The sequence below is a fragment of the Ornithodoros turicata genome, chromosome 3 (genome assembly GCF_037126465.1).
Source record: "Ornithodoros turicata isolate Travis chromosome 3, ASM3712646v1, whole genome shotgun sequence".
In the NCBI taxonomy this organism is placed as follows: Eukaryota; Metazoa; Arthropoda; class Arachnida; order Ixodida; family Argasidae; genus Ornithodoros; species Ornithodoros turicata.
Window position 1 is genome coordinate 40,506,799 of NC_088203.1, and position 288,358 is coordinate 40,795,156.

General features: G+C 45.3%; 3 protein-coding genes, 5 long non-coding RNA genes and 1 other non-coding gene across 10 annotated transcripts; 2 read left to right on the forward strand and 7 right to left on the reverse strand.

Annotated features, from left to right (window-relative positions):
• Positions 1–36,112: 36,112 nt before the first annotated feature.
• Positions 36,113–158,365, reverse strand: LOC135386906 (uncharacterized). Its single transcript, XR_010420703.1, has 3 exons — positions 158,345–158,365; positions 36,585–36,645; positions 36,113–36,175 (listed from the first exon to the last, which is right to left on the reverse strand). It is a non-coding gene; the product is annotated as an uncharacterized LOC135386906 (long non-coding RNA).
• Positions 67,325–76,989, forward strand: LOC135386904 (uncharacterized). 2 transcript variants are annotated; one of them, XM_064616403.1, is made up of 2 exons: positions 67,325–67,415; positions 73,889–76,989. In XM_064616403.1, the coding sequence occupies exon 2, from the start codon at positions 74,382–74,384 to the stop codon at positions 76,173–76,175; it is 1,794 nt and encodes a 597-aa protein (XP_064472473.1). In that variant the 5' UTR covers positions 67,325–67,415; positions 73,889–74,381; the 3' UTR covers positions 76,176–76,989. Both variants share the same exon structure in this region, with proteins under 2 accessions (XP_064472473.1, XP_064472474.1).
• LOC135386905 (uncharacterized) lies at positions 120,497–146,726 on the reverse strand. The gene is made up of 4 exons (XR_010420702.1): positions 146,583–146,726; positions 145,709–145,773; positions 129,595–131,682; positions 120,497–122,408 (listed from the first exon to the last, which is right to left on the reverse strand). It is a non-coding gene; the product is annotated as an uncharacterized LOC135386905 (long non-coding RNA).
• Positions 158,366–164,326: 5,961 nt separating the features above from the next.
• Positions 164,327–203,938, forward strand: LOC135386908 (uncharacterized). Its single transcript, XM_064616405.1, has 4 exons — positions 164,327–164,499; positions 166,860–167,065; positions 200,977–200,996; positions 201,795–203,938. Exons 2-4 carry the CDS (start codon positions 166,892–166,894, stop codon positions 203,824–203,826), a joined length of 2,226 nt encoding a protein of 741 aa, XP_064472475.1. The 5' UTR covers positions 164,327–164,499; positions 166,860–166,891; the 3' UTR covers positions 203,827–203,938.
• On the reverse strand, positions 189,206–190,252 carry LOC135386907 (uncharacterized). Its single transcript, XR_010420704.1, has 3 exons — positions 190,166–190,252; positions 189,775–189,890; positions 189,206–189,229 (listed from the first exon to the last, which is right to left on the reverse strand). It is a non-coding gene; the product is annotated as an uncharacterized LOC135386907 (long non-coding RNA).
• Positions 203,939–224,943: 21,005 nt separating the features above from the next.
• LOC135386909 (uncharacterized) lies at positions 224,944–226,557 on the reverse strand. The gene is made up of 3 exons (XR_010420705.1): positions 226,467–226,557; positions 225,559–225,706; positions 224,944–225,475 (listed from the first exon to the last, which is right to left on the reverse strand). It is a non-coding gene; the product is annotated as an uncharacterized LOC135386909 (long non-coding RNA).
• Positions 226,558–226,674: 117 nt separating this feature from the next.
• Positions 226,675–228,888, reverse strand: LOC135389364 (uncharacterized). The gene is made up of 4 exons (XM_064619420.1): positions 228,879–228,888; positions 228,265–228,451; positions 227,952–228,197; positions 226,675–226,853 (listed from the first exon to the last, which is right to left on the reverse strand). Exons 2-4 carry the CDS (start codon positions 228,422–228,424, stop codon positions 226,675–226,677), a joined length of 585 nt encoding a protein of 194 aa, XP_064475490.1. The 5' UTR covers positions 228,425–228,451; positions 228,879–228,888.
• A 15-nt stretch (positions 228,889–228,903) lies between these two features.
• On the reverse strand, positions 228,904–229,477 carry LOC135386910 (uncharacterized). The gene is made up of 3 exons (XR_010420706.1): positions 229,325–229,477; positions 229,187–229,255; positions 228,904–229,045 (listed from the first exon to the last, which is right to left on the reverse strand). It is a non-coding gene; the product is annotated as an uncharacterized LOC135386910 (long non-coding RNA).
• A 41,767-nt stretch (positions 229,478–271,244) lies between these two features.
• Positions 271,245–271,316, reverse strand: Trnas-gga (transfer RNA serine (anticodon GGA)). Its single transcript has one exon. It is a non-coding gene; the product is annotated as a tRNA-Ser (tRNA).
• Positions 271,317–288,358: the final 17,042 nt, after the last annotated feature.

Here is a 288,358-nt window from a genome sequence, read left to right on the forward strand (position 1 = left end):
ATAAGAACCATATATAGAAAATATAGAACAATATACGTGTTGAATCAGATATGATGCACCACGTATATCTTATAACTTTATGGCTTATGTAAATAAAGGTCACTTTGTAGAACGTGAAAAAACAATGTGCAAGTTTCCGACGATAACGATTCACAAGTAAACAGAAAATGGTTGAGAGCATTAAATAGTTTAATGACCTGAAGAACCTGAAGAAGTGCAGCCTACTGCACGAAAGTCTCGTTTTCCGCACCCTTTTCTGTTTACTTGTGAAAGGTCACTTTCAACGACTCCAAGCCGGAGCCAGCATGATATCAAGTACAGGTCCGATATACAAGCGGCAGCTTTGCGCAAAGGTGCTCCCATGCTCGCCACATTGCGAGTTGCTATAACGTGAAGCTGGGAACCTGACCTTGAAGTTAGCAACTCGCATTGCCGCGGACCCGGCAAATTTTTACTTGGAGCAACTGTCTATATGCGCGCTATATAGTTACTGAACTGTGCACAGACCTGTACATGGTTAGTCTTTAAGGGGACGGTCTCGTACAGATCGAGCGATTCCGAAACTTAGCTGAAATTATATTCAAGAGTGCTACAGAAACACAGTCGCGAAGTTCCAACCAGAACAACGAAGTGGTTTTCGAGAAAATTGAAGAAATACGCCGTGACAGCAGACGACGGAAGTTCCAGCTGGATTCAACTCCCTCTCATGCAACGTCACATGTGACGTGGTTATGGTATGTATGGTGGCAAGTCGCCCATTGGGCGACCGAAGCACAATGCTTAATCACAGTCGGAGGTGTATGTATGGTGAGCTAGAAGGACTGGTGTGTTGAACGGCGGTTGCAAACGGGTCGTGCCGACGGGCCTGCCGACAGGTGGCTACGAAGGGCTCGGCTCGCTCACGCTGCGCGCTCCCTCGTGGTCACGTGGTTCTATGTGCAAAGAGCAACGTCGAGAACCCCAGAGTACCTGCGATAGGCGAAATTGAAGCAGTACGCCGCAAATTCTAGGGAAAGAAAGATGTGCGCGTGCTGGTGGGTCACGCTAATAAACTTGATAAACTTCTGAAAACGGGGCGTGCTTGAAGTCAGTGCAGGGTTCTGCCTAGGAATTGGCAGTGATGTTTTTGTTTTTAATGTATGCTAGAGGTAGCGCCTTAATGTTCAGGAAGAAAATGTCACTCGATGATTCTCCCGTTTTGGCACATAACAAGAAGGTGGCGAAAGTTTCGCTACAGTATTTTAAGTTACCTGGTTACGTTTGGATTTCGTTATACATCCCGTTCCACGCTGCTTGTAGTGTGTGAATGCAGCTTGTGTGCGGCACGTTAAGGTATCCTTGGAATTCTTTAGTGTGAATAAGTTTCGCACATAGAGACACACTGAGATTTAATATAATATATGTTCTGGAAATCAACTGATGTCGTTCCCGCGGAGATCAGCTATTTTCCATTTTCGGATATGTAGCGATGCATGTTAATACATTCAGAGCGTTTGAAATTGTCGAGGAACTAATACATAAACCAACTCGTGTCACTCAATTACAGAAAATGAATCATCATCAGAAATTTACGTTTCTATGACCAGAAGGTGTCTGTTCAAAATCTATGAACAGAAGGTGTCTGAGCTGAGAAAAAAAATACAGAAAATACTCATTCAATAATGCCTTTGTGAATAAGGAATGTGGCACAGAGAAGAGAGGTGGTAGGAACTGTAGGAACAGAGGAACTGTAGAAATGTAAACGGAACGCTGCTTGATCGTTGCATTGCTGTGATTGTCCGGATTCAAAGACAAATATGTGGATACAGTTTTATCGCGAAACCATTGGGGAAGGCGTAACATCGAATCGATACAAGCTAGTAACAACAGCCGGCATACCTCGGCAAAACTCACTCATGAGCATGCTCACTCATGCTCATTTTGGCAAATGAGCGGAGCATGAGTGAGCGAATGGACAGCCGGGGACGAGTGAGTCAGCATGAGTGACCAAACAGAGAATTGAGCAGAGGATGAGTGAGCATGAATGAGCAAACAGAGAATTGAGCAGAAGATGAGTGAGCATGAGTGAGCAAACAAAGAGTTGAGCGGACGATGAGTGAGCATAAGTGAGCAAGCGGCGAGTTGAGTGAGTGAGTGAGCAAGTGGCGAGTTGAGTGAGCAAGATCTTCAGGAATACAACTACCGTACTTGATTTCATCTCAGTTCAGGCAAGCCGGTCCCCTTTGGTCCTCCGATTTCGTTGATTCTTTTTTATGCTAAAGCCACACCTCTATGATGAACAGTGCCATTGGTCCGAAACTTGAGATCGCAGCAGTTGCCGAGAAAAAAATTGACGAGAGTGCCTGGGTGGCTTCGTGCGCTTCACAGAATCTTCCTCGGGTGGTACTTTGAGGCCGTCTCGTCCGCACCTCGAGCGCGCTAGAGGAGCGCGAATTTTTTTGCGCGTTCTACAGATGCCGGACTGCCACATAATTTTAAAAAACGGGCATTTCCTCTCACGAACTGTTCTATAAAAAATCGCGAAAATGCTCGTCAGCGCGATTTTGCGCACATTTTAAACTTTTATTACGGAAGAAGTACGCACGGTACAATTACGAACTCTGCACCAAATGAAAGATAATTAATTGCTCTTTCCAACGACGTATTACGCATAAATGTGAGTGTTACTGGAGAATAGGTAGAATGAGACGAACCATGCTCTCTCCGTGAAAATACGCGAAGTTCGTAGGTCAATTCCTCAAAAACCCCACCTTTAATTTTGGCAAAAAAAAAAAAAAATTGCATGGAATCCTGATTATATTACCTTTCCAATGGTGTAAAATTTGTGTATTCTAAAAGTTTAGAACCGAAATGCCAGCGCGCATTCGGATTCACCATAGTGTATGCGCTTTGCGCTTGGAAGTTGTCACGCGCGACGTCGTAATGTCTGACAGCAAATTTAGCGATAGTGATGGGTCCCTGTCACTAAGCGGTGAAGATGAGCTCATCGGCGCCGACCGATTGACTAACGGGGACGTTGATGAACCTTTAGCTGCTGACCCTTTGCCACAACAACGTGGTTAGCCAGTGGAGTAGTGGATGATCCGGAATCGATTAACGGGTCCCCAAGAACACACACGGTCCTCAGGACGTCCCCACAGTATCATCGTGTCCTTGTCCTTCGAGGTGTATCCCCATAACGTCCTGAGGATGACACTCGCGGACTGTCTGTGAAGAGTCATTCAGGTACGTCCCGTGCCCGTCAGTGTGGGTAGATAGTGGGACGAGAAATATTATTTTGTTTCGTTTACCTGCTCAAACTCCCTAGACAAATTTGTTTTTTTTTTGTTTTCGGCCGATCCTTGGACCCGATTGACATTCTTCTGAAATAAAGGGTGGTCCAGTGTAAAATTATCTGCCTCCGAAAAGAATGACTGCCTATGATACATGGAACATCTCTCGTGGAAAGGGCAGAAACGCGCTATGCTGTCGCACTGCTTTTGACTTTCAAAAGCCCTACCTGAATTTATCAAACCAAAATGAGTAAGAAACATGGACATTGCAGTGGTACACAGCTATTACTTCAATGAATTCCTCGCTTTTAGTATTTTTTCTTCGCGTAATCGGAGGAAACATAGACAGCTCACCCTTCCTTTTGTGTCGCAGACGAGCATGGCTCTCGAATTTACGGAGGGTCGCATAATAAATAGTATCTGTTTTCGCTTCGGAAGAGAATTATATTACCTTTCGAAGTGGGTTTCTCGGACTTTTCTCAGTCTTTTATATTTTTGTCTGCTTTCTTTTTAAACCGCTGCGCTTATTGTCCGTCATCGAATGTACTAGAGACGAACAGACAGACATTATTGTGGCAGTTGACCAAGATGCATGGAGTCAGTATGCAACTGTTGTCTCAGCAATAAAAAAAACATTGATATTGATTGATATGGGTTTTCTGACGAGTGGGGGGGGGGGGCTATTTCATAAGTGTGCATACTAAAAAAGGGATATGAATATTTAAAAAATGGTGCATCCTACAAATGCTATAGCACTGTTCTCAAGTTGTCCTCACGTAGGATCTCTGGATTATCTGAGGATACCATGGGGACGGTATATAGTGCCAAAATGACATGTTGCGGACGATTTGAGGATCAGATTCACCGTCCTGGGGATGTCACCCCTGTCCATGCATGATGGTCTTAGGATACCATTTCTTAGCGACAATAAATAGGGACACTCGGTTAGAACAGAATAGGAAAGACGAGGTCGCAACTTTCAACCACTTTACTAGAATGAGACCAAAAAATACAAGCCTATCTTTCAAACCCTCCCCCTCTTCTTCCAAACCTGAGCGCCGCATACCGCTTCAACCGCCAAACAAAGACGATACCGCCAATCATGAAAGATAACACCCTTCAGAACACCCGTCCGGAGTTGATAAGGAGTTGCTGTTTCTCTGTCAGGGTCGCCGTCGCAGCACTGACGCACTTATCTTTAAGTTGCATTATCGTTTTTGTCTCTAACACATGCCGCACATGAACGTCTTTAGATCTGTACAAGACTTTTGTCTGGCTGTACTGGGGTTGGCACCGGCAATAAATGACGTGGTCTGCAAGCCGAGATCCCTCTTCATCTTACTTGTCCACCTTGTTTCGATGCTCTCGGATCCGGTCATTCAAACACCTAGAGGTTTCTCCTACATACTGTCGACCGCATGACGTTGGTATGGAGTACACTACACCCGCGCAACACTCCACGAATCTGTTCCTGTGTTTTACCCCGCAAGTCGGTCTGGCATCCTCTGCCGCGACCCATCCCGGCAATGAACTCAGTTTGCTCCTAACAGTGGGCACAACCTTGATCCCTTGTTTTTGAGCCACTTTTACCAGTCGGTGCGTTGCTCAATGCACATACGGGATCACCACCGTCTTCTCGGGCTGCTCCTCCCGACCTGTACCGGAGCCCCTTGAGCCCTTCAGAAGACGCCTGAGAAGACGGTGGTGATCCCGTATGTGCATGGAGCAACGCACCGACTGATAAAAGTGGCTCAAAAACAAGGGATCAAGGTTGTGCCCACTGTTAGGAGCAAACTGAGTTCATTGCCGGGATGGGTCGCGGCAGAGGATGCCAGACCGACTTGCGGGGTTAAACACAGGAACAGATTCGTGGAGTGTTGCGCGGGTGTAGTGTACTCCATACCAACGTCATGCGGTCGACAGTATGTAGGAGAAACCTCTAGGTGTTTGAATGACCGGATCCGAGAGCATCGAAACAAGGTGGACAAGAAAGATGAAGAGGGATCTCGGCTTGCAGGCCACGTCATTTATTGCCGGTGCCAACCCCAGTACAGCCAGACAAAAGTCTTGTACAGATCTAAAGACGTTCATGTGCGGCATGTGTTAGAGACAAAAACGATATAATGCAACTTAAAGATAAGTGCGTCAGTGCTGCGACGGCGACCCTGACAGAGAAACAGCAACTCCTTATCAACTCCGGACGGGTGTTCTGAACGGTGTTATCTTTCATGATTGGCGGTATCGTCTTTGTTTGGCGGTTGAAGCGGTATGCGGCGCTCAGGTTTGGAAGAAGAGGGGGAGGGTTTGAAAGATAGGCTTGTATTTTTTGGTCTCATTCTAGTAAATTTGTTGAAAGTTGCGACCTCGTCTTTCCTATTCTGTTCTAACCGAGTGTCCCTATTTATTGTCGCTAAGAAATGGAGTTCTACCAACCGGCCCTACTTTTTCTGTTGGTCTTAGGATATCCCTGGGATGACATTGTGTTGTTGGGGGTAAGACTCATCCATAAAAGCGCACTTTTTTGCGTATATATGTTCCGCCTGATCGTGACACCATTCTAAATTGTACAAACATTGCAGGTGTGTGTGTAGCCACTGCTCGCCAATACCAGGATGTGTTGTGCGCACAATCCGGAACCTGTTTCGATCCGTCACGTACACATGTTGTTGTATTCTCCTGAAAGGTGTTGTAAGGCTTGTTTTTATTGCGCAGTTTTTTATTTGCATATAAAAATGTGTGTTTCATGGTACGTTACGCAAAATTTCAGACTTGGGCATTTCATCATATGTATCACAACTTGGATAGTCTTCTGAAGGTAGCTGCTCTCTCTATCCATTCCCGCAAGCGGCAGGAGGTTGTCAACGTGATAAGTGAAGGCTTTCCATTCATGTCATTACACCTGGAGCAAATGACAAAATCAATGATAAGCTGATCTACGTCAACGTCTTCACTTACCCCTGGCCTATGAAAAAAAAAGCCCTTTTCAGGACCATCCAACATATCTGCATCAAAGACCATGCTTCTGCATCGAATAAGCCCTTATCATCATTGATGATTATAATATTTCATATCAAAAATACCTAGACGTGCATTCGAATGTGCAAGATGGAACAGCCTTATTTTTGCTAATGTTACGGCAATGTGTTCATGAGCCCATACTGGCTCAGATTTTGATTGTGTCAGGGGTTGCACACTAAGATGTCCAGCACGTTGAATATAAAAGATTTGGAAATGTTTAAAAACTTTCAAAAATATCAAAAATACCTAGACGTCCATGACAAATGTGCAAGATGGAACAGCGGTTTACAACATGTTTACATGTCGTCTGGCTTATTGTTGCTCATGTTACACCGGTGTGTTCATGAGCCCATACTGGCTCACATTTTGATTCGATATCAGGGGTTTCAAACTAACATGTCCAGCACGTTGAATATGAAAGATGTGTAAATGTTTAAAAAATATGAAAAATACCTAGACGTGCATGACAAATTTTTAAGATGGAACAGCGGTTTGCAACTTGTCGACATGTCGTCAGTCTTATTTTTGCTCATGTTACACCGATGTGTTCATGAGCCCACACTGGCTCAGATTTTGATTCGATATCAGGGGTTGCACACTAACATGTCCAGCACGTTGAATATGAAAGATGTGGAAATGTTTAATAAATATCAAAAATACCTAGATGTGCATGACAAATGTGCAAGATGGAACAGCGGTTTGCAACATGTCGACATGTCGTCAGTCTTGTTTTTGCTCATGTTACACCGATGTGTTCATGAGCCCATACTGGCTCACATTTTGATTTGATATCAGGGGTTGCACACTAACATGTCCAGCACGTTGAATAAGAAATATGTGGAAATGTTTAAAAAATATCAAAAATACCTAGATGTGCATGACAAATGTGCAAGCTGGAACAGCAGTTTGCAACATGTCGACAGTCTTATTTTGGCCCGATACCAACAACCAGGTTGTTGGTATCGGATAGTCATAATGAGGGATACGGACCTTTCGGTACAGGACATTTCGGTACAGGAGCTTTCGGTACGGACATTTCGGTACACGGACCTCTCGGTACACGGACCTTTCGGTACAGGGACGTTTCGGTACACGGACCTTTCGGTACAAGGACATTTCGGTACACGGCCATACCGCTGGAATATGGTCTTCGGCTTATTGGTTATGACAACGTGTTTTGTTCTCAATACAGATTTTTTATTAAAATTTATGAGCTACAGACGTCCTGTTTTCACTTCTAACATCTCTGGGACGGCAGATATTCTTTGCCAGCTATTGTCACCCAAACGGCATATCTGGAACTCTTATAGATTTTTAATAAAAAATCTCTATAAAAAAAGACACCCTGTGTAAGGAAGGGCATTACAAGGTTTCGCACGTACGAAAACATCAGTTCGTTGTCCGTTGCGTTGTTCACTGTAAATTAAAATTACCATGACCTTTCTTTCTTTCTTTTTTCTTTTTTTAACGGCTTTCAACGAAAATACGTTTGCTGAAAAGTCCGGCAACCTCTTCATTTCCTTTTTTACGAACATAACATTTTTGACGACCTACATTAACAACGGGCATCTGGGATGTCTTCTGTGAAAGAGAGTAGGACAAAATAAGCCAGATAAAAATGCCCGCCTGCTATACCGGGGGCACTTTTTTTCGGGAACGTTTTCTCCGGGGTCATTCTTTCCTACGTCCTTCTGGTTGCCACCCGTAAGGCACTGCAGAAAGGCTACTTTGCGATCATTGCAGCATGCAGATACAGGCAATTTTAGGGGAACATCTACACTCCCGTCACCACATTTACTACCATTCTTGAGCCCTTATGTGTCCTGCAGAGGGAAACCCATCAAAAGGTCAAAACACGAAAGGCCAAAACATTAAAACGGCCAACAGACGAAGGGCCGAAAAATCAAAACACCGACCTATCTGAAGGCCTAAGGACATTGTTCAATTTTTTCGCACAAGATTTCAATATAATGTCCGTCCAAGCGCGTGTAAACTGTAAACACTCTTTTTGAACTAACCATATAAAGAGAATTTAACCTAACCTTAGCCTTGAATTTTGACTTTCGGTTTGTTCGGGGATTCGATTTTTCGGCCTTATGGCTGCCACTCCCTGCAGAGGCAATGCCTGGAAATTATACTTTTCGCGGCGACCATCTAAAGACATGTATAGTGCATGGGATGCTTCGAGTATTTCCCTTGGATGACATACTGAAACAACGCATTGCATGATTAATGCATAGTCTAGGTACTCGCAATTTTAGGTACTCGAAAAAAAAAAAAAGAAACAGTCACCGTTTTATGACTAAGAAGCCGAAGACCACCTTCCAGCGGTGTGGCCGTGTACCGAAATGTTCGTGTACCGAAAGGTCCGCGTACCGAAAGGTCCGTGTACCGAAAGGTCCGTGTACCGAAAGGTCCATGTACCGAAATGTCCGTGTACCGAAATGTCTGTACCGAAAGGTCCTGTACCGAAATGTCCTGTACCGAAAAGTCCTAGACCCTCATAATGATGTTGAAGCAGCAAGCTCTGAGCAACCTGTCGTCCTGTCCTGTCAACAAGGTTGTCTTGTCTTTTTGCTGCTTGAACATCATATAATCACAACACTGATTTGTGGATATCACTTACATATTTATATTATGCAATACTTTTCTCACATCAGCAATGTGCAGGGAAAAGTTAAATAGAGCTGTGAAGCCTGCGAATTTGAGTTGTTATATTTGTGACCCATTAATAGGTGTTGATTCTGGCACAGGAAGGAGTGCCACTCTCATCAGTTAGTGTCAGCTACTGAAGGGGTACAAGACAACATTATTGAGCATAGATGGGTAGAAATCCAGCGAACCGGTAGAGATGTAGGAAGGGAGTTGCCTCAGGACAGAAGCCGCCGATATTTCGAACAGAGACTGTTCTTCTTCTGGGCACCGTCCTCATCATTGGCATGGTATTTAAAGGGTTAGGTGTGACGTGTTTAAAGGTTCATGCGAATTGTGGGTCAACAGCCCGGAGGGAAGAAAGGTCCGTACGGGTTTTTACGGCGGGAGTGAATGGCTGCTTTGTTAGAGTGTGGAGGGGATTATGTGAACGTAGTGATCTAGGCTACAGACCGGTTGCAGAAAAATGGAAGGTTCACGAACACGTGGACGAAACGGGACAACAGGCAAGAATTCGCAAGCATAGCGAAAGATAAGGAGGTTAGTGGTTACGTGGGGAAAAATTCCAGAACGAGCAAATTTTTTTTTTAATATATATTTGTAATACAAAGTTGTGGCATGCAATAAAGAGAGCAGAAAGCAGTGGCCATGCAGAACATAACAGATGATAATGGAGGTAGATGGGAAAAGCATATTTTATTTGTGAAGTGTTTCTAGGGTGCCTTGTGATTTGTTGATACCGGACGGGTGAAGAGCGTTGAACTTGTATATGAGATAAGACTCCCTATCACGTCTGTCACGTGTGGATCTAAACCCGGTTTCTAGAATACATAGTTTAATGTTGTCAAAATTGTGACCAGGAACATTAAAGTGTTCGGCGACTGCTTTGGGGAGTTTGTTGGACGTGTCGGTTCTGTGTCCGGTAAGGCGGTTGTTCATTTGTTGGCCGGTTTCACCAATGTATTGCATAGAGCAGTCGCCGCATTCAATGCAGTATATAACATTGGAGCTTGTGCATGTGAATGCGTGGTTAACGGGGTGGGTGTAATTGCTCGCAGTGCTTTTGATGGAGTTAGCGTGTTGAACGTGCTTGCATGTTTTGCAGCGCGGGAGGTTGCAGGGTCGTGTTCCCGTGTACGGGGCGCTCGTTTTGCTGATTTTGGCATTGACCAAGGAGTCTGCCAGGTTTCTTGCGCGTCGGTATGTCACCTGTATGGGATTTGTGAATATGTTGTTAAGTCGGTCACTGCTTTGGAGGAGGGGCTCGTGCTTCTGTAGAATGGCTTTGATGTTTGGAAGTGCGTTGGAATATCTTGTGATGAAGCTTATTTGGCACGCGTCGGGATTTTTTCGGTTTTCCAGAACCTCGTTTCGATCGAGTGTGAGTGCCTTGCGACGGAATTCGGTTAGGAGGGAGTCTGGATAGTCCCTTTGGGCAAGTGTACTGCAGAGTTCGTCAAGCTTCTCAGCGTAATCTGTGTCGTTTGAACAAATTCTGCGTAGTCTTACACTCTGCCCATTAGGAATTCCAACCTTACAGTGACGCGGGTGGTGACTCTTGAAGTGAAGGTATTGTTGTTTGTCAGTTGGCTTTTTGTACAGGGTTGTGACGAGGTTGCCGTTGTCTAGTGATATCGTGGTGTCGAGGAAGTTAATTAAGTGAGTTGACTGTTGTGATGTGAACTTTATGTTGCTATGCGCGGTGTTCAGTAGATCTACGAACTTTTGAAATTCATGTTCCCCGTGTTCCCATATTATCAGTATATCATCGATGTATCGAAGGTACACCGTGGGTTTTAATGAGAGGGCGCTGAGAACTTTGTTTTCTAGGAACCCCATGAAGACAGAACAAACACCGAACATACATATACCAGGACACATGGCTACACGAGTTTGACAGGAAGGCGCGCGCTGTCAACAACCACCTCATCCACATGCGTCAGGTACACACCAACGTTATGGTTATCACACACGCAGCTTTCGAATACCACGCTGAAGCACATCTCGCTCGGGACGGCATCCACCCAAACCACGCAGGCGTACGAGCTATGGCACACAACATCAAACACCTAATGGTCCATAGATGCCGTCCTGCACTGACAAACGCTCAAACACAACATCCTCAACCAGCTTACACTTCAAGTGCCAGCACCGCAAACACGCCAGAACACACGATGGCATCAAAGGGGACCACAACGACCACTGCACCCACGCATACACACGCGGCAAACGACAACACTCCAAACACAACCCGCACACACACAAAGTTCACGCAAACTGTGACACGGAAAACCACAAGCACGCAAACACAGACAGATGACATCGAGGAACACAGCGAGTCTCCCCAGCCACTGACCCCACAGCCACCGACCCCACAGACACGACGCACGCGCACATCACGCAGAAAACACCGTTGACTATCTAATCACCAGCCTACCATGCAGTCAACGAACTTTCTACGAATGCGAAAACTCATGGAGAAACGTAGCCGATACCTACATCATCTACGGATCTACACCTACCACCTGACTCACAACACAGTACCTAAAGGCCTCACCCCTAAAACAGTTCCTGCATTAGGAAAACTGACACCTGAACTAGAGCCAGAGTGGGCATCAGCCCTTAACAACACAGCCCGTACGTTTCTTGAAATATTAAAGAAACAGTGCCACGCGCAACTCGCTACGATCCAGGCCCATATGAACAATATCAGTCTCACCGACGTGGAGGCAAACACTCTCGAACTACACATTCAACAACTCAACCGCGAGCTAGCTAACAAGGAACACTCAAAACTCGGAAAACCTAATTCCAACAACGACACGGATACCGGACCCACTAACACGACACACGCAGCAGCCGAACAAATCATTTCCAGCACCACAACCACAACTCTCCGCAACATCGCTGAGCCACCCCGAGAAAACGCTGACGCAAGCACCGTAATAGATATATCACGCTCACTAACCAGCGACGAACTACAAGTCCTCTCTAGGGGGTTAACATTCTGCCCTACACTCAATTCTGTTAACGAATACGAAATCCACAAAGACATATCAGACTTTGCGAGACGGCTACGCCTTAGAGAATTCTTCGCTCATACAACACAAGAAAACAACAACGACCTCCGACTACCATCAACCTGGACACCAAATCACGGCCGAGAACCCGCACTAGACCTGTACATTAAACAAGTAAGCAACGACATCCTTCGCGGTATTTCCCAAAGCTCGCGTGGTCACAACCTCACTAAAACACAACGTGACATCATCAATGCGCTAGCTGACAGAGATGATATCATTATCAAGCCCGCAGATAAGGGTGGGAGTATCGTCATCTGGCCCACAGATAAATATATCCCTGAAGCACATAGGCAACTCAACAATACGCAACACTACCTCAAACTGGACCATGACCCAACAAAGGAGTACACGGCGCTAATAACCCATACCATACAGGACCTCCACGAACGAAAGCTCATCACACGTGATGACCTCAGATATCTCACCCCATCAAACACAGACGCAGGTCGTTTCTATTTACTGCCCAAAATCCACAAGGTACACGCCAACGAGCTCTACACGGCTGACATCCCCGGCAGGCCAATTGTATCTAATAACAACACACCAACAGAAAGACTCTCGAAATTCCTGGACTACTATTTAAACCATATTCCGACAACACTGCCATCGCATGTACAAGACACACCCCACCTCCTCAGAATAATCAGAGATATAAACAACACTCGTACATTTGGTAGGGACACAATACTAGCCACGCTGGATGTGACATCACTGTATACTAACATCCCACACAACGACGGAATCTCAGCCCTCTGCAATACCCTTTCTACTACAAACACCAGAAAAGACACGGAAACCATACTCGCTCTAATGGACTTGGTTCTTAAACTGAACTACTTCGAGTTCAATGGTGAATACTACCTACAAGTACACGGTACAAGTATGGGCACACCTGTTGCACCCACATACGCAAATATCTTCATGGGGTTCCTAGAAAACAAAGTTCTCAGCGCCCTCTCATTAAAACCCACGGTGTACCTTCGATACATCGATGATATACTGATAATATGGGAACACGGGGAACATGAATTTCAAAAGTTCGTAGATCTACTGAACACCGCGCATAGCAACATAAAGTTCACATCACAACAGTCAACTCACTTAATTAACTTCCTCGACACCACGATATCACTAGACAACGGCAACCTCGTCACAACCCTGTACAAAAAGCCAACTGACAAACAACAATACCTTCACTTCAAGAGTCACCACCCGCGTCACTGTAAGGTTGGAATTCCTAATGGGCAGAGTGTAAGACTACGCAGAATTTGTTCAAACGACACAGATTACGCTGAGAAGCTTGACGAACTCTGCAGTACACTTGCCCAAAGGGACTATCCAGACTCCCTCCTAACCGAATTCCGTCGCAAGGCACTCACACTCGATCGAAACGAGGTTCTGGAAAACCGAAAAAATCCCGACGCGTGCCAAATAAGCTTCATCACAAGATATTCCAACGCACTTCCAAACATCAAAGCCATTCTACAGAAGCACGAGCCCCTCCTCCAAAGCAGTGACCGACTTAACAACATATTCACAAATCCCATACAGGTGACATACCGACGCGCAAGAAACCTGGCAGACTCCTTGGTCAATGCCAAAATCAGCAAAACGAGCGCCCCGTACACGGGAACACGACCCTGCAACCTCCCGCGCTGCAAAACATGCAAGCACGTTCAACACGCTAACTCCATCAAAAGCACTGCGAGCAATTACACCCACCCCGTTAACCACGCATTCACATGCACAAGCTCCAATGTTATATACTGCATTGAATGCGGCGACTGCTCTATGCAATACATTGGTGAAACCGGCCAACAAATGAACAACCGCCTTACCGGACACAGAACCGACACGTCCAACAAACTCCCCAAAGCAGTCGCCGAACACTTTAATGTTCCTGGTCACAATTTTGACAACATTAAACTATGTATTCTAGAAACCGGGTTTAGATCCACACGTGACAGACGTGATAGGGAGTCTTATCTCATATACAAGTTCAACGCTCTTCACCCGTCCGGTATCAACAAATCACAAGGCACCCTAGAAACACTTCACAAATAAAATATGCTTTTCCCATCTACCTCCATTATCATCTGTTATGTTCTGCATGGCCACTGCTTTCTGCTCTCTTTATTGCATGCCACAACTTTGTATTACAAATATATATTAAAAAAAAAAATTTGCTCGTTCTGGAATTTTTCCCCACGTAACCACTAACCTCCTTATCTTTCGCTATGCTTGCGAATTCTTGCCTGTTGTCCCGTTTCGTCCACGTGTTCGTGAACCTTCCATTTTTCTGCAACCGGTCTGTAGCCTAGATCACTACGTTCACATAATCCCCTCCACACTCTAACAAAGCAGCCATTCACTCCCGCCGTAAAAACCCGTACGGACCTTTCTTCCCTCCGGGCTGTTGACCCACAATTCGCATGAACCTTTAAACACGTCACACCTAACCCTTTAAATACCATGCCAATGATGAGGACGGTGCCCAGAAGAAGAACAGTCTCTGTTCGAAATATCGGCGGCTTCTGTCCTGAGGCAACTCCCTTCCTACATTATTGAGCATAGTTTGGCGATATACTGCTCCGGTTGGGACAATACCTTAGAGAGGAACCGTCGCTTCTACCGGTTCGCAGGATTTCCACCCATCTACTAATACCTTAGAGAGGCTATATGAAAAACAAACTGATGTAGCCTGCTGGATCAAGCACTTCCTTCTCGCAATACTACCGAGGTACGCGGGACTGCCGTTTCGTGCGGTGCCGACAATTACTGTACACATCACTTTTGGCTATTATCAACAAAGTAATACCTACATTTCAATACTGCGCGTATCCACCCTAGTAGCACAAAACGTCGCGGAAACGTCTTTATTTGGTCAAATTAGGGTAGAAGACGATCAGGACGTCAACGCGACGTCTAAGAAGCCGTAATTTATAGTATTTTTATTTATTTATTTTTTATTTATGGGAATACCTCAAATGCCCGCGAGGGGCGTTACATGAGGGGGGTGTGAACTAATAATACAACAAGCACTATCACATAATGAATATATTAATATAACTAGTACGCGAGGTTACATATGTGAAGTAACACACAAACAAAATAATACAAGTAGATGAGACACACTTTATAATGCAAAAAAAAGAACACAACTCTCTGCGAAATGCAGAAACATCAGAGATGGTGGCAATGGATTGGGGAAGGTCATTCCAAATGTCAATAGCATGTGGAAAGAAGGAATTGAGAAACTGGGATGAACGACAATGGATATGCTCAACTTTGCATGTGTGATCAGTCCGGGCGGAGACGTAGTGTGCTGGTGCAATGAAAGAGGGTCGGATGGCTTGATTGATGTAAAACTTGTGAAAGAGACACAAACAAAAGTATCTTCTACGGAGTGCAAGAGGGGGAAGATCGATGGATGACTTTAACAAGGTAACACTAGACGGATATGAGTAGTTGGACAAAATAAAACGGGTTGCACGATTTTGAATGGACTCGAGAAGATCCGTAAGAGTTGATTGGTAGGGATCCCATATGCTGCAGGCATACTCTAATTTGGGCCTAATTAGGGTTAGGTAAGCAAATCGTCTGACGTCCGGGGGAGCAGGCCTAAGGTTACGACGTATGAAGCCAAGTTTACGATTTGCATCCCTTACAATGGTATGAACGTGATCTGACCAGGAAAGATTTGATGAGAAATGAAGCCCTAAATACCTGCAGTTATCAGAAGTGTTGACAACCGACTCGTCAATGTGGTATTGATAGGTGAGGGGGGACCTAGAGCGAGAAAATGAAACATGGCAGCACTTGGAAGCATTTAAGGGAAGACGCCAAAAGGAACACCAGTTGGAAATTGACGCAAGGTCTTGCTGAAGGGTTATTTGATCTGAACGGGATTTAATAGCACGGTATAATACGCAGTCATCGGCGAAGAGCCTGATGCAGGATGAGATGGAGCGCGGGAGGTCATTTATAAATATAAGAAATAGAAGAGGACCAAGAACAGAACCTTGGGGTACACCTGAAGAAACAGGGAGGAAGGCCGAAGAGGAGTTGTTTACAATGGTTGTTTGAGCTCTGTTAGAAAGGTAAATCACGATCCAGTTAAAGACGTCGGAATGTAGGTTAAGGAGCGAAAGTTTGTGTACAAGACCTGAATGTGACACAGAATCAAATGCTTTTTTAAAATCAAGAAAGACTGCATCTGTTTGGACTCCGCGATCCATATTGGAGAGGATATCAAAGGTGAATAGGGAGAGCTGTGTTTCGCATGAAAAGCCCTTACGAAAACCATGTTGTTGAGCAAAAAAGAAATTGTTGCCTTCGAGGTGAGACGAGATAGCTGAGTAAATTACGTGTTCGATAATTTTGCACGGAATACTAGTTAGAGAAATGGGACGATAATTGAGGGGAGATGCCGTATCGCCGCCTTTGAAAAAGGGGACGACCTTGCCCTGTCGCCAGTCGTGGGGCACGTGCCCCTGTTCAAGTGATTGCGTGAAGATGAAGGTCAGGAACATGGACGAGGGTTCTTTGGTATTTTTAAGTACCTTAGAGTTGATGGAATCAAGTCCACAAGAGTGTGATAATTTCATGTTCTCAATTACCTGAAGTATCCCGGGCTGGGAGACCACAATTTTGGGCATAGGAGTGAAAGCGCCGGTGGATGTGAGAGCACGGGGGAAACTTTGACGGTCGTCATGCGTAAACACACTGACAAAAGCTTCGTTAAAGACAGTCGCACAGTCGGCGTCACACATTGCTGATCCGTCGGGGTTAGTCAGGCGGATGGGATCACGCGCCGGTGGATTAATAATTTTCCAAAATTAAGGGTTATTAGATAACATAGAGGTAAGCTCCGTGGAATAAAACTTGCGCTTTGCATGGCGAATAGCCCTTATGTACTCGGTCGAACACTCGTGATATTTTGAGTACGCGGACTCAGTACCAGTTCGTCTGGCTTGCCGGTAGAGGCGCTTTTTCTTATTGCGGAGCTTCCTTAGGTCATTTGAATACCAAGGAGCGCACGTAGATGGTTTTATTACAACTGATGGGACGTGTCTGTCAATCAGCTCATTAAGTTTATTTCGAAAGAGGATCCAATTTTCCACAACAGAACGTTCACCACCACCGACCATGAATGATGGAAAGTAAGAAAGTAGCTCGTGGTTTATTGCCACAAAGTCAGCCCTGTCATAGAGCCTTATTGTTTTACGAGCGGCTTGTCTAATAGGAGCGCATAAGCGAAGCGGCAGATGAATAGCTTTGTGGTCACTAATATGCAATGGGAATGATATTGGTCCAGTGATAGAAGGGTCATTAACAAGTATCAAGTCGAGAATTGATGCACTTGAGGACGAAGTACGTGTAGGTTCAGAAATTAGTTGTGTTAAACCAAGAGTAGAACAAACATCGGCGAAATCAAATTCCTCACGCGAAGACCCAGTAGGGATGTTCCAGTTGATACCCGGATAATTGAAATCTCCCGTGATACACATCTTAGCATTAGGATGTCGTGTGATAAGTGTCAACAGTGCATCAGTGAACAAAGGTACAAAACCAACAGAGTCTGGTGGCCTATAAAAAACGCCTAAAAGTAAGTCAACATATGCGAGCTTTAGTTTAACCCATAATATTTCTAAAGGAGACTCGACATGAACTGGTGAACACTGGACGCCCTGCCTTACGCCGATAAGGACGCCGCCACCACGACGACTTGCACGATCGCAACGATAGACATCAAAGTTTGGATGCAAGCAAGTGATTTCATTGTTACAAATAGCGGAGGTCAACCACGTTTCCGTAAGAAGTAGGACATCACATGAGCAATCATCTAGAACACTTGAAACGATATCTTGTTTATTCAGTATACTTCGCACGTTAGCAAGAATAACAGATAACTGTTGTCGGGGTGGTGGCGACGGCGGACGTGTTTGCGTGACATTGCTCTCAGTTTGCTATATTGGTACTTCCTGTACGCAATTGGCACAATGATCAAAGACAAAACACTTTCCAGCGGCGTACAGCTTGTTAAAGCGGAGTTTGAAAGGGTGACCAAGAGTTCGCCCGTGCTCAACAAGCTTACTTCTAGCGCGCCTTGTAGCTAACGAATAATCTTGACTAACAGAAACACCAGTTTCACGAAAGGCACTGCTCTTTGAGATTATATTATCTTTAACCTTAGTTGAGACCAATTTCACAATGACTGGGCGGTTTTACCCAGGTGTGTATTTACCCAGACGATGTGCGCGTTCGATCTCGTGCGAGGCGACGTCTACCTTAAAGGTCAGCTATGCCGATATCCCAAATAGTCCAAACGGTTGTGATATTCTGAAAGCCCACATCCAGCTCTCCCCAAAATACACCTTCATTCTCTCAGTTCGGTACAGTACCATGTCAAAAAAATAGGTAATTCATTCCGAAACACACATGGGCGCAGCCATTTTTATGACGTAGATGCACCCGAACGGGCACTGTGACGTGTACGCGCCTTCGTACTTGTCAGTGGATTTCAGCTACGGCTTCTCGCGGCTTCACGTATCTGTGGTTGAAGATGGCGGACAGCCGGGTTCCACCGTTCCGCGATAAGTAAACAGTGCAGCAGCTCCGAACTCATTCGCGAACCAACCTCTGTGCGATGTTGTGACTGGAATTCGTAGTTTGTGTTTTGTGAGCACGTACAATTTGTATCAAGTCGCGTCTGCGTTAGCCCCTTTACAGCACTTGCCCATTGTAGAGACTGACGTTTCGACAGCCGTGTCACCAAGAAAATGCCGACAGCGTTTTATTACTGCAGGAAAATTGTGCTATGTATTTGAGAAACCGCATACTGCTATGGGACAAATTTTACGTACGATTTACCAATGTGCAACAGCGTCGACGATGGTATGTAACGACGAAAGACGTAAAACGAAATACAAATCACATTTTAAACTTTTTGTGGGATTCTGTGCATTTTCCAGAAGCTTTCTTTGAATCACACACTCCCTGTCACGTTGCGTTGTGTGGCACGCTACAAACTACTGCATTTTATGTCTAACATCTCGATATTGTTTGTAATGAACACCGTCGCACAAAAACATGCACACGAAAGCTCCAGTAGCCATGTGGTTGCACACTATGCAGACGCAAAAGAAGTACCAGAGCACATATTGCCACTTAGAAATGTGGTGTCTGAAGAGTTAGGGCATAGCATAGATCCTAGAAATCAGGTGCACCTTATCCTTCTGTAGAGTGCTCTTTCAATTCACAACTCAGCCCATGGGGTGTAAAAGTGTTAAAGGCAATTATGTGACTTGTCGTCCTGGGTGACATCACTGGCCAGCCTCGGGATTAATTCCGTGCTCAGGAATTATTGTACAAATCACTTTGTATGTAGGACGTGGTAAGCAATATGTAAGTTGCAACCTTGTCTGCAGCATTCTCGATTGCCTCTTACCTTTACAGTTCGAGACACGTTACCAAACCATTTGCAAAGGGCACTCTTACAGGGGCCGTGTAACTTGAGTTTTTAGTTTATAAAATTTATAAAAATATAAGTATACAATATGTAATATGAAATTTATATAAAATCAAAAATAACATTTATAAAAAGAACGTATGCAACATAAATAAAAAGGCTTCATGGAAGCAATCCGTTAGCATACCCATTGCACATGAAGCACAATTATATATGCTTGGACATCATCTAATTAATCTTCTGAACCATATGTGTGGCTGCATACGAAATTTTTTATGCGCATCCTCTGCCTTCCTATTCCTACATGTGCACACGAATAACAGTGCATATATGTGAAGTGACAAAAAGCAACGCTAGACTCTACCATCATTGTGCCCCTTTAACTTTTCCAATTTATGTCTGGTGAACAGGGAATATCTCACTAGAAAAGAAGACATTTGTGCATTGTTTGGCAAGTAAATAAATATATTTATTTACATTTTCCATTAATCAACAATGTTGTGACCTGGTGCAAATATTGTCAACAAGTAAAGTACTTACAAATTATTCCTATGTGCTCAAATGCAGATACGACAATTCTGTTTTTGTACCTCAGCACAGTAAAGTTTCAAAATTAACAAACTGCACAGCATCAGCAATCTTAAAGTATCTGAAGAGGGGAATCACATAAAGCTCCAATAATAGACTGTGCAAACAAAGCTAAAAAAAAAATAAAGTACTTCAAGAAAAATCTGAATAATCGGTTGCCGTTGTGATATGTACTACTATGCACAGTTCATGAATGGAACATGTTACCTCATTGCATTGCCTCCATGTGAGCACTAGAACAGGCAGCTTTTTAGGTCACTCTTTCCGTGTTTTTCTATTGTCTTTTTTTGTTTTCTGTTTTTGCAATAGCAAGCATGGCCATAGTGAATCACAAGCAACCAAGGACAGGATGAGACATCTACAATGCGACTGCTAGCTCTAAACTGATATATTTATTAGCAGACTCTGGAATATACACACATATGCTGCTAAGAAAATGACAATTTAACCAATAGAATAACAGACAAGAAAAAGGGTTATATATCTTCCCCTCTCCTCATTCTATTTCACAGGCAGCCCTAGTATCATTCTGAGTGTGTCCGTGCGTTCCCTTTGAGATAACGTATCTCTGACAGAAGCAAATCCAACAGCGGACTGCTTACGGATGCAACTATCTTGGATTTCTCTAACCACTTGTTATTTAACCGCTGCCTTGAGCTGTGTGTTCTGGAAATTTAGGCAGCATCCAGAGTCCCTGCAATGTGTTGCCATGTTTCTCGAGGGCCTGTGTTTCACTATGGCTCTCAGATACAAACTACCCCATTTCAACACAGTAGAAAACACAGATCTGTAAATAGCATCTGTTGATTGCACTGTACATACCCCCCACATAAAGGATCATAGTGGATACTACATCTTGTGCGATAATGTCAGGAACACAAAGAAGCTAGATTTGAAACCACTCTTACGTCGTAGTAGTAGTATTTGTGTGAAGCTGCGCAATTTCTGTCCTGCAAATAATTTAAACCATATGTTTCATCTGCCAGCGTGATGATCCCCTGAAAAGCAATTCACACTTGGCGGGAACTACCGGTTATGAAACCTATCCCTGACATGTGTAGCCATCAGGGAGGAAACCCAAGGGCTGCGGTGGAAAAGACAAACACACACGGGCTATGTTCTCTCTGTGTATCAACTGCTCTGGCTACTAAGAACATGTTCCAAATTAATATAACATGGCTTGACATGATACGCCAGCGAAAGCTAACTAATAAAATTAGTAGTTAAATGTACAATACGTAAACACTTGCCATAACATGACAGTTTCCTTCCTGCATTCATGCGCTACCATTCAACCCACACAAACAGTGTACTGAATTTTTTTATAGCATTACAGGTTGTTTGACAGAACTTGAACAAGATTATATAGCACACGATAAAAGCAGAGTGAACATAATGTGCAGAAAAAATGGCTGCAAGCAAGCGAGCTGGTGAAGATGATGCATATGTAAAACCCCCGAGACTAGGGAACACAAAGGGACATGTTAGTGTCTGTCCCTTCGTGTTCCCTAGTCTTGGGGTTTTACATCCTGGATAATGTGCAGGTTTCTATCCACGCTTAATGGCCGTAGCAGTAATGCATGAAGACCACTGCTAAGTTGTGTTGAAAAACACCACTTTATGTTTGCCATGTCTAAATGAAACGTACCTGACCTGATCCAAATTAACCTGGATCTGAGTCTGGAACACACAAAGAGAAAAACGCAACACACGCCACAACATGAACAGATAGCAAATGATAGCTGTAGCGAGCTCCACCTTGGGACAAAGTCAACAAGTAATTCACCAAAAGTCAATGAGCGCCTGAAATGTAACATCTCCAGTGGCGTAGCCAGACAAACTCCCCCCCCCCCCCCCCCGCTGATCCTGTGTCGACAACACACACATACTTGTGCACACTGCAAACTGAGGATTAAAAAAAGGAACGAAAATAGTTGATTTAGACGTTCACAGTACGATTACATGTATAGGCTGTCATGACCAATGAAGTGGTGTCACGAGATTGGAAGTATTTTGAAAAGCTCATACTTTGAAAACCATTCAAGTGTGCTTCTTAGATAGACGCCATGAACTGCAAGAGCTTTCGCGATAGTCACACTGGTCCCCATATATTATGTTCTCGGATGTGCACGATTTGTGTGGGTCGGTCCGTGGCAGGTAGGGGGGGCTCGAGCCCCCCCTAGCCCCCCCGTGGCTACGCCACTGAACATCTCTGACTGGTAGCAGGACGGTCCACGTTCAATTCCTGGTGCTAGCACTGACTGGCTTTTTCATGAATTATTTGTGGGAAGTTTCGATGTGCTTGAGAACCATTCGTCAACCATTGTATCCTCATGAGGTGATGAGGGTTTGTCATCCCAAAGAGACTCCCTTTCTGGCATGTGTCCTTATGGATGCTCATCACTGCAGAAAAAAAGAAAGAAAGAAAGGAAAAACATTTAATGACAAGAAATGGATAGTCGCATTTACTGTATAATGATTGTGCACAACAGAAAGAATACTTTTGCACAGAAGGCTGTACTTCTTGATGTCTAACATCAAGTTACAAAATTCCAGAATATATGACATGTTGTAAGGTAGAGAATAAGTTGAGTTATTGAGTGGTCGAGTTGAGTTGAGGGGGGAGTTGTGCCCCTTTTTATTTTATTATATATGATTATATGATTATCTATATGTCTGTACCACCCCTCGCTCTCTCCATTACAACATGTTTTATATATTCTGGGATTTTGTAACTTCATGTTAGACATTAACAAGAGCAGCCTTGTGCACGAAAGTCTCGTCTCATTAAAATTTAGATGCTCTCAACAGTCTTCTTTCTGTTGTGAATCTCTATCGCAGCATACCTGCACATTGCTGTTCTACGTACTGTGACTTTGCAGTAAGAGTATGGACCTTGGGTAAAAAGACTACACAGCACTGCTGAGGTATTTTTGCCTATCGAACAGTATGTATGCAGTGTGCACACAGTATTTGTGCACCGGACCCACTAAAAATGTAGTGAATGTGGCATTGCCCACGGTAATGCACCAAGCTGAACACAATTATTGTAGAATCCAGGTATTTTAGCTTACATGTCAAGCCAGTAGCACACCAGTATCCAGTGTGAAGTTGTGACAAATAAATAGTTTCAATTTTTCTTAGCTCTCAGAAAACAGACAGTGAATTAATAAGAGTAGACAATGTTAACATGAATTCTGGGCTGTTCTTCAGATAAAGATTCACAGATAGTAAAGGCACCTTCCTCAATGGACGTTGATGACACTGAAAATTCTAAAACGTTATCAGAGGCGACATCAGCTTCGGTGTGTCAAAGGATTGTATATCCAACAGTAATCCAGCTAACATAACAAAAATGTGCAAAAGACAAATTAGCTGAACTAATGTAACGTACCTTCTATATCAGACAGTGAAGCTTGTAACACCCCATCCACAGGAACCAGTGTCCAAACACAAAAGTGCTTGAACTGGGAGATAGCAGCTAAGCGGAATGGCGACCTTTGTTTTCCACCCTGAAAGCACAGGTTGTAACTTTGAGGGCAGATTTAAAAGTGGTGTCAAGATGTCTGCATGCGAGTGCACATGAAAAGTTGAACATAGATGAATACTCAAATTATAACATCACATTGTCACACCTGTTGGTGGAGGTGGACTGCCACTAACGTGTCAGCAATTTCTTCATGACCAGATGCAAGCCAGATCATGCTTCATTTCCGCCTTCAGCGTGCACCTGTGATAATTCAGAAGTTAGATTATCAATAGTACTATTGTGTTGTTAATCGTGGTTATATCAGAGTAAGCGCAGTAGGACAGCTGCACAATCGATTCATTAAGCTTGCTATTTTTTATATCTGAACCTCGACTTACCTTTTTTTGCTCTCGTTTTTTGCCTTGATCCTCCGTGGCACGTTCAAAATGTTATACGCCGGGCACCTCAGATTTTCATCAGACGATTTCGTGCCGAGATTCCAAATTGCCTCTGGAGTCGCGCGTAACCTATGATAACATTCGTGGATGAAATCCTTGCAGTGGAAATTAGCAGGCACCACTGTCAGCCAAGAGCTTCGCACTGCTTGGTCTTTTGGCAGCTTATAATAGGTAACACTTGAATGCTCCGATGAATTCTTCTAACAGCGTAGCACTGTCGCATCTTCGACAACTTCGCCGTGGCATATTCACGAATCATATCGCTCCAGCCCATAAAAGGCAAGGTCAGAACAAGGAAGTGCACTTTCCAAACGACGCTGTGCCAAAAAAAAAAAAAAGACATTCACATGCTTTGTTTCCGGCTTAGCAAAAACATAACAGCTGTCCGCTTTTGTACGATGCACAGAGGAGGAAACGAAAGAAGCCAAGCAGCCAAGCCAAGAGTCCATGCCAAGCCAAAGACAGATAAACCGAGAGCAGTGACGTCGGTGCGTCCGTGCGCAGGGTTTGCCGACGGTCTGACGGCCGGGCGTGAGAACTAAAAAAACTGTTTTAAAAAAAACTACGAACAGTTGGAGCAAGATATTTCGCACACATATTCAGTGTTCGGTAATGAACACACAGCGCGAGTATCGCTCAGTTCTGCGGCACTTCAAAATCGGCATATCTGACCTTTAAGGTGCAACGAACACGTAGAGGTTAGCAGCCTTTCAGACTCCGCCCATGTCTCGGTTGACGAGTCACTGAGCCCAAAGAATATTAAATTGTTGCGACGCGAGCGGTCCTCGAGGTCTGTCAGACGAGATGCTACATTGTTGACCGTAGTGGATAGGGCAGATACTGAGGTGCTAACAGCTGCTACTTCACATGACAGGCCACGAAGTTTAGTTAGCTCGGTTTCAATACCCGCAACTTTATCGGTGAGTGACCGAAGGGAGAGCTCAGTAACTTTTTGGTTTTCCTGAATCTTGTGTAACTCCCGAAGTACGTTGGACTGACTTTCCTGTATGCCTGTTAGGGCAGACATTACGTCGTCCTGAGATCTGAGCATTGGGGGGCCAGGGTTAAGTTCAATGTCTCCTGACAGGGCGAGAAGTCTACTGACATAAATACGTAATGCACAATGCAAGCAAACATAGCGCCTCCGAAAGCCTGGGCACGGCACCGCCACAAGATAAATATCATTGCTGCGAAACGAAGAGGTACCACCGAGGTAACTAACCTGCAGCGCAAGAAAGGGTGAGTGCTTCATTCCTTGAGCGATGCCGTGCCCCGACTGAAGGCTGGCGTTCCGGTCCTTTTGAAGAAGTGAGATGGGTTCCGACCAATGTTGACAGGTGGCAGATGTCGAAATCGCCGTACTTGACTTGATCAGACGAAGATCCCCAACTCTGCCATCACGTGGAACAGTTGTTGGAAATGCTGGTATGAAGCGTGGTGATTCCGATAAGCTTGACACAACAAGCAGAACCTGCAGCGCAAGAAAGGGTGAGTGCTTCATTCCTTGAGCGATGCCGTGCCCCATGCCGTATGTTTATAAGACGCGCCGATTTAACGTTTATTATACGTCTTCGGCATCTCTGTTGAAGAGATATCTTAAAGGAAGACCTCACGTTTGCAAGAAGTACCGAGTTTCCGTTTACGTCTTCGCCAACTGTGTTCAAGATGTATCTTAGACGAGGACGATTTGTGTGCACTGAATAAGTTTACTTTCGGTGGACCTACTGACTGTCTCAAACCAAAAGCAGTAGGAAACACAGGCGTTGAGTTGACGGTGAGTTAATACTCCCAGAAATTTCCCACTTCAGTGTTGTTTGTATGCGTAATTGAAATAAACTTAGACACCTCACCCTCCATTCTGACTCAGAGGCGAGCACGGCTATCGAGTTTACGGGAGTTTCTAAGACGATCAATGTATAGTATCTGTTTTCCCTTTGCAAGGGAATAGACCACCTCTACGCTCTGGTTCCCCGTGTAACGCCGTGGGGGGAGCCTGCTGTTCTCACGGTGGGAGGACCTCTGCTAACGCGGTCCACCTTGGTGAACCGCGTCTTCGATTTTAGCCAAAATGCCACGTGGCAGTGCTGCTTGCAGTTCTGCTTGGAGAAACAGAAAATGGAACGTGTGGCGACGGTGACTGAGGTTGAAAAAAAAAAAAAAAGGCAGATCTCCGGAAAACTGTACCCGGTGGATATCCACAGGGCTAAATTTTCTCACATTCAAATTAGTGTTCTAAACATTTTTTGAACGTCTTCAAGACGGCCACAAACACGTCTTCGAGACTCGGGAAAGCGTCAACTTATCCGGGGATAGAAGACGTTATGTAGATCAGATTGAAGACGTCTCCTAGTAGATGAAAATGTGGTTGTGGCTAGACCTTTCCTCGACGTTTACAAAACATTTTGTGCTACTAGGGCAGTTCTTTGGACACCGTTGTCTCTTACCTCATATGCATCGTGAACGAAACGTGCGGAGTACACGCACGCGTGTGACAATCAGACCTTTTGTTGAAGATGCTTTGAGTATGTGACTCCTAACAGGTGCTTTTCTATATCCACTTTCGTCACATTGTCGTCGACAAAAGAGTTGTTATACACCCGGGTTACGTTTCCACCACTTCCATACGGAATATTGTTTTCGCAGGTAAGACGAACTAGAAGTGCTCAAAACACCGAACGATACGAGATAATTAAGTTAGTAAATAAGCGTCAACTGCCTTTATTAGGTGAAGTCATCCACGTAAACTCCCGCTCGAAATGAAGATGCGAGACGTATTGACATTGTTGTTCGGCCACATTTTACAATACGCGTCTTTCGTTTGACCAGACCCACATATGCAGCAAATTTATTGCCGTCGCCGTGGTCCTCGAGCACCACCGGAAGATGTGGGTTCGAGTCCTACAGCTGGCTAACCTTTTCAGTGACTTTCATCTTTCATCATTTTTGGAAGTCGTCTGCTCTCACCGCTGCAAAAAGGCGCGAAAGCAGACGATTTGTTAATCCAATATGCGGTCTGCCATCGTAGCGGATATCGCTGTTGCCAACAGAAATCGCAATGTGCTGGCGCTGTTCTTATCAACTTAATTCGTTTATTTAATAACCGTGACGATTCTGGACGAGCGAATTCACAGTATTACGTTTTCAGCAATGAGGAATCGAATGGTACGCTTTGTGGATGGGCTAGGGTGTACGAGACCGTCCCTTTAATATTCCAACAGCATTAGTTTTGGGGCTTTTAATAATGGAACACCAGCGAGCCCAAGGCACTATACGTACTCTCTCCAGTGCGCTCAACTTATTCAAACTCAGCAAGTTCAGAAGAAGAATAAAGTCGCACGGGAATTGGTTCCTGGAACTTCGAAATTCTGATTGTACACGAACGAAAGCTGCGTTGCAGTATCACCACCTGTGTCCGCCACAGGATTACCGAATTCTGAAAAAGGATTCCGACATATGCGTCTTCGTATCTGCTCATATCTATCCTGCTGCCCATTAACACGTCTGACCTTGGAGCGCAAAGGATCATTACTTTATTCAGTCTCGACAGACGGCAGTGCATTATTATGTGCCGGGACACAAATGCAAAAACGAGGGGTGACCGGGGTGACAACCGTCGTGTGGTTGCGTGCTGTCGTCCGAGCGCATGGCGTGAAACGCTGGTATAGCCCAAAAATAGCCAAATAGCCAAGATGAAAAACATCCCGCCAACGGTCACAAAAAGTAGCCCGATTTGGCGGTTTATAGCCCAATCTGGCAACTCAGGCGCCCTCTCCCTTTTGTCGCCTATCAAATTTTGGTCGCCACCGCCGAAGGGTGTTGCCAGATTGGGCTATAAATAGGGTTTGTGGTTTTCGGCATTTATTTTCAACCCAATTCAGGGGGTGTTTATCGGCATTTATATGGGGGACTATAAATCGGATTTTTTCGGCATCTATATTCCGCCCAAAAAATAAATGCCCGAATACGGGCATCTATTTATTTCGCATGAAGGAAAGCCTATTTTGCGCGCGAAGTGACAACGAACCGAAAAGAAGTGAATCGATTCATGGCTTCATTAACAATGTCTTTTATTGCCTGTGCCAAACCAGCAAACAAGGAGACTACCTCTTGTTGTGATAGATGCAAGCGCACATCATCATGCTCGCATCTGTCATAGCGGCTCGCTCCTTGCGATTAATAACACGCAGTTTAGAGAACGCGCGCTCAACATTAGCGCTAGAAACAGGAATAGCCAGTATGCTTCACTGCGATAACAAAGGCCATGTGCTGGAACGAGTCGTCCAAAACTGAATACGAGATATAGTATCCACCTGAGGGGCAGGGCATACAGCATATTCAAAAAACTCGCGCTTTATATCATCCGTACGAGATTCATCTCGTAGAACAAATAAGAATAAGTCCTCATACAGTGAAGTGCCTTGAAGTGCCTCAGGAACGGAAACAGGGGTCACTCCAACTAGTAACTGGAGGGGAGTAGATAGAGGAATACAAAAAACACAAAAATGAACTAGAAGGCTAGGGCAGGGGATGAGCGATCGGCTTTTGAAACCGTTCGGGAGCTCCGTAGGCTTGTGATCTCTTTTTAACCCGACAACAACACACCACAAAGGTTCTGAATAGTAAATCCACTAAAGATAGATGTGTCACTAAGTACGTGTGCTGCCAAAAGGCGGTCACCGACCACACAAACACACACCGACCGACAAACGCAAACCGAAACAAGAGCACAGCCCGAAGATAATGCCACCCTCGAGAAATAGCCGACAAAGGGAGATTCCAAGGGGATTTCTCTTTGCCGTTCCAGGAATGGCAGCTGTCAGGATATGAGAAATTCGGATTTTTTCGGAATATTCCGAATCTGAAAAAAATTATTCGGGGGGTGTTTTCCGGCATTTTTCGGAAAATGCCGAAAACCACGAACCCTAGCTATAAACCGCCAAATTGGGCTACTTTCTGTGACAGTTGGCGGGGTGTTTTTCATCTTTGCTATTTGGCTATTTTGGGGCTATTCCAACGTTTCACTCCACGTGTGCTCGGACGACAGCACACGAGGATTGTCATCCCTCGTCGCTACACTCTATTAAACCTTTTACGTTTTATAAGCACGTGGCAGGCACGCATTTGTGTTCCGGCAGATATAATAATGCACTGCCGTAAAAAAGTAAATCCTTTGCGCTCCCAGGTCGGACGTGTTAATGGGCAGCAGAATAACCGAATTCGGTAATCCTGTGGCGGACACAGGTGGTGATACTGAAACACAGCTTTCGTTCGTGTACAATCAGAACTGCGAGGTTCAAAGGAACCAATTCTCGTGCGACTTTATTGTTCTTCTGAAAGTGCTAAGTTTGAATAAGTTGCGCGAACTAGAGTACGTACTGCCTTGGGCTCGCTGGTGTTCCATTATTAAAAGCCCCAAAACTAATACTGTTGGAATGTTAAAGACTAACCATGTACAGGTCTGTGCACACTTCAGTAACACCGCGCATAAAAACGGTCGCTCCAAGGACAAATTTGCCGGGTCCGCACCAACGCGACTTGCTAACGTCAAGGTCAGGTTCTCACCATCGTTTGTTCTACTTTAGAACACCGGTTGGCATACGGAATGACATCATTTAACTATGCACTTTCTCGCAATGTTTGTGAAAATTAGCCGGCTCAAAATGTTATACAAAACACCATGGGAGAAATTTGAGTATATATCTGAGCACCTCAGTAGCCGATAATTGTCCCCAGAAATATCATAGCCTGGCAAAACTTCCTTTTTTTTTTTTAAATTGGTAAGTACCAGTGTCAGAATGGTTGTGGCCTGTTGCCACCTTTTTATTTCAACCTGGCAGTGACGCTGGAACAGCTGCATGAAGACACGAATTCGTATGGTACCTACTAGCTGCAGTGCGTTTTGGAAGGTACACCAATAGAATGCAACTTGCGCAGTTCAACTACGTTTTAGACACAACGACAATGACACACTTGAGGACATTCTTCACGTGAAATTCGCCCTGCGGACAAATGGAAGTTACTGTAAAGACTGTGTCATCCCACGCCTTCCTGAACAAGGTTACAAGCGAACTAATGTATCCACAATCCAAGAGTTTATGCATATGCGCTTCTCTGCCTCTACGCTTCTCATAACCCAAGCACGCAAGTTGGCATCCCCTATCTTATGCTGTATATTCTCCCGGTTTTGTGAACAGATTAACGAAAACGCTTTTGGCAATTTTTCTTTATGCTTTTGCGTGCATTGGCTATATTTGGGCTATTTTCCAAATCTGTTTTGGCGGGAGACGAGTTTGGCATCTGGCAACCCTGAATTCGAGTGTCCTTTACTTGCATGTTTACTTGCAGAACAGAAGAAGCTACGCAACTAATGTACACTACAAAGCATTAATAGATGAGTAGAGCTATCTCAACTGCTGGCCACGCGAGGACCGCCTTGAAACCTTATCGTCGGTGTACCGGATGCGGGTGGAACACATCTTCAAGATAGGGCACGCTCAGATCTAACCCTGCGAACGAGGCTTAAACGGAAGTGCAGCACAGTCTTGAACAACTGCAGGGGGGAACCCCCCGGACCCTCCCCCCGCACCGCGTGTAACATGACCTAACTTGACCTAACCTCACTTAGAAATTTGCAAATAACAGCGTAATTCATTACTTAGTGTACGTGCGACTTCTGGTTGGCCTCGTTCCCAGGGTCAAGATGGCGGCTTGCCCTATCTTGAATATGTGTGATTTCCACTGTTTGCCAGGTGAGGAGTGTAAACGCGAATTTGTGCCGAGCGGCAGCGTTGGCGTTCCAGGGGGGAATCGCGCAACCAGTGAACACAACGTCGTTTTCCTCGAACATCTTCTTTCGGCCCTATTGCAAAAATGCCTTGAAGTTACCTCAGGCCATCTTAAGGTTGTCTGAAGTTACCTCAAAAACACCTGGAATTCTCCCGAGATTGTTCAAGACATCTTGGGGCTCTACCTCAGCACCTCAGACCGGCTGTGGGTCTCGTACCTCATTGATGTCTGAAGTTCTGTTTCAGGACTTCAGATCTCGGTTTTGCGCTTTTGAGGTAACCCCAAGAAATTCTGAGGTTCTACCTCAGAACCCCAGACCTGGGGGGGGGGGGTTCTTTTTAAGGTTCCGCCTCAAGAGCTCAGACCAGGCTGTACCCATTTTGGGTTACCTCTGCGAAGTTTGAGGATCAACATAGGGCTTACCACTTTGGTACACCTTACAGCCTTGGGAATTTCTTTGGAAATTTCTTAGGTGCCATTTTCGTTGGAAAGGTTCGCAAGGTTTTTTGGAGAAAAATTGACTTTTGTGACTTTGCATTTAATTACATCAACTTCATTAAATTGGCAATGGTGCTTAATCTTACACTACACCGTAGCGCTAAAACGTTACATGAAATTCCATAAGTGGCATCCCCATAAGCCATCAGGATGTATATTATCAAATTCAATTATATTCGTTTATAAATGATAGACCGGCTAGCACAGAAAACGCCCGCAGGTTGTTCACCAATAAAACGTTACACAAAAATCACGATGAAAGAACTGCTAAAAAGAAAGCGAAATTGTGATTAGAATTCAGGTTAGTAAAACCCGAGACTATAGAGAACTACGAAAAGTGACGGGCTCTGTCCGCGTGTGTCTGTTTTCGTACCCCCAAGTGTCGGGGGTTTTGGTAATATGCAAACAGAAATCACATTATTCGTGTGAAAATACACTACAGAGTTTTGCATGATCTAGTATCTGAAAACACAATACGCGCGAGTTTTACGGCATAAACCGTAGTAGACGCGCTCGAATTTCTATTAGAGGATAGTCTCGATAGATAAAACAGAAAACATGACTCATTGTGATGGTTTCTGCTTCTATGAGGTTCAACCAGGTTAGCGTGCGCCATTACAGTGAAATGCTGCAATGAAATGCAAAGAATCTACAAAAGTTGGAATATTTGGCTTCGTCTAGTTTAGAAAAAAAAAAAAAGACGCTGGAAACATGCCCCCCCCCCATCCCCCCCGCCGTGTCGTCTTACAGCTCTCAGTGACCTCGCTGGCGTTCTCCCCCTTGTTTCCCTGCTTCGGGAGGTGGTGCATACCAAGTTCCTGCTTTTGTAAGCGGTTCTTTGAATGCCTCCACTGCTTAGAGAAGGTGCACGCCTGCTTCAGTCGCCTGCGTGTGTTTGCTTCGTCCTCTCTGCCGCTTATTAATAAGCATAGCTGGGCGGCCTCACTCATGAGGACCCTCATGAGGACGCCTCACCCTCACCTCACGACGGTGAGGTGAGAGTGAGTGAGGCCAGACCACGCTCACTGGTCCTCATGAGGACAGTCGTGAGGCATTGTCCCTCATGAGGCCCACCGTGAGGGCCCTCATGAGGCCAGTCGTCGTGAGGCCATCAATACGTGAGGGTACAACGTTAGCAGCCTCACAGATGAGGCCGTGAGGACCTTTGTGAGGCACCTCACGGATGAGGTCATGGGTCCATTAGTGAAGAGCCTCACGGATGAAAGGGGAGGCACCGTATCCCCCCGTTTGGAGCAGGTGTGCGGCAGATGACATCACTCTGCGCGAAGGGCCAATGGAAATCCGAAGATCTTCAAGGATCGCCATGTTCTGTTCTTAGGTTTCATTCCTCCATATACAGGGTGGTCCACCAACCATGATAGAAATACATACTAAAAAACATAGGCCCCGGAGAGACATGCGGCCAAGGAATTTTTTTTCTGCAAATAACATTTGCCACATATGGGTAACATTTTGTATTTCGTTTCAATTGACGGAAAGTTAATTTCTTGAATTGAACTCAGAAATTTTCCAAGGCAGCCTGACGTTTGCGGAAATGGGTTCCCCGTGGTCATTTACTCAGTATAGCACATAATCCCACTCGTAATGCAATGGCAATTGCCGAAATAAATTCGTCGAAAATCCATAGAGATGAGCCCTTGGCTCCGCCTGTTTTTTGAGGCTCTGTTTGAGCGCAAAGCTGCGAAGAAAGGAGGTTACATTGACATATGCCACACGAGGGGGGAAAGGGTTACAAGCCTTACCCACGGAACAAACACTCGCGGTGAGTACGGGAATCAGAGCTATCTTATCAAAAATGAGGTCACCCGATGTGTTGACAGGTAGGGAAGGAAATACATTTTTGAAGCGTTTTGCACTCCGGTCTCAGTGAATGCAGTGAACAAGTAAACGGTAGCGATGGCAAGCACCGTGCATTCCAACCAAGAAAAAACAAGGATGATCATTGCTCTAGTGGCTGCAAGTATGGACTATGACAGAGCAGTCCTCAAATACAGTGAAATGCTTCCAGGAACTAGGGTGGTGAGCTCTTGTACCATAAGGCGTGCATTTTTGAGACTGTCCACAGCAGGAAGTTTCCATTCTGGTACCCAGAGCCGGTCACACCCAATCACTACCAGTGAGTCGAGACAAACAGACATGGTCTTGAAAGCAGTAGGAGATGATCTCCACGTAAAGTCTGCGCACCCTGGCAAAGTGAGTACAGACATCAAAGTCAAGTGTGCTGAGGAAACTACACAAGCAAACTCCACCCGCACCACGTGAGCCTTCATCAACATTTCCAGCCGGACGACAACGAGAAACGGCTGGATTTCTGTAACTGGATCCTATGTCAGACAGAGGAAAGCAGAAACTTTGTGAACAGGGTCATTTGGGCTGATGAGGCCCACTCCTGCCACAGCGCTCAAGTGAATCGCCACAACGCTCACACTTCTTTCTGCCCGTCGCTTTCCAGATCCGAAATAAAAAGAGCTGTGAAAGATACAAATCAGAGAGCCCACCTGTGCATTGCAGCAGATGGCGCACACTTCGAACACTTTTACCCATACCTGGTGCATGGTGATATTTTGCTTTCACGTCTTTCGTTTTGCTTTCAACTTTCGTTTTTTTTTCTTTTTGAAGTTGCTTTGTTCAGGAAAACGTATCCTGTTCTGGAATGAAAGTATCACTAATGATAACCTAATAAAAGTACACAGGAAGTATGTGGAATGTGAAGAAATCCATAGCATGATCGAAGCAAACGAACTGAAAACAGAAGAGAGCTGACATGCGTTCGTGCATACAGCTCTCTGTCTCTCTCACACAGACACATACACAGGTTCATGACAATAAGGTGGTGCAGAAAAACTGCGAGACCGCTATCAGCGGTCATAGTGAAAACTGCCGCGTACACAACCAAAAGCAAACAAACACACCGAGCAAAACACGAATAAAGGCAAAAGAGCGCGACCCTGAAACTGACGTGGGCAAAGCTGACACCTTTCTTGGTGCGGATTACTGGCCATTGCATCGGTGCGGCGGCCTAACGTGGATACGCCACTGATCTCTATGTTAAAGGATGGATCGCGCATGGGAGAGGGGCTCGTGGGGGAGAGGCGTGCATTCGGGCCGCCATGTTGGGAGGCCCTAAAGCGCAGTGTGCGCCCATAGAAAACAACGGGAGGCAACGGAGATTGTGAGTATTTATTGCGCTGCAGGCGTTGATCGTTGTTTGTCATCACACAATTTTGTAAGGTGCCAGTATACTGATGTATCCTAACAGTGTTTCACAGGTGTCCTGTCGTTCGATTCTTAATTACGTTATGTTTTGCATTCCGAAACTAGACCGTCACGGCAGTGCAGCGCTGGGGATTGTACTACAGTACGTTTCCCAGCCAATATTTCAATAAGAGACGATGTGAGGTTAACAACAACCATGTATGTAATATCCCGTGCTGCGTTCTGGACAAAAATTGTTCCATAAAGAACGGTCCGGGATGATATATACTCGCATGGCAGAAAGAGATCGTACTGTAGAATCACAGCCGTTGACTTAGTCGTGTATGGGTTTAGTATGATTTATATCAAGCATCGCCGCAGAAACAGTCTTTTAGTAAACGACAGCGGTGCTTTGCCTCGCAAATATGGACACACCGAAGCAGCCCTAAATACTTCACGCAATTAGATCACGCTCGTTAGGACAGTTAATCAGGTAGTGATGTAAGCTTAATCAATTAAGTTACTTAGAAAGTGGTAACACCTCCTTGAGACACAGGACTTATCTCTTTTTGAAGTACAGCCCTTCTATGTTTGTTTGCTTCTTCCTTTATTTGTTCTGATTATTTGCAGGCACGGTTGCGCCAAACTGAATGTCCTTCTCCAGCACTCACATGCTTTTGTTGAATACAACTGCAGCGTGAGAAAAGCTGCTTGGGGACGGGGTCCTGGTATCCAGTGCTGACTTTGTCATGCTTGTTATGTGGAGCATGTTCCAAACAATGCAGCTCCACGTATGGTCTTCAAATTGCAACAGGACTATTTGGAGGTTGAAACAGTTGTGATTTTGTCATTTTGGCCCTCGTGTACCCAGTCTGTGAAACGCAAACAAAAAAGTCGAACACGATATGCTTTTGTAATGAAGATCACTGATGATGAGTAAAGAGAATATACGAGTTCAAGTTTATTCAATACTTTATATCATTCATTATATTATTCAACATTTTATGGCAAGTTTATACAACATCAAGTTTATTCAAGTTCAAGATTTATTTCTTGCACTTATGCGTTTCAGGATACAATGAACGTGCAGGGAGGTCGCAAAAGGCTACATTTATTGTTTTGTGACCTTGCTACAATGGCAATATATATTTTAGGAATGACAATGGTCAGGTACGCTCTCTAAATTTGTAGCACTCAATTTTAGGTTGGAATGAGCAATGAATAGCAACTTCCCCACTGATATTTTCTCATATATGCTAAATTTTAAATTTAAAGTGATCGAATATGTGATAATATAATAATAATATATAAGAATATAATATGTGATAAATGATTGTGATCAACAGTAGATGTAAACAACATGAGTAGCCAGAGAAGTGCATTCTCAATAAATAATTGTCTTCTTATAGCGTATATGTGCATGCCTATTAACTGAAACAATTATCACAGTTCCCTGACAAGTTTTAATGTCTGAGAGTGTACTGTAGAAGCTGCTTAGATCTACAACAGTTCATACAAGGTATTATATACTGTGAATGCCTTTAAAAATCCCATGTGACACATATCCCTTTACTTTCTGGAGATGCTGTGGTAGTCAATGTTTGCGGGCATTACGCAGGTTCTGCACCCATTTCTTGAGTATGTCGAGGCAGCTGTGAAGTAACCTGCATTGATGATGATTATTCCAACTTTTATGGTGCATCGACAACAAAGGAAATAATACATCAGAACATTGGTTTGGGTGCAACCAGTTAAAAATGAATATGTTGTTTAATAAATGCATTGGACAAATGTTAAAACATCAGTTTAAAACATGGTTTACAATCCCTGTATCCTCTAATAATTAAAAAGATTAAAAACTATTCTAAAAAGAATATGGGGAACTCTTCTAAAAAGAATTATAATCTCTAATTATTATATTGCTGCGTTAAGGAGCCTAAAGTGTAAGGTGTGTTTCTGATGTGAACATGTAAGAAAATATGCAAAACTGAGAGAGGCTAACCACAGTGCGTGCACTGAGGTTGTTCCTTCCTGTAAAGTAGAAACCAGTGGATGAGGAACGTGATACTTAACCTGTACACCCAGCCGTATCACACTGCACAGATTATTCACTGGGCAGCCCTCATGACGAGACCTGTATTGAGAGACCACTTTTGCCTTAAAACTGCTACAAATAGCACGACACGCTACAAATTATTACTATCGTAACAAGCTGACGATACAGCTCAGACAAAGGCGTTATTCAAGTCGCGCCACACCAACGTTACGTAGGATTCTTTGTCACAAATCAAACCAAGGCACAAAACAATACCAATACATGAAAAAAGGTGACAATCGTGGTCTCATTATGACGTAATACCGAACTTGTGCGCGAAGGTAATTCAAAGAAATGAATGTGGCACTTGCTTCCGCAGAGAACACCGTGTACCATGCTAGCAATGCATGCAAAAAAGCGCTCGAGTGTTCGCACATATATTGATGACAACACTACCTGTGTCGTGTAACATGTTCTTTCAAGCATATTATGCATCTCAAACTGTATTGCCGCCGGGTAAAATGCAAGCGTGCTCGATTGAACGTCGGAAGAGCGATCAAGCAACCTGCATCCAGTGCTCATTTTGGGCAAAGAAACACTTCATAATGGTCAAATAAATGTACAGAATGGACGCCTATTTATTCCTTGATGAAGAGTGACTCACCTGTATAAGTTTAGGCCCTGTAACCTTGCCAGTACGGTTGGTACGACCGTAATTGCAAGAAGTTGTCATGATCGCTGCGGCGGCTGTTGTGGGCACCGTAAGATGGCGGCCGGTTTCTTCACGCTCGCGCTCCCTATCCGCGATCCAGCCTTTTACAATCGAGATCAGTGGGCAACGCCCACCGTCGGGCAAGCGCGTGCTGCCGACGCACGGTCTGAAGTGGTCAGTAAGGCCACCATCGTCCGCTGGATAGGCGAGCCTCGCCAGCGCGAGGAGCAATGACGGTACTCTCAATGGCAGTCGCAAGTCTGTCAAGCAAAAAGCCTAAATTTGACGACATTAACTTACTTTGTATTTACTTCTAAGAAATATAAATTTTGTTACTGCGTGGAAAGAAACCTTCTTGTACATACTTCGCTGGATGAGCACGTAAGACATGAATCAGCCAATGCGAATGCAGTGCAGTGTCGTCTGCTGCCGTCATCGGCTCGAGGAGAATCCTTCGGTGCTCGGAGCTGTCTCTTTTTCTTTTCACGCTAAACATGTGTTGAGGATTAACTGCGTATTTTATTTTAGCATTACATTCGCAGAAGACGAGGACGGTGATCTGTGCACTATACGCCGCGTAGAAGATTGCTATACTGACGAGGATAAAGTTATTTGGTGGACTTACGGTGTGCTTGCTGAGCTCTTCGAGTGACCCCCTCCTCCTTTTTAGTTGTACAACTAAACTAAGCAGTTATTCGGGTAAGAGCTCAGGGCGACACACAGCCTGCTGAGGCTTCCAGAGAGTTGCCGGCTACAGCAAGCAGCCAAGCTCAAAATGTGCGGAGCGTAGGCAGATGTCGACGGAGGAGGAGGCAGGTGCCACCATAAATATCGCACCAACTCCTTGAAGAACGAAGGAGAATGGTGGAACAACAACGGCGGACCGCAGGAAGCATTGACCGCCTATACTAGGTATGCAAATCAGAGTTACTAATAATACGGACAATAAAATATGTGCTGGCTCATTCCCGTAGGAACCGGTTCCATTATCACAATATTTTGCGCACAAGCTTCTGCAGAAAAAGCATACAAATGAATAGCGCAAGTATTGCTAGTTTTTTTTTTATGGCAGTGTCCAAATATTTCATAAATAAAGGAATGTCATGTTTGTGCAAGACGAAGTTAACTTCACAATGGTAGGTTACAAACACACTAACTCAGCCTATGCGGGTGATAACATTCCCTACATGGGAAACACTCGATGTCATGTCCATGTTTCCATATTCATCCTGTATGTGTATACACGAGGCTTTGGACAGTCGGAAGAAGGAAACAAACTGCTCTTCCGACAGCCACGTGAAGGCATCCTTGTGAACACGAAATGTCCTTGACTTCACTGAAGCGGCTCCTTGTTCCACTAGAAATGCGTACACAAGCGACATTTTCAACGACGAACATCGCAGCGTTTTGCGTCGGCTGACCTGGGGCGGATTACTGGCAATTGCATCGGTGCGTCGGCCTAACGTGGCAACGCCCACCGTCGGGCAAGCGCGTGCTCATGACGCACGGTCTGAAGTGGTCAGTAAGGCCACCGTCGTCTGCTGGGTAGGCGAGCCTCGCCAGCGCGAGGAGCAAAGACGCTACTCTCGATGGCAGACGCAAGCCTGTCAAGCAAAAAGCCAAAATTTGATGACATTAACTTACTTTGTATTTACCTCTAAGAAATATAAATTTTGTTACCGCGTGGAAAGAAACCTTCTTGCACATACTTCGCTAGATGAGCACGTAAGACACGAATCAGCCAATGCGAATGCAGTGCAGTGTCGTCTGCTGCAGTCATCGGCTCGAAGAGAATCCTTCGGTGCTCGGAGCTGTCTCTTTTTCTTTTCACGCGGAACATGTGTTGAGGATTAATTGCGTATTTTATTTTACATTACATTCGTAGAAGGCGAGGACGGTGATCTGTGCACTATACGCCGCGTGGAAGATTGCTATACTGACGAGGATAAAGTTATTTGGTGAACTTACGGTGTGCTTGCTGAGCTTTTCGAGTGACCTCCTCCTTTTTAGTTGTGCAACTAAACTAAGCAGTTATTCGGGTAAGAGCTCAGGGCGACACACAGCCTGCTGAGGCTTCCAGAGAGTTGCTGGCTACAGCAAGCAGCCAAGCTCAAAATGTGCGGAGCGGCGGGAGATGTCGACGGAGGAGGAGGCAGGTGCCACCATCAATATCGCACCTTGAAGAACGAAGGAGAATGGTGGAACAACAACGGCGGACCGCAGGAAACATTGACCGCCTATACTAGGTATGCCAATCAGAGTTAGTAACCATACGGACAATAAAATATGTGCTGGCTCATTCCCGTAGGAACTGGTTCCAATATCACAATATTCTGCGCACAAGCTTCTGCAGAAAAAGCATACAAATGAATAGCGCAAGTATTGCTAGTTTTTTTTTTATTGTAGTGTCCAAATATTTCATAAATAAATGAATGTCATGTTTGTGCAAGACGAAGTTAACTTCACAATGGTGGGTTACAAACACACTAACTCGGCTTATGCGGATGATATCATTCCCTACATGGGAAACACTCGATATCATGTCCATGTTTCCATATACATCCTGTATGTATATACACGAGGCTTTGGACAGTCGGAAGAAGGAAATAAACTGCTCCTCCGACAACCACGTGAAGACATCCTTGTGAACACGAAATGTCCTCGTTGACTTCACTGAAGCGGCTCCTTGTTCCACTAGAAACGCGCACACAAGCGCCATTTTCAACGACGAACATCGCAGCGTTTTGCGTCGGCTGACCTCCTCGCCAAATGGCTACGAACGCCACACGCCCGGCTACGAACGCCACACGCCCGGCGACGGTGGCAGGCTGCGAGTAAGGTCACTTCTTCCTTCTGACGACGAAGCGGGTCACGTGCAGCACGCGTTACTATGGAGACGACGCTGCGCTACGCACCGACAAGTGGCCATTAACCCTTTCCCCCTCGTGCGGCGTGTCAATGTAACCTCCTTTCTTCGCAGCTTTGCGCTCAAACTTAGAGCCGTCAAAAAACAGGCGAAGGCAAGGGCTCTCATTTCCACGGTGTTTCGGCGAATTTATTTCGGCAATTGCTATTGCATTACGAGTGGGGTTATGTGCTATAGTGAGTAAAATAACGACGGGGAACCCATTTCCGCAAAGAATACGTTAGATTGACTTGGGAAATTTCGGAGTTCAATTCAAGAAATTAACTTTCCGACAACTGAAATGAAATAAAAATATTACAAATATGTACCAAAAGTTATTGGCAGGAAAAAAATCCCTTGACCGCATGTCTCTCGGGGCCTACGTTTTTTACAATGAACTTCTATCATGGTTGGTGGACCACCCTGTATGAAGGCTACCATGAAGAACCTCACAGGTGGGGGCATGCGACTTTTTCATGAAGGACCTTACAGATAAGTGATGACTCTCTTAGGCGGTCACGTATGTTGTTGCATAAGGTACAACCCCGAGAATAGGGAACACGATTTCGTTGACGTTATGTCGTGTCTTGAGCGCCACAATACCTGTTGTGGATTCGTTTTTCTGCCTGTTTACTGCAGCGTCGTTTGGAGAGGCCCTGAACTGCGTTTTCGAAAGCGCATGCAGCTGCTTTCCCCCGCTAATTTCGAATGGCAACTGAACACACGCGTGCTGCGTCGTGCCAAAGCTGCCATGTGCAGTATTTTTGTATTTTCTTTTTAAACAAATGTTACCGCTGCTGGAAATGTAACTAGGCTTTGTTTTTATTTTGACGTCTCTTGTTCTTGAGCATAAAACTCAATATAAAGCAGCCCTTACCGGGTTCCCCAAAGTCTGTGCGACAGCAATAATGAAGGAAGTACTAAGGAAGGAACTAACAAAGCAGAACAGACAAATAACAACTATCCTTGCGTTTGCTGACCAAGAGCGAGGGAGGCTCCGCCTCCTGGATGACGGTTAATAGGAGGACGCGGAGGCCAGGCACTTCCCAAGCCTCTGCTTGCTCTAATCTTGCCAAGCCAGCAGCTGCCGCTGTTTTGCCTGCCGCAAGGCTTCTATCATGGCGCACCAATCTAACCAACTGCTTCGCCGTCCGTTAACCAGCAGCTGCCGCTGTTTTGCCTTCCGCAAGGCTTCTGCCATGGCGCACCAATCTAACCAACTGCTTCGCCGTCCATTAACTAGCAGCTGCCGCTGTTTTGCCTGCCGCAAGGCTTCTGCCGTGGCGCACCAATCTAACCAACGGCTTCGCTGTCCGTTAACCAGCAGGTGCCGCTGTTTTGCCTGCCGCAAGGCTTCTGCCATGGCGCACCAATCTAACCAACTGCTTCGCCGTCCGTTACCCAGCAGCTGCCACTGTTTTGCCTGCCGCAAGGCTTCTACCATGGCGCACCAATCTAACCAACTGCTTCGCCGTCCGTTAACCAGCAGCTGCTGTTTTGCCTGCCGCAAGGCTTCTGCCATGGCGCACCAATCTAACCAACGGCTTCGCTGTCCGTTAACCAGCAGCTGCCGCTGTTTTGCCTGCCGCAAGGCTTCTGCCATGGCGCACCAATCTAACCAACTGCTGCGCCGTCCGTTAACCAGCAGCTGCCGCTGTTTTGCCTGCCGCAAGGCTTCTGCCATGGCGCACCAATCTAACCAAATGCTTCGCCGTCAGTTAACCAGCAGCTGCCGCTGTTTTGCCTGCCGCAAGGCTTCTGCGATGGCGCACCAATCTAACCAACTGCTTCGCCGTCCGTTAACCAGCAGCTGCCGCTGTTTTGCCTGCCGCAAGGCTTCTGCCATGGCGCACCAGTCTAACCAACTGCTTCGCCGTCCGTTAACCAGCAGCTGCCGCTGTTTTGCCTGCCGCAAGGCTTCTGCCATGGCGCACCAATCTAACCAACTGCTTCGCCGTCCGTTAACCAGCAGCTGCCGCTGTTTTGCCTGCCGCAAGGCTTCTGCCATGGCGCACCAATCTAACCAACTGCTTCGCCGTCCGTTAACCAGCAGCTGCCGCTGTTTTGCCTGCCGCAAGGCTTCTGCCATGGCGCACCAATCTAACCAACGGCTGCGCCGTCCGTTAACCAGCAGCTGCCGCTGTTTTGCCTGCCGCAAGGCTTCTGCCATGGCGCACAAATCTAACCAAATGCTTCGCCGTCCGTTAACCAGCAGCTGCCGCTGTTTTGCCTGCCGCAAGGCTTCTGCCATGGCGCACCAATCTAACCAACGGCTTCGCTGTCCGTTAGCCAGCAGCTGCCGCTGTTTTGCCTGCCGCAAGGCTTCTGCCATGGCGCACCAATCTAACCAACTGCTTCGCCGTCCGTTAACCAGCAGCTGCCGCTGTTTTGCCTGCCGCAAGGCTTCTGCCATGGCGCACCAATCTAACCAACTGCTTCGCCGTCCGTTAACCAGCAGCTGCCGCTGTTTTGCCTGCCGCAAGGCTTCTGCCATGGCGCACCAATCTAACCAACGGCTGCGCCGTCCGTTAACCAGCAGCTGCCGCTGTTTTGCCTGCCGCAAGGCTTCTGCCATGGCGCACCAATCTAACCAACGGCTTCGCTGTCCGTTAGCCAGCAGCTGCCGCTGTTTTGCCTGCCGCAAGGCTTCTGCCATGGCGCACCAATCTAACCAACTGCTTCGCCGTCCGTTAACCAGCAGCTGCCGCTGTTTTGCCTGCCGCAAGGCTTCTGCCATGGCGCACCAATCTAACCAACTGCTTCGCCGTCCGTTAACCAGCAGCTGCCGCTGTTTTGCCTGCGGCAAGGCTTCTGCCATGGCGCACCAATCTAACCAACGGCTTCGCCGTCCGTTAACCAGCAGCTGCCGCTGTTTTGCCTGCCGCAAGGCTTCTGCCATGGCGCACCAATCCAACCAACTGCTGCGCCGTCCGTTAACCAGCAGCTGCCGCTGTTTTGCCTGCCGCAAGGCTTCTGCCATGGCGCACCAATCTAACCAACTGCTGCGCCGTCCGTTAACCAGCAGCTGCCGCTGTTTTGCCTGCCGCAAGGCTTCTGCCATGGCGCACCAATCTAACCAACTGCTTCGCCGTCCGTTAACCAGCAGCTGCCGCTGTTTTGCCTGCCGCAAGGCTTCTGCCATGGCGCACCAATCTAACCAACTGCTTCGCCGTCCGTTAACCAGCAGCTGCCGCTGTTTTGCCTGCCGCAAGGCTTCTGCCATGGCGCACCAATCTAACCAACTGCTTCGCCGTCCGTTAACCAGCAGCTGCCGCTGTTTTGCCTGCCGCAAGGCTTCTGCCATGGCGCACCAATCTAACCAACTGCTTCGCCGTCCGTTAACCAGCAGCTGCCGCTGTTTTGCCTGCCGCAAGGCTTCTGCCATGGCGCACCAATCTAACCAACTGCTTCGGCGTTCGTTAACTAGCAGCTGCCGCTGTTTTGCCTGCCGCAAGGCTTCTGCCATGGCGCACCAATCTAACCAACTGCTTCGCCGTCCGTTAGCCAGCAGCTGCCGCTGTTTTGCCTGCCGCAAGGCTTCTGCCATGGCGCACCAATCTAACCAACTGCTTCGCCGTCCGTTAACCAGCACCTGCCGCTGTTTTGCCTGCCGCAAGGCTTCTGCCATGGCGCACCAATCTAACCAACTGCTTCGCCGTCCGTTAACCAGCAGCTGCCGCTGTTTTGCCTGCCGCAAGGCTTCTGCCATGGCGCACCAAATTAACCAACGGCTTCGCCGTCCGTTAACCGGTGTACGCGCGACTCCCGCTTTGCCTAGAGTCACTGTACCGGGGGAAGAGCAACGCAACCCCTCCGCGTCGTCTGCTCCGGCAGCCATATTGCTTCCAAGCCGCCGCGGATCGCGCGTTAGGATAGCTGTAGTCAGTGTTACATCGCGTTGATTTCGCGGCTGTGCACCAAAAATTTTGTGACTTCCTCTGGTGGGACTCGGCTAATACTTAATGAAACAGGGCACAAGCGTCACTACAGTATAGTTCGTTGTATTCTGTAGCTAACAGACGAATTATGTTGGCGCGTGTTCGCCTCTAAAAGGCATCGTCGAGTCTCGTTTGCGCTCTATAGATAGTTTTTTTTTCTTTTAGTTCACTTGTTTTGTGGACAAAAAACTATAGTGCTCATGTGTGCAGCTTCAGGTCGACATAAATAACCTCCACCAGTTTTATTCTCATCTCTTCGCAATTAAATTTCTATTTCACACGTTCAATGGCTATGTGAATGCCAACTTTTTCCACGCGCATGTAAAGTGCTGTGGATTGTTCTTCCAATTCCCCGCTCCAACGCAAGCAGTTGATCTTCCATGAGGAGTAGACCGTGAGCTTCAAGTCACTACATTCCGTCTCAGCCTTTGCTCCTTTCTTTTAAGACTGCGACCTCGTCGAGGGGACCATCACATGACTTGTCTGCAGGTTTTTCCTGTGCATATTCCTCGATGCTCTGGTCACAGAAATTTGTGACGGTATTGACTTCCTCTGCAAAGTTGATTCACTTACAATTACAGCTCAATATTTAGGAATAGTTTTCATAAGTTTCAATAATTTTCATAGTGGATATCTACCTTTATTTCGACGCATTACCATCCTCCACTGCCCCTTGATCTTACACTAGGTTGTCATCAACTTCAGTGTGCAAGTCTTTCGGTGACTCCTCGGAGAACTCTGCGTGCGAAGAACGGGGGATATGAGCCTTCCTCAGCCTCGTAGGTGTCCGGTATGCAAAACTGCTTAGGACTGCCATCCACTTCAACTTCTTTCGAATCTCCTTGTCCTCGAAGTCGTCATGTGTGAAGTGGTCCTGATAGTGGCGTTTTGTTAGCGCCGCAGGACAAGGAACGCAATGGCAAGATCCAACAAGCACTACTTTGATACGCCCGGCTGTTCTTCGCATAGTTGAACTGTTATTCAATACTGTGTGCAAAGGTTCTGCAATGAAAAATAAACACGTCACGGAATTTACCTCACTCAAGCGTGTGTTAGTCGTAGGCGCGAAGTTCTTCCGGCAGGTTCTGTGCCGATCTACGCGTCTCGTCACTTTTGCCCGTCGGAATGCAGAAAAATGCTTTGCCTGACTCTGTCCCGTTGCAGCACAACATCCAGACATGGTTGTTCGTAGTTCCTCAGCTCTCTGAGATCCATTTCACGTACAAAAAACCAAGAGCGGCGCACGAACGTTCGCGTACATGCGTCCCAGCTATTGCGTTCCCCTTAAACCCGGCGAGAGGTTGGAAGCAAAGAGGAGGAAAACGCACCACGTGACGCGCCTCGGCGAATGAGCAAGGCGGCGGCACGGGGAAAGCGAATGCGATACTCTTCCCCCGGGTACAGTGACTCTAGCTTTGACTCGTTCCCATGTTGACGGACGGCGAAGCCTTTGGTTAGATTGGTACGCCACGGCAGAAGCCTTGCGGTATTTTTTGTTTTTTGTTTTTGATGTGCTGTTTCGAGTCGTCATGGTCGACGTTCGTAACACGTCGTTCCCAGCGTAACTTCGACCATCTCTGAAAGAATTTTTTATGTGCTGTTTTGAGTCGTCATGAAGGACGTTTGTGAGTAAAATGAACGATATTACGAGTGGGAATATATGGGGTGCCCGCTCTCGAATTTACGCATTTTCCGTAGACACTCCTCACAAAAAAGACTGTTGGGGGCGTTGCCCCAATTCACAATACAATGTACTTGCTACGAGAAGGAATGGCATTTCGAAACAACCAGAATGATGTAGATTACTTGCAGGTATCACATCTGGGGGACGAGTTGTGAGGTTCCCAAAACGTACCATATTTTACAAGTGTGGCAACGTTACGATTTTTTATCTTAGAACCTTAGAACCTTCAGAACTTAAGATGCAGTGCTACACACCCCAGACATTATGTTTAAAAAAACAATAACAGCTAAATATGTCAAATAGTTATGAAGATACGTGGCGTCAAACATCGAAGGTAGCGCAATGATCGAAATGTCCACATCTGAATGATAGTTCATTAAAAAATAACCGCAAAACATTTTCAGCTACTTTCAGCACCAATATGCCTCCTAGGGTCAAGGCTCTAATATATGTTTGAAAGAAAAAAATTGGAGAGGTCGACCGGACCACCCTCCCGGTCGTGAAATCAGGTTCGGCGTGAAATCAGCGAGTAACTTGGGCAATGGAGAGGCATGTAGTCACTGCAATTTCTTTTGTTTGCAACATTTGCCACATATTGGTACTATTGTTACTAAATTTCAGTTCATGGACATCTAATTTATTGAATTGAACTCCAACATTTCACAAGTCAACCTAACGTTTTCTTTGCAGAAATGTATTCCTCATGGTATATTTTACTCAGTGTAGCACCTGTAACGCTACGACAATTGCTGAGATAGTTCTGCCTAAAATCTGAAGTTAGTCCTCGGCTCAGCCTCCCTTGTTGCCTGTATAGTCGTGTTCAACTTAAGAAAGACAATCTACAGGTTTTCCCGTCCATTTTAGTCCAAGTGCCATCTGCATTAGCACATACGGCTTCTGGATCAACAGCCACTGCACTGACCACGAGTACCGACCGTACCGCATGCGCGCAAGTATGGCCCGCCGATAAAGGAGCCCTGTGTGTTCTGTGGATCAGAGCAGCATGACGCGATTAACTGCGATGGGAGCATGACATTGCAAGAGAAGCTGAGCAAGTTAATGTCCGCACATCGATGTCTTCGGTGTACGAAGAGAAACCACATCTCAAGTCGCTGCAGATCGAGATTAGTCTGCAAGACGTGTTCACGACGGCAGCGACCACGCTATGTGATCCAGATCGGCTTCCAACCAACGACTGACATACGCAAGCATCACACGGGGTTACAGGATTGACTATGAATATGGCCGTTTCCGATAGCGTTCATATCAATTCAGAAGCAACCATGACAACGGGTACCAATGGAACCAGTGTCGTGAATGCCAGGAAGCTTGTATTGCTACAGGCCATTATGGCCACGGTTGAAGGGAAACAGCGGAGTCGAAGAGCGAGAGTTTTATTCGACACCGGCAGCCAGCGTAGTTTCATCACAGTCAAGCTGTCTGGTCTGTTGGAATGCGACCAGCTGGGCTATGAAGACTTAACAGTGACCGGTTTCGGTGGTCACCCAACGTCAAGGTCGTTCAAGAAGGTTCAAGTGTGGCTTTGTCTCTTCAACGACCAACGCCAAGCTATCGAAGCGTTAGAGACAGAGCAGATTTGCCAGCAGCGCATCCCAGCAATGCCGAAGAGCGAGCTCCGGAAAATAGTACGAAGAGTTCGTATCGCCACCGATGACGATATTGACGACGGCGATGAAACAGTGGGAGTTTTGGTAGGAGCCGATCACTACTGAGAGCTAAGTGACGGCACAATACACCGGTTAAGCTTGCGCTTTGCCGCAATGAACACGAAGCTGGGTTGAGTGGTGAGTGGACACGCAGGATCCAATGTTGAGGACGCTGTCGTTCCCATGTGTCAGTTTTGCGAACGTCTGTTCAGGAGTGCGCACTGACGAACTCATGCGAAATTCTGGGAGATCGAGAATTTAGGATTGGAACATACCGAGGCCAAGCAAGGTGACGAGACGTCGGTTCTGGATGATTTTCAGAGAGGAATCAAGCTTATAGACGGTCACTATCAAGTTCGGCTACCATGGCAGCAAGACACAGAACTGGATGATAACAAGAGGAATGCAATGAGTAGATTGAAGCGGCTTGTGCAACATCTCCAGCAAGATCAACAAAAGCTTGAGATGTACGACAATGCAATAAGGCAGTACTTGCGTGATGGCTCAGCAGAAAAGGTTCCTGAAGTGTCAACGGGAGACAAGCGGACGACAGTATTTTACCTGCCGCATCATGCCGTAATTCGCGAAGATAGAGTTACAACCAAGTGTCGGATAGTATTTGACGCGTCGTCGCATGGACTCGGAAGCAAAAGTCTAAACGACGCCCTTCATGCTGGCCCGAACCTAAACCCCGACATACTTACCCTGCTGCTTCAGTTTCGTTGTAACGAAATCGCTATGATGCTATGATGATATTGAAAAGGCCTTTCTGCAAATTCAAATTGCCCCGGACGATCGCGACGCCCTCAGGTTTCTATGGTTCAAGAATATACCCAGACGCGACAACTGCGAGACAGACCTGGAAACTTGGAGAATGACAGAGTGACCTTTGGCACGAAACCGAGCACATGTTTACTTGCTGCCACGTTACAGCATCACTTCAAAGTTATGGCAGCAGGGTTTCCGCAGATATGTGCGAAGATCAAAGACTCTATCTACGTAGATGACCAGCTGACAGGTGCTGACACAGTAGAAGAAGCCAATATTCTATACGCGGAGGCTAAAACGCTTTTTCAAAGGGGATCCATGAACATTAGAAAATGGGGATCAAACAGTGCTAAACCCAGGAATTTGTTTGAGACAGACCCCGATGAGGTATCGCCTTACACAAAGGACTCCAAGGAGATCAAGGTTTTGGGAGTCAAATGGAACACTGAAAGGGATGTCATTTCGCTCAATCACCAAGCGCAGGTCAAGCAAACTGAATGTGTGTCAAAACGGCAAGCATTGCAGTTATTCCAAAGGGTGTTTGATCGTTTGGGGCTTCTGGTGCCTTACACCATCACTGCCAAGGTTCTCATGCAACACATATGGCTGGAACAAATCGAATGGGACAGTTAACTATCCAGCAAAATAAAGCAACGATGGGACGATTGGTATGGACAAATTGAACAAGCTGCGCTTGTTGAAGTACCGAGAATGTATGGCAAATGGACGGAAACCACACGAGCGGAGCTGCACGTATTTGCCGATGCCAGTCCACGTCCCTATGGCGCGGTGGCATACGTCGTCCTACACGGCCCGTCGGAAGTTAAATCGGCCCTCGTCCTTGTGAAGGCAATTGTGTCACCTCTCAAAGCTGCCGAGGTTGGAGCTCATGGCGGCAGTGGTAGCAGCAAGGCTACTCTCGTTTATAACGCGAAGTCTAGCGGATATCAAGACCAGAGAGTCGAACCGAACCCGAACCCGAACCGGAAACCTTTATTAACCGTTATTTTTGTCCGAACCGGAACTGAACCGAACCGAAAGAGTCGACGCCATCTTGGAGCTGAACCGGAACTAAACCGGTACAAAAATAGCGGTTTCCGGTTCAAATAACGGTTCACACGGAATTAAGTGCGAAACTTTGGACGTTGTGCATGAACACAAAAAACATTTTTCGTATTTTTTCTTCATTTATTAGCTTCGTAGACATCGTCTTTCTTGCCGAAAAAGTCGTGCCCTGCAACAATGATTTGGATCTTCTTGGGTCACGAAATAGCAACAGATAGTAACTGAAAACTGCCCGGACTACTAACGTCTAAGACATACACATAAATATATATAAGAATTAAAGGTCAACAGGACATTAGGGACAGTTTTAGGTAGTAGTCATTAAGTGACATATTATAATAATATACTAGTCCGAGTCAGCTATACACAGGGTGTCCTCGCGCTGCATTTCAAGATCAGTCCGTTTGCAACAAAAACCTGTCAGTTTTTCTTTGACAGCGCTATGTCCTCGATGCCATCTCTACCGTTATCACAGGCATCCTGTATATAAATACCAATACGCGGACCAACCGACGTATATGTCGTCGGCTGTGCGACCTTCGCTCTTTCAAATATTCTCCCCTTCGTTTTTTCTTTTTCTTCTTCTGTTCTCCTGCACGTAATGAATTGCGAAAGCAAACTACCTGAGCTCAGCTCTAGCACATATTCGTGTATACAACGCTGCAGCATAATTCCCAACGTGTGCGCGTGTGAACTTACATAAGCTCCTTATACGCTAGCCACACTTAAAGCTCAGCTACGCCGATTTTCGAGTGTTACAGAATGGAATGGTACTCACACGATGTGTTCATAAGGGAACACTGATTATGTATGCAAAATAGTTATCCCAAACTCCTCGCGGTTTTCCGAAAAAGTGAATTTTTAGTTTCACTGACATCCCGTCTTGTGGCCCGCAAACCCTGTGTCGACGACACATTCGTGGTCTGCCCGCGCTCCGGCTTGGCATGACTTTTGGCTTGGTTTCTTCCGCCAAGCCGGCCAGTTTCTTTTGCCGAGCCGTCTGCTGCGCAGATTCACATTGAGGAAGTGATAAACAGTTCGCTATTTGGGAGCCAGTATATTTCTGGACTTCACTAAACCCACGAGGAACGTGAGTTTTGCTTCCTTCGACTGCAAAGCATTTGCTAGGCCAGTACAGACTTCCTGGTGTGATTCGTGTTCTGTGCTGCGTGCCGAGAATGCGTGAGCGTTTTGCTCCCGTCTGCAAGAACACTTCAGCATGCAATTCCAATGTTTCAAACCGCAATTTTCCGAAAGGCGAAAGAGAAATCTATTGACTGCAACAATCGGTTACAACTCCAACTGGGTGCCACCTTCGAAAGCAGTGATTTGATCTGTTCATCTGGCTCATACGAATGTTACGGAAGCAATGCGCAACTTGTTTCACAAGAAGCCGAAGATGTCTCGTCCGGGATGCTGTGCCAACCTTATCTGCAGCAGGAGATTGCAGGGGCAGGACTAGGCAGCAGATAAAGTTAAGACACGTAATGTTAGACAAGTCAGTCATGCGGTGCAAATTGCATCACGTAGAAGAGAAAAATACGCTGTCTGTCAGGTACTGCTTCATCCTTTAGAGATTACGCCCCAGTGGGTGTATTCTCTCAGTACAGATTTGGAATTGCCTTATTTGTTAAATGATTTCGCAGGCATTCTGGCACCACCGAAAAGCTTGCACTCCACGTCTCAACTATCACCGTCTGGGTTTCAAGCTGAAGGCTGTCACAAGTGCCAACCAGACGCCCCTTCAAAGTTCATCTGTTTTTCTTGACGGAACAGTGACACCTGGTACTGAGACATTTCATTTTCTGATTAATCAAGTGCATTCTATCACTTGTGCTCGACTTCTTGTGTTCGTATACCCTTGCTGTTGCTCGCTAGCTCAGAGCAACCATGCCTGAGGTGCCAGCGCTTTCAGAGTACATTTAAGCAGTATCATCGTATCATATGCACGGCAGCACATCTTGTGTATTTTGAGTAAGGTATAAATTCAATGTTGGCTCAGCTGTTGTATTTTGGTCGCAAATAAGGTGTGTAGCATTGAAAGACACTGATGGGGATACATTACATTGCATGCCCCTTTGTCCGTGCAGGTTAGCGGCTCGAAGCGGTAAGTTCTTCTTTTTCTCTTCTTTTAAATTCCAGAGCGCTCAAGGGCAGTTCCAGCAGTTTCATGTGTGCAACAGCACATACTTTTTATCAGTTTTGACTAAGGTAAATCGAAATCTTCCAGTTGATGCCTTTCGGTCATAAATTATGTTTTTCGAGACATTCAAACAGCATCATGTGTGCAACAGTACATACTTTTTCTCAGGTGAAGTAAGGTAAATCTGTCCGCCGTGGTGTTCTGGCAGTGCAGCAGAAGCTTGTGTTGCATTCAAGTGGTATCATGTATACAAAAACTTGTTTTATGCCTTTCTGTAGCTGCTGTACTAATATTGTCAGTACAGAGACATTCCTGCATAACATATCGGAGCATCTTGTGTGCTATTGTTGGTATGATCTGCAGCAATATATTGATAATGTTAATTATTCAATGACTTCAGCTAACATTTACATTCTTACTTCCAGGTAAACCTGTCATGCAGATGCCCTACCCCTTGGTATGCATAGTTCAAGATTGTACCGAAACAATCCACCTGGAGCATTATTCTTCAATTGGCAGTGGCATTACTATCACAACACACCACATACTGCATGTCTATGGTGCGTGTACAATGTATCAAACCTATTCTCAGGTACAGGCTAGCTGGTACGCAATTACAACATGAAACAACTGACACAGAGACCGTAAAGTCATGCCTTTTCCTCCGTGCCTCGGGTTTCATGTTATTATCCTCACATGCAGCTCAATTTGCCTGTGCTGTGCAGCATGAGCAAAAGCATATATTGTTTGTGGTCACATGACACGGAACATAAATACAGTGAAACCTTCCTATGTTGGACACCCGCGGTGCAGCCGAAGCGTCTCCTACTTATAGAGGTGTCCGAGTTACAGAATATGACGGCAACAAAAAATGGAAGAGATCACAGCTGTGAGAAATGTCCCTCTTCTTCAATTTAAGGTCCTTAGTGGTACCTGGTGGTGGTGCCTGGTAGTGGTACCTCTACCCACTCTTCACTGATAATTATTACTGATTTTAGTATATTCAATTCCGTTCAGATTCTACTCAATGGCATTACCTCTGGAGCTTTTCGAGCAGCAAGGACTTGTCTCTGAAGCGTCAGCCTACTTCTCATAGCTTTGGTGCAGTGCTCGTTCAAAGGCTCTAGACAAACTGAAGACAAGTGCTCACATAAAGAATTACAATGTAGACTGACAGCACTTGTTTTTGGACTCTAAAAACTAAAGCAACAAAATGCTGAGACCAGTATAGGGGAAAAAGGGGCAAAAGTCAAGGCCACTGGCTCATTGGTGCACTGGTGGTGTCTTTTTGGTGCAAAGTTGGGCCGATATTGAGGTAATGTGGCCAGGGTTTTGTCCGACTTTGCAGGGAAAACCCTATCCTACTTCCAAGATAGGGAGGTGTCCGACATAGAGAATTTCGTCCCCAGTAGTTTCAATGGGAGCCTGCCCGTGCAATGAAATCATGGGGAGTTGTCCGAGGTAGGGAGGTGTCCGACTTTGGAGGTTTTACTGTACTATAGAGCATTCTACATCATGTAATCTAACAGTTGTTCACGTTTGGATATTTTAACCATGGAATTTACCCTGCATGCACCATACCATGTCCAAACACTAACAACTGCTGGAGAGCAGCAGGTACTGTTTCCGTATAGCACTTATGGCTTGCGTCCTGTGATCGGAAACAGTGGTGTCTTATTTCTGCTACAACCAGTAAACTACAGTAAAGATTTAAAAATACTGTGTCATACCATAAAGCACTATGGGAAATGGCAGTTTGAAAAACTGGAGAAGACTGTCATTAGAATAGGGGACATGTTCTACGGTGAAATTTTTTACAGTGTGTGCTGTACCACGTAATGCACTGCAGGCCTACCACAGTATGGTAACCGTCTGAATACTGATTTCCTCAAAAAAGGAATGTGTGCGTTTCTTGTACTAACTTCCCTTTATGCAAAGTAGTAGAAAAATGTTTTCAGCCAATGGGTAGGGAGAGGACATCATTCTGGAGTCTCGTTGACCTACAATGTGTCGTGTATGAAGGTCATTTTGAAGAGTGTAGGTGGTACAAGACTGTGTTCCCACATTCTTGGCAGTGTTGACTAATAACCATAATAAAGTAGAGGGTACATTTGTTGCTTCATATATTTGTGTCATGGCAAAGTATGTAGAGATACATCTGTCTCAACATGCAGGTGACAAAACTGCTTTTTATGCTTAAACTATGACAAATAGTTGTCTGTTCAGCACCACTAACCATGTGCCGGCCTCTATGACATGTCTGTGACATTCCAAAGTGATTAACATGTCCCATAGATGTGGGCAATGCTGAAGATGACTGTGTACCTTCTATGGATTCTTGATTCAAGAAAAGTACTGTGTGATTTGCTAACAGCGCCTGGCTGTACCTCCACAATTCTACATAAAAATATGTAAAGTTTGCCGAAGGAAACATCATGAAAGTCCATAGCGAAAAACCCTGAGACGAGGGATAGGAAGGGACATACACAATGTCTCAACATAGCGTGTTTATGTCCCTTCTTGTATCTCCTCTTCAGGTCTCGCCATCATGGACACTATCACCAGCTCGCTTGCTGTTGAACCGTTCTTTCAACGATAAGGGTCACTTTCATGGACTGGATGGCAGCCAACATGCTGTCAATAAAAAGAATAATGGAAGAAGCTCAATATGATCCTTAGGCTGTGCGTGGTCATTGCTTTCTGAAAAATGGTGACTTAGAATTTCAGGACAGTGCCTGCAGTGGTAGTATTCTTGTGTTCTCACCCTTGACGCCCATTGTGTGGCATCAGCCACCTGTAATCTGCTAATATGCACATAGCTAAAACAAAGTATATTTGTATTTCTTTGAATACAGTTGGTACAGCACATTGTTTTTTTACATGTTCTTTGGAAAGTATAAATAAAAAAAATTCTCTACTCTGCAAGTCTCCTGTCAGCTCTACAGAGCAGCTTCGAATTTCACTAGAAGCCACGTGCGAAACCTAGACCAAACTAGTGGTGAAGGTCCATATAGGTCATAGATAGATACTATTATTATTATTAGATCATAGGTCAGGCTTAGGTCCTGGTTGGTAGCAACGCATTTGAATCTTATTAAAAATTGGTGCAGGAGGTGACCAACGTTAACTAAATACACCAACTGACTCTCACAAATTTTGTGGTGTTATACTTTTGAAACAACATTAATATGCCGCAGTGGTCTTTTCTCCTTTGTTCCTTTTAACCTAGAAATATTAGGTCTTCGGCATCACCAGCCTTAGTTGCTGAGCATGCAGTTATTTACGTTGAGCACTGCAGTTTCATATTTGTTTCTCTGAACAAGCAAGCCCGCTTCCCCATTTTGATAAGAGTCTCTCAGCTTTGACAGGGCATTTGTGGACAAGGAAAGCATTTGGACTATTGTGTATTTTGCTATGAAGTGCACCGTACAAGGCAGAAGACACCATCAACCATTTCCACTAAGGTTATTAAATTTGTGATAAAGTACATATACCTTTTGTTACTGACTAATTTGGCGGCAAAGTTACTTGAGTGGCAGTTGTGCAATTTTAAGCACATGTTTTAAAAAAATAGGATATGGGAAGTGCTGACTGGTTGAACATGTGGAGTACCCAATATAATAATTGGGGGTATACGTCGCGAGACAGCTGAGTGTGGAATACACAGCACAGTGTAATGTTCCTTATTCTGGCAATGTTAGCATGGTTCAAGAAGTGGGAAATGTTGCACTACCCTTAATAACATCTGTTGGGCCCAGCAAACAGGGTACACATACCCTGATCTGAAGACACTATGCCTAACTCAAAAGCAATATGAGATCGACCCGTACGTGTTTATTTGCGAAACTACTATGAACGAAATATGGTCTGTGTGGTATAGAACAATGCGCACACTCAAGTAAACATGCAAAAAATACGTATAAGGGCTCTCGACCTACATGCCGCGATGCGCTCTACGAGATAAATAACACACTACAAAACTACATCCCACACTTTTTGTTCGGGGCAACTGTAATGAGCACTTTCATATAACCGACGAGTGGTTCAACGAATGCAGTTCGAGTGGTCACGATACATTCTTACGTCGTTCATTGCAGTCGCGCTATGATGCTGCAAAATATATGTATCTCGTGTAACAAGCCTGGCAATCGCAAGATGTGCATGGGCAGAAATACGGCCTTCTTTCTTTGAAGACCAGTCCTCTGCAGGTATATGCTCAAACGATCACCAAGTCTCACGTTGTTGCTCAATCACTCCCATTCCTGCACTTGTAGTAAAAGCAGCAAACGAGTTGACGTGAATGGCAGCTGGACGGTTGAACTGCGAAGTTCTCGGGCACATAATCACAATTTCACGCCGAAAATGATGTTGAGGTGAGTTCGCGGTTGTTGTTTCCATCGTTCAATAGTTCTCGGGATTACCTCGGACGAAACACTCATCGTAGCCGGCGGCCATAACTGGATTTCCTCGCAAACGGGAGAAAAGTCAGAGAAAGCCTCAGCTTTCATCCAATCAGACGCACGATTCTCTATCTACGTAGATGGAGCAGGTTTATCCCATCTACGTCACAAAAATGGCTGCGCCCATGGCTTGTTTTGGTTTCTTTGATGAATTAATTTTCGTAATAGGAAGACAAAATTGAGAAACGAAGGTGCGTTTCGGGGGCAGTTGGATGTGCTCGTTCTGAATATCACAACCGTTTCAACACATCGGGAAATCGGCGTAGCTGACCTTTAACGAAACGTGATGGCGGTAAGTTCACCTCCTCACCAACTATAATCTTGTGTGGCGTCGTTCTCTCCTGGCTTCCTGAAAGCAGGGGCGTGTTGAAAAAACGCAGTCATTCGGGACGATGGTTGCTCAGGAGGTGAAGTTACTGTCATTCCGTTTCAAGCATTAAGTTTGCCGCGTGCCTAGGGTACTAGAAAGTAAAGCACCGGCCACACTCATGCTGGTCAGAATGAAAAGAACATGCCAAGTTGGCTTTCTTCGTGGATTTAAAATAAAAGAAGCAAAAACTACCATACTGACACAGTATGTAAAACACGCCAGTGGGTCTAAATTGAGTCGAACTCTCTGTTTGCACTTGCTTTGTCTTTGTTCCACAGACACTTCACGCTAACGCCGAGCACGGCGGCGGCCAGTTCTGACACAATAACGTGCCCTTTACACATAAAGTCCCCGAGCTCACGATCGCACCATTGCAATCAAACTACATACCATGAAGCGTCGTTGTTTGATTAACGTGTATTCGCGATCCTGACCGGTAACGAATAATTTGAATTACTTAAATGAATTAGGCCAAGGTAGCAGGCTTGGTTGACAGATATTCCTGGTGAGATTCCGCTAACAACCCCGCGACCTGAGCTACGTGCCGGGAAAGTCAACCCAAACCAATTCATGGGTATGCTCTTCTTGTAACCGCTACTAATCTTGTCTTTCATGTCGCACAAATTCTTTCAAAATCCTGAACGACCATTGACGCCTTGCTGCCCACTTCAAACACTGTAACACACACACACGGAAGCTTCTTTTAACCTGCCTGTTGTGCTTCATTCGCACCCGTCGTTCCAAACGGTTCGGGAACCGAACCGTTTGGAAAGAACCGGTTTGAACCATTATAATTGCCCTTATCGCCCTTACCCCCTTACCCCCTATCCTACCGCCTTACCCCCTATCGCCCTTACGCCCTTATTACCCTTATCGCCGAACCTAAACCCGAACCGGACCGTTAAACGTTTCGGTTCGACTCTCTGATCACGACCATCGAGAATGCCGTACTGTGGAGGGATCCAACCATCGCCTTGTCCTGGATAAAAGGCAATCCTGACAAGTGGAAAGAGTTTGTAAAGACGAGAGTGCTACAAGTACGCGAGCACATATCACCGAGCCAGTGGCGTCATTGTCCTGCTGAAGATAACCCAGCGGACCTTGTCACCCGAGGTATTTCTGTGCAACAGCTACGCCGGCGCTGACTGTGGTGGAAGGGTCCAGGCTGGATCACTGAAGATGAACAAAAATGGCCGAAGAAACAAGACGTCGCGAGCGTTACCGGAGACGGTACAGAAGAGAAAGTTGTGTGCAAAGTTGCATCAGTTGACACACCATCAATAGAGCCTGTCACTGATGCTAAGAATTACAGTAGCATAACGAAGTTACACCGAGTGACGGCATGGGCGATGCGCTTCGTCTACAACTGCAGCGACGCACCGAGGCTGACAGGTCAGTTAACGGCTGAAGAGATGTCAGCGGCTGCAAGGTATTGGATCAGAACGGTCCAAGCGTCAAGCTTTGCACATGATCAAGAAAGGTTACGTAAAGGCATGCCCCTGAAGCGATCGAGCTTGCTGTACCAGTATTCACCATACCTAGACGAGAACGGGATAATGAGGCTCATCGGCAGGCTTCAGAAATCAAGATCGTCGTGCGAAGAAAAGCACCTAGCAACGAGGAACCTTTACCGCTTGGAAGCACCGAGCAAGGTCGACAGCTGAGTCGTCCATTGGAGGCCGGGGAATGTTGAATATTTCTAGAGGTGTCGACATCTACATCGTCATGATCACTGCGATACCGAACGAGCACGCGATATCACATTCTGTTTTCCTTTTTTTAATTTCGTCAAGCTCTTCAGACATAAAACTACTGGCTATACTTTGTCCAAGTCTGCGTACTAGTTTCTATCTTCCGCGTGCGTGGTTAATCACGGTAAATCTATATTCTCGCGCCATGGTATACCCGAAGTATATCGGACAATGGGCCACAATTTTCCAAGACAGGAACCTCTTCATTCGCTTCCTTCGCTAAGGAGTACCAGTTCATCCACGTAACTTCAAGCAACAGGTATCCCCAGAGTAATGATCTCACCGAGGCTGCTGTCAAAGTCATCAAGCAATCCATTACGAAGACTGGGGACCCGTACAAGAGCCTGCTATCTTACAGGACGCTCCCGCTGAAGAATGGATATAGTCCTGCTCAACTACTGATGGGGAGACAGTTACGCACGACTGTCCCAGCTGCTCCGCAGCAGCTGGTCCCGAGTGTGCCAAACTACAACGCACTTCGTCAGTTCGAGCAGCAGTACCGACAACGGCCGAAAAGGGACTACAACAGACGACATGGAGTCCGGAACCTTCCCGAACTCCAGGGAGGGGAGGACGATGGGTTATCGACTTGCGTCGCCAGGGCATCGTCACAAAGAGAGCCCAAGAACCACGTTCCTATTGGGTTGGAACCGAGGGGCAGCAGGTGCGACGCAATCGAACTCATCTGCTACCTCTGCCTTCTCAAGCAGCGACCCAACAAAGGAAACAAGCGACACGGGCGGTTGTACTTCTGGGCAGAATCGTGTGGTACACGACACTCATTATCATACTAGGTCTGGCCGTTGTGTTAAAGCACCGCAAAGATACCAGGCGTCGTAAGTGTGTGTACAGGGACTAAGTTTAACTGAATAGGTTTGGCTGGGGGGGGGGGGACTCAAAGGGGGAGATGTGGGACAGAGCAGACCCATCGGTATCAGGATGGGCTTGGCGTGCCCGCGCGCGTGTGTGTTCTTTTGTAATACGTGTTTGGCTTGGTTTGGCAGTAAAAGCAACTGACGTGGCTGGGAACACATCGTTTCTCTCTTTGGCTCCTCACTCAGCGAACAGAAGCCTCGTTCCAAAAGCTCGATGTTTATTTTCGTGTCATGGTTGTCCCCAGATGGGAAGTAATTTTCTGAGCGCATTGTCGAATAAATGTTAAATGAAAACCTAGCACATTATTTTCACACAGTTTGCAAACAGTCGTTAACGTAGAGTAGCCAGGCCCCAGATATTGGGCGCAACTTGGTCAAGTTGCTCGTACGTGGTTACTTGGTCGTAACTTTTTGCAGCACAAGAGCAGCATTCCGGGACACCCCCTCTGAAAGCCGACTTGACCTGATAGCAGAAGAGTACGCAAAGAAGCTAACTTTACAGGGTGGTGCGTGAGTCACGTGGGAGGGAAATATTTGGAGAAAGAGAGGAGGACATATCTGAGGCGACCATGATAACATTACCGATAACACGACCGGGAACTTGCCCTGAAAGGAAAGAAGAAAAAGTGATGTATAGCCCTGGAAACGAAGCGTGAGCCGTTCGAGCTATGGGAAGCTTGGCACATGAAATTGGCAGTTTGGTGTTTGTGACTTCCTTCTGGACGCTGAATTCACCATAATTGGCAGGAAGTGATATGCCTGATGTACCTGATATGCGTGATACGCCACAAAGACACCATCACGGACAAGACGTGATCCGTTTTCAACAATATCTCGCATTCGTGAAAGCGATTTCAGGAACACTAGTGAAGGAACCAAACATCACGTGGATAAAAAGAGAAGAACAGTAGGATGAGGATCCTCCTGTTTTGCATACGTTGTCCTTCCTTTTTACAGATACTATCACGATTAGGGATCGTATCTCTCAGTGTAACTCTTTATGTTATGCGATCACGGATCCTGTGCTTCACAACTTTGCGATTGCATGGACAACCTATTTTCACTAGAGGATTAATTATGAAAGTTAATCAACGCCCGCACTAATTACTGATACACCACCACGTTTGAGTGGGCCCAATCGGGAATAAACATATCCAATGATCATTCCGAAAGAAAACGCAAACCAGCAATTTAATAAAGTTCTGGTCAGTCTCACGTGACGCGACCTGTATATTTAATTGTACTAGTATATCACCCACTCTAGGTCAAGACCTGTATCCTGAACATCCCCTGTTCCCTGAGCGTGTGGAACTCGTCAAATTGTCCATTTTGAAGTTTCGCGCAAGGGCGTAATCGCCATACAGGTCGTCGTTTTCAATCGAAAACGCTGCGGACTTCAATTGCTAAATGGACAGATTTTTACGTGTTGTAATCTTGGTGATTAAGATATTTCAGTCATTCTCAGAATTTCAGGACGCCCCCCCCCCCCCCCCAAGTTAGCGGTTCCATGAGAGGTCTCAGGATGGTGTACAAGTGGAATGGAAGCGCTAGTGCGTCAGTTTTCTTTTAGTTATTTATTTTTTTCCTGGGGCAGTTAATTTCGCCGTTTCATGGCAGGGTGCACTGGCGCACCTTTCTGCTTGTATTTCGTGGAAACAATGGGTCCCCGAGAAAGTGTCCATCTCAGGCATGAAAGGTGAATCTGTCCTCTACGTGTTTCAACTTTTTGCATAACAGTAGTCTTCTTTTTTTTCTTCACGACGAAAGAACTAACGATTGGCTCAGTGTGGCTTCCGAAGCGGTTGCGTCTTCAACCCTCACGATGACAACACTCTGTATTTTTGATCCAGTGGTGCAGATGTCGATTCCAGCTTTCACGTTCCCTTGTTCGATCCGAGCACCATGCCTTCCCCCCCCCCTCTCTCTCTCTCTCTCTCTCACTTTCTTTCTTTTATGATGCGAATTTGTGATTACGGCAGGGTAAAAGCGTCACAATTTTCGTCCCAGTGGGCTTATTAACGGACACTATGACATAATTCATTACTGTTCTGTTTTATATTAATTGGGGTAGTGCTATGCGCTTAGTATATGAAAAGTAGACCACTCTCCGTTGCATCGCAACCTACTTCATCGTTACACGAAGTCTCCGCTTTGCAGAATGGTGTTCACGTTAGAGAACAACATGAGAGAAAGTATCTGTAACCGCTACCTTTACAAGAGCAAAAAATAGGGTCGAAATTTCTATTTCTCTTTTTTAATTCTATTTGTTCATCCTCAACAATGTGCTCTTGATCGCGCTCACAAGGCTGGCCATGCATTTTAATCAAATGTCATAACAAGTAATGCACGTCCCGCGGGGACTGCGGATTACGCATTGCAGTGTTTTAGACAGGTGAGAAAACTTGTACTTGCATCCGCCTTCCTTACTGCTTAGTAAAATAGAAGTGTCCTCATATGAGACTCTGAGCACTGTTGTTGGGGCCTAGTTCAAGTATCTTATTTCATGTTATCAATAGCAGGCGCATGTAAGCAGTTTTAGCAGATCGTTGGTAAGGTTATTGTGCCTATCGGAGCCAATCGCTGTTGTGTGTGACTGAAAATCTTAGCCACTGATTGGTTCCAGTTGGTACGGTTCGACGCAAGCCACGTTAAGAACGGTTTGCTAAAATTCTCCTATTATCTTTCCATTATGTCCATTGTTTTTTCTTAAAATCAAATCAAATCTATTATGGTTACCCCATTTCACAATAAGGTGCATCAAACGCCTGCAAAAATTTCATCAGAATGTCCATTATCTGCGAGAAACATCACGGACGTTTGCCGACTTTAATCTTTGTGCAATGAAAATAAACTTTTACACGACGTCCGTTGGTCCCTACCATCTTACCACCAACTGTTTGCGGTTACACCTTTCTTCCCTTTTCTCCGTTTCTCGGGCTTATTTGAGATAAGGAGAAGGCCTACGGGGCCCGTCACACGGGAAGGCCTGCTGTTACATTTGTGGATTTTGATATGACGTCATGAAAGACCGAACGAAAACCGCTCTGAGCTCTGACCTATCAAGCTCTGAGAGCTTGAAGCAGGGCTCAAAGGCAGACAGGCCTCCGTGCGTGACATAAGCGCGCAGGCTTGATGTTATCTAGGAGTTGTTGCTTTCACTAAGTCACTGAGTTTACCAACCACGTTTCGCATCGAAGATGACTCTGCTGCACCTCCAGATGTTCTGAAAATATGCATTCTCCCGCTTTCTGCTTGTTTATTTTTTGTTTGTTTGTTTTTGAAGGAAGGGTGTTTCTAATCGACAGAGCTTCTTGATGGTGGCATGAGGAGCCTCTAAGAGGCAAAACTTGGAATTGAGCATTGGTATGTCCTCATGATTAGGCCAAGAACAAGCTGAAGTATATGATACAGTGAAAACAGAGTAACCAGTGCGAAGTGCCGATACCGAATTCGTTCTTGTAGCTTATAAGGCACAGCTTCTTTTCAGTATAATGTGGGGTAATTTCTGGGGTTTCCCTCAGACGCTGTCGGACATATGTCGGCCCAGATCCCTTAGAAGCAGTTTTGTACCCGTTACCGAAATACGGTATCGCGATATCGATACTTGTTACTTGAGTAAAAGGTATCGAAATAAAGATATCGATACTTCTTTTTTAAAGTAACGGAGTACCGCTACCGTTACTAAAAAAGTAACGCGAACAGTTTTGCAGTAAAAGAACAGCATATTTATCATGTAGTTCGGACACTTTGCTTGACTTTTATCAATAGCGGGTTCTCGAAGTCGTCTTCTGCCATCCTTGCGGGACGTGGTCTCTCCGGCAACTGACAGATGCCTATATGACGGTTACATTGGTGTCGGGCCCACACATACCGCGGAGTCCAATGATCAAGGAATCCTATCTGAACTTAATAATGCCACAGTATATATGAGCGTTATTCAGTGCGACACGGCAGCTTATCAGTGGAACCCAGAGCATACTGTCAAAGACTTGACCTCTGTTCGTAGACCTCACCTCTTTCGTTGAATACAGCGTGGTTATTTCCTCCGGTTTCAAAGGAAAACGCTGAACATGTGTTCCGTATAATTCCATAATTCCGGTCATGGAGCACGTAGGCGTGTCCACAGGCTTCTTGTCGAGGGCTAGGTGGGACATTGACAATGAATAAGAGTAAGAAAGATGGTCGATGAAAAAAGGGTGGGGCACTAAAAAGTACCGGTATCGTTAACGATAGAGAGATCGCGTTACCATAAATTTGTAACTGAAATACCCTTCCGATACCGATTGAAAAGTGGATCGCGATACGCACTCAGATACCCAAAAAGTATCGATTACTGTAACGGCTTTATTTGTAACGGCGATACGTACAACACTGCTTAGGAGTCGCCCGAGGACGCACATTCCCCAGCACTCTAGCTCTCGCTCCTCAAGACAGAGCCCTACGTGTGACAACACCGGCAGTTTGATAAGATTGTCAATGATGGGTTTAATTTCAGCCGTTCGAACCCAGAATGGTCATTAAAGCCGTCCACACACAGCGGGTCACCGAGGGAAGCCCCATTCTTCATCGACGCAAGCAGCAAAGGCTTCGCGAAGATCGTCGCATGAGCGTTTTGAGTGAGAGTAATACCCGAGACGTTCAACACTTTCTCAGGGGACAGCTCAAACTTCTTCATTTTCACCTATAGCTGTCGTGTACAATAGCACACACAATAACACAGTAGTCGGTATATCTGCTGTACTTTTTTCTTTTCCCCTTAAGTGATCGACAGAACATAATTAACGCGAAGCTTGATGAAAGTATTTATTTGCTACATCAATTCAAAACGAATGTTTAAACAGCAAACTTACTTAATTGGTGGAGCTAATTTATGTCGCAGTTGAAATAACAGTTTTCATTTCTTAGAATTCCTCTTTTTTTTTCGGCCTTTTCGATAGTTCGGTTTTCTGACCGTTCGGCCTTAAGGCCAGTTCCCACATTCAGCGCTTCGCTTTATAGCGCTAGAAAACAACGCTTAAAATCTGGCGCTCTTTTTCCGGTTGCCGTTCTCACATACCACCGAGCACAGGGCCCGCTTGCACGAAACACACTTAGTGCAATACTTAACGAGTTCCCCACTTAGTGTAGTGCCGGAGCCGTAAGTGGCTTGCATGAAACTTCTACAACACTAAAGTGGTGGCGCTCGCTCCGCGCAATTTAGGACGCTGGCCAAGGGTCCTAGGAGCACCCTAAACTACCGCACTAAAGCTTAGGACTAACATGTCGGCCGCTATGAACCGTGTATCGAAGATTCGTCGTTGGCCCCAACTGTATCTCGCAATACAGTACGCATTTTCCTCGCAATACTAACAACGTCTCATTTTTTTATGCTGTGGGTGCCGTACGTGTTGTGCTTTTCGTTAACAACATCTCTCAAAATGATCGCCGCACGCGAAGTGCCTCTCACCGGCACTGCCGTTGGCGATAAGTTCCCCATCATCAAGCAATTCGAGACATACTTTGGGCCACAGGCTTTATTTTATTGAACAAAAGCACGCAACAAGTGACCTAACTCGTTCTTGCAGCTACAATGATAGTACAATACCTTATTTTGGTTCTACAAACTGTTTACGTGCGACGGCAGAAGCAGACGACTTCCCAGAATCCAAACATGCCGTGACGCACGACTTCCTGGGATGAACTCCGGAAGTTCTCTTTCTACCAATGAGAGCCTCCGAAAACTGCTACTGCTCGTAGCCACGATCCACTTTAGAATACTCGACTTAGGGCGGTCGTCGAAGTGTTCGTGCAAGCCACTTAACCGCAACCCTAAACTTAGTGCACTAACGCGTTAGTGCAACACTTGCCAAGTGTTACACTTAGGATTGTTTCGTGCAAGCGGGCCCAGAGCGCTATCCAGCTGCAGTCACGGGATATCTAGTTGCGACGTGATGCAGCGGTACCTCTGTAATTGTTTACTATCCGCGCCGGATATCCGTAGCATGAACGCAGATGACACCTTCGATGCTGTGATACCGAACTATAGTATAACCAAACAGCCATGAATTGGCATATGCGCGGCGAGATGAAACTCGTGGCCATTTTCACGTCGTCGTCGTCGTCGTCGCCTTCCCGCCTTGCTGCTTCGAGTGATTGGAAGCAAAACAAACCCCAGCTCCCGCGACGTCACGGCTGGAAGACGCTCACGAATGGTTAACACAGACTAACCGCTCAATATAGCGCTAGAAAAGTTGACCGAGGCTCTGCTTCGACGAGTGTGGTTTTATAGCGGTTCGCAGCAATGCGAGGAGGAAAATATAGCGCAATTTTCTAGCGCTATGTACCGGCCTCGGTGGCTCAGTTGGTAGCGTTTTCGCCTTCTGATCCCGAGATCGCGGGTTCGAACCCGGCCGAGGACGGAAGCAACTTGGTGGCAGGGTACAAGTAGCTTAGACACGCCGTCTTCCGCGAGGGACGTTAAATACGGGGTGCCGTGTAATGAGCTTTCATTGCACGTTAAAGAACCCTGAGGTGGGCAAAAGCAATCCACAGACCGACCGCTGTGGCGTCGCTCATGATCTCAGTTGTCTCGCGACGTAAACACCCAATTATTATCTAGCGCTATGTAGGAAAGCGCTATATGTGGGAACTGGCATTGATTGTTCGATGTCTTCGTTTTTCGACCTTTTGAGTTTCGGCCTTGTGATTGCCACCCCTTCTAACAAGCGCTCGAAAAATTGAAACATCCAGGTTTAAAGTGCAGAAAACGGCGCGCGTATGAATACAGCATAACAAGGGCAGAATCTCGAAGTTCACGGTCTTGAAACAAAGAAAATGCACAATTGCTTCGCAGGTTGATATGCTGTTTTTTAAAAAACTCGATATCACCACTTTACGGCTCAGCTTGACGCGCAAAGTCACTGTGAAAGTCACATTCTTGCATCCTTTTGGGAGTGGAAGGGACAAAATAAACGTGGAGTCATCGGTGTCCGCCCATTTGTTCGAACGCCGTTTGATCGAAGCCGTTTGATCGAAAGCCGGTTGGTCGACACCGTTTGCTCGAATGACATTTGTTCGAAGAGAGTTCAAAGCTCGCAGCGTGTCCTTAGCGCCTCTTATTCTGTAACTTTTGACTCTAGCATACGGAAGCAGGCAATCAGTGTTCTCTGATTCTTTTTCTTTTTTCTTGCTTTTCTTTCAGCTAAAGAGGGAAGACCACTGAAATGGGATAGCTATATGTGCGCGAAAGCACTCGAAGTCTATGGATGTTAAGGAGGAAGTTACGCCATGGGACAAAATAATGATATTAAATTAACAGCCATATAAAATTTTACTTCGGCCTTGGTTAGAGTATGCATCTGCAGGCTGGGATCTCTACACATGTATGCTATAAAAACAATAACAAAAAGGTAGACAAAGTACAAAGATAAGCTCCCCGGCTTATATTGTCTCGGTTTCAAAGGACTTCTTCGGTTCCGTGAACGTTGCAAGAACCAAATTTAGATTCACTTGCACATAGGCGCAAAGTAAATAAACTAAAACTGTTCTTTCTCCTATACAATGTCAGTTAACTACAAACATTAACAATACATTGCTAAAATTTGTCCGCGTTAGATGCGAGTAAATCATTCAGAAATGTCATTTATTTATATGAGTTATTTATTTGTCAAAATGTTTATTAGCTGACAGTTGACATCAATTATTATTCGACAAAGTGTTACGGGATTAGGGGTGAAAGGCATGTATGCTATGTTTAGTCACTATCTGTCAGAGCGGAAAAACATATCAAGTTGTCGAACGGGAGAGGCTGAACAACCCAGGCCCTTGCACCGCTTTCTGGATGCGAAAAACGGGTTAGGATGAGGAATGTGTTTATGGGCAAGCAGCTTACACAGAGTTAAATATTCCTTAGGATAACAGCATTTACGACTGAAGCTTTCTTTTGTTTTTTCTTCTTGTTTTTTTGTTCCATCAACGCTACATGCGTGCCAATAAAAAAATCGATAAAACGACAGCTGTCGTTTTGACCAAACGACGTTCGATCAAATGGCTTTCGACCAAATGTCCTGTGTTCGATCAAACGGCTTTCGACCAAACGACGTTCGATCAAATGTCCCGGAACCGGAGGCGTCAAATTCAAAGAATCATGTAACCAGTTGCACCAAAGAATTCCACTAAATCGCGTAATCGTTTTTATCGCACTATTATCTTAGCGCCCATTATCTTAGCCTGGGGAAATGCCCCAAGCAGCATAATGTGCTGAAAGTCGAATGCAGTGGGGGTGGACGTGTAGGTGAAAGGCCTTGAACAGACCTGTGAAACTAACGAACATTGATAAGACACATACCTTCCACCCCCATTGCATTTGACTTTCCGTACATTGTACTGCTTGGTAGCTGTATTTAAGCCGGGTGTCTCCTTCGCTTTGGAATCACATACGCTGTTGCCCGACACGTAACTGACTGCTTCGTCGCCGATGCATTTCTGCAGCCACCAGCTACGCACAGCACCCGATGACATTCTACGCCGTTGACCGCATCATTGCTCGCACGGTAAGTACATAGTTTATGACTGTTTTGTGTTGAATGTTCTTCAAATTGAATAAAGTTAAAATCTGGGCAGGTTGGTAACTCCTTTTAAAATTACTAAAACTCCAGTGCTGCGTAAAAGAAGGAACAAAGGACGACACAAGTAAAGACAAACTGCAAGTGCGCTGAACTGCCAATGAAAGATTTATTCGATGAAACCAGGACCTTTTATACTCTCCTCCTATTTTCGTGCCGGTGTTTCCACGCGTATAACCTGAAACTTTCGTCACAATATGAAAGTAACTTTCTTAGATATATGTAATGGAGCCGTACTAACGCAACCCCCCCCCCCCTTGCTCGTTTGATTTCTTTCGTTCCCATGAACAATTAGGCTGCTTGCTTTCTACCCTTACACAGTACTGTAGCATTTTTGAATAGGGGCTCACATCTTTCACAACTTATCGTATGCCCCCCCCTCCATGTAAACTGTAGTGGTAACCTGTAAACTCTACCCCCACGACAATTTTTATGCCGATTTTCATGGTTAATTTTGCAGCCCATTTCTTTTTGTGTTTTTTCGTTCCTCTCTAATGCACTAAGCGATTTCCTTTTGACAAATACCAAGTCTACCCCAAAATACTTACAAAATTTGTTAGTCTATGTCCAGTCTCATATACATGCGGTATTACGCTCAAATTATGTTTATACATATATATACGTATACTACTATATGCCGTAATTATGTATATATACATAAGGCAAGGGAACACCCCGACGGATTTGAGGGGTTAGTGGAATACAAAGAGGTTTATTTTGCATAATTAAAACATTATTTAGGAAATGGGGGAAGAGTCGACGTTTCAGAGGGAAGCTCCTCCTTCTTCGGGACAGAAGAGGCAACAAGACTGTCCGCGGCTTTTATTGATTCTAGCTTGCTGGCGTAACCTTGTGTATTCGAGCCGCCAGGCGCTTGTCGATGGGTCACGTTCTGGAAGGTTCGTTTGTCGCTGTCCGGTGTGGTGTCACTGCCCTGATGTTCGGGGGTCTTCTGAAGTCAGAGCCGGAGGTCATGGTCTTTCTTCCAAGGGCGTCGTCCGTGGTAAAAATCATATCTGGGAGTCCGGGGTTCGGGTCATCGTGTTTGGGAGCCTTAGCTGGCCTCCTCGGGAAGTCGTGGTTCGGGGCGTTGTTCTCGTGGCCCCGTTGCTTCATCAATAGTCCATGTAAGGCGAAGTCATCTATCTGCTTTTCCCGTAGGATTGCAGGGGTGGGCAGTAATAGTAATACTTTGTATTATAATACTATTACTGTAATACTTTTGAGTATTTGTATTATGTATTATAATACTCATTTTTGAAATGTATTTGTATCTGTATTATAATACACAAAATCGAAGTATTACATGTATTATAATACTTTTGAAGGTGTAATACCTTCCCAGAGGTCATATGTAAGACCTCCTAGGTGTCACCAGTGCACTTTTTTGAGTAATTTTTCGTGTCCCACAAACATCTGGACACCAACAAGGTCCCTATTATTCCTTTGCTTCAAACTATCCCAAAGGGAGTGACCTCAGTGCCAGAGGTTACTGGGGGCTTCCTCGCATTCCTTCCATTTCAGCGTCCGTAAAGATGAGTCATCGCATTGCAAGCCCTTTGTGGCATGAAAGAGTGCGTCCAGTCCAGGCACCCCTGTACGGGGTTGCACTATGGACAGTTACACACTTTTGAACGGCCCACATTTTATCGTCCAGGGTGGACGAAATGAAGACTCTTCCACACTGAGAGCAAGCTGTTCACTGTGATCGAATTGACCAGCGCTATCTCATCATATTCGGAAAAGGCATGCCCTATAGAGGACTACCCTTTGAGAATATGCTAAACATGTAAGCATCTGAAATAACACGTCATTGGAGAATGACTGGCTCGATAAGTAATGCGCAAATTATATAGATTTCTGATTTACTATTCCTTTCTTTCTCCCCAAGTTACGTATCAATGTATTACTAGTATTACTCGTGTAATACACAGAAGTATTATGTATTATAATACCTCAGAATCAAAGTATTACGTATTAGTATTATAATACCGATTTCTAGGAAGTATTATGTATTAGTATTATAATACAAAATATGGGTATTACTGCCCATCCCAGATTGTCCGCAGTGCGGGGATGACCTCCAGCCTTATCTGAAAGAGAAGAACAGGGCGAGACAGAGGATAGCTAAAGACCTCTGTCTCGCCCTGTTCTTCTCTTTCAGATAAGGCTGGAGGTCATCCCCGCACTGCGGACAATCCTACGGGAAAAGCAGATAGATGACTTCGCCTTACATGGACTATTGATGAAGCAACGGGGCCACGAGAACAACGCCCCGAACCACGACTTCCCGAGGAGGCCACCTAAGGCTCCCAAACACGATGACCCGAACCCCGGACTCCCAGATATGATTTTTACCACGGACGACGCCCTTGAAAGAAAGACCATGACCCCCGGCTCTGACTTCAGAAGACCCCCGAACATCAGGGCAGTGACACCACACCGGACAGCGACACACGAACCTTCCAGAACGTGACCAATCGACGAGCGCCAGGCGGCGCGAATACACAAGATTACGTCAGCAAGCTAAAGCAATAAAAGCCGTGGACAGTCTTGTTGCCTCTTCTGTCCCGAAGAAGGAGGAGCTTCCCTCCGAAACGTCGACTCTTCCCCATTTCCTAAATGTTTTAATTATGTAAAATATACCTTTGTATTTCACTAACCCCCTCAAAGCCGTCGCTGTGTCCCCTTCCCTTTGGCTCATATTCCACGTCGCGGCTGTTTGATTTTTCATCTTCTGCAATTTAACACACATAAACATATACAGGGTGTTTCAAAAAACGTGTCATTCGGACTTTATAAAAAAACGGGGCGACGGAAAAATACGGGGTAAAGGGCACTTGTGTGGCAACTGAATTTGCCATCTTGCAAAAATATTTTAATTTGATTTTAATTAACATAAATTGAATTTCTTTAATTGAACTCCAAAATTTCCCAAGTCAACCTAACGTTTTTTTGACAGAATTAGAGAGCCTGTAGCGAACTTAGTCAGATCCACCAAGAAATCCGCTCGATATTGCAAAGGGTACTGCCCAAAAAAAGTCCCGAAATTGAGGCTTCAAAGTATCGGATATTCAACAGCGCACCAAATCAGTCGCAAAGATGCGCGGAGGGCAGGACATGTTCCTGCCCCCATGAAGCTAGAACAGTTTATCGCCGGACCGGCGTGCAGCACAAGACGCGCCGATAACAAGGCGGGTGACATTCCACCATACGTTGATAAGCGGCAAACAAAAATGATTCCGCCTCTTTTTTCCCGCCCTGTGTTTTTTCGACCTTCTATCTTTCATGGGGGCAGGAGCAGTCCTCCTCTCCACGAATCTTTGCGTCTGACTTGGTGGGCCGTTGAATACCCGAAACTTGGAAGCCTCAATTTCTGGACTTTTTTTGGGCAGTTCCATTTGCAATATCGAGCGGATTTCTTAGCGGATCTGACTAAGTTCGCTACAGGCTCTCTAATTCTGTCAAAAAAACGTTAGGTTGACTTGGGAAATTTTGGAGTTCAGTTAAAGAAATTCAATTTATTTTAATTAAAATCAAATTAAAATATTTTTCAAGGTGGCAAATTCAGTTGCCACACAAATGCCGTTTACCCTGTATTTTTCCGTCGCCCCGTTTTTTTATAAACTCCGAATGACACGTTTTTTGAAACACCCTGTATATATATACAGGGTGTTTCAAAAAACGTGTCATTCGGACTTTATAAAAAAACGGGGCGACAGAAAAATACGGGGTAAACGGCATTTGTGTGGTAACTGAATTTGCCACCTTGTAAAAATATTTTCATTTGATTTTAATTAAAAGAAATTGAATTTCTTTAATTGAACTCCAAAATTTCCCAAGTCAACCTAACGTTTTTTTTACAGAATTAGAGAGTCCGTAGCGAACTTAGTCAGATCCACCAAGAAATCCGCTCGATATTGCAAATGGAACTGCCCAAAAAAAGTCCCGAAGTTGAGGCTTCTGAGTTTCGGGTATTCAACGGCGCACCAAATCAGTCGCAAAGATGCGCCAAGGGCAGGACATGTTCCTGCCCCCATGGAGCTAGAACAGTTTATCGTTGGACCGGCGTCCAGCACAACACGCGCCGATAACAAGGCGGGTGACATTCCACCATACGTTGATAAGCGGCAAACAAAAATGATTCCGCCTCTTTTTTCCCGCCCTGCTTTTTTTTCGACCTTCTATCTTTCATGTGGGCAGGAGCAAGTCCTCCTCTCCAGAAATCTTTGCGTCTGATTTCGTGCGCCGTTGAATACCCGAAACTTTGAAGCCTCAATTTCGGGACTTTTTTTGGGCAGTTCCATTTGCAATATCGAGCGGATTTCTTGGTGGATCTGACTAAGTTCGCTACAGGCTCTCTAATTCTGTAAAAAAAACGTTAGGTTGACTTGGGAAATTTTGGAGTTCAATTAAAGAAATTCAATTTATTTTAATTAAAATCAAATGAAAATATTTTTGCAAGATGGCAAATTCAGTTGCCACACAAATGCCGTTTACCTCGTATTTTTCCATCGCCCCGTTTTTTTATAAAGTCCGAATGACACGTTTTTTGAAACACCCTGTATATATATATATACAGGGTGTATGCTATAAAAGGTCAGTCACATTTTCGTGCAAGAAGTGATACCTCCTTGATGCTATACCTCTATCACGAAAACACTTCCTCTGCCTCAAAGTGAATAATTTATGCTAGAGGAACCTACGAAACGGTTGTGGTTACCTAGCACTGTGTAACAAAATAAATATGACCATGCAAACTTTCACCTCCATCCATCTGTATTGCGCATAGGAAACACATGAAGACGAAAGTTTCCGTGGCCGTGTTTATTTTATTACGCAGTGAATGGTAACCACAATTTTTTCGTAGGTTTCTCTGTCATAAGTGATTCACTGTATGGCAGCACAAGTCCGTCTCTCAAATAGATATAGTGTCACGCGCGTGTACACCCTATGTGTATAATATATAATATATACATATATATGTATATATACAGGGTGTTTCAATCAACGTCATTCGGACTTTATAAAATAAAATAAAATACGAGGCAACGGAAAAATACGGGGTAAACCGCATTTGTGTGGCAACTGAATTTGACACCTTGCCAAAATATTTTCATTTGATTTTAATTAAAAGAAATTGAATTTCTTTAATTGAATCAAAATTTGCCAAGTTAACCTCACTTTTTTTTTTTTACAGAATAAGAGACCCCGTAGCGAACGGAGTCAGATCCACCAAGAAATCCGCTCGATATTGCAAATGGAACTGCCCCAAGAAAGTCTGGAAATTGAGGCTTCAGAGTTTCGGGTATTCAACGTCCCACCGAATCAGTCGCAAAGATGCAGGACATGCACCTGCCCCCATTAAGCTAGAAAACTTTATCGCTGGACCGGCGTGCAGCACAAGACGCGCCGATAACAAGGCTGTTTACATTCCACCATACGTTGATAAGCGGCAAACAAAAACTATTCCACCTCTTTTGTTCCCGCCCTTTTTCTTCTTTTTTTTTCTCGACTTTCTATCTTTCATGGGGGCAGGGGCATATCCTGCTCTCCGCGCACCTTTGCAACTGATTTGGTGCGCTGTTGAATACCCGATACTTTGAAGCCTCAATTTCGGGACTTATTTTGGGCAGTTTCATTTGCAATATCGAGCGGATTACTTGGTGGGTCTGACTAAGTTCGCAACGGGCTCTCTAATTCTGTGAAACAAAAAGAAAAAAACGTTTGGCTGACTTGGGAAATTTTGGAGTTCAATTCAAAATTCCATTTCTTTTAATTAAGATCAAATGAAAGTATTTTCGCACGGTGGCAAATTCCGTTGCCAGAGAAATGCCGTTTACCCCGTATTTTTTCGTCGCCGCGTTTTGTTTAAAAAAACGCGTCATTCTGACTTTATAAACACCCTGTATATGAGGTTGATATGTCAGACGGCTGTGAAGTTGGATAAAAGTAAAATCATAAGACTTGGACGACAGATTGCAGGAAACTTAACAAGAACTAGTTTATTTAGTGGATAACCTAATACAAAGATTATAATATACTGTAATATACATACAGTGTTAATATGTATACAAAGACGGACTGTGTCGTTGATTACTGTACTTGGCAATCCCGGCTCTTGTAATCTGCCAGTGTGGTTCGTACAACCTTCCGTTCCATGCTCGCAAGACTTGCTTACAAAACTAAATATCGCTAGTTCCATCGACTGATAGTCCGGACAAGTACTTTACTATTCAGAAAAGCTGGAAAACGGCGTTATATGATAAAAATTTGCTGTTGTTACTGTAGCAGGGTAAACCTGTTCCACGCTTTTGAATCTTCCCTGATGTTCGTGTCACTTTGATTTTGTGGCGATATTATTTCAGAGCATGGTCTAATGTCTTATGCTCTTGTTGCAGAAAAAAGGGTACCTCGTCAAGTGGCACGGGTATCCAAAGTGGGCCTGCACGTTCGAGCCTGAGGAGAATCTGAACGCGGTCTGCCTCAAAGCCCTCGTCGAGCAACCGAAACCCAGTGACGATCGTGTACAGTCATCAGCCAACAAGTTCCTCCTTGAAGTCCAAACGAAGTTGTCCAACCCCAGAAGGTCCAACGGCCTGATCAAGGTGGACTTCGATTTGGACATATTCCGCTGGGTGTTTGACAACAAAGGGAAACCCATCACGAAGGGCTGAATCCTCTGCGAGGAAGTTGACTTCGAACGGCTGTCCCTTCCACCGGGCTGGTGGAAAAGGCTTGGCAAGAACAACGAGGAAGGCGTGGAAGTTGAGTTTCCTGTGAGGGTCAAGTCGGCACTCAGGCTCAAGAAAAGCCCAGGTATTTCTTCCAATGAATTACCTGTAGAGACCCTTCGCATGTATTTTGTTACGCGGGGTATTTCTACGCTCTGCAATGGAGTGGCATGAGCAAGCGACTGCGACAGTACAGGACGGTCGCATCGTCCTTTCTTTGACAGGGCGTGCCGTTATTGCACTCCAGAAGGAAACACTCAGCAGCCCTCTATCGTACTATGATATTGTCAGTGTCAAATTGTTACCTAACGATGTAACGGTTAGCCAAAATGCAGCGGATGCCAACGAGAAAATCCGTCTCTTCTGTTCGAGAATTGCTGCACAGAGCAGAAAAATAGGAAGGGGGCGTCCTTACACTAATTTCCTTTCAAAGACTTTTCGTGTCTGGTTACCCATAGATTCCGCAGTACCAAAAGCTCAAGAGCAGCTTGAAGTAGAGTTGTTGGAAAGAATAAACGGATATCTTTCACAGCAGCTATCGCAACTTGAAGACGAGCTTTGTGCGACAGTGGAACAAAACACAGAACTGCGAAGTTCGCTGTCCACCTTAAGGGCCGAGATAGCTGAGCTAAAAAATTCACCCCATGAAGCGCCACTTGCGCATGTGTCCCGATATGCACCCCCCTCGCCATCCGCGAGTGATTCACCTTACAACGGCGGAGGTAAAATCGGTGAAGGAAGCACAAGAACAGACCGTAGACAGCTTGCTAAATGTGGAGGAAAAATGCAAACGATACTAGATGATCTGCTTTCTCAGTACGGCCTCTCACTCCAAGATATCATACTCGAAGACATTAAAGGCATCGAGCACAAGCTCACCTTCTCAGAAAGTAAAGTATCAGTGTCTCGAGATATCAAGAAATCTTACCGGGGACAGAAAGTAGGGAAGCTTTCCGATCTCGACCCCGCTGACAGGGATCTAATCGGAGATATTACCGCACTACTGGACGATCATTACGTGAGTAATGTGTTTTGGCAAGAGCTTTCCCATCGCTTGCAAGGTCTCCCATCCCTCAAGCTTATTAATGAATATCGCGAAAGTGTAAACAATCTCATAGAAGTGGCAGAAACACCAGGGCAATGTGTCGGATCACAGGTCTCTTTCGTAGAAGACTTAAAACACGCAATACTTGAAAAATGCAAGAAGGAACGCAAAACGGTAGAGGAAATCAGCAGATCAGGCACGCTTACAGTGAAACTAGAAGGAGACGGTAGCCGCATCAGCAAAAAGGCGTCGTGGACAATTTTATCCTATGTAGTGCTCGAATGCACAGGTAATCCACAAGGTCACAAAAAACATCGCATCCTAGCGCTAGCAGACATACCAGAAAACTATTTCATGCTAAGAATGGCATTCGCAAATGTCATTTCGGAAGTAAATGAGCTTGTGAAAACCACCGGCATGAACATTGACAACGTGTTTGTACCACTGAATGTTTGTCTCGGAGCAGACTTAAAGTTTCTCCTAACAGTATTAGGGATGCAGTCTGACTTCTCAGCTTTTCCGTGTCCATTTTGCACGGCTTCTCAAACTCAGCGGGGGGATTATCGCGAGCCTGTGCACGTTTTTAACGAGCCCCCTCTCGCGCGTACCCTGAAAACCATGGAGAACGATTGCGACCACTTACGAAATGGGGTACAGTTTGTGCCCTTACTAAACATTGAGCCTTACAACATAGTTCCCGACGTCCTTCATATGAGGATGAGAGTGTTCGACAGACTTTTTGATAATGTCCTAAAGGAGTTCCAAGACATGGACACCAAACTAAGTGTGCAAACAGGGTCCCGAGAAGAGAAATATGTCGAAGCATTCAAAACCATTGTAGGTGAATGCGGTGTCCGGGTTTACATCTCTGCGGAGAACGAAGGGCAGAATGGAAAAGAAAGGGGTTGACGCAACCATATTGTTAGAAAAACTACCGGATAGGCTGAGAGGCCGCCTGCACTCGGACACGGAAACCAGGGTGCTAAAGCTATGGGAAACATTAAGTGAACTGCTTAATGTGTTCGAAAGAGATACGACAGGTATGAATGTGCAGAGTCAAGCAACTGAGTTCCTCCGACTGTTTGTTGAACTCGGAAGCACTGCAAGAAAGGGGTACGGTGCAAAGTACGGTACCCCTTACATACATATTTTAACCCATCACGCCGCTAATAAGCACTCAAAATTCAGCTGTCTGGGTTGGTTTTCCAGCCAAGCCATGGAAAAAAAAAATGATGTCCTGAAAAGGGTTCATCACCAAAAACCAAATAAATGGGACGCTGCAAGAGACGCGCTGAAACTTGCCAAACGCGCAGAAAATCTTCACTACGAGAGAGAGCGACGAGTGTATAAAAAAACTGATAAGGAATACTGGCAAGAGGGCGGTATAGTGGCGTCCAGAACAAAGAGACAGCGGCCGACTAGCACAGAAATAGCAGCCAGAAATTTCGATGTAGACAGCATGAGTCCAGGGGAAATTAGGACAGAACTCAGGGCGTTGGGAATTAAGACCTCAGCAAAATCTAGCTCTGCACTCCGTAAAATGCTTCGGAGCGCACTGCAGTCGCAGAACTAGTCGCGGGGTCAAGTGTACAAAGTCCTGAAGCAGACATCCCACTCTGTGTTCAAGATGTTTTGCAGTGTTATTCGAATGACTGTGTTTGTGTGCATTTAACTTATGTATATGTGTTGTGCTTTCGTATATTGGTTCTGCGCCATTGATTTCGCTGTGTACTTGTTGTATACAGGGTGTCCCAGAAAACGTGTCATTGAATTATAACAAAAAATCTACACCACCTAGAGTCATGCGGTGAATGGCATTTGTTCTTACTGGGGTTTTGCCACCTCCTCATGTGAATGTCGTGTAACGTAAGTTTAATTATGTAAATTTTTGCGAGTTTAAGTCGGAAATTTGCCTAGTAAAGATCACTTTTTTACCCCACCAATGTGAAGAGCGTGTATCATTTAGTGAAATTCATGATAATTCAGTGATTTTCACGAGCTATCCCATCGGAAAATAGCCGAATATCATGCTTTTCGGAGCACCGGACCATAGCGCGCGATGACTTTTTGAGCGCAATCACTCGCAGTGCGACGAAAGGAGGTTCCGAAGCCAGCCCACAGAGTGATAGTAGAAAAAGTAAGTTCCTAAAGTTGGGAGAGAGAAAGCATTATCGCAGCGAAAGTCGTACGTGATAAGCCGTGCCTGTTTTATCTCTTTCTGCGATGTCGGGGAGGGCTGTGTTTCCAACCTCCTTTCGTCGGACTGACAAAGATTGCGCTGAAAAATTCATCGTGCGCTATTCTGTGCGACCTCCGTAGAGCATGATGTTCGGCTATTTTTTCCGACGGGATAGCTCCTGAATATCCCGGTCAATTATCTTTAATTGTACTAAAGTACACACGCTCTTCACATTGGTGGGGTAAAAAAAGTGACCTTCACTAGGCAAATTTCCGACTTAAGCTCGCAAAAAATTTACATAATTAAACTTGCGTTACACGACATTCACATGAGGAGGTGGCAAAAACCAAGTAAGAACAAATGCCATTGACCGCATGACTCTAGGTGGTGTAGTTTTTTTATTATAATTCAATTACACGTTTTCTGGGACACCCTGTATACCTCGTAGTGTGTTTCCATTGCGTTTGTTTCAACTGCTGCATTATTTGTGCATATCACGTTTTCGGGGTATGATGCGACAATCTAACGATCGTCAGCTTTCGTTACCTTTCTTGTACATGAAATGTCATCAGGTCTTTTTTTTTTTTTTACTAATCTATGTTAACTAGACGTACCATATGGCGTTCATAAACAATGTACATATACTTGTGTCTGTTTAGTAAGTACTCATTTTCGTTGCTGTTGCTGAAATAAAGTCCTTTCTTTAATGCAAATCTATGTTCAGTGTATTATTGACACACCGAAGTTCAGTAGATGATATTACTAACTTAGAGCCTAACGACCCCGAAAGACAAAGCTATGATTATACAACCGAAAATTTTAGGAATGGTCACTTTGCGTCTCTGCCGAACACGCACGCCCGCGATTTCGCCAAGTAAAAGTTCCAATGGTGGCTATTTACTCTGGTGCACAAGACAGATGAGTAGAGACAATGATTAAATATATACAGACTACATAATTAACCAGTGAGCAACAGTTTTCGCCCCGACTCATTCAAGCTCAAATGTCAGTGGGCGGTGGCCGCTTCTCCGCTAGGTGGATCCAAACTTCCGCGCAATGCGCTAAACCTCGCTTCATTTGCGCGGCTGTTGTGTGGCAACCCTTCATCGGATCGGGACAATTTTAACGAATGCACTTGGAGAAGGGTATGTCTACTTACGAGCGCGTTTCTAGCCATTTTGAACATAAAACATCAAAGAACGACTGTCAGTGTTGCAAAAAACCTGCAATATTGATGATTTTTTATCACACGTTACGTATTACATATCGATTTTTTTTCGTTTGATCCCCACTATGTGGACATTAAGGTAATTTTTTCAAGTCCCTACAATCTTAAAAAAGGGGTGTACTTTAACTCCTTTCCTTGCCACATATATAACACCCTTTTGGAGAGTATAATTACGCTCAAAAGGGTGTCTCCTCACTCCCTCAAGGGAGTAGCATAACACCTTTCTCCCTGCCGGGAAGTAATATTACTCTCCAGTAGGGAGAAAGGTGTTGAGCTACTCCCTTGAGGGAGTGAGGACACACCTTTTTGGGCGTAATTGTACTCTCCAAAAGGGTGTTATATATGTGGCAAAAAAAAGGAGTTAAAGTACACCCCTTTTCTAAGAGTGTAGGCATAGCCATCTTTAAATAAAAAATCCCTCTTTTCTTTCGCAAAAATGCTTAAGTAGAGACGACAAAAAAAGCTAACTGTTGGACGGTCTAGAACCTCAAGCTTGGTATCACAGTGTAGATCAGTGCCTCTAGTTTGCAGGAATAAAATATTTTGGGGCTGTTTTTCCTTGTTACGAATATACAATTTTTTTAAAAAACTAGAGCGCTGTAGGAGCCACGCCGCACGTGAGGTTTCCGGGTTCCGGTCGCTCCTTTCCCCCACAACACTTTGCTGTTCCACGCTTCTGATGTCATATAGGTGCGTGTGATAAAAAAAGAAAAGTCAAAAGGTACAGATGTCACGCTTGAACGTGTCGAACACAGACTTCGTGGCATCGTGCAAGTTATGGCGACGCCGAGGTTAGTCATGCTGACACCCAAATCTGAGGCGCTGTGCAGTACGCATTTTCATTTCACGACGGAAAGTGCACCGGTCAGTAGCCGCAGCGAGGATCTCGAAGATAAGAATGCTGATATTGCGGAAACATTCTCATATGGTCCACATAAGTGCGTGCTTTTCTACAGCATCACGAGTATTCAGCTTCCAAGCATTACCGAGGAATAGCAGTCTTGATCTCGGCGTAGCGCAGCAATCGTCCCCCCCCAAAGCGCACCCCGTTACAATTTTCTCGATCCGTTGAGGGGTTCCAAAACGGCGCTCGAAATGGCCAAGTGACCAATGTAGTCAACTTCGGGGCTTAGTTCAATATCATTTGATATAAAAATAATATTAAAGGTGTCTTAAGCTGATTTTGTAATATTGTATATCTCAAAGTAACACCACGGGGTTTGAACCCCGTGCCTTGTTCTCCTATTACACCTTGAGAGGTCGCGTTTGACAAAATCGCTTCGAGAACGGTACTTCAAATGGCCAAATGGACAATTTCATCACTTCCGGGGCTTAATATAATTTGATATAACAATAATATTAAAGGTGTCCTAAGCTGATTTTGTAGTATGTATATGTGAAACTAAAATCACGGGGTTTGAACCCCGTATCTTGTTCCCCTGTTGCACCCAGAGAGGTCGCGTTTGACAAAATCGCTCCCAAAACAGCACTCGAAATGGCCAAGTGACCAATTTCGTCAATTTCGGGGCGTAATATCATTTGATATAAAAATAATATTAAAGATGTCCTAAGCTGATTTTGTAGCATGTGTACGTGAGAGTAAGATCACGGGGTTTGAACCCCGTATCTGGTTCCCCTGTTGCACACTGAGAGGTCGCGTTTGACAAAATCGCTCCCAAAACGGCACTCGAAATGGCCAAGTGACCAATTTCGTCAACTTCGGGGCATAATATCATTTGATGTCAAAACAATATTAAAGATGTCGTAATCGGATTTTGTAGTATGTATACGTGAGAGTAAGATCACGGGGTTTCAAACCCGTATCTTGTTCCCCTGTTGCACCCTGAGAGGTCGCGTTTGACAAAATCGGTCCCAAAACGGCACTCGAAATGGCCAAGTGACCAATTTCGTCAACTTCGGGGCGCAATATCATTTGATATCAAAATAATATTAAAGATGTCCTAAGCTGATTTTGTAGTATGTATATGTGAAAGTAAGATCACGGGATTTGAACCCCGTATCTTGTTCCCCTGTTGCACCCTGAGAAGTCGCGTTTGACAAAATCGCTTCCAAAACGGCGCTCGAATTGGCCAAGTGACCAATGTAGTCAACTTCGGGGCTTAGTTTCATATCATTTGATATAAAAATATTATTAAAGGTGTCTTAAGCTGATTTTATAATATTGTATATCTGAAAGTAACATCACGGGGCTTGAACCCCGTGCCTTGTTCTCCTATTGCACCTTGAGAGGTCGCGTTTGACAAAATCGCTTCCAGAACGGCACTTGAGATGGCCAAATGGCCAATTTCATCACTTTCGGGGCTTAATATAATTTGATATAACAATAATATTAAAAATGTCCTAAGCTGATTTTGTAGGGTGTACATGTGAAAGTAAGATCACGGGGTTTGAGCCCTGCATCTTGTTCCCATGTTGCACCCTGAGAGGTCGCGTTTGACAAAATTGCTCCCAAAACGGCGCTCGAAATGGGCAGTTTTATCAAGTTGTACAGTGTAATATAAAAGCGATATAAAATACAAAACGGTATCATTTGTATATTTCTCCCTGAAAGCAATTTTTTTTTTTTCATCTGTCAGCCCTCTGGAGTTCCAGAGAAAATGACCGTCCGCCTTTTGAACTCCTTCGGACCGGTCGTACAGTCTCAGCGCATGCGTGTTACGATAATACTGGGACTTAGCCCGTCGACGGCCTTGGAGGGGAACCCTGTCTGAGTCGTAACTTTGAAGGCCCTGGGTGCATCAGGATTAACACTCACACATCGTGCCGTGGTTGGTATGTGGCCTGGAGGACGTACTGAACAAAAATAGGCGATGACATTTCCAGAATTTGACTGTCTTTGTCGAAAAATCGTAGTCTAAACATGGGCGCTGTGCAAAAACCGACGGAATCCCCATAGGCGCAATGCATTAAATCTCATTTGGCTAGGGTGCACTAGGTTTATATTCTGCTAGCGCCTTTCATGTCTCCAGGGGTTCTTTACATGGTGTTCTTCTCTATTAGACGATGACATCTTAAAAATTTTATTATGTTTTGCTGTTAATTGGCATAAAAGCTGTCTCCCATTGAATTCACATCCTGTAAGGTCGCTTCCGGCATAGCGGCTGAGCATAGTGGCGGAGTGCGCTGGCGGGGGGGTGACCGCGAATTTTGGGATTGAGTGTGGGGCCTATTGTACATAATGCGAGACAGAAAAGGTTCATGCACCATCATCTTGATAACTAGAGATCGGCCCTTGCACAGGTACTAGCTGCAGAGGAACAGAGGTTGCTACCTCAACACGCCTCCGACAAGGCAGAGCCGTATATTAAAAGGGAGTCTGACCATTGGGAGGAGTCACAAAAAGGGGCTCGACCTGTCAATCACAGTCTCGCTCCTCTGATTGGTTTGCTTTTTACCAAGCGGGTCGCCATGACACCATACTACCACCCAAAATGGCGTCGAAAACAAACACAGTGAAGCGGGAATTTCGTGACAAAAATTTTTCACAGACTACTCTGATTTTACGCTGCAAATGCACATTCTCATATACGTTTCTCGGAAATCAGTTTCAACTTACGCTCATCCGTCGATATCTAATCGAAAATAATACGTTTTGTCGCCGATGTTAGGCCTAGTGAACACGGCGATCGCGGCGATCACAGCGAAATCATAACAAAAACTGCACTGTGCTGTACAATCTTATATTTAATTGCTGGATTTCATGGATATAAACATTCTTGCCTTTTATATTCCAACTATTCGTGTAGATTTGTTTCAAAATCATTCCGACGACAGAATGTGTCCCAGCAGGTGGTTCTGCCGGCAGCGGTGCAACCACTGATCTCGATTGTAAAAGGCTGGATCGCGGATAGGGAGCGCGAGCGTGAAGAAACCGGCCGCCATCTTACGGTGCCCACAACAGCCGCCGCAGCGATCATGGCAACTTCTTGCAATTACGGTCGTACCAATCGTACTGGCAAGGTTACAGGGCCTAAACTTATACAGGTGAGTCACTCTTCATCAAGGAATAAATAGGCGTCCATTCTGTACATTTATTTGACCACTATGAAGTGTTTTTTTGCCCAAAACGAGCACTGGATGCATGTTGCTTGATCGCTCTTCCGACGTTCAATCGAGCACACTTGCATTTTACCCGGCGGCAAATACAGTTTGAGTGCATAATATGCTTTAAAGAACAGCTTACACTACACAGGTAGTGTTGTCATCAATATATGTGCGAGCACTCGAGCGCTTGTTTGCATGCATTGCTAGCATGGTACACGGTGCGGAAGCAAGTGCCACATTCATTTCTTTGAATTACCTTCGCGCACAAGTTCGGTATTACGTCATAACGAGACCACGATTGTCACCTTTTTTCATGTATTGGTATTGTTTTGTGCCTTTGTTTGATTTGTGACAAAGAATCCTACGTAACGGTGGTGTGGCGCGACTTGAACAACGCCTTTGTGTCTGAGCTGTATCGTCACCTTGTTACGATAGTAATAATTTGTAGCGTGTCGTGCTATTTGTAGCAGTTTTAAGGCAAAAGTGGTCTCTCAATACAGGTTTCGTCATGAGGGCTGCCCAGTGAATAATCTGTGCAGTGTGATACGGCTGGGTGTACAGGTAAGTATCACGTTCCTCATCCACTGGTTTCTACTTTACAGGAAGGAACAACCTCAGTGCACGCACTGTGGTTAGCCTCTCTCAGTTTTGCATATTTTCTTGCATGTTCACATCAGAAACACGCCTTACACTTTAGGCTCGTTCACCCAGCAATATAATAATTAGAGATTATAATTCTTTTTAGAAGAGTACCCCATATTCTTTTTAGAATAGTTTTTAATCTTTTTAATTATTAGAAGATACAGGGATTGTAAACCATGTTTTAAACTGATGTTTTAACATTTGTCCAATGCATTTATTAAACAACATATTCATTTTTAAGTGGTTGCACCCAAACCAATGTTCTGATGTATTATTTCCTTTGTTGTCGATGCACCATAAAAGTTGGAATAATCATCATCAATGCAGGTTACTTCACAGCTGCCTCGACATACTCAAGAAATGGGTGCAGAACCTGCGTAATGCCCGCAAACTTTGACTACCACAGCACCTCCAGAAAGTAAAGGGATATGTGTCACATGGGATTTTTAAAGGCATTCACAGTATATAATACCTTGTATGAACTGTTGTAGATCTAAGCAGCTTCTACAGTACACTCTCAGAAATTAAAACTTGTCAGGGAACTGTGATAATTGTTTCAGTTAATAGGCATGCACATATACGCTATAAGAAGACGATTATTTATTGAGAATGCACTTCTCTGGCTACTCATGTTGTTTACATCTACTGTTGCTCACATTCATTTATCACATATTATATTCTTATATATTATTATTATATTATCACATATTCGATCACATTAAATTTAAAATTTAGCATATATGAGAAAATATCAGTGGGGAAGTTGCTATTCATTGCTCATTCCAACCTAAAATTGAGTGCTACAAATTTAGAGAGCGTACCTGACCATTGTCATTCCTAAAATATATATTGCCATTGTAGCAAGGTCACAAAACAATAAATGTAGCCTTTTGCGACCTCCCTGCACGTTCATTGTATCCTGAAACGCATAAGTGCAAGAAATAAATCTTGAACTTGAATAAACTTGACGTAAAATGTTGCATAATATAATGAATGATATAAAATATTGAATAAACTTGAACTCGTATATTCTCTTTACTCATCATCAGTGATCTTCATTACAAAAGCATATCGTGTTAGACTTTTTTGCTTGCGTTTCAGACGCGTTTTACGTTTGACGTTTGCCACAGACTGGGTACACGAGGGCCAAAATGACAAAATCACAACTGTTTCGACCTCCAAATAGTCCAGTTGCAATTTGAAGACCATACGTGGAGCTGCATTGTTTGGAACATGCTCCACATAACAAGCATGACAAAGTCAGCACTGGATAGCAGGACCCCGTCCCCAAGCAGCTTTTCTCACGCTGCAGTTGTATTCAACAAAAGCATGTGAGTGCTGGAGAAGGACATTCAGTTTGGCACAACCGCGCCTGCAAATAATCAGAACAAATAAAGGAAGAAGCAAACAAACAAAGAAGGCTGTACTTCAAAAAGAGATAAGTCCTGTGTCTCAAGGAGGTGTTACCACTTTCTAAGTAACTTAATTGATTAAGCTTACATCACTACCTGATTAACTGTCCTAGAGTGTGATTGCGTGAAGTAATTATTTGGGCTGCTTCGGTGTGTCCATATTTGCGAGGCAAAGCACCGCTGTCGTTTACTAAACGACTCTTTCTAAGGCGATGCTTGATATAAATCATACTAAACGCATACACGGCTAAAACAACGGCTGTGATTCTACAGAACGATCTCTTTCTGCCATGCGAGTATATCTTTTCCCGGACCGTTCTTTATGGAACAATTTTTGTCCAGAACGCAGTACGGGATATTATATACAAGGTTGTTGTTAACCTCAAGTCGTCTCTTATTGAAATATTGGCTGGGAAACGTGCTGTAGTACAATCCCCAGCGCTGCACTGCTGTGACGGTCTAGTTTCGGAATGCAAAACATAACGTAATTACGAATCGAACGGCAGGACACCTGTGAAACACTGTTAGGATACATCAGTATACTGGTACCTTACAAAATTGTGTGATGACAAACAACGATCAATACTAGCAGCGCAATAAATGCTCACAATCTCTGTTGCCTCCCATTGTTTTCTATGGGCACACACAGCACTTTAGGGCCTCCCAACATAGCGGCCCGAAGGCACGCCTCTCCCTCACGAGCCCCTCTCCCATGCGCGATCCAGCCTTTATACATAGAGATCAGTGGGTGCAACGACGGAAGCAGACGACAACTCCCGACGTGCCTTATGCTCCCTAGGTGGCGCTCATCAAATTTGCACAAAAAGTCCACTAGTTCTGCAGATTGCGAGAGGTATCCATTTCAATCCCATCCAATCCACTTGCCACCCAAAATGGCGCTGCCCATGTTGGACAGGAGGACAAATAGTGAGGATAGGTTGATTGATAGCGCCCCATATTTCAAGACTCCATTGGTCAGAAAGCTGAAAAAGTGGGTGGAGCTTCAGGTATAGGCATGACCCATTAATGGCCAGACTCCCTTTTAATATACGGCTCTGCGACAAGGGTGCTAAGGCGGCACTCTATCATGATTAGTTCACAGTTGGGGCTGTTGTGACAACACCCAAGGTGTTCAAGCTGTATTTAACTCTCTTTTGACACCCTTTTTTCTAAGATTGTAGTTGATGTTGTAATGTCGGTTGCATCTGCGGAGAAACAGAGCAGCTGTGGCTATGAGCGGCGTACAGGTGTGGACAGAAGTGGGGGGGTTAGTAGTCAGTATGCCACATGGGCCGACTGGAAAATAATTTCACAATAACTAGGGTACACGCAACATATCCCCTGGAAACAGGCGGTTGCTTGTTGCATCCCATTCAAGTAGTTTGTTTTCTTTAAAAGAAATAACGGGATAAAAAATGCATGTATGAACAACTGTGCCAACATTTGTGAGACGCAAAGAAAGCGAAAGCTCCAAGAGCTATGCGAGCTATTGCTATACTACTACTGCGAGCGAGTTGGTTTGGATGAAACGCAGACATGATGCGGAAAGAAGACAGGACCCGACAACTATCGCTGTTGGTGAAATAGCGCGAATGATCTGCGTTAATTCTACGATATTTCTTAAAGACATCTGCGTTTGACGAATCATCAACAGAGTTACGTTTGTGGTGCAAGTGAACTCGGCAAATGCAGAACCCTGTTTGTAATTGTATCTTACGTATATACATATATACAGATAAATATTATATCTTATAGAGTGTAGCTTTAAGACAAGAATAGAAGTACACCGTAGGACGTTGAACTGTGAAGCTTTGTTCTGAAATGTTGTTTTTAGGCTATGTTTGGATGAAATGTCTCATATCTTCGCTGATATAATCTGCTTCCTCTGGAAGCAAAGGAACGAGGGGGTGCTGATGCACATATCAGACACACATTTCACTATAGGAACAGGTGTCCCGGTTTACTTCCTTTGTATATATAGAAGCCTTTAATTGAACCTCTGTATGCAATAAGGGTATTTTTGTTGCAATGAGATCTACATACCAGTACGTAGCTGCCAGAGAAAATTAAGGATCCCATTGCAATTTATAGACTCGCAATAGGAGGGCAAGAAATTGCAAATGCATGTGTGTCACTAGGATAGACAGTTACGTCAGGCTTCTTTTGCTACAGAAGCACGCAAATGACGTAGCTTAAACTTTGCTACGATACGGAAGTGACCTTTGGCTTTCACTGGAAAAGCATATCTTTTTCACCTCACGTTATCACGTCAGCAGTGCTGCTAAGTGTTGCAATGACAAAAAATAAAAATAAAACGGGCGCCCTAAGGTAATAAGTGGTATTCTGCTGATCATCTAGGACTATTATTTTTAAGACTGTTCACATCTACCAGCATGGTAAGCCCAATCCAGGCTGCTCCATTACACACAAGCGACTTCTTCCTCCCTGGCATACCCATTGATCAACCACTAAATCCTGACTAGTAAAAACTTTTTTCCTGCACGATAACCCTGTAGATGCAGTGTTGCATGACACGCTCCTGGATTTTGTTCAACTGTTGTAAGTCATGTACCCAAAAACTGTGAGACACATACTCCATTTGCGTTATTTGGAAACACACGGGCGCGATACGAAATATTCACTTGAAGTTTTTCCTTGGTTTGGGATTTTTCAACTTATCCCGTTAGTGCATCCATGGGTTCAATTGCATGGCACTCTGCAATAATGGTATAAAAAGAAATTTGCTCTTTCGATAAATCAGGAAAAGATGATTGAACTGCCACAGAAATTGACTATATAGTTTTTGAAGTGGAACATTTCCTTAGCAGTACATCTGATACATTGCATACAACAAGTGATTCAGGTATAAGGCGTGTATGCACAGCGATTTCACCATATTTGAGTTAGATTAATTAACCTATAGTTTTTCCATCGTTTCACATTAATTTCCATCATTGAGAATGGGTAGGTGTACAGGTGTACACATATTTCACAAGTTTAAGCGCATCGGTAGCTTTTTTCTTTAGCCAGTACTCCTGAACATTGTGGTGTCCTGCAACCCCTCAAGCCTATACACTTGCACGTAATGAGCTCTGAATACCTATTAAAGGGAGTGCGATAAGGGCCATCAAAGCACTTGCAGAAGACTCCTAGGGTGTCATCTGCTATTGTTGTGTCGCGTGCTATAGCGTAGGTGCCGCCTGTGAGTGCAATGTGCGTAACAGCATTTCTGAAAATTTAGTTTCTGCAACAATTGTCTAATGTAACACCCTCAATTTTTTCCATATATATGTAAACTGTGTCTGTATTAACAGTTGCAGAAAAATGCCGGTCATGTTACGCTGTGATATGATACTCAATGATGTGACGCAATACTGTGATATCAATTAATTTCCATTGTTATTGCAGAGACCCATATTGTGGCTTCTCCCAGGTGAAGTGGATAACCACATGCGCTACAATGAATCAGCAAGGTCGCAAGGCCCCCAGACAGGGAACCGTCCTCGGTGCTGTGCCTTATATTGATTCACTTTCTATTCTGCCTTTACAATGCTCAGCTGAGTTACGGAAAACTGTCCATCCTGTTACTCTGTGATATACCATGTGATGTGATACTCAGATTCATACGAAATAAAATGTTTGATCTCACGTTGCTGGTCTACGCTGCTCATATGCGCTGTTATGCAGTGTTGATGGGAACGTTCAGAGAACACGTTCAGAACGCTCGGAGATTGAGTAAAACAGGAACGGGGAAGAGGTCCAAACGGGATCCATCAAATTGCGGCTATGACTTACCAAGGACTTGTCGAGGATGAGCGCGGATGTTATTTTTATTAATTCTAAGTTTATCCCAAATATGTCTGAAAAACGTTGCAAGATGTCCTTAGGATGTTTTTATCGTGCAGAGTGAAACACTATGTGAACGTCTTTGCGACATCGGTGGTCTACTGGGTAGTAGGTCCTAAAATCGCGTGAGTAGTATTGTTTTGATATCAACACTGAGTCAGAATTCCCCACTTTAGTGTGCGTGTGTGGGGGATATATGTTGCTGCCGCTGCTGCTGCTGATTTGTTTTTATGGCGCATTAGCCATAGAACGTGATATGCAAAAAAGTGCCTTTATGGGAATGCATTCATGGGAAATTAGAGGGGGAGGGGGAGAGCTGCGCACAACTAATCCGGGTAGAACATTTTTGGGTGGCTGAGTGATGTGAAAGAAAGTTGGCAGTGTGTGTTCTTATTTTTAGGTGAAAAGTGCAAGGTTATAGAGTCATGTTCGCTGTACTTGACGTCATGTTCTGAACGTCAAAATGCTGCATAAACACAAAATGCTGCATGTAATGCTACAAGTAAAGTACGGCATTACCAATCACGTATCTCGTGGTCTTGTTGGAACAGTTACTGAGTGTCCTTTGTCCATGTAGAATCATATGTTGTCCGCAAGTTCAGGAACGGAAAGCGAAATACACTCAGAAGCTAACAGTACTCAGAAACCAAAGTCATTTGTAGAAACAATGTGAGTGTGCTTGGCGAGTGTGGCAAGGCGTATGTGGTTAATGGACCTAGCCCATAATGCAGTAACAACCAATGCACCAAAAAGCGCGTCTGCCGCACGTTCCATAATCAAATTGTTTGAAGGTGAATGTTTCACGACGTCTATGCACTTACCGTACGTAGTTGTGGAGGTGATGAAGTAACGCAGGCACAAAGACACGAACAATCCGACTCGCAGTGGACACGTGCACGTGAATAGTGTCCCCACAAGTTATGAGGAATCTTCCACTTGTGAGGAAGTGCAGCGCAACGAGGACTTGCAGCTCGGCGCACCATGTCCGCTATCACAGAAACACCACGGCAGCGGTAGCGAAAACGTTCATACATATCGTCGTCATTGTATATCTTGAAAGGGTTTTCACGATCAAGAAATACTATTTGCCTAGCAAGCGACCGCCGCATCAAAACAAGACGTCGGTGTCATCGAATCGCGTCCATGTCACATAATGGAAGAAACTCAATTCACGATGGTGGAGTAGGAAGTTATGTAGCTCCCTGAAGCAGCGAGAGTTTGCTCAGAGTTTTCTTCCTCAGATTTTCAACTCAGGCGCTCTTCGTGCAATCCCCTCAATGGTCACGTGTAGCACGTCGGAGGAAATTCTTAGCCGTGAGTTTTGTCCACCTGCTCTTCATTTACGATGGCTTCAAGCAACCGCGCCAAGGCAGAAGGAAAGAAAGGGGCATTCCCAGCGCTCGCGCCCAAGAAGGTAGAAGCTGTGCATGACGAGTACTTTACGCCATGTGTTTATATTTCATTTAACATTTTATTTCAGGAACTGAGCACAAACTGTGGATCATGAACACATGCCGCTGGTGCTGCAAATCTAGAATTTCAAAATACGATACATACCTGAAAAGGAAAGCACATCTATGACTCACAGCTAGAGGATAGTCGTGTGTACATTGGAGAGGAACTGACTTTTTTCCCAACGGTTACTGCGCATGCTCTGTTACCCTGAGGCCGCCGAAGAGGGTTTCCTCCATATTCAATAGATGGCGCCAATATGGCGCCGGCTGCAGTGCCGTGTATGACAAAGGGACTCTGGGCATTAGGAGGAGCCTAAAAAAAGAGGCTCGACCTGTCAATCAAACTTAGGCGTATTTCATTGGTTGCCGTTTTTCCATGGGAGCTGCCATGACACCAAATTTTCTCCAAGATGGAGGATGGTGCTTGGAACGGCGAAGCGGAGATTTCGTGACAAAGAATTTTCACAGACCATTTTAGTTTCATACTGGGAGTATTTATCCTCATGTACGCATCTGCAAAATCAGCTTCAACTTTCGCTCCGGCATCATTATCTATGCAAAAATGGGATGTTTCGTCGCTAACGTTAAGCCTAGTTAAGACCGTGATACCAAGAAAATAGCAAGAAGGACGACCCTTATATACAGGATTTTGCATTATATAATTGGACTTTATTTATACATATATCTTTGCTCATTTTTGATTTGATCTACTTACATTACGTGATTTAAAACTTCATACGGGCAGTCGTCTGCTACGAAGAAGCGGTTGTACCGCTCACCTGGCCAATCACTTCCGCCAGCAACCATTTCTGCAATTCTGAGCCTTTCCAACATGCCTCTCTCCATGCAGACGGCGTTGATAAAAGTGGGCGCAAAATCCGTCATGTCACCAGTCATATCCGTTTCAATCCGAATCAATCGATTTTCTCAAAAATGGTGGCACCCAGTAAATAAGGGTGATGCATAAGTACTGGATGGATGTAATAGTAGGCAACTGTATTTCGACCTGTGATTGGCAAGATACCTCAAAAAGTGGGTGGAGCCTCAGGTATAGGCAGGTCTCATTAATGGCGAGGCTCCTTTTGGCTACACGGCACTGGCCGGCTGTACTTTGGCGCGCGCCGATCGTGTTTCGCTGGACAGTCGCTAGGATACGGCGCCAGTGTGTTAACTGAGAGACAGGCGCCGCCTCATTGACTGTGCAAGAATGGGGAAGCGATGTGAAACACGTAGCAGCATGTCTGGGAGTTAATACAAAGACAGCGCGGCCCATTCTCAGAACCGATGGCGAAGAACCGCAACTGTGTTTAGGGACATCTAAACAGTTTCATATTGATGTCAAGGATGTTCTCATACACATTACCAAAATCCTGCGTATACTTCAACCCAGTTCAAGCTAGCGCTGGAGGAGGCTCGTCCTGATCTACAGATAAGCAAGTCATTGGTTGACAGGCTGCTGGACGGGCGCGGTTGCACCATGGAGAGTTTGACTCAGCGGCCTCCAGGCCTGAACCGAGCCTACGTTAAACAGACACGTAAGGAATATGCTAAGTAGCTTCGTGATTTTTGGGAGGAAACGAAAGCGTACTACATACACGGAACAAATGTATGGTGATCAAGAAGCTTCGGGCTCTTCAAAAGCAGAGCCCCTGCTGTGCAGCAAACTACAAGCTCCAAAGAAGCTAACGTAATCGTACTGGCTTCAATATTGTCAGCAGATGTGTGAGCAGCAGGGAATCGTGGGAAAGGACAGTTGGCTGACGTTCGACGAATTCCTGATGAACGCCTCACAGAGAGTTCAGGAAACTGAGGCCGGCTACTGTCAATCCGGTTTGAAGCGCGTTGATTCGCATGCAAGGGGAAGAGTAGTATCTGTGTTGAGATGTAGTATCACTCGTAGCTAGCTTGCCTTGTGTAGCATTGTATGGTGCGCGTGCTATTCACCGTGCGCATTCACTGCTTGAGGTCATTCTGGTTGTACCTGTTCATGGATAAAGATGTAAAACGGCACAAGCCATATCTCGAAGAGAATATATATGAAACTGAGCCCTGCTTATCACTCCAGGGCCAGATCCAGACCCAGAGTTGAGGGGGGGGGGGGGGGTGCGGTCCCATTCCTGAATTGCGGACGGGCGCGCACTGCCAAACGCATGTCTGTGTACATTCAAAAACCCTGTTTTCTGTTCGTTTCCTTTTTGGCCTGGTTTGTGTAACAGTGCAGTTTTCAGTCTCTTACGGGTTCGTGCTGCGTTCTTTGTGGGTTGATCAGTGTAGCTTGGGGCGATATGCCCCGGACCCACCACTGTATCACGCACCTTTGCATGTCACCTGCTGGCTCTTCATGCCAAGGACCCCGCCCTGCAGATAAATTCGGTTTATTCAATGTGGTGTGGAGGGCCACATGCGAAGCGCACATCCAGGCTGTCAGGTGGTAACATCTTCGTATTTTGTGCGCTTTGTTTTGTTGCTGAAAAACGGTGCCCATGCGAACGGCATGTTGCTGGAAACACTTGCAGAATTACTGTTTGACACAACGCCCTGCAGCTTTGCAATTTACGCCTTGGCCCTAAAACGAATAATCAAAAAGTCAGCAAATTGATCGTAATCATGTCTAATTTATTAGCTGGGGAAAGGCACGTAGGCCAGAAGGTCTTCGCCTACCTTGAAAGGTTCCATTTACTTAGAGCGCTCCGTGTACCTTGAAGTGCTCGTTGCAGGTTAGCTGGGACACACTGTACAAGTGGTCAAAAGCCAGTTCATTATTTTTGCTTATTGTGTGCAATAGCTGTGCAGCAGGATAGAATATCACTTTTCCCATATATACCAGCAGGTTACTAGTTGTGTCATGATTTCTTCCAACCTACTAATGCTCAAGTAATGGAGGGAGAGGACAGAGCTAATCAGAAGTACCTCAAGGAATGGCGAATTGCTGAATACAGTTAACCACAACCAGAGGAAAACCTCATTAAGTCACTGATCGCTGCAACGATGCAGCAGAGAACAGTAACTATCACCACGTTCTGAGTGGCTACATCAAGAGCAACATGCCTAATGGAGTCTTTCAAGGTAAGTCAGTTGTAGATTTTCTTTCAGCAATAACGGGCATTCAGTATTGCCCCAACTTTTTGTTGTATTTCAGTTTTTTAGGGACCATGAGAGGCTTTATGGGCAGCACCCTGTATCAGGTACACAACTGACGTTTGAATGAGTCGGAGACCTTGCGCTGCAGGATACACTGCCCTGCAAAGTATACACTCGTACACAGATGGTTGCTGCTGAAACCAGGGGGATGTTGGCAACAGAGGTGGAAAACGTGAGTCATGTCTGCATTTGATTATATTATGTATCTGCAATAGGGACGTTATAGGTCTTTATAGAGGCTCTTGCTGTTCATGGTCACTTTAAATAAATACTGAATGCAAAAATAGTACAGTGGAGGTTGTACTACGTTTTTCTTTTTGTTTTATATAATATTTCTGTAACATGTCGTTACATTGATGCTCGTTAATTGTATCTATGATGCACATTTGGACCCTCGTCGAGAAGTGGGGTGCCTTGCATAGTCTGCTCTCGCTACATTTTTTCATTGTTCCAGACCTCCTGGCCGTGAAAGAGCCTAATGCGATGAAAAGTGTCTTGATCAATTTCTTGATTTTTCAATTTGGCTTTTCTTTTCTGGAGGCTGGAAGGAGCATCGTGCTCTTGTCTCCACAGTAGTGACCGTAATTTGCACAGTGCATTAGCGTTAGCGCTGGCTTTATTTCTTGTTGTTTTGTGTGTTCGTTCTTTACGGGCCGGAAGCAGCCTTGTGTTGTTGTCTCGAGGGGCAGTTAGCTCAACCTGCCTGGTGCAGCGGAGTCGCCCTGGTATCTTATCGAAATTCTAGTATTTTTCACCGGCCTCGTGATTCGCACTGCTGGAGCATGCAGGCAACGCCCGCCACCCCAGGGACCCACTCGGTTGTCCACCCGCATGGAGGAACGCAACAGGTTGGTCTCGACGTGTTCCCCCTTCATATATATGTGTTAGTTTTCCCAGTTGCTCCCGTATCAGTCTCACGGGAGACAGGCTCTCGGCATATACCCCACGTCTAGGACCCTACGTACGATACCGGTCTTAGACAAAGAGGTCTCCGGGACCGTTCCCTTTAGTCGGCCGGACGCCCGACACTCGATGACCCGTGTAGTCTCGCCAATGGGGTTATGGTGTCTGCAGTGCCTTCCCCGTAGGACGTCTTAGCAGCGGTGCCTCGAGGGCCGTAGCCCCGACGCTTCCTCAACGGCAGAGTTGTTAGCAACGTGCAACCAAGTTGTGCATGCTAATGACGGTGCGCATTGATGCTAGGTTGGTTTGCCGCCGTAAGCATAGCTGCACGCGCCGTTACGACTTGCATTCCGGTGCTTTCCTTTCAGGGGCACGCGGACGATAAGTGGTGGTGGTGGTGGCGATAGGGCTTGCCGTTGTCGGCCTCACGTATGTGGGACGATAAGTCGTTGTCAGACTTCATAACCAGACGGCCTATCAGACCGACATAGGAATCGAAGTTGATGTCATAATCACGCGCATCCAGCAGGTTGCAGTGATAGGCGATGCGTCGCACGGGCTATTCCCGCCAGTGTCACACCCAGTGTTGTACCCGTTACCGAAATATGGTATCGCGATACCGATACTCGTTACTTGAGTAAAAAGTATCGAAATACCGATAACGAGACTTCTTTTTTAAAGTAACGAATACCGCTACCGTTACTAAAAAAAGTAACGCGATACTTTGCCCGATACTTTTGTTTGAAACACGAAGATGATGCAACATAGAAATACTGTATCGCTTACGTAAACAGTTTTGCAGTAAAAAGACAGCAGACTTTTGTCGTTTTTAGCTCGTTCTGGAACTCGTCTTCTGCCATCCTTTCAGGCCGTGGTCTCTCCGGCAGTTGGCAGAGACCAGTATGACAATTACGTTAGTGTCAGGTCCACACACCCTTGAGTGACCCCGAGTAAACAGTGAGAGATTACCAAGGAATCCTATCCGAAGTTAACAATACCACAGTATATGTGAGCGTGGCTCGGTGCGTCACGGCAGCTAAGCAGTGGAATCCAGAGCGTACTGTCAATGACTTGACCTCTGTTCGTTGACCTCAACTCTTTTGTTGTGGTTATTTTCTCCAGTTTCTAAGAAAAGCAGTGAACATGTGTTTGGTATAGTAATTCTATAATTCCGGTTACGGAGCACTTGGACATGTCCACAGGCTTCTTGTCGAGGGCTAGGCGGACCATTGACAATGAACAAGAGTGAGAAATCGTCGATGAAGAAAGGGTGGGGCACTAAAAAGTATCGGTATCGGTAACGATACGGAGATCGCGTTACCATAAATTTGTAACGGAAATACTCTTCCGATACCAATTTTAAAAAAGTATCGCGATACGCACTACGATACCGAAAAAGTATCGATTACAGTAACGGCGATATGTACAACACTGGTCACACCCTCGCTTTCGCCCATATCTTCGAGCATATCGTTTACATAGCTCTGAAGCGATAGCGTGGAAAGATCGTACTTTCACGATAGCTTTCTACTGAATCTCGTGTCTGCTAGATTGATTGCCGGTTTTCAGCTGGTTGGGACGAGCAAGCCGTGCTTCTAATGCGTTGTTCCCCCAAGCATTCGATCCCTTCGCATTTGTGCAAAGGTTGATCACCGCAATGAGGGACCTATGAAGGCCCGCATTGCATCAACTACGCTTGGTTCCTTCCGAACCTGCTTTCAGCTACGACACTATGCGTACGCAGCGCACGTAGCACTTACTATTTTCGGTCACCAAAACCTGGTGCTCGCGATGTAGTTTATATTTCTGTGATTTCCGTTACGCGGACTTCCACATTTGTATTTGGGGAGTGCTTATCCAGGCACTCGCAGTGCGGAGTTTCCCTCTTACTGCTTTTCCCTCTAGTTTTTCTAGGTTCAGGATGTACCGACGCAGCAGGCCGCGCAGCAGACCACAATCGAACCCGGCACCAGTCAGGCCTTGCCCGCGGCAGAAATCAGCGGCTACGTGGACGGTTGTCCACCAAGGTTATCCAGTGTCGTGGGCCTCACACTCCAGGTGGTAGTCCCAGCCGCGCCCACTCACGAGCGCCGACCCAGCCACCGCCCCTCTGCCTTTCGGGGGCCTGACGCTCGAGGAGAGACACCCTGCGGACCCGCTTCAACCTCTCACGCCAAACGAGCAGCGTCTCCTCTGCCCCATTTGTAAAGTCCCGGAGTTCCACTGTGCCACCCATCGTTTGGAGACCTCCACCGGTCTCGCACCGAGCGAGCGCATCCAGAACCCGGCGACGTCGCCACTGCCCTGGCTACTCTCCGCCGGCTCCGCCCAGAGCTGTTGCGAGAACCGGAGGGAGTAGCTGCGCCCCCCAACCCCCAGGAGGACGACGTCCTCATCGACCTAGATGCGAATGAGGATCTCTGAAGACCCAGTGCTCTGGACTTGTGGGTGGGGGGATGTGGAGGCTATAGGGGGCGCCAGTAGAAGGCAGCGAAGGCAAAGAAGGAGCCGCCACGGGAGGGCGCGATTGCCAAAGGGTGGAAAGGGAATAAGGCAGGTCCTTGTAAAAAGGAACGGCGGGGAGGTGGGAAGAGAGATTTGTGCGAGCGGCACGATCGAGGGAGCGGCCTTACTCTGTCAAAGTATGCAATAAACCGTCTGATGTTTGACTGACCTTTCTTCTGTTCCTCCATGGGCAGGATGGGCGGGGGTGGGCGGGGAGATGGGAAGGAATTCCCATAAAGTGTATCACATTTCGACATTGTCACCCTTAACTTCGATGCACTTTTGACACCTTTCAACACCTTTCAACCAGCATTCTGATACCCTTGAAAAAATAGTCAGAAGTTTTGTCCGCAAAATGCTGGAATGCTGCCTCTTGCACCTCACTATCGTTTTGAAATCTCCGTCCTCTGAGATCCCTCTTCAAGTTTGAGAACAGGAAGTAGTCACTCGGTGCCAAGTCTGGACTGTAGGGTGGGTGGTGGATTTCTTGGAAGCCGCACTCCTTCAGTGCAGCCTTGGCAACAGAAGCCGTGTGGACAGGGGCATTGTCCTGGAGCAACCGGACACCTCGACTCAACCTGCCGCGCCTCTTTTCCTTGATGGCGTCTGGCAGTCGGTGCAGGAGTGAAGCATAATAAGTCGCATTCACTGTGGTGTTCCGCTCTTTGAAGTTGATGAGGAGGATCCCGTGACAATCCCAAAATATTGTTGCCATGATCCTTGTAGATTGTGTGACCTTGGCTTTTCTTGGGGGTGCTTCTCCTGGTTTGCGCCATTCCATCGACTCCGTTTTCGAAAGGGGATCATAGTAGAGCACCATAGTCTCATCCCCTGTGACAATTGACTTCAATATTTCTTCTTTGTTCTCTTGACAGAGCGCCAAAATCTCTTTGGCACAGACGACGCGCTGTTGCGTTTGAACTGACGAGAGAAGTCGTGGCACCCATCTCGCACTCACCTTTTTCATGTGAAGGCCCTCGCCGATGATGCGAAAAACGGTTGTTTTGGAAAGCCCCAGCCTTTCTGAGATTTCCTTCACCTACAGACGCCTGTCGCTCAGCACTTCCTCCTCGGCAAGAGACAAATTTTCTTGTGTCACCACTTCCACTGGACGACCATCGCTTGGATCATCTTCAATGGACTCTCGCCCCAGTCGAAACTGCTTAGCCCAGTCTTTTACCGTTGTATACGACAGAGAGGCTGCCCTGTACACGTTGTCCAGTCGTGCTTTGATTTCTTTAGGTGAAAGTCCCTCTTTTGGCAATAATTTTATCACAGCGCGGTACTCGATTTTTTCCATTTTAATTGAAGAGTGCACCCTGGCTGTTTGAAATGCCGCTCTCCAACCGACAAAAGCATGGAGAGGGTTGAGGGTGGTGCTCCGGCTCTCCAACAGATGGCGCCACGCGTCCTTAATCGCATTTTCAAATTCGCGGGCATTTTCTACCTCGGGCCGAAAACTTATGGAACCACCCTCGTACAACGGAACAGCTTTCCCAACGCCCAAAAAGACAGCGCCAACTGCCCGCTAATCTCAGTGACTATGAAGTAGAACTGTGAAAATTACTTTTTTCTTGCACTAAGTAACATGTTTCATTTTTTATTACTGTATCATGCTGCTTAGTTTGTTATTTTAGGTTGGTATTATGGTGTATTATGATGTATGGAGTGGTGTTGGTATACAGGGTATTATGGTGTGAAAGGGCTCATTATTTCATTCCCCACATCACCAACAACAAAAGGGTAGAGTATCGCCTCTGGTGATGTAACTCCCCATTCATCATCTTAAAATAATGTTGTTGTTACACGCATGTGCCTTGCTTCTTCAAGTGGGACATTGATCATCAGGAAAGGGTGATATGCGAGGGTCTTCCTTCCTCTTCCTCACTCAAGCCACACTTCCCTTGAATTGCAACAGTGCTCGCGAGACATGCTCTGACGCCAGAAGAAGATGCTGCGCTCGCCGCCCTCCCATGAACAGGCGAAAACTCCCGCGCCACTAGTCAAGCGTTGTCAACTCCAGGGGAATTCCCCTAGATCAAAGGGGAGTTGAAGTGCATCTGAAAAAAAAAAAAAAGTCTGCTGTAATCTAGGCAATTTCACTCAGGTTACCCCATTACAGATATAGAGGAGATGGCGTCCCGCTACAAGAGTCCTCACCATAGGTGATAGAATGTCCCAGCGGGATGACGTGCATGACCTCACGCTAGGACAGCGCCGGTAGAGCTGACGAGCAAGCCCGGTAGGGCATGGCAGCGTCGATATCACGAAGAGGAGAATGAGAACGGCACATGGACCAGGGAAGGTTGCGCAATGGGGTTTGCAGATATGGCAGTAGGTAGAGCGACTGCGTGATGGCGTGGGCAAGCGCGGTGTAAGTTGGGCGGGTTCTAGGACTGTAGTGCTGTGGGAGTGCAACAGGACAGCGCCTGTCGTGGCCTCATTGGGCAAATGAGAGAGAGGGTAGGTAAAATTTTGGTTTTTTGACTCTCGTTTCTCAAAAACAGCACCTTCGATTTCCTTCATATTTTGTAGTTATATAGCCCAGGTTATGGCCTACCTGTATAGGCAAAATGGAAAGTTCCCTCTCAACACAACCCGGAATAGCGCGCAACAAACATGGTGTACATCTCGTTCGGGAGAACCACGCCAGAGATTTAACAGGATTATTGGCGTCTGCTATTGCCGACATCTCCGGCCTTGAATGACAGAGCTCAGGATGCAGACCTACCGGAAATCGTGTGCTAGCAATATACTTTTAGTTTTTCTGACTCGTTTTTCCCACATACTAATCTCAGCACCGTGCACGTGGAGTCGGTGCTTTCTGTTTCCGACATGAACATACAGATCGCGTGTACCCTACCGACTATGCGGTAGCCAAACTAAGCAAAAAAAAAAATCAAGAGGTCTACGATTTTGTTTTTACAAGCAAACTCCCTAGAAACATACCGGGCCTCAAAAAAGGGAGAATGGAAGACAGTGCAGGCGGCCGTCGGGATCCAGTCTTGCCACATGTGGAAGTAGATGGACGCGTCATTGTCAAGATGTCCAGAGTTTTCGAGCACAACAGCCAGAATAGAAAAGGAACATTAACGGCGGCGTCCAGCCAGGTTATAGCTCAGAAGTTACGTGATCTGTATTGTCGCTTTTCTGGAAGATATTGTAATCAAATAAACCAGTTCTTGACGACACAGCGCTTAAAACGTGTATAGTTCTGTTTTACTGCACGCGATTGTTACAACTTGATGGTGTCACGGTTCAAGACATCAAGCTGCCCGGCATTCCCAAATGGTTGCGTGCTAAAGGGAACCTCCTGCTGAAAGGGAACCTTCCGTTTCGCGGAAACATGTACGTCATAGCCTGGGCTATGTCACTACTAAATATGAAGAAGATCGGAGGTGGAGTTTTTGAGAAACGAGAGTCAAAAAAATGAAATTTTTTTTTAGCATGGCTGTACTCTCCACCGCCTTGACGAGGGCGGGGGGATGTACAGACATGCAAATTTGTCACCAATTTAAAGAGCACGCGTCCATCTCCTTCCACTTTTTTAGTCCACATGCGACAAGGCTGGATTCCAACGGCCGCTCGCACTGCCACCCATTTTTCCTTTTTTGAGGCCCGGTATGTTTCTAGAGAACTTCATTCTAATAACAAAAGGGTCTCTCGATTGTTTTGCTTAAGATGGCTACCATTGCACCGGATAGTCGGCACAGTACACGCGATCCATACTGTACTTGGTGTCCATGTCGGAAACAGAAGGCACCGACTCAGAACGTCGCTGAACTTCACGTGAACAGCATTGAAATTCGACTGTAGGAAAAATGAGCCAGAAAGGCTCAAAGTATATTGCTAGCACGCAATTTGCGGTAGGTCAGCATCCTGAGCTCTGTCATTCAAGGTCCGAGACGTCGGAAATAGCAGACGCCAATAACCCTGTTAGATCTCTTCCGTGGTTCTCCCGGACGAGATGTACATCGTGTGCTCGTGAACCTTCCATTTTGTGTACACAGGTAGGCCATAGCCTGGGCTATATAACTGCAAAATATGAAGGAAATCGGATGTGGGGTTTTTGAGAAACGAGAGTCCAAGAAACCAAATTTTTGAGAGCGTAGCAGTACACTACACCGTGTCGCCGAAAGGGGGCAAGGTACAGACATGCGAATTTGATATCAATGTAAAAAGTATGCTTCGATCTACACGCCGGTACTTCATATATCTCGATGGCATGCATAGGAGAAGTACAGCCTAAACACGAACACGACCAAAATCTGAAATTTGTGACAACTTTGCCGATTTTTAATTGAAGATCAAAACATAATTGACCTGTGCTGCTTACGCAGGCTGAAAGCCGTTGTACCTGACATATCGCGCAAAAAAAATCTATAGTTTGGGACCGTCCGCTGGCGAGGAATAAAATGTCAAAGTCGCTCCTTCAGAAAGCTCCGCAACCCAGTCAATTTCTTTCGGTGTTTTTTTTCTGGCGGACCACAACACACAGAGCCAAAATATTCATTGCTCCTGTGTGCATGCATGTTGCGGTACAATATATATTTTTTCAACGGAAACCGGTGATGGTGTCCGGACCACCCTGCCCGAGTTGAGATGGAATCACCCAACCAATTGCCGGGGCCAGCCGTTCCGCACCTTACAGTGGCAAATGGTCGATCGCCCTTTCGGTTTTCACTTTGCTGTCTACCGGACTCCATACGTGAGCAGCATGCCCGTTCCTGTTGTGTCTGAGATGGCTGTATAGTGAAGCAAGGTTCCGACATCTAAACAGATATCTCCGATGGAGTCCAGTACGAGAAGTGTGGACACACCACTAACGAAGAAGAAAAAAGTATATTACCAGAAATACTTGAAAAAATGGGAACAAGAGCCAAAATTTAAAATCTGGCTGAACAGCAAGGAAGGACTTACACTATTTCTACTGCAGGGCATGCGGAGAAGACCTGAATGATGCCAAGTCAGAGACATGAAAGACATGCTTCAAGAAAGAAACACGGGGCCTATATAGCCGCCATGAAAGAGATACAAACGCTCTTCGGCATGCCAAGCGTCAGTGGCAGTTCCAAATTAAGGCACTCAACGAAATACCGTGAATAATTACCAAACATCAACCAAATAATTTGTGGCACTCCAAGTAAGGAGTGCTAAGACTCTCGACCTTTATAGTCGAGCACGACCTTTCGCATGCACGGATGGACCACCTTGTGGGGTTGGAAAGGGCACTTTGCCCTGATTCAGGGGTAGGAAAAACAGCTGTCATGTGGCCGGACAAAATGCACGGCGATCGTCAAGAACGTCCTAGACAAGCAGTCACTTTTCACTTCTTGCGGATGATTCTACAGATATGGCAGGCACAAAGTACCTCGCAGAGTTATCCGATTTCTCAAGGGAGGAAGCGTTTCTGATGCGTTTCATTGCGGGGCAGGTGACTGGGGGTCAAATAAGTGTGCTCAATCCTCCACCTGGCAGAAACAACTAGACGAGTGCTAAAAATCTGTGCCGGTTTCACAATGGTGGCCGTAACCAGATGAAGTTTGTTGTTCTCCAGTGTATCCCAGCGCTGCTGCTATTTGCTATTTATGGCTTCATAATTGTTGGTCGGAGGTCTTGGAGGGTGACATCAAAAGGATTGACCTCAGATGAAAGGGCAGCGGCAGCATCAGCGAGGTCATTCCCGGGTATACCCACATGACTGGGTACCCAGCAGAATGTTAAACACAGAGCCCTTTTTATTACCTTACCAGCAAGGCACTCTGCCTTCTGCAGAAGAAGATTTTTGGACATCACCATGTTGCTTACTGCTTGAAAAGAACTTAGAGAATCTGTGTAAATGAGCGATGACTTGGCGTGACTTTCTAAGATGTACTCAGTGCGAGGATTATTGCGTACACCTCCTCACTAAAAACTTTTGAAAAAAAATGTGAGGTAGACGATATTATTGTGTGAACCCATCCGCTACCATTGCGCATGATTCTTAGGTGTGCGTTTTGAAACCACATGTGTAAAAGGCTCTGTGTTGTCCAAAACTTTCTTTAGGGGACTCAAACTCCTGCTGGAGCACAACAAGCGGTGTTTCCTGTTTCTTGAACTTAGGCAGGTTATTGGGATACCCTCTTACTCTCAGGAGCTGCCACTTCTCTACAGAGGGAAGCACCCGGACCAAGATACAGGTTGCGATAAGGGGGCGTACCCGTGGGCTTGATTAAACAGAAGCGGAACGCTGCTGAAAGGGTCTTTTGTTTTTGGGTTTGTGTGTGGCTGACCAGACTGGAGCGTTCTGCCTAGTACTCAAAACGCACTGATTCACATCGCGCGCAGGTGGTTAGGCTGCAATCGCATTCGCCCTCAAGTGCGGGCAAGCAAGCCTCAGCGGCCGACATCAACAACGAAGACACCTATCACCAGTTCGCGAACGTGACTACGCACTTGAAGGAGGGTTGGCGCAGGCACAGTGATTCCCTTTCATCCTCGCCTACTCGCTATGGTTACGGTTCCGGGCTTGCAAGACGGCGGCGATGACGGAGACGCGAACGAAGAAAACAACGTGGACAAACGCCGAAATAACTGTCCTAATAGATGTCAGGGAAACACACTTGCCAAGTCTCAGGAGAGCTCAAAGTCTTCGATATTTCCAAGACCTCGGATGAGGTGCAGAATAAAGTTAAGAATTAAAATTTGCAAGGGGAATACAGGTAAGAGTGATAGAAAGTCAGCTTTGCATAAGGTGGTGTGAGCGGTTCTGCAGATCGTAAACAATGCCTACAACATGTTCAGGAGACAAGTAACAAAAGTGGGGCCATGCGGAGGTGTGCCGTTCACATGGACACGATTTGACAGGGTTCGTCGTATTGTGCGTGCATTCCCAGCTAACAATCTATTATTATTGGTTCACGAAAGCGGCCCCACAGTGCAGGACGACATCCCACAGCTAGGCGACCTTGACACTATTCTTCTTGCAAGTCAGCAAGGAAACGAGCGGGACGACAACAAAACGGGATACGACGCAGATGCAGGTAATGACAGCGTGCCCACATTTATCTAATAGAATACCGGTAAGTACTAAACTGGGACGTTTGGATGCACACTCTTACCAGCACCTGTCAATATGTGGTGTCTCAGCTCAGTGTGGCTTGCTTCGTTATAAACAAAGAAAATACCCAAACTAGAATACCTGTACGTGTGCTTTCCGAAAAGGCAGCAATTGGTGACCATTGCGAAAAAACAAAAATCAGATACATAGTCAGACAATGTTATCCACACATAGCTGCTGCTTTTGAAAATAATTCTTCCATGAATTTTTCACGTTCCTCTCTCAAGTTGAGCCTTCTGTACAAACGAACACGGGCATATTGTGCATCTTACAGCGGCTGCCGCTGTGGTCTGCTCCACTGCAGTGTGCGATAATGTCACCACCGCCGTGCCCACAATTGGTGTGGGGGCATGGTACACCACCTTTTTACAGAAGAAGAGTGACACGCGGTTTCACATTGTCAGCAAGCTGGTTTTTATTTATTATTGATGCTGCTTGTCCTCGCATACAACTCCCAACTTTCGTCAAATTAATTTTTGCCTACGCCACTGATGGAAATTACTTTAAATACGAACATAACCAATGGAACCGTGGAACATAACCAATTTTTGTGATTCACCATAGCATTTCTGAAAACTAAAACAAATTTGAAACATGGTTGAAGCATTGACAAGTCACATAAGAGGTAAACTGGTGAAGTAAGGTAGTTGGCAACCTATACTCAGCTCGAAGCAGCAACGAGGGCACGGGCAGGTGGTAAAAGCAGTACTCCTGTTCATCTGTCTGTCCGTGTCCCCATTGCTACTTAAAGATGAATCATAAGAAGTGTTACAAGTACAACGAGGCTTCAACACTGAAGAACGAAACAGATAATGGACAAATGCACCCATATTAGCTTCAATGCTTCCTGTCAACATTGTTCTCAAGTAATTTGCCGCAACTGATCTCACTGGAACGGCGGAAGCATTCCTCTTTCAAGAGCAACCTGAGCGTCATACTGTATGTCCGTTGCTTTTACTAGGGATTCCGATGGTGACACCCTTCGATTGCATGCATTTAGTTTGTCTGGGGGTAACAAAAAATATTATTGATTCATGGCTGCACGGATCTGTGGGCTACAGGTTGCACGAAAGCTGCCTCAGTACGGTTTCGAAAGCTCTGGAAGACATTAAGGCTGTTGTTCTAGCACAGTTTCCTCGAAAATGTCGAGGGCTATCCGACGTCAAAAAGTGGAAGGCTACCGAATTTATGTTCTTCCTGTTGTATGGCGGTCCAGTTGTTTTGCGGGGTATCTTGCGTACGCACATCTACAAGCATTTTCTAGTACTGGATGTGGCAATATCACTCCTTGTGAGAGCGGCACTCAGGCGTCATCTGGACTATGCAGAGCAGCTTCTGCTGCATTTTGTGAGGCGAGCCACTCCACTGTATGGACAGACACGGTTTCTTGTTTACAATGTACATGCGTTGATACATTTTGCAAACGACTGTGGCCTGCATGGAACGCTTGACATGTTTAGTATAGCTTTCAATTCGAAAGCTTCATGCAGGTGATCAAGAGCCAAGTTCGGTCTGCCAACAAGCCCCTAGAACAGCTGCATAGGCGTTTGGCTGAGTTTATGGCTGTAAATCCGTCTTTCCGCCATGAGCAGGAGGACACGGGGTGCTTTATTCTTCCCAATTCGTCCCACTCATGTGGACCTGTTGTTGAAGGTTATAAGCAGCAATACAGCAAAGCATCGTTCTTTGGCTCACAAATTAGCACAAGTAGAAGAGACGTGTCCTTGTAGTGTGTAACAAGCCTGTATTCATAGGCAGGGTTTTCAAGCAGCATCGGGACCTGTACACTTTTCCAGGCTCATCTTCTATATTGTTCATATTCATAGTTTCAAACCTAGAGCATTCACTTACAGTTGTAGAACGTCCAAAGGTTGCGTCAAAGGGCATGTACTTTCCTCGTGGCGGAGAACTCGCTTTCCTTCCGTTGTCTCACTCTTCACTAAGTTAAAGAGCAAACCGTTTCATTTCGTACTTATCTTTGTTATCACATTGTCGGGTTTTTAAGTGACCTGAGCACCTACGTGGTCTCATCTCGTTGGGTATTTGAAGCATGTACTGGACCATGCACACATTGGCCATCACACGTCTCTAAGTTTGAGCTGGTAAAGCTGCTCAAAAAACATCACGCACCAGTGGAAAATGCACAGAATCGGAATTCTGTGTTCCACGGGTAAGTATTTTCTTGATAATTACTTGTTGCGTGTGTTATGCTCGTGTGCATTTTCACCTCTGATACCTGATCCATCTATCTCATATATTTGGGCTGCCGTAGGTAGCATTGGCCAAGCCTTGGATAAGGTAGCTAACGCTGAAGAGACATCAAATTTAGAGACTGACAGTGAGCAGCACAAACAAGAAAACAGCGGAAGCGCATCATTTTTTTCTAGTGACAGTGAAGGTGAAGCAAATGAGGAAACGCACTTTGCTTTTAAGGGAAGGAATGAAATGGGATGAAAAAAGTGGTAATTTGTAACTGGAGTAAGAATCTAGCTGTCACTGGGAATGCAGCAGCAAGCCCTCTTTTGTATTGTGTCTGGCTTTGCTCTGCTCTTTGTCCATTTCTCAGCAGCTCGTGCTCGAACTATGAAGGAACACCAGCTTGCTCCTCCTCCACCAGTGCCTGGTTTCGCGGGGAACCTCTCCCCTTCCTGTTCACTGAGCTCAGGCCAAGGCGTTCAAGAAAGGCATGGTATGTGTTGTTCTAAGAAAACGTATGACACACCGTGCTTACGCTGTATCATTCATGTTCTCTAGACAGCATGCATCTGAAGAACTTAAGGGGATCCCTCACAACATCTGAGCACGGAAGACATGCACCTTCTATTTATGAGCCACGATTTGTACATGTGACGCCTGGGAAGCATGTATGAGGAAGCAGAGATTACAATGTATTAACGATGAATGATGTCATATTTTCTCTCCAGGTGCTCCACACTTGTACTCCGCTCTAGGCTCACTTGTTGAAAACTCTTCACATGAAGAGGATAGCTGTAGCAGTTCCTCCCGTAATGCCCATAATGCACCCTGCAAAATTGCAGATATTGCTGCTCTGTTTTCCTTGTTTATCTGCAGTCTTAACTTGCTCTCTCATTTCTTGTAGCATCACAGGTGTATTCCGGTGTCCGAACTGTGCAGTCTAGTGTGCCAGCAGGTGAAGTCTCACTTCTACCAGATTATTCGACTTCTTCAGCCACACCTCGGCATCTCCTTTCTGTGCCCCACTCCCTCCCACTTCATCATTACAATATATATGTTGTTGTTGTTGTCCCTTTTGTGCTTTCTATTGGTATGTGTGCCCGCCCTCAGAAACATCTGTCGAGGCAACTTCCAGGAAAAAAAAATGCAAGAACAAAAGTGGAGGTGCTAATGTGTTCCTGCAGCACCATACACATTGTAATAGTGCCTTCAAACAAGTGCATTTAACGTAGTGATGCAGCAAAGTGGCATTGCTTTAAACAGAATGTCACTGTTGCAGGTTTTTTTTTTTTTTTTTTTCAACTAAAGGTGGCTCAGACGAAATGATGTTACTGTTCACTGTTAGGAACTATACTTCGATGCATTGTCTCCAACGACTTAGCTCGCAGGTGCAGCTGGATGGGTTCGAAAGGAGAAAAACACTCTTTCTCAAAACTGGGAAATATCCGAATGCTGGTTCTAGGTCTGTATGTCTGTTCTTTGTTTTCAGCGTTTTGAGTACCCTGATCTCTGGCTAAGTAATTACGTGATCCGCCCATTTGTACAATTATGCCGTATACCATTTATACAATTTAAATGTAATGAACGTAGCATGAGGTGACTTTAGTGTCACGAAACCGCGGCTAGATACAGGATGGAACGTGACTACAACCTGGCATGCTTATGTAGAATCAGTCTAATATGCATGGCTCACACAGTTGCATCATCACATTAAACAGCCTACACAGCTGTGCCAACTGCTACTTCAGCTGTGTGAACTACTACTTTTGTACTTTTTCTTACCCCCTGCTCTTTCATATTTGCAAAAAGATGTACAACCTGACTCCTACTTGGCAACTGAAGCAAAGAAAAAATATACGCGCCCATGTGGCATAATTGCTTTTCTTTTCATATTTTTTAAATGCCTGCCTTACAGGTTGCGTACGCATCAATTTTGAAACATCAAGAGAAGCAACTGTCAAGGCTACCATGAAAAAGTTGTTGTACTTCGCAGGCGGCAGGGATGGCGGACGGCAGAGGAGAAGGGTGCGAAGTGCTGCAGAGTGACTAAGAACTGACTACAACTGTTCTCTTCCTTACAACTAGTCAACAGATGAACACTTTGGTGCACATTATCCATACTACTGCTGACAGCCGTAACTGCATTTGAAGAGCGATTTTCTTACCTGTACCGCAATCTTTTTCTATATACAGGGTGTTTTACCTGAAGTGATAAATTCTGGTGATTCGGGTTTTAGCGGCGCATCAGCTACTAAGGCTATAATGCGCCAAATACCATCTGAAGACTAGCTAGTTAAAAAGTTCATGTTCAGGACTAAAACTGGAGTAACTGTTACATTAGTATTTAAAGTCATGTACAAAACTGTCATCACCCAGCAGAAGCGTTGGGTGAAGTGGTAAAAAGTTTCTGTAAAAGGAAGCAAAACGACGTTGACGAAGTTGTTGGTACGCTGGACGCGTGATAAGGATGTGAATGATGGAAAGCTGTTCCCCGCAGTGGTTGCAACATGGTGGATATCTCCTCGTAGAAGATACCCACGCGTCAAGTATGTGTGTCCCCGAGGGAAGGCGGGAGGATAACTTAACACTTAATGCAGTCAATTGGACATACCTGGTGAACTGGTGCCAACGTAGGGTTTGGTACTATGTAGTTCATTATTGGTTTGCCTGTCCCAAAATGTCAGCCAGTCGATATTGATGCATCTTTTTAGACATAGCTTGAGATCCTGATATGGTATTTCAAAAGGGGTTATATCACTTGTTAACGCAGCCGTAGCAGCATGATCAGCTCGTTCATTGCTAGGTATCCCGACATGACTAGGTGCACAGCAGAAGAGTAGCTGATAGGCCCTATTAGCTATAGCGCTTGCCAGGCTCCTTGCACGACCAACTACCAGGTTTTTAGTGGGGTGCATGTTACAAATAGCCCGAAGAGAATTGAGGGAATCTGTGTATACTACTGAGCATCTTATATGATTTTGTAGGATGTAGTTGAGGGGTTAAAGTTATTCCATACACTTCACCAGTAAAAATAGACAAGGTTTCTCTTTGGCCGGTGTGAACGTGTGACTATTCCTGTAACCATAGCACATGAAACCCTAGTATTTGTTTTTGACCCTTCCGTGTAGAATTCAACATGACTGCCAAAGGTTTCCCTTAGGTGCTTAAATTCCTGTTTCAGTACAGTGTGTAACGCGTTTGTCGAATCTGGTGAGTGATCTATCACATTTTGGATGAGGTTGCCATGGTGGGATTTTTTTGCTGCACTCAAGGATCATGGAGTTATATTCTGAAAAGTCATAGTGCTCAGTCTCCTGTGATATGTGCATACTAAATGGCAATACCGCTGAAGGCCTGTTCAAGAAGAGTTGTTTATATCGTGTGTCTCTTATAGCGGCGATTGCTGGGTTTTGTGGGTAGCCTCTAATCCTTAATGCGTATGACGTACTCAGGTAGGCCTTTCGAGAGACCACTCACTGACTTCTACGTAAAGGCTCTCGACTGGCGAGGTCCGGAATGCTCCAAGGACCAGACGCAGTCCCAAGTGACGTACTGGGTCCAACATTTTGAGAGTAGAAGGTCGTGCTGGGGGGTGGGGGACCCCTACACCACACAACCGTAATCAAGTTTTGAAAGGACAGTGGAGACATGGATCCGGTGTAATGTATCTGCGATCTGCGGCCGGCGTAGGAGTACCTCTAAAATGTTCAAATACTTTATGATTTTTTTCTTTAAGGTTTTCGGTGAGCTGAGAATTACAGTTTTTCGTGGAAAATGAGACAGGAATTTCTGTTCAGACTTCACGCTTATACTTTGGTTGCACATACAAAGAGTGTGCTCTGGGAACATTCCCCGAACCTTCGAGAAACGAAGACAAAGTGTCTTGTCGGGAGAGAACTTGAAGCCATTTTCCTGAGACCATCTATCCAGCTCATTTATTGTTAGCTGTAATTGACGTTTGCACATCGATAGGTTAGAGGAGCAATAAGAAATCTGAACATCGTCGACGTACAACGAGTAATTGATTGAAGAAGGGATAGCAGTTGCTATAGAGTTCAGTTTCACGATGAAAAGGGTCACGCTAAGTACGGACCCCTGCGGGACACCATTTTCCTCGATGAATGAACGAGATAGTGCTGTCCCAACTTGGACCCTGAAAGTTATCCCCTGTAGGAAATTTACAAAGTATACCAAGTGCATGCAAGTCTCGACGGATACCATATCGCCATGCTGTATCATATGCCTTCTCTAGATCGAAGAAGACAGACATACAGTGCGGTTTCCTGACGAAGGCTTCTCTAATGGTAGTCTCCAAACGCAAACGTTGGTCGACTGTTGAGCATGCAGCTCTAAAGCCTCACTGATATTTATCTAAACAATTACTTTCTTCTAAAAAACACATAACACGGTTGTTGACCATGCGCTTAAAAGTCTTCCCCAGATAACTTGTCAACGCTATGGGTCGGTAACTGCACGGGTGCGAAGCATCTTTTCCTGGCTTCAGCAGTGGAACTATGGCTGCCTCCTTCCAGCAAGAAGGGGAAGCACCTTCTCGCCAGACAAAATTAAAGAAATCGAGGAGAGATTTTAATGAAATTAAATACAGATGTTTAAGCATTAAGCATTAACCAACGGCGGGACAATGGATCGGAGTACACAGCTGGGAAGCTTGCTTGCCTTCGCGTCCAACGTGCTTTCGCTCGAGCTCTCCTGAAAGCAATTAGGTTTGTTGTAGTGGGGTGTCTTCGAAAGACACCCCACGCCCGGTCTTGTTCTTTGCGTGTGCTTCCACAATCGCTCGTTCACCAAAGCTTGGAGCGCTTGGGGAGTCGGCCGGATGTTTGCGGAATGGACTGTTGAGCGGCATTGATAATGGCATGAGTGATCAACTTATTTGCCTCGTCAACATTCAACCCTGAAAAGTAGAAGACGGGAAACTCGCTTCTCTTTCAAATATGTCCCAATTTCCCTGTTGTAATTTCCACCGTTGTGGGCGTGTTTTGATGTTGTTAGTGTAACAATGCAACTAAATAACGACCGGAAAATGGTCGCTACCTCGGGGATTCTGTTTAACTCTGCAGTCCATGCAGTGGAAAAAAGAAGAACTGCACAAGGAGACGTGTACTGCGGAGAAAGACATTGATGTAGAGTTTACATATGTTGGCAATCCCGTATTCAGTACACAGACACGCCTTGCATGGATGACTCGTTCCAACATTTTCCCACGACTATCGGTTTTTTGGCTCCCCCACAAGATGTTATGTGCATTGAAATCCCAAGCAGAATGAACGGTGAAGGAAGCTGGTCCAAAATATCTTCCATTTGTTTCTGTTCAACAGCTATCGAACGTGGAAGATATAGAGAATATACAGTTATTACGTTATCGAGACAATAGCAACAGCCTCAAGTGTTGTGTTTAGTGGAATGTGCTTTGCAGGAAGGTGTTTTCGTGGCAGAACTCCGACACCTCCAGAGGCCCGTGCTGTGTTGGATCGGTCCTTCCTAAAGAGATTCCATTGTTTGAATGGATTAGGGCTACAGGGGTTCAGATACGTTTCCTGCAAGCAAATGCAGGTGGCACTGTGTGTGTCACAAGGTCGAGAACATCATCTATATTTCTCAGCAGGACTGGGCAATTCCACTGAAGGATATTGCTAGGATTCATTAAGATAACTAGGAGGAAGTAAAGGAACGCCTGTATTGTGTAGTGTGTGTGTTTTGTGTGAATTTTGCGTTGTGTCTGCATGGCTTTATGGAGCCTGTATTCTTTGCGCGGGTACTTTCTGCTGCTCCTTATGCTTTCCTCTACCTCTACTACCTGACTTCTCCCGCTTGTCCTTGCCCAGAGAAGAACCAGCTGGAAGACTCGACGACGACTTCTGTGATGAGCGGTCGTCGTCGTCAACTTCCATGGTTACGCTTTGGGACGGATAGCTTGCAATCTCGTCCCAAACAGAAGGGGAGCCAGCAACCTCTAATGAGGTTGTTGCCGTCCCGTTTAGGTTGGCGATTTGGCCAGACTGAGGGGACACTTCCGTGGCCCTCTCTTTTCTTTGGGGAGTGTGGAGTGGAGGTCCAGGATTCTGGGTCTTCACGGATACTCCGAGTGATGCCACTCCCTTGCGCACCACTTCGGAGAAAGTGCCTTTTTTCTGAAATTCCAGTTGAGTCTTAGCTGCTTTATATGTGATGTTTTGCTCTGTTTTCTAAGATTTGCTTTTCTTCTTGAAATGGGGGCACGACCTGGAGTAGACGGGGTGCTCGCCACGACAGTTTGCACATTTTACGTTGCTTTGGCAAGGCTCTGGTGTGTGGTCTTTCTCGACGCATTTTGGGCATTTGCGTGTCCCCTGCAAGTCTGTGAGCTGTGTCCAAAATGCTGACATTTAAAGCAGTGCCTCAGGCTAGGAACATATGCTCTTACTTCACAGTTGATGTATCCTGCCTTCAAGGAAGAAGGAAGTGTGTGGAGCTGAAAGGACAGGACTACATGCTTAGTTGGTATTTCCTTGCCTTCCATGCGCATTACAAGTCTTTTTGCGAGCACGACTCCTTGATCTTTTAAGTCTTCTTCTATTTTAGTATCGGAGCATGGGAGCAATTCACCCACAGAAATTACGCCTTTTACAATGTTCAGAGTGCGATGTGCTGTGACAGATACAGCCGCATCGTCAATTTTCTTCAGTGATTGAAGGGCTGCGCTCTGTTGTTTTGTCTGAATTAGAACCTGGATGTCACCTGTTTTGAGCTTTTTGGCATCATAGGATTTCCCTATTAACTGTTCCAGAGCCTGTGCAGTCACAAAGGGAGACATCTTTTCGAGTGGCCAGTTCTGGTCTTCTGAATGGATGATAAGAAACTTTGGGAACCAGGGTTCTTGAGTCACATTAACAAGATTCATAGTTAGTGCTTCGTTGCGGCTTCTTTTAGGAGGCCGATCACGTCTTTTAGACGTTTGAGTGTTCATGCAAAAATATATGGTGTTCAGTGCAGGTGTGTCGGCCACCACCGACCACAACCTAGCGAACATGCTCTGCACATTAACACGTCCCTCTGCACTATACCCAAGTGCAGCTTCAACAAGAGATGAAAGAACTGCCCAAGGTTGCCCCTTGCCGCCAAAGAAGGAGAAGGAAAAATGAAGAAAAGGAGAAGGTAATGAAAAGGGAGGATGGCGACTAGCTGAACAGTCCTGGTCGGGCCTTCCAGGACCACCCGTCTATGGGAATCAGGAGCCAAAGTGGTGTGTTGCTTCCCCAGAGGGGACCCGAAGGGTCCAAATCAACCTCTGGGTCCACTCAACCACCAGGATCCCCTTTTCCCCAGACACAGGACAGCTGCGCACAGCTATACGTGGGGGTCAGCTCATCCGCGACGACCCTACCATAATCCACCATTTTCACGCGATCGGTGTGCGCATGCGCATCCCGCGTATTCTGCTCTTCTGGTTGAAAACAATGGACCCATAGCTGAAACCATAGCTGACAACAGCCGTAGCCATGACTACGTTAACGCTGCTATACACCATTTTCCCGTTCCTGGATTGCTTCCGTCGATGAGTGAGGCTACGCTTCTCGGCCCCAGAAATGTATGAAAGGATCCAGGAACGATAACGAATAGCTTTAGTGCCGGATGACTGCACTGCACTCAACAAGCGCAAGAATCTTCTTCTTCCTCTTCTTCAAAACAGTTGGCATGGAATGACACGGACACGGTTTGCTCCAGGGTCATGTTGCATACATCAAACGGACACTTACACTTTGTACAGGGAGAAGCAGAAGGAATAGGCCTCGAAGCCTAAGATGGATACTCAAAAAGTGAATACACGAAGTATGCTGGAACGAAAGACAGAAACGAAACCGCAGCGCTTCTCACGTGCATTTGTTTTCAGCCAGTAGCAGACGACATTCGAGAGGGCGCCACATCCAGGAAAATGGTCCATTGAGGGAGAGTGCTATTGCGGCAACACTACCGGGTGATGGGGGCGCCACTTTTCCGACGCCGGGAGTGATAAATTCTAACTGCCGACGCACGCCAGGATTGTGGGATTTTGGGCAGTCACCTTCTGGAATTGCCACCATTTAGGAAGGCTTTGGACAATTTTTAATTCCGGAAAATTTATTTTTTTCAGTCGAACTTGGAAAATTGCCAAGCGAACCTCACTTTTTTTAGAGAAATATGAAGTTCCCCACGGATCACTAGAGACCCAACGAAAACTGCGCACAGCATCGCAACAGAAATAGTCGGAAAAATTAGTGAAAGTGCCGCTTTAGCACTGCCTGCCTACTTGTTGTAAGGAAACGCGCGATACGTGCGTCTAGAGGAGGAAATGTCCCCAGCTTCATTTGTTTTGCTTTGTGATAAGACTTTCGTCACCAACATCAAGGCCAAAGCGGAGGAAAGCAAGGCAACACAAGACGTGGGAACACTTCCTCCTTTCGCCGCACCTTCCGTGCGAGCTTCTTCGCGACAATCAAGCAGGCGGGGCCAGCGGCATTTTTACTCATCCTTTTTCGATTATTTCTATTGTGATACTGTGCATAGTTTTTGTTCGGTTTGTGGTTATCCGTGGATGACTTCATATTTCTGTAAAAATCTGAGGTCCGCTTGGCAATTTTCAAGCTGCGATTGAAAAAGCAACAAGTTTTGCTGAATTAAAACATGTCCAAAGCCTTCCTAAATGGCTGCAAAAGTTCCCGGAAGGTAACTGCATAAAATCCCACGCTCGTCCTTCGAATATGTGGTCAGTTAGAATTTTTTATAATTTTAGGTGAAACACCCTGTACATAATTCTAATGCAGTCATATTTTTATTTCAAGGAAGGAAGTTAATTTTAAATGTGTATGTATAATTTTAAATATATGTATTGTTTTCACTATGTGAACGACACGGCCAAACAGGCGTTTCAGTTGCACATTATCATCTGGCTGCTCGTAATTGTACCAGAATTTGAAGAACTGATCATGATGATGATTCGTGTTTTATTGGCGCAGCGGTAACTACGACCATAATGCGCCAATACAGTGATTAAAACCATTAACGATGCCAGAGATATGATTCAGTGATTGATTAAAAAGGATGTAAGGATTATGTTAAACCTAACGCATAAGCTAGAGGAAGCTGTAAAGCTACAATGCATTTAAAAAACCAATAGTTTGGACGAAGTTAAAAACACGTTCAAATGGTACAAAAGCAACATCCCTCAGTAAAAGGGATGGATGGAGAGGTAAATGGTACTTGTAAATCTCATGAAACGCGGTGCCCGTGAGTTTCGTACGATGGGCATGTGATGAGGGTGTGTAGGACGGAGCTGTGTGATACGAAAACGAAACAACGAACGAATCGAACAGACACTTGTTAGACGGCCCTTTAAGGGCCAGGTACACACAGAAACAGAAGACCGCGTATGTAACCGAATACGCGCCAGGTTGGGGCCTGGAATGTGACCTTAACCGAATTGAACTTGGTGATATCTCATAATGTACGCACTTCTATTTCTGTTTCTTGGACAATAAGGTAGTGTTCGTCTGTCCTCCTAAGAGAGCAGTCGTGTTTTCTCCTCTGCGGAGCAGCGTCAGTTAGAAGCGATTTTATACGAGTGACAACATTGCTAAAGAGTCGCATTATTTAGTGGTGCCGAAACCCGGGACTAACTGCGCTGCAGTCAGAAAAGCCAACTGCATCAAGACGAAATGGGCCGCCTAAAGAGCAAAAGAGCTGCGCGACGGGCACAGGTTACCAAACTGGTCAACGAGCTGGCGGAACTTTGAGCCCAAGACAACGTCCACAAGACAACGCTAGGGAGCCTACTCGCCCGACACTTCTCTAACGGTACAGAGTTACGACAGATTAACAAAGATGTTGAACTACTTCTCAGGCCAGAGGAGCTCGAGGAAGAGTACCCAACCATCATCGCCTACGAGGACGAAGCGCATGGTGCAATAGGGGAACTTCGAACGAGGATTGCCGAAATGCAGGTCACCGAGCAACCGACAACTCACAACCCATCTATGCCCACATCGTCAGGAGCGGAAAGACCGCGCGCTGGAGCTGAGCTCCCGAAACTACAGCTCCAGTGCCTTGCTGGCGAGTTAACACGCTGGCAAGCATTTTGGGAGCACTACAAGACGACCGTACACGACAACACCACCTCTGCAAAGGCTGAGAAGTTCCAATACCTGCGTTAATTACTTCGAGAATTGGCTGCTTCGGCCATCATAGGACTTCAGGTAACAGAGTCATGTTATGATGACGCCATAGAGGTCCTGAAGGAGCGATTCGGAGATCAGAGCCGCATCGAGAGGAAACATTTGTCCAAGCTTCGCAATCTGCCTGCCGTGAGATCAACCCGCGACGTACACGGACTGCGAAAGTTGTACGACCACGTCCAGAACAACGTACATGGACTGCGCGCCCTCGGCGTTTCAAGTTCAAGTTACACCTCAATGATGGTGGACATTCTGTTTACATCGCTGCCGCAGGGTATGGTGGTTGAGTATCATCGGTTGGCCACGTATACGTATACGTCGACCGACGAACAAGAATCGACCAACGAATCGGAGTCAGAAACAGACGCGGAATTAACAAAGGTACTGAATTTCCTTCGCATTGAAATTGAGAGTCGGGAACGCTCAGGAGTACGAGACCGGAACCAAAATCCAAACAAAGGCAATGCATCCGACAGAAAATCAAGCAGCTTTATTCCAACGGGTGCATTGCTGCAGAACAGCGTGCAGTTGCAAAACAAGTGCTTCTTCTGCTACGCTTCCGATCACGCTGCGCCACAGTGCCAAGGCCGCCTCTCTTCGTCCGGAAAGAAGAACACGTTAGCAAAAAATATGCGCTGCTTTAGATGCACAAAAAGAGGCCATCGTTCGAAGGACTGGCTTGTCAGGATTACTTCCCAGCAAACCATCAATATCCCACAGACCTCCCAAATTGGTCTCACACGTCACATATGTCACGCGTATCCTCGCAACGTCCGCTGTATATCCACCATGAGACGTCACAAATATCCCCCAGTGAATATTCTGTGGATATACTACGAATATCACAACAATGACATTTCTTTACCTTACAAGGATGTAAGGTGTACTTAATGTACTGTACGTATGTAATGTACGTAATACTTGTGTGACTTCCCCCGTCTGGACGCCTAAGCCTAAGTTTTTTTTGATTGCGTGTTAGCGCCGCGAAGCAACTGTGGCTATGAGCGGCGTACAGATGTGGACAGACGGGGAGAGGACAGCAGGACCTAAGCCTAAGTGAAGATGTGCATTGTTTCGCGGACTATTTTTGACCAAAAGCTGTTGCCGGCGCATAAATGCGCAGAGAAACATTTAGCAACATTACGTCTTCTACAACTATGATATAAATGCTTGAAACACGCGTTTCATGCGCATAATGTAACTGGATACTAGTAAACGAAGTTAAGATTTGCGCGAACAGATGGCGTCCCGCTTGATTTTCCGTATCGGTGGGTCGTTCTCGGTGACTCTTCGTCTGCAAACTAAAACTGCGGACAAGCGCTTTACGAATCATTCCCACCGACCCGTGAGTCGTATCTGTTTTTCCGAGATCGTATCGATTGGCGTGTTATCGTAGTGGGAACTAAAACTCCCTATTGTCAACCTTAATCACGAACGGTAAAGTCGCTCCGTCTTTACTCAACATACTGCGCACCCAATTTGTTCATGCGCCGTTCGCATGTAGAAGAAGGCCTGTTTGATGTGGTACTTATCTCACTCTTTCCTCATAATAATAATATTTATTTTATACCCTCATAGCCATAATTTTTCTAATCATATTTGTAACAACGCATCACGTATCACACCATAGTCAATAAACAAAAGAGAGAAAAAAATAAACATATTTTACCTTTTCCACGGGAACTATAATGATCGGTCACGTATGTTGAGGGATATAACAAGAATTAAGTTCCCAACTAGTGCGAGTCGAAGCGTAACGACGTCTGCCTCATCGCCATCGACATTCCCCAACCGCCGTTTCAAACAGGCGAGGCGTGTCGTCGTAGCCGTTCTGTAGGATATGGCACGTTACACGGAAGGGTCTTTGGAACTTCAGCATCCTGCGTATTTGGTACTGGAATCTCTGGAGCATCGAGGCAGTACTGGCCAGTACGCCGAACAACTACGTTGTGTATAACAACGATTGCCGTGGTGTGCGAGAGCTAGCGTTCCTTTGTTCTCCGGCTTTGGAGTTAAGGTGAGTTCCTTCTTCCTTTTGCCTCACTTAAGATTTGTGCGTTGTTGTTTTTTCCAACAATCACATGTGGTAGAGGTGTGGAGCAATGACAGCTTTGTATCTGAGTAAACGGTATAGTTTGCTTTACGTGCGAAGTCTTGTGCGTATCACTTACGAACTCATGCGAACGGTGGAACTGTGTGAGATTGTGTGTGTACACATCTCTTTGATTCATGTACTATTTTATAGGTCCTTGTGATATCTTGCATTGGGGATGATGAAAGCAATGGTGAAGCAATTCTATGAACTATGCGTAGCCTGGCAGTAGATAAGCTTGGCTCAGCTACAGTTGTCTTTCATATAAAGGATAGCAGTTATGTTTTCACGTTTGACTGCACTGTTTTTCAAAGTTCCTTGTTTTTTGCATGACCGCTAATCTTGCTTGAATGTCACATGGACGCGATGTGACTCTAGATTAATAAGACATGACTGGTTTTACAGTATCCACACACACCCATAGATAGCCCCACACATGTGTAAATTTTCCTGGTGTCTCTACAACACTGAAGAGCCAGGCATAAACTGGAAGAAGTCGCTTGGGTCTACCAGTGATTAGGCTGCTTCCGCATGTAACCATCTATACTCCGAAAGAAACTGCGGTAAGTCACTGTCTTCCATTCGTTCCCACTTTTTGCAGAGTGTCTGTTCTTTACGTCTATTTATGGCAGTGTTTGAGCTGCTATCCCAATAGATGGAATTAACTATGTTATTGGTTATCTTTCAGGGATGACGGTTCCGAAGTGGCGTAGCAATCACGTGATTATTATTATTATGACCATTATCGTCTTATTATGCGTCTTATCAGTGTCACCCTATATTTTTAATAGTTAGCCTATTTATGTTGTAATATCATATTTTGTACTATTAGAAACGGCGTTTTTTGCAGTGCATGTAACATTAGTGTACTTGGTTTGTGTTCAATAAACAAGAGTTCGTTGACACGATCTTCTCTGTTGCAGAGTAGTATTTTCCGTAGAATAAGTAAAAATTGCAAAAAGCAACAAAATACAATAATAATAACACGTCCTGTATATGTCCTCTATATGTCCAAATATCCCTGAAAGACATTCCTGGAACCTTCCCTGGATCAGCAAATGCGGAAGAACTACGGGTCCTCTGTCTGTCCCAGAGACGTCAACGGGCTATTCAGCCTAGTCCCTGGGATATCACAAAGTCCCAAGTGGGACATCGTGTGGACGTTTCTGAGACATATATGGTTTACTGGGTTGCGGTCACTGCGGAAAACGGCATGCTTCGTCCATGTGCTCCCCACCTGACCCAGGCAAAAATCTGGACTGGTCCCAGAATGGTTGCCGTTGAATGTGGATGGTCCCAGAATGGTTCGAGTTCAATGTGGATGGCCCCAGCTGGGTTCCCAAGTGGTGTGGCCGGTTCCACTTTGGTTTTCAAGTGGTCCTATCGTCCACTTCCAGTGGTTTAAAAGGTCCCAGCTGGGTCCCAAACTGGGATGACTGGTTCCAGTTTTGCCCTCCTGTGGTACCATTCTGGCCCAGAGTGGTCCAACAGGTTCCAGTTGCAGCCTCAATGGCAGCATTTTTTTCCAGAATGGTAATTGAATCTCTATATTGAATTTCTTTTTGCATTTGAAAAGTGACAAGGAAATACAAAAGTTGGTTTAATTTCAGGAGAAGTCCGTCTTCGTCAAAATAACTTTAATTGCTGTTCCTTTCACCTTGTTTATTTTGTAATTTTGTTTGTCTTTCCCTCAAAGTTCCCTCAAATTATACACACACACTTCTGTATCTGCCATTAATCAAGTCTGACCTTCAGTTTGAGAATCGTTTCCGTCTGTCTTTCGGTGTCTCGAGTATATCCACTGTAAATTCTGCTCCAACACTTTAGCGATTCAAACAGGCACGCTCCCACTTCTTTCATAGTTCTGTCAGATAATTCTTCATTTCTGGTGCTCTTTTATGGCACCCTAAAATAGTTGTCTATTTCTTTCATCATCTTCTCAATATTTGTTGTGTTGTAACGTCCACTCTGTTCTGTAATGCCCTTCAATGGGCACTGAATATATATATAAAAAAAGCAAATGGATAATGGAGTAACGTAAGTTTGTGCATCTGCTGCATATATCACATGATGTGCATACAGGACAGAAAATATCAACACACAGAGTATGTGTGGGATAATATTCTTAAATTATATAGCCTGAAATTTATATATAGCCGTGTGCATGTCCCGTGCAAAGTAATGTGGTGCTTTTCTCCAAACTGCATCACAACATGATGACAACAAGAATCATCCACTGAAATACTTGTCTAGGTCACATTTAACCACATATTTATTGAATGTTCTACGCCCTGCAGAAATATGCCAGTCACAAGAAATGATGAAGCAGCACAACACAAGCTTCCAACAACTACAAGAAACAGTATGAGAAGCACAAACATGCAATTAGACTGGCTTAGTAAAATTTGCAAAATTATAGTACGTTCTAGCTGTAGCACACTCAACCCCTACATCCATTTACAGTAGTTTATAATTGAACCTCTGTATGCAATATGCTACGACAATACTTCTCTGCGCATGAGAGAACAGAAATGTTGAAGAAAGCACGTGACAAAGCGTCTGCTCACTCAGAAGGCAGCAGTGAGGGGGGATTCACAGATGGCCACAATACTATGGTGAAAAAAAATGAATAAATGTAGACTTAGCAGAAATTGAACAAGCTCCAGGAGCATGACATATCCCCTTTTTCAATGTAACATAACATACACAGGGGCCTGATCTGACTGTCCCGTCTCACTGACACATATATACACTTCCTGTTCCTTAGCCCTTAGCAAAAAATTTCCGATGCGTTCCTAAAATTTCCTTGGCAGATACATGCTGTTATGTAGATGTCATTTGAGCAAAAGTACTACTCAGAGCAACTTATCCCCTTATTGCATACAGAGGTTCAATTATACTCTACCTCACTGTACACATCATGTCCACTCATATCTGTTGCATAAGTGCACAAAATACATTCCTTTCTCAATGTTTAGGCATATGCAAGGGACAATGCGTTGGTCAAGTTTATGCAGCACCTTTGTTGGACGCTTCCGAGCTCTCATTACATGACTCACACCACAGGATGTGGCTCTATTGTATTTATGTGATGCTACGTAAACAGTTGTCCCGTGTGGAGAGGAATGTACAAGGATACGTTCGGCTCTAAGGTAGTTGTCTCCAGTTCGAGACGACGTCGAGTCTCTCTTAGAAGCCCGACGGTACCTTGTGCTGTGAATAATGCAACCACAAACTAAAACACGGTCATACTCCTTAATGTCCTCTGTGTGATCAAAATGGGCACACAACCAATCAGTCATTTCTTGAGCAACTTGCTTCGGTTTGCCTAGTGGATGAATATTGTCCATCACGGGCTTCCCATGGCAGCACATGCTCTGTGCTCCTTCTGATGCCAGACTTCTCAGCTCGTAGAAGTTATTGCGCATTAGGATGCGTGAGAAAATTTGCAGTGCAACTACATTTGACGACGACACGAAATCCAGAAGATGGCCCATGTTTGTTTCGAAAGCAAAGCACGATATCCCCCAAAGCGGGCCATGTAAGATGGCACTGTTTGTCAAAGGAAGCAGGGTGTGCACGTTGGATTTCATTTCTCTTTCACGGTACAGGTACTGTGTCATCACAACAAACCTGGTCAGCTTCTCGCCGCTTTCTCTCACATCAGCTTGTGTTACCTCACTTTGTAACAACAAGTAAATGCCAGAAACTAGTAACGCAAAATGCTCATGGTAGGTACTGGGTAAGATATCCTGAAGACAAGGAAGAGAAAAGTAAAGCAGCCATGATTGCCACTCCCCTGCCTCCCAAAATCCCCTCTGTTTCACAGATTTTGGGCATCGTGTGAAGCACAACGGTGGTTTTAAACTCTGGAGTCTTTCATCAACCAGTTGTCTTTTCTGTGGTGTGCCAATGTAATAATCTGTTCCCACATCACGAAACCACAGGTCTGTGATTTGTCTTGCTGTTCCAAGTAAACATGCATGCATTAGTCCGGCACTACGCTCTAGATAATGCTTATGCCTGGCACTGTCAGAAGTGGTGACGGCCCCTTTACGCCGCGCACAATTTGACCCGACGATGCAGCTGATCTCATATCCTGAATCATTGAACGGTCTGTCCTTTCAGCAGCTGGCCCTTCTGTCACTGCAAACTTCACGTACCCTGAAATGCTGTAAATCACATTATTGTTAGTATGCCGCTGCCTTACTGTTCTAGACATTGTTTCAGTGTAATGTATAAAATATGTCTTGTTACTATGGACATGAAGAGCATACCTCATAAGAACATACCTGTCCATGTGACAAAGAATCATGAACAATAGGTCATGTGCAGACAGCTTTTCCATTTAGGAACACACTAGAATTGCTTCAGTCAGATATCTCCATGCCCTGGACACTTGAGTGTCAAAATTTCATTGCACGAGGAGGCTCTTATCAAACAAACAGTATATTTTCTATGTTGGGCACCTCCCTCACTGTAAGTTGGAGAGGATTTCTATGAACATATCGGGAGAAAAGTGGGTATGCTTTTTATTACGTTTTCGGCTTCTTTGATGCTGTCCCACTCCGGTCAGTCTTCTGAGCATTTTGCATTTTTCTCCTTGAAAGCTGAAGCAGGTTCTTTCTAAGTTGTACACAATTCCGGTTATAGTCACTACTTTAGTATCAACTGTTGTGTTCAGATTGTCTAAAGCCTATGAGGCTGCATGGAATTTGTGGGGAAACATGGATTGAAGAGGCTACACATCAGTTAAGACGACACGAACACTGGCTCTTTCCCAAATGCCTTATCAAAGCTATGCCTTAGAGCTAATTCGGACCCCCCACATTAATCAGGACCCTCCAGGGAGTCATTACACTAATTGGGGTGCATCTAAGACGTGTCCAGACCACCCTGTGCGTTGCCGACAACCTGCGTCCATAAAAAAGAAAAAAATAGATAGAGATAGAGTGGAGAGAAGGAGTTTAGTTGAAGATCAATGACGCCATCTTGAGGAAAGCGGTACGGAACGGTCGCTGACCATCGGCGGGCGAATGAGCACACAGGCAAGTTGCAAAGCATCACAGCTATGACCACAAGTTCCGGACATCCTGTGACGTTAGCTGTGACGCCATCATGACATGTCTGGGCAGGTTCGGACAGCTCTGGCCATGCGAAGACAAAAACACTCATAATACAGAGGCTGCGAAAGCAAGGGTGTGCTAACCATCAATAGCAATCAACAAAAAGAATTAGTTACACAACAAATCATCCCCCCACAACAGGAGCGCAGAATGATGCGACTGCTCCATCCGACAGTCAGGCAGAGAACTGACTCGTAATGGTTTTTTCTCCTGTATAAACTCCCGCAGCTGCACCCCCTAGCGGTTACTTTCTCAACTAATCTCACGACAAAATTATTAAGAATCACGCCTGCGCTACTCTCATTCCCAAGGCAGAAAAAGATGGCAGGATAAATGGCGGGAATGCCCGGACAACAGCAACCAGCGCCCGACGTGCACGGGCATGAAAATTGCAAACAAAGCGGGGACAGAGTTACCGAAGCCTTTTCTGAATACATTCTGCTGGCTCTGGAATAAAAAGATTTATCGCCGGCGTAGAACAATGCCAGCTCTGCTTCCGTTTAAGTGATAAAACAGTGCGCCTGCTCAGGGAAACGGATCGCACACGTCCAAACCGCGGGGCCCGCCTTGCGCTCGCACGGGGAATCGCGCGCGTCGCGTGTCCAAACTGCGAGAACGGGCCCGCGTGGGGCGCGGTTCGGGCACACTGTTTTATCACTTAAATGGAAGCAGAGCTGACATTGTTCTACGCCGGCGATAAATCTTTTTATTCCAGCGCCAGCAGAATGTATTCAGAAAAGGCTTCGGGTGTGTAAGGTCAGCCCAAGGTGTGTTGATGGGAGCGCACTCCTCTGTTGGGTCTCTATAGTATTCTTGCAAAATATATGGGTGCAAGAAAATAAAAGGAAAACGAAGAAGACAATTCACTCCTGTATGATGATCGCTGCGTAGAGGCACGGCACCATTTTCTTCATGGAGGTATAGCGAATGTGCATTCCTTTCTTTCTTTCTTTTTTGGTTCGCGTCGGTCGAGTGGCGATATCCTATTACATCCGAAACGAGGACCTATCGCTTTGCAATCGCAAAAAAGAGTGAGCCATCTTTTGACGATGGTAGGATAATTATTGACCTGAGGAATAATATGGATTTATGTGGTTGTGAGAATAGACTTTGTGTTTGCGAGTGTGTGTGTCTGTGTGTGCGCGCGGGCGCGCGCGCTTTTCTGAACCAGGGATCCCACTTGACAAGTAAGTTCTTCGTGTGTGCCTTTTCATGTGACACGAGTGATACATTTATGTACTATTGCGTGTAATAGTGGTTTAAAAAATAAGGGTAGCTGCGCTTGCATTGCTATCTGTAGGATAGACCGAGAGCGTCTTTAATGGAATTGCCTCGCGAACCTGGTGAAGTCTTTGTTTTGGGCAAGTTATTTTATGAGAGCCGGTCCTGTTGCGTTGCATTTGATACGCTTTCCTGAAGCAGTGTGCTTTGTTCTTGTAGTGTGGTTTACGCCTTTATCAATAGAAATGAATAGAAGTGTTTGTTTGTTTGTTTGTTAGTATGTGTCTGTCACCTTCGTAGTGCTGTTCAAGCTTTATTTTCTTTGCAAAAATTCAGACTTGATGCTGTTTGAGTAGAAGTGACTTTCCCTGCTCGCTTAAGATAAATTGTGTATCCCTGTCCTGTGCTTGCTTCACGCAGGGACAATGCAAATGAGTATTTAGCATTGTGCAATAATTATCTGATAGCAGAAATGGGTGTCTTTGTCACAGTTTATTAGCGTGTGCGTCGTTATTTTTTTCTCTCTTATAGCTATGCGAGCAAAAGTGCGTGTAATTTTTCGCTGCTCTTTTCTTATTTTCTCTACTTTTATGTAGAAGAAAGCCTCCTGCGTAAAAGCTGAATAGTGTTCTATCAGTGGAAGTGGGGTTGTTTGTTTGATTTTGTTGGGTGTTCGATATCTTGACGAAGTAAGCAGTGCTTAATTTTGCAGTCTTTTGAGCAGAAATGCTGGTATCTGAGCACGGAGTAGAAATTTCTATATTTCTCAGCTCCCTAAGAAAATTTGTACGTCGTTTTCCAAGCAGACCGCGTTTAGTTTACGCAAAATAGAAAAAAGTTGTGTATGCTCTATGATGATCCGCCGCAGGCTTAGGCCTTTTCCCCGATGAGCAGTGTTTTGTATGCGATGTCGCATGTCTGGACTTGTTCAGTAGTGTTGCAATTTTTACCCTTCGCTAATATCCTGTTCCTGTCGTCTTGTGTTAGACGTTGAGCTTGGTAGCGATGTGCGGTAACGCTACGATTATTCCTGAGCGCTCCGTGTGTTTAATGCGTTGTCCTCTGTGCGTGCGTGCGTGTGCTTTTTTCCTGATTTGTGACGTCATCATGGCGTGTCTGGTCTTGTTTAGCAGTGTTGCAGTTCTTCCCGCTGCTAGTATCTTGTTGGTGTCATGTTGTGCTAGCCGCGTGGTGATGTGTGGTGACCTGAGGTCTTAAGCCTTTTCCCTGCTCACCTAAGGAAATTTGTGTATCCCTGTCCTGTGCTTTCTTTATGCAAGGGCAATGCGTCTGTGTATGTGGCACTATCACATACCAAACATGAGTGTCTTTTTCTTAGTTTATTAGCATATGCTTCAGGTTTTTTAAGTCAAGCACAAGTGCGCGCAATTTTTCACTGCTCTCTTCCTCAAATCACCCATTTTACGCAGAAGAAAGTCGCATGGTGCAGCTGAGAAGAGGGTTTCTCTGATTGTTTGTTAGATGTTGTTAGGAGCTCGGTATGTTGAGGAAGTCAGCTGTTAAAGGTATGTGTGAAGAAATGCTTGCATCTGAGCGCAGGATAGGAATTCCTGAAGCACGGCACCCTCAGTGTAAATTAATTATTTTGGATGTGAGTCTGCTTCACTGCATGACAAGGCTGAAATGGGAAGAGAGAAAAAATTGGAGCGCTTCATTTATAGCGATCCAAGTAATAGGGCAATTATAGTTTCCATAGAAAGTAGAATTTTAATGGGCTCCTAAAATTATAGTTTTGTAGTAGTTTTTCTAAACTGCAGTGCAAGGTAGAAAATCATTAATACGGTGGGAATGCCGTCATGTTCCCGTAAAGGCGTTCTGTCTTGTGCTTTGGCGTGCGCGAATGGAACTTTGCTCCTCGGCTTTCGCGCCTTTTTGCTCGCAATGCGCGAATGGAACTTTGCCCACCCGGCTTTCGCGCCTTTTTGCTCGCAGGTGTAGCCTCAGACAACGAATGTATGAGCATAGAAAGGGGTTTACTGCAATTCTAATGACCATGATGAGCCTTTGGGGTGAAAATCGTTAATATGCAGGGTGCTTTTTTGTTGAATTTTAATAAGAGAACGAATGTCATTAAGAGTAGGACAAAGGAAATAACCTTGCGATTCAATAAATAATAGGAGTCTTTGTCTTTGCCGCTGTCTTCTTCAGACAGGATGTGAAGACGTCATGCAGTCTGTAGCAATGCATTGACCGTTACTGGAAAAAAGTGTAGCAATAAAAAAATGGTGTGTATTGTCCTGGACAGATTTATGATGAGCACTGTTTTTGAATCAGACGAGTGCGTGTGCTTAGAAATAGTTTGATGCTGGTTTCCTTCTGTGTTTCTTTCCGCTTTTCCCCCCTTGTTGTCTGACAAACATGCGCTGACATGCTCTGCCCTGTTCTGACATGCTTTCCTTCTACATGTAGTTTTTTTCTTTTTGTACAAGGAATATTCTTGACGATGACGATAGTGGTGCCTTGAATGGGAGTTGGGCTATTCTTAATAATTTTGCGATTCATTTAGTTCAGAGAATAACCGCGAGGGGGACAGGTGAGTGACTTTATTCAGGAGGAACAAAGCGTCATTATTCAGTTAGCTGCATGGCTCTCGGCTGGGATGCACATGTCTTGCTGAACCATTATCTTGTCTTTTCCTGTACGGTAAGGCTTTGGGAATGAAATGCTACAATCTCCTCTTATCTATGGTGTTTTTCTGCAATAGTTCCCTTTGCAATCATTATAGTGGAATAAAGGAAATAATCTAGGGATAGTGATTCAATAAATAACTGGTCCCCTGTCTAGAGTGTAAGCGTCCTTGAGCCACGCACCTGCATGATGACGTCATGCCGCGACACTATTGTTTCAGGTTGACCTTGTCTAGAGGAGAATTAGTGAAAAAAAAAACAGTGTAGCCCTGAGACAGTATGATCCGTCACGACCAATGAGAACGGCCTGCAGGGGGCGTAAGGATTCACTCCTCTCTTGGACACTGATGGGTGTGGACACGCAAATTCTGCTCCTGGTAATTGCGTTGGCCGTCAGTGGAAGAGCGTAGCTTCGGTGGGTGTTCTGTCTGCCTCTGATGGGGTGCGGATGTATGGTTCATCACTGGTGAATGGTGTTCGACGATGCAGGTGGATTTTGTGACGACCGGATTTACAATGAGGGAATGTAGTGTACGTGTCCGATGATGGTGAATGTCTTTTTCACTCTGTTCAAGTGTTTGTTTTCCTCTGTTGCCCAGCAGTCATGCAATTTGTCCTGACGTGTTCTGACATGCCCCGATATGCATGCTTTCCTTTGTTGACGCTTTGTATTTTTTTCTTTTTTGACAAGGAACATTGTTGTCTTGACGATAGTGCTGCCCTGAGTTCTGCGCTCCTCGTTACCCATGCTCTGTGTTGATTTGTTGAGTGCCTAGTCCTCGTATTAGCCATTGATGGAGTTACGTGCTTGGATATTTTGTTCTTTTGCAAGTATCATTTAGTAAGACTTTGGAATTCCTACGATCAGCTTTCATACATGGTGCTCTTCTGCAATAGCTTCCTATGCAATCGTTATAGAAGAATAAAGGAAATAATCTTGGGATAACGATTCAATAAATAATAAGTCCCCTGTCTAGAGCGAACGCGTCCTTGAGCCACACAGGTGCATGATGACGTCATGCCGTGGCTACATTGTAGCTTGACCTTGTCCAGTTGTGTCGACTGTGTAAAAAAAAACAAAGCAGGGTAGCCCTGAGACAATACGATGACGTCACGACCAATGAGAACGGCCTGCAGGGGACGTAGGAATGCTCTTCTCTCTTAGCCTCTCGCAGGTGGTCGCCCCAGAGGGCGCTAGGAGCGCGCATGCGTAGCTGCCGCGGCGCGTCGCCTCAGTCAGTTTCTCGCTGGCTGTCGCGGAGAGAAGACGTGTGCTCCCCGCGCTTCTGTTGTGGTGAGCTGATTTGTTGTGTAACTAATGCTTTCGCCAACTTTGTCCCCGCTTTGTTTGCAATTTTCATGCCCGTGCACGTCGGGCGCTGGTTGCTGTTGTCCGGGCATTCCCGCCATTTATCCTGCTATCTTTTTCTGCCTTGGAAATGAGAGTAGCGCAGGCGTGATTCTTAATAATTTTGTCGTGAGATTAGTTGAGAAAGTAACCGCTAGGGGGTGCAGCTGCGGGAGTTTATACAGGAGAAAAAACCATTACGAATCAGTTCTCTGCCTGACTGTCGGATGAAGCAGTCGCATCGTGTTGCGCTCCTGTTGTGGTGAGATGATTTGTTGTGTAACTAATTCTTTTTGTTGATTGCTATTGATGGTTAGCATGCCCTTGCTTTCGCAGCATCTGTATTACGAGTGTTTTTGTCTTCGCATGTCCAGAGCTGTCCGAACCTGGCCAGGCATGTCATGATGGCGTCACAGCTGACGTCACCGGATGTCCGGAACTTGTGGTCATAGCTGTGATGTTTTGCAACCTGCCTGTGTGCTCCATCGCCCGGCGATGGTCAGCGACCGTTCCGTACCGCTTTCTTCAAGATGGCGTCGTTGATCTTCAACTAAACTCCTCCTCTCCACTCTATCTCTATCTATTTTTTTCTTTTTTATGTACACAGGTTGTCGGCAACGCACAGGGTGGTCTGGACACGTCTTAGATGCACCCCAATTAGTGTAATGACTCTCTGGAGGGTCCTGATTAATGTGGGGAAGTCCCAATTAGCTCTAATTGCTAATTAAACGTGTCCAGAAGCCCTGTAGCGTTGCGGACAATCTGTGTCCAGTAACTACTACTAGAGTGCACTAGAATGGCCACATGGATGCAAAATTTTCATTTTTCGGTCCTGTACTTGAACTTAGACACCTTCAAAGTAAAACAGCTTTTGCCTACACATCACCTGTACAACTTACAGAAGTCTTAATGTACAGTAAACCAGAAAGCACCACAATTCTGTGCCCAGCATGGGACCAGAGACACCAAGCAAGTAACGGTCATCAGAGTACCTCAAATTGAAATCGGCCCTTACCCTCAGTGCATGTCCCAGGATGGAAACACGAGGGACATGAAACGTAGCCATTGAACTGTACCATGTTCAGCATTGCAGGTCTGGCAGGTGCATCAGCGACACATGTAATGCAGTAGACCTGAAACCTGGCGCATATATATGAACACTGGAGAATTAAAGCCTCTCATTCTCACTCAAGAGAACAATTGTATGAAGTGCTATGCCTTTAAGGTGATGCACTGTCCCTCACTGCTCCACTGTACTCCATTTTCTGCGAGGGCCTCCATCTGTCTTGCAAATACATTAGGCAGAAGAAACATGTTTGGATGCTTATCCCCGTACCATAGAAGTGGCACTGAAGGACTTGTCCATCGGTGGTATGGCGGCAGCTCGTTTATGAGGACTTGTACAGGCCAAATGGAGAAATTGGAACTTTTAAATGTGGTACTTCCATCTGTGTTGAGGGTAAGGGTAAAGTCGTAGTTATTGCAGCCCAGTTTTTCCCGCTGGTCTTTGAAGAAGGTCCCATCGGTGATGTCACGCATAGCTTAATCTGTGTTGCTCACTTCTAGCCTTTCTAATGACTGTTTCAACTGCCACGACAAGTCCCCATCAGCAAGAAGTGACTCCAACTGAGTCCTCAAGGGCAGACTTACAAAGAAGTGGCCCTTTGCCATCAAGTTCCTGTCAAGATGTTGCTCCTTACAGATAGAACAGGTTTCTGCGATGTTGTTTCTCTCATTTAAGTCCCCACTTGTCGTGCACAGTATAGTTTCACAAGTGTTGCAATAAAAGTGGAAAGTCATGTCTCTCGGCGACGCCCCACAAAACTTTTTGAACAGGTATGCAGACTCGGGCAAGCTGTCCTGTCCAATTAACTTGTTCACCAATTTCACCCAGCAAACCAGATACATCCAGCAAATATCCGTAAGATATCTCGCCCGGGACGTTTGGATATCCAGTGGAGTTTGCCACAGATCCGTTTTACATCCATGCGATATCCCTGCAACTAGCATTTCTGCCATGTTTGTAGATCCACTGAAAGTCCCTGCGATGTCTGTCACGGATATTTGGATATATACGGGAGATTACGAATATCGTACATATTTTGCTTTTAACAATTTTGTGCATCAGATATATAGTGTTTGTAGAGTGCGTAGAGACCCTTGCAACTGTGTTCCAGCAAATAATATTTATTGTGTGTTTTAACCCATTTGATACTATTGGGAACAAAAACATTACCTTAGCCTAACAGGATTAATCACAGTACAGCAACACCGTGGGACACGCCAGCATAAGTGCCGAACCCTGCCCGCCTCACTGGGACCACTTGGAAAAACCCGCAGTAACCTCTATTTGCGAGCTGGATGGAACATATACTGAAATACAAATCGTTACACACACGTTCGTTAGGGGTAGCGTGGCGTAAACCATTTGTAATGGTGATGAGGATGTATCTTCGCAATTCCTGTGTTTCTGCATCAACTCACAGTATACCCAACAACATTTCCGACATCCCTTCCTATCAACTACTGTGTTTTTAATTCAGGTTACCACCTCTATAAGGACAAACAAATCTTTCCTGGATCTCCCATAGATATCCCTAAGATATGCAGGCTGCCTGTCACGGGACATTCAAACATCCAGAGCGCGAGATCCTTCCAACGTGCCAGGGACATCTGTTGTCTACTGGAGTAAGCCCAACACGCATTGAAATTGTGCGATACCCCATAGATATCCTACAGATGTCCAGATATTCAGGACGTTCGCGACCTTGTAGGGATGTTCCAGGGATATTAATGGTTTGCTGGGCAGGAGGTCTTCGGATGCTGGCCATGTTAACCGGTGCTTTATGACGAAATCCATAAGCAAAACGAGAGCATCCCACACAGAGAATGTGCAATTTTCCTGCAGCGGTATACTAAATAGCGGCGCAAACTGACACCTGCTCTGTTGGTTCTCATGTGTCCTCGACATGCCTTCATTGTCTTGAGAGTCGTTTTCTCCTGATGAAGTCCCTACCTGTGCAGAACAGTGTGAACCAAATGCTGATCCGGACGCTGCCGAAGGTTGGGAACTTTGGAGCCCATGCCTCGTGGACCTTGGCATCTGCACATTTGATGCACTTGGTTCTAAGTACGTCTTACGAAGCTTACGTGCCTGTGTGGACATCGTTCAAATTTCTCAGTTGCTGCTACCGAAAAACAGCATCGCCTTCCCGCGTCATAGCGAACTGACACGATGTCCACGACACGAGTATGGCACACGAATTGTCTATATAGCGGCTATTGAGTCGATTGGCTTGGTCCATGGTCAAAGGGCTACCACTAGCCGACCACTATCTCATTTATGTACACACACACACACACACACACACACACACACACACACACACACACACATATATATATATATATATATATATATATATATATATGTCACCTAATGCTCATCGTTTATAATTTATAAGTGAAGCAAAGACAACTACCGAATAAGAGCTGCTTTTACATGGGAAGTGCCACGAAGGATGTCGTCGCCGTTCGATCACACTCATGTGAACCACAAAACACAGCTATGTGTTTCACCGTTTCCCTTTTCCAACAACTTAGTGATCTGCCGGAAGTTTTATTTCATGTTAGAAATATTCAATGATGTAAAAGTATGTACGCCTGATATATATGTGTCAATGCGCAATTTCGCCTTTTGCCACTTTCGCGTAGATGCCACCAGAGGCCCGTCGGGCTGACGCGATCGAGGCGGGAGTGTAGCTGTCGTTTGCGTTCGCCGAGTGCGTCTTTCATGTTTGCGTGGAAATCGTTACAGTACATGCTGCGCAATGTTCGCGTTAGTACGTTTTTTGCGTCAGTTTGATGACAGAAGTTACACAATTCCAGTGAAGAACATTGTCGATTTCCCGGAAGGTTCCACGAGCTTCGACCCGAACAAGGCGTATACCGCGTACTGGGAAGATCCGGATGAAACGCTAAGCGGGCATTATTCGGTTCTCGTCTTAATGGTAGCAGGTATATGAGTGCGGAGTGTGGTACTTTCGTAGCCACTCAGCGGGTATTTTGTCTCAGGAACTGAAGAGTAGCTCAAACAAATGCAACAGAAGAAGCGTCTGGGGATACCAAAGTACCAGCATCTGAAGTAGAAGACGCTGATGGGGACGCTACTACGACACATGAATCCAGGGTTGTTTTACCTTTTTCTCACCGTTTGCACAGCTTCAGATTAAAGTGTGATCTGGGTGTTATTAATCGTTTCATTAATAACGAACTTGAAGGAGTCGCGGCTTGGGACGCTTTTGTGCACGTTTCTCTTCCCTTTACGGCCGTGCGTCTGCCTATTTATTCAGGGTCAAAAAGGTTCAAAAAGAAAAACAAACATGTCTGGGATGAAGCACGGTTTCACGCCTACGATAATGTTTTGTCACGCTTCCTTGAGGTTGGGAAGAAGAAAGCTGACGCTGCACGATCAAATGCAAGTTTTACTGTTATGACTTTTGAGCTCACTCATACGGTTCTGTTGACTTACAAAATGTCTCATACGAAGAGCACTTAACCGAAAACTTCATTGGAATGTGCATGTGAACTATTTCAGCAGTTTCAATGCCATTTGTGCAGTATGCCGTCCCAGAAGTAGTCCAAGCCTCAATTAAAAGTGTATCTTTGACCTATGTTGCTTAATATTAGGGCCTGGGAGTTCATGGAAATTCATATCTTTCAAATGTGTCTTTTTGGGTACCTTGCGGCCATCAGGGAGGTGCGTTTTACCACAAATCCCACATCGCAAACAGACAAACACGTAATCATACAGGCGGATAGCTAAGCGAAAAAGAGTTCAGCTGTGCAACTCCACATATGCAATTTGTAGAATGAAACTACGTAATTACTCCATATCATTGCTAAGGGTGGATGGGGGATTTTTTTATGGAATACCCTTTCCTGAAGGCCATGATTTTAATGGCTTTGGTGCATTGAGCATATATTGTAAAATTGAGAAGTTATAATTTTGATCATAGGCATGTTTATTAGCATGTTTAGATGGTGCTTACTACATTTGCACACATTTTTTGGAAGTCTTGTGCATGAAGTGCTGGGCCTTACTTATTATCTGAGTAGTGCAGATGGTAGGGTCAGCTTATATCTGAGACACTCAGTTTCGTTAGAATACGATGCCTAATATCAGTGGTGCCGCAGGTGTTCTGTATGTAATTTACTCGACATAAACCAGCAGATGTGAACAAGATGTGCTGCTTTCAGGGCTCCAGCTTGGCTCCTGTGGAATGTGACAATGCCGTATCTGCGCCAGTGGCAGCCCGGGTATGCTTCCCCCGTCCACCTTGGGTTCGTAATGTCAACTGCGTGGCATTTTCCCGTTGCAGAGGACCAGACTGAAGAAGCGGCCCTTAGCGAACTATGACACCGACAGTGGCACTGATGAAAGCGTGGTGTTAGCATCACAGGTAAAAGCAGCAGAGAAAGTGGCACAGAGGCTAAAACGGGACCTGCAAACGGAGCGCGAAAAGAATTCTGAGCTTCTGGGGCACGTCAGGTTCCTTGAATCCAAGCTTGAAGACAAACTCGCAGAAAGTAAGCTAACAGGAGCACCCGATATTAATATAGCATTTTGCTAAATCTTGTTCCTTTGCAGTGCACAGCATGCTGACAGCTGTGGTGTCAAAGCTCACCATGCGCCCAGGCAATTCAGAACAAACTGGTAAATTGTTAATGACCTAATAGGCTTTTGACAAAGTACTCGTGGTCCGTTGTTGAAAGTTTTACCCTCATTGGCGGGGTCGTCTCAAGCCACTGATATGAATGATTCTGCGCTATTTGGAGCTTCGGATGAAGAGGCAAAAGACTTAAGTGAAGTGCATGATACCTGTATGCTGCATAGCTAAGTCGTTTTGTGCGCGAGTTCTAACAAAAGCACTGTTTCAGATACTTGGACAGAACCACCGGGACATCCTTTTGGTGAAACCCCTTGCCAGCTGTCTTCGTCAGAACGATTATGCCACGACAGACACATATAGATACCGGTATTACAGCTTATCCTCAATACAAAACAGCGAAATAATGTAGTGGCACTTCATTCGTTTGGGTGCTTGTTTTCCGAATGTGTAAATTATCAGTACAGTGAGCTTGTAATGACAAGTTCCTGAGCTTGGGGCTGGAGGCACCGATGGGCAACAGAGTAGGCAGGATGAGACTCAAACAAGTGAATGATGTATTGAACAAACAACGTTTAGAAACGCATCTGTAACATTTTTTGAGACATCTAGTTCACAAAAAATAATGTTTCTTGCTTTTCTCATGGAGGCATGCCGAGGGGTACTCTGTGAAGCAGAGCCATGTTCCTGTAATAGGGGCCTCATCATTATAAGGTGATTGCATCATTGTTTGGATGACATTTTTACATGTCAAGGGCTGTAGAAGCACAGTATTCGTTGAAATATAATTATAGACTTGGCTGTGTTGAGCACTATAGAATTCTCAATGACGGCTTGGCAAGTCATGCAATGTGGCTGCTGGGTACCTATATCAAAATATAACGAAAATGAATCTCAGAATCCAAAAGCAACTTTCACGAAAGTGTTTCCTTTTTCACAAATTTTGATTCTTGTTCAATGTTCTTGACATCGTTTTGGGGTAAAAATGCCCATGCAATACTTGGGTAGTTACTGGCACACTTTGTCATAACTGTCTACATCCTGCTTCTCACATAGCTGAGTTTCTTGTAATTCATCTATATATATTGTGAATGTTCTCAAATTTACTATTTTCTACAACTGCATCGTATTATTCACAGCACTGACGTCGCCACCAAGCCAGGCGTGCCAAGTCATTACTACTGTATCTGCAACACCTTCGCCTGTGTCTATTGGTGAGAATGTTAGAGCTGACTTTAGGGATGCTTCATATTCTGTGTAAGACAGGAATGTCTTGTGGGGCTTGATATTGCAGTAAAGGAGAATAAGAATGAAAAGAATAACCCCATGGCACTACTGACAGAGCATTGCTCTTAATACAAGTAATCTTTTGTACCAGCAGCACTGGCATGCCGTGATCAATGTGCTCCCTCGTAAATTATTGTGGTTATGCATTTTTTTTGTGTGTCAGCTGGCACGCACTGTGGGCATATTTATAAATGTGATGTGAATATTTATAAAAAATCATTTGGTCTGTTTTCTTTAATTGAAACATTGTTTCTGTAGAAAAAAAAAATTAATTGCTGAGCCTGCATGTCCGAGATGCTGTTGTGCAGAAAGACTTCAGTGATGGAACTGCTGCGCAACCCTGCGCCGTAGGGGGTGTTTTCGCTGCATTTGTGCCAAAGCGCGGAGCGTGCGATTCCTTCACAGTCCAAGGAGGTCGCATGGATCATGAGAAAACGAAACCCGAAGTAAACAAGAGCAAACCAGCATTTGACCAAATTTAAACGTGAGACGGAGCTGTCGCAGCCGCTTACTAGCCTGCTAATCTGCCGATGCCAACTAGACCTAGCCTTAGTGAAGCAGTCTCTGGACGCACGTGTGCGCGGTCATGTTGACGCTCCAACGATTGTGCTGTTCGTTTTACGCTATCATTTGTGTTTTCCTCAAGCTCTGGGACATGTTGCCAATGTCAAGTATACCCCAACTAGCTTGCATTTTGCTTCTATGTTCATCGCTATCCAAGCTGAGAGGCACGAGGTGATGTACACGCTAAGACCGCTTTTCGATTCCTAAGTGTAGCCTGGTCTGTGTCTAACGGTACCGTTTAGACCTACTGGTGACGGTCACTGTAACTTGCTACCTTTAAGGATTGATGGGCTCTCAGATAACGAAACATATTGCGTATGTGGACACGTAGTTCATTCCCGCTACGCACAGACTCCGCAGAAGCAGGATAGGCTTTTGGCTCCCCGATCTCGCACCTCTAAGTTGAGTAGAAAATTGGCCAAGATGCAATGAAACTGGAATTAATGTCGAAAGCACTCATTCCACATCATACATTAGTAACCACACATGCACGGGCCCCTCCGACAGTGGATTACGAAGCTGCGCCAAAACTCGATTTTTTCTGTGTCAGAACGCTTCGAGGCTCTTCCATTACTGGCCTTTGCTAAGGTGTATCTGGTTCTCACAATGACTGCATGTTCGTTTGGATTGTAATTTCTCATGTCAAAGGCTCTAGAGGCAGAGTAATAGTCTAGTAATAGTCACAGTAAAACTATTGACTGGGCTATGGACCCAGTAAACCACAAACGTCTATTAGACATACCAGGAAGATCCAAACATCTAAGACATTTGGGATGTCTAGTAGACATCCGGATATGTCCAGCTAACGTGGAATGGATGTACTATGGATCGTCGGAAGCTCATCCATAACTGTATAAATGGATATCCTCTGGATGTAACAGCTGGACATTTGTCACATCCGGTGGACGTGCTTGTGAGGCATTGTGACGTCTAATATGCTACTCCTCGCTGCTTAGAGTTTGTCTGTAGACAAACTCTAAAAAGCGAGGAAACGCTGGCGGCAAGGCATCGAAGAAGAGGTGCGACCAGTGCCGCGCCACCAGCATGTCTGGCCCCGTCGCATAGTTCACGTGACTCCAGTCCTCTACGCCGGTCAGGTGATCACTCCGAGCGCATAGAAACCACGGTAAAAATTTAGACAACACGAAATAGACTTCACGACGTCCGATTCCTGGTCACGTGATAAACGTGTCTTCTACACGGCGTACGCTCCAAAAAAAGCAAGAAAATTTTTTATGGTATTTTCTTTTCTCCCTCGAGTCACGTGGGCATATGTCGTCTAAAACTTCGGCCTTGAGCGTGAATCTAGAAGACACGGTAGCTCTTGACGGCACGATAGAAGACCTATTTCCAAGTGGCTATAGCCACTTGGAATAACAATAACCCCATTGTTAGGTAGCAGGGTTTTGTTCACTTTTTTTTTGCTTTTCTTTTTTCTTTTTTGTAGGCATATTCGACATAAATTTGTGCCACCTGAAGCCCCTGACAAAATTGGATGATGGGAGGGTAAGTACATGAGGTGTAATTCTACCTTGCACAAACCTGTCTTTATTGATCCGTTTTGCCAGGTCTTCATAGGTAGGCAAATAGACAAAGAAATGCGTGCACAATATTCTTGCATGGTGCACTTCAGATGATGAGCACTTTGTACACTGTATGCTGAAGTTGGCACGTGTGACTCTTGCTCACCAATGGTCACTCGTCTCGCGCTCAAGTCCTTGTATGCTCACTCATGCTCTCTGAAGTCCTTCTCATCCTCTGTATTTTCGGTCATGCTCAGCTCATTTGCTGCATTGAGCATGGGTGAGAATGCTCAGAGCCCCGAGTGTTGTTGTTAAGTATGCCAAGTTCCTTCGTGTAGCGGCTGCAGCCTCTTTGTCTGTCAGACTGCCCTTCGCTCATGGTGTTATACTGCCATTGCACCTGTTCACAGTACCAGGAAGAACTTAATTGCCTATTATGATCATTGGGATGATAGTGGGGAGGATACACTTAGAGGTCCTCATTCAGCTGATCTGCATAGCATCCGCAATAGTCTAGAGCCTTTCATTAGTGCTCGTCCTGGCTCTGTTTGCTCACTCTTTGCTCACTCACATCTAGCCCTCAGCTATCTGCTTCTTCAGTCATACTCACTTCCTATTCTTGTCTACGTTTTCTCACTTATGCTTAGCTCATTCACCACACTGGGCATGGGAGAGCATGCTCATGAGTGACGTATGTAGGCGTATATATATATATCTAACGGTATAACGTACGTAACTGTGTAACGGTAACATTATCCCAAACCTACTAATTATTTATAGTGCCAGCAATTTCATTTGATGCTATGTCATTGCAGGTGTAAGTTCTGTAAGTCCTTTCTTTTTTGCGTGGAAAATATCGTAATTGCATTGAAAAATGATTTGTGGGAACATAGATTCATGAAACGAGAAGCTGGAAGTATTGTTCTGTTTCAAAGTCATATACAGGGGTGGATGCTAGATCATGATGCCCCCACAGACCTCGTGGCTCTTGGAAGTCTGCGATCACTTGAGCAGAGGCCATCACAGAGGCAGGACTTCAAAGCTTTATGTCATCTTCAACAGCCTTCTGTGTGAAGCGCTGGGGGATGTGAATACAGTTCTGAGTCATGTTGAAAGGGCTGTTTTGCAAAAGGAATTCTGGCAACATACTAAATCTACAAGCATACTGTATATCAAAGGCACTTATTATCATCACTACTTAATGTTTGAACACATTGTGTGCCATGTGAATGGACGCTTTTGTGGGCGCTTACAATCTTTTCTTTTCCTTATTTTTTTAAGGAGGGGCATGCGATAAAACCGCTTCTACGATATGCCACTTTGCACACCGTGGTTGAAATCTGTGAAGATGTTATGTTCATTCGTTTGTATGTTTCCAGGTGCAGCTTTCGACTCTCACTTACAACTGCCTGGGATTCCTGAGAGACGACGGCCAAGTAAGTGACATTGTCTAAAGGCTGTAGGGGACTTATCACTGATGAGTATGAAACTACAAGTCATGAGACTTGTAGTTTCTGGAAGAGTAGGGGTTGATGTTGAGTATTTTCCTTTCCTTCAGACCTATGGCCAAATTACGGGGTGTTTCTCAACTATTTCGAATGCTGGATTCGAGGGTAGACTTCACAAAAATAGTGGGATATCTAATGGAAAATTGCTTCAGTTAGCTCATTTACTTACTGTAATTATTATGTTCACCATTCCGCCAACAGCATGAGTAGTTCACTACTAGGGGCTGTCATTCTCAATTTTCATTGGTGTTACTTTTGGCACAGCAATATGTAGCATTAGGATCTTTATGGTGGTGTCTAAGGTTAGTGTTTGCTGCGTGTCACTGAATATTGCTATGTGCAATATTGATTGGCAGTTTCTAATTTATTCAGGTTCATGCCGGATCCGGTACATGGATAAAGAAGAAATCCTGGGAGAGGAACCTGGCACAGCTGAAAGATTCACTGTTTTGTAAGGCGGCGACTGTTGCAATTTGGTCCACGGACGTGCTTGCAAAAAGGTCAGTTTCTGGAACCCTGCCCAATCGGGCAATCGCCAAAGGTGCCACCACACCATATCCACCCTTGACTCCATAGAAGTATCAAGCAGTTCATAGTAAGTACATTCCGCAGTTTCTAGAATACAGTTGCTGACTGGCTTTTGGGGATCTTTGGAGTCACAAATTTGATTATTATTGGTTATCGAAAACACAAAAATTGTACAATTCGTAGAGGGATTAGTACAATAATCGTATAATCAGGCCTGAAGTGGGATTAGTTAGGTATAGCTAGATATTTAGTTATGCATTAGGCACCACGACGGAATAGTACTTTCATCATGACTACGCAGCACAAGGACGCAGACAAAGAACGAAGACAGGACGACTGCTAACTCTCAACGTCGTCCTCTCTTCGTTCTTTGTCCGCGTCCTTGTGCTGCTTAGTCATGATGAATGTACACCAACTACCCCGCCTCCTCACACTCCTTCGGAATAGTACTTCTTCGTTCCCCTTGCCATCACGACTACCTGACAATGCCTAGACATTCACTCTAGAGCGCTGCACGGACCTCGCGATCCTATAGAATTTCCAGGCTCAGGTTTGGCTCAAACCCGAGAAATTTCAACACTACCCGGCCCATCAGCTGTAGAGTAGCAGGCTATAAAAGTTAGCCATGGCTAATTTTAGCCGTCCTTTTAGTACTAGAGGGGCATAGCACATGCTCAGGCCCAATCTTAGCACATCATTGGCTGGCCCAGGCCTGCTGGCTGACTAGCCCGTGGTCCTCGATCAGCCTGAGCGGTGCCCTAATTCCGGAGGTCAAGCTGCCACGCATTGCAAAGCGCTATATGAAGCTCTTGGCGCCCTTCAACAGTTTTCTGTCGGATTGAAATCTCAGCTGCTCCCCGACCACAGTGGCACTTTCCTGGCCTTTTAGGTTCGCAAGACGACTATGAAACCGAACATAAACATAGGTATACAGACACTGTTGTTGCAAGTTTAACAATACTAATTAGAGTTCCAGTTATATGACATGACGCTGAGTTGTCTTGAAAAATGCACCTTTATACCCAAAACGGTACCCAATACCCTCCAAACGATCAGAAATTGCAGACTATTGCACAGATCCTTTTGCAAATTGAGGCTTACCAACTATTTCCTGCGGAATGTCGCTCTGAAGTATGTGACCTTGAGGTAACAGATAAAGGTTGTGTATAACAGATAATACAGCATGGACGAAAATCCTCCCCGCTTTGTCTCCTCATAAACAGATATCTGTCTGTACTATGCTGCTGGAATTTCGGCTCAGGCACATGTTACATAGCCCCATGTTGCTAAGGGGCGGCCCCCCCGGTACTGCCTGCCGGGGGTTCTGCATAAATCCCCCAGCTGAATAATTCGTAAACAGTTGCCACTATCGAAGAACTTCCTCTTTGGTAAAGATCCTTGAGACATTGTCCGTGAGCTGAGTAGTGAGCAGCTCATTTGCATATGGTCATTCATTAAATAAAAATCATGACTTTTAAATTTTGCTTCGAACTCTTTCGCAACGTCTATTTTACCTATCGGAACCCTCAGCGAAACAAATTCGATGAAAAAGCCCGCTTCTACACATGGTGATATATTCAAGTAATTAGTTTGCTTTGGTTTAGGTATTTCTTACGCGGAGAAATGTAATAATGGGACCTTTTGCACAACTATCTTCTAATACATTCCACACCTCGTTTCACCGCCCCGTCTTTTTGTTCACGTGGCTGGCAGGGCGTGCACGTTGTATCACTGCAGTAGTGATGCCCTTTATCATGATGACTACAAGTGCTTGCACCCCCACTTGCGAACTAAGTGGATGACACGTAATCTAGAAGAGATAGTTGAGCGAAAATGCCAATGAGCGTAAGAAATATGTAAACCGCAACCAAATAATTACTCGAAAACATTGCAACTAATAATAATTTTACTTTTGGTGAGGTCGCCATAAACAACCCGAGGGTCTAGGAAATGATAGAGTGATAAATTCTGACTGTTGAAGTGGGTTTTTGCCTGGAATATGCTTCGTCGAAGTTCTCAGTACATAAAATAGAGCTTCTGAAAGTGTGTGAAGTAAAGTACTCAGGATTTGTATTTAATTAATGGTGTATACAGCCACACACTGCTCAGATCGAAGCCGATGTCTTACGAAAGAGATCTTAATCGATAGTGCCGCCTGCATGCAAAAAATTCAGCCGGGGGATTTACACGGTGCACACGGTATTATATCATTGTTCATGTTAATTTTCATAGTCTCCTTTCCAACAGGAGACCATGAAAGAACACTATTAAGGGACTGTGATGACAATTGAACATCTGAGGTCAATTCGATTGTGAATTGTTGGAGCAGCAAGGCTACTGCAGATCAAAAACCACAAACATATATTCCATCAGTGTCAGTTATCCCGTATCAATGCATGCAACCACAATTTGTCCCTGGGTCAATGTACTCAGGCAGTCATGAAGGCAGGGTCCGATCCAACAAAATACTAACGCTTTCCAACCTAACTAACACCACTACAGAGTCGCACGACAGCTGTTCTCCAGAATTAATATTTGAATTTTACATAATTTATTCCTGTCTCTCAATGATATGATTTTTGTTTTGTTTTTTCACTTTGTGCTGTACTATAAATTAAGAAGACTATTAATATTCTCAATTTCTGTCTACTACATGTCTCTTGGTAAGCTATTTTTTTCTGCACACTGCATCAAGTTACGTAGATGGGTACTAGGCTCCAGTTGCTCGCATCCGTCGCAGTCCTCTCCGAAACTACAGTGCCGTTTTACTCCTCGTTCATCACTGACAATCGCCCCGAAAATCCTACACAGATTAGCGGAGTTCTTTCTGTGCAATTTGACGTAATGCATGCCAAGAGCAGATTGACGGACGTTGAGAGCATTCTGGAATTCCCTCTCTGCAAACGTCACTTGGACAAGGTCAATCAGTAAGCGCCCTTTGACGCGGACAAGGTCAATCATGGAAGTGGCAGAGATACATAGGCATCCGACTGCCGGGTGGGAGTGACGGATGGCGTCCACAGGTCGCGGAGAGGTCTGAGATCGGCTCGTGAAATGCTGTTTCTGGTTAGCTTCGTACGTGTTTGTACAGACAGAGACGTCGCGCTGTGTTCGACGGAACATAGTCATATCAGCAATCACACTAGAAGCGAAAGTTGGCATATTTACCGAGGTCTTTTCACTTAGTATGCTGTGATGCAAATGCGAAGGAGATACATTTTCAGACAATCATCTGCGCTGCGCTCCCATTCGTGTGCCCAGCTTAGGTGATTCTGGCTAACCTGCAGTGGGCGTGCTCTTTAAAACCAGTTTAATTAATAAGTACGCAGTTTTCGGAAGAGAAACTTGGCCAAGTTAACGGTGAAACCATGCGGAACACTACAGTGTCGACCTCATGCACACCTTTTCGGATGTGATAGTCCCTTTAAAAGCGGTGTTTTTAACACCACTGTATTTTGCTAATGTTTCTACGTGTTGCTTTCTGTTACTTTAAACATTTTGATTACCCCACAGTGTTAATCTATGAAAACGAATTATGCCCTGCGGAGTGCCTTCTTCAGTGAATTTGAACTGTGGTACTATGACTCTTTAATACATAATTTGTATGCTATTGAGGTTTTTTCAGATACTACCTTCAGAAAGCTCGTGTGGTGGACCCCGAAGAGGTGGAGAAAATGGCAAAGTGGGTGAGAAAATACTTGTCTCAAAAGATGAGCGACTTGCATCGTCACTAATATGTACAATACTAATATGTATGTTCGTGTGTACAATATGTACTTTCTAATATGTACTTTAATTTCAAGAGAAAATTTTTTATTACCTCAATGAACTGCGTTCTGGTTTCTTGTGTCATTATGCTTGCTGGATTAGCCACCAAGATATCTGGTGCAGCCGCCAATCCATGAGTAGTCTAGATGGACCATCAAACCATCAAAATTTCAATGGACCATCACGCCAACAGGATTCTGATGAAACCATCGAACCATCACATCATCAGAATTTTGATGGCACGTCAAGCTTGATGGCCTGACTGGTCCCAAATTACGGTCTCTGATGTACCATCAGAAACTTGTCTAATGTTTTTTTTTCGATAGGGACTCCACGAGATCCACTAGACTATTTCAGAGAATACTCCCCGGACAGGTGATGATGAAGATTCGGGTCTTCGTGGCGCATCAGCTACTAAGGCCATAGTGCGCCAAATACCACACTTCCCGGACAGGATTTTTGACGAGCTCTCACACTTCACCAACGTGTATGCGCTCCAACGGGGCGGAGCAAACCTCAACACCACCCCAGGGGAAATCAAGGGGGGGGGGGGGTATATGTTTATTAAGAAAAAAAAGGAAAGGTAGGAAATAAAGGTATTTTTGGAATTCTCATGCGTATGGCAATCCTCAAGTTTCCACGTGTGGCAATGTACCGGCAATAGGAAGCAAGAATACCAAGCATTGCTGAGGCAAGGTCCTGCAAAAGGTTCTTCAAGATCCGAACCTATCTCGATGTCACAGATGCAAATGCCCGCAAAGGGGCAGAACCGGATAAATTCTGGAAGGCGAAACCGCTGGTAGATGCAGTGCGAAATCGATGCTTGCAGATGGACCCCCTGCCTGCGAACAGTATCGATGAGCAAATCATGCCGTTCACAGGTAGGGTCGTAGCTAAGCAATTCGTAAGGAACAATCCCAACCCGGAAAGCGTTAAAGTGTTCGTGAGATGTAGTGCTGATGGCCTGGCACATGAATTTGAATTGTACCAGGGCAAGGGCACAGGTGTGAGTACAGATCATGTGAATTTGGGCCTTGGAGGGTCCATTGTGATGCGCTTGGTCCAGCATCTGCCGATTGGTGAAAACATCAGGTGATACATGGACAACTATTTCTCGTCAGTTCCTCTGTTCCTAGAACTAAAAGCGATTGACACCCTCGCAGCAGGAATAATCAGGGCCAACCGACCGACTGGATGCACACTAAAGAGTGAAAAGGAATTGAAAAAGGAGGGCTGTGAAAGCTGTGACTCCAAGGTGACCGATGAAGGCGATGCTGTAATTGTCCGATGGTATGAAAATGGCCCAGTAAACATGGTGTCAACACTCGTGGGCGTCCCCAGTCAAAAAAAAAAAAAAAAAACGATAGGAATTTCTGTTGTACAACAGAAAGTTCTGTCGTCACAACAGAAATTCCTGTCGTACGACACGCGGTGCTGTCGTCGCAACAGAAATCCTGTCGTACAACACGCGGTTCTGTCGTCGACTCTTGTTGTACAAGCGGAGCTCTGTTGTCGCAACAGAAATTTCTGTCGTTTTCACATGCCATATATGCCGCCGATTATGCGCCATGCATTTTGTTCCGCTTTTGGCGGTTTCGGAGGTATCATCGACGTCAACAGTTCAATTTGGAATAGCGGCAGCTGTATGCGGCGGTCAACAAACCGTGGTTGAAACGGCATGTCAACAAACACCCTTGCAGGACGAAAAAAACGTTTTGTTGAACAAACACACACGTTTAGTGCCACTGCATCTGTTGTGCGATAATTACAACAGTTGTGACGACAAGGAATCTTATCAGGGAACGGACGTTTACACAGCTTGTGCGTCATCAACACAGTCTTTACCCACGCTATTGCCTTGTGGTTGCAACATTTTTAATGTCAACAGTAGACAGCCAGTACATTCCATGATTGTAATTCAGACATTTTTAAAGATGCAGGTTACTGACGGGATGATGTGCAACCTTGGTTTCTATGGATATCATGCATATAGTATACATGCATATACATACATGCATGCATTCAGAATAAGGAGGACAGACTTACACAATGAAAGTACCTCTTGGAAACGATTTAGAGACACTCCATTGTTCTTCTTGAATTAAGTTAAATCGGTAGGAATGCATTTAAACGTCAGGTCTCACAATACAGTACCATGATGTTACGAGAAGGTTTCTATAATATGAGACTTGTTGTAGTTACTAAACAGAGCTGTGTCGTTGCAACAAGGAATTTCATTTAAGAAGAGAAAAATCGTGATCATACGATAAAGATTTTGTTACCTCGACAGGATGAGACTAACTTGATGATACGTCGCATATATGGCCAACACAGCAAATTGTAACAACTGTAAAAGAAACACAAAGAGAAACATTGCTATGTAGTCTATCGGTTATCAGTTCAGGACACGGCGCATCCCATGCATGACAGAAGGAGACTGTCTGTTTATTCCAGGCGGGCTGGTTAAATAGTACAAGGGGGCGCTCCTGTGGCGGAGGTTGCCAACAGCAAGTAAACATCTGATACATGTAGAAGAAACATTCGCAGAAGAACAGAATGAAAGGCAGCATACAGACACATTTAGATAACTGAACAATGCAGACTTATGCATCACAAAAACGAAACTTGAAACACAAGCTATTGTATTGGCATGAAATGCAAAACGGTAACCCAGTAGTGTTCTGTAGAGGAACAATACAACTTTGCACATCTCAAAAACAAACATGGCAGCCTGCAACAACAGAATGCCCGATATGAGTGTACATAAACTTGCATCAACAGGAAAGGAACTAGATTCTGTTTACGTTAGTCGACAGAAGGAAAAGCTGACACATATAAAGTTGCGATGCAAAGCGCATTGTATGCAAACATAGCAGCACCATGACGCACACACTAAAACAAGTCAGTCAATTCTGTATGTGTTAGGAATGTAACAAGCATAAGATGTGTCTGGGCCCTCAAGAAAGACACATTGAGCAAGCACATCATCTTTTGAATAAAGATTAATGTTTCTGCCAGGAGGCGGACGTTAACATTTGTGCACATATGTCACATGTGGCAATGCAGAACTCGATGGAATCAGCTCCTCACAGATTAGAAGTATCTGTCGAATGCCCAGCAACGCTGAGTAAATGGCAGTAACCAAACAATACGTACCACCTCTCATCTTCACACACGAAGAACAGATTTTTGTCGCACGAGCGTATGAGGTTGTGTGAACCTTTACGTTGTTGATTATGAGCCGGGAATACTGTGTCATGTTTGGGACGATCCCATACTTCGCAATGAACAGATGCTGGACAGAATCAGTTACTTCCACAGACAACAATGGGGCACCAATGCATTGATAATGCTGTTTTTTCTCGACAGCAGGGATGGCGACACTTCAACAAACTTCGCTGCTGTTCTATAAGATAAGATCTCATTATGCAGCGCTCAGTAATCTGTACGGGGACACCTTGTGCAGCTTTCACAAACTTTACATGTTCACCATTGCCATTTACAAATGGGAATGTCGACGTACCCCACAATGGGGCCATCATTTCAACGCTCTTTGCAAGATGTAGCAGTTGGTGCACGTTGAATGTTGCTGCAGTGGGTCCATATAATCTGTAGGTTCTGGTAACAAAGGATGGCAGGAGGTTTTCTGCCTCCTCCACGTCTGCATCACTTGCAGTAGCTTTCAGAAGAGCAAACACTGCCTGGCACAGCATAGCAAAGTGACTCAGGTATGCCGGGGGCTGCACAACTGTCAGGCATGGCAGCGAGTAGAACATTAGCCAATAAAGACACTCAGTTGTCTTCCAATGGGCTCGATTACCGAGCCGTCGTGGAAGCCGGAAAAATGAAATTGGGGGCTTCATTTTCATAATTTTGATATAAAACAACGCTATGTTTTCCTGCTCTCAGTGCTACGAAACGCTATAGAACAGCGCTTGTCGAAGTAGAGCCCTCGTCAACTTTTCTAGCGCTATTTTGCGCGCTAAGTCTGTGCTAACCAATCGGGAGCTGCTTTCAGCGGTGACGTCGCGGAAGCTGGTGTTTGTATTGCTTCCGGCCACTCGAAGCATCAAGGCGGGAAGGCGACGATGACGACGACGACGTGAAAATGGCCATGAGTTTCATCTATGAACATAGCAGGAGGAGGCAAGCTAGCTGGTGTTGAATTGATATTAACATTGCCTTGAGTTTGAGGGGAAAAACACAGGACAAACACAGGACGAGATGAACAGATAGACTCACGAACCAGCAATGAAGCTTTAATACACAAAGGGCAGGGGGAACAGGATAAAAAGAGAGAGTACACTCCGGCGTCTCAGCGTAGGTGAATATGAGGCGCGTAATACGAACCTCTTAAAGGAGCATGGAAATGATCGGAATAAAATATGACGGGACAAGTAGAAATTACGATTCCAAGCCCTGTGATACATATTCCCACAAAAAGTTCAAGCGTAGCGCGCAATCCTGGCGCGCGAGAGAGCTTTGAATCTCGCGGAAGAAATGCCCCCTCTCTCGTCCGCTAACCGCTGACTTCATGTGACTACGCCGTCTTTTTCTTTCTCTTTTGCGATCTGTTCGTAGTCGCGGCGCCGGCAAGCCCACCGCGTAGGAAGCGTTGTTGTTTATCGGAAGTCGTAGTTATGAACGGAACACTCTACAGGCGACACGTCTGCTCTTCTTGACAAAACTTTTTATGGAGCTGGAGTCTGAGCTCCACCAGCTTCGATTTCGCCGCAGGAATGTCCTAGTGGCTGGTAAGTGATGCTGCTAAGTGTGAACAGACATTCGGATTGAGGTGCATTCTTTTCGCTTGCACCTCCTGCACCAGATCTGAACTGGGTTATTCGCGTGCTGCACTTTCCTGTTGAACAGAAATACATTACTAATAAAGTTCCTTTCAGCTGGAAAGTGCAGCTCCCGAAAACCTGTCTTGCGTGGAGTCCAACGTAGTGCAGTCCAGTGAAAGTGAAAAGAATGCGCTTAGTGCTTCTTATCATATGGGGTGCAAATGCATAGCCATGAAGATGCCGCGCAGTGACCAGTGTTTTCATTTGAAGAGGTCGTCGACCATCATGACTCTTCCGTGTTGTGGTCAACACGATGGGCTCTGAACCGCATGTACACTGGCATCTCCGAGGCGAAAGAGCGGACCGGTGAATGCATAGCTGTGTAACAATGCACTTACCATACCTTACTGATACCAGGAGCACAACATCTCCACAAGCACAACAACATGGATATCAAAGTAAAGTCAGTAGAGTTCATCTGCACGCGTTCTGTGGGAAACTCCAAAACACATGGCGAAAATAAGCGTTTTTTGTTTCTTTTTTGTCATATGCAGCATACAACAGTGGCACATGGAATAAATCTCGAACTGACAGGAACGTATTTAGTCGTATGTGTTGAGACATTTAATAAGATGTTAATAACAGCCAAGCTCAGCTCAACAAAACAATCTTTATTCCATTTCAGTAAACCTTTGTCTTGGGTACTCTCTTTTGAAATAACTTCTCTTCTTGCAATCTGTTGGTGTTATATGCCACCTTACTCTGTGGGAGGCTAGCATTGTAGTTTGCTACACAAGCACACTGTTTCACGTACTTTATGAGCGACAACCTTCGTAGATTAATTTCAAAATAGTGCAAAGCAGAATGCAGAGTAGCAACTATTCAAAAATGCGACACAACACTGTGCATTTTTAGGATTGGGTACTAAAATGTTAGGGAGCTCTACTGTAACTGTTGATATTATTCTCATTATTTTTTTTTCCTCCCTCAGTAAATTTTGATTTTTCGATGGCAGTGATGCGGCGGCGGCTGCACCAGCACTGTAGAGAGAAATCCGTCATTGAGAATTTTGGATCCTGCCTAAATCACAACCACGCTGCTTTACCCCTATGCTGTCCTAATTGTTTTTTTTTTGTTGTAATAGATAAAAAAAAGATCTTCTGTCTGGGTGTGGAAGCCACACTTTTCCATCCAGCTGACAATTATGTGCCCTTGCAGGAAACGCCATCATGCCATCAGAAGGACCGTAGAGAGCATCCATGGTGTCGTAACGGTATGTGGCACATTTCCCTCCCTTTCTTGTGTTCACACAACGTTCCTGTCTGTAATATAAAAGCAGTATTTGCAGCTCTGTAGGCACCGCAGAGCCACATTACTGTGTGTCTACTACTTGTGAGCCAGTAGCCACACAGGTGTGGTTGCATACCTAACTGGCGTCATACATTTGCATTATTACAGAATTCAGAGAGGCAACGAAGATGCAGATTCTTCGTGCTTTGAGCGTTTAGAAAAGCACTCGCACCAGTGGCTTATTACATGCCTGGTATATTTGTTAATGCAGTGTATATTCCCTTCTGGGGTTTGATACACAAAGAGGTTCTTGAACACTCAGTACAACGAGCTTACCTTTCATACCCTAAGATTTGCACTGCAGACAGTGACATGGTTCTAGTCGGTGGAGTCTCTGAGCAACAAGGGCATCTTTTTCTGGTGCTGGGTTGCTTGCAGTCAGAGGTGGGAGATTGTCATCAGGGTTGGCTTCAAATGCGGCATCAAAAGTGGGCCACTCATTGCATAGGTCAACAGCCTTGTCAATCAGCTGATGGAAGTAGTCTGCAATTGTGTGGGAAGCGCAGTTGTGTTTATTGGCCAAATTAACTTATATGTTTCCGCTTACTGAATGTGGGCTCCTCCTTGATCGGCAGTGCAACATGCTCTCCCTTGTATGTCTTGGATGCCTTGATGCGATACCGGTGTTCTCCCTCCTTGGTCATAGAGTGTTCTCGTTCAGAATTCTCATTAAAATGCAGAATGGCTAGTAATGTCCTGAAAGAGGAATGTGGAAGTTACATGGGTGACTCTTTTAGTTTTGAAATCACATGCATTTTCTAAAAACCTTTCTGTGCTACGTTGACATCAGGAAGGGTGTGCCCTACCTGCTCTGCATAGCCTTTGCACTGTAGCCTACTGACTTGGGTGCAAACCTGATCAGTAGGCTATGGAAAGCTTCTAGTCCAGACGTTTGCATGTCAGGTGAAAGATGCTGAATATCTTTCAACAAGTGCTTCGCTGTGGTCACAGCTAGCACCTTTTCCTTGGGACGAGAACCTTCAAGTATACAAAAACAGGTTACTTTATACTATTCAAAGCATGCACACACACAAAAGAAGCTTACACATTCCTAACATTTTAGTATTACTATTGAACATGATAGCTAGTTTACACACGCAGTTCGTCTTGTATTGCAGTGTCTCTACTACATATAATGGCCCCTGCTTTGTAATATACTATGGGTTATTGAAATCAGTGCCTGCTTTCAGATATCAAGCTGCTCACCCGGGAGAAGCCAAGGCCACTTTTTGTCACTCAGTGGAGGGTGGAGGCAGCGTGAGTAGGGTCCTGGATGGCCCTCATGGATGTTGGACACGTGATTGTTGAAGCTCTGCCACATGGACAAAAGTCTGTCAGAGTCGCCTTCGCTGTGGGTAACACAGTGGTAAAGGTGATTCACCACTGGCTTCACCCACAACTCCAGGACTTCGCAGTGCTTCTCCTTGCTGGCAGACTTCAGCTTTTTCCGGATACCTGTTGGAGCATGCTATTTTAAGTTATACGTCATTATTGAAGGTAGTGCCTAATTGATTTGGACCTAATGTCAGAGCCAAGCTTAGCCGGCGTTCACACGGGGCAACTTTTCCCAGCAACTCACAGCAACGTCTTTCGAGCAATTTCGAGTCCGCGTTCACACGTAGCAACTCGGTAGCTCCACCCACAAGCAACCTTATGGCGACCGGATAATGTGGGTTCGAATCGAACCGGCGGAATCTTTTCTTTAGCTGCTATTTATCAAATTTCAGCCAGTTTTATTGTACGAATACATCATTATTACCTTCCAGAAATGGCAACTGATATGTTTTCGTGACGTTAGTAAAAAAAAGAAGAAGTTAATTCTCAGCTGCACCTGCAGGATTTGGACCCATGAATCCACGAACGAAATTCACAACGCCATTGGGAGTCACGTGGCAATGCTCCCCTCGCTGATTGGCTGGTGCGCGAGCAACTTCTCAAGTTTTCGGTCGGGGAGCGATTCGCAGCAACTCTAAGCAACTCGAGTTGCTGGAGGTTGCCGGCTGTCAGCAACTCCCAAGTTGCTCATAGTTGCTGGAAAAAGTTGCCCCGTGTGAACGCTGCCTCAGTGGTACTAGCAAATGCTAGTAATCGAGTATTGTATTCCGTCATTTGGTTCACTTGGCATTTGTGATTGATTTAGGTAAACATCAATGCCATTTATTTCACGTGCATTTAACTGTGTACAGTTCAGTTGATGCAGATATCCGTTCATGTTCTTAGTGACCCGGCTTTTGAATGTATTGTAATAAACACCGGCTGCAATGGGTATTTGTGCTTCCTATTCTCTCGCTTTCTTTCTTGATTTCTTTTTTTTTTTTTATGGGGCAAGCATCGTAAACTCACTGAACATGAGGAGCTATATGCTCGTTGACTACATATTGTTGCAGTGTACTGACAATATTGAGTAACTGCTCTGCGTTTCATTTACTGTGACTGCAGGTCCAGTTCCATTTTACGTTTCAGTGCATTCTTTGACTTCTAATCAGTAACTTTTACAGTATCCTTTGGGTTATCAAAAAGGGATTAAAATTGGGCGGTTTGGTAGTTCATAATTAAAAACTAAAACCCCCAGTGTCAGAGAGCTAAAATAAATTTGCTGCTTTGTTTTTGTCATTAATTTTAGTTCCCCAGCACTAGTGGTCTCTGCGTTTGTAATTATTCTTTGGGTTTACATTGACCATCTGCAAATCAGGTGTACCTTTAGCAACGTGCCAAACATCGAACTGGTGACAAATGTTTTGATGCGTCGTACGCATGTATTTGCGCACTGCGGGGTGGCGGTCAGTGGTGAAGGATTTTATCTGCACGTTGTAGTCTGCCAGCTCCTCTAGGCCCCTTTGTACTGCTTCCAGCTCCATGTGAGAACTTGAGGCTACTTCATTTGACTGTCAAGAAAAGCCGCAGATAGATAGTTCCATAGTTCCCTCATGGATCCATACGAAATAAGAGGGCCTAAGATTGAGGATAAGGATTTCTCTCACCTGAACCTGTACAGTATGCACAATTTTATTCAGGTGTTCGTCATGGAAACTGTAGGTGAGGTACTTTGAGCTATGACCGGGGGAGTCGCAGCGGCCATCACCAGCGAGGTGCGACTCGTTCCCTTGCATTTGTGCCAGCAGTTCTGCCTGATGTCTTGAACACACCTAGCATGAAAAAAAAGTTCAGTAAAGGAAACTGTGGAGGTGGGAGTCAATTCGCAAATCTTACTTGCTTTATGGCTGGCAGCAAATATGCGCGCTGGTACAGAAAGTAAGTACGAACACAGAAGACCTGTAGAATTCAAATAGGAACTCAGCCTCTCATTAAATATACAGGTTTCTCATTTACATTTCATGTTAGCACTGTTATTTTCTTATTTGCAATTCCCAGTAGTGTAATGTGACTGTGCATGACATATTTTACTTTTTGGGTTATTTTTGTTTTACATACAGGTGTGATTTCTTGATAGACATGAGCAACGACGGACAAACAATAATTGTATGTCTTTACCCACCTTCACATTTATGAGCTGCAGCATTCTAAGTACTGAAATTGGACTTTCTCCACTAAACAGTATGGCTGCAGACAAGAGAAGGTTCCCGGCAGGCTTTCTACATATGTAGGGCTGGCTTTCCCAGACAAATGTATGACCATCCTTACAGCAACTTTCAACCTTGACCAGGGTTCCCTTGAAGGAAAACTTTGTGTCGCACCTTTGGAGGCATGTTGTGCAGTTGACAAACAGCTGTCTGAGCTGACCCTCAAACACAATATATTTATTGTCCTCTTGAGGGTTGGCAATGTCATCATGAGTTTCATCCCTGAAATAGGTTTGTCAGAGCACTCGATAAGGCCATCATAACATGAAAACATACATAGCTGTCGAGGGTAGGCATGTATGTTGGGTCATCATCTGAGACATCCAGTAGGGTGACATCATGTAGAGTGGTATTTGTGGCATCTTGAGTAGTACCACACTGCTGCAGTGTTGGTGTTGAGCACCGGACTGGTGACGGTGGAGGATGTGGGGCATCTATGAGGTTCGCCTGCACGCTGGTTTCCCTCAGTGATTTCACATAGAAGTCCACCTGTGTACCTGATTTTGAAATGAAAATTATACTGCCGCCCAGTATAGTTGTGCAGAAAATAAGCGAGAAATTAGAGCGACATACCCTGTGTGTTGTACTTTGTTGACATTGTTTGAGTCGCTGCATCAACCACCATTGGACGCACAAGGGTCACAGGTTCACTGACAGTTTCGTGATAGGCCTGTGGTGAGACCTGTCATCAGATCCGTTAGATCCACTCCGTATTTTTGTTTCTGTGATTTCTGGAGCTATGTATACACACCTCTACATTTGTAGCTGAGAGACCTTGGCACATCAGGTCATGCTCTCGCAAAGCTTGTGCACTGTGCTTTGGCGATGTGGACAGCTAATGTTCCAAGAGAATGCATTGCTTTATAAAACACGTTACGGAGGCACTTATGTGAAACTTTACCTCCGTGCTGTGCACTGCTGGAACTATGGGTGCATCATCCTCCGCGATTGTAGTGGGAACTGGTGCCAAACCTCGTTCGCTAGATGGCTCAGTGAACTGCACAATAATTAATGGTCATCGTTGAACATTCACGTTTTCTAACTTTTGTTCAAACAAGTCCTTATTTACCACACAGATTTTGGTGTCTTCATCAAGTGACATCCACATCAGACAAATTTGTAACACGTACAAACGTTCTGGGGACAGTTTTATTTGTTTATTTGTTACGTGAACTTACTCGTATATCATCAGAATCACTGCTTCCAGTGCCGAGTTCACAAGGCAGAGGCGCAGCCTGCAGAGGGCAATCCGAAATTGATGGTTACTGTATGTGAATCACCTAGATCACTATGCTTTCCTTTTCAAGATCGACTCACCGTTCGTTTCGGATCGGCGCTAGTAGAAGCAGCTTCTCGAGTGTCATCTGCTTTGTGCCGTTTGCTGGGTTGACTTGTGCCTGGTAGATTCTGCGACGGAGTGGCGTCGCGTTTCAAAACAGCGTCGAAGTTCACCCCTAACGAGCGCGCAATGCTCATGTTCCTCACATAGTCGTCAGGAGTGAAATGGAGGTGACATATTCTTGATACAACGCCAGGAGCAATATCGTGCCGGTCAATTAGTTTGAGCCATGTGCTTCTTGCTGGCTCGTTCTTGGGTATCCTGTGCAAGAGACACTTTCGCTTCGCGGCTCCACTTCTTTTGTTTACACAACCCGGAACGACGCACGGCATGGCCTTTCAGATTCAGTGTCCGGTTATCGATGTTACGCTAGAACCCTATGTATACATATGCTGCACACACAGGCACACTTCTGTTCACCAAGTAACGACGCCTCAGCACAGTCGGAACAGAAATCATAACCGCGTACGATTCGCCTCAACCCGGGCCTTCCCGGCAACACGGAGGCCTAGCCGCACCTTTTACACTGCCCGCAGTCTGGTTTATGCAACACGTACGAGACAAATTATATACGAAGGCAAGTGCATATCAAACGAAAATAACTAGCAACAGCGTCTCAGTCGGTAAGTCACCACGACTCCAGAGCTAGCAGACGATTCTGGCGGGGACACTGATCTCTATGTATAAAGGCTGGATCGCGCATGGGAGAGGGGCTCGTGGGGGAGAGGCGTGCCTTCGGGCCGCCATGTTGGTGGGCCCTAAAGTGCTGTGTGTGCCCATAGAAAACAATGGGAGGCAACAGAGATTGTGAGTATTTATTGCGCTGCTAGCATTGATCGTTGTTTGTCATCACACAATTTTGTAAGGTGCCAGTATACTGATGTATCCTAAAAGTGTTTCACAGGTGTCCTGCCGTTCGATTCTTAATTACGTTATGTTTTGCATTCCGAAACTAGACCGTCACTGCAGTGCAGCTCTGGGGATTGTACTACAGCACGTTTCCCAGCCAATATTTCAATAAGAAACGACTTGAGGTTAACAACAACCATGTATATAATATCCCGTACTGCGTTCTGAACAAAATTTGTTCCATAAAGAACGGTCCGGGAAAAGATATACTCGCATGGCAGAAAGAGATCGTTCTGTAGAATCACAGCCGTTGTTTTAGCCGTGTATGCGTTTAGTATGATTTATATCAAGCATCGCCTTAGAAAGAGTCTTTTAGTAAACGACAGCGGTGCTTTGCCTCGCAAATATGGACACACCGAAGCAGCGCAAATAATTACTTCACGCAATTAGATCATACTCGTTAGGACAGTTAATCAGGTAGTGATGTAAGCTTAATCAATTAAGTTACTTAGAAAGTGGTAACACCTCCTTGAGACACAGGACTTATCTCTTTTTGAAGTACAGCCCTTCTATATTTGTTTGATTCTTCCTTTATTTGTTCTGATTATTTGCAGGCGCAGTTGTGCCAAACTGAATGTCCTTCTCCAGCACTCACATGCTTTTGTTGAATACAACTGCAGCGTGAGAAAAGCTACTTGGAGACGGGGTCCTGCTATCCAGTGCTGACTTTGTCATGCTTGTTATGTGGAGCATGTTCCAAAAAATGCAGTTCCACGTACGGTCTTCAAATTGCAACAGGACTATTTGGAACTTGAAACAGTTGTGGTTTTGTCATTTTGGCCCTCGTGTACCCAGTCTGTGAAACGCAAACAAAAAAGTCTAACACGATATGCTTTTGTAATGAAGACCACTGATGATGAGTAAAGAGAATATACGAGTTCAAGTTTATTCAATATTTTATGTCAAGTTTATACAACATCAAGTTTATTCAAGTTATTTCTTGCACTTATGCATTTCAGGATACAATGAACATGCAGGGAGGTCGCAAAAGACTACATTTATTGTTTTGTAACCTTGCTACAATGGCAATATATATTTTAGGAATGATAATGGTCAGGTACGCTCTCTAAATTTGTAGCACTCAATTTTACGTCGAAAAGGGAAAAAAAAAGAGAAACACTGTCAAGGAGCCCGTAAAGAGGGAATCACACACATAACATGAAAAACGGTTAGGAGCAACCAAGATTTATTTGAACAAGGACTTTCGTGCACTGCCTTATGTGACGGTTGCTCACGTGATGCATTGTATTACTGTCTGGTTGTTTTCTGTTTACTTAGTTCTGGAAACCTGTTTTATTGTATCTCTTCTCTTGGTATATATACTTGTGTCACACTTAGTTGTGTAACCTGAAGAAGTGCAGTCTCTTGCACGAAAGTTCTTGTTCAAATAAATCTTAGTTGCTCCTAACCGTTTTTCATGTTACGTGTGTGATTCACTCAATTTTAGGTTGGAATGAGCAATGAATAGCAACTTCCCTCCTGATATTTTCTCATATATGCTAAATTTTAAATTTAATGTGATCGAATATGTGATAATATAATAATAATATATAAGAATATAATATGTGATAAATTAATGTGATCAACAGTAGATGTAAACAACATGAGTAACCAGAGAAGTGCATTCTCAATAAATAATTTTCTTCTTATAGTGTATATGTGCATGCCTATTAACTGAAACAATTATCACAATTCCCTGACAAGTTTTAATTTCTGAGAGTGTACTGTAGAGGCTGCTTAGATCTACAACAGTTCATACTGTACAAGGTATTATATATACTGTGAATGCCTTTAAAAATCCCATGTGACACATATGCCTTTACTTTCTGGAGGTGCTGTGGTAGTCAAGGTTTGTGGGCATTACGCAGGTTCTGCACCCATTTCTTGAGTATGTCGAGGCAGCTGTGAAGTAACCTGCATTGATGATGATTATTCCAATTTTTATGGTGCATCGACAACAAAGGAGATAATACATCAGAACATTGGTTTGGGTGCAACCTGTTAAAAATGAATATGTTGTTTAATAAATGCATTGGACAAATGTTAAAACATCAGTTTAAAACATGGTTTACAATCCCAGTATCTTCTAAAAATTAAAAAGATTAAAAACTATTCTACAAAGAACATGGGGAACTCTTCTAAAAAGAATTATAATCTTTAATTATTATATTCCTGGGTGAAAGAGCCTAAAGTGTAAGGTGTGTTTCTGATGTGAACATGTAAGAAAATATGCAAAACTCAGAGAGGCTAACCACAGTGCGTGCACTGAGGTTGTTCCTTCCTGTAAAGTAGAAACCAGTGGATGAGGAACGCGATACTTACCCTGTACACCCAGCCGTATCACACTGCACAGATTATTCACTAGGTAGCCCCCATGACGAAACTTGTATTGAGAGACCACTTTTGCCTTAAAAACTGCTACAAATAGCACGACACGCTACAAATTATTACTATCGTAACAAGCTGACGATACAGCTCAGACACAAAGGCGTTATTCAAGTCGCGCCACACCACCGTTACGTAGGATTCTTTGTCACAAATCAAACCAAGGCACAAAACAATACCAATAGATGAAAAACTGTGACAATCGTGGTCTCATTATGACGTAATACCGAACTTGTGCGCGAAGGTAATTCAAAGAAATGAATGTGGCACTTGCCTCCGCAAAGAACACCGTGTACCATGCTAGCAATGCATGCAAAAAAGCGCTCGAGTGCTCGCACATATATTGATGACAACACTACCTGTGTAGTGTAACATGTTCTTTCAAGCATATTATGCACTCAAACTGTATTTGCCGCCGGGTAAAATGCAAGTGTGCTCGATTGAACGTCGGAAGAGCGATCAAGCAACCTGCATCCAGTGTTCGTTTTGGGCAAAAAAACACTTCATAATGGTCAAGTAAATATACAGAATGGACGCCTATTTATTCCTTGATGAAGAGTGACTCACCTGTATAAATTTAGGCCCTGTAACCCTGCCAGTACGGTTGGTACGACCGTAATTGCAAGAAGTTGCCATGATCGCTGCGGCGACTGTTGTGGGTACAGTAAGATGGCGGCCGGTTTCTTCACGCTCGCGCTCCCTATCCGCCATCCAGCCTTTTACAATCGAGATCAGTGGGCGGGGAGCGGACGCTTCCGGCAGCCAATGAAGTGCTCGGACGCCTGACGTCACCACACGCCAGACTCGGCTTGGGGGAGACTGTCGCCGCGGAGCGCATTCTTGCAAACTAATTTTCTCAGGAAATTCGCGCTTTTCGAAGGAAATATTTTGCGTGACAGTTTATGAAGGTAGTATGTTCATATCAAGCGGTGAAAAAATATATGTTCCAAATGATTTCCATGCTCCTTTAACGGTCGGTTGTAGCATCGATAACTGCATAAGGGAACGTGTGTGCTTGCAAAGAATGGGAAGATATTCCAAAGCAGTACAGATTGCAAAAAGGACGATAAAAAGTAAAAATATTGGTAACAGTAACAGTACAATATATAAAAATATAAACATACAAGCAAAACTCAGAAGTGAATAAGGTACGGAATAAAATGTGTGAGTCTGTCCCATGGAATTAGTCCAGATTAAAGAAGTTATCCGGGGCTAACAGGGCTAAGGAGAGTGACCAAGCCTTCTGGGATGACAATGCTAGGTTGGCTCACACATCCTTTTGTAGTTGCTATTAGAGAGGATTCTAGTAGAGTGCGGGACAGTCTGTCATTGCGGGAGATTAAACAGTTGGTTCCGGGAAGGTCCGCCGAACAACCAGAACAGCCCTCCAGATGTTTAAAAAGATGTTTTAAAATCTACCAATGCATGGGAATCACAGCATCAAACTCCTCACTCCTCTTTCTTATAACATCACACCACCACCACCACAGCATCAAAAGTGTCACCCGCCATGGTGCTGCGGGTACTCGACGCGGAGTAAACAATCACGGTAGCACCGGTGCACACAACGAGATTTCCCGTGACCCGAGCAGGATAGCGCTATGTGCTCGGTTGTATATGTGAGAACGGCAAGCGGAAAAAAAAAAAAACGCTAGACTTCGAGCGCTATTTTCTAGCGCTATAGAGCGAAGAGCTGTATGTGGGAACTGGCCACCTTCGAGAACCTCCTTCTGGAACTGAACTCCTTCGAGCACGCAGTGCATCAGACCAGGCGGTATGCACCACACAAGATTAAGACACCACACACCACACAAGAGTAAACCATGGCAGCTGAATCGGTGGTGATGAACCTTTCACACCATGAGAGGGCTGACCTTGCCGAAACGCTTCCTGCATGTCATCTTGCAAGCTTCTGCTGGTGCGAGCTGGAGCAGGGTTTTCGGATGGAATATAACGCAGAACACCTAAAAGAGAGGTGCACATGTGTTACAAAATAACAAAAAAAAACATGCTATCCATGACTTGAAAACCCGAGACGAGGTAGAGGATGATAACAGAAAAACACAAACACGGTCTCATCTACACGCTATGTTACCACCCCTTTCTCAAATGAAAAATATTAAGGCACTGAAAAATGCATCAATCACTCCGTGGGAAGTTTGATGTGTGACGGTGCCAAATGTTAACTAGATGCTGCAGTGTTGTTGTGTAAGATGCTTGTAGGTATTACGCAGTTTCCATCAGCTGCCACAACCCGAGCAACCCACTGAAAGAAACTTAGCCAACAGTGCCACCATATGCAGGGAGTCTGCATGCTAATGTGTAATCATACATTTAGAAGTGCTATTTGAATGCAGTATTGTCTATGGCAGTTTTCTTGCCAATGAGCCTCCTTATCCACAGCTTCTTCATGACAGGTTTCTTGCTCAGTAATGTAATATCACAGATGAACATATTTCATGGTTGTTTCACACAAAAAAGTGTTGCAGAAAAGGTGAACCTACCGTCTACAACAGTTCCCTCTTCCATACACCAAGGGCATCCAAAATAACCATTGAATTGAACCCATTAATTGAACCTATGTAATTTGTGTCATTCGTATGTATACATGTTGCGAGCGATTCTGTTATCCGGTGACATTGGAACAAATCCCGGCCCTATGACTAAGGCACAGGAAGAACAACTAGGTACCGCACTGGAAATCCTGCGCAGATTAGATGCGAATGTTAATACGTTGCTAACTGATGTGAGAACGCTCCAGCTCAGGCAGCAATCTACTCAACGGCATTCAAGCAGACATATCTCAGATCAAACTATCGAACGCTACCAACGCAACCCACGTAAGAGCACTTGAATCCCGCATGAATGATTTTGAAGATCGTTCTCATAGGTGAAATATTATTTTCTATGGGATCCCTGACATAGCCAGCGAGACCTGGACTCGGTCTGAGTCGAAGGTTATTGATGTATGCAATACAAAGTTAGGCATGCAGTGTGCGCCCTCTGATTTTGAGCGTGTTCACCGCATAGGCACATTCCATACGAATAAGACTCGGCCGATTATCGCCAAGTTCTGTTACTTCAAGCTTAAAGATCAGGTTCTAATGTGTAGTAAAGCGCTTAAGGGTACCGACTTAAGCATCTCGAACAATTTCTCTAGTGCCACGCGACTCGCCCGCCGCAAACTGGTCGAATTTGGCAAAAATCGGTCACAGCCCTTTAAGGGGGTCCTCTCCGCTCCTTGTTTGCGCGCTACCATCGAGGGATGGCAGCACCGCCGCGAAATTGTTCTCTTCATATTTTTTTCCCCCTCGGCGCTGGGGGCGGAGCATCCCGCTTGCGCATGTATCGCAGATCGCAGTGGCTTTGGAGGAAATTGTAAATTGTCTTCTGTCTCTCGCGCGGCGGTCTTTCCGAAACCTTCGCTCGGAGGGAACGTGGCAACGAGGCTGGTTCCACACCGAGCACGGGCATATTTATGTGTATGGGGCTGCTCACATAACTGCTGCTCTCAATTCCATATGTTTCAATGGGATCCGTGTTGCGTCTGTGAGAAGCACAGACGAGAAACTCTCCTGACGCCGCTATTGCACCGAAACTTTTCTCGTTTCACTGGCGCCTTTTCGTTTTCTGCAATATTCAGTCGAAGTTTGCGGACTTTGTTTTCGTCGGCCATCACGTCGTGCATGCGTCCAGCGTGTTACATCAACCCTGGGCTCGTAGCTCAAGTTTCTGCTCTGCGCATCACATTCTCATCATGATCATCATTACAGATCTCATAACACCCCTGTGAGCCATGAGGTAGTGGTCCAATATTGTAGTGGGGAATTTCCTCAGTCATCATCATCACGTATGTGTTGTTGTGGCTGTTTGCAGACTTGAAACTCGGGAGTTTGAATGATTTGGGAAAAATTGTGATTTTCAGAGAGTGGAATGAAATGGTGACAGTATCAAGAGAGGGGGAATATACGCATACCGCTGCTTCAACAAAATGCAATAGCTTTGGTGGCCCTTTGAGAATCGTTCTTTCGATCACACGACCAGTAAGTGAACAATATTAGCGATCCCCTAGGCTTGAGATGTAAGGCTGTAGATAAAAAAATCAATTGGTGTATAAAAAGCTATTTTTTTATGCTTCGCTTTTTTTTTTTCACCCTCCTTGCTCTCCTTTATGGAAGTGACGGTTTCCTCCTCGTAAGCGCGGAGCCGTCGAGAGCAAGCGTGTTGCGGCCTGACCTTGAGCTATGATTCACGTATCGTTTGCTCCTACATTTGTCGATGCTTATATAGTTTTTAGTGGCGGCGCGTGTTAGAGATGTGGCGTGTATGGCTCAAAGTAGTAATCATTCAACCAAAGTTTTACACAGAAAATCCACGGCAAGTATTACACTTTTTTACTTTAAAATTATTTTAAATTTTTTAAAATTTAAATTTAAAAAATTTTTAAATTGTGCAAAATCTAACTCTATGCAATACTTGTCGTGGATTTTCTATGTAAAACTCGGGTTGTAGAAAAAAAAAAACTAGATAGTAAGGAAGCAGACAGTGGGAAATAATTTATTTGAAAATCAACGACGCCATCTTGAAGAAATCACGCAGGTGCGGGCGACTGGGGCACGACGGTTGCAGAGGCGGGTGGCCACCTAGTTGCAAGGCATCACACCAGATGGCGCCAGCATCGTAGCTCTATGCGAGAAAGACAGAGAACAACAAGTACTAGCAAGGGTATGAAACTCGGGAGTTCCTTTGCGGACTAAAGTGAAGCGCAGCGAGCCTTTCGCGTCATGAAACGTCAAAATTTTTACGTCGAAGCGCGAGTTCTCTACCGAGAGCATCCCATTGGCTCCTGCGGCCGCTCCCCCGGTATGCGAGCGCTCATTGGTCGGTTTGACATTATTCGCCTCGAGACCGAACAGTGTCGCCACAGTGCGGCTGCTCCGTGAACTTCCCTTAGTGGGGATGCGCTGCTTGAGCCGGTGCTTGCGCTGTGGTCATCGTGCCCGAAAACGTGCTTGGAAGGCTCAGTTTCTGAACATTTGAGTTTTCCAAATCGCTTCAAAATGAGTGAAAATGACATCGTTGGATAACTTTTTGAACTTGTCTACTTCCCAGCACAAGCGTGCGTAGCAGGGAAGAAAACTACAGAACGTGCATATGTTCCAGTATGGGGATTCCAGTCGGCCTTTGTCATTTTTGTCACTGCGGTTCTCTGTATCAAACAAAATATACCGAGAGCTAACGTCAATGTTCAATGTTGTAACAGGTTTTTTTCTCATAAGTATAACGATGTCTTACTTATTTGTAGAATGGTTCCTGTGCTAGCAGTTCGATCTTACTTCTTAAGGCCCAGTTATGATATTCTACGCGCGCTAAACACAAGTTGTATCGAATGTATGAATATATGGAATGCGAGGAATATATGAATGCATGAATATATGTATGACATGGGTGTTTTTAAATGTGTGAGTTTCAAACTTTCATCTCATTTCATCTGACCGCATGACAGACTTGACTTTTGTCTTTCACATACGATATATTGATGTACCTGCCACTGGAACCAAAAACTTATTTTGTATGTAGTTATTACATAACCGGTAGCATCCCACACAAAGTCAACACCATCCACACATGTGCGATAACCTCGTAACATACTTTTGCACCTTTTAACGAATGCCTGCACGGGAGACGAATCAAATCTCGAACCTCTCTCCGACTCGCACCCCAGATTTGCAGTGTTTCGTAACATGCCCGAAGCGGACGCAACGTCTACACCGAAGTGGCCTACGCATAAAGGGATCCGCGCGAAGTATTAGCGGCCACAACTTGATTTCAGAAGGTCGGTTATGACCAGCAAAAGTAACAATTACCGACTCTGTACGAAAACGGTCCCCGTTTACGAATTTTCTGCAACGGTAGACTTCCATTGCGCCGATATGCGAGAAAAGATAGAAGATTTCCGGTGAAGATAGTGCCACATCCACTCTCTTCACAGTACCTTTGACACAAGTCAAATGAGGGTGGATAAAAGCTCTCGCTGAGCGTCCACCGAATGACGAGGTCCCGAGTAACGAGCGGATAACAGCGAGATTTGTGGATCGACAGACAATCCCGTCACCGCCATACTGGCGCACTTCAGAAATGTCCCTATAGTCATCTGTAATACCGTCAAGTCATTGTGTGCGCAAATGGAAGAGCCACAGGACAACAGGGATGGACACCAATCCATTATCTAGGAAGTGTTCTAAAAAGCAGGATAAAATGTCACGTGTCGCAGACCAATAGGGTTCAGGCCCCCCGTTGAGCGGCATTGTCCAGTCGCGCAAACGCCGGCCGATCTCCCTTACCTCAGGCCGTGGAGGTCTGCCAACAAGATATCTTCTTCTCACTGATCAGCGTAATTCGGCTCTTCAAGAAAAAACACAGCAAGTCTTCAGCAAGTCTTCTGCTTGCCAGTCGCTCGAGATTCAGCGTTCACTTGCCATTCTTCAGAAATGCATGCTGTACATGTTTGCATCAACGCACGACGACGAAGTATTTGCATAGTAACTGAAACAAAAGACGTTCGAGGAAAACGACGTTGCATTCACTGGTCGTGTGATTCCACCCTGGAACGCCAACGCTGCCGCTCCGTTTAACACAAATTCTCGTTTATGCTCTGCACCTGGCAACTGGTACACCGACGACAAGGTTTCAAGGCGGTCCACGCCGGGCCAGCAGTTGAGGTAGCTCTACTGACCCGTATTAATGTTTTGTAGTGTAGCTTCTTGGCGTAGCTTCTTCTGTTACAGCAATATCGAACTAAGCCAGCTTTTCGTCCTCAGAGCTTGAACATGTGTTGACTGCTTTCCATATACAGGGTGTATGCTATAAAAGGTCAGTCACATTTTCGCGCGTGGCGCGATACCTACTTGACAGACAGACTTCTGCTGCCGCAGAGTGAAGAAGTTACGGCAGGAAACCCTACAAAAAATCGTCGATATCAGGCACTGCGTAACAAAATAGATACGGCCACGCAAACTTTCGTCTTCATGCAATTCCTATGCGCTATACCGACGTAAACACGCCAGTCTGTCGATAGTTGTTTGTAGCTTCCGCATGGGGCGCTAGTGACGTTGAATCCGAAACAAACTCTTGTGGGCGCGTATTTCTGTTATGCACGGTACGAACCCGTGGTACTCATTGAGATTTACGTTTAACGAAGCTTGATACGATTTGTTTTAGATGTTTTCTGCACATGTTGCGGCTCGTATGCCGCTTCCTAGCGAAACATTTCTGCTTCTTCTCTTAGCAGACGACAGTCTGTTTGCGATTGCTTTGTTGCGAGAACAACACTTTTAGCCGCCCTTCTAACGTTTTTATTTAATTCATTTTGTGTCTCTATACAGTTTCATTGGACTCTATTATTCCTGTTATTATATTTGTTCGTGTTCCATTTGTTCCTGTCGTATTTTGTATCCTTTGTGCCTTACTGTGCGCCAGTTGACGGTTCAGGAGCGTACACATGTGGATCCAACGCCACTAGCGCCCCATGCGGAAGCTACAAACAACTATCGACAGACTGGCGTGTTTACATCGGTATAGCGCATAGGAAATGCCTGAAGACGAAAGTTTGCGTGGCCGTATTTATTTTGTTACGCAGTGCCTGATATCGACGATTTTTTTGTAGGGTTTCCGGCCGTAACTTCTTTACTCTGCGGCAGCGGAAGTCTGTCTGTCAAGTAGGTATCGCGCCACGCGCGAAAATGTGACTGACCTTTTATAGCATACACCCTATATATATAAAAAAAAATTGACTAATAACTACAGCTGTCAAGTAGCTTTGCTCGTATTAGGCGGGAACGTGATTTGAACGTGACGCACAGCAGACTTCTAGTATTGAAATATCATACGATTATTTAAAGGGACGGTATTACGCGGGAACTCTCGTACATTTTCTTTCAGTTCTTAGGTGAAAAACGCACATTCTAAGAAGTGGCAAACATGGTAGTTTAGAACAACTATGTTAATCCTCAGAGACAAGTTAAAAATCGCAGGACAACCCCACCCACAATCACAAAACTGAAGCCGCCGGCCATCGGCGCTCGCATTACAGCTCCGATAACAAATATATTACGCGCGCTTCCATTACACTCCCCGTTGCACACTGATCATGTTTCATGTTGTTGCCTTTGTGCCATTAAAACCATAATCTCTCTCTCTCTGATCATGTTTCGAAATGAAGTGTCGCTGACAACGTACATGGAGAAGGAGTGCGTGTTTATTCAAAAACCTAATTAAATACTCGCGGAAAGAAAACAGGCGACTTAGCTTCCACGTATCTGATTATGCGCCACATTACGGGAGACCCCACAGTCAATGCTCGGACAACATTCTCCGCTCGTGGAGATATATCCCTGAATGTCCCCATTTAGAGAGCAAAGGGGATGACTCAACCCAAGGTGCTTCTGCAAGTTACAATTACCATGACAACGACGACGTACCCGCAGGCCGACGCCATGCGTGACGTATGCATGAGGGAAGGGCATGTTTCGTCGTCTGCTATTACGGCACGTTTCGACAAATTCCTCGAAAACGACTTGGTTATTCCGAATGAAACTTTGACGGTTGTATGTCTAGAGTACTGGTCAAGGTAGTTTTGGCTAAGTTTCGGAATCGCCCCGGCTGTACGAGACCATCCCTTTAACAATGACGTTGACTATGACGTTGTCAGGTGAATGCGTCACAGGGATCAGTTCAGTGATTATCCTTCACTTAACTGCGGATCAGAAGTGGTTGCTGCCACAGCGGATCTCACTCGATGGTCATTCTTTGTACTACGAGCTGCGCGCAGTTGACCTCTTAACATTTAGGTATCGTACCTCTCGTCTCTTATGATGTTTGTTCCTTTTCAATAGTGTTTTGCTAGCCTGTCGAACCGTGATGTAAACTTTGCAACGCTTCTAAGGTCTGGGGTTACACCGCGTATGTCACACCCGCCGGGTTATGCAAAGCCTTTCGCTGCACCATTCGAATGCGATATAGTGCCCGCACAGGTAGATTGAGACAAACCGACTGGTATTAATTTTCTTACGCTCGCATATAGGTTCTCGTGGGTTCTGCGTACCAAGTTTGACCATGTTCAGCTTATGCTGCTGCGATGATGACTCGTTTGAGCAGGACGAGCGAAGACAAAGGAGAGCCGCTAAGAAACAAACATTTCAAGCTCGAGGCCCACAGAAACAGGAGGCGCCCTTGAAAATGCCTCCTTCAGAGGGTGAACTAGTACCGGAGTTCTCTGTCCCTCCTCAGGTTGGTCTACCTTAGTTTCCTTTCGCGGTCATAACGACTTCCTAGCACTTGAGACGCCGTGTGAATGGCGAAGCCAGGGGAGGGTTTCGGGGGTTCGAACCAGCCTCCCGAAATCGTACCTGTGATAGTTTGGGAGGGGGAAATCTTCTCTCCCTGTAAAATTGCCACGGAATTCCACAGACAGGTGTGCCACAGGTTGTCAGTTCACTGGGCGTGCTCATAACCATATTTGGGAGCATACGTTACGTGCATGCTTTATTACGTAGCAACGTATTATCCAGGACACTAGAATTTCCACAGGTCTTGTTGCTTGTGCTTTTATCCCAAAATTTTCGCGCGCATCCAGCGTAAGCAGAACAGTATAATGAATTATCGATTGCGCGCGAGCTGACCGATTCGTATTCAGTCGAAGCTGTGCGTCGGACGTGAGTATGATGCTTCTGGGGTTCCCGGAATGGACAGCACGACTATTGGCGCCACGAAAGTGAAAACTCCGTCTGGAAAATGTTTGATCTGAGTAGTGAAGGGTCCCCATGAAAGGTATGCCACGACACCCCAGCGTTCAAAATCTCAGGCTTGTGATATATCCGTGGTCTGAGAATGACTGTTTCAATATAGGATATCCCTACGCATCGTGTCAGCTTGGCGTGCGATGTCCGCCGATGTCGTTTTAACCAGTTTTAGCGAGTGAAATTCACAGCGACAGTTAGGCTAAGCGGACGCTCTGGAGGAACACAAAACGAAGCAACGTTGGTTTGTTTACGGTCTGGCTAGACCTACATAGTGACTGTAGTGATGCAACTGTGCAACTACTGGATAAATAATTGAGTAAAATTCACTATTTAACTCTCTTGATCAGGGGTCCTCGGCTAACACTGATTTAGCGTGGTGGTGCTTCTGAAAGAGCTCGCCGTTGTCGGCCTTACATATGTGGGCAACGTCACGGTCAGTCGTCAATAGCTGATCTCATTTTGGATTGGCTCCAAACACTGCTGTCGTTCGTACGACCATTTATGCGTCCACGTACAGGAACCTCAAGTCGGCACCCACAAGGACCATCAGCACAATGCTGAAGGTACCCTTGTAGTTCCAGTACAAGGCCCCAGTGCCTGGAGGAGGAGTAATGGTGGTAGTGGTGGTGGTTGTGAAACGGCTCTCCGTTGTCGGTCTCATAGAGGCGGGCAACGTCACGACTGACGCCCTGGGGGAATGTGCGTCCTGGGTCGACTTCTAAGGGAACTGTGTCGACATATATCTGACAGCGTCTGAGGAAGATCTAGGAAAAACATCAGACAGCACAGACTACACCGCCCGGATACCTCCCAGTCTCGACGTGACATGGCCAGCACTGAACCACACGTGTTGGTGCGCACACACCGAGATAGCATCACTCTTAAACATGAACTTCACCACATAGCACGCTCCCAGCCAACCCTCATCTCGAGTGGCATGGTTCTTTCTTCTCATTTGCTGAAAATGGGGGCCATTTTTTGTTGCATTACGCAGCTCGTAATTGCCACAAAATGGCGTACGCTCCCTCCCCCGTTTTCATGAAATCTAAGGAGAGAAATTTGCCATTCGGGATAATGGCTGGCTAGGAGCGTGCTATGTGACGAAGCTCCTTTTTAAAAGTGACATGGTTCCTTCCTCTAATTTGCCGAAAATGGGTGGCGTACGCCATTTTTGTGGCATTATGCACTTCATAACTGCCACGAAAATGGCGTACGCCCCCCGTTTTCATCAAATCAATGGAGACAACGTTGTCATTCGGGATGATGGATAGGAGCGTACTATGTGGTGAAGCTCTCTTTTCAAAGTGGGTGTAGTGGCGCTAGTGGTCGGCGCAAATGTGGCTTGATGGACCGCGCGCCACAGGCAGATGATTATTCGGAACTAGGGCTGTGCTCAGAACCTACGGAGTCCTCGGTCACCGTGGGAGACAATCCTCGTTTAAAGCGATTCAGTTTTTTTACATCCTTTAACGCGCACGCATGCTGAAGTATCCATGTCCGAATTTTGTTAAGGCCAATGGTCTGCGCAGCCCCCTGAAGGACAGCGCTCACTCAACGTCAAAGGGCCATGTGATTTGGAGCGATAGAGCTAATTGCACTATAGTCGTCTTTAACTTCAGAAGGAAAAGTTCATACGCCGTTGGAAATAAGGAGGCTCAATAGCGCGCCAGCAGAAATACTACAGCGCTACCATGCGCCGTCAGTGCTGCAGCGTAGTGCCTAGGCCTCAATGTATTACACCAGACCTGAAAGCTTCGCGATTGCCCCACTCAAAGCGTGTGCCGGACTTAGTTCACTTACCTGCCATAGGACGCTCTCTACATGGCCCAGGATGGCGATGCTATTGGGACCTTGCCAAGTTTCGGAGCTTCGCGAGCTTCGGCACTGTTCTGTGTTCTGGGAAGTCGAATGTGCTGTGTGTGTATGTGTGTGTGGGGGGGGGGGGCTCAACGACGATGATTTGGTTTGATGATTTGTCGTCGATGTTGTGTGCCTACTCGGAAGAAGGACGGGACTATACCTGGCATGCATGAGGATATCTGAACAATACATCTACAATTTTTTTGCGTGGAGAGTCTCTCCACATTTTACTTGTGGGAGACCTTGTGCATTATCATGAAGAAATATGAAGGGTTTCTTCGTTTCTATTTTTTCCTTACCTCAAAGTACGGTGCCTCAAACTCGGCTCTTTTTTCTGTCTTTTTCTCGTGTGAGGAGACGGTAGGACTAGCTGATGCGGGACCAGTTACTTATAACGGCATTTGAAATTCTTATTGCGAGAGACTTCCAGTGGGGACGTCGTCCTGTAGGGTTGTGTCTGTTCCCGTGGATACTTCATTTCGCTAAGCACAAAGCTAGTCGGGAATACGTGTTGTGTATTTTTATTTTTCGATAGAAATGGAGATCAGCATCAGAGCAAAATTATAAGTACTTGAACTTTATATACAGAAACATTGAGAAACCAGATTGCTGTAACTGTACATAAATACATACGTACGATTGCAATATTTACATTAGTTCAATGGTATGATGCACATATTCCAAGTCATGTAAGATAACTACTCCCTTTATTTCAGCTTGATCGTCTTGCGCGAGAGTGCCTTGGAATAAAACTGCCGGAGTACGTCCTTTTTATTTGTGAGTTAGTGAGCTTCGTTCGAATGAAAGGGGCGAAAAAATTTGGTTAATATTAAGTTCGCGAGAGCGTGTGCATGGTCTCCTGAATCCGGGCACTGCAAGATAAGGTTCCTTGCGAGATGTGGCAAGAAAGCCTCTCGGACAGCACACATCTGTCGCGGCTTTGCTTCTAAGTATTTCAGCGACTCTACAGTGACGTTGTGCAGTAGATAAATTAGTCCAACAAAGTTCGGCGTCGGAGCCCGCCCCTGTCTAACCCACGAATAATGCCATTCATAGGCGCGTCTGTCCTTGGAGCCTCAAGCATAGAGCAGTATACTTGTCACACTCTAGGTTGTCCTTCAATGTGCGAGCAAGGTACCCAGCCATAACAGACATTGCTGCCGCTTTCAATCCAGGGGTGGCGCAGCTGCAATAAACACAAGGAATTATTTGCCTGGAGCAGCATGTCCTCCACATACGTACAGGGTCCACCAGTCCTCATTTTTTTAAATCTCCTTAGGATTATGCAATGAAAGTTCAGCTTACATGTGCCTCGTTCCAGACTTGACAGTTCTTCTGGTATCTTGGAACGTAGGCTTCGGGAGTCACAGTATGTAGATGATGAAGGCTTCGGTAGTGGTCTCAAGGATGGAGTGCACATTGTAGAATTTTCACTGGTCACAACGTTTGCGTTTTGTGATGGCTTCAACAACCCAGCGGCAAGAATTTTCTGTAATGATGAGAGGACGCTTGCAGCACTTGTCTGGTCATTCCTGCCAGCCATGCGCCTAGTGGCAGAAAAGAGGATTTCGATCTCGTCGCTTGAAAATCTCCTGGTCAACACGAAGTGAAAGCTGGCTTTTAACAGGTACTTTACAAGCTGACGGTGGACAGGGTAGTAAGTTTTAAGGCCCTGTAGGTTTCATTCATCAGAGACTGTCTCCGTGGGTGCGTACAGGACGGTCGCCAGGTCTCAATGTAAGATAACAAGTCTTCTTCCTGCCACCCGAATCGTTCATCTCCAACATTGAAAAAGGCTGCTAATGCTGTGCTGTTGGAGTGGATGCTGTGAGTTGGATTTTTTATGTTAAGAATTTGGAACCACTCCCCGATCATCCTCATGAACTCGACAGTCGCAGCAGCGTCCTTGAAGCATCCAATGCCGTACTGTTGTCGATACTGCTGTAGCCATTCCAAGGCTGCTACAACTTCTGGGGAAAAAATGTGGACCGCTCGCTTAACATTCATTTTTTCTAGATTATTTGGGAAAAGGTGTGTTCGTGTCAAGCAGCGTAGTGGAGTGATGATGCCACCTGACGTTTCCTGGATGTCAGCAAGGTCTTTTGAGAAATTGGACGACACATTCTACCTGGAAATTTTTGTCATCCGATAAGAACCGGGATCGAATGTTTTTTACTATGTGACAACGGTCATCGGTTATGAACAGCTTCATCTGCGGGTCAAATGGGTGTTGAATGGGGCTTGTCCTGGCCTCCGCATAGCAATTTGCCTGCAACCAGAGGAACCACGATGAATGCCGCTTCTTCGACACTCTTTATTATTTCCAAAATAAGGGTGCGCAGTTGGGGGCCTTGGAGCCCTTTCGTGAAGTAAAAGCCCACTGGTAAACGGTACCGGGTACTTAAACCCAAGAACAAAAAGCACAGGAGTCTACTTGCAACCTCCTCAAGTCTTGCTGATTTTGAGGCGTCGTAGTTGGCAAATCCAGTCAGCTCGTCACTGGCCCTGTCGTAGAAGATGCGTTCCTTGATGGCCATTTCGTCCATGAGAAGAGATCCCAGTTTCTCCTCATCTTTCAAGCCTCCAGCTTCGCTGTTGAGTCTGGTGACCGTGAGCTCCGTTACTGAGTCGGCGGTTGTTCGCACAATGTACTTTTTCAGTGTAGGTGTTGTGGGGAGCTTTAGTACATTGGATGACTGTTGCAGAGCGTAACTACTAGGTGACCTGCTGCTCCATAAGATGCTGTGGCGAATTGTCTTCTCTGACCACCTGGGTGATTTTTGCTATAATTTCGCAACTGGTCTATGAAAAACGCTGCTCTTTCCGAACCTTCTGCCATGTCGTTTTCGATTTTGTTTAGATTGTATATTTCCTCATATCGATCAAGCTTGCGCTTCAAGGCGTTTTTCTGTCTCTCTAATCTCTCTACGGTAACGGTATTGCGCCTGCAGTTCTGGATCGACGATTTTAGTTTTCCAAACTTTGAGTAAATATGTCGTTCGTCTGGACGATGACGCTTGTCCCTGTGTGGGAGCTACCCTCAAATATGTTAGCGGTAGGTCTCAAGCAGTCATACTGTGGTTCAGCCCTTCCTTCGTCTGTCTCGCCTGTAGAGTCATTCGCTGGGTCCAGTGGTGTTTCCGTGACGTCAGTGACGTCATCTGTTTCACTTCCTATAGGTGCGTGTTCACCAGATATCGGCGTAAGATCGTCGAGCTTTTGTCGCTTATCGGGAAAAACACAGGGGATCGCACCACGTTTCAGATTCCTTCTCCCACTTTCTTTGTAATCACTTTCTAGAAAGTGCCTTGAACAGACGCTATCGTGCTCACTTGACCTCCAATCCGCTCCTAGAAGGATGCAGTTTTGCACATTTGACTACCAGTACAAAAATATGCGGCGTGTACAAAGCAAAACTTCCTAGATTTCGCAGCGCATCCGCCACTCGTGATCTCCAGCGCTCGGCCCTATACACTGTTTAAAATTGCAAGACGATATCGAACTTTGTATTTTCTCATTCGTTCATGCTCTTCTTATTTGGGTGTAATAGTCTTACGAGGTTACATTACACTTTCCACCCTCAAAGGCATTACAAAAAAATCAAAGTTAACATATACCTACCATGCTCCGGTATTGCTCGCCTCCATGCATCGCATAACGCCTGATCCACAGGAAACTCATGATACGAACATTTCTCGCTACCGTCTCTTCTTCTGTAATTTCTGGAGCCAGACGCCGTAATGCAGCAATGAACCATTGCCACATTAAAGTATAACTCAGTTTGGGAACCACAAAGCGTTGATAAACATCAAGTTTTTGGAAATGATCTTCTGCGAAAAATCTATTTCCAACTCCGAGAGTATTTCGTTAGAAGACAAAGCCACTGGTTTCGCAGTCTCGGTTTTGAAAAGTTTAGATCCAAAAATTACTGAAATTTAACAACTTTTACAAGCGAGTATGACTGAACTTAAGTGATAACGATGGTTGTCGTCTGCTAGCATCGTCTGCTAGTGCGCCGAGTGTGCGTGCCGACGGTTCATCCTCAAATGACCTCTGGCTCGGCCAATTCTCGTTGTTGTTTAAATTATTTACCTAAAATCAATGTTCTTGGTCAAAAGCTTTCTAGATAGATGTTTATTCAAGCACACGATGACAGTAATTCATCGGTGAGTAGAGCACACAACCGTCACAAACCGTGGAGAATGCTGCTGCATGCTGTACCACGAGCAACAACGAGCGAAGGTGACGGTGTAGTAATAGTCGTCCCTCATTGCGGATCGCGATTTGCTTAGCAGCGTTTTGGGCCATGCAGGGAGCGCCAATGTGGCAGGTAAGCGGACTAAGTGTGGCACAGCTTTTTCTTGGGAGCTTTCAGGCTTGGTGTAATACATGTAGGCCTAGGTATAGCTGGATTGGATTGAGGTTTTACTGGCGCATGAGCAACTGAGGCTATAATGCGCCAATACTGTGTACTAGGTATAGTGTCATCATAAATCCAGAAGTTACCAGTCAAAAAGAACTCCTTGCGAATTAAGTTGCCGTGTGAAAAAATGTAACGAAGATATTTAGCCTGAAATGTAGCTGGGTCATTCCATGCCAAACGTCCCAGAGGTGACGCTCGACCTTCGTCGATTTTGTTAGAAAAATTCATACTGATTCATTGCTTTGGGAAAACCACTAAAACAAATGTTTTAGCTGCCATCGCAAAATAGTCGTCCCTAGTGTCTGTTTAAAGTTACGGGTTCAGCCTCTGACCACCCCAGTGCCCATCTACCTATCTGAGGGTCGCAAATATTTTGGTAACTCGCCATATGTATCCTAAAAGGGGCGCGAAAAATGCTTCGAGAAGCAAATTTTCGCATTTTTTCTGGACTACATCGTTCGAAGTAAAGAGAGATACGCAGCCCATCGAAGGTGCACCAGGGGTGCGATGCTCAACTATTCGTCCATACCGCGTCCATACGTCTGTACCGCGCGATAAGTGCATGTATGGGATTCGTTGTGACTCGTCACGAGCTTTCGCGTGATGAGCAGTAGTGTCGATTCTTTGAAATCACAGCCTAGTGGAACAGTTTTAACGTGCCGCCACATGACATTTGGAGCGCGTCAACTCCAAGTAATACCGATAACGAACGCTATCTTCAGTTCGCCGTCGGGCCCCAGGTCGGTGCCGTCTGCTACGAGCAATCAGTATGATGTGATTGGTTCATTCACTCGGAAAAACCTTCGGAAAAGACTACTTTCTTGCGGCGCTGACAGTGTACTTGCTTGCGTGCGACGTAAACAACGAGAATTAGCCGAAGCACTCTACAAGCATAGATGACACAAGCAGTCTACAAGCATGGATGACACAGACACGTAAGCCTCCAACAGGCGATGTCTTGCGTGTACCGTACACACAAGACATCGCCTGCTGGAGGCTTACGTGTCTGTGTCAATCATGCTTGTAGACTGCCTCAGCGAATTCTCGTTGCTTACGTCGAATACAGTATACGATGTAAACAACGAGAATTAGCCAAAGGATGCTTCTAACATGAACGACACAAACACACAAGCCCCCAATGGGCTCACTGGTTGAAAGCAGTGTCAGGTGCGTGTGCCGTCAACGGACACTGTACTTTGGTAACTTCTCTTCAAGGAACTGTCTCGTCTCACTTACAAACTGCTGCGAAACCCATATCATTTTTACACTATCGAGACTCCGGTTGACCCTCCCGCAGAATCAACTATTTGAAGGACCGTTGCAAGCTTGCTTTTGCTGCTAGACGTTTCGTCATTCCTCTCATGCAGTCACAGAGTACTATAACGGGGAAAGTTGCAAAGAAGTGTCAAGCCACAGACACGTTGTGAGTGAAACTATGTCAATAAGGTCAACTCAACCAAGTCAGAAGGTGCTTCCCTTGCCCACCTTCGATGTGGTGTCGCCGAGAGCATGAGAGCGTTGTTACGGTTGCGCACGCTATCTGCGCCTTACCCAAACTTCAAAAATTCTTTTCTTCGCTATATAAAAAAATACTTTTTTGAAACATTTACTCCTTGTGTTCTTTGGGCATGATACTTTCTTCCAACTTTCACTGTACTTCTTTCTGCGTTCCACCATTTTTGTTATTTCAGGTTAAAGTTGCCATATTTTCGCCAAAGTTGCATCTTCGCGTATTTTTTTCTCATATTAGTGTGTTTAGCCTCTAAACGAAACTTTTTTGGCTTGTAGTATCCATACGTATCTCAAAAGTTTTGCTCTTTACTTCTAGCGATGTAGTCCAGAAAAAATGCAAAACTTTGCTTCTCGGAGCATTTTTCGCACCTCCTTTAGGATATATATGGCGAGTAACCAGAATATTTGCGACCCTCCGATAGGTAGATGGACACTTCTCCCGTACCGCGGCATAAAAACAATTGCGATATCTCTAATTTCGGCGGCGGCATGCGTACACTGCAAGGGTGGTCAGGGGCTGAACCCGTAACTTTAAACAGACACTTAGGGACAACTATTATGCGATGGCAGCTAAAACATTTGATTTAGTGGTTTTCCCCAAGCAATGAATCAGTATGATGATTTTTTATAACAAAATCGACAAGGGTCGAGCGTCACCTCTGGGACGTTTGGCATGGAATGACCCAGCTCGAACTTACCGAGTTACTTAAAAAAAAAGAACGAGTTACTTCCAAGTCACTTCGGACACAAAATAGCACAACACACGTGCGGCGCGCGTGAGCAGGTGAGTTAAACTTTGAGTTGCCTGCGAGGGAGTGACACACGCTTAGATCGTTTTTCGTCTATGTCCAACAAGTCCAGCGCTCTGCATCTTACTCCCTGCTGGCTCACAGGTGTTGAGCTTCATTTCAATGGCAGCGAAATAGAATACCGTCATTGATTGAATAAAATGCCATCAAATAACCGGAAATATGTGGACGTGAGTTGGAACTTACTTTGGCAAAGTTACCTGAAAAAAGAAACGAGTTCCTCTGAAAGTTACCACGGGGCAAAAGTACCGAGCTAAGTTACAAATTACCAAAAAAAGGAACTTAGTTACAGTAACGAGTTACGTCGGACTGTCGGAGTGTCATGCGGCCGTCATTAACAGCCAATACGGAAGCAGAGTAAGTATGATAGATTACATTATCTGGTGCAGGGAGAGAGCGTGACCTCTTTGTGTTCAGCCATCCCACCTGCGCCACAGTAATATTTTGAAAGCTGACTTGCTAGATTTATTTTCCTTCTTAAGTTGAACACGACTATAGATTCGGCTCACTTGCATAGCAAAATTCATCGATGGGTTTTACAATGTACGCTTTCGTAACAGGATTTTCAAATGATAGCATTGCTTCATTGCTTTCAACCGGGATTGTTTTTCGTTGTGCTCGCTCATCTCTGCAAAAAAGCCCTTAAATAAAGACTTAATGAATTTTTGATAATTAGTGATTTTTCAGGTATATATACTCTTCTAGTGGACGTCCGCGTGGCTGTGGAACCGACCTGTACAAAGGACATCTATGCTGCTCTCGTTGGAATTTTAATTATCAAAAATTTGTAATGGATAAAAACAAACACTCTGGACATGTATTCTGATATGAAATATTCATCTTTATCGACATCTTATGACGTATCGATACGTCTAATGCAATGATCAGATCTACTGAGGAAAGTATCGCGCCAGTGTTTAGAGAACATTAAGGAATTTTTATGGGATATTAAGGCTCATAGCACAGTGCCCCATTGCATGGGCGTACCGGAATGGGGAAAGGGGTACCGTACCCCTCTCCCATTGCAATTGTTGTTTTTTTTTTCTTTGCGTGTGTATGTGTGTTTTTATGTGAAATTTAGGAAGGCTGCGGTCCCGCTCATCCCGTGAAAGCGGCCGTTTTCCGCGCAAGATATCTCCGCATGTGTGCGTCTGTTTGTTAAGATATTGATATCATTCGAGATCTGGCTTCTTTGGCTAGAGTGGCCAAGAGCCGTTTTTTGATAGGACTCTCGACAGCGGACCTACAGGACAGAGTAAGACAATGTCATCGAAAATTGCTGTTTATCCCAGCAAGATATTGCGAAAACAAAAGAAGGTAGCACTGTCCAACCATTTGCAGCAAGTTCTTTCGTTCTATTTGAAGGGTGCTGAAGGGCGATATGCTTGACATGTGGTAATAATACTTTGTAATAGCTTCGGGAAGAGTATGAATAATGACTTTTTTTTTAACTGGTGGCTTTTGACTGTTCCGCGGTTCCGCGGCAGGCAAGAACAACACCAGAGACGTAGAAGTACGCGTAATAAACTATAGAAATTTCACAATAATTGACACATTTACAGTTGAGATGTGACGCCCGGTATACACGCGCAGACGACCATGAAGAACGAAACTGGGATACACCGTTTTCCGCCATCTAGTGTAATGATTTGCAACCACTCGTGGTTGCAGTCCAGAGGTTTGTGGGAGATGGCGCTGTACAACTAATGCAACCGGAAACCATTCCACGTACCGTAAATGGGCGACTGGTCGGGTTTTTGAGGCTCTGTGGCATTTTCATGCCTTCACCACGTGTTCGGCGTATGTACGTTTTTAACTTTAGATTTAAAAATAAAATAAAATGCAGCCCTTTATTTGCATTTCATGCCAGATATGTCCAGTTCATGCTTTTCGTTTGGGCAATAAGATCCCGAACTTCATAAAATTTAGGGTGAAAGTGTGTAATGTGAACGTCAGGAAAAGCAGCACTGCTTCTGTTCCACGTGCTGCCTGGTGCTTCGGCTAATTTTCCCCAGTTCTAAGATTTATAATGCCGTTCGAAGCGAATTTCGATAGTGCTCGATCGGCAATTCGAGAAGCGACGTGAGCAATGCGGCAGACACCGCGTTCAATATTCGGTATCCATAGGGAACTGACAAAACGACTGCCTTTAGCAGTCGACACCTCTTCATGTTGCACCCATGTTTATATGTCACGTCAACGTATATAATTTTACGTAACGTACGTTCAGACTTGTACACGTTACTGTGAAAAAAAAAGGAACTAAACACTGTTACGCGTTACCACGAAAAAAGGAACTAAATACGTTACCCGTTGCCAAAGCAGCAAAAGGAACGCGTTCCCGTTACTCGACGGTAACGGGTTACTCTTACGTTACCATGCTATTAGTGAACCATAACCATGTCAAAGTCGGTACTGACACGTGCTTTATTCGGTCCGACAATTTGCGTAGAATTCGCTTTGAAGAATATTTGCTTCTCGAAATGGGCATAGGTTATTTTTGGTGCGTTTCCTCGAGAGAGTCGCCGTGGCAAGACTTAAAAATTGCCATGGGAAAGCCCTTTGAAATTGCTGTGAAAATTTGCTGCATCAAATACAGCCATCTTTGTTTGATGCATGTATTGGAAAGAGGATACGCCTGATTAGTAATGAGGCTGATTTTCCTTTTTTACCTGTAAAGTCAAGGCCAACAGTCGCCTTTATTCCCTTATTTTCTTACCACTGCCACTGTTAGGAGGTTGCACGACGTCTGTGAAATTGTGCTTTTCTGTGAACTGATTAACTGCTGCTAATGCCGTTGTATAAGCTGGCTCTTTGCATGGGTAACCTTTCTTTTCGTTATTTTCTAATAAACATGCCGCCCCCCACCCCTCCGTTGTACACTATCATATCAGCCAACAGTTCTCGGGCTAACGTTTCCGAGAACATGATAAGCCAATCGCCTGATACATTTGGAGTGGCTGACATCACGTTGCTGATATCTGATTGACTGACAGTGAACGGAGGCGGAATCGCCAGGGCGCTTACGATTTCATAAAAAAAAAAAAACTATTGAAGACGCTTACCTGAGCACGCTTCTGCAAATTCGAACGCTACGTGTCGGATGTTCTACGTCATTTTGGTTTTTGAAGGCAAAGAAGACACTAAAATACTACATTCCCGTCACCTTTAGGCGCGTTCACCCTGTACCCCAACCCAAGCCACAATGATGTGCTTATCATCTGTACTATCTTATAATCCAACAAGTGATCCTCACCGGAGCCCACAAGCGTGGAGGTGGGAGAGAAAAGCTTCCTCCCGGGACACACTGCTAGGCTAATGACACGCACGAGCGGCACGGGATCTCGTCAGGTCAGGTGAACACACTTTACAACAACACGACGAATCAGCAGAGAATGACAATGCTATCTCAGAATCCATTGGCATCAGCTGGGGGTAACACGCCCACACACAAAGTCCAGGGTCCTTTCCCAAGAATGCTTACATGGTCAATGACTGCGTCGGAAAGCGTTGCGGCATTCGTCATGCCGGTCACGTTACGACTCAACAACAGAATGACTGTCGACCTGAGGCTCTCAGGAGCTGAACAACCAGGTCAGGTCACCTCGTGTTAGGATTGTACGGAATTTCCACACAGTAAAACGACATAAAAACCGGAGACACGGAACAGATAAAAGACAACACGACACGTTCTCAGACACAGCAACGCATTTAATGACAGCCTACACTCCCAATAACCTCCTGATGGGTGGAAAGGGGGAAACAGAGGGACCACTAACGCAATTGCCTGGCGACTTAATCTCTTTGTACTCAGCTAAGAGTCGCCCAAACGGGTCACACACCTTTTTCAATACAATGGTCTCATGGAAAAGCGGGACTCTCGGCAACCCTTAGCTGAGTACAAAGACACGAGGCAATTGCGTTAGTGTTCCCTCTGTTTCCCCCTTTCCACCCGTCAGGAGGTTATTGGGAGTGTAGGCTGTCATTAAATGAGTTGCTGTGTCTGAGAACGTGTCGTGTTGTCTTTTTTCTGTTCCGTGTCTCCGATTTTTATGGTCGTTTTACAATGTACCAGCTCGCCTGCACCCTTGCACTTCTACCATTGATGTTCCACACAGTAATTGACCATGTCGTCCAGGTTCAAGCAGAGCGTAGACGAAGGAAAGGAACGAGCAACGTGAGTAACGAGTTACCGATTTCTGTAACTGAATACGATAGTAAAATTTGTTTAGAAAAGTAACAAGGTCGTTACTTCGTTACCAAAAAAGTAACTGGTTATCGGGTGGCGATTTACTTACAACTCCGCATACGTTTCATACATAACAGCGAGTCATATAGGGTTGTTGGGCTGGGCCAGAGGGCGCTCCTGATTACGGCATTCAGCGCCACTTGTGGCGATAGTGCTAAGTTTTCCAAAGTAGCGGTGCTCTCTGATCACGTACATGGTATGTGCTGTGTGAAAATGGCCAAGCTGTGTTGCGATTTTTATAAGACAAAAGAGACCGGGGATTGTTTCCCCATCAAGTCGGAAGAAGGGAAACCGTCAATAGCGGCGCGTTTTTGGCGCATGGCAGAATATCATCGGACAGGCTCGAAATACGAGCAAAATGCCGGTGCTCCCCAGGTGCCGTAGTTCTACTAGCTCTTAGCGAAACCTAACTGAAGAATAAAGCATGAATGCATACAGTTGGATATCTCTGGTTTCAAATGTTTTGCTCGGGTTTACGAAAGAGGTGTGAGCGCCGTTGGAGTAATGATTTATAAAATGAACTGAGCGAGCACTATGCATACTTGTCAGTAGCCAGTAGTTGGGTCTTTTTATGAGCGTTACATTCCCTCTTTGCTTACTCGAAACCATGCTACCACTTATCACATATCCGTGACTGTTTCGAAAGAGAAGAATATGGGAGTCAGATCAGAACAGTCATGAGAACAAAAATTTAAATGCCTTTGTGGCTGGGATTATTGACTTTGAGGCACTAACTTAATGAGAGAAATGTCTCGAGTGCAATACATCTTTCATAATCCAATGACCAATTGCAATGACCCCTGGTGGATCCTGCAGAGTCTGATCATTTCGGGATTTACATGCGTTCGTGATATCTCATACTTCTCATGTGCGTGCCACGCACTCGCTGCCTATGAATTTGTTCCACCTGTATCTGTAGAATATGTAATTAAGAATTAAAAAATAAATGAATGCGTAATCCACATTACTCATGATTTTCACATAGTACTACGCAGCCCCAGTCATATGTCTACGCATGGGTATACGTCTACGACAGAATGGCGTAGACGCAGACGAGCTGATGGACGAAATTCATTATAAAAAAAAAAGACCTGAGCGTGGAGCACGAAGCAGATACAAAAGACAGAACAGTTCAAGTTTATAAGTTTATACAGGTACGCTCCGGTGTTCTTTGTGCAGTTCGTACATTTTATAACAGTAACGTGGTCCAGGCTTTTATTTTTCCCGTTCCACGGGCTGTACATTCCCAGATATTGCACCGAAGCAGGTGGAAGGTCGTGCACAGCGCATGTAATCACATTCGTCGCCCCACGAGTCCTACTTTGAAATTTTGCCTCCCCGTACCACCAGGGGAGAAACGCGGCGCTAGTGTCGCGCTGTCAAACTCCAGGCGAACGTCCCTATGGTCACGAAGGGATCCCACTGGCCGTTTCTTTTGCACAACCTTGGCCGCCTGACGTGGAAAACAGTTTCACGTTTCGTGCACGCTGATCCCCACTCGCGGGAAGGAACAGAGGGATTACGGGAAGGCTGCATGCCAAAAAGCTCCTCTTAAAAGAAGGCAAGTCGTCAAACCTCTTCTCCCCAAAGGAGGTCATTTACGAGAAGCGAGACGTCATGTATATGTACTTGAGCAACGACGTATACTGAGAAGCACAGTATTCGCGTATCCATACGGTTTGATTACATAGTTATTCGGTGTCCGCCCATTTCATCGACGCCATTTTATCGAACACAGTTTCGTAGAACGACGTTGCATCGACGCCAATTCATTGAACGGCATTTTATCGAATGCCTCTTCACTCAACACGTGCAGGATATGCAGGTATGTTTCGTGATCGTTAGGGATTCTACAAACTTCTTTAATTTACTCATCATATCTTTCGTTAGGGAACGAAAAATGTTCATGTTTTCGCATGGAAACTTCGATTTTTGCCCCAGGTGCTAATGATGATGGCACAAGAAAAACAGTCCTTTGTCGGTTTATTGGAAATCAGTCATAATGACGGGTGTTCCTGGTGATTGCTACGATCAACTGTAGGGTAGTAGACAAATTAGCGACTGTGCAGTTGTTTCCATACGTATTATTGGTCAATCAAAACGGTTTCTAACAAAAAAGAAAGAGGAGTAGCCTCTACAGCATCACCAGGCCTAGAATCAGTAATGGACCATTTCCGACAACACGTATGCGCATGTCCAGCCCTTGAGTCCGCCATCTTTGAGCGGAAAACATCGCCATGGACCCACCTGCGGGCGACTGTCATGTTCATTGTGGGGAGATAATCAGTTTCAAGGTTACGCGGACGTTTGAGGTCTGCTAATGAGTACAATGCGCTTTCACTCTTTCCGCATTCTTCTTCCGATCTTCTCTTGGTACTTTCCTACGCAACGTACGTGCCAGTTCGTAAAGCGTCACCATTAATGAGGGGAAAGACACGACGTTCGACATTCCACCGCCAGGGGCGACGCGAATATGGAAAAGGTCCATTAGACCTGACCAAACTATATTTGCGTCGGGGTGCGTTCGACACTTCCGGGAAAATGATATGCTAGAGTCATAAGTATATAATCATTCAAGTATCACATTCAATAATAATTACACTACGCAAAGACGCTAGTATGCTAGACGCTATGAAGGCGCTACGATGTACTAGAACTATCTACACTGTAAAAAATTTCACCGTAAAAACATGGGCAAATGCAAGGAAAGTTGGCTGCCAAACATTGGCCGTTTTTTTTACGGTGGCCCCGTATAAGTTGTGCCCGTGAAAAATACTGCGTTGGCAAGTAATTTTAACAGGCATACGCCATGTAGCATTACTGTGCTGTGATCGTTAAAAAAAACTGCATTGGCCAGTAATTTAGCTGGCATATTCCGTGTACCCTTATCCTGGTGTGCCCATCCCTGAAGCCCCTCTTTTTTTTTTCTACATATAGTCGTAGCAATGAGAGCAGTTTAAGTAATGACCATGCGTAACACATTGTGATGTTTGTCACACTGGGATTTATTTTCTATGTACATAGTGATGAAAAAGCGCCAATTACCTCTGGCATCAAAACCCTGCAAAGAGAAAGGAAACCGTTACAGGGAGCAGGGCAATTGACATGCAGTTATACTCACCGTTTATTTTTTCGAAGGAAGAACATACGAACGAACCATGTGCACCTATCAGTCAGCTCTGGCATCAAAACACTGCAAAAGGGAAGGAGATTATACTCACCGTTTTCAAAGGAAGAACATATGAAGGTGCACACAAAACGTGGAGACGGCACGGAACTCCTTCTGGCAGCGTTCATAAGGACATCCGATCATGATCCTCTCGTATGTGCTGCTTCATATGTGACACTTGTTGTGTATGAAAGACGAAGAGGAAACAAAGAGAAGTTGACGTTGGAATGGATGCGGACGGTCACGCTCATCTACGTGTCCGTAGATAGAACATTATGGCGACGATGGTAAGATTTTAAAAGCAGTTTACGTGCACGTCGACATGAATTTCGCCGGATTCTTGCCTCCCTCAACCTTCCTACCAATACCAGTGGAGCCATCAATTCCGTGGGAGCAATGGAAACAATCGTTCCTGACGTTCTTAGAGGCTTAGAGGCTATCGATGGAGATGGCTACCCGCCGGCCAGGAAAAGAGCCATTCTACTACACTGCTTGGGAGCGGAAGGTCAGAGGATATTTCATTCGTTAGAGCCTTCAAATGCGCAGTCCTCAACTACAGTTACTACGGCTCTAACGTCAACTACTACTGTCACGACTAATATATTCACAGAGGCATTTAGCCATCTGGACAAGCGTTTTGGAGCACAAGTGAACGTGTCACTTCAAAGACACCGATTTCGCGGTCGCATGCAGCAACCGGGTGAGACTACCAAATCCTTCGTCGGCGATCTGCGTTCGTTGGCTTCGCAGTGCAACTTCGGACATTTCGAAGAAGAAGCAATTAAGCAACAACTCTTAGAAGGAACAAGAATGCAGCAACTTATGGAACGCTTGCTAGTTGAAGGGCAAGCGTTCACACTGGAGAAGGCAGTTAACTTTGCGACGACCATAGAAGCCGCCACTTCAGCAACTAATGAATTTTTACGACCATATGAATCCAGAGCTTCAGTAGAGGCCACTGATACAGCGGACGTGCAACGAATCGACGGGAAAGCCAAACGCAGACTACCGCACAAGTCCTCACAACCGCAGCCATCTTCTGCCAACAGACAGTAGAAACAGGCACATGCTTGCTATAGATGTGGATAGTCTCAGCATTTGGCGAATGACAAGAGATGCAAGGCTCTGGGTCAGAAGTGTCAGCAGTGCGGAAAACTCGGGCATTTCAAGAATGTCTGCCGTAGCAGGCCCTACGTGAAATTGGTCGAGGAAGAGGAAATTCTCACGGTGCGACCGGTGCACCTCGCTGAGATGCGAGAAAATCCGATTTTTGCGGATGTCACCATTGAAGGTGAAGTGCTACAGGCGGTGGTTGACACGGGTTCTGCAGCATCATTAATGGCAGGAACTCTCTACGACACAAGATTCAAACAGAAGTACGCACTAAAGAAGCCTACTGCGTCACTCGTGGACTATAATGACCAGAGTAGCGATGCTCGAGGATGCTTCCGTGCAGCCATACAGTTTCAAGGAAACGAAGATACGGTCCTGTTTCACGTTGTACCAAGAGGGATAACCCTGCTAGGAAGAGATGCAATTCGGAAGTTGGACATTTCTATTCAAGGAAGAGCTTGAAAGTGCGTAAGTATTTACAAAGATGCCGACATACTTCCAGAGGACTTGAGGAATGAGTTTGGCCACTTATTCAGTGGATGCCTAGGTCTCGCAAAGGGCTTCGTACACAAAGTGCAGGTTAAGCCTGATGTTAAACCTTTGGCAGCCAAACTTCGTCGTCTGTTGTTAAGCTTGAAAAGCAAGGTATCGGACGAGCTGCAGGAGTTGGAGAAGAAAGATATCATCGAACGGGTCGACGCCTCAATGTGGATCTCGCCAATCGTCGTAGTTCAGAACCCTAATGGCACTATTCGGCTGTGTGTGGATCTCAGAGCACCTGATGAAGCAATCGTAGCTGATGCTCATCCGCTTCCGTGCGTCGAAGAGTTGTTAAACTCATTGGCCAGAGCTCGACACTTTTCCAAATTGGATTTAACTTCGGCGTATCACCAAGTGAAGCTAAGCCCAGAAAGTCGTTGCTTAACTACCTTCATTACCCATGAAGGCCTCTTCCGCTTCAAGAGAGTATGTTTTGGGTTAGCATCGGCACCATCGGTGTTTCAAAGGACGATGACGAGTATACTTAAAGGGTGTAAAGGGGTACTCGTCTACCTTCACGATATCGTTGTCTTCGGGAAAATAGTGAGCCAGCATCGCAATAACTTACGTGCTGTACTGAAGTAGATCTCGGATGCAGGACTGACTTTAAACTGCAAATGCTGCTTCGATGCTACCGAAGTTACGTTCCTGCGACACAAAGTTTCAAGTGAAGGGATAGCACCGTTACAGTCAAAGATTTATGCATGCTATCGCCAGTGCTCCAGTACCCCAGGATGCAGAGACTCTGAGATCGTTCTTGGGTTTAGCAAGATACTATGCTCGGTTTGTGCCACGCTTTGCGCACGTGGTAGAACTTCTTCGAAGACTGCTAAAAAAGGACAGACATACGCTTTGAGCGAGGAAGAGCATCTCGCCTTCAACACACTTAAGAAGCTGCTGACCGACGCGGAACTACTGCAACCCTTTGATCCAGAGCTGGATATTATAGTTACAACGGACGCGTCCGAGAAAGGTCTCGGCGCCGTACTGCAGCAAGTGGGGTCAGGAGGAATCAGGACAGTCGTCTTTGCATCTCGAGCTTTATCACCCGCAGGAAGTAAATACTCAGCAGGGGAGCGAGAGGCTTTAGCCTGTGTGTGGAGCTGCGAGAGGTGGCGCATATATCTCTGGGGCCGGCATTTCACCCTTAGGACCGATCACCAAGCACTGATTTCGTTGTTTTCGCACCACGGCTGTACAGGAGGAGTGCGCATTGCCCAGTGGACTGCACGTCTTCTAGTATATAACTTCACAGGGGAGTACAAGAAGGGGTCTGAAAATTTGGTAGCTGATGCGCTTTCCGGCCTACCCTTACCGTCACCAGAGGAGACCAGCTTTGAGGAGGAAGTTGTGTCCCTGCACTCTTAGAAATAGGTCTTCTATCGTGCCATCAAGAGCTGCTGTGTCTTCTAGATTCAGGCTCAAGGCCGAAGTTTTAGACGACAGATGCCCACGTGACCCTGGAGTAAAGAAAATACCATAAAAAATTGTCTTGCTTTTTTTGGCGCGTACGCCGTGTAGAAGACACGTTTATCACGTGACCAGGAATCCGACGTCGTGAAGCTTTGTTAAAGTGAAGTGCGTCGTTTACTTTGTCACGGTTACGCCCTGAAGCAGAATTCCGATTCGAGGCCAGGATGGGAAGCATGGAGTAAACGCTGCACAACGGATGACAACTACCATATCAACAGCCCCCACAAAGAGACGTAGAGCCGCTGAAATATGGTGATCATATGCCCTGAGCAACAAATAGGTCTGCATCCCAGCGAAACTTGTTTCGCAGCGAGTATCAAGCTTGCAAATAGTTTCGCAGCAGCGGCGTCGAACCGCGTCGTTTCGTGCAATCTGTGATATTTTGACTATGTGTGGTTCTTATTGATTTTTATTTTCTCTGAGTCATTTCTCTGTGAACAGGGTATTTTGCATAGTTTGCAAGTCTAGTCAATATTCACTGTATCACTGCCACAATATTACAACTTTGCCGAAATAAAGCCTTCAATCCCCTTTGAAACAAATTATGTTGACTGCAAGCCTGCCTGCCGAGCCTGCGCCGGGGAAGGGGAAGCAGTAGCACGCGTGGAGGGGGAAACGACCGGGAAAGGAGGAAACTGTGAAGCATAAAACAGACTCCACTTTTGTGGCTTCTACGAAGGAAACCACGTGATGCGACGTCATTCCCTGTGCTTTCGCGTGGTCTCCTTACGTAGAAACCCCAAAATTACCGTTTTTCGGGTGTCTGTAGAAGACACGATAGAAGATCCATTTCTAAGAGTGTGGTAAGCACTACTTTGAACAAACAAGACATGCAAGATGCTACGAATGAAGATGCACTGCTCCAGCAAGTGAAGCAGTTCATACTCACTTCATGGCCCCCAAAGAAGGAACTGCCAGCAGAGCTGATGTCATTTTTCCAAATTCGCGACGAGCTCTCTATCGTCGGGGATATCATTTTCCGGGGAGACCGGTAGTCGTTCCGGCATGTTTGACGCAGTGAGAAATTTCCGCGGCTCATCAGTCTCATCCCGGAATAGTTCGTACAAAACAACGCTTACGTGAGCTTTTCTGGTGGCAAGGCGTGGACAGACAAGTCGAAGATTTCGTGCGAACGTGTACTATTTGTCAGGCGGCAGATAAGTATGCAAAACCCCTACCCGCACCGCTACAACCGGTTGCGTGGCCCGAAAAGCCTTGGCAAAAACTTGCAATCGACATCGTGGGGCCAGTTGAAGCAGCACCACAGAATGCAAGATTCGTAATAACGTTAATTGACTACTATTATAGTCGCTGGCACGAAGTGGGATTTTTTTCGAGTGTCACTGCACAAGTAGTCATCGACTTCCTGAACAGTGTCTTCAGCAGGGAAGGATTTCCTGATGAATTGGTCTCAGATAGGGGACCTCAGTTCACGTCAGTAGTTCTCACGAAATTTCTTCAAGAACGCAACATTAGACATTGTTTTTCATCGGTCTACTACCCACAGGCCAATGGACTTATCGAACGATTTAATAGGGTGCTGAAAGATTACATTCAGTTAGCCCTCTTGGAGAAGAAACCTATCCCTCGGACTGTTGTGGAGTATCTGTCTATCTTCCGAACAACACCTCACGCGACAACAGGTTTTGCTCCTGCACTTCTATTGCACGGAAGATCTCCACGTACTGCACTTCACGTCGTAGGGTTACATCACGCTCAAGGCGGTAGATGATTCGGTCCTGTCAGCTCAGACATTCATCTTCGGCAGGCAGTGCAACAGAGCCAGAGGAAAATGAAGCAGTACATAGATGTGCGGTGTAACGCTAAAGTACCGGCGTTCAAGCCAGGGGATCTTGTACGGATCCGGCTAAAGGTCAGAAGTAAAGGAATACCCTCCTACTCGAGACCTCTCCGAGTTGAGAAGCAATGTGGAGAAAACTCCTCCTTGCTACAAGATAATCGCGTCTGGAACTGTTCAAAACTGGTATTCGTCGGTAACATCTCATTACGGCCGAAGTCTCATTACGGCCGAAGTCTCATTATGGCCGAAAGTCTCATTACGGCCGAAAATCCTTTAATCCCCAAGTGTCTCGTTACGGCCAAAGTCTCATTACGGCCGAAGAGGTCTCATAACGGCCAAAAAGAAAAAAGAAGCATTCACCATAGTAGCTCTGTATATACTGTGTTTTATGCTTCCCAAAATGTGTCCGAGGCGGTGTGCCCTCACGGCTTGTGTCACACACAATGGTTCATGCACACAATATTGCGACAGTGTTTCATGTATCCCTCGTGAAAAATGTTTTTATTGTCACACGATATTTGTATGTGTTACGCCATTTTCTCTCAGTATTCAAGCAACATCCTACTCGTTGGTTCTTTGAGTAAACTGTGTGTGTGTGTTCTGAAAAGTACTCCACAAGGGAGCCCACTGGGAGCTCCAGCAGTCACATGACCTATGATCATGATCTTCTCCCCACTAGCTGCCTTCTACAATTTACGTCCACCTGAAATTTACAAAAAAAGCACATAAGGCACTGAACAAAATGACATATGCTCTTGTTTGATGATGACCATAACACATATGCTGTCAAGCAGACTTTTTTTTTTTCATATATTCAAAACATATTCAAGAATTATGAACAACAATGACAATTACGTCATAATAATGCAGCTGCATAGCCAGGAAAATATTTCAGGAGGTGTTTTATGAGGCTTGACATGGGGTGGAGGAGTCCCCCTCGTCAGTGCTTTATCCAGACCCCCCTAAATTTTTTGCAATTTCGCGATTTCAGCTTCAGATACGTCTTTAATGATATGTTAAGCTGTAATGACGTAACTATTCCAACAATTTTTTCCAACACCCTTCTCGTGCTTGGGATTCTGGATAAACCCCTGCCCCTTGTTCATTTTCCTGGGGCACTACATTAGAGCTTATGCCACGGCACTGATGTCACATTGTTAAAAGTGTGTGTCACTCTGTGCATTCGGAATTCCTCTAAGCTACAATATGTAAATTCAGAATATCCGAAGGGTAAACATCAGATGTTACCTGCAGGCTTCATGCTGAAACGCGTGTACGCAAAACACTTCCGCCGTGGTGGGCGACGCCGTTAGTGTAATCATACACGCAAGACAATTGCGGGCACATGGAGTAGTGGCAGCAACCTGAAAACGATACATTTTCTTGTTATATATGAGTAATCAAAAATATACATTCTCACATGTTTCGTTTTGTCGTTTGTAGGAAGCGCTAGTAAGGGAACAGCATTTGGTTGGTCACTTGCAAGCCACAATGCGAGAGGTGCCGATATTTCGATTACGCGATCAAAAATTAAAAGTCTAGAACCATGCACACTTCCCCAGCATCGTGAGACATGACATGTATTCACGTATAGTGTAATGTGAAATGATATGCAGGAATGAAAAAGATGCCAACATACCTGTAATCCAGTGTCCCGTAAGTTTGATTCGATTTTCTGGCAGCTACCATGAAGAGCAAATGCACGATTCACAAGTTTCGTTTCGCCATTTTCATTGTTGTTAATTTCGCAAGATCCCACGTGACCTCCTTTGGATCAGTGAAAAGTGAAAATTACTCGCGTCATGAACATATATGTTCATCTCAGCGCAAATCACGTTTTGCATGCTATAGCAGGAGGGGGGATCAATACTCTTCCTTTCGTGTTTTGATATCTTGTTGTTCTGATACTCTCACTTCGGAGTTCGGATGGTGTCTAGCAACGTTGGGTACCTCGTTTCTTGTGTGAGCCAGTGGTTGCTGTTTACGACGTGTTCATATATCGATTTGTAGCGCTGTAATGTGCAAATTAGCGGACTTTATAGCGGCTCTCTATTTTCCGTCGTTGTCTTTCGAGCAGCGCCTGTTGTTGCGGTAAAAATCGAGTTGAATGAATCGCCACAGCCCCAACGTATATCGCGCAGTGTTGACCAAGACCAAGTCAGGCAGGTGAGTAATGCTTTCGTAGATTGTCTGTCTTAGTAGTGTGCTGTCCACACATAGTTGGATTCTCATACGAGTAATTTAAATTAATCAAAACAGCCGAAGTGCCTGTAATAGATGTAACTCGGTATCCGTTCGTAGGTTTGTGCCGTTTCTAGTTGGTTGCGCGTTTAGGAACAACAAATTTATTCGAAGACGATAAGATACCGATAATGCATCACCGTACAGCAGCATTTACTCGTATCATTGTGAGCCATATTTAATTTGTTAAAATTCGTCGTCGTATTTCTTCAAAAATAAAAGCGCAAGTCGGCGTACTCTAATTGATCTCCTTGAACTGCTTACGTCGAACGTCTGCAAATGTTGTACTTATGTGCTTTCGCGAACCATACTAGGCACAAAAGCATATCTGATTAGAATAAATACTTCAAGAGGAAGTCATTCAAATACACTGTTATTTATAGCTGGTTTTCCATTCCAGGCATTTTATGTGGCTGCACGGAGAATTCCGAAAAAGAAAAAAAACAACATGGCTAATAGGATGTTGCTGCCCAGGGAGTCCTGGCGAAGAGGTGAGCTGTTAAGATCATCATAAGGTTCTGTTGTGAAGTGAGAAATTTTGTAGTAGTGCACGAATGTTAATTCGTGCACTGCTTTTATAAAAAAGAAACCAGAAATGGAAAGTTATGCATGCATCATTTCATGAATTGTAATGTATTACTATTTGATATTCACATGTTTCCATTAAGGGAATGAACTACTGAACCTATATTCATATCATGGTCATGCTCTGTGTTTACCTGGAAGTCACATTTTTAAGGCTTGTCATTCTTTTGTCTAGATGAAGATTTATGTTAACCTTGTATGAAATAACAGACACGTATCAACACGTGTGCAGCTTGCGCACATTAAAACCAGCCATGTAGAGACAAATGCTTGTTTTTTTTTAAATATTCTAGCCTATTCATGGTTGCTCTTCGCTTCTTGCAGGTTTACTCATTCCAGAAGCAAGAATTGTATCATTGTAAGGCGAATGGAAATAAACTGACATCGACTGAGATAGGCGTTCTGTCATGGCCAGTGACTGTAGGATGGCTCCAAAAGCGTCACAACAAAGCCAATATTCATCTAGCTCTCTACAAGTAGCTAACTCCACATAGTAGCCTGCTTCACAGCAACGTCAACACTACCTTGTGGGAGTACACATTACACAATATGTTGCATTGTGCTGTGGTATGATAACATACCATTTGTCTCTCAATATGTGTATATAAATATGATAAGGGCACAGTGCATGGCTTATACCCTGCTGAATATATATCCATACCTGGCTGCGACATTGCATATCAATGCAGGTTACAATACACATTTTCACATTTGGCCGTTATGAGACATCTTCGGCCGTAATGAGACTGCCTTCGGCCGTATTGAGACTTTGGCCGTAATGAGACACTTGGGGATTAAAGGATTATCGGCCGTATTGAGACTTTCGGCCGTATTGAGACATCGGCCGTAATGAGACTTCGGCCGTAATGAGATACAATCGTATTCGTCACTCCGAGCGCCTATAGTCACGACCGTGAAGATGGTCCTAGCATTTGTCGCAGTCTCTGGCCTCCTCTGGGAGGCTTGAAGTCGGCGGCCACCAGTTCAAGATCCACAACCTGGACCAGAGCGTACACCCGACAGAGAGGAGCAGCAGCATTTCGACGCCGCTACTACGAGTCAGAGACCTCCGGAACTGGATGTGGAACCTGAACCGGAGATTACCACAGATGGTGAGGAACAGCACTTCGACGCTGTAACCACGAGTCGACAGTGCCATCCGCAACCGGATCTGGGTACACCGAATCAAAACGTGCCAGTGCGCCGTTCCCGTCGCGTCAAGAAGTTGCCGGCGTCGCTGAAGGATTTCGTACTCGATTTTCGAAATGTCCTCGGAAAAACTGTCCCCTGAGGAAGATTGACTTTTAGTACGCGACGCGTGGACTGGTTGACTTCGGACGTTGACTTTTTACTAGGACGATGTGAATATTTGGATTTTTGGGCACCGAAGCGAGTAATCGTATATCCTATTCTATTTCCGAATCAAATATGGAATTCAGTGTTCGAATTCCGAAGAATCGAATTGATGTTTCTTCTAAACCGAATATATTTGAATAGCCCCGAAGCTGCACACGTATGGCCAGCGCATGGAGGGCATAAAACAGTGAGCGCTATATCAGCTCTATACTTACGCATACATACCGTACATGTTCATATTCCAACATATTGCCACGTATCATCTTTGGAGCGACCACACAGAACAGCAACAACAGCGTCGAACGACGGGCTGAAATTCACGACATGCCGCGCTGATTAGCGAGCGATCCTTCTGGAAGCATCTGCTCCTTCGCTAGCATCAATCTCAAGGACATGCCGGCGACCTTGCAGAAGCTTCGGTATTTCCTCCTCTCCACCGACGCGTGTTTTCTACAATGTTCACCGCCGTGTATAAAAGCTTGTGAGCTCCCAGTCGGAGCATTATTCACCTTAGTTCTGCTTAAGAGCTATCGCTCTTGTGTTAGCCAGTTAAGCAGCTGAATAAAGTGTTCGCCGATTATACGCCGTCTCGCTCGTTTGTTTTCATCCGTGACATATCTGGTGGAGGTGCGGGGCAATCCCTACTCAACGGCCTGGAAGAGCAGCAACGACTGAGTCGAAGACAGCGTGGTCTGCCTGCGGAATTCGGTCCAATGGGAACCCCAACCCGCAAGAAGATGAATGTGACAACCACCATCGGCAGCGCGGCACGGCAATAGCTGGGCGCATTCATCTTCTGCCCGTCGTTCGACGCCTCGTTGGCTGTTGTTGCTGTTCCGTGTGGTCGCTCCAAAGATGATACGTGGCAATATGCTGTATATGTATCCGATTACGGTTATTCAACGAGTCGCTTAATTTGGTCGTATTCAATTCTGTTTTAAAATGACCATCCACACATAGCATTTCTTTGCCTAGGGGGTTGCTGTGGGTGACCAGGGTCAGTTCCGGTGCATTTACTTCGTTGTTTCTTGCAATAAAGCGGACTGCACAGTCATGGGGCTCCCGAGACGCAACGCGTGACACCGCTAGACATATTGAAATACATTTTTGCCTGTCGATTTTGTTGCCTTCCCCCGCATTTTATTTTCCTTTATACACATCACCCTGCACGTCGATCTTGACATGCCCCCTAGCCAATCCGAATAACATCTTCTCTCTTGATTTGGTGAAACTTGGCGGGTACGCCTTTGTGTGACACCTTACATTTGTGCTAGTTATCAGAGAAAATGTTTTTCCATGTTAGCGCCTCGAAGCAACTGCTGCTGTACGCGGTGTGCAGGCGTGGACAGAGGACAGCAGGAAGGACGACGACAGGGGGTTAGTATGCGTTCAGGGCCGACTTCAGGGCGAAGTGTGCCGTCATTCGTCTGGAAAGTCTGCGGAAGACCCGGTGAAAACGTCAGAAAGCACAGCCTTTACGGGGATTCCAAACCGCGCCACCTCCCAGTCTCGGCGTGAAAGGCGATAATCCTAACCGCTACTCCACGCGAGCTCGTACAGAAAAATGTGCGTCCCGCTCTTAATTCCCTGAAACTTGAAAGGATAGCAGTGTCGTCAGGTCTAAAATCTAGAGTCCCAAATCTCCGCCTTCTGATTGCACAGCAGTCAGTGTGACGTCACGCGGGATATACTTCTTAGTATAAGGAGAAAGAAACAACATAAGAATATCCCAGCCAAGTGTGCAGGTTGTACCAACAAACGGTTCAATTGATTGCAGTGTATTTTCTACGCGAAATCGTAAGTGAAAGTGGCCCGAGCTTTCAAAGTAAAAACACTTAATAAGTGGTTAGGTATTTTAGCATTTATTTTGAGTCCGAGGACTTCAAGACCTGCAATATCGCAACCGGGGATTTCGCAACAATTCCACACGTGCCAAAAGTGGATGTTTCTCATCCTGGGACTTCTGGTCTCATGGGACCACTGGTCACTGGGACTCATGGGACTTTTTTTTTCGGGGACATTTTTTCCAGGGGACATTTTTTCCAGTTCCCCAAATCCCTCATCCGCTTTCTCGTCAGCTTCTCATGGACGGACACGTGCGAGGCCGCTTTCCCTAGCATATACGTGTATATTGGCTGCAGTCGCGGTTTGTAGATGTCGCGGTCTTCGGCTGTCGCTGTTTTCCCCTACTGGCGTTGTTTGGTGTCGCGAGTTTTGTTTATCGCGGTTTTTGTCTCGCGACCCAAAACGAAGACGGGCGAAGAAACTCTGTTTCGCAGTTAATCAGTCGCCAGGCCATCAATAATGAATATGGAACCTACTATTCAATTGGTTTTACGCGTTGTCCACCACTCACACAAAGTGTTTCAGTAATAATGTCAAAATCATAAAAGAAAAAAAGAACGTCACGGAAAATGTGTGATAAACGACATTTGTCGATAGCGAGTAAAAATAGGGAGTCCACATGCCGAGTCAACATGTTATTCTCTTCTATTTCACTTTCATCCAGCCTGACTTCACCACAACCACAGGTGAACTTCGCTTACGCGAGTCGTAACCGTCTTGTAATTTTTGTCACAAATAGACAACGCATTAGGGTTGACCACACACTATATTACAAAGTAGATTTCCCGTTTCGAAGGTTATAGCTAAACGATGACACGGAAAGAGGCGTGTAAACTGTCGTTCGCTTTCAAATTACATCAAGCACCGAAACACGGAATGATGAAAGATGGAAGTACCTGAAAAAGTTAGCCAGCTGTAGGACTCGAACCCACATCTTCTGGATTACGGTCCAGGGATCTATCAATTGAGCTAAGTTAACACACTAGAACTCACTATCTTCTCAATGCTTCAGATCATGAAGGCAGCGACGTAACAAACAAAACAACAATGAGAGAAAACACCAAGCGGGTGGGTCATCATTTTCGAGCTACGACGTGCTAACGCATTTTTCTCTCATATGTATATATATATATATATGATGGGTAATTTAACACATAGATTATAATATGCTACGAAAGCACTGTCTTCGTCAGGACGAAAGGCAGCACCAAGGACGTCCTGACGAAGACAGTGCTACTGTCGAAACGTCGCCCGTTGTTTTAAATGTTTCGTAGCATATTATAATCTATGTGCTAAATTACCCATCAAATAAACTAGTTTTTGTTAACTTTCCTCTAATCTGTCGTGCACGTCTTATTATTTTACTTTTATTCAAATTCGCAGCCGTCTCATATATTAACCTCTTTAACCTATATATACATATATACATATATAGGGCGAGATAAAAGGATTATCAAACGGCCACGAAGTTTTACAGAAGTTCAAAAAAAAAAAGACGCGGAAACAGATTTTAGGGAAGTTACAAACACTAGTTTATTACATAGGGAGACGTTAAAAAGTAAAATGGGTAAGGGGTCGACGTTTCGACAGTGGCACTGTCTTCGTCAGGACAAAAGATGCGTCCCTGGTTACACATTACTTAAATAGGTTTGGCACATGACGTCGTAATCGGTACGGGCACGAAACACGCGTTTGTCAATGAGTCAGATTGGGGAATATTCCAGAAGGTCAAGTCCGGGTGGTGATGTCATTCGCCGTAGGTCACTGTCCGCTTTGGGGAAAATTCCAGGCAGGATGAGCGCTGCTTCAAACTTTTGCTGAAAAAAAAAAGAAGAAAGAGGAAAAGAAAAACAGAAAGGAAACGAAAAGGAAGAAAGTGTAGCTCATCTAGGCGGCCAGATTTCTTACCGTTGAAAGTGCTCCCAGATCTTCGTTAATGGTTGATTGGAATTTGTAAATGAGATAAGATTCGCGTTGTTCCCTGCACCGATCTGAGCTAAAATTTGACTGGAGAATAAAAAGTGACACATTATTTAGTGAATGACCTGGTTGCTTGAAATGGCCAGAGACCGGGAGGTTTGGCTTTTTTGTAACGTCAGATCGGTGGTTGTTGAACCTGATCCGAAATGATGTTTTAGTCTGACCAACGTATTGTGCTTGGCACATGCCGCACTGAATGGCATAAATGACGTTAGATGAATTACAGTCGAAGTCACCATTAATTTTGACGGAAAATTTTGAATTAGTAAGTGAATTAGTAAGAAGTAAGTACTTCGGTGCTTTGCATTAATTTGCATATTTGACTCCTGCGACCATCGCATTGGTGAGAGCCGTTCCCTGAATGCGGTGCTTTGGTAACCTTAGAGCTAGCTAGATTATCGTGCAGGTTGCGCGCGCGCCTGTAGGCTACCCGCGGTGTCTGAGGAAAAATTTGTCCCATGCGCTCCGATTGGAGAAGGATACTATGGTGACGGTTTAGTATATTGTTAACGCTTGGAATATTGCTGCTAAATGTTAAGATGAGGTTTACGGAACCATTATCTAACACCCGTTTGTGGTCTTGGAACAGGGCTTTGCGATCTGCTTTGCGGGCTTTGTTTAGAGCGTCGTCGACTAGGCTAGGTGGAAATTGACGACCGATGAATGTTTCCCTAAGTGGAGCTAGATTTCTGTCCAAGTCATCGTCACTGGAACAGATGCGCCTGTATCGAAGTGCTTGGCTGTAAGGGATGGCAAGTTTAGTATGACGCCGGTGACAACTGTTAAATGCTAGATACTGTTGAGAGTCCGTAGGTTTACGGAACAGGTTTGTGGACAAGACCCCGTTGGTTAACTTTACTTGGACATCGAGAAAGTTAACAGTTAGAGCGGAATAAGAATGCGTGAACTTGATGGCCGGATGTGCTTTGTTAAAGTCGCTGATAAATGTGATTAGGTCATCTTCTGAGTGTGGCCACACCATGAAGATGTCGTCGAGGAACCGCTTGTAAAGCGTGGGCTTCTTTAGGCGCTTAGACAGAAATTCCTCCTCTAGAGCTCCCATAAAAATATTTGCATAGTTAGGTGCCATTTTTGTACCCATAGCCGTACCATGAACTTGCAAGTAGTGCTTACCGTCAAATTCGAAGTTGTTATTTTTCAGAATAAGATTGAGAAATGTGCATAGGACATAGGATATATAGGACATAGGATATATAGGACATAGGATATATATATATATATATAGAGATAGGGGAGAAAAGACACCAGAGACTGAAGTAGGGAGTAGGGGAAGTTATTTATTAAGCTGGCATTTAAACTAAGGGTCTGGGGAAGTCTACGTTTCGGCGGAAGCTCCGCCTTCTTCGGGAGTCCCTTCTTCAGGAGTCCCGAAGAAGGCGGAGCTTCCGCCGAAACGTAGACTTCCCCAGACCCTTAGTTTAAATGCCAGCTTAATAAATAACTTCCCCTACTCCCTACTTCAGTCTCTGGTGTCTTTTCTCCCCTATCTATATTCAACATCCTGGTCGTTCGAACCTAAATTTTGTAGCGTATATATATATATATATATATATATCCTCCGCCATCCACTACGTCATATACGCCATCCACTCAAACGTTGCCTGCCTGCGTACTGTTGATGAGGCCCAACAAGGCCGAAACAGCTATCCAGTACTGGCATGGCGACGTTTGAGTCACAAACATATGCTATACGTGCAGCCAAAGAGCTCTGGCTATTTTTTTCCTTTTATACTTCACTGGCTTTGCACTGGGCTTTCAGTGAGTGAGTTATCTCACCCTGACGGGAGGAATCACGTGTTACGTGACCTTCTGACGCCATCCACTCAAACGTTGCCTGCCTGCGTACTGTTGATGAAGCCCAACAAGGCCGAAACAGCTGTCCAGTACTGGCATGGCGACGTTTGAGTTACAAACATATGCTATACGTGCAGCCAAAGAGCTCTGGCTATTTTTTTTCCTTTTATATATATATTACATTTATTGTGGCTTTTTCGCATTCAAATGTTCATTGTTTAGTGTGTCGGACAAGAAATTTTTATGGCAAGAAGAAAAAGAAACAAAAGAAAAGATAGAGAGGATCATGAGAAAATTTACTTTTTAGAACTTGGTAAAATTACATGTGGCGCGTGCCGTGAACTGACTAGTTGTAAAGTACTCCGGTCCTTATCCTACGATCCTATAAACCTACGATACCGATAAGTATCTTACGATCTCGAAAAGCTTCCTCCTTGCTTCGTAGGAGATACGACCTTCCTCCTTTCTCGCACCGTTCAACCATTGACTTTGGCCTTTGTGAAGGGATAATAGGCTAGCGGGATGATAACACAAGCCGAAAGGGCTATTTTGGGAGTACAGATTTTGCACAGAACCTGTTGCTGCCGGACACAAACTGGATATATGTGGACTGGTGTCGCCCCGTAGTGAGAGCTTTTTAGACGCGATAGGGAAGGAGGAAAGTGGGACCGTAGCCTTAAGATCTCGCTATTCTGCTTACCCATTCGTAGTTTTCGCGCAAAACGCTCTCTAATATGGCACGAACATGGCATGAATGGTGGCATATTATACTTTCATCATATGAGCGATAGGCTAAGTGGCCGTGACGCAAAAAGCATGGCATTGGCGGCAAGTATGTGACGGGCGACACAGAGACAGCCCAGGACAGCCTAGCAGTGAAAGAACGTAAAGCGGTAGCAATGTAACCAAGGCGAGAAGGCCCGAAAGTTGTATACATGTGCACAGTGCCCGCGAAAGAAATTATGGGCTCCGGCTCCTCTGACGTCTCCCGATGCATGCAGCCGTCGGGTCTTGGGTCGGACGGACCCCTGAAGAGGCATGGGTCCCAGGGCTCCATCCCCGACTGCCCCCCTTCTCACCGGGTCTGCATGCAGGGGCGGATCCAGGGGGCAGTTGCGCGATCGCCCCCACAACATCAGTTTGTACATGGGATTTCCCCTTCTCCCCTCCCCCACTACGCGCTCCGGCGAAGAAACCGCCTCCACAAAAAACACACACAAAAAAAACGAGGGTGTGGATCTGCCCCTGTCTGTGTGCGCGTGCCGAACTAAGCCGTGACCAACGATAAATACCGCTAACGCTGTCACTTCTTTGCCCACTCTCAGCGTGAAGCTTATCAACATGCTTGTCTGTATGACCTTGCTCGACTACCTAAACTCTTAAAGGAGCATTAAAGTGGTATCTAACATGGCCAAAAACTGCTGTCATCTTGTAAAGCAGTATGTGAAAAGCATTCCCCCAAATTATTTCTGTCCAAAGTTGTTTCACCACGGTGCAATTAATTTGGAAAATCGCTGCCGCGGTGACAGGCCGGAGCGCTCCAACTGCAGACCACACCCACTTTACTGTGACGTTGGTGGTAGAGAGCCCCTCATTCGTTCGTAGGAAAAACCGTCTGCTACGAACATTGCGAGCTGTTTCTTGTTGACTCCTATTCTTTATATGATTTATGTGACATTTTCTATAAAAAAAAGCATATATGCAGCCTGAGAAAATAAGATTACGATCACAAGAGTAATATATCCGTGGCTTCTGTGTAATCTCAGAATTCACAGTAGCAGAAAGCAAGCGATGGCGGAGGTATTATGGCGCCACCTGTTAGCCACTGAACCAACTGCGCGGTAAAAACGGTCGGACAGCCTGCACACGTCGCGAAGCACGGGGTTTTCGCTGTACAAGCGCAGTTAATTTCGGGCTGCACCACTCGTTCTTCCCTTGGTGTCTGCCTTGGTGTTGCCTTGGTGTCTGCGGTCCCAAAAGATCGTGGTTGTGCCGTGGACAGCCTTCAAACTCTCCGTTTCGGACATCACGTAGCCGGAGAACGCATGGCGTCTCCGAAGCGGTAGCAGACGGTCCAGCCTGCGCGATGTTGCTCACCTCGATCATGTGATCCCAGGTCTAATGAGCAGCGTCCTTTCCACTTGCGCCACATAGTGACGCGCGTGGTGGCGCTCATCGCGTGCCTATCGTGAACGCGAAGGAGGGTGTTTCGCGCACGGGAGGTTCGGGGAGCTATTTCAGGCGTCCCAATTTCGCTACGGTTGCACTAATTGTGGGAAAACTGTTTTCGGCCGCCTAACATTCCATACTGACCAAAAACAGAAACAAAGGCCTCTAGACTGCTCCTCTAACAAGTATTTTTGGACGACGTACTCATAACTTAGGAGTCCCATCAGCTGCCGCTGGTGTATCTTTGCTGAATGTGTTGACTGCTCGACAAAATAAGCGAAACACAAATTTAAAATGTAGGCATATGAATTAAATCTAAAGTAGAATAAGGATTAATAATGAAATGCGGAGTGAAATGAACAGTGGTGGCCATCAGAATTTCGTTCGTCTGTTCCCCGAAGGTTTAGACTTCAACATTTAGTCAACTTTAGTCAACATTATTTATAACTCTTTTTCCAGGGTCTGGAACAAGAGCCGCCGTAAGTAAATACATTGCTTGCTTGTATGGAGAGTTCGAGGTAACTCGTTACCGTAACTAAGTTCCTTTTTTTTGTAACTGGTAACTCGGTACTTTTGCGTCATGGTAACTTTCAGAGGAGTTCGTTTCTTTTTCAGATAACTTTTCCAAAGTAACTTAAGCTAAGTTTCAAGTTGCTTTTAAACAAGCTTATCACTCACGTCCCTATATTTGCTTGCTTTCTCTCCAGTTCTTTCATGGCATTTTATGCCATAAAACGTGATATTCAATCAATGACAGTATTCTATTCAGGAAGTAGGAACCGCTGCCATTGAATGAAGCTGAACCATAGTGAGCCCACAGGAAGTAAGATGCAAAGCGTACGACCTGTTGGACATAAACGCAGACGATCTAAGCGTGTGTCACTCCTTCGCAGGCAACTCAAGGTCTAACTCCACTGCTTACGCGCGCTGCACCTTTGTATTGCTATTTTGTGTCCGAAGTAACTTGGAAGTAACTCTTTCTTTTTTAAAGTAACTCCGTACCTGCGAGTTACATTTCAGGCTGAAGAACTTAGTTACATTTTTCACACGGTAACTTAACTCGTAACGAGTTCTTTTTCACAGGTAACTTATCGATTTATGCTTGCATGACATTGCATATTATAAGAGTTTCACAGCGGTGATCGGTTCCCGTCTAGAGCACAATCGTCTTCGTGAAATCTCAACGATATTGACTTAGCTATTCATGCACGGATGTTCAAAATTTGCACTTTTTTTGTAGAAGGCATTTTTTAAAACTCTAGTTGCTTCGTTTACAGCGGAGCCGGCACGGCAAGCAATGCCTCGATGAAAACTGCAAATTACTGCGGCATGTTAGAACTCGGCGGAAGCGCTACTTCCTGTTCAAAGAAACGAAGCGTGGACTCAGCTGACGTCATCAAACAACCACTCGTCTCTCCGGGCATTCCTGAAAACTGGGCGGTAGCTGATGATGCGGCGGCCGGTGGTGCTGGCGGTCTTGACATTCCTGGACATATCGGTGGCAGCAGTTCCATATCGGATCTTCCTTTCAGGCGACAAAGTTCATCGTCGACGAACGAGTCGCCTTTGTCAACGTCCTGTTCGTCTGTTAAAAAAGAGAAGGGGAAAGTACGACAACCCGAGGAACGAGATAGCGGACAGTGTTCGTGCCCCATGTACGAGCTGGACGTAACCCTCAGTCACGTCACTACGCGTCCACGGGAAGATCCAGCGACTAGCCGTCTACCTTCGACGACAGTAAAAGATAGCGAAGAGAAAATGGGCCTTCAAGTGATAACAACGGAGACTGTCACTCGACGGCAGTACATGTACAATGTGGACGTAGAATTACCGAAAGGCATGCGCGTCAGTCCTCGGGGGAAGCTGGTGCAGGACCAAGGGGCATCCGCGGGCGAGGCACGCGTCGATTATCAACCGTACTGCCCTCCTCTGGGGTACGTGCAGCAAAGTGAGCTACCGCAATATATTCCTGCGTCGTACGGTCCAAATTTCTGGTCACCAGAAACGGGATACCAGCCATATGCCGAATCGTTTATTCCAAAGGACGGCGAATACAATTCAACGAACGCTGCAAGTAAGAACCGCCATTGGCAGCAAATGCCCTGCAATCCGTCACGACCTGGTGAACATTTTTCCGATTCAAAGGCAGACCTGTCGGTGTTCCAATGCGCATGCAACGTGGAAATTGGTAGGAGCAGAGGACGGCATGGGGTTGAACAAAAAGCTGATGAATATCCAAATCTAATACGGGCAGAGTTCGCATGCATTGGGTGTGGAATGTTCAAAATGTACCTGGTTTGCAAGCTTTGCTACACGAAAAACAAAATTCGCTACTGTAAAGAGTGCTCTGTGTATGCAAAAGTTGAGAGCCGCGAGGACGTTCCACTGCAATTTCAAAACAACGGTTCAACGAAACAAATTTTTCTAGACCCAATAGAACGTCAGGGAGAGAATCCACAAGATGGTCATAATCAATCTAATGGTAACCCAGCATCAGAGCAACGACGACCGGTTCAAAGGAAAATCGCCGTTCATTGCAAAAGTAATACACAGATAAATGGAGAGCAAACAGGTTATGGTGTCTTCGGACAAGCCCAACAATACGTGTCTCCACCCTTGTCCAAATACCAGTATCAACCTCAAGTGTATCAGGATCCACGTGTCCCAATATACTCGGGTGAAGCTGGACAGAACTACGCGACAATGCCTACGGAAGGACTCCTTGTGTCTTCCGTTCCAGGGTATACCCGACGGACATCTCGCGGCTACCACATTCCTTGTTTTCAGGATCAGAAAAAAGTTCCCACACTGCTGTACCCCAGTCAGCCTATTCACGAATATGAAGTTCCACCGCACGGCGCACCTCCCCTACCAACACATGAATGCCCTCCAACTGTGGATTACCGCGCCCAGCCTCCCACAAGGTATGAAGCAATACCACAAGAGAACGCGAACCCATCATATAAGATGAGGCCTGCGCCTGCATCACCGTCGACAGCTGGGCGAACAACACAGTACACTGATGAGAACTACGAAGGGAATCCTGCTCCAGGGCCTGGAATTATTGTCGATGTCGAAGTAAAAAATGTAATGCCAAAATCATCAGGTCGCCGCCAAAAAAATGGCAGCACGAATACATCGACTTCAAGTGCAGCAAAATCATCTAGGTGTTCTTCGAGTGCCCAAAGGAATAAGAGAAATAAGAGTTCCAGCGGTGCCAAGTCCACAAGTGGCTGCAAGCGCTCGACCACGACCGACAATACGAGCAATGCACGAAGTACGGCTTCGCCAGAACCACCTCAGTTGTGAACTGCGCGGTGCTCGGGACAGCTACTAATAGGATACGTCCCCGAAGTGCAGCTGATAACAATAAGTTGTATACACCTTGCAAATCGTGGATTACAATGACCCTAATAACCTCGATCCTTGTTGTTCCAATTTGATCGTCCGTATGTTGGAATAGTAATAGTACACAATATTTGAGGCAGAGAGCCAGAATGCTACCGTCTAAATAATACTAAATATGACAAGAGGAAAAAAATAGCCAGAGCTCTTTGGCTGCACGTATAGCATATGTCTGTAACTCAAACATCGCCATGCCAGTACTGGACAGCTGTTTCGGCCTTCTTGGACCTCATCAGCAGTACGCAGGCAGGCAACGTTTGAGTGGATGGCGTCAGAAGGTCACGTAACACGTGACCGTGACCGTCACGTGTTACGTGACCTTCTGACGCCATCCACTCAAACGTTGCCTGCCTGCGTACTGCTGATGAGGTCCAAGAAGGCCGAAACAGCTGTCCAGTACTGGCATGGCGATGTTAGTGTTACAGACATAAATATGACAAGAGCCTTGCGCAGCTTTTTGTGCTCATGTGATACTAGGAATTGGATAGCATGTACCGCTAATAACTCGTTAAATATAAATGCGTAAGTAATAAATAAGCGTTGCAACAACATATACTAAAGAGCTGTGGAATCGTGCATTCTTATCCACCTGTCATGTCATCCATCGTGACTACTGCGATGCCTCAACCTTGGTACGATACTAGATTAAGGAACTGCTCGTGCCACCTCATCCACAGCGCCGTTACGTCCACCGACCATCAATCTTTATTTATTTATTTATTTACCCTCAGGTCAGGGAATTAGAGGGGCGCGGCATAATAAAAGGAACATACAACATGGAGCATACAACGAATTACAACGAATTACAAGCAAAGTATTTGGTCCAGCAGCTTGCGGAAGCTATTAGGGTCCATAAATCATCCAAACATCAATCAACCTATCTAGCACCGAATGAACCTATGAACACAGACACTATGTTACTAAATGATGACATCTTCAGTATTAAGTAATATCGAGAGTTATTACTGAGCGAAATATTTGGCACCTGCGAGTTCTTGTAGGTCGACAATTTTACTAAATGCCTGACGAATAGTTTGGGCTGCTTGTTTTAAATTCATTTTCATGCAGCCAAAGAACAAAAACGAGACTACAACTCAGTGATTTGTGTGTGATCTTGTGTCGTGTTTGTTTTCTGGTCGCTCGGAAATGAACGATTTGACCAAACGCAACTTCTCAGACTGTAGCATGGGGAACAGCCATGGGGTGCGGGCTCAGATATACGAAATATGTATGTACAGACTACGTAATTAAATGATATCTTCGATATCCAGTTTATATCGGGAGATATCACGAGTTAAAATGAAGAAAATTACAATTTGGCGCCTGTAAGCAGAGGTGGACATCCTCACCTCACGCACATTGAGGTGGAGTGAGCTGAGGAAAAATTCTCAGAAGCGAGATTGAGGTGAGGTGAGGAAAATGTTTCAAGAGGGAGTTGAGGTGAGGTGAGGAAAATTTTTGAGAAGGAGGTTGCGGTGAGGTGAGGGAAATTTTTTGACAACGACGTTGAGGTGAGGTGAGTGAGGAAAAATTTCCGAAATGGAGATTGACGTGAGGTGACGAAAAATTTGTGAGGGGGACGTTGAGGAGATGTGGAGGGGCTAGTTTCAATAGCGCGATCACTTAAAAGGGCACAGAGCCAGCGTTTTCTATTACCAAGGTAGAAATTTTTTTTGTACTGGGAGCATACACTAAAATGTGTTCGCTGTAAGCCCGGCCGTTAGTTTCAGATTTTCAGTTCAGTCACATACATGATAGATGTGTCAGACCAGATACACGTACAAGTGAATATAGAGCTCTGGTGTGTGCTTTGAGTGTTTAGACCTATTATTTCGAACGATAGTACATGACAACCAATGACCTTACGGACTGGTGTGACAAATGCAGGCAACAACACGCGCTGTGATAGGCGCAAATATTAGCATATATTCCGTATTGCCACAAGTTGAGCCATTGAGCTTTTACTACGACAATGGAGTTAGCTAGGTGTAAAGGCACCAGAGGTCTGCGTCTATACATATAGTAATTTAATTAGGAAGTCAACACATAAGTCACTAGTAATCCGTACAGCTCGTCTAGTAATAATTGGCAGTTTACGTCGCGAGACATACTGAGACAGCTCATCTACCTGATCGCTTCAAACCAAGGGCCTTGAAGGAAAGGTTCCCGAATTCTTGCTACAAATGAATACGTCTGCTATTTAAATAATATTGATCGATAATATAATGTCATAATAGACAAAAATGTACAAATAATTCGAGGTATAGGTGCATACCATCCTGAAAACGACTTCCGCAGCTCCATTATCATTCTCGCTTGAGAGATACTCGATAAAAGCCGTTCCTGCTTTGCCAGTATGAAGAACAAACAACTCAAAATTGCTCGGTTCGTCCAACCTCTTCTTCTCTCTTCTCTACCCATGTACCCTACGTCCAAGTTGTACTGATTGTATATGTAGTGGGTACTTGTAACTAACAATAACAACAGATGCAGAATGGGGAGGTTCATAGCCAGAGGCGATACTCTACCCCATTGCTGGTGGAGATGTGGGGAATAAAATAATGAGCCCCTTCACAATTACGATCTAAGTCCGATGGTGTCCAGAAATGTCAAAAGAGATTTGAGCGCAGATCGTTGCTGGCCTGGATTGGGCCACGGACCAAGCAATTTCGATATGGAGAAGGGGCGAGAGTCCAGCTGACTAAGGGACTGTGAGAGTGCGGTTCGGGAAGGTTGGTAGTGGGGGCAATGAAGAATGTGCTCCAGATCCTCAAGGACACCACAGTGGCAGCAGGTGGGAGAGTCAGTTTGTCTCAAGCGTTAACGCCACTGAGCTGTAAAGGCCACATCGAGTCGCATTCGGTGGATTAATGCAGCGTCTTGACGAGAGGTGTTTCGTGGCATGCAGAAAGCGAGCGTTGAAACAACGCTGCTCAACATACTCGTAGATGGGGGGAGAATGTCGGTTGTCCATTGGCGGGAAGCCAGGGGTGTCACGAGGCGACGCAGAATGGAACGGCGGTTTCCTCTCAGCAGAACAGTACTGGTAGGTGCACCTGCGCATATACGGGTACCCGACGGGATGTGGGGTGCAGATGCGGGTTGCATCAATGACATTGCTGCGGATGCGTGTCGTGGTCCCGTGGGTGCGGTGTGGTTGCGGGTACGAATTTTAAATTTATTTATTTACCATGTTTCAGACTCTACAAGACTCTACAAGTAGAGATGAGTGCGGCTGTGAAAATTCGTACCAGCACCCGCACTGCACCCGCGGGACCACGACCCGCATCCGCAGCAATGTCATTGATGCAACCCGCATCTGCACCGCACATCCCGTCGGGTACCCGTATACCCACAGGTGGACCTACAGCCCAATGCGCGCGCATGTTTCAGTAACGCCACATGATCGTCACAGCACGAAATGATTTAATGATGCTGGGGACACTGTTCGTTAGCGAGCCACTTTTCCAACAGTCAGACGATGTGGCGACCGTTGACATAATTGCCAGCTTACTAACGCGAAGCGAACCACTCGTCGTTTCTAAAGGTAGGAAAAATTAGCCCTTTGTAGCAAACATAGCCAAAGAGTGACTTTATTTTGAGAAGATGAATGGGGAGTTTCATCGCCAGGAGCGATACCCTACCCCATTTTCTATTGCCCAACCTTCCCGGTCTCATAATCAGCTGGACTCTCGCCCTCCCTCTTTCAAAGCGTAAGTATAGAACGTGGTGCCAGTAAATGACAAAGTTGTCATCTCGCACACCACGGAAGGACTGGATATGGGACGTCTTGGAAAATATTTGGGCACAATGTTCGCGGTAAATCGAGTCGTACACTAAAAGCCGACAAGCTGGTTTTGTGCCTTCTTGTATGGAGGGTATACCCGCGTAATCCGCGGAGGCAGTGCGGGTCTACCCGCGCCGTACCCACAACCCGCGATTACACATAAATGCGTACCCGCGAAGAGCAAACGTGCGCGGATAACCGCGGGTATCCGCGGGTATACCCGCACCGCACTCATCTTTACTTGTTGCAAGAAGGACGAACCAAGCAAGGTAATGAATCTTAGTTGTGGGTACTTGTAACTTGTTGTCAGGAATCAACCAACGAAGCAGTAAAAAAACAACTGCAACGTAGACACCTGCCCACTCTTAATACTTTTTGATACAGTGTTAGCGCCGCGAAGCAACTGTGGTTATGAGCGAATATGTGAAGTGAAAACGTTTTACAGAAACAGGTTAAGGTGAAACGAGGCAAAAATTATAACAAGTAGGTAAATATATTTTAGAAAGAAGGTTAAGGTGAGGTGAGGAACGAAGTCCCCAAAAAATGATGTGAGGTGAAGTGAGGACAAACATCAGTGACGAAATTGAGGTGAGGGCAAACCCCTCGAGGCCAAACCACTTCGTGGTGTTTAATCTGGCAGATGCCTCTTAACCTTAACAAATGTAATGTTATTACTTTTGCCCGTCGCAATAATGGCCGTTTTTCTCCATACCCATACTCATTAAACGACATTGCTCTTACTAAAGTAAGCTCTTACAAGTATCTTGGCATTCATCTCTCCCAAGACCTAACTTGGAACAAGCACATTGAATTCATTGCTGGCAATGCTAACCCGACTCTTGGCTATATTCGACGTAACCTGAAACTCGCACCCCAGGAAATTAGGAAACTAGCATACTAATCACTAGTGCGTTCAAAACTGGAGTATGCCTCAGATTTATGGGACCCTCCTCAACAATACTTATCCTCCGCCATTGAAGCCATCCAGAGTAGAGCAGCCCGTTTCATCGTTGGTGATTACTCATTCTTCAGTGGCGGTAATTAAACAACAACTTCAACTCCCTAACCTAGAAATACGTCGATACATTGCAAGGTTGTCTCTGTTTCACAAGTTCATTCATACCATTCCGCCTAGCATTTCCCCTATCACTCGTTCTTCCACAATTTTCCCCGCTTCGACCATTTGTACAAGGTAACTCGTTTCGTCTGCCACACTGATATTTTTGCTAAATCATTTTTCTGTAAGATTACTATTAACTGGAATGATCTTCCCTTGAATATTGCGGAGCTCACTGATCACACCACGTTTCATAGGAAGATATCATCTACCATTTAACTATTCACTAATAATCAATTGATTCCTTTCTTTTCGCACGGTTATTTGTCAAGTGCATTTATTGTTATACCTAATATCTGTACAACCCCACTCCCTCATGCAATGCTCGCAAGAGCCTTTGGGGTATTGTAAATAAATAAATAAATGAAATAAGCATCTTGTCAAAGTACCTCAGGAAGTAAAGATGTTACTTGAAGTTACCCTGAAAGTAATTTGAATATATTATTTAGTTGGGTACATGTCTGAATAACATAATTAATGTCCCACATAACTTGAGTGCTCTGCTCCACCGCACAAGAAGCGAGCCATCTGGACAAAGCAACGGAACACCGACTGGTGGGATAGCATCGTGTGTCACATATTTGATGATGCACAGTGGCGTGAATACTTTAGAATGACACGAGAAAATTTTTGCCAGCTGGTCGCTGCCGTGATGCCTTTCATGTCTCCAGAGCCATATTTTGCGAGACCACCCATTCCAGTGGACAAACGTGTTGCTATTGCAGTATACAAAATTGCCAGCTGCGCCGAGTACCGAATTGTAGCCAACCAATTCGGTGTTCACAAGAGCACCGTGAAGAAACTTGTGTAGCTTTTCTGCGTCACTGTTAAGAGACACTTGGCAAAGAAGTACATCAAAATGCCATGAGCACAGGAGGCAACCCGCATAGCAGAGAGGTTTGAGGTGAAGTGCCACCTCCCCCAAATATTTGGTGCTATTGATGGTACCCACGTCCCCATCACGGCACCGAAGAAGGGATACAGGGATTTCACAAACCGGAAGTGTTGGTCATGTGCAAGCAGCAGTTGATGACCGTGGGCAGTAAGTACACAGGCTCTTGCTGCTAGTTATGTTCCTATGAATCCAGTCTCTTCTTGTAATTCCAATTGTTGTGACTAGGTACCCGGGTATGAACGGAAAATGTGTAAAGAAAATGAATATGTCTCACCCAGGTGCCTTTCAGGTAATAAACATAGTGAGGTATGCTCCGGAACGGAGGAAAAAATGTGGGTACATGAGCAAGCTGTCAGCAGAAACCTTGAAAATGACAACATGCTGTTCCAACAGTATTCTAACAGATGGTACAGGCTACCACATTTGGAAAACTGAGATTCATAACAGCTTCCCTGATATATCCGAAGCTGGCATAACGCATTTTCCACCAACAAGTATGATATCGTTATCTCTTCTGATTTGACGAGAAAGAGTAGGCTATGCCATTCTGTATAAATTGTCATATCTATGCAGTGAAGCTTTGATTTTGGAGTGTACCTTATTTGACGAAAAACCGTTTATTTGTCCATAAATAAGCGTGGGAGCAATAGTACATGGCAGTACCACAACGCTCTAATGCCTTCATTTCAAATGCAGAAAGGCAAGATATGGCCATAAAAACCACCTTTGTTGGATCTGATAAAATGCTGTTTCTTACTATGGAGGTTTCTTATGGTGTCATGCCGGGCACCAGGCAGTGCACACGATGCAACAGCACTGAAGATGTCAACCCTGTATCAGCGTAGCAGCTCCTTGCTGCCCAGAGGCACCCGGCTTTTTGAGGGGAAAGAGGTTCCCTTATGCTCCTCTCTGATCCAGCGTATCCAAGCCTACCATGGATCCTAAAGACCTACACTGGAAGCCTCTCAAAGGAACAGGAGTCATTTAATGTATATCACAGTAGCGGAAGAAATGTTGTGGAGCAAGCTTTCGGCAGGTTGAAGGGACGCTGGCGTGTGTTACTTAAACGCACCGACATTACTTACAAGTTCGTGCCAACAGTGGTGCTGACAGCATGCTTCCTACACAATTTCTGTGAATCGCAGTCAGAGGTATTCAGTGATTCATGGGCCACCGGCATTGCTGAGAGTGAAGGAAATTTTTATCCGCAGCCTACTACCAGGCCTTGCAATGGTGGAACACAGTCTGCATTATGGGATCACCTCTGTAATTTTCTGGCTAGAAGGCTACCACTGCGCTCAAGTAGTTGGCATCAAGGCAGTTAGTTTAACTCTCTTTAAGGTAACCTAATACGCTATACAGGATGTTTTTTTATCTGTACAAATATTCATACCATCCACAGACCAATCACTGTGGTATCGCTCATGATCTCAATTGTCTCATGACGTAAACCCAGTATTACAACCAAAGCTACATAACAACAACTTTATTACGGGATGATGACTGGGGAGTTTCATCAGAGCTACACAGATACTATTTCTGTAGGTTGGTTATAGAGCAAGAGCGTATAATGAACTCAAGAAAACTGAATTCAAGCACGTCTCATGAAAAAAGGCACCCTGTAGAGTAGAGGTAGGACTGTCTGAATTGCAGTGGATCTGGCTTTGAGGATGAAGTGCCTTTCAGCGTAATCAACTCTTTCCGATATCTGGTGAGATTGATACACTCGAGCATTGTCAGCTAATTTTCCTCTGTGTCCGGCAACCAGCCCAAAACTGCACATATTGACAAAACATGTACTTTTTCAGTAACCGTTACAATAATCACTACACGTCATAATATGAAACATGTCTTGTACTGTTTATTATTGCACTTGAATTGCATCACACACGTGTATATAACAGTAATGACTAGTGCATGCCCACGTACCTCACGGAAACTTGTATGTATGGAAAATGTAACAAAGGGACTCAGAAGCCTTAAGAAATTGGTATGAGACTACAATTTATTATTTTACAACTGGCAAAATTGACCTATGGGAATGTTAGTACGAGGGATGTTAGGTATGTCATACTAATTGCTCCATAGTTTAATTTCAAAAGTTTAAATATATTAAACTGTACTCTCGTACCAATGCCTTAAGACTTCTGGGGCTCTTAATTACATTTTGCATATTTATTGTCGCCTCCATCAGTACCAGTCGATTTGCATTTCACACACATATATATATGCATTACATCAAAATGTGACTAGTGAAATAACTGCTCAATGCTGATCTATGTACATGATTCTGTCACTCCCTCCTTGGTCCTTTCGGCCATGCTGTGGTGTATTTCGACTGTGGCTTTGTGCATCAGATGGCACAATGAAGTGCGTGGTTGCACCATAGCAGGGCTGGGCAAGATACTTCAAAAAAGTATCTTCGATGCCGATACACGATACCCTCAAAAATTGTATTTCCGATACCAATACAAGATACAGAACCGAAATTGATTTTCGATACAGATATTCGGTACTGTATCGTCGATACTTCGATACATAACTGAAATCCCGAATATAATACAGCTGGTGTTATGATTAGCGAAGTTTATATTACTGAAATCACAATGTAATAAAGCTGGTGTTATAATTCGCGAAGTTTACATCACTGAAATAAGAATATAATAAAGCTCGTAAGATGATTAGGGAAGTAAAAACATTTATTCGTTATTTCTAGAGCCTTTAGTGTATTTTTATAGCGCACTTTTTCTGACAGGGCTTGAACGTATCCGACCGCACGGATTTAAGGAAGCTGCACTGTCTAAGCAGCTAGTCTTGTTAGAACTTTAGACTGAAGCCATGGGTACGTTGAAACGATCGCATCAATAAGCAGCCTAGCAAAAAACAATTCTTTAAGACAATGTTCTCCGTGCGTACCGGTCTGTGAGCACTTGACTATACATACGAATAAACCTGAAACTTTTTTTTTCTGCTGCTTTTATCGTTTGGTACTGCAGTACTTACCGGGTAGCCTCTGACTTTGCCTCTGACTTGATTTTCTTAGTTGGCCGTTGTGAATTGTGAGCTGTAGAACGGGTTACAGTGCTCAAGCTAAGCCGGCGGTTATTCTTTCTGCATGGCAGACGCGGAATCCACACTTCAAGTCAAGTGGACGTGCTCTTGCGCACTGAGGAGGGGGATATCGGGCAGCGCAGTTCCAGAAGCCGTGAGGTTGGTCCTGTGTAAGGCGGTTTCGACGCGCCCGCCGTAGAAAGAGACTGAAGAGGTTCTTCTGGAACCAACTAGAAGCCCCGCGCGCCCATGAGCGCGTCCCAGGGCCTCCTCTCCGGGCGACCTTGACGATGGAGCGCGCGCGCGGACGTAAGCTTCGAACGAATTTATGGTCGACATGTCTACGCCGCTGCGGCCTGGCTTGTACTACCGCCTCAGCGAGCGCCGCCGACCCTAAGTCTCACAACAGCCTCAATATTTGCGTCTTTTTTTAGTATCGAGTATCGCTAAAATACACGATACACTAAAAATGTATTTTCGATACCGATACTCCGATACTCTAATTTTTGGCACGCGATGCCCAATACCGATAATGTGTCGAAAGAGTGTATCGAAGATACATGTATCTGCGATACTGCCCACCACTGCACCATAGGCACATGCATGCTGTTCAGCAGGTTTACCTGCGGCGTAAAAAACTGTGTCATCATAGACTGCGTCCCTAGCAGAAAGGAGGTTGTAAGCATGGCCATTGTTTCTTTCATCATATTGTGCTCTCTTTCAAGCAATTCCTTTCCCCTTTCAAATGCTACCCTTGCTTGCTCCTCTTGAAACTCTGTTCTTGAAACTGTTCTTCTTTTGGAACTCAAACAGCATCTTCTGCTGGTGGCCCCCCGTGGTCCGCTTCCGCTTGCGGGATGGTGGTGCCCTTTCGGAGTTTCCAGCTGGGAAATGGGGCATGTTAACAGTAAGCTTACTGGGTGTCACTTGTGCATCTACGTGAATAAAAGCACAGACTTGATTTTTGTTGTAGTATCAAGTGTCAATGTCGGGTACTGTATGTCGTTAGGACACAGTAAGTATAAAAAGGTGAAATAAAAAGTAACAAAGAGGATGGAGGCAAAGTGATCGAGCACTTAGGCTTTAAATGTCACTGGCATGAGTAGGTGTTAAATGAAGTGTGTTCCAGTATTTTTAGACTTACATCCACTCTGCCCATGTGGAGTAGACGCCCCTGAAGCACATTCTTCATCTTGTTCATCATCAGAGGCATCTGAAACAGACAGTACTTTTATACCACAACACAAAGATTTAACAATAGAAAGCAAGAACACCAAGCGGTGGACAGTACACTGTTAAAAAAGACCGTAAATTTACGGAACGCCGCAAACGGAACCAGAGCTTCTCTTTTTCATTGCTGCTCCAATTCCGTAGCGGCACATGAACCGTTGCTATCCCGTCGTCTTTTCCAGGAATGAGTAGAGCAATATCGCAGAAAATGAAATATTTTGTTCAGACCACGTCACGATTATACTAGCAGAAATATGAAAATATGGCATGTCTTCAGCGAAGCACATATTTACCGTTTTTGAACGATCCAACAGTGATATCGCAAGATTCGGGCCAAACTCTTTGCTCGGATGAATGTGGCAGGCTCAAGGACGCCGGCGTCTCGCCGTCAGCGAGTGCGCAGCGCGGAGCAATACAGCATTGTCACCAGAGCCGCTAACTGGAAGCCCGCGAAATTCTTTCCTCGTAGACGCATGAGACGCTCCGTGAAGGTTTAAAGTAGCACAGAAGTCATTTTTAACACCCAGTTTTCTTCTTATAAAACTGTTAAGTTTGTCAGTAAGATGCACCATGCGAAGTAATTTACACCACAGAGTCATAATTATCGCAGAAACTGAATTTAAAATATGCCGCAAAAAGCGACCGTGCGCAACGGTGGTGAAGAGCAGTACCAGCCTGTGATCTGCCTGGAACCTCGCGCTGACGCTATAAGGACTCGCTCGCTGATTGGCCTAGAAAAATGTTGTCTGCTACTCTGCTGTCGTCTGCTACTCGGCTGTTCGGGGTTCTGATAAAGCCTTTCTCCTTGCTCGGTAAAGCTTCGGGCGCTCCTTGTATCCCCAATTCTCCGGGAAAACTGCAAAACAGGTTTACGGCGGCAAAGGAACAATGCGCTGACCCCCACTGATCGGCAAACCAGAACGAGTCTCCTTATGCCGTCATCGGTGACGTGCCATCATACCTCCTCATCCTCGTTATAGCTGGAGTGGCGAGTTAAGGGTGAAGGCGCGGAGCTATGTTTATGTGAGTTTTTTTCTGGGAAACAAATTGCACACATCAAAACCTTTCGCGCTATTCGGTATAATGACACACACACTTTCATCAGATGTCTTAATCTAACATTTTTTTGGATGGCCCTCTGTACTCCTTTAAGTGTTTGGAAGTGCATCTAGTGTTTGGTCTTTGGCCGGCTGTACCCCAACAAAGCAAAGGTGAGTTCAAAACCTGTTTCGTTGTTCCACCACTACACCAAGTCAAATACGAGCAACACTTGTAAGCATGGTTGCAAAAATTGTTTCGTTGCATACGCGTCTCAGCAACGGTGTGCAACAGCAGGAAAGCAATGTCTGTGTGTGTCACTGTGTGTAGATCATGAGTAGAAACGTAGAGAGTTGCCTAACGTTCAGTCGTTCAGGGGGAGGCTACTGAAACAATTTGTGTTTTGCTGTGATCTCGCACAAAAAATTGATAAATGTTGTGACTCTATTTCCCCCCCTTGGAGCTGGAGTAAACGGAATTCCTCTGTTGTGGAATGTTCACCTGAAAGTGTCCCAATCTCCAAAGTGGATATCATTCCGATATGGCCGGTTATACTTTCCATTGAAATCTGTTGCATTTGCACTATATAGGAAGGTCTCCTGTTTGCAAAATTCCGATCCTCTACAGTTTGCAATTCATCAAAGAGGTCACATTTCACAGTCTTTCCAAACAAATGTACCTTTCACTAGTCTTAGCGGCGTCAAAATTTTCACCAGTAACTGTTTCATGCTCGCACAGCTGAAGGCTGTTTATAAATGAATCCCTTTTTTGCACTCTCTTGGTAGGTGATATACGGGTGCACTTAGTTGCTGCAGAAATTTTCTTCTCGTCGAGCTCTTTTCGACCATCTGCTATCACATGAAGATTTTGCAAGTGGTGTTCCTTGTACCATAGAGGGACGTAATGCCGCTTCCAAGAACTATAGAACCAATTCCTCCATGAGTCATCCTGACGAAACGCCAACACATTCAACACAAAAAGTATTGTCTTGAAAGTTTTGTTCTGTGGCTTCTTGCAGCCAGCCGTGGGGACAGTCAAGAAGCAGATATTGCACGCTGACAACATCACCTCACCACAGATGCATCGTGCACTGTGAGTTGACAGTCCTTCTTGTGTGCTTCGACAATCACTATTCTTGGGACTCAACATACAACAGGACGCTATCTTGTGGTCTCCAGAGACGAGTACGACCTGCGCTATGGGAAACCGGTACACATATTTGTGGAAAGTGGCCCTGAGGTGATGCCAATTTTTCTTTTTCGCGTAACACCATCAAGCTTTCTACCAGACCTCAGGCTATACCATCTTGAATCTCAGAGACAAGTGTATATTGTTGTGTGCGACCCTCAGAGTTAATGGACAGTCATCCATATTCAGCTTATGAAGTAATAAACTCTGTTGTTGTCTCCCTCAGAATATCACTGGTCAGCCATGATTATGGAGGTATATATAGTCTGTTTAACCAAATTTTTGCAAAATATATACGCTACTTCCGGTTTTGCTTAATAACTTGGTTTTCTGACACAGAAAGTTCCATATGAGAGGTACATATCTTTCCCTGTGCATGCTACAGTTGTTGCAATATATGTGTGGTTTTCAGAGCTTGCTCAATGCTGCTTCTTTTTCTCTTTCTTTCTTGTTTACTAGACGTTTCTGAAGATCAGGAGTAGAGATCACAAAACGAAAAACTTTGTGTCAGTAACATGTCTTGAGGAGCTAATCAGAGTTGCTGTGGGTCATGGAATTTGTCAGGAGGGCAACGTACAGGTATGCCACTTTTGTTATAACGTTTATAACGCTCGTATGAGCTTCAATTGCATTGTTGTTCTAAAAATCTTTGTAACACCAGTTGTTTCTTTCTAGGTGTATTTAATGGATGAGTTATCACTTCGCTCTATAGTTGCTGGTGCTGAGAAATGCCTCGATGACATTTTCATTGTTAAAAATGGACTATGGAAACAAGGTATAGTGCATACATCTCCAGATGCCACTTTGCCCTCTTGCTTGGGGCTTTAAGTGCCATTTTTTGTTTTGCTTTCCTGTTTAGGTCAGTCAACATGTGTGAGTGCACCTTCACCAATCCCACAAATGCCTCTGCTCTCACGAATTTATTACCCTTGGGAGCGCCTCAGCAAGGCAGTACTTGATGCATTGGAATCAGACAACGTTCTGCTTCCCTCTCAACGACAGGAAGTGACACACATGGCAGCGTCATGGCCCTGCATATCCATTGAAGGTGGGAGGCACTCCTGATATTTATTCACAGGTATATTTGCTGTTTGCATGGCTTACCTGGATAGAGTACGGCAGATATAAAAAAATGTTGTGACATGTATTGAAATGTTGTAGGAGAGCATATCACATACTGGTGAAAGAAACTCACGTGATGTAGTAGAGTAACAAAAAACTGGTTTGGAAGTTTAGATGGTGCTCTAGCTTAGATTATTTGCGGGCCTGTCTTGCAAGAACCCTCCTTATATTATACTACATATTTACTCGGCTGGTACGATACATACTGCACTAAATACAGCAGGCGATGTAACACATACGTATAGTAGAGGCCATATCAACTGCTGACCTTTCAGAGACATTCATATGCTTCACATATGGTGGTGTCTCTCCCATGCTGAACTATGCTCATAAGCATGTTTCACGGATGAAAAAAAATCCTATCTATGTGCTCAGAAATTTGTTGTGCCACTTGCAGTGGTGGACGTGTAGTGTTCTTCATAAACTTATTTGGAATAGTTGGTAGAGAAATGGAGTGATTGTCCTGATCATTACATCATGTGAAACTAAGAATATTTCATGCAATTATTTTGAATACTCATAAGGAACTTTTATTAACTAGGTTGTGATTTTAGGCATCTGGTTGGTATCATTGAGAACGAAGGGAACAGGCATAAAAAAATCAAGAGGGCTACATACATAAATGCGTGAGGCAACGAGGGCCGCAGATGAATATAGCAAGAACTGCGAACATGTAAGTTGTAAATGCTTCCTTCGAGCATATTACATTTCTTTATTCATCAAATAATTTAATTTATTGTGGAAGTATTATGACTAAGGAGGCTCAGTAATGCTTTCTTTTCTTTTCAGCTCATGTGATACATAGCGGTCAAATGTTCTGCCACCAAAGTCATGCACAAGTTCTTTGTAGTCTTTTCGGTAATTTCCAAAATAAAGGGTTATTATTGAAAAGCTATCCTCTCTGGACACACAAAGCATGAGAATTGAACAATTAACAATGAAACAAAATCTCTGGACATCTCACATTGATCATAAGGACTGTAAAGGAAAACAACAGGAAACAAGCTAGCATCATGGTCGACAGCATTTATCCCTGTTTTAAAGCGGAATCATCGTTTCATTACTGCACAGGGCCCCGTCATTATAATTAGTGAATTGCTGCCGTAATGAAGAGGCACCATCATGAGTACAGTTTCCTATAGTTACTGATATATAGCAGTACCTTGCCCAAACGGCACTTCAGCCGTGATGATGTACTATTTACTGAGTGGTAGCCGTTGGCAGTTCACAACAGACTCAACACCGTTTTTGTCAGTTACGGGTGTACTCCTGTACATTCGCCGTCTACCATCAGAGCCGTAACGGAAGACTATGGGGACTTGGCTGGCATCAACGGATAGCAGCATTCGGTCCAGTTTTGAAACGGAATATTTTCTTACAGTATACTTTGACGTACTAGGTGTTTGCATGCTGCTTTAAAAGCATCTCTATCACGAGTTCCATGATTAACACAACTGACAGGGGCAAGAAGTAGAAATCAGCACTGTTCTAATGGATCGCGCAACTAGAACACATGGGACGGGACACTGTGGAAATATCAAACCACATTTGATTGAAAGCTCAAACAATTGATTGAATTTTGCGATAGAGGCACGAAAACGCAAACAAATGACGGGACACGACCACAAAGTTGGCCTTCGCCTCCATCCCTTCTGGTGCAACCAGCTGAGATGGGGCAATTTTCTAGTGACATAGGAACAATGTTGCCAATTCGAACAAAACGAAAAGCATAAATTATGAACACTTCACTTAGCTTCACGTGCATCCTTTACGGCCAGATGCCAATACGTTTGTTTTACTTTTCTGGACGCTATACACACATTATATCCGTGCGCGTACATGGGGATTTGTACTTGCTATGTAGGGAGTCTGTCCCTGCAGGCGACTCGGCAGCAGAATCAACGCCGTATGCTTGCGCTTGAACCAGCGGTCGGTGGTTGAGCAACGCGCTCATATGCGCGTACCACTTCCAAGTGGATGGCGATGCCCCACTTTTCTCTTGCTCAAGTCGTTCCTACGTTACCAGAAAACTCCGAATAAGGTCACACGATCGAACAGTCTTCCCTTGGAACTGGAAAAAGCGAGAACCTGGCGAGTGCGCTCTATCCCATACAGGCGTTCCTAACTTTCATAAGGCAGCCACGGAAAGTTGCCACACAGTTTCCAGCATTGCAACTTTCTTTCTTTTTCTCCGTTTCAAGGGGGGGGGGATTCAATTTTAGATAGTTGAAATTCTCACAGCAGGCTAATTCCAGCGAATTTCGACCAAGCAAGGAACCTGACCACCTCCAATTTTTTTAAAATATATTCCTCAGGGGACGGGAAATGATGAAAAATGCGCCTTTATTTAAGCCCCAACCTTCAGCCATTTTCGAGGGAGAGGGGGAGAAAGAAATTGGTCGAAATGTGACCCAGTCGTTTCGGGCTACTTCGCGGGCTTCTCAGTTGAGAACTATACGGTTCTAAGAGACACAATTTTTTTCACCTGCTCACTCCTACATGGACAACACACTTTCTTCTTCCCGCCCATTTGTAACTGAAAGTTTTGGGGGGTTTCGCAAAAAAATGGCAAAGTCGCAAGAAAACGCGAAAAACGCCGTCTTTCGGAGCCTTCCTGTACTGACGCCGTTTATCAGAGAATAATGAAACCTACACCATTCCTTTCGTCATTGCATGCCCTATCTGTTGATACATTTTCATTGTTCTAGAGTTAATTTGCTAGAAGCAGATTGTAATAATCCCACAGGCGGTGTCGTGATTTAGCTCTATTTCGGCCGGCGCTAGCAAAAAAATGGCCATCAAAAAGTTGCCACGATTTTTTTATATGTTGCGCAGAAACCCTTTATTAACACACAGAAAAAAATTGAGATTCGTATTTGATTATCGGTGACGCTACGATTTTTTAAAGTGACAGTATGCACGAGCGTTGCGCGCTGCCCCTATAGGCGGTACTCTCCCGCAGCTGGTCGGCGTTACGGTCGCCAAGGGCGGACGCGATTTAGAAAAATCTAGTTAAAAACGCGGTTATGGGGCTGTTATGGCAGCTGTCGTGGTAAGCTCGAAGTTTGCACAGTACGTGCACACGCATTCCTCCCTGCATGGGCTAATACTAACCCACTTGGGGCGAATGAAGTAAAATTTGTTCAAGCTAAGCCTTATGTCTGGATACTTGTTCCTAAATTTTGTGTAGGCTTCGCGGATTGAACAAGTCATGTACCTCTTAGCTTTTGTGAGTTTCTGGCCTCCTCCTTTAGCGTGCACGACATCAGTTGATCTTGGGCTCTGAACTGCGCAGCCCAGCTCACCCACCGTATAGAAGCTGGTTGCTCTCGCCAGAATATCGTCCGTCAGAGCACTGCGCTCGTAAGGGGGGGGGGGATATATGTAATAAACGAAAAGGAAAAAAAAACGGGGGAAAGGTCAGCCAAACGGGACGTCGGCTTGCTATTCCGGAAAGAAAGAGGTAAATAAAGAAAGAAAATTGAGAAATGAGACATAAATAAAAAGGAAAGAAAATAATGAAAGAAGTAAGAAGGGAAAGTAAGAAGGGAAAATAACGAAAAAAGTAAAATAAATTAATAAAGAAAATTAAGCAATAAGAAATAAATAAAAAGAAACGAAAAGGGTCAGGCAATGCCCACACATCTTTTACCGCGACCAACTTCTGGGACTTCTTAATCATGTACCGGGTTGCTTCAGGAACGATTGCTTCGACGTCGTGCTCTGACATCGATGCATAAAGAAGCGTAAGAATTTTGCATCGCTGTTGCAGTGATTTACTTGCTCTGTAGGCCATCCTTATATTTCCCAACCACACTGGGCAGAGCTGGCAGTTGCTATTCGATGTACCGGGAAGGGAGACGTCGAACGCTGCTTCAATCTGTCGACGTGCCTTAACACCTAGAGCTTCCGAAACTTCGGAGTTCTTCCTTTTAACGTACGATGTGGAGGTCTTCTTGCGCTTTCTCACTGGTGTCACGCCGATGCCTTGCGACGTTATCAATCGATTGTTTTCATCAAGCGCTTCGTCTTCCGTTGAAAACGGATCATCTTTCGTGCTGGTGTTGGATGACGTGGACGTTGAGGGTTGTTGTGATTCACATAACCTATGGAAGCTCACAAAGCAGTTTGGCACAACCTATCTGATTCCCGGACATCACCTGCGTCTTCGGCACCAAGTACAGCTTTCAGGGCGTCAACACCAATCCGAGTCATGCATTGGAAGTCCTTAGTACGGCTTTTTTTTTCTTCTTGTGCTTGTGCAAATATAGTCTGCACAGTAGACCCGTTTGCTGCTGTAGGCAGAACTCATGTCTCATGCGTAAACGTCGGGACTACAAGGCGAGTCTGAAACAGCCGCGGCAAAAACTTGGGTGGTGACAATTTAGGCGCCGTCATTCACACAGGTCAACCGCGTGATCCAGTCTTGACTAATTTTGGCGACGAGCGATACTTGTCAATATTCTCCGTCAAGGCCAGCTTTAGGTTGGTGCCTTTGAACAAAAAAGCAGCGACTCTTGGAAGCTGCCAATGAGGCATCATCACTGGTTGGTCCAAAAGGTTGGTCATTGAGAAAGCTTTAGACATAAGGTTTCACGCGGTCTTGAGGAAACACGAACTCTGATGATATGTATCAATGGTGTCAGCGGTTCGGATATGAGCCATAACCGCGTTTTAAACTTGATTTCACTGAATCGCGTCCGCCCTTGGCGACCGTAACGCTGACCAGCTGCGGGAGAGTACCGCCTTTACGGGGAAGTGCATTCTCATCACAGCATAGAATTTTACAATGTTCATAATGAGATATTCACTATGGGTTTGACGGCCAACATTCTCAAGGCTTCACCTAGCCAGTAATGGGAAAAGTACGTCTCAAAATTATACTTAAAGTAAAGTACAAGGTACTTGGCGTCATTAGTACTTGAAGTACAGTACAAGTACCCAATTCCAAATGTAGTTCAAGTAAAGTACAAAATACTAGGCAAAGTACTTCAAGTATTGCTCAAGTACATTGAATTTAATTTGTATTACATTGCATTTCACTGTTTAGTATATGTGTCTTGTCTGTTTGGCAAAACTGTAGCGAACATTTTTGACAAATGCTCTAAAGCCATAAAGTCCTAGGTTAAGTGCTAACCCGTGAATATGAACTTAACCAGATGGCATAATTTGCAGCTACATGGAAAGAGGTAATGGGTCGTCTGGGCTGTGATTGTGCCTAGTGTGGTGTTCCGGTACTAATCCTCTGCTATAACAGGCTAGGAAATTTCAAGGGGGGAAAGAAGTACAGGCCAACGGAGATTATATATTTCTGGGCATTCCATGCTGCTTTTTGAAATCATGTTTAAAAAAAGAATATGAAGAAAGTAAAAAAGGATGAAGCACAATGTAAGCCATCATTTTATACGACTGTGATCTGCAGCAATGTAATTCATGTGATCAATTAAAACAAAACGTAAAATGTCAAAAATGAAAGCATGTGTCTTTCAGAATGTTCATCATGTAATGCGATCACACATTGTGATATAAAATGATTATTAATTGCCAATGAAGGGAACAATATGAAAAAAGCATAGAACCCTGCATTGTAAGAACTGAAACGACAATTGACCAAGTCATTGTGCTGCCGGTTGCAGTGTCATAATGTGTGGATGTCTGTGCATTCCATTCGTTTTACATAGTCATAGAAGTGTTGATACTTTTTCCACGTTCCAAGCCTCTCAACAATAAATTTGCTTCAACAAATATGCTCTTTAAGAGCACAAAAATACTTTTTGGTAAAATGTCAGACTGGGACTCTTAGTACTGCATCCCACTAAAGGCATTGATGGGCATTTGATGATCATTATTGATACTCTTTTGTGACTTTTTGTCTGGAGCCCAAGTTTGTGTACTTAAAGGGACTATCGCATCCGTCCCGGTTGATTTCGAAACTATAGCGCCTTTTCACTCGTCGTTCGTCGCCAACAATTACACAAAAAGTCCGACACGAAGAAGTGGAGTAGTTTCTGTGCAGTTTGATGGAAAACATAGCCGTAGCAGACGACGGACGTTGAGGGTTTTCTGGTATTCCCTCTCCGCAAACGTCACGCAGCCGCACCAATCAGGGAGCGACTGTCGGGACGTCGTCTGCCTGGGAAACCGCGTAGAGCCTAGCTGTGATCATGTCGGACGTCGAAAGCGAAAGTTTTTCCTCGTCGCTGCTGGATGAATTCAGTGAGGACAGCTCGGACGACGTGGTGTCAGACGATGATCCGTATTCAACGGACCCACTTCCGCTTCATCCTCCGATCAACAGGGATGCAGTTGTTCGCGAAGTCACGCAAAACGATGACTTTCGGTAAGTCAGATTATCACATTGTACGCATCGCACCCACTGCAATTACGCTATCAACCGATTGTTGTACTGGTACTTGAAAAACGACAGGTGTCTGTGCGGCGTCTGCAGTCCGGAGCAACCAGACGAATACTTGTGCTGCACCTCAGTGAGCCAGGTTGCAGCTCTGTGTGACAGTGCTGGCGTGCAGTGCATCACCGAGCACCGTCTGTTCCACGACTACTGTCTGCGGAGGGAAATGCTGGCGGTGAATGCACGCCAGTACTGCCGCTACGACTATCGGCTGCGGCTGTTGGATCCGACAAACAACAGGTATGTCGTTTCCTAGGGCGGGTACGGTAATAGTCCCTTACAGCAACCACAGCTGTATTTTAACCGATATGTAGGAGTTTCATCTTTTAATGCAACCTTTAATGCAATGTTCTATAGATATGTTGGAATATACTAGGATATTTGCAGTTGTCTTTTGGTCACCTCTTATGTATGCGAGTTGGTCATCCTTTTTTGCTGCAGTATCGCTGAAATTGACTTGCCTTATATCTTTACATAGGTGTCTGAGGTTCACAGCCTACTCTATATTTGCCAGTTGGGTCTGGGGCTACCTCGGACCTAGAAATAGGCGACAAATTCCAGGCTGCGCTGTGCGAGCGATTCGAAGAGAGCACCCGTCGCCTTCATACCAAGGGTTTCTTTCTTAAGAATGGTATGTTTTCAGCATACATATATTATATGCATCTGCTGGCTGCTTCCCTTTTCATGGTTATACCTTCATATTAACAAGGCTGTATACTTCAGTGAACATAAAAGGAGTAGGTAAGCTAGAGGGTGTCGACCTGATATTATTGGCGTGAGTGTACATTCCTGTACATTTATCACACTGTAAGGCTTCAAAGCCACATACCTCACTTCCTTTTTTTGAAACATCTAACTCATTAAGCTAATGCTCATAAAAAGATCATGTACATTTTTTCAAATGTGATGAAAATCATGAGCCACAAGCTGCAGTGTCGAAAGCAGTACATGCACCACACATACCGAAAAACCTCCCGGATAGCACGAATATAAATTATTTCGTGTTTTTCGTTTTAATATTTCTTTTGCATAACAAAATGCTACAGTGGTATTTAATATCCATGCACAGATGGTGATGATACTGTTGTTCACAATTTCAGTAGATTCCAGGCTGCTGTCTTCTCAGAACTGCCCATGTGCTGGAATGAAAAAAAAAAGTTAACTTGGTTATAATAAAATATAGTTTTGCAATTCAGCATATCCATAAGACTTCTTTTCGTACAACCGGTACTGCTGAAAGGGGCTGCCGCATCCGTCCCAATTGATTGTGCCACTGCTGTGACATTTTTTTCTACGTTGCTCACTGACAATCATGTGGGCAAGAGCGGATGACGGATATTAGAGTATTTCAAAATTCCTTCTCTGAAAATTGGAGCAAACGTCACACACACAAGGCTGATAGCTGCTGAGAGTGACAAATTTGTCTTCAGCTGTTTATGGAAGTGAATTTTGGCCAAGTTAACTGTTAAGCGACGACTAACGTACACACATGGATGCGATAGTCCCTTTAATGATTTTAGTTATGCAGTTATCAAAATGGGTTTGAGAATTAATATGCAATGTCATATGAGGTGGGTTGATCTACAAGCAACGCTTGTCTTTGCGTAAAGCATTGGTTGGCCATGAAAAGGGCCGTTTGTGATGTCATATGTCAAGATGGCCAGCTGTCCGTGGTCCTCAGCCGGTGTGGACATGGCCTACTTTCCCTTCTGGAACCTACATGTAAAATCCAGAATAGAGTTAAGTCATCAGGAGCAAGCAGGTTGGGTGCAACTTGGTAGAACCAATATTTTGCGTACCGTGTTTGGTGTTGTTCCACAGCTTGCCTAAGAGTTGGCTTCTCGCCATATGTTGCTGAACGAGCTGGCCGAGTTTCTGCAGCTGCTGACTGCGTTTGGTGTTCTTGAATGCGAGTCAGAACCTCTGCAATCAGTGTTGCCGCATAATCTGTTGATGGATAAGCATAGGTTGACAATAAATGTGTTAGGTGAACTTGAAGGACTATGCTCAATACTGGGTGTTTTTATGGAAAAGCTATGGGAGCAGCACAGACATCACTTTTCCCAATTGAGTTATACTGCAAGGCGGACATCATTTGGAAGGGGGTATATGTGACCTTTGAGCAAAAGCAAGCAGAACAGGAGAAAATCCACATTGAAAGCCATTCTATCTTTTAAAAATCCTTAAAAGCATGCCGTGAAATATCTATTGCTGAATTTTGGTATGCAGATGATGAGAGACTGAAAAAGTGCTCCTCAAGAGCCATCTACGGCAACAGAAGTGGCTTATTTAGCCAGTAGATCAGCACCTACTCTGATGATTTCCATTACTTCAAATTATGTCGAGCTCTTGCATGAAGTGAGCGCTGTGCTTCCTGCATTCCCCGCCAGCGTGGTTTCAGCTCATTTTCATATCAATATTCAAGGATGGATATTTTAAGGCACATGTGTATTTTAGGATTTGTTAGACCTGAAATAGCTCTAAACAAGGATACCCTCATTCCGCTTGCTTTTGTCTGGAATCACCTAATTAAATTTTTTAAAGTAATCAGGCAAAAATGAGATCTATATATGCTGCTCTCATAGCTTTTCAATAAAAAAATGGAAAGGATAAAACACTCTATAACTAGCGCTATCTTCAAACTAGCCACAATAACTACATCCATGTATTGACACAGAACATGATGCACGCAGTGGTGAAAATATACCATAGGTAGCATTTTCTTTGAGGGGTACGGCCACCCACGTCTTTTTCAGCTTGGATGGCTTCAGTCGGAACTGCTTGGAGCCCTCTCTTTCCACTTGCACATGGTCAGCATTCTCGTTGTAATGAAGTATTGCCAACTGTGTCCTAAAACCCAGTTTTGTAATGTAGATGGTACAGGTTCTGTATGCGTGACATGATTTTATGAAGGTTTAATACCTGGCTACCATCCCCTCATCAGAAAACGAATAGGATTTCGGAACAAAGTGGTTCAGGACACTGTGGTATGACTCCAGGCCATATGTCTGTTGTTTTGCAGAAAGCATAGGGACATCCCTGAGCAGTGCGGGTGCTATCAAGGTGTCCTTGACCTTTGCGTACGTCTCACTATCTGTAATTGTAAATGATAACTTTGTTGACAGAGCTAGAATTAAGCTTAACAAAACTACTAGTCCTTCTTGAGAAAGCGTGAGCGACCGACAACAGAAAAAAAAAAAACAAAAACAAAAAACAGACACAACAAGCCACTTGTGTTGTGCTTGCTTTCCCTTGTCACTCGCTGGTCAGGCTTCCTGACATTGGAGTTCATCCACCAGCTCGACCACTTATTATGTAAAATTACCTATAAGCTCGATGCTTGGAGATGCAACCACGACATAGCACACGACTGAACTCGTGGGTGTAAGAAAGGGATAAATCAACTTGTCCACTCTTTAGTATTTTTGTTGCTATGTCTACGTACTAGTACATGCCTGCCGAAGAAAATTTAGGACCATGGTGCTATTTATTGGGCCCTCTACAGGAGGGCAAGCAATGAAAAATCCATGTGTGTCAATGGGATGAGCAGTGCAATAAGGCTCCTTTCCTACACACGCATAATAATGGTGTAGCTTAAATTTTGATACAACGCGGAAATTAACTTCAGCTTCCACTCAAAAAACCTACCTCACGTGATTGTGTCAGCAGGGCTAATAAGCACTGTATATAATTTAAAAAAATGCATTCATCAACAGGCACACTCTTGAAAATGGTGTCCTAAGATTAACTGCACAGTGTGACTTATTAAAGTCATACTGTACAGTTAATCTTAGAACACCATTTTCAAGAGTGTGCTGGTTTAATGCCACAATCAGCCTCGTCGGGTCACTTCACCCTGCCTGTCATCGCCATCGTTCAGCCACTGAGGTCTGAGTTGTGAGAACTGTATTTTTTAAGCACCAAAACCATTTACATGCAGTGCTATATTTAAGAAAGGGTTAAGCAGTTTTCCTGAATTTTGTTCAGTTCCAGCTAAATCACACTTCCCAAAACAATGATAACAGGGCATGCATGTAGAGTAGACACACGCATATGTGTCACACATTTTGCATTTGTGTTACTCCAGAAAACCCAGATGCAATTACTTTACCAAATATTCATTTAAAGTTTTCTCAGAGATTTCTTGAGTTATCGCCTGACTGCACCCATTGGTTTATTTATTTGTACTTACCTTCTTTGAGCCATTCTCGTGGTTCTGAAACTGGGGCATGATAACAAACTGGGTACAGTGGGTTGTCATGCTCATGGACATCGACAATGTGGTTCACTGCCGATACCCACTTCGCCAGACAAAGGTCACCACTTTCCCCACTGTACTTTGGACACCAGTATATGTGTCGGATAAGGCTCTCTATCCAGAACTTCACAACGTGGTGCTTTGTGGAGCGGCTTAGAGACACAAGCTTTTTCTTGATCCCTGTTCAAAGTTACCACATGAGTTTGAATACCGAAAGCAACTTCCCATGCTTGTTGAGAGTGCTCACCTTTCGCAACGTGCCACACGTCAAAACGGTGTTTGATGTGTGGACACAATTCCCTTAACACAGACTTTATTGCAGTGTGGCGGTCAGTCACTATGGTGTCCACAACCATGTCATGTGCTTCAAGGTAGGCAAGGCAGTTCTTTAGACCATGTACCTCCATGGCATTGCTGCTTGAGACTTCTGTTGACTGTTACATAAAACACCAAGATCGACGTATTACACATGTTATACCCATATACAGGGTAGTGTTGCACCCTAGAGGTATGGTCATTTGACAACAGAAACAACAGAGCTATGTTTTGATGTGCTCAATTAGGCTGTGGAACTTCAACACTTGTAGGCCTGTACAGCGTCAACACTTCTTCCACTCTCTGAATAGCAGCAATTAGTCCTGAGCTCGTAGTGTTAAGGATTTTAGTACAACATTGTGAGGAAGCTCTGCCAGTTCCGCAATGAAAAAACCACTTAATTAGAACCACATTTTTTTAGGGAGAAACTGGATTAAGGCCAAAAATTGGAAGCTTGAAAGTAAATATCGGGTATTACCCGAAAAAGTATGAATTGCATGATGCAATGTTTACGATACTGTTACAGAAAGATTTGGTATGAGATACCTTGACCAATTCAAAGTGGGGATGATCCTATTGGCAACTGTCTCAAGCAGTGTGTAAGTGCCATAGAGGGCTGTGTGGCCTGGCGAATCACATCTGCCATCTCCCGCAAGGGTCAGGGGCACTGGGCGGAGCCGGTCCAGTAGCTCAGCTTGTCTGCTCAGGAAGACCTACAACAGTTGTAGATAAGATAAGATCACATACTAAAAGGAACATTGGGTGAAAACATTCTGTGACTTTCGAGCTACCGCTAGGATATGTTACTTGTTTTCTTGAACGATAATAGGCACATTCTTTATAAATGTACTCACATCATTCACGGCAGGAAAGAGGTGCTGTTTCTGTGTTCTGAAGTACTGCGACAAAGTCAGTGTTGGCACCTGCATCGTATGGAACATGTACAAAATGCCTTGGTTACATTAACACTAGAAAAGTGCCAGTATTTGTACCTTCATCATGGCAAACATACGAAATGCCTTGGTTATGTTCACGCCGGAAAACAGAATCGCACTACAGAGCAGAATGTTTCCGAGTGGTCTGTCTTCCACCCAAGGCTGGCTGGACCATGTACGCAGTTTCCCACAGCTGCAAGCTGTTGCTGCTCTCAGCCATGTGCCCCTTGTTGTGATGTCTGTATCAGCATCGCTGCTGCCACAAGGACACTGTGACAGGAGCTCTCGCAGACTTGACTCCGCCACCAGGAAGAGACGTTCCTCTGGATTTAGCCTGAAAAGCAGTCACATATTTCTATGTCTTAAAACACAGCATACTGGAGCATGCTGTACTTACTTCGATGCACATGGGATTTAGAATGACGTCCCTCATGTTCCTTCTCATATTCGTCACTAGGAAAAAAATAGTTGCAATGTAAGAATTCCCACGGCTTTCAAGTGCAAAGCTTACTCTTCAGTCTCTGATCCCTCTGTTAATTCAGATGAGTGGACCGTCACGTCCTTCGGATCAGGCTAGCTACATCGAGAAAGAAAAGAAGTTATTCACCTTTGCGAAACGTATATGTGTAATACAATGCTGTGTGTGAAGTAGAAAGCCTTTGCTATTCAGTCTAGGAAGGCATCTATGTCTTGGAATGCACGGCCTATTCGTCAGGGCACCACACTTTGCGGTGCTGTTTCTAGGATGACTTTTTCATAAAATCCCTGTACATCCTTCCCTGTAGGTCTGTTTCACCAAGGTTAAAATGACCTGTTCCCCAGCGTGGTCACGGTGGCCTAGTTGGTTGGCCACAGCTTCCTTACCCCTTCTGTTCCCATGTATTTTGTTGTTATAACTTCTGTCATGTCTATGTTACGTGTTATATTGCTGCTATGAGCTATCCGTGTGTATGTCTGTTGTTCTTCCTAAGCTTTTTTATCTTCAAGCTTTATCCACCACCTTGACTGCTGTTGTAACGTATGCTGTTAGCATCTGTGGTATTCATTTCAAGGTGGCTCCTATCAATTGATTGGTAGCATGTCCACCTACTGACCCAATTATCATGGGTTCAGACCCGACACAGATAGTAGCAACTTCATGATAGAGTACAAGCTGTTTAGGCTCACCACCCACATGGATAGTAAAACACATCAAGAGGCAATATTAATCTGTGGGTAGACAAATATGCTGTAACTCTGTCACACTTGCCTCACAACGGTCAGAATGTAATTCATATTAACTTAAATGGACGTCATAGCTTTCCTTTTTGTAATCACTAGATCACCAGAGCTATTAACAATTTTCTGTAAATATAATACACTTGTACTACGGCATACCATGTAGATCCCAAGGTTGTATCAAGTTCTTCTCTAGCTGGGGTGGAGCAGTGGACGGGCGAAAGAGGCATGTAAAACATATCTGTTGGCATCAGTTCCTCAAATGCTGGTGCACCTATATGCTGCATGGAAGCCTGTCCTGCAGAGACCTCCACGCTTTCAATGTTGCTGTCTTCTGGACACCAAGTTGCTAGTTCAGATGATGTCAACAGAAGGGAGCTGGAAGGGGGAAGGCTCATGCCTGTCTGGCTTTCCCTATTTTGCATGTGGAGCCCAGTTTGAGTGCCTGCAAACCAAATTGGTAGTAGGCTACGTGTGTAAAAGGTCTGTTCCCTGTAAATGATATTACAATATTACCAAGCGTGGATGTCGGAATAGCTGTTTGTGTTTGCTTGTCCTGAACCCTTTCCGCTACAGATTCTGGCTTGTGCGGTACTAATGTGTAATGGAACCCATATTGGCTGACTATCTGGTAGGGCACAAATGATTCAAGGGGCAGTCCATCCAGCACTAGCACTGAAGAAATAGAGCAATACCAACATGACACATACAAAAAATGAAGAAAGGCAATTATGCAATACAGCTATGAAAAAACAATATGGGATATGATGTGATTACTGCTCTCCTGTGTTTACAAGGAGGAGCTATGAATCTCAAGAGTAATTGCCTATGCATTCATTTTAACCACCATGGATTTTATCAAGAGTGAGCATAAATGAATTGGGCATGTACCATTTTCCGGACCCGCTGATGACATGGATTGTTGTAGGCTGAAACATTCACCCGCATCGCTTGCTGATTCCATCCTTTCCACGTCTACAATACAAACACGTTATCACACCTATCACTGTAACAGGCTGGTATAGGACAAGTACGACAAAAACATCTTAAACTGGAACAGATAGGCGGGAGCATGAGTGTGCAGCAATGCCTAATAAGAGCTTTCTACGGAACGTATCACTTGCACTGGCTTCAGTGAAGCTGGTGGACTGGACCTGTAAACGAAACTATTTACTTGTGGTTCCAATTCATAAGTCAACATCTCATAAGATATGTAATAGATTGGTTTTCACAAATCTGCCTAGAAAAAACATTCCTTGTACAGATACCTCTTATGAAAATGGACTCGTATTGTTCCATACCCCACATTACCAGAAGCAATGGGGTAGAGTATCGCCCATGGCGACAAACTCCCCATTCATAATCTCAAAATAAAGTTGTCACTTGTTTTTCGAACATGCAACCTGTATTTCCAGCATGCATTAATGCAGTAGAGAAAATGAAACCTCACGCGCAAATTTGCTCGCTGAATGGGAGCCCACAAAAGGACAAAGTACCGTTCGTGTTCGTATATGACGCGCGGCTAAATGAAAACGTGCGTACGCCCCTTCATTATATATGTTCTCATAATAATCCATCCCATCGGTAAGCGACATTTCCAGCAAGCACTACGAGAATGGCAATCTCAGCTCATGGGTTTCCCTTGCAAAACCCACATTGCTTAGTTTTAGGGATCGAACTTCGCCGGCTGTGCCAATGCCGAGAAAAGCGTGTAAACTGCGTTGCAGGCACGCTTTTAGGGGCTGGATCCTATCAATTATTATGTCCTTTTGCGGGGTCCCATTTGACATATACGAGAACTGTGACCCACCTCAGCAGACCGCGGCCGAGTTGGTTCCGGAAATATTGTGGGCACGGCGTCAGCCTTAAGCCGCTTTCGTTTCGGAACTCCAAGTCGGATTTGTAGAACATCCGTTTCCATGTACGCATCCTCCGCAAAGTGTGAAGAACAAACGCGGGACACATGTATTTCTCCTTGTACGTCAGGATGTCTGCTGGCGACTACTGCCTCCCATTTTCGCTTCGTGTCACTGTCCCTCGGCTTGTGGAATGTCACTTCTGGGTTAGAGCCCGAAGTGTTCGTACACCCAGGAACGTAACACCGTGTTTCACGCGACATGGTCGCGTCAGAACTCGCAATCACAAGCGGAAGTCGGCGTATTTATCGATGACGTTTCGCGAGGTAAATGGCGACGATGGCGACTCAAACCCGAAGCTGACGAGCTCGGAGACTGTCGTCTGCGCAGCCCTCCCATTCGTGCGGCTGCGTTACGTCATCATGATGTTACCATCGCTGGGCTTCCTTAGCTTCAGAGGCGGCGGGAATATTTAAAATTCGTTTACTCAATATGTACGGCGTTCTCGAAAGAGAAATTTGGCCAAGTAGATTGTGAAATGATACCGAACATTATGGTATGGGTCTCATACACACGTTCCCGGATGCGATAGTCCCTTTAAGTACTTGATGGGAAAGTACTTGGAAAAAGATACTTTAAGTACGGTACAATGTACACGGTTTAAAATGTACTTAAGGTAAAGTACAGGTACACAGAAATGTACAAAGAACTACTTGAGTACTTGATATACATCAAGTATTGCCCATCACTGCCCTATCACATGCCATGACTTCTATTAGGCTGTCTGCATGCCCTTTATGACATGAGAACAACATTGTGAAGGTATCTTCAAGTTTGGAGACAAGCTTGAAGAGTGTTTCTGAACAGTATCGTAGGCCCCCTGTTGAATTCGTTCATGTACGACGACAGATGGTCTGCGCTCTATTCGTTTTTGCACGCTGGTTTTTCTTCACAGGGGCGTCAGACGTCTGCTAAAGGTTCACCATTCCACAGAAACAATGCACAGCCGACAATAAAGTAAAATAAAGCACTTCAAAGACGCGACAGCGTCGCTATTCCACCCTCTGATATGTCACGGACGAAAGAACTCCGCCCGGGGACTAGCCAGAGCACCTAGAAAATAGCATACATCCGTGGAGCAGCGCGCCTGGTGGCCGTCTTCCGGAAGAGTCCCGCTCCGTCGGGTAGGAGGCTGTGGGCGCTCCTCACATCAGACAATATTCATCTAGCCACCATATCGAGGCATCCTCCTACGTACGACGCGACGATCGCGCCATCTTTCGGCGAATATTGCAATTAAGCTGTGATGTGGAGCGTTTTCTTTGTTTTTGCATGGTGGTCAGGCGGGTAGTGATTAGACGTTCGTTTTTAGGTGATTTGTTGCACGTGTGGGTCAGTTATGCTAGGTGTGCAGACATATTTCATTCGCGTGAGCGTCAGTTGGTAACTGTGCTGACATAATCATCTGCCTGAGCGGTAGTTAGGCAGTTAGGTTGGTGTGTTGGCACATTTCATTTGCGCGAGTGTCGGTTAGGTTGTGTGTGTTGACATGACTGTCGTGTATTCTCGCCGCGTTTTTAGAAAACTGTGGCCTGAAGTAGTTTTTTTTTTTTTTTTTTTTGCAGTTTGTGTGCTGAGGATGTGTCTCGCCGTCAATGCTCGCCTCATCGAGTCGGAAAGACTGAGAGAGCGGTCCCAGCTATTATTATATTTTTTTACCAATATTTATAATCTTCCAAATTGAGCAAACGTGCTGAATGTATCGCCGACGTTAAAAGGCATGCCCTAGGAGCACACGGCCCAGTACGCAACTTTTTAAAAGCGCGGCTGTCACGCACGAAACGAAACAGCGCGAAAGGCGAAAGCCGAAGAAGGCAGCGGCAGTCATGAGAGAGGGGGATAGAGAATGAGAAGGCATGGAAGAAGGGGCCCGACCATAGTACGACTTGCTGCCACCGCCCCAGAGAACCAGGAACGTCTTATGAACATCCATAAGACGAGTAGCCCTGGATATTGTGCACATCTAATAGATTGAATGTTGCATGGACGTACTATCAACATGTAAAACCCATCCACACCTCTTACTAAGTACGTCTAATGGACGTAACTACTGGACGTTTGTCACATCCATTAGATGTCAGTTCAAAGCACATGGATGTCTAGAGGACATCTATTAGAATTAATACGGGCTTAAATTAATTTTTATGGGTTTCCTAAAAATCCAGCTACCGAAGTACATATGCAGTGTTATATCAGGTGCGTACTATGGCAATTTCAGGGCAATATCATAACACGGCCTGTGTTGCCAGATGCCAAATCCCGCAAAATTCGCCAGCGTCTACTGGCAACCTGGTTGCTCTCGTACCACTGATCTCGATTGTAAAAGGCTGGATCGCGGATTGGGAGCGCGAGCGTGAAGAAACCGGCCGCCATCTTACTGTACCCACAACAGTCGCCGCAGCGATCATGGCAACTTCTTGCAATTACGGTCGTACCAACCGTACTGGCAAGGTTACAGGGCCTAAATTTATACAGGTGAGTCACTCTTCACCAAGGAATAAATAGGCGTCCATTCTGTATATTTAGTTGACCATTATGAAGTGTTTTTTTGCCCAAAACGAGCACTGGATGCAGGTTGCTTGATCGCTCTTCCGACGTTCAATCGAGCACACTTGCATTTTACCCGCCGGCAAATACAGTTTGAGTGCATAATATGCTTGAAGGAACATGTTACACTACACAGGTAGTGTTGTCATCAATATATGTGCAAGCACTCGAGCGCTTTTTTGCATGCATTGCTAGCATGGTACACGGTGTTCTCTGCGGAAGCAAGTGCCACATTCATTTCTTTGAATTACCTTCGCGCACAAGTTCGGTATTACGTCATAATGAGACCAAGATTGTCACCTTTTTTGATGTATTGGTATTGTTTTGTGCCTTGGTTTGATTTGTGACAAAGAATCCTACGTAACGGTGGTGTGGCGCGACTTGAATAACGCCTTTGTGTCTGAGCTGTATCGTCAGCTTGTTACGATAGTAATAATCTGTAGCGTGTCGTGCTATTTGTAGCAGTTTTTAAGGCAAAAGTGGTCTCTCAATACAGGTTTCGTCATGAGGGCTACCCAGTGAATAATCTGTGCAGTGTGATACGGCTGGGTGTACAGGTATGTATCACGTTCCTCATCCACTGGTTTCTACTTTATAGGAAGGAACAACCTCAGTGCACGCACGGTGGTTAGCCTCTCTCAGTTTTGCATATTTTCTTACATGTTCACATCAGAAACACACCTTAAACTTTAGGCTCCTTCACCCAGCAATATAATAATTAGAGATTATAATTCTTTTTAGAAGAGTTCCCCATATTCTCTTTAGAATAGTTTTTAATCTTTTTAATTTTTAGAAGATACAGGGATTGTAAACCATGTTTTAAACTGATGTTTTAACATTTGTCCAATATTAATTTTTAACTGGTTGCACCCAAACCAATGTTCTGATGTATTATTTCCTTTGTTGTCGATGCACCATAAAAATTGGAATAATCATCATCAATGCAAGTTACTTTACAGCTGCCTCGACATACTCAAGAAATGGGTGCAGAACCTGCGTAATGCCCACAAACTTTGACTACCACAGCACCTCCAGAAAGTAAAGGCATATGTGTCACATGGGATTTTTAAAGGCATTCACAGTATATAATACCTTGTATGAACTGTTGTAGATCTAAGCAGCCTCTACAGTACACTCTCAGAAATTAAAACTTGTCAGGGAACTGTGATAATTGTTTCAGTTAATAGGCAGGCACATATACGCTATAAGAAGAAAATTATTTATCGTAAATGCACTTCTCTGGCTACTCATGTTGTTTACATCTACTGTTGATCACATTCATTTATCACATATTATATTCTTATATATTATTATTATATTATCACATATTCGATCACATTAAATTTAAAATTTAGCATATATGAGAAAATATCAGGAGGGAAGTTGCTATTCATTGCTCATTCCAACCTAAAATTGAGTGCTACAAATTTAGAGAGCGTACCTGACCATTGTCATTCCTAAAATATATATTGCCATTGTAGCAAGGTCAGAAAACAATAAATGTAGTCTTTTGCGACCTGCCTGCACGTTCATTGTATCCTAAAACGCATAAGTGCAAGAAATAAATCTTGAACTTGAATAAACTTGATATTGTATAAACTTGACATAAAATGCTGAATAATATAATGAATGATATAAAATATTGAATAAACTTGAACTCGTATATTCTCTTTACTCATCATCAGTGATCTTCATTACAAAAGCATATCGTGTTAGACTTTTTTGTTTGCGTTTCACAGACTGGGTACACGAGGGCCAAAATGACAAAATCACAACAGTTTCAAGCTCCAAATAGTCCAGTTGCAACTTGAAGACCATATGTGGAGCTGCATTTTTTGGAACATGCTCCACATAACAAGCATGACAAAGTCAGCACTGGATAGCAGGACCCCGTCCCCAAGCAGCTTTTCTCACGCTGCAGTTGTATTCAACAAAAGCATGTGAGTGCTCGAGAAGGACATTCAGTTTGGCACAACCGCGCCTGCAAATAATCAGAACAAATAAAGGAAGAAGCAAACATACATAGAACGGCTGTACTTAGTTCAAAAAGAGATAAGTCCTGTGTCTCAAGGAGGTGTTACCACTTTCTAAGTAACTTAATTGATTAAGCTTACATCACTACCTGATTAACTGTCCTAACGAGTGTGATCTAATTGCGTGAAGTAATTATTTGCGCTGCTTCGGTGTGTCCATATTTGCGAGGCAAAGAACCGCTGTCGTTTACTAAAAGGCTCTTTCTGCGGCGATGCTTGATATAAATCATACTAAACGCATGCACGGCTAAAACAACGGCTGTGATTCTACAGAACGATCTCTTTCTGCCATGCGAGTATATCTTTTCCCGGACCGTTATTTATGGAACAATTCGCAGTACGGGATATTATATACATGGTTGTTGTTAACCTCAAGTCGTTTCTTATTGAAATATTGGCTGGGAAATGTGCTGTAGTACAATCCCCAGCGCTGCACCGCGGTGACGGTCTAGTTTCGGAATGCAAAACATAACGTAATTAAGAATCGAACGGCGGGACACCTGTGAAACACTGTTAGGATACATCAGTATACTGGCACCTTACAAAATTGTGTGATGACAAACAACGATCAATGCTAGCAGCGCAATAAATACTCACAATCTCTGTTGCCTCCCATTGTTTTCTATGGGCACACACAGCACTTTAGGGCCCACCAACACGGCGGCCCGAAGGCACGCCTCTCCCCCACGAGCCCCTCTCCCATGCGCGATCCAGCCTTTATACATAGAGATCAGTGTCTCGTACGAGTAATACCCCTTCCACACACTTGGCCTTCGAGGTAGGAAAATTGGGCTCCTTAAGTGACGTCACGCATGCTGTCGTCTGCTTTGTCTGCTCACTGCGCATGCACCGTTGTGGTCACATGATCTGGAGAGGTCACGCGGGCAAGAGCGCGGTCGTCTGCTAGGAAAAGCATCCTCTAATAACGGCGGGAGAAATGAACGCGTTATCAGTTTTGACTTGTTACTTTGTTGTCATGCCAATAACCGTTGTCATGGATTCCCTGCAACTTATTATAACCCACGGACTTGTTTGCCTGTTTGTCATGCCTTTGGATGACTGGTTTTGGTAGCTTGCTGTTGCTGCATATCCACATCAGGTGATCGGACGTCAACCAGGCTGCTGAATTTGTGCAAATAATTATTTGATCAGAATTGCGCTTACGTGTTATTCACTGGTTTTTGAAGGATGGCATCACGGCAGTCGAACAAAAAGTTTTCCTGCAACAGGTGTCAATCTAGCTTCTCTCAGCTGTACCCTCTCATTCAGCATAACGTGGATGTTCACTCTTTTAAAGTCAGCTATGAGACACATCAGTTCAGTTGTGAAGCTGGTAAGTAAAGTAGGCTAGAAATACTTTATTTGACGATACAGATGCTGCATCCCGTCACGACCAAGCCAGATGAAGATTGTCTAAATGTTCTCTCCAGTTCCCTTCCGATCGCAGACGCGTTCTCCCAGTTCTCAGATTTCGGACTCTAAAATCACGGCCGGTCAAGGATGCAACTCCCTTCTTTCAGTCCCTGGCTCAGGCAGGCGCAGCATACATCTCACGTCAGAATTTCTTGTGATCCACGTTCAGCTCGTATATCAAAATGGGATATACCTGAAAAATTCGTATGTACACCAATGAAACATAATAAAATAAATAGAATAAAATTCATTTAATCACTGTGATTACACTACATATCTATAGTAGGTGGTAGTAGGGTAGAACCTGCCTTTGATCATATGTCCTTGAGCAGCCACTGATTTGCATTAAAGTCCACCGTCTACTTGAAGATACAACTTTATTTACCTAGATTTCTAGTCTACAGAGAAAGACATTTTTGTGTAGTCCCTTACGAGGCAAAACATCATACTAGTGAAGCTTGTAGTATTCTGCCCCCTTGAATCCCCCACGCAGGGTTGACTCCAACCCGTCTTTTGCCCAACCGCCACACCGGAAGACACCGACAGAAGTGGAACGAACACTCTCTCTTGATTGCTTGATAAATAATTCAACAAATAGTAAACCCAGCACTCACATCGTGTACAATCTGATGTTCTCTTGGCCCACCAGCAGTTCCGTGTTTCTCCTCCTGCGTCTCGTCGCGAAATGCTTTTTATCTTACTTTTATCGCGGTAACCCTTCCGCGGATCCGCCCCCCACACCGGTGCGGCCTGTCCGTCTCGACACTAGCGACATTCCACATTCTGACATGATAGATTTCATATGCATATCCAGTCTATGATGGCCAGCTGAAGAGTTGCTAGCAGTGGAATTGCAATCCGCACATTCAGGTGTCTAGCTCAGGGTACTATGAATATTGTTTCACTGAACCATAAACGTGGGGTATGGGGTTATATCATACCGCTGACACCTTCAGTCACACTTGCCGTGTGTGGGTAACTAACTCACCAACAACTGCACTATGTTTAGCACTTCTACATGTGGCTGTTTTAACCAATCCAGACTTGGAAAGAGGAAATGGAGAAAAACAAAGACTTGGTAAGAGGAACTGGAGAAAAACACCAAAAGCCACTTCCTTAAACGTACAGGAGTTAAGAGAATGAAAGATGGCAGCTCAAAGTGCTGCTACACCTGCAACCGATCGGGGATTTTCAAAGCTCATGAAGAAAAAGGACAAGGTCAAAAAAAGAGGGCCATGAAATTGCAAGGCTCCATTAAATGTGGCGAAACATGCCTTGCAGACATGGCAGCAACATTTCATAATGGCAAAGTTTCCGTAATCTTTCAAGCTTCACACTGCGGGCATGACTTTGAGCTGTGCCATACTTTACTGAGCAAGACAGAAAAGGATGCAATCGCAGGTAATCTTCCATAAATTTCTGTAAAGTTAGACTCTGTTAAAGACCTCAGTGACAGAAGCGATGAAAGCATCACACGCACTGCACAGAGAACCAACTGGTTATTCAGTGCAAGGGTCGCAAACTATAGCTGTAAGAAGCAATACAAATGGCCTTGCTTAAATGTTAAATAAATATTTTTTTTATTAAATTAGTAAATAAATTAGTTTATTAAATAAACTTGTAATTGTTTGTTTACTTCAGGTAAACTACGAGAGGGCGTGTCACTCAACGTTGTGCTCGATGGCATCAGGGGGATGGCACGGATCATCATGGATGGCACATTTCAGAGGATCCACCTCACAACCTGACCAAGATTTATACAACATCATGCGTGACTACAATATCATCTACAATGAAAGAATGCATGAAAATGACCACAGTAGTGTTGCCCTGTGGGTGACTTCCATGAAAGCGCAGCCAAATAACCCTGTGATTTTCTTCAAGCACCAGGGAGATAAGGACACCCCAGACACTAGACTGAACAGTGACATGTTAAGAGACTAAGATTTTTTTCTTGTCCTCATGACAGGAGTTCAGAAAGAACTACTCAGGCGCCTAGGCGCAGACAGAGTTTGTGTAGACTCTACACATGGCACAACAGGTGAGTCTTTTCTTATAGCACCAGAATAATGACACCAGGAACTAGCATGCAGAGACTATTTTGACGAAGTGGACACTTCGGACAGCAGCCTTCTGTACTAATCAATAAACAGAAATGATAGTTATCTCATACACATGGGGAGGCACCATGGATTGTCAATACTGTTGTAATGTGAGTACAGTCGGACCTCGTTTTATGAACCCTCGATATACGAATTCCCTCAACTTACGAACGGCTCCACAGGGAACCAAACTTTTTCCGTGTATTTTGACCTCGTTTTACGAACCCTCGATATCCGAACTATGAACGGATTATTAGGGAACGGACCCAAAGTAGCCAAGCCATTCTGACCTCGGTATACGAACGGGCGTTATAAACGTACAGAGGACAGGCCAATGGACCGGAGGATAATGAAAGTTCCTCAGTACATGCTGCCAAGGTCAAACATACAATGTCCCAACGTCGCTACGTTCCACAAACATGATTCACCATTTCCTGAAAGAATAATTCGGGCGTTTACAGCTGAACGGTTGTGAGTTTGGACCAGGTCTCCGAGAAACATCTTGCCGTTCCAAGAGAAGGCGTTCAGTCCTGACAGCCGGTGACAAACGTAATATTTGCTGTTGGAAACAGTCTCATCCGCGCGCGATACGGTACTTTGAGGACCGGGTAGATGAGTCAAGTGTCAGACTTCAGTCATCTCTTCTAAACAGGATAGACCCTGCAGAAAGTATGGTGCAAAGCACAATTACGCAGTATTTTCAAAAATAAAACTTATTCAAATCAATTTCCCGTGTTTTTGTGAGGTATTTGTGCACTGCACTCCTCGGACCTCGATTTACGAATACCTCGATTTACGAACGATTTCCTGAGAAACGAAGGGCGTTCGTAAAGCGAGGTTTGACTGTATACAGTGTGTCCCGGAAAACGTGTCATTGAATTATAATAAAGCTACAGCACCTAGAATCATGCGGTCAACGGCATTTGTTCTTACCAGGTTTTTGCCAACTCCTGATGTGAATGCCATGTACCGTACGTTTAATTATGTAAATATTTGCGAACTGAACTCGGAAATTTGCCAAGTCAAGGTCACTTTTTTACCCTACCAATATGAAGAGCGTGCCGAATTTACTCAAGTCAATGGTAATTTACAGTGACATTCACGAGCTATCCCATCGGAAAAAATAGCCGAACATAATTCTTTTCGTAGCACCGAACCATTACATGCGACGACTTTTTGAGCGCAATCGCTCTCGGTCTGATGAAAGGAGGTTCCAGACCGTGCCCACAGAGTGCCAGCAGAAAAAGTGACAGTTCCCGAAATTGGGAGAGGGAAAGTGCGATACCAGCCAAAGTCGGACCCGATGAGTCATACCTGTGTTACCTCTTTGTGCGTTGAAGGCGTGGGCTGGGTTTCCAACCTCCTTTCGTCAGACTGACAAGGATTGCGCTGAAAAACTTGTCGCGCGCTCGCTCCGTAGAGTATGATGTTTTGCTATTTTTTCTGATGGGATAGCCCCTGAATATCCCTGTCAATTGTCATTAATATGAGTAAATTAGACACGCTCTTCACATTGGCGGGGTAAAAAAGTGACCTTTACTTGGCAATTCAGTTCACAAAAATTTACATAATTAAACTTACGCTACACGACATTCACCTCAGGAGGTGGCAAAAACCTAGTAAGAACAAATGCCGTTGACCGCATGATTCTAGGTGGCGTAGTTTTCAGTTTTTTTTTTAAATATTGCTGCATCAGTCCATTGTTGGAAAAATGTTAAATGATGTCAATATGTTGATCTCTGAATGGTGGTGCAATGTTACAGATGCAATGCTGAGATAGCACTGCAGCAGCATTGGTGGTGCGATGTCTCATATGCTGCAATATTCACAGTGCAATATTGCTGCAACATTATTACAACAATTTGTGTTGACCTGGTACTCGACATTGTTTGTGTTGCCTGGACCATTTCACAAGTATTAAATGCGAAATGTCTGACCTATACGTCTCCGTTTGAGAATGCTAGAAAACACATAAAGGGGTGCTGAAACTGGTACTCGTACTGTGCGCAGGGTGCCTCCACTTTATATCTCTCGCATGTTTCTGTTCTATCTGTTCACTCTTTCCAATGAACTCGCCACTGCTCCCTCAGTTGCTGATGTTAAAATTGGCAAAATAAAGAAACCAAAAATATATATTGATCGGTTTCACATGTTCTAAAGACACAGTATACAGACAGAGGAACCAGGGGGAGTACACTACCTGTTGAAGGTTCCTATAAGACTATGGCAAATAAGACTGTATATTCTACAACACACTGGTACCTACAACATGTAATTAAGTTGTCAAATATCTAACATTTTACAAAATTTAAACCAACAATCAAATCTCTAAAATCATGAGGTGTATGAACACAGTAGAAATTCTCAATTAAATCATGTGTTTCAAATTGACTCTAAATTAGCACAGAAGTCATTTTCTTTCTATAAAACTGTTAAGTAGGCCAGTAAAATGCACCATGACAAGTAATTCGCCCCACAAAGTCATAACTATTGCAGAAATTGTAGTTCAAGAGGTATACGTCGAAATAAAGTGATCAACATTCCTGTTACAATATAGACTACTGTAAATAAATGTTATCTGATTCTAAAATGCACAGTGGTGCGCGGGAAATTGTCAACAGCAAACTTAGACTAACCAGGACATCAAAATGCGAACACGGAGCCTGGGCGAACCTAATATTAAACTAACAACTCCCAAGGGACAAAGAATTAAATTTTCAACTTTCAACTTATTACAGGCTTCGACTTCCAGCTCATTACAATGCTTTGCATTGATGAGTTTGGAGGAAGGGTTCCAGTTGCCTACTGGGTATCAAACAGAATTGATCATGTCGCCATGAGACTGTTCTTTCAATCCGGAAGTTGGTTGCCTCCAGACAAAGTATTCATGAGCGATGATGCTTCTGCACTTTATAACGCCTGAAGGGACATTATGGGACCCGCCGACAAAAGACTTATATGTATCTGGCACGTAGACAGGTGTTGGCGCAAAAACATACTGAAGTATGTTACCGGTAGAGAAAATCAAGCGTATGTGTACAAGGTATGTGCATGTACAGGTTAGGTTAGGTTAAGCCTGCATGACAACTAAGCTTAAGAACAAAAATTTAAAGGATTGTAAGCTGACTCTGAGTACCATCATAACTTTGTGCATGTCCGTGATCTCTGACAGATGCTTGTAGTGGTTGAAATAATTTCATTAACCAGTAAGAGTTAGGTTCAAGCCATTATTGAGATTTAGCGCAAGACTATGAAGTGGAAGAAGTAGTTTTCATGCTAAATTTCAGCTCCCTACCCGAACGGCTCGGCTAGCACCCTGTATTTGTGTCATGAATCAGTGATAAGGTCATATCAATTTCCATCAAAATGCATGCAGCAGTGTAGTCCTATTTGGGGGTAGATCCAGGCAGTACTTATCACCACTGTAACATTACTGTACAGAAAAGAAAACAACAGAACAAGGAAGAACAAGGGAAGGAAGTTGGCCGAAAAGCAGCTATAAAGCTACTTGACAAGGACACAAACCGCTAAAAGGTTTCACTCGTATGTCAACGGTACCACAAAGTGCAAATGTAAAATTACAAGGCACTCACGAAATGAACCATACATAGTAACGCTAACCGCATGTTCAAAACCCCAGAAAGAACACGAGATAGAAGCTAATTTCCGTAGTTTGTTCTTGAAGTGGAAATCTTCCGTTTCTCAGTATGTCGGGCATGTTGAATCAGGTGGTGTTCCCAATGATAATAATGACAACATGATAGTGTTATTCTGTTTCACAGCTAACAAATATGCTCTCACTAGAAATTAAGTGTAATAATTAGTAACTTTAAGGATATTGAGACTAGAAAAAAGAGCTCCAGTGAACATACAGGGAACATACAACAACAACTTTATTTTGAAATGGAAAGTGGGGAGGTTCATCGCCAGAGGCAATACTCTACCCCATTGCTGGTGGGGAGGTGGGGAATAAAATAATGAGCCCCTTCACAATAACGATCGAAGTCCGATGGTGTCCAGAAATGTCAAAAGAGCTTTGAGCGCAGATCGTTGCTGGGCTGGATTGGGCCAGGGACCAAGCAATTTCGATAGGGAGAAGGGACGAGAGTCCAGCTGACTGAGAGACTCGGAGAGTGCGGTTCGGGAAGGTTGGTAGTGGGGGCAATGAAGAAGAATGTGCTCCAGATCCTCAAGAGCACCACAGTGGCAGCAGGTGGGAGAGCCAACCTGTCTCAAGCAGTAACGCCACTGAGCTGTAAAGGCCACATCGAGTCGCATTCGGTAGATTAATGCAGCATCTTGACGAGAGGTGTTTCGTGGCATGCGGAAAGCGAGCGTTGGATCAACTCTGCTCAACATAGATAGGGGGAGAATGTCAGTTGTCCATTGGTGGGAAGCCAGGGGTGTCACGAGGCGTCGCAGAATTGAACGGCGTCTCCTCTCAGCAGAACAATACTGGTCCGTTTCCGATACGAGAGTGCTGCTTCTGCGGCGCTGTCGGCCTACTCGTTCCCCACGACACCACAATGGGCTGGAACCCACTGGAGAAGTAGCCTGTATCCTGCTGCGTAGACAGTGTTGTAAGCCATTAACACATCTGTGACTAGGGGTGCGGATGGGCCTCGTATGCCGGAATTTTCAATAGCTTGAAGTGCAGATTTGGAGTCTGTGAAGACTGCCCATTCCCGCGGGGTAAAATCTGCGATGTGTTGTAGAAAGAAAAGGATGGCACAGAGTTCCTCAGCTGTTGAGGAGGTTGGAGGTGAAAGGCGTCGCCCTTGCACTACGCCTTCGGATGGTATGACGAATGCTGAGGCGGACTTGTTGTTGCGGGATGCGCCATCTGTATATGCTGCCGTAAACGTAGAAAACTTCTCGTCTACCAGAGCATGAAAATGGGATCGGAGGACTTGAGGGGGGATCTGATCTCTTCTTTCCAGAAGGTTCGGAAGGCTTACGAAAGTCGGCGGTACCGGCAGAGACCAGGGGGTTTCCGGTGGTATAATGTCCTTAGCTATGAAGCCAGTGAGAGTCTGGCGTGTCCTCAGCGCCACTCGATAAAAGTCGCTTTCAGGGCGGTATCGAATTTTCCTGAGGAACGGGTGACGGGGGATGTGAGCACGCAAACGTAGGAAGTGCCGAGCCGTTTCACGTTCACGTAGAACCTCAACCGGGAGTTCACCAGCTTCAGCCAGTACTTGCCGTGTTTCAGCCATTCTTGGAACTCCGAGGCAGCGACGAAGGTTTCGAGCAAATAGGGATCGAAGGGTATTCAATGATGTTGTTGATATCCTGTGCAGAATAGGAAGGCTGTAAAGCACAGTCGCCCTCACCAACGCCGCGTGAACTGCGAGCAGGGAACGCTGATCACAGCCTCATCCTGAGTCAGAAAGATGTTGAATTGCGGGGAGCCATCGCTGCACTTTAGTTTCAAGGTGTTTAATTTGGCGAGCCCAGCGTAAGTCCGAGTCGATTACCACGCCAAGGAAACGGTGGAAGCGTACCGGCTCGTACTTCTTGGCATCAACCCAAAGAGGGAAACTGGTCATAGCTTTGCGCGTAAAAGGGAGCTCGACGCATTTTTCGAGTGAAAGGTCCATCCCAAGGTGCGTGAGGTACGTATGTACATTATTTAAAGCGAGCCGCAGGCGGCGCTGTATGGCTGGGGGTGATGGACCGTATGGCTGGGCGTATGGTGGGCTGTCAAAAGGGCGACGTCATCTGCATACACGGAAAACGACACTTTGAGGAAGGAAAACGAGGAATTACTTATTGGAGGCCGGTCATCACCACATTAAAAAGTGTCAGACTGAGAATATTTCCTTGGGGGACTCCTTGATGAACAGGATGCTGAGGGCTTTGGCCTTGGGACGTACGGACAGCGACAGTTCTGTCCGTAAGGAAGTCTTGGAGCCAGATGAAGGAAGAGCCGACCGGATACCCCAAACGAGCGCAAAGCGTGCAGCACAGAAATGTGCGAGACGGTATCACATGTGCGCTTGATGTCGAGGAAAACCGATAGAACGATCCGCCGATGGGCACGAGCATGTTGGACTGTAGAGAGTAAGGTCGAGAACTGGATCCATGGAGCTTCGGTGGTGACCAAATCCAGCCTTTCTTGAGGGAACGCACGTTGTTTTTCGAGCCACCAGTCGAGGCGATGCAAAACCATTCTCTCCATCAGTTTTCCCATACAGCTTGTCAGGCTCACATGGCGAAAGGAGGATAGTGCATTTGGGGGCTTGCCTGGTTTCAAGATGGGAACAACCAATGCCTCCTTCCAGGTAGGTGGTAAAGATGCTTGTTGCCAAGACGTATTATACACATGAATGAGAGCCCGCCCGTCAAGGTTTCGCAGTGCGGCATTGGTGATTTTATCGGGTCCCGGGGACGAGCCCGCGTTCACAAGCTTCAACGCTGCGTTTAGCTCGATTAGTGTGAAGTCGCGCCTCGCGGTCCATAACTTCCGGTGGACGGGGCCCGTCTTGGTGAAGTTCAGCCGTCAAACTGTGGACAAAACTGCGGTGTAGCGGTGTCGTCGAGGCAGCCGCCGGTGTCGTTAGTACCACACAAAAGTCCGTCGCTAGCGTGTTTTCGTCTACACCCTTAACGATAGCCAAGGCCGCGAGAGGATTTTTTGAGGGGGCGCCTCCTTCAGAGATCGGGTTGTCCGCCAGATCTTCGTGGCCGGGTCAAACGGTGAAAGATGGTGACAAAACTTACGCCAACGCTTCCTGTCCCATTTCTTAGGTTCTCGTGTTACTTTAGCTCTCATCCGGCGGTATTCCAAAATGTCCGTAAGTTGCCCTGTCCGACGAGCCGTTCTTTCTGCTCGGCGACGTAGTGCCCTAAGGTGGTTAATTGCTGGAGAGTGACCGACATGTCCTGTTACCCTTTTATACATGACCACCGCGTCCTGAATACCGCGGCTAACTGCTTGCGAGAGAGCCTCTGGGGACATACCGGTGTGCACAGATGTTCTGAGGCCCTCACGAAAGAGTCTCCAGTTTGTGAAAAAAAATCAGTTCAGTAGTTGCTGAGAGGGGCAGTCTGTCATGCGAAATATATAGAGGAAAATGATCGCTACCTCTAGTGTCGACGTCCGTAGCGCACGACAAGTGGCGAATTTTGTCGGTTGAGCACCACGAGAGGTCCAATACATCGAGTGACGTTGGGGATCGCATGTAAGCTGGCTCTCGATTGTTCAGCAGGCACATGTTATTATTCTCCATTGCCTCCAACAACCTCATTCCCCTACCGTCCCAGGCCGAGTGATGGGCATTGAAGTCACCCAGCACGAGCGCCGGGGCTTCCAGAGAACCAAGTAAGCCGGACCTGCAGGATCCGCCTTGGCCCCATGCTGTCAACGGTCGTCAGTATCTATATACGTCCTGCGGTACAGGTCCCATGGAGTGACCTCGAACGGGGAGCATAAGCTATCATTCTGGCTGCCCATTTTTGTACAACTAATAATTTGTTTATATTACTTTGACTTGTGGTACCCCAAACCAAGAAGCAATAACGTAGGACGGAAAACACTAGGGGTATGTATATCAGCATTTTGACATTTCTCGGCAAAGTTTGGCAGTGCCAGTTCACGAGTCCAACAGACCTGGAAATTTTAGTCTTGACATGAGATACCTGGCAGTCCCATGACAGATTTTCAGAGAAATATATTCACAAAATCTCCACGGATTTTACAATATCAATGCGATTTTGTCCAAGAAATATGTCAAAAGGCACAGGAAGGATATTTCAGAAGTTTATTCTTGGTTCCAAAAAGCACAGCTTTCGTTTCTTTTCTGTATTTATAATCAGGTGTTTTAACTCTGTCCAACTGTTTATAGCTATATTGGCTTTCTCACAGCAGGCTGAACTGTATTTCCCCAGGTGAATATTGTTGTATCTTCACCATAAATATAAAATTTTGCTATTTCACAAGTGTTAACACTGTCATTTATGTATAGGTTAAACAACAATGGGCCAAGGATGCTGCCCTCTGGGACACCCGCCGTTACTTGAAGTTTACTCGAGCTGTCCATATTAAATGAAACATACTGCTGCTGAGATTTTAAACCTGACTCAGAAAATGAAAGTGTCATGCTGCGAATACCATATTTCTCTACTTGCCCAACAGTACTGAATAGTTCAAAAAATCGAAAGCTTTAGTGAAGTCAATGTAAATTCCAAGTGTATATAACACTTTTTCAATCTTGCAGATAATGAGCTCTTTCTGATGAACCGCTATTTTTAGTGGACCGCGATTTTCGGAAAACGAATTGCATGTCTTATTAGGTGGCGCTTCTCAAAGAAATTTAAGAGCCTAATATGGGCAATACTTTCAAGCCCATTTGAAAAAAATAGAAGCAGGGATATGGGCTGGTAGTTTCCCAGTACAATTGGGTTGCCGCCTTTACTAACAATGATAAACTTTGCTGCCTTCATTTTTGAAGGGGAAACTCCAGTGGCAAAAGCAAACATTGTGGCTCATCATTCTCCTCTACGAGAGGGCGGTACATTTTTTAGAGATATATGGCAAGTATTGCGGCAAGAGTGTTTGTTAACTCTTCGAAACTACTCCACCTCTCTGTTAGGTTCTACGAACTCTTCTCTCGCAAATGGATGTCAATGTATTCAGCAAGCTACTGGATGTCTTTCTGAACGACTACAGTGGAGACCACATTCAGGAGTTCAGGAATTATTTTGTGAAAACGTATGCTGGTCGCCCAGAAACGTGGGCCCATTGTTACAGAGTTGGCACAGGGCTCAACACAAACATGTGCCTTGAAGCATTCCACTGTATGTTTAAATATTGCTATCTGGACGGCAGAAAGAACAAACGAGTGGACAAGCTCATTTTAACACTTCTGCGTCTCACACGTGACAGGACCTTTCAGCGCATAATTAAAATAACAATGAAAAAACTCTGCTCATATGCTGCAGCTATAAATAGTAGACACAAGAGTGGAGAACTGATAAAGCCAGATCATGTTCATCAAGTTGGTGGAGGACAATGGAAGGTGAAATCTCAGTCTCAGCCTAGTGTGGACTATGTTGCAACCAAGGTTGAGGCAGTCACCTGCAATGCTGCCTGCAAGGTTGCATGTTAGCTGTGTAATGCTTGCATACATAGCTACATATGTTCGTGCACTGATAACCTTGTATACAGGGTGTTCAAAATTAAGCTTTCACGAGCGCTACGCAAACACAGCGATGACAGGAAACCGGATGATAACTTTACGCTACTTGTCTAAGAAACAAGTGCTGCTAATTATGTAGCACATGTTTGGCTGTTTCTTACTCAAGGAACAGAAAAATAGCACCAGTTGTTCTTTTGTTCGCCTATTTATAAAGTGCTAGTGAAAGCTTAATTTTGAACACCCTGTATATGAACATGTACAAGCATATTCATTCAGTTATACTGCAGAAAACTGATCAAGCTAAGTCTCCAAATATCACAACATCAACAGAACCTGATGCTCAGCCATGCCCTCAAGAAGAAAGTGAGGTACCAATTTTCTTTCACATTGGATATAACTTGATCAGCTTCCTACGTTCTGTTTGTCCTAATATATCCAATTCTCACATCTACTGCCACGCTACATATAGAGGAGACTTCTTTGTATACCTACCATGTGCCTACTGCTATAGCGTGCTGGCGCTCTTACATCCACTAAAAAATAACCCCAACGATTTCGTCAGATACAGAAAATACATGGATCCTACGAATCTGCAGAGACGCGTAACGTACTGGCCGCCCTGCTTCCCAGTTACTTACGAGGACATTACCCTGTGGGAGAGCAAAAACAAAATATCTGTGTACATCTACGTGTTCGTAGAGCAAACGTCGACGGTGAGCACGGGGAGGATTCCCTATACGCTGTATACGGATAAAGTACATTTGCTCGAGGTTACGGGTCATTTCTATGGAATCAGAAAATTTAGCAGAAAATCAGAAAATTTAGAAATCAGAAAATTAGAAAAAAATAAAAATAAATATATTTTTATTGCGAGAAATGCACCAAGGGGCATCTAACGAGAGAGGCGTTGGAGCTACACGAACGCCTATGCCGGGACGTAAATGAAACGATTTTGGAAATGCCAAAAGCGGGAGAAAGCGTCTGATTCACCAAGATACAGTACATGCATCCCTACCCCTATTTCACGGTACTCGACATGGAGAGCGTTTTGGAGAAGAATGCACTCGTTAAGGACGCCGTGAGCGTACACAGGATGACCTCGTACTGCATCGTTCTAGTGAGAAGTTGCGATGGAAAAATAATGGACGCAGATGGCTATTTGGGACTCAATGTGGCAGAAAAATCGGTAGGTTGAACCGCCTCCCCTCTTCGTTGGTCATGAGTTCGGAAGACTTTGTCACCAATGCGCGACACACTGTAAATATTGTGGGGTAGAATTTAACGAAGGCGACGGAAAGTTTCGCATCACGACCACACCCGCTTCGTTGAGCCCGGTTCCTCGAATTTTGTAGCGACGCTGTGTGATACGTGTAACCTGACGTGTCGTAACACCAAAGAACTCATCGTGTGCGTGCACAACCTGCAATACGACTTGAGCTCCCTCCTCCGCAATATGCACGTTCTAAATCTGTTCTAAATCTGGGCGAACCGTGGATCTTAGCTTCGAGTTCAGAAAAGATAAGAGGGTTCAACATTCGCGATCTCCATTTCGGCGATACCACACAGTTTTTCAACCTGTCCTTGTCTAACCTGGTGGAAACTGTGCTCGCCAGCGGCGGCGAGAGCGCGTTTCACTGTACCCGTCAAATGTTTGGTGACCGTTTACGCTGTCTCCTAAGAAAGGGCGCTTACCCATACACCTTCGTCGACAGTTTCGAAGTGTACAATTTGCCCGCAATACCGCCAAAGGAGGCTTTCAAAAGTGACCTGAACGACCAAGAGATCACGGACGAGGACTATCAGTAGGCCCGTGAATATTTTGAATGTAGCAACCTTGGCGATTACACGCGTCTCCACGTTACGCTCGACACCTGTCAGCTCTGCGACGTCGTGCTGTATTTCAGGAAGATTGCGCTAGAGACGGATGGGATAGATATCTTGCGCACCGTATCCCTCGCCAGTTACGCGTGGAGCAGCGCTCTGAAGTTCACCAAAGTCAAACTCGAGCTCATGAGCGATCGTGAGATGTACGAAACGATGGAAAGGGGAATCAGGGGAGGCATTTGTAACAGCTTCCACAGATATTGTCGGGCTAATCACGAGGTATGCGACGATTACGACCCTCAACAGGAGAAACAATTTATTCAGTACTTAGATGTAAACGGTTTGTACGCTTTCGCGATGACTTTCCATCTCCCGTCAGGAGGTTTTGAGTGGGTCGATCCTACCAGCTGCGGCGATATCGATTTTCTCAAAATTCCTCACGATTCGGAAGTGTGGTACGTCTACGTGGTAGACCTGTCCTATCCCGAGGAACTGCACGCGGTCACGAGGGATTTCCCTCTGGCACCCGAACACAGAAACGTGGACGAGGGTGAACTACCTTCCTACCAAAGGAACTTGAAGGAGGCACTGGCACTGAAAGCACCACCAACGAGCAAATTGTTGCTGACGTGTTATGACAAAGAACGCTACGTCGTTCATTATGCATTGCTCGCTCTTTACATAAGGTTGGGCATGAAAATAAAACGTGTTCACAGCATCCTCTCGTTCCGACAAGACAATTTTTTATCCGCTGTCGTGCATAGAAACCTCGCATTGAGGAATGCCTCTACCACGAAATTCGAGCGGCTTCTGTACGAGACCATGACAAATAGCACGTTCGGTAAGACGATTCAAAATGTGAGACGCATGAAAAAGTATACCACAGCCTACGACAAAGAAAGCGCGCTCAGAAAAGCTAGTTCTCTTGGCTGGGACACACAAACAGATTGCGAGAGTGAAAGGATTTAAGAAAGACGTGGTGAGGAGACACTTATTACACGAAGTGTACCGAGATTCTCTGTTCAATGAAAAGACAGTCTCTCAGAAGCAGTGCAACATCCAGAGTATAAAGCAACCAATGTACACCATTTCGAGAGTCAAGAAGAGCTTGGTCACCTACGATGACAAGCGCTATCTGGTCGACGCCGTACGTTCCTTTCCTTATGGCAGCTGCTAATAGGAGGCTAAATTCCGCTATGTGTGTCTCAATGAATCGTAACAAAACACTCTTGTTTTTGTAGCGTCACAATCGATGGAGATCCTGCAGGAGAGCCCTCGAACGTCATCGGGGATCGATTGACCGTGGAACAAAGACCAAGTCTGTGCACGCGTTGTCATAACAATCGAGAGAATAATAAAATTGTAGCTCAGAAATATAGCTTCTCGCGCGCAGGAGGAGGAAGAGGTTGGTCATCGTGCTAGCACGATGGTGAAATTGACGTGTAAAAGTCTGTCTATTTCACCATCGCTCTAGCCCGGTAGTCAAGCGTAAAGTCGACGCTGTGATAAAAAGACAAAGACAGGAGGAGCACGTGTCATCGTGGCAGTGTGGTGGCAGACTGGATGTATAAAAAGTATGACCATTCCGACATCGTGCTGGTGCTGTGACCCGGGCAATGACGACGCTGCGATGAAGATTACCCGTACGTTTTTTGGCCTGCCCGATCTTCTCGTAATGTTCTGTTCGTGTGAGATGGAGCAAGTCAGGGAGATTGCGAGCATCTATCGACGTGCTCAAGGGAAGACTATATGTTTAGATTCAATAAAGATGTTTCCATGAAAAAACACCGAGTCTCGTCAAAGTTATTCACACCGTTTAATGCGTTCCATTTCGATGACTAAATGGTATTTCAACAAATCAGTGACAAAATTCACAATGTAGACTGCTTGCAGGTGATGTTGGTTCCGCAGTGAATACTTAATATGAGCAACGGCGAGCGAGGAGGTCCACGATGTCTGCAGACCCGTAGTTGAATTCGGTGTTCGTCGACTTCAAAAATTCACTCATCACTCCGAAGGGTCCATCCGGACGCTTATAGAAACGTTCCTGTAACGGGCGTATATCCGATGCACCATCTCCTGTAGGGGACCTGGGGATATCTTTCCTATATTGCCAAAAGCCACCATGTCTATGACGTAGCGAAAAGCAGTGATGACAAGCTCGTTTCGGGGACCTTGCAAAACAGTCATACTTCTCCTCTTCCCAAGAAGCGTGGATACGGGGGCAAGTTTGCAAAGCGTGGTAACTGAACATTTCCAAGTATTGGTCTGAATGATAACGCGCGGTTAGCGCTCTCTCCCTTTATACAGCACTTCCAAATCAAAAACTTAAAGAAATGGGCGTCAGAACGAAAGCGAAACCACCAGCACCACCTCCGTGCTCGAAGCGCATGCGCGAGACGTGAAGGGCGGCGAGACCGAAACGTCTGACGGCAGATGTGGTGGCGCTGCGAGCGCGCGCGCGCGTGACGTATGCTCCGCGAACAGGGCAAAGTATATCTAAACTGGTAGCGGAAACTAGCGAAAATACCAAATCAGACACATCGGCAAGGCCACCAGCAAGAGGCGCGAGCGATCCTGGGTGTTGACAGTAGAGGAACGGTTGTAAACAGAAAAACTTTGCGACATGGGCGTCGCTTGTGTGTGTACTAATAGGTTATTCATAATTTCAATGTAGAAAAAACTTTCTGTTGCCCCGCTCGTGCACATATAGAGATCATCTACCACTCAGTACATTTCCGTATCCTGCTCCTTTGCGCATGTGTCACAGTTGGGGGTGTTTATCCGTGCGACTCTGTATCCGTACCGTGTGTCCGTGCATTGTAATACGGAGTTCGTACACTCTGGGTCAAACAGGAAGCGACGTTCGCATCTCTGTGCTGTAGACCAAGATTAACACGTGTGAACAGGTGAATACAATGCATCCCCTGTTGCTGGGCCCGCGAATAAAAAGATTTCGTCATGGGACGAGCGGCCATGATAGTGTGAGTGTTAGCAGGAACCAACTGTGCACCAACGATGTCGTGTTTTGTTGCAATGGACCTATAACGGCCACTCATTGAATAAATGCAAATGTCTAATCACTAGGTGTACGTATAGCTCTGGGTGAGAAATGGGCCTTATGTGAGCCTTCCTAATTTCTGTATGGTCATCACGATGCCTTTCTATTTGGAGTTGTCAAAATCTGTGATAACCGTATGTATTTGGAATTGATATGATTCATTAAACCTGATACGCTTTATTTTTCTGTGTTCTCGTCTGGTATTGTTGACTGGGCGCGGAAAAGGGAATACAGAGCAAGCGAAGTGGGCCAATGTAAACGTGCATGGCTAATTATGCACTAATTATTATTCATACTAGTGACGTCATCTCTGACGTCATTTATTTACAATTGTAGTAGTCCGCGCAACGGATGGATGGCGCTGACCGTCTCAATCATGGCGTCATTCTGAAGACACAGGGGCCTATGGGAGTTGCGCTACCTGTTTAAATATACCTTGAACAGGGCGCCAGATTCAGTTTTCTGTTTGCCTCTCGTCGCGTGCGGACGTCTGGCGCGTCGCTCATATCGAGACTGTTGATGTGATGGTGAATGTGATGGTGACTGGTGATGGATGGCTGTTTAGCGATGTAAAGAAGATGGAGGGCGATGTGCGCATACAGATATGCTTCGATGTCGTTGAGTTGACGTTTCAATACTTCTTCTGTTGACGCGTTTACCTACCCCCTAACTGCGATTACTTGTCAGCGTGTACTGGAGTTGTGTATGTTTTGCGATTTATCTTGTTGCGATTAGCAGAAAGCCTTCCCCTTGTTCTTGTTATTCTTGTCCGTGCATGCCCAAACATGCTCGCAATTCCCTTGTTGCTATTCTCGTCGGTGCATGCCCGCACATGTTCGCAATGGTGAAAATCTTGTGTGTGCCTGTTTTCGCGCGTGTTTTCCCCTCGTTAGCACTTTTTTGTTTTGTTTTTTTTTCTGCATTCCACGGAAGTCCCCATGATGACAGCGGTGCTGCCACCTGACGTGATGCTTTCCAACCTGCCGGGTGTGACGCTTTGCAAATGGTGGCGCCCATGGGCTGATGCTGTTACCGAACCTGGACTGAAACATTAATGAATTGAATATGTATGAATTGACTTGAATTATTAAATGAGTTTAGAAAGTGTATTTATGCGTATGTGCGCTTCTTTTCATGTGTCTCATTATAGAAAAATACAACTTAATGATAATTTAATATTTTCCTCCTCTCTCTCTCGTTGGAATGAATGGTAATTGAATTTATTAATTGAAAATTATATTCTACGCTCTATTATCGCATTCTTATGCGTGTATCAGCGATTTTAGGCGAAAAATCGAAAATAAAAAAATAAAAATTGGGTGGGGGGATTTCAAAATTGGGGTGGCAGGGGGGTGAGAGAAGTGCAAAGTATCAAGTTGCTCGTTAAGTTGTATTATTCCTTTACTACTCACGTGTTCACAATTATGCAGAAGTTTAAAAGAAATGGAGCTGCAGGTGCCAACCAGGGAGGCCACATAGCTCCAGAAACTATCCAGTTATTTGAAGAAGGAGGAGGTAGTTGAAAGAAGACAAAACACGCACACACACATTTGCTGCGTGTTGCACGAGGTGCACATCCACAACTTTCGGTGCACTAGTAGCATCTGAAGGTGGTCAATGAGATAATAGTGTAGCTGCACTGCAGATGAAGTTACAAACGTCAAGGATGCCTTCCAAATTAACCGCCCACAACCAGTAAACTTTCCCCCTACAGTCCGAGCGAGCTTCCGTGCTTCGACCACTGATCTCTATAGGAATAGGCTGAATAGCGGATTGAGGGTGCAACCGTACGGTCACCGGCCGCCATCTTGCGAAGCTCAAAACGTTGCCGTCCGCGGCTCAGCTGCATATTCTACATGCGCCTTTGCGTAGCATTTTTGTGGTGTCATGCCCGCCTGCTGTGGTTCTGGGTGTACTACCCGTACTGACAGGCACCGGGGGCGACATTTCACAAGTAAGTGACTTAGTTTTACAAATAAATGTGATTTCTTAGTCTACGAGCGGGGCGACAAAACGTTGCTGTTGAAGCATCTCGCGGCACTTTGTGACTCGTATCTCAAGATCTAAACGTTAAACTCAGTATGTTATCTGGATAGAGTCATTGTGATAGTCCAGACTTCCTGCAGTTCACGGGTATGATTTCGGCACGCAGCAGGCGTTGAAGCGCGCTTGTCAGGTGTGGGATCTACGGCTCAGTTTGTTGGTCACGGTATCGACGATTGCTTGCTTGGATCAGCCTTGTCATCCCTGCAGTAACTGATGGCATAAATTGTTCAATGCAGGTTCCCTCACAGCCGCCCACAACATTTAAAAAAGTGTGTGGTGAATGTCAGCGAAAGGACTGGACGCCGTCGAGGACATTGCTGGTCTGCAGCAAACATTTTAAAGACAGGTGCTTCGACAGAACGGAGCAAACCGTTCGACTGAGGCCTGACGCTGTGCCCAACAAGTTCAACTTCCCAGAACACCTCCAGAAAGTAATAATGCATGCGTCATATGTTGAGGCCGGATTTATATGCACTAAAAGCTGGTTCAACACACACGCATGAAAAATTCATTAATCTTGCTCAAAATATGCACCTCTAGAAATTCACTTGCATGCATTTAAAACATGCAACAAATTCACTGGGGCAAAATTATCTTACTTTATGCAGTGTACAAAAAGCATGCAAAGTTGAAAGCATAGATCGAGAAGTTACCCATCAAACGGAACTCCTTACGAAGTTACCATGTGAAAAATGTAACTAAGTTAATAACGAAGTTATTCAGCCCGAGATGTAAGTCGCAGTTACGAAGTTACTTAAAAAAAAAAGAACAAGTTACTCCCAAGTTACTTCGGACAAAAAATAGCATACACAGGTGCAGCGCGCGTGAGCAGTTGAGTTTGACCCTGAGTTGCCTGCGTTGAGTTTTCGTTTATGTCCAACAATGCGAACGCTGTGCATCTTATTCCCTGTGGGCATACAATGGTTCAGCTTCATTTCAATAGCAGCGGTTCTTACTTCCTGAACAGAATACTGTCATTGACTGAACATCAAGTTTTATGACATAAAGTGCCATGGAAGAACCGGAGAGAAAGCAAGAAAACAAGTGGACGTGAGTGAAAAGCGAATTAAAAGTAACTTGGAACTCAGCTTAAGTTACTTTGGCAAAGTTACCTGAAAAAGAAAAGAGTTCCTCTGTAAGTTACCACGGCGCAAAAGTAGCGAGTTAAGTTATAAGATACAAAAAAAAAAAGGAACTTGGTTACAGTAATGAGTTGCCTCGAACTCTGGTTGAAAGTGTGTATTTGCATGAAAATCTAGCCTCTATGAATCAAGTTCCCTAGCTAAGAGTTTCAAGCGATGGTTGATGATTGGAATCAGTACTGCATGAAGGGCATCTTAAAGCTGCAACTAGTCCTATACATGAAAACACTCCTGAATAATGCATTCATGAGAGAACTGATGTTCTGAGGGTGGAACATTCATATGCAGTTAAAAGCCACTCCATATTGGATAGGACAGTACTAAGATGGGCAAAAGTATATAAAGAAAAAGGTATTGCATGAAAATTTTGCCTAACATACCAACTCGTATTAGTGGGACATACAAACACACCAGCCACATGTCTCTTTGGTGCGTTCCAGCATGTTTACTTTACTTAGAGACAATAAATAATTTTTCAACCCCCGAATATCTACTATTTATTCTCCCTGCTTAAGTTTGCGACAACATATGTTTGAATGCAGCCCAAATGAAAACAATGTCATCCGTCTGATCAAAGAAGTTTCCCAGTGCTACAGCAGTATCGGACTGTACCACCTTGCCAAGGAATATACAGAGAAGGTGACAGCCAGGCCTCATCTGCGAAATAAATTGTCAAGGTTGATAATATTCAACAACCGCTCATGCACTCTGCCCACTTACCTGGTTGACTGCTTCAAACTTGCTGTTGCAACTGGACTTGTGATACTTTCATGATGGAGCTTTCACCACAAGACCTTGCTACTTAGCCTTTTTATGACTTATTCACTCTACCTCTAGTCATTTTGAACTGTCTTTATCGCCATTTACTTCCCCAGTGCACATATTTCTAGTCGATATGTTTTTACCGTCATATAGCCTTTGTATCACATACTTAATATCATTCTAGTCATTTGGAAGTGCTTTAGTGCCGTTCGGCATTTCGTGTCATAACTAGTCATATCTAAACTTCCTGTGCAAAGCATAATGTTTATACCCAAGCATACTAAGCTGGTTACATAAACAAACGTGCTAAACATTGCTGAGTGCCGAGAGTCAATTCTGAGAATACTGCTCTCTGGCATACCACACCCCCGAGCAGAAAGGAAATGGGAGAAACACGAGAAGCAACACGGCTGCACACGCTGAGAGACGACAAAGGAAACGTAACACAACAAATACAACACCACACAAAACCAGAAATCACATAATCGAAGTTCAAAGTACAAAATTGGAACGACACGACCTCACACGAGTACAAAATAGACAGGAAATAACATGTATGTGACGGGATTTCACACCAAAAACGTAAGGAACCCAATCACGAAGGATTTCTGCAGCGATCCGTGGCAAAATTTTAGCGAAGCAGCAAGGGAAGCGCTCACAAACAGCAAAACTTGTCACAGCTTACATGCATCCCAATGGGCTGCAATGGCTCTTTTGAGCACCGCAATATGGCGGCCGGTTGGCGTACCCTTTCCCGCGATACCCTCACCCATCCGCTATCCAGCCTTTATACATAGAGATCAGTGGCTTCGACAGACAGAACAGAAGAAAAAAGCCGAACGCCGAACTCCTCTCTGACAATCTGTGCCTTCCCGCATCTCCTCTCTGGTTTACCCTCTCCTCCTCTCTTTCGACCAGCGCAGCACCACATGACATCTGCGCCACGTGACCCTCTCCTTTTGAATTTGCAAGTCCGTGCACGCTGTTTTCGCGCTGAGAGCCACCTCGTTCGCGTTGGAAAAAGTTCGCGTGATTTCAAATGTTTGTGAGCGACTCCTTCATGGTACAGGTGTTGCTGTAACTTCATACTGAAGCTCTTTCGTCTAGCTATTGTTTTTGCACTCTGTGCAACATTGTACTGCATGTACGTGAAAGCGTTTCAGGCCAGTCGCCGGCGGTTTAACCTGTTTAACCTGTCGGTTGTGGAACGTCGAAGTTCGCGGTTGTCTTGGATGCTAGTTCCAAATCTGAAGCTATTCCGGGGTCGTTTTGCAGGATTTCAGCCATTCTTCAGGTATGTAGACGCAGTGGCGTCACTACGGGGGTGCGGGCCGCACCGGGTGCAGCGCGGAGAAAGGTGCGGTCGTAGCACTGAAGGCGAACCGACGACGAGCATTGACGCTCCAGCCTTCAGGTTGCCGCCGACAACTGGCGCTCACGGGTGGCAGTTACCAGTGGCGCTCGCGGGTGCGCGCACTCGGTAACAGGGTGAAGAACGGGAACGCGCGACGTCTGTGTCAGGGAGCAGAGCGTCAAGTACCAAAAAGTCCTACACGTTAAAAAGGCTCAGGAGAAAACGACATCGGGCACCGAGAAGCGAACAAGACGGGCACGCAGAAACAAGCGTTTACGCACATAACCATGAGCGCGCCTTCAGAGTAGCATCATTTTTGCCGGGTGCACAACTTCCCCGCTAGTCAGCCACTCGAAGGTTCCAGGCGGTACGTCGGTCAAAACAGGTGGTTTTCAAGTGGAGAGGTGGCGCTCCGCATGCTGGGAGTTCAAACTTCCGGTCCGAAATTTTTGTTTTGTTGAATTGGAGCAAAGGAAAAGCCTGTGAACTCGGGCTTAAACGATAATCAAAATGAGTACGCCTGGGAACGCCTGTCCCCCAAACAGGTTACTTACGTAGATACTTTGCCGACAGTTTAGATTTCGTCGCAGTTGGTGCATGTTTCGGTTCCGTTTGGCGCGCGCTTTGAAGTCGCGATCTTTACTGACCTGAAGTGCGAAATGTTCCGCTACATTAAAACGCGATTATTTTGATATTTCAGTGGTAAGCTTCTGCAAACTTACCACTACGAAAAAAGAAATTATTAGGAATGCCAAGAGCTGTGGCCAAGTATCACATACGATAACATCTGCGATTAATGTGTAGGGAGACCCGGATTTGACGGCGAAGCAGTGAAGGCGTATAAGTCATTCAATCCGTTTTTATATGTTACGTCGGGTAAGCGACCCTGGTATTTCTTTGTCAGTTTATTGTTTTCAATGTTTCATACTTTGTGTTCACTCTACAAACAGGGAAGGTGCACAGCATACTGGTGTCTGTGCCAGAGCCAGGGTACATCATACTGAAAGGAACCGTAAGCATCTCCCAAAGGTCATCAACACCCTATGTGTGCTGGGTGGTGATTGAAACGTGTGGCAAAATAAGGGATGCCACCTGTACATACATGGCAGGGTAGGTACTTCCCTTATGTGGTCACAGCAAAGTGAACTTGTCACAACATTAAATAAGTCTGGACATCTTGTATATTGTGCAGTTACTGGGGGGCTACAACAGTTGCCTGCGTTACCCAGCTCTCGAAACGTCTCTAAAGAATGACTACGTGGCCTGGGAACATCAGACTCCCTGCAGTCATCCGTTATTATACTGTTTGTTTGTTCTCCGTAGTAAACAATATGGATAAGAATTTCTTCCCATTAGGAAAACGTAGCTATACAATATATGTAGTTTTGTATTTGTGTATTCATATTCTTTGTAACAAATTTAACAGTTGCCATGAGCACTATACAGTGACTTTATACATGGCATTTCATGAGTAGCAAACGTGAATATTAATTCAGGGCTTTACATTGCAAAAGAACTGATCAGAAGTGGGACTATACTGACTGATGGTTTCCTTTCGCCCACGTAAGGGTTTTTTGACGTGTGGGAAAACCTCAAAAATTAAATCATCACATGAATGCACATGTGCATACAGGCAGTATTTTACACAGCAATCCCGCACACTCTGAGGACCATGCACATGTAGTCGTTCCCTTTTAGTTTGAGACAAAGTAGTGACTTTAGTGATATTTTCATATTTTGAGTTTATAATGTTATCACAGCCGCGCACAATTCAACACAGTAAGTACATTGCACAGGAACTGGTAAGAAGTGCCTACACCCCGTAGCTTGATTTTGCTTGACGATGATATTTTTTCCAAAGGCTCGGAGAATGCTGCAGTCATGCAGCTGCAGTATGTTTCGTACTTGAGGCGTGGAACAAGGAGAAGGTGGAGGCACCAGTGCCTACGGACATTCCGTGTCAGTGGCTGGCACCCCGTCTGAAAAGGGTAAACCATTTAATGAACATAAATGAACTAAACATGTTTAAGTACAACTTCAAACAGGTACATCCCAAGGCTGCCAACCAACTGAACTACACACGGGACACACGTGATGGGCACAAGCAGCCTGTGCTCCACCAGTCGGTTAAGCAGACACCTGAATCAGATTCAAGCTCATTCATAGCAGCACTAAAAAAGGTCAGTGTACAAGAGTAAGCTTATCAAGATAATACTAATATCGTCACGCAACCCATGCCCTGTGTAAATTAATCATTGCAGGTAGCACCAACTGCACGATATTTTACAGCAGTGGCAACCTTATCCAAAATGCGATAGGTCACTCACTAGATACGACAAACGTGATACCCCAAACAGTTTACTGTAACAAGAATTTGAGCACCTAAAGGAAACCTTTGGCAGCCATGTTGAATTCTACATGGATGGATCAAAAACAAATACTAAGGTTTCATATGCTATGGTTACTGGAATACCCGTTCACACCGGCTAAAGAGCACCACGTCTATTTTTACTGCTGAAGTGCATGGAATAATTTTAACCCTCAACTACATCCTACAAAATCATATAAGGTCATCAGTAATATACATAGATTCTCTCAGTTCCCTGCCGGCTATTTGTAACATGCACCCCACTGAAAACCTGGTAGTTGATCGTGCAAGGAGCCTGGAAAGCACTATAGATAATCCTCTCAGTTACTCTTCTGCTGGGTACCTAGTCATATTGGGATACCTAGCAGTGAACGAGCTGATCATGCTGTTACGGCTGCATTAACAAATGGCATAACCCCTAACCCCTTTCGAAATGCCATATCAAGATCTCAAACTATGTCTAAAAAGATGCACCAATATCGACTGGCAGACATCTTGGGACACGCAAATCAATAATAAATTACATAGTATCAAGCCCTACGTTAGCACCAGTTCACCAGGTATGTCCAATCGACTACATGAAGTGCTATCCTCCCGCCTTCGTTTGGGACACACTTACCTGACTCACGGGTATCTTCTACGATGAGAAGACCCACCGGAATGTAACCACTGTGGGGAACAGCTTTCCATCATTCGCATCCTTATCACGTGTCCAGCATACCAACAACTTCGTCGGCGTCAGTTTGCTTCCTTTTATATAAACTTTTTACCACTCCACCCAATGCTTCTGCTGGGTGATGACAGTTTTGTACCTTTTAAGAACGTGTATAGGTCTTTTAACGTTACTGGGTTTTTAAAAGATCTATGGTTGTAAATATTAACATAACAGTTACTCCAGTTTTAGTCCTAAACTTGCACTTTTTAACTAGCTGGTCTTCAGTGGTATTTGCCTCATTATGGCCTTAGTAGCTGATGCGCCAATAAAACCCGAATGAAATCTAAATCCCAATGTAAATTACTGTGTGAACAGTAGCAGAGACACGATTGCATTTTAGAATACTCATGCATGCATTGTGCACGTGCATACATAGTGCATGCACTGCATATATACCGTATAGGTATATACACACTCTATACCCGACATGTACACATAATATACGTGTTTGAAATTACCCATAACATATCCTGCAATACCAGTTCGTAGCTTTTGACATAGCTTTGAGAATAGTGCGGCTCATGTGATACCGCAGAAGACATGAATTACAGCCAAGTGAATCACCGGTCATGATGTCCGCTGCACATGATCCACACTTCCAATGCGGATTTCTGGCTCTTATGTTAACCACTTGTTGCAGTGCAAGCCATATATCAGGGCTAAAATATTGCTGATTTCATCAAGCTTCACAATAGGATTGATGACTCCCTTTCCAAGAGCTCTCCCTGGAATTCAAATTGGTACGGCGCAGAATAATGTCCCTTCACCTATGGGCATCCCCGAAATCCTTTTAAGACTGAGGAGGCCTAGTGACTCTCTCGCATGGTGTTGCCTTGAAGTCTTGTCTCACCACTTTGTCACCTTGAATTGCCCTACCTGATTTTTGCAAGAGGAAAAGAAATACATATTTTGCAGTGGACTGCTTGGGCATAGCTCAAATGTTGCTCTGCTTTCTCTTGTGCACACATAACATCCTGAGCACTGAATTCACGTTACAAAAAAGCAAAGAAAAATCACCATCTCCCTATTTTATTATTGTCTTGGCGCAGAATGACCTCTGTTGTTGCATGTGTCATTAAGTGCCCAGTCAGTAAATCACTTCACAATAGGATCAAGGATTGCAGGACAAACGTTATGTGGTATGAGCTCTGCATCGCATTCCTAAACTTCATTCCTAAACTTCGCATTCATTGGCGCAGAATGACCTCCGTTGTTGCATGTGTCATTAAGTGCCCAGTCAGTAAATCACTTCACAATAGGATCAAGAATTGCAGGACAAACGTTATGTGGTATGAGCTCTGCATCGCATTCCTAAACAACATAACCACTTATCGCCTTATCTATCTTGGTCATTCCCTTGATGCTTTCTTCAGGGAAGAAGTAGGTCGCAGGGACATATTCTTTGGCAAGCCCACCACTGCCAGTCCTTTTCCTTTTGGCCTACTGTGGTGCCGCATTTGCAGGGGGATTATGATTTCTTTAAAGGTACTGTAAAGCAGCACCGATCAAATGTCATTTAGTGTGGCTATTCGATAGTCCAAGCCACCAGGACAAAAACTGCGCAAGTTTCATTCCAATCGACGGTGCAATTAATTATAAAATTACAATTAAAGATTACGGTCAACACTGTACTAGGTATTCGAAATGAATCCGTACGCCTGCCACATACGGCGGCAACCACATTGCATGCGTAGAACACTGGGCCCGACATAACAATCCACCACAAAATCCGCCCCTGCAATCCACACAACTATCCACATCTGAGGACAAGCGGATAAGCGAACTGAAATGCCGTTGAAAAAAATGTGTCAGACGTTCAAGAAGCCAGACAGCCTCCGGACTTGTTGGTTCACAGAGGTTCACAGAGAGAGATTGTTCGTTCGAAAGAGGCCGCGAACAGAGGGAACGCGCAGGCGCAGCAGAGAAGTAGGGAGAGCTTCCATCGAACAGCGGCCGGCGCTGGGTTACTTCGCAAAAAACACTGTCAACAGGGGTTTCAGAACGCATAGGTAAACAGGGAAACTAATATTATGGTTACTAAAATCACGAAGTTCCGATGTAATAGTGTGTAATACCAATTTTCAGTGTTGCCCGCTGTACAGGGGGTGTTTGACACCAGGCGTCGCACCGATCCACTACGCCGCATTTTTCATGGCAAATTAAAAATATGTATAGCGCGTTGTCGGTCGTATGGTTCCGCATATGGTATTTAGGAGCAACAAAGTCTCTAGTCACACCACCGGCATATCATGCTTGTCTACTGCTTTACAGTACCTTTAAGCTTTGTCTTGGGCACCTGCATGGTGCCATTACATATGTGCTTGACATAGAGTGGACACAAAGTACAGATATAAATGTTAATATAGAAAAGCCCCTCCCCCTCGCAACACCCCTTTGTAGAGTATGACATAGATGCATGCCATCTGGTGAAGAAACTCCTTGATGTGAAAAGCCTATGCTTAGTGACGAAAGACGGTATTACATGAGGGCAGGTTTAGGAACAAAAAGGAGACACAATGACTGCCAACTAGCAAATGAGTTTCATTAACCAAAAAGAACCAACAATGTTCCCGCGAAAGCCAACTGGCTGCAACATATGATTCGTTGTCCATTACATGTCCGTTACATTACTACTTCATTTATAGCCTGAGTCAATTTCTCATGTACGTTTATTTCTGTCATTCTGTCTTGCAGAGACAAAGTGTTTGTGCCGACCCAAGAGCATGTCACATCCCTACGCTGTGCCGATGAGAGCAAAAAAGCTCGAAACGGCCGTCCACAGCTGGGATTGTGGCACGCTTGAATTGTAGAGCGGGTACTTAAATTGCGGGTCTTAAATTACATATTAAGTTGGCTTCTATGGCTGCACGCAGAGAAACAGATACTCATGGAACGATGCGACAGCACCAGAGGACACGTGTTTCGCCGTGTCTGCGGCTCGTTGTATAGGATTGGAAGCTCGTTGATGATGCGAAATACGTCATTGGTTTTAGCGGCCGCGTAAGTAGAATTGCTGTACGTCATGATCATGTATCTCCCCGTGCACTACTAACTGCGGGAAATATCCTGGGGCGCAGCCAGAAGATATTGCGTAGCAGACGACAAGAAGAGACGCATTTCATTGCGGCATTTCAGTTGACATTCCGGCATGGTGCGAATGCTCTATGTAATGCGCAGGTTGTGCCCCGTGAGCAGTTTCTTTTGCGTTTTTTTTCCCGCTAAAATGTCCCGTGTGGATGACAGAAGACGTGAACTATATCGCACTTTGTGATATCGTGGTTGTGCAAGTGGATACAGTCCTATACGACATCATGGGTGTAGTTGTAGTAGTAGTACGAAAAATTCCCGATCCCGTCCCGGGATCCACATTTCGAAATCCCGAAATCCCGGGACTGTGAAAACGGCTCGGGATTCCGAACCCTACTGCTCAGCTTGCGTTAGATTTGGTTTGGATTTCCGGTCGGATCATTCATTGTAGGCATTAATGATATCCTTTTGAACTGCATGTATGTACATGTCCAGAGCCCTTTCACGGTTAGCCTCTGGCGTAAAGCTGGATGGCAGTTTAAAAGGGTCGGGAGCCGACTTAAGCTTATCATGAAAGTATTCTTTCAGACATAGACGGGCGAGATGATCTAAATCCAGATAAAGTTGGTATGTTATTGGGGCAGAACGGGAGGCCACGGCTAAGTAGTGAGACCTCCGAATCGGTAAGTGTGTGGGACGATATATTAATGTGTAAGATGTTGGGCGTTGATGGGAGGGCGTGGAGGCGTAGGCTTAGAACTTGAAGGTTTATTCGAGCGGCTTCTTACCGCGAACAAGTGATGAAAATGCAAGTCCGAAGGCTCACTCAGGTACATCACACGGCGGGGAAAGTTCAGAGCAGGCACCAAAGAGAATGTTGATGGATCTGGATGAAGACTCTATTGTCTCTAATTTTTGATGCTGGTGCAATAACTACGGATAGAACCACAATCGCTGCAGTGAGCCCCCAGCCATATAACCTGCTTGTCTTCGACATTGTACTTATACTCTCGAAGCCATCCTGATTAGGCTGTGTTCAAAAAAGTATGTGCTTGCTTTAGCAGAGGCCATCGTTACCTGGTGTATTACTTGAAGCACAAAGCCTGTCTTCTAATTTTGCCAGTTGAGAATTTACCTTAATGCGTCGCTTTGAGTGTTACATTTTGAAATGTTGTCAAAAATACTAAATAGCGAGCCAAAATGGGAGTTTTTGCTAAGGTGACTGGGCTTAGTATAAGGGAAAACACACACACACACACACGTACGGCACACAGCTTCCACTTTTTCGGGCGTTAGTGCGGGAAGCACTTTAGTCTTGCCTTTTGACTTCGAGTTGTTCGATGGCTCTTCTGTGAATGTATTAAGCGCGGACCCCATAACAAGCTTCAAGCGACAGCGACACGCTACAAGCGACAAAATCGACGGCGGCGCCGCCACGCGAGCGACAAAAAAGCTCTGTCGTGGCTACAGAATTTTGCATCTACTCCCCGTAAATATTTGTCGCTTGTCGCCGGAGACCGTTGCCCGGCGCGTGCCCAAATCCGCTAGATTTGGCGGTATGTAACTGAAGTGAATGATAAAGGACAGAAATGTGGGGGCCACGGCGTTGCGTGGGTGGCAGGTCAACTTTATTAAAACGAAATTTCGAGCTTGCAGGTGGGAAGCAAGCGAACTTTCGAAAGCAAAAGTGCTGGAATGAGGAAAAACAAACAAACAAACAAGAAGACGAAAACGCGGGAACCGCAGCGCCACCAAGAGCCGGCCCCGTGAAATACATGTACACATAATTTGACGCTATTAATTGATGACTTCACATTTGGTTGTGTGGTGTATATCAGTTCACGCACTATTAAGCAGTATTTTCAGTAGCATACGTTTTCTGTTTCCGTTTCATCCTCATCACACTTTGGTAATGGGCATGGCTGCCAGTATTGTTTGTTCAAATTAAGAAAGAAAGGGTGTCTCTAACAATGCCCGCATAACTTATGTCCGTCATGTTAGATGTGCATATATTTGTAAATAGCTGTTATTGTTATTATTTGATATTGAAACGTATGTACATTGCTGCCCGGGGGTCAGGCCACCGTCAAGCTGTGAGCACACAGCTTTTTGCATGTAACCCCGCTCCACTACGGTGAAATAAATAAATAAATACAAACTAAAATCACTTCACGTCGTGAGGTGTTATGTTGGGAAATGCAGATTTCTTTCCTGAAATGTTGTTTCGCAGCTCGCTTTTGTCGCCGCTCAAATGGGTCGGAAAACAGCAGCACTAGCGACAGCGACCAAATCTGTAGCATGTCGCTTGTTATGGGGTCCGCGTTTTACGGGTAAGAACGAACGTCCCCAAAAGTGCGACTGGCAGTTCATTAATGAAGCGGGACTCTTCCTCGTGCTGCCAGAGGTGGTCCCGTTTCTTCTTTATAATTTGTACTCCATGTCCAAGGTCAACCTGTAGGCAAATAAGAAGCACTTGGAGATTAAAGGATTTTTGATCGTAATGAGACTTTCGGCCGTAATAAGACGTTGCCTTCCCTGGCTTGCGATGCGGCATCGTTCCTGGACGGCCAAGGTCTTTTCCGCAGCCTCAGTAGGGATTAGAGCTATTATTCCACAGCGCTATGGATGCTTTCTCGTCTGATGGTGTATCGTTCCAGCATGGCGTCGAGTCGTGACAGCCGGTAGTGAGTTGTTGAAATATGGCGTCCAGTCGTAACACTAAAGGTCAGACGAAAAGAGATTGTAAAAGAAACAAAGACCGCCTCCTCCTCACCGCACGGGGTATCGCAGGGGGGAGCAGCCAAGAAAAGAGAAGGCAGAAAAAAAAAACACAGCTAAGAAAAGAGAAAGCACGACAGCAACCCCCCACCCGGGCAGGAAAAACTGGAAAAAAAGTAAAGAAAAAAAGTCGAAGTGTAGATACCCAACGAAACCACAGTCAACGGAGCGGGCCCGACAAACCAACGGTGTTTATTACATATAAACATCCAAAAACCAGAAACATAAATTACAAAAAACAGAGCACGCGCCCGGACTGGTGCAGCTTCGAGAACCCTCCTGGACGGACTCCCTCCTAGGGTCCCCAAGCCTTTCCATCTTCATAAACCGGAAGCACATCCAGAAGATAAGCAACGCTCGAACTCCATCGTCAGTCCACCTGCGCAAGCTCCAAAAATATAATAACAAGCAACCGCAAAAACAACACTATACAGTAAGGATAGCAAAAAAAATAAAAATAAAGAAGAACAGACAAACCACAACGTAAACAACCAAGTCACCACGGGTTGCGCATTTGAAACGGGAAAGACAAAAAAAGAAGCGCCAGGGGACCCCCGCACCCCTAAACACCATTAACGTCAAACAGGCCCTCTAAACAATATAAAAAAGAAATTTAAGTTAATTAAAGTAGTACTTTGGAGACCCTTCATAAATACTCGATAATTACCAACGCCACGGCAGAACTGGGAAACGCCGCAGTTAGAGGTAAAATCAATCGAGGGGGGGGGGGAATCCCAACCCTCCACGAAATACCCCACTCTACAGAGCACACCATGTCACCAATCCCAACCCACAACACCAGTTCAAGTATAGGCTAGGCAAATAATTGGGATACGAATTAATAGTAAACACAAAGACTGGCCCGCGGGCAAACGGCACAAGGCAGCAATAACTCGAAGACCCAAGATAGGCCGAAGTACCAACCATCAGCAAACGCCGGCGAGCCGCGTGCAGCAGCTTTCGCTTAACCACCCGCGGGACGGCAGAGCCCGAGGCCCCCACGACGTGATACCGGCTCTAAAACGCCAACAAAACCCCCCATGCACACCCATCAGATCACCAAGCCCCCGGGCACGCTCGCCCCCACAGGCTGCTGCTTGCACTAACCACCCGCGGGGCAGGCAAACCCCCAGTCCCACAGGATCCCAGACTCTAACCACACCCAGCACAGCAAGAAACCATCTCTAGCCCCGCGCAACAATGTCAGACCAATGGGATACCTGAGACACGGTGCAAGAACCTATTACCCTAGGTGGTTTCCACCCAACAAGGGGACACAAACGGGAGGGCCCACATGACCAAACCCGAGCCAGCAACTACCCTAAACATTCTCCCCACCTAGAGCACCAGCGAAGCACTGCACCCCAAAGTAACACCAAATCACACGACACAACCACGTGATCACTTCTGCCACGCGTGCAACATGCTAGCTCCAACGCGGTGACCAGAGGGCAACCCACCACATGGGAGTGTGGCAGAGCGAGGTAAGGGACTACCGAGGGTCACAAGTGCCAGACTAAGAATGATTTATTGCTCACGCACAGTGAGCGAGCTAAGCTCGCTTCCTGATGATGTCGATGCTGCTACCGAGTTCCCCCCGCTGGAGAAGACTATAGGTCTTCAAGTAACGGTCTTGCCGGAGGGCACGGTGGAGGCCGCGGCGCTCGGTCCAGAAAAGCCAAGGAGGCCCCAGGCGACACGTTCGGGTTCGGGGATGAGCTGGCTTCAGTTTATCATTTGAAACAGTCTCGTCCCTTCCGTGATCTTGGTCACGGAGGTCTTCGCGGTGCGAGACAGGACAAGGTGAGGACCTGAGTACGGCGGTTGCAGGGACTTGGGAACATCATCAGTCCGGAGGATGGAGTGAGAGGAGGTCGAGAGGTCCGGGCTGACGAAAGGAGTATGGCTGTGGAGCGTGCGTGTCGGTCAACGGCGAAGGTGGAGGAAGGCCTGATGCAACCTTGCGAGGTAGGCGGAAGGGCCTTGCGGGTCCGCCGACTGCTGGGAAACGTAGAACTCGGAGGGCAGACGAAGCGTGGTTCCAGACACCAGCTCAGCCGTCGAGCAATTCACGAATCATATTGTGTATTGTCGTCACGTGTGTATTGCTTGTATGTACTTTACTGCCGTTGTGCCGAGTATCCTCTTGGGGGTGTGCCCTCGTCAAGCAGCAGTCTTGCTGCTTTTTGGGCCATCCCTTGTACATAGCCAGTGTAAGTTACATTCCCATCTCTTGAATAAATTCAATTCAGTTCAATTCAATTCAATTCAGGAGTGCACAGCAGTGCGAAGGCCGAGGAGCACAACGGGTAGAGCGGTAAACCACTTCGAGATGTTCCCATGACACATAATGTCAGCTTTCAGGGTGCGGCAGAGACGCTCAACCAGGCCGTTCGTGTCCGGGTGGTAAGAAGTTGTCCGAAGGCGTGTGCAACCGAGGGTCTTTGTCAGGGCGTGAAACAAGGCAGATTCAAATTGGCATCCTCTGTCGGTGATAATTAACGAAATGCAAACAACTCAGGGAAAAGAGGTGCTGACGCCAGGAATCGAACCTGGGTCTTCTGATTTCCGGTCAGATATGCTAACCACTACACCCCACCAGCACGCCGTTTCCCTTTGAGCGCCTCTCAAGTACGGGGGGGGGGGGGGGGCAACCAACCGACGACCCATAATCTTCGACGGGACTCCGAAACGGCTGACCCACGCGCTGACGAAGGCCGATGCAACGGTTTGAGCTGTCATGTTGGCAAGCGGAACGGCCTCAGGCCAGCGCGTGAATCGGTCTACACAAGTTTGGATGTAACGTTTCCCTTCGGAGTGCCGCAGGGGACCAACAATGTAAACGTGGACTTGGTCGAAGCGGGCGTCGGGAGGAAGGAAACGGCATAGGGGTGGGTGATGGTATGGCGATGAATTTAGCATCGCTGACAAGCGAGACAAGCCTGTCACCAAAGCCTTGTTGATGCCGGGCCAGACGTAACGCGCGGAAATTAGCTTGACGGTACGTCTGACGCCTGGGTGAGCGATGTTATGAAGACTGTCGAAGAGCGCACGACGCAGACTTGCAGGAACGAAAGGTCGTGGCGAGCCGGAGGAAATGTCGCAAGTGACTGGCAAAGCGGAGTCTGGAAGGTGCAGGTCTTCGAGGACAAGCCCTGACGGCGCGAGTCTGAGGCTTTGGAGCTCGTCGTCAGTCTGCTGGAGCTGCGCCAGTCGGTCGATGGTGAAACTGGACGAGGATGGTATGGAAGCTGAGAACGTTCACAGGAATGTTGTCGGTGCCTCTGATGTGACGAACGTCGGTGCAGAATTCGGAGATGAACGTGAGATGACGGATTTCGCGTGGCGAGTAGCGTGAACTTGATCTTTGAAAGGCGGCCGCAAGTGGCTTATGATCCCTGAGTAGGATGAAGTTCCCACCCTCCAAAAGGTGGCAGAAGTGACGCACGGACAAGTAAGCAGCCAGCAAGCCGCGCCCCAAAGAGCTGTACTTCGCTTGGGCATCAGAAAGCTTCTTGGGAAAGAAGGCGATGGGGCGCCAATGACTGGAGATGTACTGCTGCAATGCCGCCCCGACAGCCTGGTTGGAGGCGACAATCTTGAGAGTGGTGGGGGCGTCATGAGCTGGATGAGCCAGCAGGCTTCCGTTTGCGAGACTGGATTTGGGTTGATCGAAGGCTAGCTGGCGCTCGGGGGAACCAGTCAAGAACCGTAGAAGGCTGCTGCGAGAGCTTCAGCATGTCTTCCAGCGGACGGAGGACTTTGGCGCAATGTGGGATGAAACGCCTGTAGAAGTTAATGAGCCCGAAGAATCTACGGAATTGGCGGACGGAATCAGGGCGCGCGAAGTCCAGAATGGCTTGAACCTTGGTTGGAAGGGGTCGGATGCCGCTGGAGTCGAGATGGTGACTAAGGAACTCAAGGGAGGTGCGGCCGAATTCGCACTTCTCTACGTTCGCGACGATCCCGTGTTCGGCGAGTCTGTCGAAGAGGAGGCGGAGGTGTTGCAGGTGTGCTTCCTTGGACGAGCTGGCAACCAGAATATCGTCGACATTAGCGAAAACAAATGGTAAGCCTTTGGTCACGGTGTCAATAAACCTTTGAAAGGTCTGTGCGGCATTTCTGACTGCAAAGGGCATCCTGAGGAACTCGAAGATGCCGAAAGGTGTTGTGATGGCGGTTTTCGGTACGTCCACAGGTGCCATGGGAATCTGATGGTAAGCTTTCCGAAGGTCGATCTTGGAAAAGAGAGTAACTCCGTGTATGCTCGCCGTGAAGTCGTGAATGTTAGGAACCGGCTAACGGTCTGGTCTTGACGTTTAGGGCTCGGTAGTCTCCACATGGTGTCCAGTCCCTCGTTTTCTTGGGAACCATGTGGAGCGCTGACGACCAGCTGCTGTTGGACGGCTGAGCAATACCAATTTGCCGTATGTGCTCGAATTCCTGGCGAGCGATAGCGAGCTTCTCGAGAGCAAGTCGACGGGGCTTGGCATGGACGGGATGACCTGTGGTGGTAATTCGATGCACAACATCGTGCTGCACAGGACGAGACCAGTCGGGAGGCTGGGTGAGGGTGGGGGACTCGGCAAGCAAGGCCCCGTGCTGCGACTGCGGGCTGGCGGGTTTGACGCCCTGAATACAACGGCGAGCGTACCGGCAAGCACCCAGAACGCCAGCCACGGACAGCGTCGTCATGGAGTCGACAAGACGTCGCTGGGAGGTGTCGACGATGAGACGAAAGGGATTGGAGCAAAACACCCCCAAACGCACCCCAGCCCTTCCCGGCGAACAACGCAGGCAGGCCGATCCCCACGACAGCCCTGAGCGGCATCCGTGCATCGCACAGCTGTACTCCAGTATATCATGCTTTTCAGGCCACCCAGGAGATCCACACCCCCACGCACCCCGGCAGGGGACGGGGTACCAGCGACAAAAAGAAGGCGGGTGACACCGAAAAAAACAACAATAAAAAAGAAATCAAGTGAGAAAACCATGTCCTCGCTGGAGGTGCGGTAGCTATGGGAGACCACCGGGCGAGGGAGTTGCCAATCTTCCTCTGTGAGAGACTTTGGTGGTGCCCCCGGCGAAGGGCTTGCCTGTACCCTACCGAACCGGATTCCGGAACTGATCCAGGACGAGAGAATAGTCCCCAATATTCCTGTGTTAAAAACTTTTGGATCAGCCCAGACGGGTACTGCACCTAGAGTCACTAAATAAGCTACGCTTCAGAATAGCGACACTGAGCCGCCATGTTGTTTCGGATGACCTCCAGCCCCACCTCTATTTTGGCAGTAGAAATAGATGAAGGTGAAGTTCAGCAGTGGAAGAAGACGACACTTCGAAGAGCGCTAAATGGATGGCGCTGGAGGTCATCTGAAACAACATGGCGGCACAGTGTCGCTACTCTGAAGCGTAGCTTATTTAGTGACTCTAACTGCACCATGCCCCGCAACACCCCACAGGAAAAAAAAAACAAAACAAAAAAAAAGAAAGAAAAAAGGCGCCGAAGCCAGCCTAGAGACCACAAACCCCACAGAGACCCCGAGCAAACACCGCACAGTAGGACCACACACCCAGATACAAGTAGGCTCAAAGGAGAGAAAAAAAAAAACATATCCGGCAGGAAAGCATGCAACTCACAATCACACTGCAGTGCTCCAGCATAAACACTAACCAGTACAGACCAAAAAGGAGTCATTCGTAAAGTCCAAGTTAAAACAGAAAAAAAAAACAGACAGCTAGTAGCCGGGCAACGCATAACCCACCCACGGATATGAGGCAGAGAGAGAAAAAACCGATCCAGGCCAGGGCGAGGCACATTACTCCAACGAGCGCGGCACGCGGCAGCCCACCCCGCGCAGAGCCCCCAACCGCCACCACAACCGGGCACCCGAATCGGACCCGTGGCCGCAAGGCCACCCCACACAGCCGAGAACAAAAACCAAGTCGAAGTTAATACAGCCAAAAACAGTCGCCGCAACAAGCAGAAATCATTGCCAAGTCACCTGTCCCCAGGCCGCCAAAACCGTACGGCACTTCAAACACAAAACCCACCACCAAGGCAGTAGGGCAACAGTGTGACCAAGGTGGCTCGGGCCAACAGCTAAAAGGGACATAGACCAAAGGTCACTCGAACCCTCGAACTCGCCACCACATAACCCTCCCCCTGGGGGGAAGTGGAGGGGCCGGGGCACAAACCTGGCCCGCTACGTGCAAAACACACCAAGGTGTGCTGCAACTGTGCCAAATCCCTGGCCCTCTCAGCCGAAAACCCCGCCCCACCCCCCATGGGAAAGAACCGGCTGAGGCCTCGACTCGAGCACACCAACGTCCCAAGCGAAAGAAGACAGGAGACAAAACCGGCCCAAACACGGCCTACTGTGTATTCGCAAAGCGAACCAGTTCTCTCAAGATATCCAAAGCACCCCCTTTCGACAAGAGAAAATAAAGGTTGTCGGCTGCAAGAGGCCTGCCCAATGCAGCCCCGAGCCCGGCCCGAAGCGCCCGAGTGCGCCCACAATCGAGGACATAGTGCGCAGCGTCCGCCACCAGCGCCCCACACCCACAGGACCCATCACTCCTAATCTTCCTTTCATGCAAATTCACCGGAAAGCCCCCATGACCAGAGAAAAGTTGTGTCAAATCCGGAACAACCCTCTCACCTAAGCGCACGCTTTAAATCCATCTCTTAATCCAATGACACACAGCACAGGAGGAAGTTAAAGCCGCATTTTTGAAAGAACTGTGGGAGAAGGGGAAATCAGGGCCGCCAAGCTGTGTGTTATCTTAGGAACTAGGATTTCCATCAAATGTATCATCACAACAACCCAGCCCTCGCATCTTATTTGTCGTCACCTAACTACATTTCTTACCGCGTGAATCACTTTCGGGAAGTTTACATACATCCTGACAAAACAAACTTATTTTCTGACTCCTCCATCCCCTGCACCACAAGTGATTGGAATCGTCTTCCTTATGGCATTATCACCCTTACCGACCTTGTCCACGTTCAAAGACGCCGTGCTCGTGCGGTTTTCTCGTTGCGGAACTGGCAGCGTTTACTCACAACGTCGTGCTAAAATACTTTCACTACGACCTTCGAAATAATTGCTGCTATTCAGAGAGATGGAATACCCATTGACATTACCAGCCACGCAGTTACACGGCACTGTCGAGCGGATCAACACATAGCTTGTCATCGTTATTTTTTGCTGTGAAACGTCAGCATACAATGTGTTTCATTTAAGATGAACCCCACCATAAAAGAAAAAAAGAACTGTGTCGCATCGGAATGACGCCACCTGCATTGCGTTACAAATAGCCTGAAGTATCTCACCAAGGTAGAAATTTGGGGTAGTTGGTATATAGCCATGAGTAAAATCTTGCAGCCAAAGAGAGGACGAAGACACAACGGTAGAAACACACAACAGCGGAACTGCAGACTCTCAACTAAAGGAATTTATTGACAATACGTCATTTAAAAGGCGCAAGAAAGTAGGACACAGATAGTGATAAAGGTGAGGATAAACATGTTCCAACAAAAGTTAGTCTCCTGCAAGATAATCAATCTCGACTGGTAAGAGGGACAAAGAAGTTTGACTAACACACTTATCTCCCAGTGAGGAGATTAGGGAGGCCTCCACAATCTCTCGAACATTCTTTTCTTTGAAGCGAGCACAACAGCGGCTGCAGTTCCGCTGTTGTGTGTTTCTACCGTTGTGTCTTCGTCCTCTCTTTGGCTGCAAGATTTTACTCATGAAGTATCTCAGCATATTTTTTATTTCGCAATTCATTAAGCAGCTAATTGAAATTTATTCTGTAACTTTTTAATTATAAGGAATAGAGCAGAAATGTCAATGGGGGAGTTGTAGATGGGGACGAGGGATCTTGGATTCTCTTACCCGTGATTGTGTACCTCTTATCCGTTGTTTTTTCCCCGGCTCAAAAAAAAAAAAAAAAAAGCGTGCCTATGAAGTTCCGAAATACCGCCCGACAGCACGCAGCACGCGTTGGCATAGTTCTTCATCGGAGTGGCCTCCTGCTGGCTACCAAGAAGACATCGAATGAGAAACAGGTGACCGACAATTCTTTCCACCTATCAGTATGTGTGTCCGCTTCTGTATGCTGCTAGGGTATCACTCCAATGGAGAAAGGCGACACCCCGGTGTTCCATAAACTTTTGTCCTAAGCTGTACATAATCACGGGTACGGGAATTCAAGACCGCTCGTCCCCCTCTACAACTCCCACACTGACACCTCTCCCCTGTTCCTTATAATTAAAAAAGTTTCAAAATTAATTTCAGTTAACTACTTAATTGCAAAACAAAAAATATGCTGAGATACTTCAGGCTATTTGTGACGCAATGCAGGTGGTGTCATTCTGACGCGACGCACATTTTTTTTTTTTTTTTAAGGTGGGGTTTATCTTAAATGAAACACATCGTATAGCTCCAACAGGCGAAACTTCACGGAGTATCAAGTATGTAAGTTGTAATTTTTTGAACAATGTCCATTTGTTCATCCCTCCCCGTTCCGAATGCCCGATACTCAGATGCGGCACAGGATGACATCGTCCCAATCTTCTGCAATACGAAACTTGGCAGGCGGTGGGCCTATGTACTGTCAGGGACACTTCTAACTTTCTACTCGTTTCCGTGGCCTCGCTCCGATAAGGGCCACGCTAGCGGCCAAGATCGCAAACAAAAAGTGGACTCGTCCGGGGGTGGCCGGGTGCCGACAAGGTATCGCATTGCCGCACGAAGGTGTTGGCAGGGCCTAGTAAAAGACAATAAAGGAAAACTTAACAAGGGAAACAAGGGAAAGCAGACGGTGTGAGAAAAAATTATAGGTATCACTATCTTAAACACTTAGTAAACTATCTTAATCTGTTGTCACACAGCGCGTCACTCTGTGATTGTGTACGAAACGCCGAAGTCACCCTTTGTTACCGCATTTCTCTTTCTCTTGGAAACGCAAATGATGCATAATGTTGCGGTACTATAACGACGCTGCGACGACAAGGCACCTGCATGAAAACTCGACTTATCGCGCCTTGACTGGTGACTATCAATGTTTGGCCATACAAGCACTCACTAATATGCACCGCTGAGTATGTAATATTTGAGACATTAAAAAAGTCGGCTATTTGAAATTTCTGGCGCAGTTTATTTTTGCTTTTTTGTGCCCGCGATCATTGAAAAGAAAATCAGTACTCTGTCCAGCCTCCTCCTGCTGCCACGACGGACTCCATTTGGTGTGGCATCACTGAGTACAGAGAGGTGACAACGGCCTGCTGCAGCCTCCGTGACTCCCACTTTTCTTGAATGGCCGACCACAAGGAGTCGAGTGTCCCCAATGTTAGGTGCCTTCTGGAAAGTTGTTTTCTGAGCAGTCCTCAGATGTTCTCGGTCTGGTTCATATCTGCTCCTTTTGCGGGCCATGGTAGCTGCATGATGCATCGGCTGTCTAGGTGACGTTGCACAAGGCGAGACATGTGTATTGGACTTTTGTCTTGTTGCACTGTTAAAAATTTCACCGTAAGAAAACGGGCAAATACCTGGCAGCAATGCTGCCAATTCTTGCCCGTTTTTTTTTTACGGTGGCCCGTATTCAATCTTGCCCGTTTTTTGTGACGGTATTTGCAAGTTTTTTTAAACTGTCATCTGTCGTAATATTTTACGGCAAAATACTGTTCATATTTAATCTTTACTGCAGGTTGCAAGCTGTAGTAAATATGGTGCAATGCATGCTCTGTGTCACGTACTATGAATCGTGCCGAAGCGTCATCTTGGACCTACATAGTCTGCATGTGGTCATGTTAATGCATGCTACAAGCGAGCTCGAATTAGCTAAGTGTAATACCAGAGACGTGGCGACATGTCTGTGTGCAATGTAAGTAATGAAGCAGACAGACCTACTGTGTTAAATATTTATTGAGTGCAATGATGATTATGTATGTTTTCTGGAAGCCCTGGAAAAGTCAGAGTCTGGATGTGAGATGCGCTTGCGTTCCATTAGCACAGCATAAGAGTGGCCATGTGCCCTATGTTCGTCCAGTCGCTGATGGAAGAGAAGCAACATGTATGCGTCATGATCCCTCGGGCAGGACAAGAGAAGCACGTACCGTGAAAAAACGCACCATAAGAGTGGCCATGTGCCCTATGTTCGTCCAGCCGCTGATGGAAGAGAAGCAACATGTATGCGTCATGATCCCTCGGGCAGGACAAGAGAAGCACGTACCTTCAAAAACGCAGCATAAGAGTGGCCATGTGCCCTATGTTCGCCCAGTCGCTGATGGAACAGTGGAAAAAACTGGAAGAGAAGCAGCATGTATGCGTCATGATCCCTCGAGCAGGACAAGAGAAGCACGTACCTTCAAAAACGCAGCATAAGAGTGGCCATGTGCCCTATGTTCGTCCAGCCGCTGATGGAAGAGAAGCAACATGTATGCGTCATGATCCCTCGGGCAGGACAAGAGAAGCACGTACCGTGAAAAAACGCACCATAAGAGTGGCCATGTGCCCTATGTTCGCCCAGTCGCTGATGGAACAGTGGAAAAAACTGGAAGAGAAGCAGCATGTATGCGTCATGATCCCTCGAGCAGGACAAGAGAAGCACGTACCTTCAAAAACGCAGCATAAGAGTGGCCATGTGCCCTATGTTCGTCCAGCCGCTGATGGAAGAGAAGCAACATGTATGCGTCATGATCCCTCGGGCAGGACAAGAGAAGCACGTACCTTCAAAAACGCACCATAAGAGTGGCCATGTGCCCTATGTTCGTCCAGCCGCTGATGGAAGAGAAGCAACATGTATGCGTCATGATCCCTCGGGCAGGACAAGAGAAGCACGTACCTTCAAAAACGCAGCATAAGAGTGGCCATGTGCCCTATGTTCGCCCAGTCGCTGATGGAACAGTGGAAAAAACTGGAAGAGAAGCAGCATGTATGCGTCATGATCCCTCGAGCAGGACAAGAGAAGCACGTACCTTCAAAAACGCAGCATAAGAGTGGCCATGTGCCCTATGTTCGTCCAGCCGCTGATGGAAGAGAAGCAACATGTATGCGTCATGATCCCTCGGGCAGGACAAGAGAAGCACGTACCGTGAAAAAACGCACCATAAGAGTGGCCATGTGCCCTATGTTCGCCCAGTCGCTGATGGAACAGTGGAAAAAACTGGAAGAGAAGCAGCATGTATGCGTCATGATCCCTCGAGCAGGACAAGAGAAGCACGTACCTTCAAAAACGCAGCATAAGAGTGGCCATGTGCCCTATGTTCGTCCAGCCGCTGATGGAAGAGAAGCAACATGTATGCGTCATGATCCCTCGGGCAGGACAAGAGAAGCACGTACCGTGAAAAAACGCAGCATAAGAGTGGCCATGTGCCCTATGTTCGCCCAGTCGCTGATGGAACAGTGGAAAAAACTGGAAGAGAAGCAGCATGTATGCGTCATGATCCCTCGAGCAGGACAAGAGAAGCACGTACCTTCAAAAACGCACCATAAGAGTGGCCATGTGCCCTATGTTCGTCCAGCCGCTGATGGAAGAGAAGCAACATGTATGCGTCATGATCCCTCAGGCAGGACAAGAGAAGCACGTACCTTCAAAAACGCACCATAAGAGTGGCCATGTGCCCTATGTTCGCCCAGTCGCTGATGGAACAGTGGAAAAAACTGGAAGAGAAGCAGCATGTATGCGTCATGATCCCTCGAGCAGGACAAGAGAAGCACGTACCTTCAAAAACGCACCATAAGAGTGGCCATGTGCCCTATGTTCGTCCAGCCGCTGATGGAAGAGAAGCAACATGTATGCGTCATGATCCCTCGGGCAGGACAAGAGAAGCACGTACCTTCAAAAACGCACCATAAGAGTGGCCATGTGCCCTATGTTCGCCCAGTCGCTGATGGAACAGTGGAAAAAACTGGAAGAGAAGCAGCATGTATGCGTCATGATCCCTCGAGCAGGACAAGAGAAGCACGTACCTTCAAAAACGCAGCATAAGAGTGGCCATGTGCCCTATGTTCGTCCAGCCGCTGATGGAAGAGAAGCAACATGTATGCGTCATGATCCCTCGGGCAGGACAAGAGAAGCACGTACCTTCAAAAACGCACCATAAGAGTGGCCATGTGCCCTATGTTCGCCCAGTCGCTGATGGAACAGTGGAAAAAACTGGAAGATAAGCAGCATGTATACGTCATGATCCCTCGAGCAGGACAAGAGAAGCACGTACCTTCAAAAACGCAGCATAAGAGTGGCCATGTGCCCTATGTTCGTCCAGCCGCTGATGGAAGAGAAGCAACATGTATGCGTCATGATCCCTCGGGCAGGACAAGAGAAGCACGTACCTTCAAAAACGCACCATAAGAGTGGCCATGTGCCCTATGTTCGCCCAGTCGCTGATGGAACAGTGGAAAAAACTGGAAGAGAAGCAGCATGTATGCGTCATGATCCCTCGAGCAGGACAAGAGAAGCACGTACCTTCAAAAACGCAGCATAAGAGTGGCCATGTGCCCTATGTTCGTCCAGCCGCTGATGGAAGAGAAACAACATGTATGCGTCATGATCCCTCGGGCAGGACAAGAGAAGCACGTACCTTCAAAAACGCAGCATAAGAGTGGCCATGTGCCCTATGTTCGCCCAGTCGCTGATGGAACAGTGGAAAAAACTGGAAGAGAAGCAGCATGTATGCGTCATGATCCCTCGAGCAGGACAAGAGAAGCACGTACCTTCAAAAACGCAGCATAAGAGTGGCCATGTGCCCTATGTTCGCCCAGTCGCTGATGGAACAGTGGAAAAAACTGGAAGAGAAGCAGCATGTATGCGTCATGATCCCTCGAGCAGGACAAGAGAAGCACGTACCTTCAAAAACGCAGCATAAGAGTGGCCATGTGCCCTATGTTCGCCCAGTCGCTGATGGAACAGTGGAAAAAACTGGAAGAGAAGCAGCATGTATGCGTCATGATCCCTCGGGCAGGACAAGAGAAGCACGTACCTTCAAAAACGCAGCATAAGAGTGGCCATGTGCCCTATGTTCGCCCAGTCGCTGATGGAACAGTGGAAAAAACTGGAAGAGAAGCAGCATGTATGCGTCATGATCCCTCGGGCAGGACAAGAGAAGCACGTACCTTCAAAAACGCACCATAAGAGTGGCCATGTGCCCTATGTTCGCCCAGTCGCTGATGGAACAGTGGAAAAAACTGGAAGAGAAGCAGCATGTATGCGTCATGATCCCTCGAGCAGGACAAGAGAAGCACGTACCTTCAAAAACGCAGCATAAGAGTGGCCATGTGCCCTATGTTCGCCCAGTCGCTGATGGAACAGTGGAAAAAACTGGAAGAGAAGCAGCATGTATGCGTCATGATCCCTCGGGCAGGACAAGAGAAGCACGTACCTTCAAAAACGCAGCATAAGAGTGGCCATGTGCCCTATGTTCGCCCAGTCGCTGATGGAACAGTGGAAAAAACTGGAAGAGAAGCAGCATGTATGCGTCATGATCCCTCGGGCAGGACAAGAGAAGCACGTACCTTCAAAAACGCACCATAAGAGTGGCCATGTGCCCTATGTTCGCCCAGTCGCTGATGGAACAGTGGAAAAAACTGGAAGAGAAGCAGCATGTATGCGTCATGATCCCTCGGGCAGGACAAGAGAAGCACGTACCTTCAAAAACGCACCATAAGAGTGGCCATGTGCCCTATGTTCGCCCAGTCGCTGATGGAACAGTGGAAAAAACTGGAAGAGAAGCAGCATGTATGCGTCATGATCCCTCGAGCAGGACAAGAGAAGCACGTACCTTCAAAAACGCAGCATAAGAGTGGCCATGTGCCCTATGTTCGTCCAGCCGCTGATGGAAGAGAAACAACATGTATGCGTCATGATCCCTCGGGCAGGACAAGAGAAGCACGTACCTTCAAAAACGCAGCATAAGAGTGGCCATGTGCCCTATGTTCGCCCAGTCGCTGATGGAACAGTGGAAAAAACTGGAAGAGAAGCAGCATGTATGCGTCATGATCCCTCGGGCAGGACAAGAGAGGCACGTACCTTCAAAAAACGCAGCATAAGAGTGGCCATGTGCCCTATGTTCGCCCAGTCGCCGATGGAACGGTGGAAGAAAAAAACTGGAAGAGAAGCAGCATGTATGCACCATGATCCCTTGGGCAGGACAACAGAAGCACGTACAGTGAAAAAACGCGGCATAAGAGTGGCTGTGACATTAGGTCAAATCAGCAATGCAACAGTCTTATGCAGTTGCTTGGAAAACTGAAAATAGTACTGTTTGCAAAAAGACTGGAGGAAAACAAAATAAGATGATCATCTTACCAAGTGTTAAACATGCCACTCAAAGTGCGACAGCTTGTCGACGAGTCGCAGCACCTTTTTATTGACAGGCGTGCGCTGCCTCTTCTCTGCTCTTGAACCCCGGTCAGGGTTTATCCCGAGAAATGTCCTGCGAGGACATGAAGAGCTATACAAAAACAGCATGCATGGCTGACAATGTGCACCTCTGCAGGAACTCCAGCAATGCTTGACTTTCTTGGGCATATACAAGCTTCAGCACATACTGGAGAGCAAACCAGACGCTGATTGCCGTGATAAAGTAATCGATGAGGTGTGTGACAACAACCTTGTCTACACTCAACATGAATGGGGACGGGCACCATGCAGAATCACCTGTTATATAATAATCACCAACGGCAAAAATTGAAAAACACGAGCAGGTCCGATGATACACAGTAAACCGTCGAACACCCTAAAGGGTGCAAAAAGGGGTGTGCCCGGCAATTAACACCCCAGGATTTCTCGGTAACACCCTTCCAAACACCCTTTAAGAGAGAAAAGGGTGTTAAATAAGTGTGAAGTTGAAGAACACCCAAATGGGTGTTTACATCCAGAATATTAATGGAACATGCTGGACCTCACTACTTTCATGTGAGCTAATAATGCATCATGATCCTGGGAGCAAGGTCATGAGTATTCCACAGACGGGCTCTTTGTGGTAAATGAAATGCAGACTCACACCGTTTGGAGTGTTGCAAATGAAATTAAAGTTTATTTGTATCAGTTTATTTACATACAACTTCCCAGCAATAGTCACCTTCCTACGCAATTTCATTCAAAGATCATTCCATTTAGGTTAAACGTACTTTCCGTATTCATACCTCATATAACACTCAAAGAAAGGCATGCCTTGCGTTAACTACAAACCTGCTGCCATGTTTCCTCATAAAGAGTGGTTCTGAATGAAAACAATGGCCGCACTATGCAAGCCGTCACAGTACACTGCACAACATAAACATGAAAATGGTCATCAAACTCCAATGTTTCTAGGCTCCTTGTTACCACAAAAACATTCTTGTCTGCACTGCAAATGTTGCAGATTTCTTCGAATTGAGGCATGTCATTATCGACATTCGTAGCAAGGACCATACCGCATTTGTAAGAAGTGTTGTCGTACTGCACACAGTCAAAACTTTTCATACTTGAATTTTCGAGGGCAACATCAAGCAGGTGTGATTTCAAAACTTCTCGCAAATGTTCAAAGAGAACAGTCTTTTGGCCCACTGTGTATGTTAACACAGTTTCCTGGCTTTCTACTGCTTGAAAAGCCTGCAGGTACTGATGACGGAATGAGAGAGTTTGGGTAATGTTTTTAAAATTGCGAAGCTTTCGGGCCAGATCCTTAAAGTATTGATGCTTAGCCTCAAAACGCATTGCCCACAAGTGCACCAGGGGCCCATATTTCAGGATATATGAAGGGTAATGTATGAGGTAGTGCATCTTGCAGGGCACGTCTAAATCAGGAAAGAGGTTCCCAAACTCAAGACAAAAAAACTGAATTAACCGATGCAAGTACGCAACGTGTGCAACAGATATTTCCTTGTGCATGAGCAAGTCTACAATTTCACGCAGGAGAATGTACAGCTGCCATACACTGTTGTCTTTTGGGACACAATCCCCAACATACAAGGAGAAATGGCGGAAAAAGCAGTAAACTTGAGATGCACTTCCGTTCATATTGCCCTTTCCTCGAACGTACTCTTTTGATAAGCATTCAGGCTTGTTTTTTGAGTCATCAGGAGAATATTCAAATTTTGCAATACTCTCATTCAGTGTTGAAAGGAAAAAAAAACTGTTGGATATTAAGTTATAAATGACGTGCTTCATTGTGAAAGGAATTACACCTTCTAATACGTCGTGCATTAGGTCTAGGGGGAAGCTGTCTGTGACCTGAAACCCACAGAATTTCAGTGCACATGGCTGCTTAACCCCGTAACCCCGTACAGAGCCATAGTTGGTGCTCCACTCTGCAGCATAGCAAGGTGGTGCTTGTGGCCTTCCGGAGTACCCATAACAAAGTCAGATTCCAGATGCTTGTATCTGATTTCTTTCTTGACAGCCATACAAAACCTGCACATCATGCCATGTGTAAAGTTCAGTGTTGTACGTATCGCCGTTACAGGTAACGCCGTTACAGTAATCGATACTTTTTCGGTATCGGAGTGCGTATCGGCGATACTTTTTAACATCAGTATCGGAAAAGTATTTCCGTTACGCATTTATGGTAACGCATCGTTACCGATACCGATACTTTTTAGTGCCCCACCGACCATATTTCTTACTCTTATTCATTGTCAATGGTCCGCCTAGCCCTCGACAAGAAGATTGCGGACACGCCTACGTGCTCCGTAACCGGAATTATGAAATTATACCAAACACGTGTTCACCGTTTTTCTTTGAAACTGAAGGAAATAACCACGCTGTGTTCAACAAAAGAGTTGAGGTCAACGAACAGAGGTCAAGTTCTTTAACAGTGCGCTCTAAATTCCACTGCTAAGCTGCCCTGTCGCACTGAGTCACACTCACATATACTGTGGCATTGTAAACTTCAGATAGGATTCCTGGGTCATTGGACTTCATGGTATGTGTGGGCCTGAGACTAACGTAATTGTCACACTGGCCTCTGTCAGCTGCCGGAGACACCACAGCTTGCAAGGATGACAGAAGACGATTTCAAGAACCAGCTATTGCTAAAAGTCGAGCATAACGTTTCCGAGCTACATATGAAATATGCTGTCTTTTCACTGCAGAACTGTTCACGTAAGCGATATTTCCATGTTGCACCATCTCCGTATTTCAAACAAAAGTATCGCCCAAAGTATCGCGTTACTTTTTTTAGTAACGGTAGCGGTACTTCGTTACTTTACAAAAGAAGTATCGATATCGGTATTTCGATACTTTTTACTCAAGTAACGAGTATCGGTATCGCGATACCATATTTCGGTAACGTGTACAACACTAGTAAAGTTACACTTAAACCCTGCAATGCGGTGACTCGATAGGTTGTCGCATGTCACAATTAAAACAGAGCCCTTGATATTGACATCATTTATAACGATACCATCGCATTCCAGGGTTGCAACGTCTTGTTTCAGTGGTGCAAAGATTGTATCCAGACCATAGTGTGAGGCTAACTTATCGTTAGCTAAAAGTACGAGGTGGATTTCCCTTAGCCTTGATCTTGACTTGCGGGAAACATTTAACACTGAAAAGTATACAGCTAACAATTTGTGTTTACCTCTTTTGCTACCAAGAGGATCGCAGACCTCAAACTCATCAGCATAGACCTGGATGCAGACCTTACGTGAATCGCCATGAAAAAAAGGATGGGCATGGAAGAGGGTACCATCAAATACACTGCGCAGAATGTCACCGATACTGTTCTCAGTGAACTCACATTCCCGCAGCACGTTCCCTAAAACTTCACAAATCGGCACATAATGAAACTTGTCTTTCTTTCCATTTTCGTCCGTCCCAAGTACAACCTCTCTTGGCTCAACAAATGGCAGGAACGTCCTCCAATATGCTTCACGTGCCTTCTGTGTCTGCAGTTGCTGCACATCTCTGTCGAACTGGGTTTTCAAGTCTTTGAAACGATCTATTGGCATTTCCAGCCACTGTTCTGTTAGTCCCTGAATGTAAAATATTGCATCATTCACCACGTCATTCAGCGTCGACTCCGGGATGCGTCTTCTTTCCATCCACTTAAGCACCATAATCGCTAGTTGCCTGATGAAGTCGGGATCCTCTTCTTCACAATCCGAGCTTCCACTAATGCCTGTGTCTTCTGCAATTCGCACCTCTCCATTTTGGTCATCACTGACGGAGGGAAGATTTTCATTGTCTGTGAGGCCTGCAGAGCTTGCTGAAGCAGAAAGTTGACTTGAAGCTGAAGACTCAAATGCACCAGAGTGTTTCACCCTTGCATGCTTCCGGTACGAATTATACAGGTGAAATGTTTGCAGGCACCCTTGAAGACCACAGGTCCAATTTCCCTTGTGGCTATGCCTTACGGAGAGATGCCGAAACAGCTCCTTGAGAGAGAATGATTTCCAGTCACATCTTGGGCAGCAAAAGCAAAGCAGTCTAGGCATCTGCACATGAAATGAAAAGCCACACCAAAATATATTTTGCTTCAATAAACAGCCTGAGCACAACACATCGACAGCTATATTCTTACCGCAGACTATACACTGAAAAAATACAAAAGCCCTGTCGGTGACAACATTCATGGTAACGCTTCAAAAGTGCAAACCATGTGCATGCTTCTTTGGCCTCGAAGTAAAACAGAATTTAAAAAAAATGGTTAATATGTCACTGTCGCCACTCTTTTGCCCGAAAATACTTTTTCCTTAGAGTGTAGATGTGGGGGGGGGGGGGGAGCATGTGAACGAAATCCACATTTAGAAGGATGTGTTGCCGTCGTCACTCTGTTGGTTCTTCAAGCCCAGGTGTACGTTTTGTTATGGATCTACTATGGCAGCTTTCTCGCGTTTATGCCGTTTTACCTGCGACATAGACAGAGGCCTGTTTTTCGTACTATTCCGAAAGCCTGGAAAATATTAGCCAGGTTAACTTGAAAGGGCTGTCTGGGCCAGCTAGCAGTCGAAAATGATTCTCAAATACAACATAGGAAACAGTAACGGCAAACGGACTGTACATTGAACCCGCCGGCCGAGGTACATTTCGCCTGGAAAATGAGTGCTCAACGTGACAACCAACACGCCTGTTTTGTAGAAGTAACACTTAAACATCAACAACAACTTGCATTGACTCCCTACTGTGCCTTACCTTGATCAGCGTAGTTCCGTTTTCGCGGCTTTCACTGTGTTCTTTCACATTTCATGGTGACATCACCAGCCACTGGTTGTTCACTCTTCGCACAGCGAATTCTTCATCACAATGTTTATGTTACATGTACGTCATGGTTCAGCCGTGAGAAATTAAAAAGAAACCAACAACGAAAGCTTCGCAAAGCAAAACAACACACTGCCCGCAAACCTGAAACGACAACAAAACAGCACACACACAATAAGAACATTTTAAGAATACACTGCATCAAAATATCTCTGAATGCTAGCTGAAGCACGGTAGTAAAAAATGTTCGACGTCGATGTGAAATTAAAACGCTCCGTATTTGTATGGAGCTCTGCTACGTGTTCAGTGTTCCGTTTATGTACGTTTCGCCTTTTCCTTGCTCGGCCCTGCTTGCTCCTCTTTCTCCTGTCGGAGGCGGATGGACAGCTCTTTTCTCCCGCCGTTTTCAAGGCGCCTATTTTCAAAGAAGTCAAACTGCGTTCTAGTTTAGCTTTGT

Excerpts from the sequence above, each read along its gene's own strand:
- LOC135386904 (XM_064616403.1), top strand. The coding sequence starts at position 74,382 with ATGGAGTGGCATGAGCAAGCGACTGCGACAGTACAGGACGGTCGCATC.
- LOC135386908 (XM_064616405.1), top strand. The coding sequence starts at position 166,892 with ATGTTCAGCTTATGCTGCTGCGATGATGACTCGTTTGAGCAGGACGAG. Across the intron at positions 167,066-200,976 it reads AGTTCTCTGTCCCTCCTCAG|GGTCTGGAACAAGAGCCGCC; the intron begins GTTGGTCTACCT and ends CTCTTTTTCCAG. Across the intron at positions 200,997-201,794 it reads GGTCTGGAACAAGAGCCGCC|CGGAGCCGGCACGGCAAGCA; the intron begins GTAAGTAAATAC and ends CTTCGTTTACAG.
- LOC135389364 (XM_064619420.1), bottom strand. The coding sequence starts at position 228,424 with ATGGAGGTACATGGTCTAAAGAACTGCCTTGCCTACCTTGAAGCACAT. Across the intron at positions 228,198-228,264 it reads CGTGTGGCACGTTGCGAAAG|GGATCAAGAAAAAGCTTGTG; the intron begins GTGAGCACTCTC and ends AACTTTGAACAG. Across the intron at positions 226,854-227,951 it reads ACGAGAATGGCTCAAAGAAG|ATAGTGAGACGTACGCAAAG; the intron begins GTAAGTACAAAT and ends TTACAATTACAG.